The 288,358-nt window shown below is 40.3% G+C and overlaps 2 protein-coding genes across 7 annotated transcripts; one reads left to right on the forward strand and one right to left on the reverse strand.

Moving 5' to 3' along the window:
- Nucleotides 1-15,834: 15,834 nt before the first annotated feature.
- SRPK2 (SRSF protein kinase 2) lies at nt 15,835-146,766 on the forward strand. Its single transcript, XM_054399386.1, has 17 exons — nt 15,835-15,850; nt 15,928-16,012; nt 101,314-101,465; nt 108,752-108,860; nt 109,382-109,469; nt 109,722-109,809; nt 114,791-114,897; nt 119,859-120,024; nt 122,044-122,069; nt 123,458-123,704; nt 124,636-125,124; nt 132,795-132,895; nt 132,998-133,105; nt 140,321-140,390; nt 141,089-141,181; nt 141,630-141,722; nt 146,348-146,766. The coding sequence occupies exons 1-17, from the start codon at nt 15,835-15,837 to the stop codon at nt 146,530-146,532; spliced, it is 2,223 nt and encodes a 740-aa protein (XP_054255361.1). The 3' UTR covers nt 146,533-146,766.
- On the reverse strand, nt 141,206-213,008 carry KMT2E (lysine methyltransferase 2E (inactive)). 6 transcript variants are annotated; one of them, XM_054399382.1, is made up of 28 exons: nt 212,799-213,008; nt 191,329-191,513; nt 184,017-184,128; nt 183,446-183,672; nt 181,737-181,817; nt 180,744-180,802; nt 176,698-176,867; nt 175,508-175,546; nt 173,803-174,015; nt 172,254-172,384; nt 170,959-171,076; nt 170,705-170,814; nt 168,812-169,073; nt 166,828-166,926; nt 164,924-165,088; nt 163,655-163,963; nt 162,733-162,987; nt 162,408-162,552; nt 161,367-161,620; nt 161,176-161,232; nt 158,846-159,406; nt 155,618-155,916; nt 153,625-153,713; nt 153,403-153,522; nt 153,158-153,249; nt 149,572-152,355; nt 149,207-149,330; nt 141,206-141,272 (listed from the first exon to the last, which is right to left on the reverse strand). In XM_054399382.1, the coding sequence occupies exons 2-26, from the start codon at nt 191,397-191,399 to the stop codon at nt 150,841-150,843; spliced, it is 5,553 nt and encodes a 1,850-aa protein (XP_054255357.1). In that variant the 5' UTR covers nt 191,400-191,513; nt 212,799-213,008; the 3' UTR covers nt 141,206-141,272; nt 149,207-149,330; nt 149,572-150,840. The 6 variants fall into 6 exon arrangements, with proteins under 6 accessions (XP_054255357.1, XP_054255356.1, XP_054255355.1 ...); XM_054399381.1 differs by lacking the exon at nt 212,799-213,008 and adding an exon at nt 211,170-211,587 and having other exon boundaries at nt 149,207-149,327; XM_054399380.1 differs by lacking the exon at nt 212,799-213,008 and adding an exon at nt 211,170-211,587.
- Between the last annotated feature and the right edge of the window lie 75,350 nt (nt 213,009-288,358).

Genomic DNA, 288,358 nt, shown 5'->3' on the forward strand with positions numbered 1-288,358 from the left:
GAGGAGGGCGCTGGCTGCCTCCACCGGGCCGCTGCTTTGCGGTACAGGGTTCGGGTTCCTCTCGGAAGGAAAAGGGTCGAATAACCGCCAGCGCTGGCCGCTGGGCTGGGTCGTAACGCGGGATGAGGGATGTGCCCCCGTGGCGAGGTGCCATTAGCAGGGCGCCTCGCTCCAGCCTAATCATGTTTCGTTGAAGACTTTCCACGCCGGCCAGCCGCGCAGGTGGGTAGAGAGAGCGGCAGCCCCCGCAGCTTCTTCCAGGGCTGGGAGGCAGCGACACCCACCGAGAGCTGTTTTTGCACGGGCTTCCATCACCACTGGCCTGATGAAGACTCTTTCACGAGTAGAAACCAATCTGAAGCGTCTAGGGGAAGCAGGCAAGAATTTACAGATGAGTAGTAACTCTACAGAAAAAGTTTCGTTTCTGAAATACAGGTATAGCCAAAGCAGGGAGCCATGTGTACGAGGTGATGGCCGGCCTGAGCTCCCTAACATTTGAAAGACATCGTGGTAATTGTGAACGTTGGTGTTGGTACACCAAGTACCATTTCAAAACCTACACCTTATACGTACAAATCGTGCTGCCATTTATAACTAAATAAAATCAGGCTGGATCTATACCGTCAGTATTTTTCTGACATTGTCAAGATGTCATCTTCTGCTCTCTTCAGCAGTAGTGGAAAGAATGTATTTTCTTCAACATTTGTTTTTGAAGACCCTTTGTCCCCTGTCTTAATCCTAGCCAGCTTCAGACTTACTCTTTGCCACTCTTTAGTTTATCATATTTCTTATTTTGTAGTTGTATTCTATTTACCACAATTCTAACTGCTATATGTACATGGGTGACTTATTTTCTCACCCCTTGTACTTGCTTTCATATTCTCCTCCAAGAGGGCAGGTAACACAACAGAGTACTTTGGTTTGGATTTAAAAAATCCCAGGTATGCATGCATTGCTGTATGTCTAGCTTATGAAAGAGAGAAGGAGAAAATGCATGTTGCAGTTAGGAAGATGCAAAGATTTGTGGCCATCCTTAGTTCTGAGCAGAGATGGATCCGTAGAGATTTATTTTATCAAGTACTAGGGTGTTTCAAAACTGCCTTTATCACAGATCTTGAGTTTAGTCCTTCTCCACCCTTCATACTTGGAATTTAAATAACCTACTAGAAACCAGCAGGAGTGCCAGAAATGTCTTCATTGTGCTCCTGTGAACAGTTCAACGGTGGAATAGAAACAGCCACAGACATCAGTGATTGACAAGGTAGAGTATGGTACTTCTGAAGACAGTAATGTCATTGAAGACTCCAGAGCTAGGACTACTATTGTCCGATTCTCAGGCTGTCTTGGTGGTAGGGGCAATACGTAAAGCACTACATGGAATCACAGAATGTTAGGGACCTTGAAAGATCATCTAGTCCAACCCCCTTCCCAGAGCACAATCACCTGGAATAGCATCCAGGCAGGCTTTGAATGTCTTCAGAGAAGATTCCACAACCTCTCTGGGTAGCCTGTTTCCAGTGTTCTGTCACCATCACAGTTAAAAAGTTTTTCCTTCTATTCACATGGAACCTCCTGTGCTTGATCTTGCACCCATTTCCTCTTGTTTTATCATTGGATATCACAGAGCAGAGCCTGGCTCCATCCTCCCAGCACTGCCCTTCACATGTTTATAAACACAAATGAGGTCACTCCTCGGTCTCCTCCAGACTAACAAGACCCAGCTCCCTCTGCCTTTCCTCATAAGGGACATGTTCCACTCCCATAATCATCCTCATGGCTCTGCACTGGACTCTCAAGCAGTTCCCTGTTCTTTGGGACATAGCTACACTATGTGTAATTTGAACATTGCTGTCCTCTGACCAATTACTGTAGACACAATATGTAAATGTTGAAAGGTAGTTCCTTCACCTCTCCCAGGCAATGACATAACTGGATGAAAATACCTGGCTGGGGGGCACCTTCAGCAAGACTTCCACCATGCATCAGTCAAAACTTTTTTTCTCTTTTTGCTTGTGTGGGAGAAGTTCCCTGAAATACTTAGTTTTCCTCCTCCATATTCATACATTAAGTACCTTCCTGTCTAAATCCTTGCCAGTAATTAAGTAGCTTGTATGTTACAACCTCTGCTTGGCATGATAATTACCCTGCAGTTAGTTCTCCCTGTTGACTGTGTTCATCTGTCATCCATTACCATTAGCTTGGATTGAATAGAATTTTGAGTGGTATGAAGTGCCTCATACAGTGAAGAACCAGCATTCTGAAGGACCTGCAGGTGCTACCACAAGGTAAATAGCTAATAACATCATTACTATGCATTTCTCAAGTTTTCTAACATATTCAAAGTTTATGACTCCTTTCTAAGTACCAGTAAGCAATCTCTGACATATCAAAGAACTACTTGCCTATGTCTGAGAACCTACAGACAAAATCCATCTAAGAGTGTTTTCCTACAGTTCACTCCTTGGAAGAAGGGAATCTCTAGTTCTGTTACTGAGATAAAATGGAGCCATTCTGGCAAGTAGAGACCATCAGTACTTAAAAGATGGCATGCTCATAGATTGTTTTAGACTGGAAGGGACCTTAACTATCATCATCTTCTAACCCCTGGCTCAAGGCCTCATTCGACCTGGCCTTGAACACTTCCAGGGAGGGGGCATCCGTGACCCCCCTGGGCAATCTGTTCCAGTGTCTCAACACCCTTACTGTAAAAATACTATTTCTAATGACTAGTCTAAATCTGCCCTCCTCAAGCTTCAATCCATTCCCTCTCATCCTATCACTACAAGCCCTTGTAAAAAGTCCTTTCCTGGCCACCTTGTAGGCTCCCTTCAGGTACTGGAAGGCCACTATAAGGCCTCCCCAGAGTCATTTTTTCTCCAGGCTGAGCAGCCCCAACTCTCATAGCCTGTCCCCACGGGGCAGGTGCTTCAGCCCTCTGATCATCTTTGTGGCCCTCCTCTGGATCCATTCCAGCAGTTCAATGTCCTTATGCTGGGGGCACTAGAACTGGATGCAGTACTCCAGGTAGGATCTCAGAGAGCGGAGTAGAGGGGGAGAATCACCTACTTCATCCTGCTCAGTCACCTTCTATTATGGTCTCCCCCTAACATGGTTTCCAAGCTCAGGCTGGCAAAGGCCATGCAGTCATCACCGTTTTCCATTAGTCAAGTGCTCCTTTTATTTACAGAAATATATAAGAAAATAATGATTTGGTTGCAACTTCATCTTGATTTTTTCCTTCTGTCTGGTTTAACAATTAGAAAAACTACTATAAATGGTCTAATATACTCAGTGGTTTCATATTTTTTTAAATCTCAATTAAAATGTGAGTATCAGTACGTTCCCATTAAAATGTTATTTAACGCAACCTAACAGAAGTTTGTTTTGTGGAAAAAAATTATGATTGACCATAGTCACAGCCTATAATAAGTTTATAATGTCTTTCTACTCTCATGCTTTCCAGGAGGGGAAATCAAGATAGGACATATTGGCAGATGGGACCATAAATCTGCCTAGGAAAAGAACACAAATGAGAAGTGTGTTGACTCAGTCTCCTCCAAAGACGCCCCTTGAAAACCCAAAGGTACAATATTGAGTTGTTCCACTTTGTAGAAAAAATTAATAAAATAAAGCAGCGATAACCACACTCACTCTTCTTAGTTTTATGCCTCTCAGGAGCAATCACGCAGAGAAGTTGTAATTTTACACCTCTTTGCACCAGCTGCACTTAAGTGGTCTGATTTTTACCTGTCATTAATAGCACCAGAGAGAATTAAAATGAAGGAACTATTAAAAGCCTAATGTATTTTTCATATGTAGGTTGTTTGCATTTCCAATGCTTATTTTGAAGCCTTGCATGAAGCAAAAAGTGGAGGCGGTAATTCATTACCGTGCAAAATCTAAAAGTATAATATTATAAAAAAACAAAAACGGGGGGAGAGGTTGGGATAGAGCACAAGGTAAGTCATTTCAGTGAGGAAGTTCTTTGAAGAATGTTGAAAACGGTCCAAACAGAATCACACACATTACCAAAATGACAAAAAATGGTTTTCAGAGAACATAAATTATCGAAGTTTACAGACCTTTAATAGAACATCATCCTGAAGTTGATTCTTCCTCCTTTCCTTTCCCCCATTTGTTTTCTTTTCCTAATGAAAATATTCTTAGTTTTCAAATTTGTCTCTCCAAATCCCTTGAGTCAATTAGTCTGCATTAAGAGAAAGGTGAAAAAGCATCTTACCTAGATGAACAATTGAAATTCTAGGCAGAGAGGACTCAGGGGGTTTGGGCCAAGTTTGCTCCTCTCTCAAAAACAGTCAGCTACTGTGCTGTACAGGGTTATTTTAGATAAAGAATGTATGTGACTATAGAAGATTAAGTAAAACCTGAACCATAGGATTGGGAGGTAACTGTGAAATGAATTTTCCTTTTGTACCTTTATTCTGCTGTTAGAAGCTTGATTCAGGGATGTTGTAAAGCTTTGCAGCAGTGTAGACAACACAGGATGTTATCACCCACAGATGAAATGTCTTTGAGTGGCAGTCTTCAATTTTGCACAGACAGTAAAGTATTACAGAAAATAGGAACCTGAGCTGGGGGGAATAATTACATAGTTTTGTCTGCATCACAAATATCTTGGAAGGTCTTGCACCTCCAAGAGCTGAAAGACTGTTCTGTGTATTTGGGTAGTGCTAGGTGAATGGGAGGAGGAATACAGCTAAGACAGAACACAGAGCCTGGCTGCTCCTGCTGTTCCCATGAGGGCCACAGAGGAGTGAGGATGCTGAGTGGTACCAGGTGGAATCATATCCTGCAGCAAACCTGCTGCCTCACACACAGGAAGAAAAGCATAATGTTGCAAACGTGGAGGGAGAAAATGAGCTCTCCTGGCAGCTCATGCTGCTCAGGCACTGGCCTGCAGGGTAGCAGTGTGCTCTGAAGAGCATATATGCCTTAAAGGCATATAAATATGCCTGTCTGCTTTGCCTGTGCCTGCTGTCACACTGGGGTTTTAACAAATTTTGTTGGCTGCCTTTGATCACTGTTACTGATGTGAAATTTTGTCCACTATTAAGCTCCTGATAAAATGCCTGTTTTCCTCAGTACAACTGAATCTTGTCACTAAAAACCCTTTAGAAGTCACACTATTTATGTCAAAGATTGACAGACGTGAGACTAAAGTGGATTGTGGCAATACCTCTTACCTTTTTTACTTATAGCTGTGAATTACTTTAATATCTCATTCCCCGTCATCTGTACAGAAAATCTTGATACCTGCATTTGGTTAACTGCTCGGCTTTATCCACATTGTAGTATTCCCTCTTTACATGCTTAGTTCTTCATGGAGTTTGTGAACAATAAAATCCAGAATACAGGCAGTATTTCTATTACCTTTCTATTACCCTTCCCCTTCCTGCTGCCTGGAGATAACTGTTGAGATACACTTTCATTTGCTTAAGCAGTTTTCCAAACTGCTTATCACTGGGAAAAGTAATCTCCAGGTCCTTCTGGCTATTTGACAAAATGCACACAACTGACTTCAGGCTACTGTCTCAAAGGAGTACAGTAAACACTCATGATTTCAAATGGGTAATAGAAATATATTCCACTACAGTATCATTTCACAACAGCTTCTTTAGCTGGGAGTTCACCGGACCAGTGCATTAGTACTGGGAACACAGAAATAAGCTCTCCTATGCAGCTGAGGATGAGGACCAGAATCCTGAATACATCCCAGCAAAGTTTGCCTGTTATATGATGTGAGAAGCATTTGGCAATTTGTAATCGCTGAGCTTAGTGATGGGCATGACAACATCTTTCTGTCAGGGAGGGTATTTACAGGCAATTGGAAAGTCTGTAAAAGAAGGTTAGGCTCAGCAGCAAACTCAGAGTATGACTGACTTCTGTTGACTTGATTCTCTCTACGTGCTAGGTGGTCAGCTGGGAACTTGGAATATGTTCTAAGAGCAACAGTCTTCACTGTATTTTCCAATGTGCAGAATTACCTTGTAATTATGAAATAAGTGCAGTGTTAGGGAGAATTGTGCTTTGAGTCTAAGCTTGGCTGTGGGGTGTAGTGGAAGATGTATAGTGGGCTGATTAAGTGTTTTGCTTGATCCTGGTTTTGTGTCAGACACTTGCCAGTGTTGCTGATGTATAGCAGGGGGAAAAGAAATCTGAAAAATTCCTAAACCAAGTGAAAAAAAATAGAATATTAGTTTCACGTTTCTGCTGCCAGAGAGTCAGGCAATCCATGGAGTTACTGGAGAAGGTTTAAGATGTTGAGAGAGGATTTCTAAATGTGATTTTTAGTATCCAGATAACTGCTGAATCTAAACTCCAATAAAATTTTTCACCAAAATGTGATGTTAATTAGTCAATACTATATGCAGACTCTTTGTTAAAAGAAACATTTACTTCTTCAGAAAGCCCCCCAAAACTTGTACTACTTGTGCTGCTCTGTTTCTGTGGAAACTGTTGGAGTGGAAAGGGGGGAGAGAAGGAGAGGTGAAGCGTTTCTGTCTGAAGTCCCATTGAAGACCTGCAGAAGACCAATTGGAAACGTGCAGCACATAACATTATGTCCAAAGTTCAGTAGAGAATTCTGAAATACTGCAGAAAAAGAGGAAGAAGCAGGAAAAGCAGCCTGCTAGAATGGAGATTACAGGGAGAAAGTGACTAAGGAAATTACATCATCTTTTCAAGTTCAGGTCTAAGTGTACACTGATCCAAGAGTAGCAGAAGAATTTCATACAGGTAGAAGCTAAAGGGAATGGGCAAACTCATAAGGCAGTAGATGTGCATGTTCAGGCCTCTCTGCATGAAGCAATGAATATCTTTTTCTGCTGTTGCTTCAGCTTCTTAGTAAGACATTCAAATCTCTTCAGGTCTCTCTCTAATCTCTATGCATGGGAGTTAGTAGTCAAGCATGGAACTATTCAGGGAACCCAGCAGTCCTTTCCCTTTGTGTGCCTGTAGTGTGTTGCACAGTGTATGAAAGAAGCAGGAAGGGAAAAGAGAAAAAAAAGCGGAGAAGCAGGCAGTTGGTATCAGGCACTGGTGCTGCTTTCACTATTTTGTGTATTACAGTTTTCATAAACTGAGTTGCAGTTCAATCTAATTTCTCAATTTATTTGATTTGTAAGGTATTGTACATTTTGCAGAAGTGTTTGTTGTATACAGTTGGCAGATCCAGCTGCACTCCTCTTAAGGTTATTCAGGCTTTGAGTTTGACAGCTGAAGAAGTATCTGATTGTTGAATTTCTTATTGCTATTAGCTCATTTGTAATGAAGTTCACACAAAGGCATAAAAGCATTGTACCGGGGAGTGTCCATGGTAAGTCCCACTTGTATTAAGTGAAGACGTCATTTTATGCTTGCAGTGTTTGGTCTTTTGTCACTTTTAGTTCACAGTATGCTTTGCAGCCAAAATACAAGAATTAGATCCATTTTTAGCTAGCTTTGACATTGTAATTCAGTATCTTTTTAATGTTCATCTGTGTATTTTCCCTGTTCCTGCTAGATGAATCTTACAAATAATTGAAATGTGAGAAAATCACATTGGTCAGTGAAATTGCTGGAGACAGTTAACTCCCTGTATCCATTCTACAGCTTCCTGCCTTTTTTCATGCAATGATTTGCTAAGTGGTCACCTTAGTAGTAGTCTTCTAACAGATGCTGGGAAAAATTGTTTCTTCTTCCAGTCTGGGACCTCCGACTGATTAATATATTCTCATGGCACTACGATTTGAAGCATAACTGGTAAACATCTTTTTCATCTCACAGCCCCAGTCCCTCAGCAACGACCTCCTAATTTCTGTGTAAGAATGCATAAATACTATGGGCTCTGTACACTGGCAGTGTGGGAGATAACTGTTTCTTAAACAGAGAGATGAAATGAAAGCATGGTAAGCACATAAAATAATAATTTAAGGCTTAGTTGGATAGAAAGTGTTACAGGGGTTATACTTTTGTTTTGTTTTGTTTGGGTGTTTCGTTTTGTTGGGTTGGTTGTTTTGGTTTGGTTTTGTTCTATGCCCTCTGTGGACAAAGCCAGCTATTTATTTGGTGAGAATGACTCTGATCTAGCAAAACTTAAAAGCAAAATCAAAACAACAAAGACTCAAGGATAACCTACTGCAAATAAGCCTTGGACTCAAGCCTCATGTGCATCTTTAGTTCTACGGAAAAGTTGTTGGCAAGAAGGAAAAAGCAAATATTTTAGAGAACAACTGGAAAGATAAAATACACAAGTTAGAAAATCCAGTGTAGCTTCTTGAGTTGCTCTTCTCCCTCATGTCCAATAAGCTGCAGAATGCACATCATTACCAGGCTGTATGTAATATACAGTATTTCACATCATTGGGGTTTTCAGCTGTCTAAGCTATTCCAGATTTTAAAGGGTAATAGCCAACTGTAAACTCCTGAAGTGGAAGACCCCTGGACAGATAAACTTTTATACAAGGACCAAACTGGCATTAGAGAAAAGGAGAATAGTATGCTGGTAAAGCAGATTTCCATTACAATTGAGATTATTGCTAATTTCACTCTTATTTGCAGGTAAATTCCTAGTATTTTCTTCACATAGTACATTAGTTTATAACAGAATTCTTGATCTCGAACTATGTATGATCTTGTGGAAAGAAAAAAGAGATAGGAGCCTCATTCAAAGTTTTGAACAAGGCAGACAAAGATGCTGTAACCAGGAGTACGTTAGGTAAATTGGTATGTGGACAAAACCATCAACAATTTTTTTCAGAGAATGAGTGGTCAGGCATTGGAATGTGCTGCCCAGGGAGGTAGTTGAGTCACCAATCCTGAATGTGTTTAAAGGTTGTTTGGATGTGGTGTTTGGGGATATGGTTTAGGGAGAGAACTTTGTAGAGTAGGGTTCTGGGTTGGACTTGGTGATCCTGAAGGTCTTTTCCAACCTGAATGTTTCTGTGATTCTGTGAACAAAATTGCATTGCCAATATGGATTTCAACTACAATTCAAAGGAAGAGACTGAAAAGGCACACTCTGTTCACCTGGATTGTCAGTGGTAAGAGGCATGCTGTGAGTGTATGCACTGGATTTGGCAGTGTATTGAATTCACAGCAACATTTCTTGCTTCTGTCCCCTTAGAAATGGTACAGTGCATTCAGAAATAGTACAGTGCTTTGTTCCACTGAGTGCAAACAGAGCCCAGCATATCAGTAAACAGATCTGGATGTATCCTACCTTTATCTAATCAGATGTACGTGCAATTACCATCTTGCTGTGCCATCCTGCTTTTTCTACTTTTTTGTGCAATTGTGTTCTTCAAGAACAATGCATAAGTTGAGACAGAGGAGAAGATTTTAGGAAATGGATTTCTATGCCTATTGCAACTTAGTGGTCAAATAAAATCAGGTATCTGGACAAAGAAGAAATCGTTGCCCTACACTGGATTTCTTTCTCACTAGGAATTGAAATAGCCATAATCCTTCATTTTTGTGCTTAATCCCTCTTTGTATCAGCATAGCCCAGCTAGTAAAGTACTGAGTGCTCTGGAAGGTGGGTAGAATTCCTGATACTTAGAAGTTACTGTAAATATATGGACATACTGTGTGAATGCACTTTTACAGTGTAGTGATTTTAAAGGCCTGGCTTGATTGAAAAGTGCAATGCAGACATAGTCTTGGTAACAACATTTACATTCTTAATGTTTAGCATACTATTTTGCAGCTCTGAAGGCAAATGAATATGAATGCTTCCTACCACAGTCATCTGTGTTATTACAATGAATGGCAAAGTGGGTGTAAAATATGATTAAATTAAACCAAAAAATCAAGCCCACCAGACTAATTTCTAAGAAACAATGCACAAGGCCAAACTGCGATGGATTGATTCTTTGTTCTTTGAACATAACCCACTGTTTATAATATTTTCACTGTTATTTAATGTTACACATCTTATAGTAGAATCACAGGGAATTTCACATGCTTACAGGTGGATAATCAGACTTTATTCAGTTCTTTGAAAATAACAGAGTTCATTTATGAGCATTCTTTATGAATGCTGAAAAGAATACTAGTTGACTAACAAGCCAAGACAGTTCTACTTTTATTATTAGCTGTAATGTTTTCTGTTTAAAAAAAATTTAAAATAGCTGTTTTATGGTTTAGATATGGCATAGACATATCTAGACAGGATGAAACTGAATGGCTAGTTCACACATGTTAGGAACCAAGCCATTGATGCCTGTGGCTTTTTACTTTGTAGGATCCAGTTATTGTTACCTTCGTACAAATTTCAGTCGTCATGGGATGGATGCTGAGTAAGGCAATAATCCATTCTTTTTAAAAAATGTCGTTTTGGTCATACTAAAAGAATCCTGAGCTATTTCTTGGAAATACCCCTTTAGTACAGTAGTTCCTTGGATTGATGTAGTTGAGAGTAATTAAGCACAAGTGTCACTGTTCTATGCTTTAATAGTAACCAGTAGTGTACTGACAACTGTAGCTGCTAATGCATGTTGCCTGTGTAACTGAGCCACTGTTTACCAAATAGTTACTTCCTACAAAACAGGACAAGCTTACTCTGCTGTTGAGATTAAGTTCTTGAAATGTATCTAAACAAACGAGTTTGGTCAGTGCTTCTTTACTGGCTGTGCCATTAATAGAAGCTTATTTCAAAATGCATTGCAACCAGAATATTTGTGAAGGAACACTGATCCTTGCTGAGATGCAATAGGCTAATGGCTGTTAATTTCCCATGAAGGTGTTGGTGAGGGTGCTGTAGCAATGTCACACTGAAGGATGTGTAAAGAAAGGACATCTGGGGCACTAGTGACATAACACAGCATCATCCTACAAGTCAGCTGGTGTCTGATTTTTCTGAAGGCTGTGAAAATGTCTTGTATCAAGTAAAAGTATAGGGGAGGTTGTGGAGAAGAAAGAGGCTTTATTCTTCAAGAGAAAATAACTCAATTGATTCCCCTTACATTAATCTTTGAGCTTATAGTTCATCCCTTGTTGTTTTCATTGTGAATATAGAGAAAAGGAAACTGGGTAAGCCCTGCATCTTATTTCTAATGAATTCTCATTGCACTAGTTGGCAATCCCTACCTTAAAGTAGAAAGCCGAGATTTCATACAGAGAGGCCTTAATATCAAAGATGTGCCTTTGCAATCCCTATGAAAATCTTCTCAGATCTGGCCAAATTATGAGACTTTGTAAACCAGCATTTTACATATGTTGGATAGAAACATGTGAGAGTTTAATACTTAGGTCTAAAAATATTCCACACTCACTTAGCAGTTAAATTTCTCACACATGACCAGACTGCATAGCTGCCCTTCAGAGAGAAGCAGTAGGCATGAGTCCAAACCACTGCTGCATCATTGCCGAAGAACTTTCCCTGTAATTACTTGTGTTGTGTTTGCTTAGGAAACTCAGATCAGTCACTAATCTTTCAGTGATCCTCTCTTCCCTTGCTGAATTTTAATCAAGGAATAAACCATCTAGTTTAGATAGAGAAATAAAAGTCAATAGATTAAAACAAGAGTTGAGATGAAGATGGTAAGCTGAGTAAAGGTCTGGGATACCAGAAGGAAAGGGGTCTAATGTAATTTAAGAAAAGGACCCAGGAAGCTGGAGGAAGTTTAATTGAAGGGGTGTTTGGAAGCCTGATGGAAGTAATGGGGAAATTAGAATGAGTCATTCTAGAAATCTGGGTTCTCCAATACTAAAAGAAATACTATCACAAAAATATTGTCATAGTATGTTTTAATTCTATATCAGATCTAAGTCATGCCAGTTTATGCCCTATTTTAGATGACATACATTACACATCTCAGTTGATGTAGCTATTTCTGGGCATAGGTAAGTCTTTAATTTCATGTCAAATTGGTCTTAAACTGCTCTGCTTTGTCCTTTACATCTTTCAACTTTTATTAGGAATCTCAACTAACTTGATAAACAAGAATTCCCTATCAATATTAACTCTGTACAGCTGGCATACACTGTACCATTTTACAGATTAAGAAATCGAGTCAGGTGAGTTATGTAATTTGCTTTAGGAACAGCACCATGAATGAGCCATGAATCTAAATTCAGGAATTTCTGACCTTATGTTTTTTTCTGGAAATCCCAGATCATGCTTCCTGCTATTTTTTTCTTGTTACACTATTTTTATTATTTAATATGCTCCTATTAATGTTGACTGGTTATATTCAAGCAGTGATGGGCCAACAGTCTGCCCATATCACTGTTGCTTAATACCTTCTCTCTGTAAACCTGTTCTCTATGTTGCTCTAAACCAAGCTAAGAATTGTCCTTTTTGTTTTGTCCTCATACTAGAAGGAGAAAAAAAGCACGTTTCTATCCAGAAAATTCTTTAAGTGAACAAGAGAAGGATAGACTTATTGTTTGCATGCCTACACAAGTGTATTATACTTACTGAAATGTGGAATGGGGGTGGGAACTGAAGGAAGAAACAGCCATGAGAGGCAAGAGGACGAGAAGGCTGGACTTGCATGCTAATGAGAACTCTCCTTTAATTGGGAATTTCCATTCAGTACATTGTTCTTTTTCCTTTTCATGCCACCCATTGGTGGTGGTTTTTTTTTCTTTTTTCTTCCTCTGCCTTATGTGTTATTTCTCATTTGTTCCACTCTGAGCAGGAGCAGCACCAAGTTGGCTCATATCCTGATTTCTGAGAAAGTGCAGTTCAGAGAGCATGCTACCAGGCAATGGGAAAAGCAGTGCCGAAAGAAACTGTTACAGACATCAGTGCAAAAGCTTCTAACAGTGCTCTGCTGAAGGAAGAATTTTTAATTATTTTCAAAAAGATAATATCTTGTTTACAGGATTGATGCTAGGAAACTTTTTATTCTGTACAAATGTATTATTCCATTCATATCTGAAAAGTTAATGTTTTCTTGTGTAAGTGGGACACTTCAAAGCTAGGTGAAAAGGAAACAAACCAAACAGCTGTGGGGTGTCAGGTGAGTGGTCCAAACTATATTATAAACAGGTAAAAATGTAATTCAATGTTTTGATATTCTCTCCTTCTGCTCCCATGCTGTTTTCCTGCCTTTCTGGGTGAATCGTATCACCTAAATCTCATACTGCTCTTCCCTAGAGTGAATGAGCTCTGTCATAATCCTTTTAATAAGACACTTGTTCCTATATTATGTTCAAAGAGAGACAGCCAGAAACCGATATATTCTGACCCTGTCCACAGTCCTTCATGATGCATACTGATGTTACAAATTCCTACTGATGTTACAAATGGCTTCTTTTACTATTTAGTCTGACTCTTGACTGTTTCTTTCTTTTTGAAAATGCAAAGTTACACACAATAAGATGTATATTGAAACAAGAATGGATCATTTCATTGAAATGAGGGAATTAAAATAAACTTAATCCAGGGTGGATCCATTTTGGGCATCTTCAACTGTTTCTGTAAATTCTTGAAATTTCACTTAGTGTTTGTATTCTCAGGAAGGGAATTACATTCTCAAGAGTCTGAGAAATAAGTTGAGTTTTTGTTAATTTTCTGAAATAACATCTCACCCCTGCTAATCTTAATTTACTTTGCAGTTACTCAATTGCACATGATAATCCTTCTGCATGAGCATTCTCTGAGTGGGGGCAGAGTGGGGAGGAAACAACAAGAACAAGGAAGAATTCAATTGCAAAATATGTGCACATTAGAATGGAAAGAAATTGACTGTGTAGCATACACCCACCTGCTCTTGACATAATTCCTTCTCTGTTCACTAGCCCTGATTATGTTGCTGACATTATACTCATGAGGGAAATTCCTTTCTGACTCCAGATTTGACAAATTTATAATCCTGTTGATGTAAGCAAAGCTCACTATACTTACCCAAGACCCCAGTGTAATTGTCCAATCAATTCTACATACAGATTTCCTACTGAAGTAAACAGAAGTGCACAGGAGCAGCTAAAAAGATGGTTGGGACCCTGATATGGTTTCTCTAACACCATAGCTTTAAGTTTAACTTTAAACAAGCAGTGCCCCTGACAAAGTAAAAAAACCCAGCAGTCTCACCATTTTCTCCATCTCGTTTCTACCATTCTCGGTACAGGCATAAGCATTCATGCAAGAGCACAATTGAATCAGTGAAGTCAAAGTTAGCCTGGAAACAAAGGGTAAATGTTGTGATATGCTTTTTAACATTCAACTATTATTTATTTTCATGCACTTAAGGAAGTTTTCCGAATTTCAGTAAAGTGTTCTGTTGACTGACGTATCACACTGATCTGTCACTGAAAGACTAACCACAACAAGGGAAACATGCAACATACCAACACTGTGTATTCAAGTAGCAGTTTACGCTGGAAACGTGTGTGGTGTTTTGTTGTTGTTTGTCTTTTTTTTTCCTGATACATTATTCTATGATGGAGGTTGGAACACAGAAAATATTTTGATTTAGAAATGCAGCTGCGGTGCCTTATGAGAGCTGTGGTTTAGGAACTTCATGGTCCTATTGTTTTCTGTTCACCAGGCTCTCCAGTCTGACAAAAAAAAAGAGTATTCTGTGTTGTGGTACTTCCTTTTTGAGTTGTCTAGCTTTTTGTTTCTGTTCCTGTTTAACTCCTAACCTAAACTAACTTAGGGGGTTCAATTTTCCATAGTTGAAATCTTAGTGATCCAATTACTTAAGACTAGTGATTACTGCTAGTTCCCTTCACTCACATAATACCTTGACAGCAACTGCTTTTAGATTTTCATCTTTATGGATTCTTTGTCTTGCAATTTAGGGAGGCAGTTCTGCCTCAAAATTTAATGTTATCTTTCAGTTACTATGCCTTTGAACTCATCATAAAATCATAGAATCATAGATTCTGACTCAGGCTGGAAGAGACCTTAGAGTTCATCTAATCCAACATCCCTGCCATGGGCAAGGATGCCTCTCAACTAGACCAGGTTACTGAAGGCCCCATCCAACATGGCCTTGAACATCACCAGGAAAGCAGCATCTGGACAATCCATTTGAGGGTCTTACCACCCTTGTAATGAAGAATTTCTTTCTAAGATCCACTCTAAACCTATTCTCCTTACATTTAAACCCATTTCCCCTCGTCCTATCGGCAGACACTCTTGTAAAGTCCCTCTGCAGCCTTCCTGTAGGTTCCTTTCAGGTATTGGAAGGCAATCATAAGGTGCCTTCGGAGTCTTGTCTTTTCCAGACTTCTTCCAGTCCCATGTGAAGATAAGCCAGACAAGCCTCACACTCGTACTGGAGTTTTTTGTGACCCAGATCATCTTTGGCACCAGGCACAAGTTAGAAAACAACACAAAATTTCAATCCGAATGCTGTAAAAAAGTGAGCAATACTGCGCACAGCCCAAGAAGTGACAGTTTTCAACAGGCCATTGTTAGGCCAAATCTAAATAGTGCCTGGCATCATGGGCAAGAAGAGGCTGTTGGCAGGAAAGAAAAAAACCACCATTGCCAAGAGTTACCCATTATAACACTCAAACAACTTAGTGAGAATCAGAATTAAGGAAATCCAATTTCCCCGGATTTGTGTCTTGAGGTTAATTGGCTCAGGCATCCAGCCTCAGGTGCGCTCCTGCCCAGAGCGCGCCACCACCTGCTGCCGCCACGCCCCCGCCTTTCCGGCCACAGCCCCACCGGCAGGGCAGCGCCTGCGCACTCGGCGGCGGTGCGGTTGGGTACTGTTGCTGTCGCTCGGTGCTCGGCGCACAGTGGCGGCTGGCGGCGGCAGCGGGACCAGGACCAGGACAGGACATAGTAGAGTAGAGCAGAGCAGAGCAGGGCGAGACACAGCGAAGCGGTGAGCGGCGTGCCCGCCGAGGAGCGGGCGGCGCCAGGCGATGAACTCCCGCAAAGGTACCGTACCGCGCTGTGCTGAGCGGGGGGGGCTGCGTGGCCGCCGCTAACGCCGGCTCTTCTCTTCTCCCCGGCAGTGCTCGCCCTGCAGGCTCGCAGGCGGCGGCCCAAACAGTCCGCGGCGGCCAGCAGGAGGGACAAGCACCCGCCATCCCACAAAAAGTGAGTACGGGGCTCTCGATCCACCAAGACGAAGCCTCTCGCCCGGGACAGATTCGTTGGCCGTTCGTCCTTCACGCTATCTTTCCCCGCACCTCCCCGTAACGCCTGTCAAGGGCAGTCCCGCGGCTCGGTCCCTCTGCCCTCGCGCAGTCCCGGCCCTGCTGCTTGCTTTCACGGGGAAGCTCAGCCACTCCCGCAGCCGACGGCGGGATAGACGGCAGCTCCTCCAGCAGAGCACACCCCGGCCACTCGCACCGCACCGGAGCCTGACCCTCCTACAGGGGGTTGTCACCTTGTGCCCCCAGGGGCTGTCCCCAGCCCTGGCCCTGGGCTCAAGCGCCTTAGGGCAGGGCCTGCTCACGCCACACGGGCCGGCCCTTCTCCCATGTAGAATCCCGTCCTCATCGCTGTCGCCGGCGTCTCTGAGAAACCCTAGCTTGCCGGGGATCTTCACAGGTTTGGTCTTTACAACCCTCATGTCCCTTTTGAATCATCCTCCAATTCACCTTCGTGGTCTTCCTCCTCCTCTTGCGCTTTCTGTTCAGAGGCTTCTTTCAGGAGACATCCTCCCATCTGTAGGCAGTCCTTTTCTCATCCTGATAACAGCCTGATACACCATCCTCGGCCTCCTGCTCCCTACCGGGAGATTATTTCCTATTCCCATACCTATGTAATTGCCAGCAACGCTGGTGGTAGTATTGTTGTGTTGTTTAAATCTCTGTTGGCCTTGCAGAGAGGGACCGAAGTCATAGCCTGTTCCCCGCTCCCCCTGCCCCAAATCTTCTGCTAACACTTCCTGGTTTTGTCACTGTCTGTCTTTTCTCATTTTCATGATACCTGTTTTCACTGAACCATGTAGGAACAGTTTTCCATCTCTGTAGTGTGGCCACTAACTACACTGTGACAGTGTGGCTTTATACTCCTCTGTGGTGGTTTTTTTTCCCCTCATACACTTGCATCTCTCACAAACTTTTACTGTATTTCGTTCAGTGAGACTTTATTGGTGACTCATTAAGTCCCCATTAGTCTCTTGCCTTTGTTTTTGTTGCTTGGGGATGCAGTCCACCTGCATTGTTCTGACAGGCAAACATACATCCTGATGTTCCTTACCCTTTTCTCCGTCGAGTCAGCCAGTCTTTAGAGCTGGGAGGCAAGGTATGATGGATATAGATACAGGTGATGGGGTAAAAATGTTGCTATGTGCTATGACAAATGATCTGACAGGCAAGGTCTTTCTGATTTCTGTAGAAAGATTAAGTATATCCTTGACCTTGGAGTTTTGGTGGTTTTTTTAAAGTTACAATTAATGGGGTTCTTTCCCTTTTGAGATGGGTAAAAGTAATGTAGAATGGAATGCTGGAATAGTGGTTGTCAGGCTTTGACAGATAACTTTTCACATCCTGTTCTGATACTGCTGTTTCCTCCAGCGTTGTATGAAAGCAGTGTTATACTTTCAGTTGTGTGAATTTGGAGTTACTGGAATGGAAGCAAATTTTATGTGCAAGATATACAATCTGATTGGAATGGTTCCCATGTTTCCAAAAACCTTTTCAGAAGTCAGTTTGTTTCATGACATGGATTTGTTTTAGCACTTTGAAAAGAGAAGTTGGTTAAATTATATTTTAACTCTAGGTTCAGAAGTGTTTTTGTAGCTTTCAGTTAAGTCTTTACCACGAGGTTAAGAACTTTTCTTCTACTTGGATGATACAGTGCTTTATACACTTCTCTGTGGAGCTGTCTTGAGAAACCTTATTGAATAAGTTTGTCAAAACTTTGCTTTCAGAGACACTTGGTAAGTGCAGGAGTGCTGTTCTTTTCATGCTGAAGAAATGGGCCACTGTTAAGTCAGGGTGCAGAGTCAGTGGCTGGCCACTTTCCATACTGAGTCAGCATTTCCAGATGCAGTGGCCTGGTCTATTCAATCGCTGCAGGAAACGCTGTTTTTGCTATGGTAGACAGCAGAACCATAATTTCTTATCTGCTGTGTTAAGTGTTCTTTTCAAACTACTTTCATGCTGTGGGTGCCTCCTTCTCTGTTTTATGCTTCTTTATGAAAGGTAAGCTCCCTTAAAATTTTTAACTCTTCTTGCATTTGGCTAAATAGTTTAACCCCTAAAGTAAAGCCATCATCTGAGGTTATTTCGGAAGACAATCTTGGCAGAAATGTCTGTTTTGTCCTTTTCCTAGCCTTGTTTTAAATTCAACTGCCACAGCATCTATTAGTGTTTAAGGACCACACAGTATCTGTGATGTACATCAAATGCACAGTATCAGCGAATGAAAATGTTGATTTGAGGGGTGGAAATTCTATACCATAAGTTCCTTCTGGTGAACTTGCTCACTACATAAAAATTGTGACTTGGTTTCAAATCTGTATTTCTTTATATTGTGGTTCATAGGAAGTCTCTTCTCCACTGGGTTATAGCTTTATGGAACAACTTCCATTGTTGCTGGTAACAATGTGCTTCAAAGGAACTGCAGGATTCCTGTTGTGGAATTGGCTAGGCGAGTTGTATTGCACTGTAGTTTATTTGCAGGCTTTTGTTTGAAGAATATTAAGATGATGACATAAAAAGAAGAAAATATTACGGTGCTTTTTAAACTCTGAATAGTTTTTTGTCTATTATGACCTCTAGTTATCGTAGGCGGCTATGAGGTTGTTCCTGTAACTGCTCAGTGTTGACCCCTTAAGTCAGTTTTATGTAAGAGTGAAAAAGAAGAGAGTACAAGTGGTGGTGCATATTCTGAGGAGAAAGCACTTTGTCTTGAATCGAGACTATATTGAAAATTGCATGTAATAATAACATCTGTTTGATTACAGCACTGGATTTGGTGTGTGGTGTGTACAAGCTTCTTAGGTATCTTTTGAAATGGGCAACAGTGATCAAAATGGTTAATTTGGCCCCTCTGCAAATTATTTATCCTTAAAATGGAGATTGCATTTGAGAGAGGTTTGTGAAGTAGAGTTTGTGACAGATAAAAATCTGTGTTCAGAGATGGACTTGCTTACAGATAGTCAAGGCCATTTCGTGTCCTTAGTGCTAACAGAAACCAGTTTTGTAAGAGATGGCCTCAGGTATGTCTACCTTTGTGCATTCAGTGGAATGGTAGGCTCTTCTTTATGTTCAGATTAGCACTGGGTTCACCTGGGAGAAACTTATCTTAAACATTTTTGTTTTGCTTGAATTTATTTCAAAATGAATATGACAAAACCCAAATGAATATCTTACCAGACTTGTGTCATCTTTAACACATTTGCTGTAATTTTTTATCCAAAGTTCAGAGATACTGTTCTTTTAACACGCAAAACAAAAAAAAAATCCAGATAATGATGAAGAGTGTTGAATACTTCACATGTGTAAATCCAGATACCAAGATTGACTTTGCAAAATTAAGTTTTCTGTAGAGTAGGTTTTTTGGTTTTGTCTTTAAGTACTACTTCACAGTGGGTGACACAGACCATGCGATAGTGCTTTACAGTGGTGAAGAGTGTATGTGTTAGATAACATGAGGAGTGCCCTGTTTCTGTACTGTGCATTTCCAGATGGCTACTTGGATGCATGAGTATTGTACAGCTCTCAAGGCTTTGGGTATAAGACATTGTTATGGAATCTTAAATGTCTGAAAATCATTGCCAACGTTTCTTTACCACAGTGGTTTTTAGCCTCTTTCAGTAACTGAGGAGAATAGAAATGCTCATCTTGCACAATGTTACAGTGGCTTTCATTTGCCTTTTTTTTTTTTTTTTTTTTTTTTTCTTGCAGAAGTTTTGCAAACCCTCCCTAAGCTTTTTAATTAGTATTTTTTGCAAGGGTAAGAGTGGAAAGATTTATGTGAACAATGTGAAATGGGACTGAGGGCACAGTATCTGGGATAACCTAGAAGGTATGTATATCCTAGAGTGGATCAATTTAGGAAGTCCACTCATTGTTCTTTTAGGTATTTAGTCAAAATGTGATGTTGATGGAAATTGATACTCTTCTTTCTTAACATCCTTTTGTTGTCTTGCTAAGGCTGTTTTAATTGGCACTCTATCTTGTTTCTGCCACGTTTACAGATTTCATTAAGCTACGTATACTTCAGGCCTGTAACTTTCTATCTTGGTTATTTGCCTGTTTAGTGCCTGTGGGCTTCAGATGCTTAAGGTTATGCCTTCCTAAAGAGTACAATATACAGAAAGGTTCAGATGAAAGAAACAAAGTTGATTTTAGTTGTCCAGACATAATACAAAAAACTATTTCGTAAAGAAGTAAGTAATTGCATTTAATTTAAAGAAAGTATTGTGACATGTTTGATCATGAATGCCTGATTCAATCCACTGTTCATCTCTGTAAAGTGATGGTAAAACAGAGTAAATCTATACCTTTACTGAAAACTGTTTTTATTTGGTTTCTGTAATTGCTTAAGTCAATGAATGTTAGATAGGAAGCCTTATCTGGCTTCCTTTTCCTGTCCTCTTGTGTGAAAATGCTACTTAGTAGATTTGCTACTATGTGCATAAACATACATATACCCACTCATTTATAATAATGTGTAGAGAAGTTAAAAATTATTTTAATCCTTGTTTGAAGGAAGTCTGTGTCTAGGTATCGATGAGGAAGACTAGAAAATTTGTGTCCAGGAAATTACAAAAGTGTTTCAGTGCTTCCTCAAATGCATTTGTTATGCTTAGGCAAAATAATTGTGTTGTTGCAACTAAGTTGTTTTTCTTAAAAGCAGCACCTATTAAATGGCTGCTGTGCCCATGGATATTTGCTAAATGGATTCTGTTCACAGAATCACAGAACATTAGGGGTTGGAACGGATCTTGAAAGATCATCCAGTCCAGCTCCCCTGCCAGGGGAGGATCACCTAGCATCAGTCACACAGGAACGTGTCCAGGCAGGTTTTGAATGTCTCTAGAGAAGGAGACTTCACAGCCTCTCTGGCACAGACTTGACTTTATATCAAGGGCCTGTATAATGAAGTAATGTTCTGATGGAGAATCTGTTTGAGTTTTAATAATGCTAAAGGAATCTTATCTTGAACTTGTTGGTTAAAGTCAAACCACAGAATACACCCTGGTGAAATAATACTTATTGACCGTATTGGTGCCTTACAGTTTTTTTCCTCAACTAAAGTTAGTCAGTTAATAGTCAATAATTTGAATGTAGGCAATTAAAAGAGTCAAGGGCTTTGGTTGCCTTGAGCTATTGTCAATGCTTGGTTTGTGGTTTTCTAAAATGGAAAGGAGAATTCCATAGTATAGTGGTCAATTATATTTTCCTGCCCCTAAGGAAAAAACTTAGTGTCTGTTGTTGCAGCAATAAAGTTTAGAGCTGTTTAGGTACAAACTGTGTATCTTAAATTCTGATACTAAAATAAATTTTTTTTTTCCTGATTTGAAAACTTAATTAAAATGGTACTGTTCTTATATTCATGGTTCTGAAGAAAATTCTTTCTTGACATCTGGCTTTTAATTCACATTGATCTGTTTCTTCTAGTTTTCCCTCTCACTCAGTAATAGTGCCAGAGTCGTGCTCGTCTCCCACTCACTACTCGCCTGTTTCTCATCTATATGGGATGTTACTCCTTCATAGACTGAGACATGTCTCTGTGTATAATACCATTATGGAAGAGGTTCTTGGATAGTTGCATGGAGCCTGGAGATGGGTGTGATGGAAGTGCTGTTGCTGTGACTGGTTGTCTTGAAAGTTTGCTGTAAGGAGAGCAAATGCACAATTGAGCTGTATCTTCAAGAGACAAGAGTCAGTAGAGGAGGGTGACTCCTCACTCTCTTAGAGTGCTTAGGGAAAAAAAACAACTCTGAATTCATTTCCAGGACCTTCAGAAGCCTGGGCTTTGGTTAGGGTTTGTCTTGCTGAGTGGTGAGCAGTTATGTGGGCTGGGCCTGCTCTGCTGCACTACGCAGAACTGCAGAATTCCTTTCTCCTTCCAGAGCCTGAGTGCCCAGTGGTCACTTATTACCTTTGGTGAGTGACAGTTGGGCAGTTTGAGATCATGTTTGAGGAACAGAACTGTTGAACACTGAATTCCATTAAAAAAAAAAGGCAGAAGTTAGTAAAATCTGAATAGAAAATAATGAAAAGAATCCAAGTTAAGTGCAGTTAAGGTTGTATTTAAGTAAGGTACCTAGTAAGATAGCTATTTTTTAAAAATCTGGTTTTAAAGTTATTTTATTATTTGAACACTAAAATTGTGCTTCAATATGAATTGTGGTTTATATTTGTGCTCATGTTACATGGTTCGCATCTTACTATCTCAAAAGATGATGTAGGACTAGAAATTGCTCAGAGGAGATAGTAAAGGTGATGGAGGGTATTGAACAGCTTTATTTATGACTAACGTTTTTCAGATATGTAATGCTGGTTAAGGAGCACTTTGACACACCTGAAAAATTATTGCTGGTGTAGAAAGGGAAGGATGAAATAACTTTTTTCATTACAAAACAACGGTATACAAAGAGTGATTTTTAATTAAAAAAGAAAAAGCCACACACACAAAAAAGTCAACAAAACACACCCCAAAAAACTTCTTATTGTTTAGTACAGATAACAGAATGTGGCTTTTCAATATGCTGTAGAGGCCAGATAGTAGATGAGTTAAAGAAGTGTAAGACTGGGTGCTAGAATCAGCATGTATTTTTAGTTCTACTGCTGGTGGTGCAATTTGACTTTCCAAGCTAATGTTTGCTGAAGCCCTGTCATGTAAGTTTGTCCTAATACAGAGAGTATATTTTTGGCACCTACTGGTATAATACTAGCCTAGGTATGTATTTGATCTAAATTAACATGGCAGCTCTCAGATTTTTAAGGCTGCCTGAGTAGATCACTTACAACATCTGATAGTATGTGTAATCTTGATGGTATCTGTGAGCTTAGAAACAAAACAGGGCTTGAGTGATGGAATATGTGGCACTCACAAAGGAGCTGTGTAACTGGAATTAACTACCATATCGGAGTTTGCAGTCAGTGGAAGTGTGTGTGTGTTTGAGTAGAGCTTTCAGTAACCCAAGAACAGTAAGGTAACAATGAAGGGGTGGAGAGGCATGCCAAGAAATGCAGAATACTGAAGGAGTGGGTGCGCCTGAAATGCTACTGTTCCTGCAGACTTTGATGCCATCTGCAGGTCTGAGTCTGATGCCAAAATAAACCTGGGATTTAAAGTTGTGCATGTAAGAATTTGGTTTATTTCCTCAGTTGCTGTGAACAACTGGCTTTGTTTGAAATTTTTAGTTTTCCTGCTCATGTTAGTAGCTTAATTCACTCATCTGTGCAGAAGTAAATCACAGGATAATACGTTGTGCTGGGCTTTGGTGTACAAAGGACACTGCTAGTTTTGCATCTCTTCAGTGGAAAGATCAAGAGAAACAGACTGATGGAGTTGGAAGGAAGTAATTAAAAGTGAAGTGTTGCTATCAAGTTTCCCTAATACACAGATAGTAACATGCTGGTTGACTGCAGCCAAGTAGCACTGAGTTACAAAGCAGATGTGGTGATTTGGTCAGGATGGGGCTGTTGGGGTGACTAAATGATTTGTTTTTTTCTTTTTAGCATAGAAGTCACAATTCAGCATTTTTTGAAAGAGGGAGCCCATAGGAGGTCAAAGACATAAACTTGATGGTTTCCTTTCCTGGTGTCACAGGACACAGTGTGACAGGTCCCTTTGCCAGAATCTCTTCCTAGGTGAATGTTTTAAAATTTTAGTAGTGGCAGGGAAACTTGGAAAAGACCTGGAGCTTCATTATACTGTTTCGAGTTCTAGTGCGAAAGAATAGGAATCATATTTACAAATCTCCTTCTTTTTTAATTTTTTTTAAGATAGTCTGGTCTGTTGCTTGGGTAACTTGTTTTGTATATTAGTAACTGTGTTCATCAACACCACAGCAAACCAAAGAAAAATACCTAAAGTTTTTTTTTCTACAGTTAATTCAGTGTCAATTCTGCCAATATTTTTGAAGAAAGGAATATGCTGTAGTTTGTATTTTGTAGTTGATTGGTATGGGTAATAAATCATAGAATCATAGAACAGCTTAGGCTGGAAGAGACCTTAGAGATCATCTAATCCAACCTCCCTGCCATGGGTAGGGACTCCTCTGAACTAGACCAGGTTACTGAAGGCCCCATCCAACCTGCCCTAGAACATTACCAGGGAGGGGGCATCTGCAACCTCTCTGGACAACCCATTCCAGAGTCTTGCCACCCTTGTAGTAAAGAATTTCTTCCTAAGATCCAATCTAAACCTATTCTCCTTACATTTAAATCCATTTCCCTTTGTCCTTTTGGTGGACACTCTTACAAAAGGCCCTCTGCAGCATTCCTGTAGGATCCCTTCAGGTATTGGAAGGCAGCTCGAAGGTTCCCCTAGAGGCTGCTCTCCTCCAGGCTGAACAATCCCAAGTTCCCTTAGCGTATCCTCATTGCAGAGGTGTTGCAGCCCCTGGATCATCTTTGTGGCCCTCCTCTGGACTTGTTCCAAAAGATCTACAGTGGGGATACCAGAACTGGATGCAGTATTCGAAGTGGGGTCTCACAAGAGCAAAGGGGGAGAATCACCTATCTTGATCTGCTGGCCACAGTCCTCCTGTGTATGTAGCTGAAGTATTGCTTTTACATAGGAAACTTAATTTGGGTGTCTTTAAATACTGTTTAAACTCAATACATAAAGGCTCTTAAAGACAGCTGAAGTATGTAATCTCAGTGTTTCAGGAGAGGCTGAAAATAAAGCAGAAAAACCACCACCTTTCTTCATGGGTTTGCTTCTTGTGGTGTTCTCATCAAAGCATGACAATGCCATAAACAAGTGGAATAAAAAGGAGCAACCTTCTTTGTTTCTCTTTCAAGATGAGATGTTTTACTTAGAATCATAGAATTGTTCTGGTTGAAAGAGACCATTAAAGTCATCAAATCCAGCCATTAACCCAGCACTGTCAGGTCACTGCTAAACCATGTCCCTCCATATTTACACATCTTTTAAATACCTCTACCACTTCACTGGGTGCCTGCTACAATGTTTGACAACTATTTGTGTGAAGAAATTTTTCATAGTATCCAATCCAAATCCCCTTTGGTGCAACTTGAGGCCATTTTCTTTTGTCCTATTGCTGGTTACCTTGGAGAACAGATGGACCTCTGCCTTGTTACACCTTCCTTTCTGGTAGTTCTAGAAAATGAGAAGGTCTCCTCCAAGCCTGCCTTTTTCCAAGGTAAACAACTTGTTCCCTCAGCTGTTCTTCGTAGGACTTGTTCTCCAGACCATTCACCAGCTTCATTGTCCTTCTCTGGACCTGATCCAGCACCTCACCAGGTGGTCCTATTGTGCTGGGCAGCTTTCTAGCCACTCTGCCCCAAGCCTGTAGCATTGCATGGGGATGTTGTCACTTAGGTGCAGGACCTGGTGCTTGGCCTGGTTAAAGTCATACCACTGGCCTCAGTCCACTGATCCAGCCTGTACAAATCCCTTTGTAGAGCCTCCCTGCTTTCAAGAATATTGACATAATCACCTATCTTGGTGTCATCTGCAAACTTATTGAGGGTGCCCTTGATCCCCTCATCCAGAACATTGATAAAGATCATAAAGGAAACAGGCTCCAATACAGAGCTCTGAGGAACACCAATTGTGACCAGCCACCAATTGAATTCAACTCCATTTACCACAGTAAATGGGCCAGGCCATCCAGACAGGTTTTTTAATGCAGTGAAATGTACCCCCATCCAAGCTGTAAGCAGCCTGTTTTTCCAGGAGGATGCTATGGGGAAACAATACCAAAAGCTAGCATACTAATGTCAGAGTAGATAACATCTACAGCCTTTCTCTGATACATTAAGTGGGTCACCTTGTCATAGAAGATCAGGTTAGACAAGCAGGACCTGCCTTTCAGAACCCCATGCTGACTGAGCCTGGTCCACTCTTTGTCCTCTATGTGCTGTGATGGTGCTCAAGGTGATCTGCTCCCTAACCTTCCCTGGCACTGAGGTCAGATTGACCTCATTGTCATTCCTTGGATCCTCCTTCCAGCCATTCTTGTAGCTGGGTGTCAGATTTGCTAACCTCCATTCAACTGGGACCTCCCCAGTCAGCCGGCATTGCTGGTAAATGATGGAAAATGGCTTTGTGAGCGCCTTTGATGGTTTTCTCAGTACACCTGCGTGGAGCCCATCTGGTCCCATAGACCTGTGTGTGTGTCTAAGTGGTGTAGTAGGTCACTGACTAGACTGAATTACCACAGATACACAGAATTAAAATTAATCAGGAATGAAAAGCATCTTCACCCCATTTCCCAGAACAGAATTTAATTTCTGCTTGTATCAGCAGCAGTGGAAAGCAGCAAAATCCAAAGTTGTGGTCAATAAATGTGTACCTATATCAGAACATAAAGTGAGTTTATAATGAGATTTCTTTATCTGAGCAGATATATGTGAATATGTTGGGGGGTATTTGGAGGAAGGAAACAGAGGACAGCACAGAGGCTGTGGGGATTTAGTGGTTAGGAGGGGAGTCGGTAGAACTACTTCCTTGAACTTCCGGAGGGCAGACTTTGACTTGTTTAGGAGACTGGTGGATTGCATCCCCCGGTCCTGAAGGGCAAGGGAGTGCAGGAAGGCTGGACATTCCTCAAGAGAGAACTCTTCAAAGCACAAGAACAAGCTGTTCCTGTGCATTTGAAAACAAGCCAGCAGGGCAGAAGCCTGATGTGGCTAGGTAGAGAGCTTTGGGCAGAATTCAGGGAAAAAAAAGAAAGTCTGCTGGCTGTGGAAGGAGGGGAAGACAACTCAGGAAGAGTACAAGGCTCTTGCAAGGATTTGTAGGGAAAAAATTAGAAAGGCGAAAGTTAAACTAGAACTCAAGTTGGCCAGTATCATTAAAAGAGAATAAAAAGAGTTTTTATAAGGATGTTAACAGGGTAAGAAGAGCTAGGGAGAACCTCCACCCACTACTGCATGTAGGAGGAAACCTGGTGACCAAAGACAAGGAAAAGGATGAGCTGATGAAGGGCTGCTTTACCTCAGTCAATGACACCAGTTGCTCCTTGAGGGTTCAGCTCCTGGAACTGAAAGATACAGATGTGGAGCAGAAAGCAGCCCACACAATCCATGAGGAAATGATCAGTGACCTACTGTGCCACTTAGATGTGTACAAGTTTATGGGAGCAGATGGGATCCACCCAAGGGTACTTAAGGAGCTGGCAGATGTGCTCACCAGGCCACTCGCCATTATCTGTCACCAGTCCTGGTTAACTGGGGAGGTCCCAGTTGACTGTCTACAACTACAAGGGAGGTTGTAGCCAGGAGGGGTTTGGTCTCTTCTCCCAGGTAACCAGCACCAGAACAAGAGGACACAGTCTCAAGCTGCGCCAGGGGAGGTTTAGACTGGAGGTGAGGAGAAAGTTCTTCACAGAGAGAGTGGTTGGCCATTGGAATGGGCTGCCCAGGGAGGTGGTAGAGTCACCATCCCTGGAGGTGTTCAAGAGGGGATTGGACGTGGCACTTGGTGCCATGGTTTAGATAGTCATGAGGTGTAGGGTGACAGGTTGGACTCGATCTTTGAGGTCTCTTCCAACCTTCTTAATTCTATGATTCTATGACTGGAGGCCAGCAAATGTGATGCCCATCTACAAGAAGGGCTGGAAGCACGATCCAGGGAACTGCAGGCCTGTCAGTCTGACCTGGGTGCTGGGGAAGGTTATGTAACAGGTCATCCTGAGTGCCATCATGCAGCACATACCAAGACAACCAGGTGACCATGTCTTTACCACTTCATATAGCTTTCTGTTCCAGCGTATTAGTTTGCTTTACACAGAATAATTATTATTGCTGTGTTAGTTCCAGATATACATGTACACTGCACAACGTTAAGCAGTATCTAAAACAGTAGGTCATTTGATCAATAACTGTTGCCGTTCAGTGCTAAAACAAATTTCAAGGCAGGCCAAGACATGCTCAGATAGATTCCCATAAGTGCCGAGGCTTGTGTAATGCCCACTGCAAACAGTGGCAACACCATTATTCATGGACTATACAGTCTTGCTTTGTGTGATCTGTGGTGAGGAGCAATCACTGCTCTTTTATCCTGGATGCAAATATGCTGAATTAATAAAATTGCTGCTCTGAACCTTGCTACTGAGGTGATTACAAAGCTTGCAAGAGGCAGCTAGGGAGTGACGAGGCATAAATTTAGTGCTGACATGGTGATGCCTAAGTGAAGTGGCATTCTGAATGTTTTTCCCTGAAAAATGTATGACCTTGGAATGCAAAAGATATTATTGTAGATCAGCACATCTGAAGGAATATTTGTAAGTAGCTCTCCTTCTCTAAGCAGAAATTGTATCAGAGAAAAGGGTCCTTCCTGTACTTTTGAAAAAAATTTAAGGGGATTAGCTTTGAGCTCAAATTCAAATGCAGTCTGCTTTGTTTGTACAGAAAGTCTTTATACGGTCTTTAAGTATTTTATTAACATTTTAAAATTATTTCCTTGTTGAGATTGCAGTAGTAGATAGTGGAAAAATCCTGGCTAATGGGAAAACTCTCATGAGTGAGAACTGGCCTATAGTACACTGAATCATCCTTCTTTCCCTTTTTGAAAGTGGGGGTTATGTTTCCCCTTTTCCAGTCAGTGGGGACTTCCCCAGACTGCCATGACTTCTGGCATATAATAGAGTGGTTTAGTGACCTCATCCACCAATTCCCTCAGTACCCATGGATCTATCCCATTGGGTCCCATGGACTTGTACTCTCTGAACAAATAAGAGATGTCTGTAACTGTGGGACTCTTACATGTGTGCATAGATTTGGATCAAAATGCAATAGCACTGTAAAAGCTGCATCAATACCAACAACTTTTTGTATAGTTTGTCTCTCTTCTTTCACAAATGAGCCAAACTTGCTAGCAGAAACATTTTGGAAGTTGTTTTCCCTTATATTAGGTAAACTAGGAATCATTCTGGATTTTAATTCCTGTATTTAGGGCCCTTAGATCATCTTGTCATTAAACAAAGAACAGCAAACCCAAGACTAGGCAGAAGGATAATATGTCTCTCATCTTTTTTTTTTTTTTGTAATCAAAAAAATGAAAGAAGTAAGCTCTAAAAAAAAAATTTTAGTAATGGTGCTCTTTTCCTGAAATGATATATTTAGAGAATTATTCAATATTGGGTTATTATATGACAAAGTTATTTGGTGGTACTGTTTTATTCTGCTTAAAGAATTAATTTTATTTTAAAGAGAATGTATTACTTCAGGCTTACTTCTATAAATAGGCCTTAGCCATTGTTTTTGTTTGGGGTTTAGAGTACTATTAGATTTCGATATGTTGTTGAGAAAATATCTGATGGGTTTTTTCAGGCTTAATGTAGACGTGTATGGAGAATAAATGCTGTGCAGAGTGACTGAAGGAGCTTGGGGCTATTTAGTTTGGTGAAGAGGAGGCTGAGGGGAAACCTCATTGCTCTCTACAACCATCTGAAAAGATGTTGTGGAGAGGTTGGTGCTGGTCTCTTCTAATGGGTAATTAGCAATAGAATGAGAGGGAACGGCCTCAAGCTGCAACAGGCCAGGTTTAGACTGGACATTGGGAAAAATTTTTTCAGAGGAAGAGTGGTCAGGCATTGGAATGTGCTGCCCAAGGAGGTGGTTGAGTCGCCAACCCTGGATGTGTTTAAAGGTGGTTTGGATGTGGTGCTTGGGGGTGTGGTTTAGGGGTGAACTTTGTCGAGTAGGGTTAATGATTGGATTTGGTGATGTTGAGGGCCTTTTCTTACATGAAAGTTTCTGTGTTCTCATGCTGGCTTGTGTGGTTGTTTAATATAGATGAAACAAACCACTAGGTGGCAATAACAATTAAAAAAAATGCCAAGAAGTGCAATTAAAGTTGTCATTTTAAATGAGACACTAAAGAGGCAGCTTGATTAAAGTGAAAAGATTAAAGTATCTTCTATGTATAATTGGTCCAATTTAGGGAGGAGGTGGTGTTCAGAAGCCCTTGGTGTGGGTGATTGGTGACTGAGAGCAGTTAGGTGTCTTTGGACACAGAGGAAGCATTTTCACATTTGTATATTTGCAATATAACATATGTATATATTTTACATATCTATATATATTATGTGTTTATACAGGGTTAAATATATATTGTATATTTGGAAAGGTAAATTATCATACTATTTCATTATGAAATGTGCTTTAGTGTGCTAGTCAGGTAGTTTTAGTTGGGGTTCTATCAATGCTACCCAAAAAAGAAATCCTCACTGATGTGATTGTAAAGCATTTTGAAAATAAGGTAAAATCAGTATAAATTTATTTATGGCTGTGGATAAACTTGAGATAATGGTTTGTTTGTTGTGGGGGTTTTGTATATGTTCTTTAATTTTTAATTTTTTTTTACAGGTTTGATTTAACTTCATCTCCACATTTAAGTAATAAATAATTACATTGTACAAGGTGATATTGTCACTGTAACTTGATTCTGTGTATGCACTACTTCTATAAGGGTAGACAGTTTAATTTTGCTATATTACAAGTGTAGATAGTTTAGTCTGGCTATATTACAGTAGAAATTTAAACACCACTGGAAAGGAAATGATTTAAAAAACTTTATTTCAAAACAGTCTGTAGAGTCTGTTGTTATTAAAGCTTTTATTAAATTTAATAATATGTTGTTTATGAACTGTACCCTCAGGGGATGTATAGAAAGTGCTTCATGGGTATGGGCTATCTTAGGCATAGGAAGCAATAGAACTGCATCATTTGTGTATTTGGGATAATTGAGCAGGGAATGTAAACACTTTCATTTAGGAGTGGGACATGAGGAAAATGAGTTGTGAAATGCTAACACAGACTCTGGTGCAGAGTCTGATGCTTTCTTGCCATATTTTTCCTCTTACTGATATTAATTGTTCCAATAGGTAAAGTATCCTGCACATGCTTTCAGTAGGTTGTGGTTTTGTTTTTTTTTTCCATACGAGTTGCAGTTCTGTTATTGTTCCTCTGCTTCAGGAAGAGAGAGTGAATTCTGTTGATATGCACTTGATTTGTATCTCCCAGTGTGTCAGTAAAAGAGTACCTGGTTTTGTGTCCAGCAGCAAAGCTGCTCTGTAGAGCAGGGACCACAGGCTGCTTCTGCGGTGATAAGGGTTGGGGGTGGGGGGCTTCTGAAAAAGACAGGACCTTATGTAGAAGGTCCTCTAAAGCAGTAGAGATTGACCACTCAATAGCCAAGCTAATTGTTCCATTGTTCCTTTGAAATAAATGGAAGTGCTTTGAACAGTTTACTGCTGCTTTCTGTACGTTATTACTTGTGCTCAGGAAAGTGCTACACAAAGTGTGTTTCTATAGACCTTGGTAAATCAAAGTCGTTGTGACTTCTGTGTTCTATTGGTCCCACAAGTGTGACCTGACAGGCAGGGAAAAACAATTTGCAGTGACTTTTTAGAACTGCAAGTAGCACAAAACTGACAGTAGGTGTTGGTGGTGATCTGAGAAATTCTGAGGAATGACAGTAGTCTTGGCTCCAAAAATCTATTGAGTCAATCTGCCTGCCTGTGTGGATTTACATTTTTTTTCATTTTTCAGTACTGCATGCTTTTGAGAAATGGGATCAGCAAAGCTTGGATCTATTTTCAGTAGCTGCAATACAAAAACATTCTTTTGTGTGTAGCAGAGCTATTTTCCTTACTTGTTTTTCCTTTGAAAAAGAAGAGCAATTGCAATGCAATTTGGCTGCAGGGAGTTATATGACTCATTTAGTAAATACCAGATACAAAGCAAAACAGTGTTTCTATTGTATTGCATTTTTCTGCTGTCTGTCTCTACTGTCTCAGATGTTAATATCTGAATGAATTGTCATAGACTGAAAAATAGTGCTGAGAATTAAAATGTGTGTGTGTGTGTGTGTGTGTATATATATATTTTGTAAATACTAAATACAGGTAGTGTTCCACAGAAGTCATGAGTGCTTCAAGACCTTCCAGGGACCTAACAGGCTTTGAAAGCAAAAACATTTTTTTTTTGTTTTGGTTTTGGTTTTGGTTTTAGACTAATCCTTAAATTAAATCAGAAAGAGATACAGGTCATAGAGACACTTAATGAAAATGCCTGGGAATTGCCTGCTGGGCAGGGAGTGTTGGACTGCACATCCCTCTGGTTTGGGCAGGTGCCCGAGTTTGACCTCCTGTGTCAGAAAGAATTGGAAAAGCTTGCAGTAACCTTAGTAAGAAAGTGTTGAGGAAAAAAGGTTCAAATTGTCAATTATGCAATTATTTTGACAACTTTATTGCAATTATTTTTGCAAGTATTTTTACCCATTTCAGTTTAATTTAGGTTGTGAACACACTTGAAATCTTAATAATTGAAACTGATTACATTTTCTTAATAAATACTATTAACTAAGAAAAATAGTGTGGGAAGGAAAGGGAAAAAGGTACTTTGTCTCCATATTTAAATTGTAGGTATGGTTAGTTTCTTCCCCCTCCCCCTAAAATCAGCATAAACGCTTACCAGAATTGTCATTAAGAAAAAAAAGAAAAGTATTCCTGTATGAACTTGTCATCCCTTTTCCTGGTGAAACTGGGCTTTGTGCATAACACATTTTGCTTCCTTGTATTTGTGAAGGAATGACGAAAATGGTGGAATTAGGTTTTATAACAAGAGTAAATTCCCTGTGTTATGGTGCTCTTTATAGTCCTGATGTTGAATGTTTACATGTCAATGAGGTGTGGAAGCTATTTCATGACATAAAAACGTAGTTTGAGTATTTGATGGAGCTTTCTTGAAACATGAGGTTTTATATTTCCATGTTCCTCTAAGCATGAAGGCACATGGCTGGTTTTTGTCTCTTGAAAGCTGCTTTATACTTGGTTTTGTGACTTCATTTAATATTGTGTACAGAAATTTTCAGGCTTTTTTTCTTCTGTTTTCAATCTATAGGGGCTTTAGGTAGTGGCTCCATCAAGGCTGCAAGACTTTTGCTAAAATTAGGGCTGACTTTAGATTCTGCCATTTGGTTTACGTTTGCATTTGTATTTCATAAACAGAAGCAGGTTTTAGTAACTCACCTATGCTAGTATTCAGGGCTTTAATGGAAAGTTTGAATTGAGTTTCTACAAAACTCTGGAAAAGAGCTGATTTTGATCAGTAGCAGTAATCTGTTTGTTGCAGCACCCACTTGGTGAATTTGTGAGCTAGAGTTTTGCTGCAGTAGAACTTTGACCTATCTGTGCTATATATTTGTCTTGTTGACTGAGAAGGAGCTGTGCTGTTGTGAAGATTATTCTCATGCTGTACTTGAAATATGCTGCTTTGAAAAATGTGCCTTTGTGTTCTGCAAACCTGGGACTTCTGTTTAACAGGGATTTGTGACTTGTGACTGCATTTGTGACTCACTGCTGGGCTATGGTAGGATGGTTGTGTAAAGCAAAGCTCATGGAAATGCTCATCACTGTGTTTTTAAAACTGTAACTTAAAGCAAGTATTAATTATTCCTGTGTTGTTTTTTTGACTTTTGACTATGGGTCTGTCTGAATATCTTCACTGCAATAATTAGAGTGTCGATTTGGCTTTTTTAGACCAGGACTGCAGTATGTACATTATAGTCCATAACACTATAGGTTATAATTTCCAAGAGAGAACTATAGAGATAAATTTCATGCTGTTCTTTGTCTTGTGCTTAGTATTTAACAATGCATAGAGAAATGACTAGCAGGAGTGAAGCTAATATTTTGTTGTTTAAATTTTTGAATGCCATTAGGGTGATGTCATTGCCTTAGATATGGCATTTTGTGCTTGTATTGAGGTGAAAAGGATGGAGTAGGCAGAATTGGTTGAAAGGCTCATATTCAGTCATATGAGAAGAGCAATCAAAGCCCTAGTCTTACTATAGCAAATTAAAATGCCAAAAAAATACAATGGTACCAGAAGAACAGAGAGAAAAAGCTAATTTTACTTTAAATAAATTAGATCACTGAGGAGGTTGCATGGGAATTATTAAAAAAAAATTAATCATAGAAATTGATGTATTAAATTTTTCTGGGTCAGATTTGGGGAATGAAGTTTTGAACAATGTATTAGGGCATTTATTCATATTATTTGTGAATACTTCCATGGAGAGATAAAACCAAAGCAAGTAGGAATACTTAGCTACTTACTTAGGCAATGATGGCAGGGGAGCAACATCTGACTTGTAAAGGAAAAATTTACTGTAGCTTTTAGCTGTCTGAAAGAAGCATAATTAAAATATTAAGTCATGTGGCTTATTCCAGCATGAGCCTACTTCTGAATTTACTTCATTATTTGATTGTGATCCTGCTGCTGCTGTGCTGAAATCAAGATCTTTGGTAATTTAATATCTCCAGTATAAGATGAATATGATTAGATTTATAAGCTCAGTGTTGTACTTGCAGCAATGCATATATTTCAATTAAGTGTTCTTGAATCACTGTTTTAACACATCAGTGATTCAGATTTTTTTTTTTTTTTTGCTTGAGACCTATGCTTAATTTTGGTTTGGACACTTCATGTTGCTCATTTTTGATGGTACTTGTAGCATATTGATATTCTAAAGTGAACAAATTTTTAGGTAATAACTTACAATAGGTAAATTCAAAGCATATAGCAAATGTCACATAGGAATATAACCTCAGATTTTTGAGAGCTTTACATTTGTGACATGTCAGAGGTCACTTAGGAAGGCATTTTTGAAGTAGACAGGGGAGACCTTACATTCCCATCTCGGACATCAGCTGATGGGGCTTTGCAAACAAATTCCTTGTGCATCTCATTTACAATTATTAAGCTACCAAATGTAGGTTAAATGCTGTCTCAGGCACTCCGAGTATTTGTACAGGTGGATTCTTCAGCAGAGGAGGGATTACATGTCTTATCTAAAACAGATCAAAATTAAGAGGGTGAATTTAACACTTGCGATGTTTTAAACAGAACAAACGTGTTTATATACATATATATATATTTATATATGAATGCCTTCAAGTGATGTATCTCTGTATTCAGAATTTCCAAAAGCAGGATTGTTCATCAGACTTTTGTGGATGGACAAATATTTTATTTATCTTTTATATGTTTTCCCTTATCTTAAATATCTTTTACTGTATGTGCTTTAGAAATTATTTGCTCATATTGCCTCCTCTTGATGATTTAGACAGGAGCAAAGATGTTAGAGTTGGTATCCCCACCATAAGAGGGACATAGAGCTGTTGGAACAAGTCCAAAGGAGGGCCACAAGGATGATCCAGGGGCTGCAACACCTCTGCAGTGAGGATACGCTAAGGGAACTGGGATTGTTCACCCTGGAGAAGAGAAGACTCTGGAAGGACCTTTGCCTTCCAATACCTGAAGGGATCCTACAGGAAGGCTGCAGAGGGCCTTTTATAAGAGTGTCCACCAAAAGGACAAAGGGAAATGGATTTAAATGTAAGGAGAATAGGTTTAGAGTGGATCTTAGGAATAAATTCTTTACTACAAGGGTGGCAAGAGTCTGGAATGGATTGTCCAGGTTGTGGATGTCCCATCCCTGGTGATGTTCAAGGCCATGTTGGATGGAGCCTTGAGTAACCTGGTCTAGTTGAGAGGTATCCCTGCCCATGGCAGGATTTAGATGATCTCTAAGGTCTCTTAAAGCCTAAGCCATTCTATGATTCTGTATAGCAGTATGTGTATCTTTATAAACCTGAAGCCTTTATACATTGTAGTGAAAACAAGCTTTTCTAGTGTTTCAGTAAGAAATCAATTAGCTAACAAATAACCTGTATGTGAAGAAAAAGAAAACCCTATAAATGTTCTTAAGATGTTTACTTTTGGAGGAGTATTTGATTTTTAGTCTGCCTTCCAAGGGACAAATATATTTTGAGCTACATTGCTTCCAAGGTTTATCTGAAAGATTTACCTATTGGCATTGATTTCAGCTTTCCGAACATACGACTCAGTTGTGCAAGGATTGCATGGTGTTACACATGAAATTCCTTTGGAAAACAGTTATGACATGTTCAAAAACAGCTACACTTTTATCTGCCTGTAGCTTTTTCCTTCCTCTTACTCTGCCAAAGGAAAAAAAAAAGTATAGTTTAAATACACCATTCAGTTAAATAGCTCATTGAAGAGGTAGGACGTTCTAAGATGCAGGCTTGCATACAGACTACATGGGAACATGAAGTCAGCAGCATCTACATAAATTTTTTGAGATAAATATTGCAATATCCTTAATACTTGGGTATCTCTGACAGCTGCACTTAAAGCTCAGTGGGTTCAGTGATTTTAGTCTTAATTTTTTTTTCCCACTTCTAAATTCAGTTTTATGGAACTTGTTTTAATCAATTGCCCTGATGTTAAAAAAGCAGGAACTTAAACTGTATTGTCTGGATGATAAGGAGAGTTGGAACCAACTCATTCATGTGTGGATGACTATTAATTTGAAATCTTCAGACTCTTCTCAGTGAGCAGGTAATGCTTAGGACAATGATAATGCTACAAGATCACTGTACTCATTTAAGGTAATTTAACATAGGCCTTTCTGTTTAAGAGTGAGAAGCAATTGATGGACAAGAAAGATTTTGATCTTTGTTGTTTATTAGATGGTATTTGTTTATATGTATATATGTAAAGCTGCTTAACCTTTTGAGTGAGTTGACAAGCCACATGCTGTCAAATTCTGCATGCTGTTTCTCTTCGAAGTGGTGCTTACAGCCCTCTTCCCTTACATAGAGGAGATTATTGTAACAGTGGATACTAAGAGCAGATTCAGAGTGCAGGCTATAGGGGCAAAGGCCACTTCGATTTCTCCAGCTTCATCAAATAATCTATAGAACAGACCCAAGACCCATCTTTTGGAGAGTGTTGAATAACTTAGTAGATTTTTGTGGTTTAGGGTCAACTGCCAAAATGAAATGTTGAGCAGTTCTGTGATATTGATAATTACTAGCGGTCAGTGATACTCTGCAGTTTCCAATTTCATGAAATAGAAGTGAAATCAAGAAAGATGTTAGAATATAAACATACTGTAGCAGTCTCTGTATTGCTGCATACTAAGAGGCAAAAAGCAGATGCAGTTTTAAATGTGTGCACCAGTGTTTTAAAGGTTAAACACTATTACTGAGATATTGCCAGTCACCTCTTCAGATATATAACTCAGGAAATACAGAATTCAGTTGAGATTTATAAAAAATATACATTTAAGAGATCATCCTAATGTCATACAACTAAGATGAAGGTATTTATATAGTTCTAGGCGAAAACAATTGTTTATTTTGTAATATTTTCATGTTCCTGCTTTCTGAGGCCTTACAGCAGGAAATTATCAATCGATTCTCCTTCAGAATTCTGTATTTTGCACAATAATAATCTTATACCTATCATGGGTTAATGCAAGGATAACCTGCCTGCTTCCCCAATACAAAAGTGAGGGGGGAAATTACACACAACTCAGGGCTGAGAGAGAGAGATAAGCCAAGAGTTTAATATAACATATCATAATCACAATGCATAATTACCTTAGCTAATAATCTAATTAATCTAGTAATATAATGCATGATTACCTTAGCCTAGCCTATTTGCAGAAGAAGCACAGTGAAATACAGGAAAAAAAAAACCCCAGCATAAACCAGAAAACCAAACCCAGCAGCTACCCAACTCCCACCCATCTCACTGCCATGCCTGCAGAAAAAAACTAGCACCCACGAACCTGGAACCCCAAAGCAGCAACCAAAACAGGAAACCTCCCACGCTGAAATTTGAACTTCAAGCCCTATCATACTTTGCTCCAGTTAGCACTTTGATTTTTGAAGCTGGCATGACTGCAGCATGGTATGAATAACAGCAGCAGATTCAACTCAACCCAACCCATGACAGTACATTAAAGAACACTCTACTGCTTAAGGTGCCATCTTGCAGATGAAACAGTGTTAGGCTGCCAGTTTGTTTCATGTGTAGTTAGTATGGAGTCATGAAAGCTCTTTAAAAAAAGCCCAAAACCAAACAATAAAATAAAAGGCTAGAGTGCTTGACATTTTGCTATCATTTAAGATACAAAATGCAGAAGAAGATCTTAAGTGAGGCTGGGAGCAGTAAAATATATGTATGTGCTAAAAGGCAGCTTCTGAAGTGGGTAGAGCCAATTTATGTGAGAAAGTATTTATGCCTTATCCACCAACTTGATTACTGCAGGATCATCCCTTCAAGTCCTTCCAAGAAGCATGTGGAATGTATTCTAATTTTGACCAAAGTATCCTTTTAAATGTCTTCATCAATATTCACTGTTAAGCTGATCCAGGTTGCTTTTTTAAAAAAAATATTTGCACTTGGCCACCACGTTTCTCCATTGTGTGCAAATCCGAACGCATCATCTGTCTCTTCTTACCTGTCGACATTGTAAGCTTTGCACACTCATTCCTTATCTCCTGTAATTGCTCCCTTCTTCCCCTGTGGTGTTCCTTTTCCCATAAATACCCTTCATCACCAACATTTGTAGCTACTGCACTCTTCTTTTTCAAGCTCCTTAGCCATTTCTGCCATCATACTCATAAGGAGTTGAGGGGATGAATGAAACAGTTGGCAATTGCATTACTCTAATTATAAACATTGTGTAGATGCATTTATAAAGGCTTTTATCCCCCATGCCTGCCTTTTCTTCCTTCACAGTATACTCCTTGTATTCTAAGTCTGTAAACTCTTCATTAAGGGAAGCAGTCTTGTCTCTCTGTTTTTATATAGAACAGTGTGATCGAACCCTAACTGAGGCTCACGTAATTCAAAAGCTGTATATGAATACTTTGTTATTATGTAAGATGTTCTGGCTGGTATAAATAGGAGCCTCAGCATTTGCTGTGAACTCTCTGGTGGAAGTGTTGGAGCTGGAATAGGGAAAAGTGGAGTCTTGGGAGGCTTTGGGTTTTGTCACAAATGCTCCATGGCTATAATGCTGAAGGAGATAAAAACTCAAGGACTTAACATGAAAATGTATCTTTAAAGCAGCTTTAATACCATAATATGGATATATATTTGGAGCCCACTTATCCTAGCATTACTTTGTAAAGGTATAAGAATAACTACAAATGTGCAGAGGGAAAAAAAAATAATTTTAGTTGCACATCATCAAAAGGGAGTCTTGTCACCTGAGTCACTAGAAAAATACATTTTGTGTTTTAAATAAACTTTTCTTAGAATGCAATGTCAATAAAACAGAAATGTATCTTGATAACTGTTGGGCATGATTGGATTTTTTTGAGCATGTACTGCAGCCAAGTCTGAGAGGAAAGTGAGAGAAAAGTAGTGCTTCAGCAGCATCCTCAGTGCCTCAGCATTTTGCTTACCAAGAGAGAGAAGGCAGTGTTATAATCAGTCTGCCTTCAAGAATCCTGAATGAAAAAGATTAACATTATTTTTTTTCAAAACAGTAAAGCAAATTTAAGTAACAGGGATTACTAAAGGGCTTTAAATGTTAAACATGGACTGCAATAAAATACTGATTTTAACCCTTTCTCCAATCCTGCCATATGATTTAAAGTTTTCCTTAAGGGTTAACACTGGCAAAATGATTCTACGGGGCAGCAATTAGATGAGTGATAAATACATGCTCCTCTTTCAATGAGCTGGTTGAGCTCTCTTGGTGTACCAAGGCTGAGATGGTTCTTGTCTCATCGTTGGAAACCTGTGATGAAATCCTACTTTGAGACTGTCAAACCTGGAGAACACTGAACTGACCAAGACCAAGACTGTCCAGATGAATTGAAATTAATAATATTTTATCAGTAGCAGTCTTTCAAGGTAGATATATAGGGATATATAGCTTTATGTTTATAAATGGAAAACACAACTATTCACCATGTTTGTTTTCCTAGTTACTACATCATCATTTACAAATTCTTTGCCAAATCAGTAGAAGGTTGGTGGGTTTTGAGCCATTCATAGCCATGCCACAGTGTAACAAAGCTATCTGAGAAAATTAACTCAGCCTGATAGAAGCTGCTATCTGAAAACAAAATAAAAACCCACAAAACCACCCCCCCCCCAAAAAAAACCAACCCAAAACACAAAAAAACCCGAACAATACCACCACAAACCCACCCCCTTAAAACCTAAACAAATACTGCTTGGTTTCAATCCATAGTTATGAATTTTCTCCAGATTTTACTAAAGGCTTGATCTTCGTCTCCCGTGTTCATACTCCTGTTTTGGCAGAATTATGTCTTAATTTTGTACTGCTGTTGCTAGATAATCTATATTTTCTTTGAGGAAAGAAAACATTCTTTATAATTTATCTTTTTAATGTTCCCCCAGTGTAAAGGAGAGTAGTAGCTTAAATCATGTTTTCTCTGAATAAATCTCAAGGTTAACATGCAGCTTAAAAATGTATGGATAATCTATGTGATGTACCAAAATAGTCTTGGGACAAGGCAAGAAAATGGAATCCTTGACATGACTTCAGAATACGTATTCACAGTTCAGTAAAGAAAGATGAGTAAAGGCCTGCCGGGGACTTAAACTGGGGGTTCTGGATCAGCACATGTGAGCAATACATGCTTATGACAGGTTTGCTTTTGGCATGTGTCAGTAATTAATGATGTGTTGGGCTTTATCCGTCCTTATATGTCTTAAGAGTGATTACATTTTATAGCCTTGTACTTGTGTCAGTTTTAGCTCCACCAAGAACCTTTTAAGTGGCAAAGAGGGTCAAATTTTGGATGTAAACTTCCAAACCTTTAAGGCAAAATTTGTGAAATGAGCAACAATCTGGAATATTTGGTTGTGGTGGGTGTTCTAAGAAAAAGTGGAATGAGGAAGGTTTTCTTCAAAGCATACTGACGAAGGTGAGAGCTTTGAGTGACAAGCAGAGTTGGAAAAACAGTTTAAGCCAAAAGCTCTTGCTTAAGGACAGATAACAACAAAGAAATATAACTCTAAGCAGTTAGACCAAACATGCCAATACTGAACTGGCTTTTGAACGAAGTAATCAGTAAAGGAAAACTTCCTAATAGGCTCTGCCTTAGTTGCCTCTTCAGTTAGACTGTCCAAGTAGGGCCAAATGGTTGAGGCTAATACCTACTAGTTACTATTTTTGTAATGTTGTAATGACTTAAGAATCCCACGCGTGTGTGAGCCCTCTACTGTCAGGCCATTTTGCAGAACACTGATGTCCCCACCTAGGAAAGAAAAGTTAAAAGAGAAGGAAATGGAGGGAAACAAATCATTCTCCAGTTGATTTGATTTTGTGAGTGCTGTCCAGAAATGCACAGAAAGTAGCTGGAATATGGTTGTATGTTGCATATTTGCTTTTAAAATCTGATTAACAGTATCTTATACAGCTACGCTTGCATAGAGGCTCATTGTGCAGATACTGTTATCAGGAGTGTAATGCAGAGGTCTATAAGCTTGCTTTGGTACCAAACTGGACGCATGGCAGTATGCAAGACATGTGGCAACCCTCCCTGCTGCCATCACTGGATGGTCTCTGGTTAGGTTCTTTAAAGATATTTAGGTGTTCTAATTGGCAGAATAAAATAATTTATACTTTGTGACATGGTTTAATAGTACAAGCTAGCAACAATGTAGGTAATATTTGTACTTTAGTGATCAGGCTTCTGGCTTGAATGGTAACTGTATGTTATCTATATTCTAAATCATCTTCATAATTTATTTCAATATAAGTGCTAAGTCGGAATGGACAGATGCTCTATGTCATCACTCTGGGATAGATTTTGCTACACAGCCAAAGTTGCTATTTTTGTTCATTGCCCTATTTCCCTTTTGCCTGTTGCTTGGGTTGTGGAAGACTAATTTTTATTGTTTCATTCAGCTGCCTCCTAGTAGACTTAAGTTAAAACCTTCATTCAACAAATGGTTACAAGACTAAGTCATCTATTGTTTAACTGTTCTGTTCAGTCACTTTTCAATTGCTTCTGCTGAATATGCCCTGCTATTTGTCTTACCAATGAGTAGCAACTGGAGGGATTCTGTTTCTCTAACCTGCTTTGTCTAAACCCTTGTATTCTAACATTAATTCAGGCATTCAGACATTAACTCATAATGGGTTATTAGCTTCAAAGTTTAAAAGATAATATAAAATGCAGAACTAAGCTGAAGAGGGTCAGTAATGGTTGCTGTAACTGTGGCAAAACACAGATTCTTTCAAAGCTTGGCCCTAGCTGCAGTACACAGACCCTAGAAGGTGGAGGTGCTCAACAACCATTTTTTCTGTCTTCACTGGCAGCCCCTCTTCTTGCACCTCTTGAGCTGACAGCCTGCAATACAGGAACTAGGGAAGCAAAGTTCCTCCTGCAGTAAGAGAAGGTCAGCTTTGTGACCAGCTGAGAAACCTCATGAGATGCATCCCAAAGTCCTGAGGAAACTGGCTGATAGAGTTGCCAAGCCACTTTCCGTGTTATCTGAAAAGTCATGGCAGTCATGTGAAGCTTCTGGTGACTGGAAAAAGGGAAATGTTATGCCTATTTTAAAAAGAATAGAAAGCAGAATTCTAGGAACTACCAACCTGTCTGCCTCAGCTCTGTGCCTGGGAAGATCACAGAACAGATCCTCATAAAAGCCATGCTAAGACAGAGGTTCAAAACAGCTATCATGGCTTTACCAAGGGTAAGCCCTGCCTGACCAGCCTAGTGGTCTTCTATGATAGCGTGACCATATCAGCAGACAAGGGAAGAACTATGGATGCCATCTATCTGAACTTGAAGGCCTTTGCCATGGTCCCCCACAACATCCTTCTCTCTAAATTGGAGAGATATGGATTTGATGGGTAGAGTTCTTGGTGGATGAGGAATTGATTGGATGCTTGCATCCAGAGGATAGTGGTCAATGGCTCACTGTCCAGATGCAGATTGTCCCTCAGGGGTCTGTATGGGGAGTAGTACAATCTAGTATCTTCATCAGTGACACAGAGTTGGGTTCAAGTGTACTCTCAGCAAGTTTGCAGTCAACACAAATCAGAGTGGTGAGGTTAACATCCCTAAGGGATGAGATGCCATGCAGAGAGACCTGGACAAGCTTGAGATGGGAGGCTGTGTGAATCTCATGAGTTCTGTCAGGGCAACCTCTAATAACAATACAGCCTGGGGGATGAAGGGATGTCACAGAAACACCCACATAACAGACAGCAACAGCCACCTGAAAATGTGGATTCATTGTAACCAAAATTACTCTGCACTTCTGACACGATTAAATAGCCACTGGAAATATTCTACTGTACAATCAATTAAGCTTTAACCTTAAGCTTTAAGGAATATTCTTTCTAGAAAGATGAACCAAAATGTGTGTGTAAACAATCAGAAAGGAGAAACTTCCCACTCTAGGGTACCCAAAATATACATTCTCCAAAGGGGAGGTGAGGACTCAAACTGTGGAAGTATCCTTAGATGGCATCCAATCCTAAGGGGATGGGATCTGACTGCTAAGCTGCTTGCTGTGTGGAGACCAACTCAAAGTGTTTGCACAGTGGGACTCTATTTATACCCTAAGCCAAGCGTGCACTGTTGATCACAGTTGGTCAGTTCTAAATAGTTGGAGGGACAAGCCTACAGTGCAACATAAAAGCAGAGTACGAACTTCTGGGCCTGGAGGTGCTGGTTGATGTCTGCAAGATGCCAAGCTGATTTCTCAGCTTCTAGCAAGCTTTAGCCCGTTGTCAGGTTATCTGTCAGGGGTTTGTATTTCTCAGAGAGGTTGTACTTGCCACAGGGGATTGGAGAGCAGCCTTGCAGAGAAGGGCTTGATGGTGTTGGTGGATGAGAAGCTGGATGTGAGCTGGCAATGTGCTCACAGCCCAGAAGGTCTACCATATCCTGGGGTGCATTCAAAGAAGCATGGCCAGCAGGTTGAGGGAAGTGATTCTCAGTCTACTCCACTCTGGTGAGATCACATCTGGAATACTGCACCCAGTTCTGGACTCCTCAGGATATGAAAGACACAGACTTGTTGGAGTGGGTCCAGAGGAGGTCTACAAAAATGATCAGGGGCATGAACACCTCCTATGACAGAAGGCTGAGAGAGTTTGAGTTGTTCAGCCTGGAGAAAAGAATGTTCCTGGGAGAATTAAGTGCGGCCTTTCAGTACTTAAAAAGGGCTTGTAAGAAAGATGGGACAAGAGGCTTTAAACTAAAGGAAGACAAAGATAGAAGAATTATTTTTATGATGAGAGTGGCAAAACATTGGAACAGGTTGCCCAGACAGATAGTGGAAGCCCCATCTCCTGAAAACATTCAAGGTCAGGTTGGACAGAGCTCTGTGCAACCTGGTCAAGTTGAAGGTGTCCCTGTCCATTACAGGTGTTTGAACTAGATCGTGTTTAAAGGTCCTTTCAACCCCAAACCATAATCCAATTTACACTTCCTAACATGCTTCCTCTGGATCTGTCATTTTTCTTTATTCGGTTTCCTTATGTGCTTTCCCAAGCAGATTAACAAAAGAAAAAAAAACTTGTAATTATCCTTGGAGGATAAAGCAAGTCTAAATATTTTACCACTTTCAGTCACTTTTCCTGTTGATATTTCTAAGTGGAAATAAACTAGGGCAATGTTAAGTCTTGCTGTCTTTTTGTTCTTGTTGGAGGAGTGGTTGGATGACTCATGTTGATTGGGAGTTTTTCCAATTTTAACATAGCAATTGGGGGTGTTGCACAGTTAGAAAAAAAAAAAAAAGGAAAAAAAGAAAAAGCCAGCAAGCTCTTCTCCCCAGCCTTCCATCCTTCTAGTAAAATAAGCAGAAAAATAACAGCACAAATAAGCAAAAGCTGGAAAAAAGGTCCTGTTTTTAGGACTTTCCTAAGAAGGTCCTAAAAGACATACATTTTACTTTTGTTGCCCATAATGTCGTTCTGTTGCCTTATTCACAAGCTATATATAGGCAAAAGCTGAATTTCTAATGTAAAAAAGCAATTTTTAGATCTTCTCTAAATATGTACTCAAGATGTAATATTTGCCAGTATATAGAAACCTCCAAAACATGGTGCTGGGTACAACTCACACATCTGCTGCCACTTCCTTAGCTGCTCGCCCTTGCTCAGCTGCTTTTTGATGTAGAAGGACTAGTGGATATTTCCAGCTCATATTCTGATGTATTGTGTAGACAGTACATAAAAGAGCACTCCTAGGCCTTTCTCAAAATAGTGAAAGTGGTCTTGCCTTCTTTCTAAAAAGAAACATACATTGGCTCACTTAAGTTGAGCATTTCTGCTACAATCATTGTTTTCCCTTGCAAGATTTAGTTCTCACCTTCTCATCTTTTTTAGTTTGCTTTTCTTCCTACATTGTCCTGAGTTTTGTCATTCTTCTTTGTCTGCTGTATTCACCTGTATGTTTTCACCTTGGCAACATACCTCTTCTCCCTTGTAGTCTTCTTTCCTTCTCAGATTTTTTTATTTACCTCCTCCTTCTTGATTGTTTTTCATTGCTCTCAGTAATTTGTACTGATTTTTATTTTTATTTTGCTCCCTGTGTCTCCTAACAGTCTCTGTACTCTTTCTCTTTTCCTTTATCTAGTTCTTAATTAACATTTGAAGGTGAATTGGTGATTCTTATGACTTAAAATGATGTCGTTTAGAATTGGCTGATAGAGCAGGTCCAGAGGAGGCCACAAATATATATGATCAGGGGTTGGAGCACCTCTGCTATGAGGACAGGCTGAGGGAGATGGGGTTGTTCAGCCTGGAGAAGAGAAGGCTCTGGGGAGACCTAATAGTGGCCTGCCAGTATCTGAAGGGGGACTACAAGAAGGATGGAGACTGCTTACAAAGGCCTGAAGTGATAGGACAAGGGGAAGCAGGTTCAAATTAGATAAGAGCAGATTTAGATTGGATGTTAGGAACAAGTTCTGCACTATGTAGTAGTGGAACACTGGAACAGGTTTCCCAGGGAGGTGGTTGAGGCCCATTCCTGGAGATATTCAAAGTGAGGATTGCCAGGGCTCTGGGCAACTTTATCTGGTTGAGGATCCCCTTGCTTACTGCAGGGGGTGTTGTACTAGATGACCTTTGGAGGTCCCTTCCAACCCAGACCATTCTGTGATTTGTCAGGCTGGCTCTTCTTCTGTGGCTTTTACTTAATTTTTAAATTTCTGTTTCTATGCATATATAAAAGTATCTTATTATCAGTGCTAAACACCAGGAATAAATAAAGATTATATAAATCTATTTATATTTTAGGTTCTGTATGAGTAGGGTAAACTAGTTGTGGCGTTTAAAAATATATGTAAGTTTTGAAACATTTTTCCTTTCTTGTAACCAAGCCAGGATAATCATTGGTAGGCTTTGTCTGGGGTAGACTTGCCAGTCCTGTTGAAACTTGAATAATCTGATTTTTGAGTACATATGCTCTTATCACTGTAATCTTAATAACTTTAGGGAATGGTGAACAGGATAGTGAAACTGGAAGATAATTTTTCAGTGCTCTTCCATGAGGTTATCTTCATAACAGGGTTTTCATTTTTTTCCATTTTGTTTATAAAATGGGAAATGCTCTAAGGATGGACCCTTTCTCTAAGCCCTCAGTGAAACCTAAAGTAGTAGGTAAAGTACTACCCAGCAGTCTGTTTTCTTCCCATTAGCTTTTTCCTTTGGATGTCTCTATGACTGTCTGCACTGGCCTGTTTTTAAAACAATGTTACTTTTAGTTCCAGTAGGGTTTTATTTTTATGGAAGACAGAACTGACACTATTGGTAGTCTGTTCCAACAGTGTATATTGTTTTAAGTGTTGCTCTAACAGATGCCAAAATGAGGACTGTACTCTGCTCATATGTGCAGGGAGATGGACATGTATAGGAGTTCTAACTTTATGGTTGGAATAAGAAATTGGCTTTAGGTGTGGACGTGTGTAAGTGACATCATTTGCTGACTCATTAGATGTTAGCCACCAGGGTTGAGACCTGAAGAGGAGCTGGTAGGGTTGCAGGGGAGGAGAAGGCTGAATGACATACTTCTACATTTTTAGCAACATTGCTCACCAAAATCCACTTCATACGATACACAAGAAGATACGAGGTAGAGAGGAACCCTGAATGTCACCACACATTTGCAGAGTGGATGGCGATGGCCACCTACATTACTGTGCCTTCACCACAGAAAAAGCTATTTGTAACCAGCTTTTAGACAAGGCAATATCAGGTTTCTCATGTGATTGCTGAGTAAGTGATGGGGAAGTCAGATGGAGAAGGGGTGAGGGTGTGAAAATAAAAAAGGTAGAGCTAAAAATAAATCTTGAAAGCCTTAACATTCAAGAGGTGGGCTTGCAGACCAGCCAAGAACACTCTGAGGCTTTCATCGGCAATAGATGATTGTGATATCATTTAGATGAGACATTAATGGAAGAAAAAACCCAAACCAAATAAAAAACAAAAAAAGAAGGCAGAGGACATGTAAATAGCTTTACTGATTGCAAGATCAAATCTTGTGTCTGGACAGACCTCTGCTTTATATAATTGTGGCTACCTTTAACTTACTCCTTTCCTATGGAAATGTTTTGTCGATAGCAGATAGAATTTATTCTGATTTTAAAAATTTCTTATGCTTATTCCTTACCTACAGACTTTTACTGCAAGATCTGAGAAATTTCTCTAGATTGCTTTGCATTCGTGTATTGTTGTTACATATGTGTATAACACTGTTTAAAAAAAAAAAAAATCAACATCCCATTTCTTCCAAGAACAAAAGCAAGGGGATATTTTGACATGGATTTTGTATATTTTACCTACAAAGTTTTAAATATTCCTGATGAAAGTCCTTCAGGATTAGAATGCTTTCATAGCACTCCTTCAACTGGAAGCAGCTTATATTCTCTCTATTTTTGTGACTCTCTTTTTCCTATTATACTGTAATCCAATTCAGACTTGGAAAGACAGGCATCTGAAGAATTAAAGATATTTCTATTCCTTGCAAAAAAAGAAAGTAAACAGAAGAATGTCCTTTTTGTGAAGATGTTGTGATGCTGTATTAGCAGAGACTCATACCTGTTCTCAGGTACCATTGTTACAGCTTTATTATTGCTACTTGTCTGTTACAACAGACAATGATTTCCTTCTGTGTGGTGTATTGGGTGGTTATGCTTGCATTGGCATTCACCATGGTAGCAGGCAGGCAGATCCATATGCAAGAAGCAGGTATGATTACACTCAGTATATGTGCATTTTGGATGACTGGAAAGTGTTGATGGCTGCACTACTAAGTTTCATCTGCAAGCTGTGTGCTGCACCTCAGAGATAGCAAAAGTGCATGTGCCACAATCCAAAGTCTTTTCCTTGCAGTAATTGGTTGGTCTGACAGGCACTAACAGAAGATTTTGGTGTCCTTTAAGAGTTTGTACTGGCCCTTTAGTTGTCTTATCAATAAGAAATAAGCTGTAGAGAGCATGCAGAAGGATGGCTAACTGGCTGGATACAGAATTTCAGGGTTTGTTGTAATATTGGGAAGGTTGCTGTGAGGCAGCCTTAATTTTTCATTTTTGTTGCCAATTATTCCCAGAACCTAGATTACCCAGCGCACATGGACAGACTTATTTACACTGGAGTTGTACAGCAGAACCAGTGATAAAGCCAGAAGGAGAATTGGATGTTATTTAGCAAGCATGGTGTAGTACAGCTGACAGCAGTATTTTGGTTTTGGCAGTTTTTAATGGCTGCTTAAGATGCTCCTTCTGCTGTCTTTCACAATCGCTCTTAATCCTTCTTCATGTAGAAACACTTCTTTCTTTTTCTTTGTCTCCTTCCTTGTAAGAAATGAGAACATCTTAACTAAGGGTTGACAGAGACAACTCTGTATCCTACCCAGTTTTCTTGAAGATTTAAGCTTTGGATAAGATGATCACCATGTGGACCTATGTCCCAGTGGGGAATAACTCACTGTTAAAATGGAGAGGGTTTTGGCTTGCTTCATACGAGGTTAAGAAAGGTGAAACAAGTACTGTGTGTTCTTTGAGAAGAACAGAGCTGAGAGAGATCTCTTTGGCCTGAGATACAAGGATTATAAGAACCTGATTATCTGCTGGGTAAGAGTTGTTGAAAACCTTGCAAGAATATTTGGTGGTGATTATCACTATATAAAAGATATTGTGGTGATTATCACTATATAAAAAGTTTGACAGAACATACTGGAAAACATCCTGTGAATATCCTGTCAAAATATCTCTATGTAAAAAATATTTATACTACAAGGATTTCTAACTATAAAATTTGTGAAAGGACCATAAAAATATAACACTTCCAAGAACAGTGAATGACAACAAAAAGTAAGGCTAAGGAGAATTTTTTAACCTGGAGTTTAAGGTTATAACATATATCCAATAATTGTGACCCAGTTTAATCCTTTTGGGTAAATCATGTAGGTTCATCTCCTAGGAGAGGCAGGAATCAGAGTGTGTGCAAGATATTATGAGTCATCGCTTCAGACTTTAGAAGGTAACATATGCTTGATTCAGTTTGGATGAATAGAAACCTGGGGGGGTTTGAATGGAATTTAGTTTGTCATTCTGCAACATTAGAACAATTTTTTTTCCTTGAATTTTGGAGAAAAAGAACATAACAAATGAGTGTAAAAAGAATGTTTGAAAGCTTGAATAGCACTTAAGGCATTTAGGCAAATTGTAAACCTGAAAGAAAATGCTATTATCAAGAGTCCTGCCACAGTAACAATTGTGTACTAGATTGTAAAAGGAATAAATTAGAAATATTTCAGACTAAAAATCAGAAATTATCAGTTCTGTCTAGTGAGTTAAGACAGCAAAGTGATGTTGTTTGAGGGTATGAAAAAATTAACACTCTGTTATTATGCCAGAGGTGGAATGTCTTTCAGCTTTGGAAGGAAAGCTGGCCATGCACACTCAGCACACCATCTGCCTTGCTCTAAACAAGGATTGGAAAATACAGCTGATGATTTATTCTCTTTTAACTAACAGAGTAATAATGGCTTACAGAATCACAGAATATCGTTGGTTGAAAGAGACTATAACGATCATCCATTCCAACCTTCAACCCAGCACTGAAGGGTCAACACTAAACCATGTCCCTAAGTGCCAGGTCCATATACTGCTTAAATACCTTCAGGGGTGGTAACTCCACCACTGCCCTGGGCAGACCATTCCAATGTTAGGGAACCCTTTCAGTGAAGACATGTATCCAGCCTGAACCTGTAGCTTGAAACCATTCCTGCTGGTCCTATCACTTGACACCAAGGAGAAGAGGCTGCCCCCTCCTGACTCCAGCCTCCCTTCAGGGAATTGTAGAGAGCGATGAGGTTTCCCTTCAGCCTCCTCTTCTCTAGACTGAACAACCCCAGCTCCCTCAGATGCTCCTCATAGGCCATGTGCTCCAGGCCCTTCACCAGCCTTGCTGCCCTTCTCTGGGCATGCTCCAGAACCTCAAGTCCCTTTTGTAGTGAGGGGCCCAGACCTTGAGCATAATACTTGAGGTGTAGCCTCACCAGTCCTGAGTACAGAGTGACTTAAATCATTCTGTCTCTACCTGTCTTATAGACAACTGTTGTCATGTGAAGATGATTTTTGCCTAGTAATAGGAAGCAATTGGCAGCTGAATTTTCAAGGATGGGCAGATACACTTTTATACACTTTGTGAATATTTGGGACTTTTTGCCCAGAAAGGCAGCTCTAAGAAGAAATGTTCTTAACTCTGTCCCTGACCCCTCCAAATAAAACCTTTCTCATGAAGGTAAAATACATATAAATAATAAAGTTAATAAAATATCAATAACATAAATTGCACCATTTAAATAATATGAGTACTTTTTTCCTTAAAAAATGGCTTTTTGGACAACCGCAGTTTCAAACAGACATTGGACAGAGTTGGTTATCATGGTGAGGGAGGGAAAAGCAACAGCTTGATATTGGATGTGCATCTGGTCAGGCAAATGCTGCCAAACTCATAACTACCAGTGTGAAAAGTTCCTCTAAATATGATCTTTGTGTTTCAGTAAGCACTTTATTTGTGAGTACAACAGCATGGCAAAGATCAAATGTCAGGTTATGTCAGCAAGGCTTAGTTAGTCACTCGAGTGACTTAAGAGAAATTCAAGTGCATATTGAGGTTTAACTGTAATTCTGTTTCCCTGAGTTTATAGTGGGCCACTATAAGAGTAATTGTAATGTATCTTAATGTTTTTCTTCTTAAAATCCTAAAGCTTCCTTGATTTTTATCTACAGACTTCCTTCCAAAATCGCCATAAACAACAAACTTAAGAATCTGAGTGCACTGAAAATTTTTCAGGGGTACTAAATATGTGACTTAGGCTGTGTATCTCTGTATATGGAAACTTTAACAAGTAAAGGGCAAATTAATCTGTGTAGTTCTTAGATTTTTTTTTTTTTCCCTTTTGGGAAGCAGAAACAAACTTGATTGCATGGTGGATATTCTGAAGCTTGTGGTTTCTACCAGTGCATGTTACCTTCCTACAATGTTTCATTCCTTTCTGTATCCCATACATTTCTGAGTCCCATGGTTGCTTTTTTTTCCAGAATGAAACAACATTGCTCAGTGAGTGGTCTTGGATTTTTTTTCCTTGGGAAAACCAATGTCACAGCTGCCATTAAAGTACACGTACATACTGTCTGTCAGATTGGCTTTGGCCTCCCTTTGTGCTAATGAGGACAACATTAAACAATAAGCAGTGTAGCTGGGATGAAAGATGTCTGCCTTTAAGAATTAGGGCAGAGTTACCTCTTGGGTACTAATGGGAGGTGGCAACTGTTTTGAAGGAAGACTAGTTTTGTTCAGGGTATTTTGTTACTTTTCAAGCTGAGCTCAGGTGTGAAAAACTGTTTGGAAGGACAGCACTAATATTGCTATGAATGTATTCTTTAAAAGTACCCAAGTAGATGAGTCCAGGAGTGTCAACTGTATCAGAAATGTGAGAAATCAGCATTCCTGTATCACTGAGATCAATAGGGCAAGATCAAATGCAAGTGATAGTTTGTTAAAAACAGAAAGAATGGATCCACAGAGGTTGTGGATGCCCCCTCCCTGGAGATATACTCAAGGCCAGGTTGGATGGGGCCTTGAGTAATCTGGTCTAGTTCAGAGGCATCCTTGCCCATGGCAGGGAGGTTGGATTAGATGATCTCTAAGGTCTCTTCCAGCCTAAACCATTCTATGATTCCATATCCACTGCATTGCATAACTTGTATGATTAACACCAATGTCATATGTTGCACTAAGTAACAGTGTGATTGTACAGTTGAAAACAAAGAGGTATTAAAGCTGTTCATGGAGCAATCCAGGATAGTTCTTAATGATGTCAGAATGTTTTTTACTGTACCTCGAACATGTTTTTCAGTGATTGGGTGCATATTTAGTGTTTTCAGTTCTAAGCCACTGTGTTGTCCTAAGTCATACTTAATAGTCATTTTTTTAATCCTCACTTAATAACCATTTTCAAGACTGCATTGAATACAAAATAAGATAGTCTGGTGTTTGAGGGTGCTCACTGTGACTTTATCATACATTGTTGGATTGTTTCTAGCTGGGAAAAAAAAACCAAACCAGTATCCCCAGGGAATTAGTTAGTGCTGTCACAGCCTCTTGACAGCTGGAGAAGACCTAAGGCACAGAGAGATAGATGCACATGGCTTAAAGGAGAACTGTTACGGCTTTCAGTGATGAGGTCCCAGAGACTAGATAAGCAGGCTTATTTTCCAGAACACAGCAGCTCTGGAGCTGCCCAGAACCTGGGAGGTTTCCCGGCCATCAACCTGGACCTACCTGTGGCAGCTGAACTTCTGCCAGTGTTGGGATGTGAATCTGGGTGAGCAGAGAAGCCTCTTGGTATCTGACTGGAGGAGGACTGCCTGCCTTATGGTGGGAAATGGTAAAGGAAGTTTTGCATAGTTCTTGCAGTCATCCACTGAAGTCAGTTGTGGATGTATGGACATGTCTTTTGAAAGCTCAGAGAAGCATCTGCTTGGGATGTGAAAACTGAGTTTCTTCTTGTAGCTTTCTCCAGTCAGTATGTTTTGGGAAGAACAGGTGGCATACACATAACCAGGTGATGATAGCTGCTAACTTGCAACCCTTCCACCAGAGCACAAGGGTGATAAAATAGTAATGATTTTTTAACTTTAAAACAAATAACAGAAATAAGGAACTAGATTTTACATATCTGAAATGTATGTAGAAAGGGGAAAGAATCAGGTTGAAGCTTTCCTGTTGTACAATGGTTAATCCCAAATAGTTGAGGTTTACTTTGGTTGGAAACAAGTGGATGTAGTCTTTAATGTTACACAGGTTTTACCAGTGTTGCCATAGATGTCACTACGGTCTCTGGATCTTAAAATGGTGCTTACAGCTGTGACGTTATTCTTTGGGCTTTTTTCGTGTCACAAATCTCTTTGACTCCAGAGTTTCTGGTGCACTCGTTTCCCACAGTCTCTCTGTTCTGCTTCGCCAGGGTCTTGAGAAACAAGTGACAGAGGGCACGGGGGTGCCTCTCCTTCCCTAGTAGCAGTTGGTGCGGGGGGCCGTGTGGGATGCGCAGCCAAGGCGGTTTCTGTTAGCACAGAATGAGGCATCATCAGCCTGGGATGGCCCAGAGTATTTCTGCTGAGTCCTTCACAAGTGCTGGATTGGTAATTAATGGATACTTCTAAAATGAAGGAAATCCGAATATTAGTTTTTAGGATATATTTGGAGGCAATTAGAGGCAAGGCGCTAAAGACTAAAATCCAGATACAGTTTTTCATGCCTGATGTATGGAAGTAGTCATGTAATGCTTCGTTCTTTGTGACAAAATGATCTAAAGAGCCATATTTTTCAGGGCCTTTAATCTGGAGGTTTTCGAGGGTGTCCAATACATTTTAGATAAGTAAACGGGAACATATTCCGTGCCACAAATCCCTCATTCGGATTTTTTTTTCCCCCTCATAAAGTCACCTCCGTGTGCCCGGCGGCGGCGGCGACGGCGACACTCAGCCCGTGCCGGGTTCCTCCGAGCCGGTCTCCCCCCTACCCCTGCGCGCCGCGGAATGGTTCCGCCCGCCGCCGTGCCCAGTCATGTGCGCGGGCCGGCCCGGGCCGCCGCCTCCCGCCTCGTCCCTCAGAGCGCGGCTGGGCCGACCCTCGCACGGGCACCGTGGCTCCTGCGGCCTCCTTCCGAACAAAAGGGCTTAGGGAAATAAAATCGCTTGGTTAAAAAGGCTGCGGAAAGCGAGGGCAGGCGGTTTCGGTTGTGAACATTTTCTGATTTTTCCAGAAATCAAGCAGAAGATTGAGCTGCTGATGTCAGTTAACTCTGAGAAGTCGTCCTCTTCAGAAAGGTACGGCTGCATCTTGCATGAACCGTTCATGGTGTGGCACTGCCAAGCAGCGGCGCAGGGCTTTTTTTTTTTTTCTTTTCCTCGTCAAGTTTGCTAGCATTGTTTACGTATTGCATGCCGGTTATTATACCGTATCCATTCAGCCTCTCAGTTTGGTTAAGCTTCGTGCATTTTTTGCAGAGATTTTTTGGTTTCTGGCTTTTTCTTATTTTTCTTTCCATTTTTTTTTTAATGAAGCCTACTGGGCTGCAGCATGCAAATCATACTAAAGCAGGCTGCTGTTTTGTGTGTGCGGGTGTTGCAGACCTTGCTCCTTTTCACAGTCGTGCAAAAACAGCATCTCGGTTTCTAAATCGGGTTTTAAAGCCCTTCGGGTTTTTGTTTTGTTGCAGGAAACCGTTGCACGGTTGCAAAGGGTTCCTTTCAATTTAGATGCGTAGGAAATACAACTTGGTGAAGCGTTTCATGTCCTGTTATGTGGAAAGGGAGTGCCCTTTGCGAAGTAGCTGAGGAATTGCAAATCCTCCAATTAGTCACATTGTGTAAGATAGAACATAGAATCAGAGAATGTGATTCTTGTTCAAGTCTGTGCTAGGAAATGGAGCAGTCGCTGCATGCAGTAATGGTTCATGCCTGCAGGTAAGGACAAAATGACTCAGAAGTGTTTTTAAAGCAATTATTTTACCTGTCAGTCAGATTATTACTGTTTCAAGTAGCTGTTTCATTTTGATGAAATATTTCAGGATACTAAATGTGCATTAAAGTTTTCTGACATGAAATAACCTCCTGGTGATTATTTTTGATTTCTAAGTAATCCAGCCCAGCTCACTTCTGTTTTCCTTGTGACTGAATTTTAGAAGAAATTTTTATTTTCAAAACTACTTAAATCCAGAGCAACATACTATCATTAATATTTTTCAACTGTTTCACAGTCATCATTTGTCTGTATGCAAAGACCCATGTGATGCTTTGCCATTTTAATATCGGGTGTAGATTTAAAAAAAGGAAAATTATAAATTATTTATTGTAAGCACTCAAATTGTGGGTTTAGCTGAAATTATCATCTGAAGTACATTTTATTGAATGGCTCAGCATAGACATATGATACTGCATTAGAAGCAATCTCAAGGAAGCAGACTAAAAGAAATCTTTCAAAATGAAGGAGTTCTGTATAGCATGCATGGTTTAAAAAAGAAAAAAACAAACCACAAAAAAATTAGCAGTTGAATGTGATTTATATTTGTGTAAGATACGTAGAAGCAAACTGCAGTGCCTTTACCAGCTGTAGTATAACAAAATACCAGCAATGGGAGATACAGAAAATGGTGTGTGTGGGAAATGGGTTGTTAAGTCACCTTTCCAAAATGGAGAAATATAAGAAGAGCTTTGAGCTATGTTTGTTTATTTTATTCAAAATTAAGAATTGTGAAAGAAATCGTAAATTTGTTCACCTTTATCCCACATTGATGCCTTAATTTTTATTTAAAAGACTTCACAAAATGGTGGTGACAACAGAGGGGATGATGGAGTGAAAATAGTAAAGGAAACAGGTGTTAACTTCATTTTTGGAAAGGCTTTTGTTGGTGTTGCTGTGAGAGAATTCAGTGTATAACATAGATGTATATTGATATGAATGTTCTGCAGTGCCTTGAAAAAGATGAGTCTGTTTTTCAGCAAAATATGCTTATAGTTGAACTAATGGTAGTGCTAGATGAAAGGATTATAACACATGATTACAAAAAGCTTCATTTGCCTGAGATCCATTTCAATGCCATTCATTAAAAGCAAGGTTTTATAATAGCTTGATGCTTTATCTGGCAATAGAGATTAAAACCTGAATTTTATATAGGCGTTTCTTCTGGGGTTTTAAATGTGGTACTTAGTGTTCACCTGGAGATTGATTTGACACATCAGCTGCATGGTTTACAAGGTCAGTTATAAATGAGAGCATTTTATATACTGAGTTTTTTTTTTTCTTCAATAACCACATTCTTTTCACCTATCTAAAAATAGACTGAATTTTTTTGCAAGCTGTTATGAAACAGTGCTATCCTATTAGCTGCCAGTTCCTTTCAAGGCCCTTTGAAAATTACCATGCAAGATGTTTTTAAGAAAAGAAATGCAATATTGTCTAAACTGCTAAGCTGTCCTTAGTCTTCTGTATAGCAAAATTTCAGTGTGTTCATACTGTACAGACAGGAAAATACCCAATTTTTTGACAAACACAGAAAAGGAATTCATACTTGCACTTTTTAAAAAAAAAAAAAAAAATTCATTTTTTTTACCCTTGCTCCTAGAGGTTGGACTTTCTGAGAAGCTAGAGTTTGGGTTGAAGATCTGAAAGAGTGCATGACTTGATTCTGTTTTCCACACTAACAGAGACTGCCAGACAGTGCTTTCAGAGTGGGAGGGGAGAGGAGAGGAGGTGCTCTGTGCATTTGCAGAAACCAATGAAACAGGCACAGGGAAGGAATGAGAGAGAACCTCATTATTTGACTCTTTCTTTAGTTGACCTTTGTTTTTACAAGACAGTTTAATGTTTGCAGGTTTTCCTTCTCACGTGGTGAATTCCTAGAAGAAAAAAATGAGAAGGAAGCTGGAATTTAATGGATGGTTTGGCTGTTACAGAAACTCAACATGTTAGAAATCCTGCAATGTTCTCCTAGGATAGTTGGTTGTTACATTTTTAAGAGGCTTTTAGGAGAGATTAATGAGAAGGTGAGATGAACACTCTTGTTGAGGATACGCTGAGAGGTTTAAAGGCATTGCAGCCTTGAAAAGTAAATAAATACAACCTAGAGACATTTTTTGTGGTGGGATTCATCCCTACCCTTCCCACTAGAAAAGCAGTAACTGCAGGTGGGGAGGAATAAGATACCTGTGTTTTGGGGTGTTATGGGATATTTCATTAAGCAGACAGTACCTCCTGAGTGGTACATTTCTGAGTAGTTAGTGCTGCCCATGTGGATGTTAGCAGCCTGTGACAAAGTCCTCATTCCTTGTTGATAAGGTAACCAGGGTAACTATGGCTCTCTGTGTGCACATGGTTGGTTACAGTGGGGTTACAGTGGATCAGGTAACCTACTATAGCTTGTTACACTGAATTGATTTGTCCGGATATCTGAGCTTTAAGTATACCATGGAAATGTTTTCCTGCAGTGTGCTTAGAGTGTGGCACACATCTGTTTTTTTATGTATTGAACTACCATGTACCCTGATGTTCTTCATGTTTCAGTGGAAGCTCTGTGAGGTTACTTGTTCAAGCTTTGCAAACGTCACGAGAAAGCAAGTAACAGCAGGAGGAGGTAGATCTTTCAAGAACCTTCCAAGAAAGAAAAAAAATAATTTCTATTGTATGAGTTATGTGTTGTTCTCAGGTACAGCAAAGTCAACTTTTGAGATGTACAGATGATTTTTTTTTCTGTCATTTTTAAGGGCTTTGTGGATCTCCTTATTAGTTCAGAGGAAAATCAGTTATTCTACCTGGATACCTTTCTACTCCTTAGACTGCAAACCTAATGTATATGTATTTCTTTTTCATATTTTAGGACAGACAACTCAGTGTTTTTCAGCTCTGGTTCTGGATTCTAAATTTGTGTCATCTTAGCAATACGGTTTGACCACAGGGTATATACTGGTAATGGTTACTATCAAGGCTGCTAAGTCTGAAGTATTTGACCTCTTTTCTCTTTCTGCAAAAACTGCCTATACAAGTTTCTTCAAAATAGATTTCTGCTTCAGTGTGGTTTTTTTTTGTTTTTTTTTTTTTTTTTTTAATCGAGGTAGGTTTCCTCCCCCTCTGCTCTGCCGTGGTGATACTTCACCTGGAATACTGCATCCAGTTTTGGGCTCCCCAGTTCAGGAGGGTCAGGGATCTACTTGAGAGAGTCCAGCGGAGTGCTACCAGGATGATGAAGGGACTGGAGCACTGAGACTGAGAGCCCTGGGGCTTTTTAGTCTGGAGAAGAGAAGACTGAGAGGGGATTTAATAAATGTTTATAAATAACTGAGGGCTGGGTGTCAAGAGGGAGGGGACAGGCTCTGCTCAGTTGCACCCTGTGATAGAAAAGGGGCAATGGATATAAACTGGAGCACAGGAGGTTCCACCTCAACATGAGGAGGAGCTTCCTTACTGTAAGGGTCACGGAACACTGGAACAGGTTCCTCAGAGAGGTTGTGGAGTCTCCTTCTCTGGAGACTTTCAAGACTGATCTGGATGCATTCCTGTGTGACATGCATTAGATTATATGGTTACATGGTCCTGCTCTGGCAGGGGGACTTGGTCTCTGGACAATCTCTAACATCCTGTGATCCTGTGATTTTTTTTTTGAAAATAAATAGCAGCCACTCATGACTACTCTAAGCGATAACTATTGTGTGTATAATTCCATTTTCATGATTTTGAGAGGTTTCCTGAATAGCAGGAAAGGAAAGATCGTTTCAAATGACAGTAGGACAGCAAAGTTAGTGTTATTCAGTATGCAGAAATATTGGGTGAGGTGGTGCAGGCAAGGTTTAATGATGACTGTTGGGTGGGATTTTGGTGTTGTGGTTCGGTTTTTTGTTGGTTTTGTGGGGGTTTTTTGTGGGTTGGTTGGTTTGTTTTTTTTGTTGTTCCCCCCCCTTGTTTTTCCCCCCCCCTTTTTTTTTGGTGTACATCCATTCCCCACCTTTCTTTTTTTGTTTTGGGCTATGTATATGCCTTCCTCTTTGTGATTTATCTCTGCAGGGCAAGTTAAGGTACTTCTCAGTGCATTTACGTAGTCCTCCATCAAGTCGTGCCAAGAATGCAGTCAGGTATAAAATAAGAGGAAGAAATCTAAAATAATGAGGAGGAAGGAAGAAACTGGAGACTGATTACTGTCTGCTTCCTTAAGAGACCTAATGTTAACTGGTATAAGACGCATTATGAAACCAAATACAGCGCTGAAGGATGCCTTTAGGTTTAGGAACATTTTGGGAGACTTTTTTTTTTTGTGTGTATATTTTTTTTTCTTGTTGTCTTTTATTTGTTTTCTTTTCTTTTTACATGGAATTTTGTTGTGAATGCACTGCTTTTCCAAAGGCAGGAGTACCACTTATGGTGAAGCAAAAAAATAAAAGTAGAACTACCATTAGGTCACAACATTCAGTATGAGCTGACATTGCTATGTGTCAGATAAATGTTTAAGAATAATTATTAGGTAATAGAGCATTGTAAGATAATTGTATAGTAATTTATGTAACTAACATTGAAACAAAAAATAGTTATTAGAATAATGCAACTTACTTCATGGGTCCTGCTAACTTTATCGTACGGGTTTTGAAATAACACCTTCTCTGTAGCTGTCTTCTTGTTTTGTTTTGGTTCTAAGTATAAAAGAAATACTGCTTAACATTCATTTCAGGGCTGTTAAATATAATTTTAGTAGTCACACAACTTCAGTTTTTCAGTTTTGTTTAATATCTGATAACAATGAACAGTATTCTCCCTGCCCCATTTTTCAAAATACTAAGCTGATACTGGTATTTGTGGGTTTTATCTCAGAAGCAGGGGAGGAAATCATCCTGTCTTACTGGGAGGTACTTCATTCTACCACCTAGCCCTGTTTGAGGATGGTATGCCTGTATGGCTTAGACTTGATAATTGATTTCAGGTTACTAAAATTGGACCAAAACAACTCCTGTTTTATGTGTTTTTCATGTTAAAGGTTTCACAAGCTCATCATTTTAACATGCAAGGCTTTTAGGTGAAATATGAAAGGGGTGTAGAGACAAAGAATGCTGCAGCATGCCGTTGTCCTTGTGAGAAAGAAACAGGGCAATGGCCCATGTAGAAGCTGTCACTTGTGGAACAGCTTTTTCACTTGAGGTGATGTTTTTAGGGGATGCTGTGCTTGGTTTAGAGTTGACAGAGCCTGTATTGGTTCTTCAGCAGGCTTTGCAAAGACTTTGAATTTTATGGTGTATTTTATTTTCCAGTGATAGGCTTCATCTGTGGAATTTCTGCAATACATAAAGAAATCATGTACTTCTATACCTACAAATGAAAGCATCATTAATATTCCTACTATTGAGGTCTTCTGTGTAGCAGTTGATTTTTTTTTTTTTTAAAACCTTTTTTTACCTTTTTTATCTTTAAGAGTTTTTTGTTGTGCAGCTGTTTGAGAGTTTTGTTATGGGGAGGTACCTTTTGAAAAAACAAATCTCAGTTTTTTGGCACTTACTGTAGGAAATAAATGAGAGAACTTTGGGTAAGGGAGAGGTTACAGGTGCTGAGGAGGTTGTATGAGTTTTTTCTGTATGAGAACTGTTCACTGAAAATTAATTCAAGCAATCCAGTGCTGATTGCATGTATGTGAAATATTTGAAATCTATGACGTAAACTTTCAGAGGTAAAACATAGTATTCCAAATCCACTTCAGGGTAGAATGTCAGTGAAGTAACAGGTCATTTTAAGCATAGCCTTTTGTGTTATGAATTCAATCTGTTTCATGTCTTGTAACTTCTGATCTAATCACTATCTTAATTGTGACTTCACTACAATGTCCACTGCAGGCCCCTAAAGAGATCGTAAGGGAATGTTACCTGAGAGATTGCAATGTGTATTTCTGCCACAACTGCATTTCAGTTGTTGCTGTGCTGTGTCACAGGCTTAATTTGTGATTTTCTGCAACTTCACAGAAGTGAATAATGAAATCTCTAGATGTTCATACAATGCAGTAAATTTACTGTGATGTATGTATTTTCATTGATCTGCAATTGATGTAGTTAGCAAGAGACACTAAGCAACAGGTTACGCAAACGTATGTCAATATAAGCATTCCATTTTATTGCCTATTTTGTATGTTCTAAACATATTATAGGGAAACTTTAGCATCTCTCAGCTTGTGAGTTGTCATGAATTCTGCTATGCAGTTGGGAGCATATTTACCAACATTCCCATTCGGTCGAAAAATACCTTTCCTGTACAAAGGATGTTGTCACCCAAAGGTCCCTTACTAAGTCTATCTGCAAGAATTTTACAGTCTGGAGCCAATATCTGCCCCAGGTGCTTCTGTATTTTCTTGAAGACTCACGCTTAAGCTTGGGTAAAGTCTTTGACAAAATACCAGTCACCTTTGGGCCTAATCACTATTTTAATCATGACTTAAAAGCAAATATGAAAGTCATCTACCAGACTCACGGTGCTGATTGTGACTAGATGGATAATGAATTGCTACTTTCCTTTCTGTTCACTCTTTTGTAATTGGATCCTTAAAGACTAAAACCATTGCTTTGCCTATGACGTCCAGCCAAAGGAGGACCAGTTCTTTACCAAGTTCGTCTATGCTGCTTTCCTCATCTGAACACAGCTTTAGGTTAATTAGGGTGGTTGATTTGCTTCTCTTTGAACTGGATGATGTTCAAGACCAGAACCATATGCTATGTAGATGTTCCTGTGATGGTGTTGGCCATTGTGTTTAATAGGATGTTCAGAAGGCACTTTAAATAACCTCTCTGTGCTGATAAATGTGCCCTAATTCTAACTTTACCTTGTTTTCTGCTGAAACAGCAAATGTCTGTAAATTGCTGATACCCTCACTAAAAGATCGTTTTTTCTTCTCTTGAAAGCTTGTGAAACATCTATATTTTAGTACTCTGCTGCTTAATCTTGAAGGTATTTTTCCAAAAGCTAGAGCAGCATAATTCCATAGAGGGGACAAGGATTTCTTGAAGGTACTTCTCATTTGGTAAAAGGTCATTAGAGTAGCATGAAACATTTCAAGAATTCAGTGCTTTGTTTTCATGAAGCAGTTTCCTGTGCCCCAAATCTACTGGGATGTTTACAGCCTTCCTAAGAAGGCAGCCGCTTGAGCTCACTTCTGATGCTGTGTTGTACTATGCGTAGGGATAGTGTCTTATCTTTTGGGCAGGCAAAGGTAGCCCTGTTAGTGCAGAAACTCTTCCCTCTTCTTCAGCTGCATGTTTCTTCAGAGTTGAGAAAGCTTAAATATTAGCAGTAGTTCTGGCAAAAAGGTGGGAGAACAGTTTTTTGTCATTAGTACTACTACAGAGAGACTTTCTTTTGTAACCACTCTAGCACAAGATACAGCAGTGATTTTTCAAAAAAAAAACAAAAAATTGTTGTTGTGGGGGTTTTTTGTGTTCGTGGAGGTGGGGAAAGGGTCATGAAATTCTTATGGGTTTCAGTGGACAGCTGTTCTGTTATTCTGTATCCAGCATGAGAACCTGCAGATTTTTATTGTCTGTCATCTTCAGCTGCTATGGCCTGTGTCCACAGACGGATTCATGTTCTGCCATGCCCAAATACCAAACAGACGTATCAACCTCTGTTTATTTCATGCCATGAACTAGGATGGAAGATGTTTAGAATCATCTGTACTCTTTATGAGCCTTTCTATAAAAGGATTACCATACCCGTAGGAGACCACGTGTGGTGGTTTCCTCAGTGGTGCTTTGTCATCCCCAGTATGAAAGTGTAAAGCCTTTCTGACAGCTCCTGTTGCATATGTGAGAAGAATCAGGAATTTCTACTGCTGCTTGGTGTCTTAGTCTATGAGAAGTGTCTACTTCCGAGAAGACTAATACGGCTTTTAACCAGGGCTTCCCCAAGAGCTGTGAAAAAGATGATCACCCGTAGTGGTGAAAGTATACTTTTATCAATTAGAATGTTTTATTCCAGTATAAATAAGAGTATAAACAATATTTTATGTACTTTGAAGTCTCACTTGGCTCTGTACCAGATAATCAGTGTTTCAGACTGTTAGTCTAAAAAGCCAAATAGTGCATACCGCCTTCCTCAGAATGCTTATGTTTCACACAGAAGTGAAAGAATGTAGAGCTTGAAAAGATATTATTGATGATCACGGTAAAAAGCCTTCCCCTTTCTCACACACGTTCTTGATATGTGGGTAGATTACTGGCATGATGACTTAGCATAGACCCTATTCCTTAGGCGCTGTAGTGTACTGCCAGAGAATGCATAATTTTTTGTGCAGATCATTGGTATTTAAAGGTGCTATTGCTCCTTGGGCAAAGTTACTATGTTCCCGTAATTTAATTACATTACTTGGTTTGATGTATGCTTATGCTTTGTGTTACTTTTCTGTTAGAATGGTGTATAGTTGAGTCCTGACTTTAAAACACATAGGAAAGATCCAGTCGAGATTCCTTTCAGACATGCTTAGCACATAGGAATCTCAAGGACTATTAAAAGAAACAGAGGACATCTAGCTGGAGTAGAATGGTGCCTGAGAATGCCAACACACGTTTTTTTAAAACTGTCATTCAAATACTCAATGGTTTACAAAATGCTTTAGCAAAACTGCATTAAGTGTGTTCCCATAGATGCCAAGACAGCTTAGGCAGTGTAGACTAGCCCGAACTCAAATTTAAGGCAGGTTTATACACTTAACCTCCAAAGAGGAACCAGTAGCTTTGCTAAGAAGAAACTTGCTTAAAGGCATCTGTCCTTCTAGCCATGCCAATTTCTTGAGGCAGCCAGGTGTGGAGGGCTTTGGGTCTCAGGAGCATACCTTGTGTCCTAGCTGGAGTTTAGCACAAAACTAATGCAGGTCCGTGTCCTCAGGGCCAGCCATCATTGAGACTGAGCACTTACTCCCAGTAGGTGTGTATGCTTGCACACACACTGACACTCAGAAAATGCATACCAGCTGGCCACACAGAGTGACAGAGACTTAAACTAGTGCTGTTACTGGCATTGACAGAAACATACAGAGAGCACTCAAGCAAGAATGGCACGGAAAGCCCAGTCCTATTTCTCCTTTCCAGTTACTTGGGATAGACGCTCACTAGAACTCACTAGAATGGAAACCCACACACATGCTTTATGAGTCCCCTTAGTGGCTAGTTTTAAATGGTCTATGTAGTTGCTTGAAGCTTTGACCTATTGGTGTCCTTCAGTTATTGGCACCTAGGACTGGTGCCAACCCTGTAGGTTTGTGTTCTCACTCCTGTTGCTGGTTCTTAAACCTTTTATCGGTTACTTGCTGGCCTGTCTGGCTTGAGGCTGCCTTGAGCTTGTGCATACACAGACTAGAAAGTGCATCTGCAGAAACAGAGAAAAGGTTTAGTGACAATATGGGAGAGACTGTTGTGTTCAAGGGCAGAGCTCAGACAAGTGCACTGATAACCCACATTTGGACTGGACTTGCCGCATTTATCCTTTTTCCCCACAGTTTTTTGATACTTGTTTCTCCCTTACCCACCTTTATCCCTGTCTCTCTCCACCTTTAGTGCCTTCCCCTGAGCATTTCATAATGTCTTATGCATTCTCACAATCCCACAGTAAGTTTTACACAGTACCAAAAAAGAGTAATGCCCTTAGGCAATAACCTTTAACTTTTGAGGTGTTTCTGAGGAGAGAGTTTCCTCCTTGACTCATCTTGGTTGGGTTTCACTGGGGGAATATGGTCTAATTGATGGCATTGGGAGTAGCTGATCTAGGTGCTCTATTTTTGCTGTTAGGTTGTTAGAGTTTTCTCTACCCATTGTTTTTCTGCTGATCCTTGCTGGATCTCTTTCTACTGTGATTAGCCTTTAATCAGATAACTTAACACTGGTATCCCAGGGACCCAGTAGCACCTGTCAGAACTGGAACTGTTTAGGTATTTGACCATCTGACATAGGCATCTTACAGCCTGAGATAAGCTGAGGATACAAAATACATAGTTCTTTTGCTACTACTTAACCAGTCTCATGGAAGTTCAGTATTGCAGAGTTTTGCCTACTACTTCTCTCCAATTTATAGGCCTGTATTTCTGGAAAGGAAAAGTGAGATACCTTCTTACAATGTGGTAAATGCATACTTTATGTGTCAGACTTACACCTGCTGGAGTTACTAGCTCATGCATCTAACAAAAGCAAAGTTCAGCAACAACTGTAAAGCAAGTAGTGCTACTTACTATGCTAAGCTTGTCCTCTTTTGCTTGTTGGAAAGCTCATTCAAGCTAAGATAGCACAGGGATCCATAATTTTAGTAAGGAGTTCTGGAGCATTGATAAACTCAAAACATCCTGCTTCCGTGTGTTCTTGTCCAGAAAAGAACTATCAAAGTATTCCATAGTCCAGTTTAAAGGCAAAAAGCAGTTGTGTGTTGGTGTTTAGGAGAAAAGTCATGTCTCCAAGGTGGACAGGAAAGCCAATTGTTAATTTGGTTTACAAGCTTCAAGAGGTTGCTCGAGTCCTTTGGAAGGTAGCTGAGCAGGCAAATATCACAGACCCACAATGTATATTAGCCAATATTTGGCTATTTGACATCTGTATTCAGAAAACCTGGCATGTATTATTTCTACTATAAGAGCCCAAAAGCTAGCTAATACTTGAGGCTTTGCCAAGTTGCTTCTCTCAGGAAGAGAAATAGATGATGTGATTGGAGGGTTGTGAGATTTTTTTTGTATGTGCAGTCCTGTTTATTTACAAAGCATATAAACAGAGCTCTGTGTGCTTGAGCAGAGTACAAACAAAGTGCAACAAGCAGCTGATGTTTTCAAGTCTGTTGGTCTAGCAAGTACCGTGCTAGAAAACTCCCCTAAAACTCAAAAACCTCAACACCAAATAAATGCACACAACTCTCCTGAGATCACAGGCATAGTGGTTTTTTGCATGCCTTTTAATTTTTTTTTTCCTGCTTAAAACATATATGAATATATAACTGCAAGTTTCCCCCAACTCCTTTCATTTCATAATTACTACTTAAAAAATTCTTGATTTTTCACACCTCTGGATTTGGTGTCTTAAGTACATTGGACAATTTGTGTGTGTAGTGGTGGGATTTTTTTTGTTTACTGTTTTTATGGGGTTTGTGTTTTGATTTTTTTTTTTTTTACTTAAACTAATAAGAGGGTATTCAGCCCAACCATCAGCATTGATTGCAGCCAACTCAGAATTCTTTAGAGAGCAGTTTGATCACAGGCATTGTTTTTTTAAGGATAACAGTGCCATACTTAAAATGCAACTTTACCAAAAAGTCTTTATGTATGCTATAATACCTGTATTCACTTTCTGGACTCTGCAGTTTGTTGCCAGCTCACGCTGTGTGGTGTCTGAAGACTCCTGCCCTTTACTGCAAATAGCTCTTGTCAGGCCTTTCTCATGGACAGGTGTGAGCAGTTTTAGGATCTGTCTTTCGAGGTTTCTGCCAGGTCTTCATTGGATTTCTGCAGGGCAGGAGTGTTTGGGTTTAGTCCATCATAGCTTTGTGCTTGTTTGCTTTTTCCTTCTAAATGATTGCTTTTCTTCTGTAGAAAGTCTGACACCAGATCATATTGCCTCATCACCCTGTTCCACTAGTCTAAGCCTGAATGAGCCTGCTGTAGCTGACATACATGTTGTCACCTTTAACTCTTGAAAGCTTTGCTTCTGAGACTTGCAGCAGCTTGGCTCTCTAAACTTCTTCTAAGACCTCCTTGTTTTGTTCACAACTAGCAGTTCATGTATATACTATTGCCTGCAAAATGTATTCTGAGATTCAATTGCAGTGGAGTTTATATGCAAATAATAGAACAGGAGTTGTGCCCCAAAGCTTTCCCTTTGCCCCCCACCCTAGTCCTCATTCTTCTTGTCCCATTTTGTGTTTGAAGGACTGAGACGTTGAACGGGATACATTAGAGAGATATGGTCTTTCACTTGCTTCTGCATGCATATGTTTGATGAAGGTTTTACAGTAGCTAGAGTTCATAAGAGAAATCATAGAATTTATTGTGATGCAGCAAAAAAATTGTCCAAGTATATATTGAAGGATAGAAATGTTAGAGGCTTAAGATTGCTGTTCTTTAACCAGTGTTAATCTGTGTCTGTTGTTAATCTTCACTTTAGCAAGACTTTCAGCACTGTCTGCTAGAACATTTTGATACACAAACTGAGAAAGCCTGGGATGGGTAAGAAGGCTGTGAAATGGATTGAAATTTGTCTGATCTTTTGGGTTTAAAGGGCTGTGCCTATTTGGAGACCTCAACATGGGGGGAGAAATGTTCTGATGCAAACCTCCTGAAGTTCAGCACAGGAAAATGCCAAGTCTTGTACCTGGGCAGGAATAACCCCATGCAACAGGGTAGGCTATGGGTCAACCAGCTGGAAAACAACATTGCAGGAAAGCACCTAGTATGCAGCATGTTGACCATGAGCCAGCAAATCACGAAGCAGAGCTGCCAGCAAGTCAAGGGAGTTGATCCTTCCACTTTACTCACTTGTGGTGAGGCATATTTGAAGTGCCATGTCCAGTGCTGGTCTCCTCAGTACAAGAGAGCTATGGAGGGGCATGCTAGAGTAGGTCCACTGAAAGGCCATGAAGGTGGTGAAGGGCTTGAAGATCCTGTCATAGAAGTATAGAGGCTGAGACAGCTGGAGTTGTTCAGCCTGGAGGAGATAAGTTTCAGGGGCAGTGTACATCAATAAATACCCAGTTGGTGAGTGTCAAGAAGATAGACTTCTCCCTGCTGCCCAGTGCCCAGCGAAGGGGCTGAAGCCATAAACTGAAATACAGTGAACTTCATTCAGACAAAAGAAAAACGTTTTATTTGAGGGTAGTTGAACACTGGCACAGGTTGACCAAAGGGGTTGTGGAATCTCAGTCTTTGGAGATAGCAAAACCAAATTGGGCATTACCCTGAGTAACCTCCTGAGGGTAACTCTCATTTGAGCGCTCATATGGGACCTGTAACCTCCAGAAGTACCTCACGGCGTCAACTGTGGAGTGGCTGTGTGGAAGCAGTATTTGGACAAAGTATACTCTCTGAAATTCAGTTAACTGTAACAGCACAGACACACTTCTTAAAAGCTATTACTTTTTATTGAAAGTAAAGCCTTCTTATATCATGAGTTCATTTTCCTGACTTCTGTACTTGAACTGTATTCCTAATATTAGTTGCTTTATTTCAGCTGGTCATAATTTTTTCTGTTGAAAAACAGAAGTCACGTAATTCTCATGAGAACACACAACTTTTCATTGATATCGTTATGTATACTCTGGTTTATTTGCTGTGAAGTTAAATCCTGTAAAAGAAGACTATCCAAAAGACATCTGTCTTATACAATTCTATCTCTCTGGCTGTTTGTTTACACTTCTACAAGTACCTGGGACTTCATTAGATTTACAAAACAAATTCTTTGTCTTTTTTTTCTAGCTTGATCTAAAACTGACTTTAATATTTGTTGTTTACCTGGTTTGCATCTAGAGAAGGGGTTTGGTCACAAATCTATAGGCAGATGTTTTACAGTGGACTTAAGACAAAGGAAATGAATAAGGAAGGTATTTGGTTGTTGATAATCATCTGTCCAGGATATACTGTTTCTGCATCTTAATTTCTGAAGCTCTGAGTTATTCGAAGTTAATTATGCTTTTCACCAGATTCTAAAATAAGATTTGGATTGGGAAGGAGGTTAGTTACTTACTTATGATAAATTCATACCCTTAATTGTGATGGAGAAAGCTTTTTGCTACACTGCATTAATGAGATGGTAATTCATCTTCTTCAACACGTGACTATTAGGATTGTCATATGCCAACTGGCACAGAAGCTTTCCTTTTCCTTGGGCAATCTCATCTTTATTCCCTGTTAATAAAGACCTAGAAAGTTATGTTTAACTGTGGCTTGTATATTTGAAGTCAGTACAAGCGTTTTCTAATGGAATGCAAAGCTCATATATTCAGCAAATGAAAAAAAAAATGGAACCCTCAACTTATTGAGTAACTCCTTGGTAGGAATTTGGTGATAATGGCAGCTGTGGAATAAATATTGAAAGTGTTCTATCTTTAAATGAAATGAAAACTTTTAATGTAAGTAAATATGAGTAAAAACTGATTCTAAGAGTAATTAACTGTGAGCATGGATAGTGGTGCACAAGGATTTGCTTGTAAAGTACATTGAACTGTATTGTTTGTTATGATAGGCACAGTCTAATAATTAGCGGGCTACAGCTATTCTGCAAGTGTAAACCTCAGTGATTTATGTTGAGCATACTGCAAGCATATACAGTGCTATCAGCCAAAATGCTGTCTCCTTCCTTTTTAGTTCCACCTGCATGTATTTTGTTTTCCCTACTGATTTGTTTCTTGCCTTGATTGGTTAGGAGGCTCACAGGCTACAGTACATCATGCTGTAGCTTTTCAAGTAGTGCTGGTAGCCTGCTGTATGACCTAGATACCGAAGAATTAGCATGCAATCAAGAGAGAAAATAATTCTTGCTAAGTAAAAGTGATTTTTTTTTTTTTTAAGTGGTGTTATGTGGAATTCTTAGAGAAAGATACCAACAGGATTTTCATATTTACTGTCTGCAAAGTTCAGTCACAGACTACTTTGGAGGATTTCTATGAGAAGTATTTCTTACTTTGATTGTAGTAAAATGCATATTGGTTAAAAATAGTGTTGAAGTGATAAACTAAAATTTATGTTCTATAGCATACCTTTGTGATAAGGTTTTTGTGAAGCCTTTTGAATGGGTCGTGGTGAGTGTTTTAAATGATTAGAGGAAGGAAGGTAACGATATATCTAATTTTTTTACCCCCAAAAAAATCTAGTCCTGTTTTAAATAAAGCCTTCCTGAGTTGGAGATCAGAGGTTTGGAATTTAAAATATAAGTGGGGATTTAAAGATGACAAGATTACCCGACTATTGGATGAGGGAGAGGTTGTGGGTATTGTCTACCTAGACTTTGGAAAAGCCTTTGAGACTATTTCCCACAGAATTCTCATGGACAAACTGGCTGCTCAAGGCTTGGATGAACACAAGATCTGCTGGATAAAACACTGGCTGGGTGAACAGGCCCCCAAAGGGTGGTAGTCAATTGAGTTAAATCCAGCTGGTGGCTGGTCAGAAGTGGTGTTCCTCAGGGCTCAGTGTTGGGACTGCTTCTGTTTAATATTTTTATTGATGATCTTGATGAAGATATACAGAATGTGTCAAATTGGCAGATGACACCAAGTTAGGTGGGAGTATTGATCTGCACGAGGGTAGGGAGGCTCTACAGAGGGACTTGGACAGATTGGATCAATGGGCCAACATTGACGGGATGAGCTTCAACAAGACCAAATGCCAGGTCCTGCACTTGGGTCACAACAACCCCAAGCAATGCTACAGGCTTGGGGAAGTGTGACTGGAAAGATGTTTGGCAGAAAGGGACCTGGGGGTTCTACTCAACAAGCAGCTGAATATGACCAATCAGTGTGCCCAGGTGGCCAAGAAAGCCAATGGCATCCTGGCTTGGATTAGAAATGCTGTGTCCAGCAGGAGCAAGGAGATGCTTATCCCCTTGTACTCTGCTCTGGTGAGGCCACACCTTGAGTATTGCGTTCAGTTTTGGGCACCTCAATACAAGAGAGAAGTGGAGGTACTGGAACGAGTGCAGAGGAGGGCAAGGAAGCTGGGAAAGGGCCTGGAGAATAAATATGAAGAGTGACTGAAGGAGCTGTGGCTGTTTAGTTCGAAAAAGAGGAGGCTGAGGGGAGACCTCATTGCTCTCTGCAACTACCTGAAAGGACATTGTGGAGTGGCTGATGCTGGTCTCTTCTCACAGGTAATTAGTGATAGAACAAGAGGGAATGGCCTCAAGCTACAACTGGGTAGGTTTAGACTGGACATTAGGAAAAAGTTTTTCACAGCAAGAGTGGTCAGGCATTGAAATGCACTGCCCAGTAAGGTGATTGAGTTACCAACCCTGGATGTGTTTAAAGGTGGTTTGAATGTGGTGCTTAGGGATATGGTTTAGGGGTGACCCTTGTAGAGTAGGGTTCTGGGTTGGACTTGGTGATCCTGGGGGTCTTTTCCAGCCAGAATGTTTCTGTGATTCCATGAAAATCTTAAAAGTTTTTCTATTTTTTTTTTGACATTTGTTAGCATTGCTAGAATTCAATCCTGTCAGTTCATAGTAATGCAAAAGTCTGTTTTCAGTTACAATGCTATTTCAGTGCATGTAGGAGAAATTGCTAGAATTTCAGTGACATATGAATTGACTTTCTTGTGCCAGATTGGAGGATTTCAATTGCTGTTGTATAGAGGTGTGGGTGATGTTGACAAAGTGTAAGTGGAGGTGATTTGTTTGGAGTGGATCATTGGATAAGAAGGTAGAAACTTGAGATGTAGTAAGTTAGCTTTTATTTTGTACATTGATTTGACTTCAAGATGCAAATCTTAAGGAGCAATTACAGTTTTAGCTGATGAAATGCTGTTGTATTGGCATACTTTAGGACCATCCAGGCTCATGTTGAACTGAAAGCTGGGTGCCTGTGTTGATCTGCTAGAGGATAGGGAGGCTTTGCAGCAGGACCTGGACAGGTGAGACCAATGGACCAAGACTAATTGTATGATGTTTAACAAGGCCAAGTGCCAGGTCTTCCACCTGAGTCACAACAACCCATGGCAATCTACAGACTTGGCGAGGTGTGGCTGGAAAGCCGCAGCTTGGAGAGGGACCTGGAGGTTCTGGTTGACAGTTGATTAAATCTGAGTCAGCAGTGCCCAGGTGGCCAAGAAGGCCAATGGCATCCTGGCTTGGTGTCAAGCAAAAGGACCAGAGGAAATAGTTTCAAGCTGCTCCAGGGAAGGTTCAGTTTGGATGCTAGGAAATACTTCCTCACAGAGAGGGTTCTCAAACACTGCTATGGTCTACCCAGGGCAGCGCTGGAGTCACCATCCCTGGTGGTGTTCAAGCAGTGTGTGCACCTGGTGCTTAGGAACATGGTTTAGTGTTGACCCTTCAGTGCTGGGTCGAGGGTTGGACTTGGATGATCTTGGAGGTCTCTTACAACTGGATGTTTCCTGTGATTCTGTGAAATCTCTACAGATAATTATGATGATGGTGTTAGGTGATGTAATTAGGCTTGTTGCTGACAAACACGAAAGGAAAAAGATTTCTTCACAGAAGATTCTAACATCTCTTTGATTGTGATTTGTCTATTTAAAAGTTTTCTTCCGAATTACTTGATTTTTCTTAAAGACTGGCGTTCTTTCTGTGAAAGACACATATATGTGTTCCTTTCAAACAAAGATGACTAATGGAAATACAGCATATGTATACACTCCGAAGAGATTAATTTGTGAGGTTTTTTTTTCCCAGTTTTTGCTTTTTAGAGGGAATGAAACTTCCGTTTCAAGAAGTTGTTTAATAGTTTCCTCTAAAGCAGAAGTGTAAAGGCACATGTAGATGCAGTATATCTTTGACAATTTTTTACATATCCAACTTGGTTGAGTATTTCCTGCCACTTTTTAACAAAAGGTGCTGACTTCAAAAATTCCCCTGTGCTTAAGTCAATAAAACAATGCTGAAGTGTTAAGGCTGACTTTTTTTAATCTGGAGTCCCCACTGTTGTAATATTTGCAGTTTGTAGATACTAGGGTGTTAGGTAAAAGGAGCAGATAGTGGGTGAGGCTGATAAAGCTCTGATTTCAATGAACTGTATTACTTTGTACCCACATTGATTGTAAGTACCCCTCTTAATCTTGTACTCCTGTTTCCAGCTTACTTTTGCCTAGGTTGATGATTACAATGTCCTTGTCTAATGAAAGCTTAATGTATCTCCCTTCAGGACTCATCAGTAACTGTATTTGAAGTGTCCTTAGGGTTTTAGGCAGAGCACCAGATGTCATTACTCCCCCTCAGGATCTGATTGTGCTGAAATGATGCCAGCTTGTGTTTGATTTTTCAAATACTGTTGCATTCACAAAGTCACAGAACCACAGAGTGGTCTGGGTTGGAAAGAACCTCCAAAGATCATCTAGTCCAATTCCCCCTGCAGTAAGCAGGGGCATCCTCAACTAGATCAGGTTGCCCAGTGCCCTGTCGAGCCTCACCTTAGTGCCTCCAGGCATGGGGACCCAAACAGCTTCCTGGGCAACCTGTTCCAGTGTTCGACTGCTCTCATGGTGCAGAACTTGTTCCTGACATCCAATTTAAATCTCCTCTTCTCTAGTTTGAAGCCATTGCCCCTCGTCCTATCACTGCAGGCCTTTGTAAACAGTCTCTCTCTGTCCATCCTTATAGGCCCCTTCAGGTGCTGCAAGGCCGCTATTAGGGCTCCCCAGAGCCTGCTCTACTCCAGGCTGAACACCCCCAGCTCTCTCAGCCTGTCTTTGTAGCAGAGGTGCTCCAACCCCTCATCATTTTTGTGGCCCTCCTCTGGACCTGCTTTAGCAGGTCCGTGTCCTTCTGGTATTGAGCTCCAGAGTTGGATGCAGTACTCCAGATGAGGTCTCAGCAGAGCAGAGCCAAGTGGCAGAATCACCTGCTCTGGTGATTCATACTGCTTAAAATTCTAGGCTTTTTTATTCATTCTTGTACTGATGCCATTTTATTTCTCTGCATTGTGTATGAGGATCAGAGAGGAACTAAGGCAAGGTCGTGATGATTCTGCATTATTTTTAATGTACTTTGATTTTTCTCTTTGACATAGCTTGCACCCTCTTGGAATTTTCCCACATTACAGTGGGAAACAGTTGCTCTGAAGCTTAGTAAGCCCTCATTGTGTGTGTCTGCACTCATGTAACAAGCTGAGCCAGGCAAATGTGAGGACTGCTCCGCTAATGTGTCAGTGCTGCTGTCCTGCCTGGGTCTACATAGGGTTATTAGAGAATCAGTCTCTGGTAGTACCTGGATTAAAGACAGATTAATTTTTGGTATGGTATTAGTTCAGCACATTCTATTTCTGTTCGCTTTCCTATGGGAAGACTGATTTCTGGCACAGAAGTAAGTACTTAAAGTGATGTCTTAGGCTGCCCCAGCTGTCTTCGAGGTGGATATTTCCTGGATTTACGGTTGGCAGATTCCGTAACAGGATTTTGGTACTGGTGACATGACAAGCTTACCTGGATTCCTTATGCTCTCACTGAACTATAGTGGATAAATCTCTCTTGTGTATCATTTTCAAAAAGGGTTGACCTCAGCCTAACAGCTTTGCAACTGAAATGAATGGTTCTGCCATAGTTTTTCTCTTTCCTGCCAGTCTTCCTCTCTCCTCTACTCCTTTAAGTTTTCTGCCTCAGTGAGCTGAGTTGAGCTGACTACTGGGGCATCAAGTAAGTAACAGGGTCTGCCTGTTGGATAGGAGCAGGAAATGTGTCAGTCGGGCAGTAATAGTGATTGCATATACCACAGTCTATCAAAGTGGTGGTTTTCTTCTTCTTTTTTCTTTTTTTCCAATATTATTTTTAATCTCCTTCCCCCTCCCCTCTCTTTTCTCCCCCCCTCTTACTTATTTATTTATTAATTTTTTTCTAGCATAACATTAATGTTTTGGTTGTAAAACTTTCCCGAGGATCCTCCTGTCCTTATTCTTAGTCAACCTTAACTGTCTAGCATTACTTTGTGGAATTTTTAATTGCAGTCCTCATTACTGTAGCTGCAATTTGCAAATACTAAAGCATTAGTTAAAAGAAAATGCTGCAATTCAAATTTTAGGATTTAACAGAAATTTTGACAAAATAGGGTATGTTGATCTAGAAGGATGCTTATTTTTTTATGGAGTAAGAATAGGGTATATGTTTCAGTGCATTTAGTAATCAAATGCCTAATAGAGTTTGCATAATTCCATGTAACTGAGTTCTTCAGTAATCCTTCTGATGTCTACCTGCCATGTAGGCAGACATTTCTTTCCTCTTAATGACAGCGAGATTTTTCCGGTTAGCATACACCTTAGGTATTTTAGGTTTAGTGCACATTAAAAGGAAGCAATAGTAAGAAAAATCATCAACTGTTATTGGTTTTATGGTTCTCAGAAATCATGGTCAGCCACTGCTTGAAGGATGATGTGGAAAAAGAGCTCACCTACAAAGCACAAACTCATTTGCTCAGGTAGAACTCTATCACCCTACTCCTTCCAGTTTGGGTGCATGAAAGTTGAGGCTTTGAGGGGTTTTTCTGGATTGTAGATGTCTGGCAGGAACATCTTGAGTGTAACATTTTATCACCTATCTCCAAAAGTGGCTAGGATAGCTGGCTATCCTTGCATTTGGGCAGTTCCTGTTTTTACAGTCTCCAGCATTAATTCAGCATCTTTCTTATCTTCTATTTCACAGATCAACAGCAACAATTAATCAGTGTGGTATGAGGCATTTCATTTCTTGTCTCAGGAGTTCTTGCTAACAGCAGAGCAACTATTAGGCTTTTAAAGTATAGTGGTTCTGTTTGACAAAGTTTTGGTAATGTAGGCATTGATATTTAAAAAAAAAAAACCCTGTGTAAGGTGCAGCAGTACCATCACTGTTTGGGGACACATACCTGGGAACACATCACCTGTTGGGGGAACAGTAAGTCCACAGAACAGGGGTTTCATTCTTGAAAAAATGAAGGAAGGAGAAAGGCTGGTATTAACATCTATCATCCCATGCTGGCTGTGGAAGTCACATGAGGTTTGCATTGGTGGTTTGTTTTAGCTGTACATTAGTTACCAGTGTAGCATTTTCACTGATGAAAACTGCATATACAGCACATCTTTGATGTATTGCCTCTGTATTTCTAAGAACTAAAACACTGCTAGGGCAAGACAGTGGCAATCCTGTTGGAATTCATAGGAAGTAATGATGTGGTCACAGTATACATGCATGGCAACAAATAGTGATTTGTGGAATGAGAAAAGGTGTTCTCATGTGTAATGAATTACTATAGCTTTTTTTAGACCAGTAATGGAGAAGAAAATTCTTCTCAATACTAACTCTAGTTCAACAATAACGTTTTAAGAAAAGCTTTCTGAATTGAGAGGGGAAAAGAACAGCACCAAAACCCCCCTAGAAAATTACCTTAGGTGTGTGTTGCCTGCCCATTTCAGTGATCTGGGTACTTCAGCTAGGAGCTGCAGATCTAAACGCCACCAAAACTCACTTGAAATGAGAAAGTATCTATTATAGACAACAATGTCAAGTTTACTGTGCCCAAAACCTGCTATGTTTTTATCACAGAGAAGACATTTAAACTTTGAAATCAGAACAGTACATAGTTAAATCATAATAGTATGAAAAGACATTTGATTTAAGGCTCAGTAACCGCAGGAGACAGGGCAGCCTTGTTGAAAGTCCTGTTTGGAGGTAGGAAAAAATATTTACAATTCACTGAGCCTTTGACAAGGTGACTTAGGGAAGGGTTGTGGCATTTGCTCTTTCTGGAACAGTTTAAAATAAGGAGGGACCTGAGAAATTACAGTTCAAATACCAGTGACTAAAAATATAGCACGATTCGGTTTCATTCTGGGAAGACAGAATCGGAGAATATGTTTGGTTGGAAGAGCCCTCCAAGATCATCCAGTCTAACTTTCAGCCCATCATTACAAGGTCAACACTAAACCATGTCCCTAAGCGCCATGTCCACATGCTGTTTAAACACCTTCAGGGATGGTGACTCCGCCACTGCCCTGGGCAGACCATTCCAATGTTTGAGAACCCTTTCAGTGAAGAAATATTTCCTAACATCCAGCCTGAACCTCCCCTGGTGCAGCTTGAAACCATTTCCTCTGGTTCTGTCACTTGTTATGAGAGAGAAGAGGCTGCCCTCTCCTCACTCCAACCTCCCTTCAGGAAGCTGTGGAGAACAATGAGGTCTCCCCTCAGCCTCCTCTTCTCCAGACTGAACAACCCCAGCTCCCTCAGATGCTACTCATAGGCCATGTGTTCCAGGCCCTTCACCAGCCTCATTGCCCTTCCCTGGACATGCTCCAGCACTTCCACATCCTTCTTAGAGTGAGGGGCCCAAAACTGAACACAACACTCAAGGTGTGGCCTCACCAGTGTTGAGTACAGGAGGACAATCACGTCCCTGTCCCTGCTGGTCACAGTGTTTTCTAATACAAGCTGGGATGCCATTGGCTTTCTTGACCATGTGGACACACTGCTGAATCATATTTAGTTGACTATCAACCAGTACCCCCAGGTACTTTTCCAAGTTGGAGCTCTCCAGTCACACATCCCCAAGTCTGTAACTTACCACAGGGTTCTTAAGACCCAAATGCAGGACCTGGCACTCAGCCTTGTCAAACCTCATGCAATTAACTTTGGCCTGTTGTTAAGCTTCCCTACCCACTGTGCTGTTCCTACAGATAAATGGGGGCTGTTTTTAATTTAAATAGATTCAAATGTTACTTTCCTGTTTTCTTGATTGGCACATAAATTCCATCCTATGGTGCTTAATCCAATAGCTGCTATTGTATCCACCTTGCCGTTTGTGTGTGCTTCAGACATCCATGATGATTTCCTATTTTAGCTTTAATCTCTCATAGCTGTTTGACTATTCTTTCCAAGTTAACCTCAGTCTTTGTGTGCCATAGAACTGCCACAAGATTGTTGGTCACATCCATATACTAACTTACTAAAAGCTGCGAGTGATTTTCAGTGATACTGTGTTTATCCAGCAATAGTTTAAAATGCTGAGATTCGCTGTTGTGTAGAAACAAAACCTCTCCCTTTTTATTTTGGTAGCAAAATGGGAAAGTGCTTTTACAATAGTAATAAAATTTTGACAGTGTTCAGATTAGGGACAGTCTAGTGAAATTTTCCATGGAAAATGCTGGTTTATTCTCCTCACTCATCTTTATTTTTCGAATGCCTCAAAGTTTTTCTTTTAAAAAGAAAAAAAAAAAAAGAGTGTGATTTCTGTACATTTAAGTTAAAAGATTCCTTAAGGTCTTCTATATGAGTTTTGTTTAATACTCTTGATATTTCCTTTCTTTGACAAATACTGTGTTCATAGAATGGTTTAGGCTGGAAGAGACTTTAGAGATCTCTTATCCAACCTCCCTGCCATGGGCAGGGACACCTCAACTAGACCAGGTTACTCACATGGCAGGGACACCTCAACTAGACCAGGTTACTCAAGGCCCCATCCAACCTGCCCTTGAACATCGCCAGGGAGGGGGCATCCACAAGCTCTCTGGACAATCCATTCCAGAATCTTGCCACCCTTGTAGTGAAGAATTTCTTCCTAAGATCCAATTTAAACCTGTTCTTCTTCAATTTAAATCTATTTCCGCTTGTCCTATCAGTGGACACACTTGTAAAAAGTCTCTCCAGCCTTTCTGTAGATTCCCTTCAGGTACTGGAAAGCATTTCTAAGGTCCCTCCAGAGTCTTCTCCGGGATGAACATTCCTAATTCCCTTAGCCTATTCTCATTGCAGAGGTGTTGCAGCCCCTGGATCATTTTTGTGGCCCTCCTCTGGGCTTTCTCCAACAGATCTATGTTCCTCTTACCGTGGTTCAATCCATTTTAGGGTCTGTAAAGGCAAAACCAGTATCTCAACAAAAAAAAAGAAAAATTAAGTAACTTTGTACTGATACTTTCTTGAATCAAAACTTGTTTGGGAATTTGGGTCTAAAGGATACATAAATGAGATGCAGCATAAGATAACTAAAAAAGGCCTCTGTGAGGTTGTGTAGAAACCACTCTGTAAAGCATTGCTGTTTGGCACATCTCTGAGTTTGGGAATTGTGTGAAAGCTAGCAATGTTTGTTGCACTTTCTCCACACTTAATAGATACACACATTATGTACTTCCTGTTTTTTCACTGTCTGGAAAGGGAAGTAGAAATGCAATAATCAACTGTAATTAGAAATCAGAAATAAATCTTTGCCTTGCATGCCACTTCCATTTTTTAAGTCTGAATTTTTGCATGTATTAACAGTTTCTTATAGTCTGCTAAGAAACAGAATACCCTTTCACCGCTATGCATGTGCAGCACATGCTGCTTGAACATTACACCCACTTGCCAGGCTATTTTAAAATATTTTTTTAAATCTGAATGACAGTTCATGAGCAGTGCTCAAGAGCAAAAATTGTACTTGGCCAGACCTATTTTCAGTTTTCAAGGCAGGTGATATAACTTTGGAGTACTGTCTGAGTTGTTTAATTCTGGGGTGCAGTGTCTGCCTTGTGCCAGAAGGAAGAAAAGAAATCCTCATAAAAATCTGTCTTAATTCATGGTGTTTCCTTAGACTCTCTTTCCTCCCAAAATTTATAGTTTGGTTTTTACACAGATGGTTCTAGTGTTGTTACAGAGAGTTTTCTCCCTACCTTAGCCAGATGACAGTCAGGCCTTGCAGATGATCTTTTCTTCATAAGAACTCTTGATTTTGGACAGATAACAATATATTGTCAAGTGACTTAAGCTGCAGACTGCGTTGCATATTAGTGTACAGACGTTTTGTAACTCTGTCCATGCCCAGAAAATGCAACAATTCTATTTCTTATAAGAACTTAATTTTTAAGAATCTGAGTACAAAGTAAGAGTCTGATTTGGACACCTTTATATTCGAGGCCTTGAGCAGCTGAAATCCAGTTGAGAGGCATTCCTGCTTCTGGCAGGAGTACCGGAGTAGATGATCTCTCAAGTCCCTTCCAACTTGAGCCATTCTTTGATTTTGATTCTGTTTGAGTCAATTTCTTTGCTGCTAGTTTCTCTCCTCTGATTTTTTTTTTTTTTTTAATTCAAGAAGTGAAAGAATCTGTAATATAAGCAGTAGGTCCTTCAAAAAACCCCAGCTTTTTATGGTCAAAGATGGCGTCTCTACTTTTCTGCTGAAGCTCTCTGGTTGCATTGACAAAGCTGCCAATATCTGTAATGGTTTGATCTTACTGCACAAGTAGAGGTATAATGACAAGACTTTAAGGAGACGTGGAAGTGCAGTGAGGTGAGCACCTCTGACTGCTTTGGGTGTGTAGTCCAGGCAGGCTGTACCATCATGCCTGGCACAGCTGTGCCTATGGCTGGCTGTATTCATCACTGCCTACCTGCTTTGTAACTTCTACATGTAACATGCTCTCCAGAATTCCTGGGACCCAGTACCAGAGAGGAGTACAGAGATTTGTCTGTCTGCAGAAAATGGTGGATGTGCTGGTGAGCAGTGGCTGGAGCTGAACCCGAGTGCAGTGACAGAAGCATGGCAGACAGCCTGCTGGAGCTATTGGTCTTCCTGCAGTGAATATGGTGGTGGTGTTTGGCAGCAGCTGTCACTGACAAAGTGCTGAAGGGCACCTAATGAAGAAATAAAGTCAAATTACCTGAATATTTCTGTTATTTGTGCAGCAGGACTGTTATTAGAACTACACCTAACTGCTCAGTTCATCATCTGAGTGGATACAGGATTACCAAGAGGGTGATTTTCTGAAATGAACTTTGCTGTGCAAACCATTAACCTTACGAATTAATTGGAGCAAGTGGACAGGTCTTTGGGCACAAAGCTGTTTTCTCAGCTCTAATAAGAACCAGTTTAGTGTCAATCTTGATGAAACACAAGCCTCAATGCTAGTCTGCTTTTCATTCCCAATGTCAGGAACTGTTTATGAATAGATTGTTGCTGTTCTTGGTCAGCCTTTTTTCTCTTGTGTCTTTAAGCATTTGCAGTTTTACATTGCCATAGTGTCATTGCTAGTGAAGACAAAGTCCTAAAACAAATGGCAGGTCACTTTGTTTTGTGTTTGAGGTTTGATTATCCATTTAAACTTTTCATCCTACTGTTCAGGATAAACTGTTCATCCTACTTTTCATCCTACTTTCCCTGATTTAACTATGTTTGTAATGTTTCCAAAGTATTGTATATGAGATGGAAAAAAGTAAAGGAGACAAAAGGTTAACAACTCTTAGTATTCTGTGATGTTAGATTTAAGTCTTTGAAGCATGGTCTACCATGGTCTTTGAAGTTAAGTTGGCAGAAGAGTGTGCCCACATCTATAAGCCTTTGGTGTGGATTAAACCTTCTATTCAGATTATTCAGATGTGTTTTGCTTTAACTACAGACTCTGCTCTGGAAGGATTGAGGCCACATTCTGCTGGTTTGAAAGCAGACTTGCAAAACTGTCACTTGCTGTTCTATTCATACACTCTTGCAGAAGTAGTTTTTAAAATTTACTGTCCTTGCATGCTTATTTTAGGAGACTAGTTCTGCATAACATGGCCTCCTTTGGTTTGGACTGGTTACTGAGCTGTAGAAATGAGATCTGCAGAGCGTATTTTTAAGATTTAAATTTTTTTTTAAGTTAGTTGCTATTTTCAATGTGTTTTTAAAAATATATTTCTCCAAAGACTCACATTCCATATCTATTTTCAGTATTTTTATTTAGAGGGGAAAAAACAGAAGAACACTTTGTTCATAGCCACATTCTCTCTTTATGACCGTAAACATTTAAATTCTTGCAGAGGAGTTTCTCTAGTCTTTATAGTCACTTATGCAGTGACTTAAGTGACTAGTGTTACTTAAGCTTAGACACATGTACAGTAAAGAAAGAAAAAAGAAGTAGGATTTCTGAAGCTTGAATTTTAGCAAATTTGTGTGTGTCATTTGGGTGTGGTTCCTAATCATTATTTGATCCTAGGTAAAAGCAGTAATGAGGCAGTACAACTGTTAATTTATTTTCAGCAACTGGCTAAATAAAACTACTGTGTTTCTAGTACGTTTGCTTTTTAAGTAGGTTGCTTGATGAATCTTGGGGTTTTAAGACTTTTAACAGTTTAGGCAGTCTATTCATTTTTAGAATTGATCCTTCCCATGAGTGAATTCCTTCCAGTCTCTTTCAAAGATCAGAGTAAGTGGAAAAAAAAACCTACACCAACAAGCCAAAACATCGGAGCGTTGCAGGCATCATGGGGATTTCTCTAAGTCTACATATCCATAAACCTTTTTTAGACACGGAATCATATGCTTAGTGCTTTAGCCTTGCAGAACTGTCAGGAGCTGAGGAAAAAAAAATTCTAGAAACTAGTTTAACGTGTGTTGCTACGGCTGTATTCTCTGATGCATTGAAAAGAAGTATGGCTTTGCAGGTCTTAACCCCTTCCCTTGTCTCTCTCCTGGCTTCTCCACCATTTGAAGTGGCGACATGGCAGTCTTTCAGGTGGTAACTCAGTTTACAATGCATATATGACCTGAGCTGTCACATTTCTTATGTCACTGGTTTCCTTTAGTCAATCTAAATACTTTGCCTAGATGAGTCAGAAAATATACAGGAAATAAATTACTATAATCTTCGTGTTTATATCTTACGACTGTTTTCTGCTCTTACTGGGATAGGTCAAGTGAAGGCTGTGCACAGAGGCTGGGGTTGTCAGTGAGGAAAGCCTTGAAGTTAAGCAGGAAGTTTTCCCCCTCAGCTATGTTTCTCCTAGCTTAGATTTGTATTTTATTCTGCACAAACCACAAAAAAAAAATCCTACTTTATAATACTAACTTTGCTTCTGGTCAACAAATACCTGATGATTAGGAAACCATTTCTACTACATGTAACTGAACATATGTTTGCATATAAAATACCATGGCACAATTTCCAGCATGGCTGGAGAGTCATAAAAATAAAGCAAAATCAGAGGAAATTGTCTGAGATTTACCATGAAATTTAATTGCAAAGTAGTATTTTATAGTTAAAAAGCAGTTTTCTCTTAAACATTCTTTCCTGTTCATTTTGTATTTATTACAGTGATCTTTATCTTTTACCCATTTGAGCTTAAAAGTCCTAATACTGTTGACAAATACGTGCACTGTCCATGTGCTTTGGAAGGTAGAGTGGAGAATGCTGCTGAATGTTGGACTGTCTGAACAAAGATCACTCCAGTAGTAGAGTTGTCATTCGCTCAAATGAGCAGCTGCTTTCGAACTGCAGTTTTCATTATTCTTTTGTATAGATCTTAATGATTCGTAAAGATATTTTACATTTTATTTGATGTCAGACATAGGTAAATAACATACATCTTTGAGAAGTAGCAATTTGTACAGAAACATGAAGGGAAGATGACTTTTCAATGTCACTGGGTTAATTTGCAGCTTGCTCCTGTTTTACAGGGTCTTTATTTGCATGTATTCTTACAAATTGAAAAACAATAAGAATATAATATTATAAAGACCAGGTCTCCTGTGCAATCATAACAATGAAATGAAAATGAAACATGCTACACTATAAAATATAAAAGTCCTGCTACAAACACATGGAAGGTTTGTACCGATTTGTAAGTTGCCTGAAGCAACTACTGTGTTCTCTATCCAGACTGCTTAGCTAAAATCTGCTTTAAGCTCAGAGCTGTCTGGCCAGCACTGGCTTTTGCAAATAGCTAACAATGAAGCCCATGCAATTGATTTTTTTTAAATGATTCTCATTTGCCTTTACCTGTTGTCACTGCTATACTTCTGGTGGAGCTATCCAAAGAAGTGTTTTCTGATTAATTTCTCAGTTCTGATCTTCTCCCCTAACTATAAAAAGCAAAATTATCTTAATGAAGTTTCTGCATTCATTAAAATAGCACTCAGCACTCATTTGAAATTAAATACTTTGTTTCTCTGCTTACCTGATGTGTGAATTGCTCTCTTTTTATTGCTGTTGTAGAGGGAGTTGCAAGTCAAGTAGGTTTTTAACAGTCTCCTCACCTTTCTAAATTAGCTAGGTATATTTTGTCTTTTGGTGTAGGGTTTCAGAATTGTAATGATGAACACTACTCTCCTCTCTTGGTTTAGCCTATAGTATCTGATATTTTCTTGTTGATACTTTTTTTTCCTGGCAATGACAACTATTTGTCCTTTAAACGTGCTTTCCTATGGATGTGATGGCTATTTTGAAGTCAGGTTATACTGATAAATTGATCTTTTCAAGAGAAATGGTACCTAGGTAGTAGTATCTTTAATCCAAGGGATAAAGTTAGGTTAAAGAGGATTTTTTTTTCAGCATTTTTTGCAAAGTATATATTTCATGGGGCTGTCTGATGTTAACTAAAGCAGAGCAGGAGTCTGTGTATGACTTCGGTAAATATTTTTACTTTCACATCTCTTTACAATTCTGAAATCTTATTTACTTAATGAGATACATAATTATTTTTGTGCAAAATGACATTTTTAAAGGAAATGTAATTTCCTTTTAGAGCTACTGATTAATCTACTTCTATTCAAAGATGTAAGAACTCATACCATAATCACACTCTCATTAGAAAAAAATTAAGCCAGATTTGGGGAGATGTGGTTATATAAACTAGTCATAGACCTACGATGTTAAAAGCAAGAAAAAACCTGCAGAAACTAGTTTCTGGGGTTTTTTTGTTTCTCACAAGATACAAAAAAAAATTAGTTTGGTTTCTTTCTTTTTTTTTTTTTTTCTTGTTTTTTTAATCTTTGTGGTTCTTGGTCAAAATACTACATCAAGCTTAGTTCAGTAGATTCATACCAGCATTTTAATGTCAAAATGATAGATGTTCAGCCTAGGTAAATGTTCAGGTGATACCATTGAAGCAGATGTTTTATCAAAGCACCAGCTTGGTGTTCAGTAGTGGTTAAAAAAAAAAAAGGGAAATACATGATTAGGAACAAAGAAGGAAACAACATGATAGAAAAAAATCACTGTGGCAAAATATAAAGCAGTGATGCATCACCTATGAAATATTGTGTGCAAAGTGAAGAGCATGGCAGGATTCATGGAAGGGTAAAGGGGAGGATCTTGAATTGCAGAGCAGCATTGCTTTGAGGAAAGACAGAATTGAGTAGGACTCTTCAAGGCTGACAAACCAGATGGCAGAAGGGGGGATACAGTAGATGTCTATTAAATTGTATGCCAGGGAGAGGGTGACTGTATAATGACTGTTTGCAGGCACTTTCAGTACATGAAGCAAAGGATATCAGTTGAAGCTTTGAGATGGCAGGTGCAGAACAAACAAAAGAATATGATCCTTTATAAAAGTTGTCAGTATGCTCTGAAATTTTGTGCCGTAGTATGTGGATATTAGAAGTTCCTGTATGCTCAAGGGGGAAGTGGATATATTTGTGGAGCAAGTATCAGGTGGGATTTACAAAATTGGAATCCCATCTGTGGCCTCTGAACTGCCATTTGTTGGAAGCCAGGGGTCTGCTTGGAGGAGGAAGTGTCCCTGTGTGCTTAGCTTGCTCTTACTATTTTCCTTGGACATCTGAACATGTCTCTTTCTGAATACAGTATACTGGCCTGGGTGGATCTTGGATTAGTCTTAGAAGAGCCTTTCTTGTGTTGCACTTTGGTCTGCTCCTTTTCCATAGCAAGGATAATTCCTTCTGCTTAATGTCTGTAACTTAAAAAGAATTTGTTTGGAAGAAAGGCTGAGAGGATAAGACTTGCCCTAGTCATAGGCTTTGTTGATTGGCTTTTGACATAGGAAAGAACTACAGATACTTGAAGTTATATCTCAGATCAGGAATTTGAACCTGGCTTTGAGTGTCTTTTCCAGGCTGTGTCTGTGTCTCTCACTCTAGTATTTCTAGTCAGAAATTCTTCCATGTGAAAGAAAAAAATTAGGCTCAGTAGTTTAGTACATGTTACCTTTGAAAAAGTGTTCTGAGAAAGTCTAACAGAGATGAAGGATATCTACAGTCTTTGCAGCATTCACTACCCCTTTAAACAGATTCAAAAAATATTTTCCATTCTGTCACTTTACAGTAAGGTGTCTAATAAAACCGGCTTTGGTATTGAAAACTGCTCTGGGGCAGTAACTAGTTGTGGTGTTAGTCCTTTAGAAGTTTGTGTGTCTCCTGGTTTCGTATCTGTTGAAAGCTGAGCGTTGGCACCAGCTGGTTACCCAGAGAGGTGATAGAGTCTCTGTCCTTTGAGGTACTCAAAAGAAGCCATCTGGACACAGTCCTAGGCAATTGAGTCTAGGTAGCCCTAGTGGACCAGAAATGGGGTTGTACCAGATGATCTCCAGAGGTTCCTTCCAACCCCAGCCCTTCTATGCTTCTGTGTGTGGGCACGCACAACTTGGATTCAGAAAAAAGGCAAACTTAAACCCCAGCAGAATTGTGTGGAAGTATATTCACTGCAATAGTTTTACAGGAAACTTATTTGAAGGGGATCAATGAGAAAGAGAAGAGAGAGAGTGTGAAGAGAGGAATACTGAAGGTTGGGTTGGTTTTCTTTTGTTTCAGAACCTGTTGCAAAAGAGCTTTTAGTCTTCCATGGTGGCATTTTGAGAATAAGGCAAAGGGATTGTCTTGCTCTTCAAGGAATAAGACAAATTGTGTTTTTTTCACAGTAAAATTCAAGAACATGTGATTCTGTTTACAAAGTAGGAGCTTGTCTGTGTTTTTTATTGAAAACAAGAAGGACGAAAGAATATACTGAATTCCACATATGTAAGTATTTTTCCTAACCTATGATTTTGAGGCTAGTAATATAAATATACTTCAAATGTCTGATAGAACCGATCTGGGATTTCTCTAAACCACTTCAGCCAGTCTGGAGGCCTTCAATAAAATCATAAACATATATATATATATACACACATGTATATTCTCTGATGCATATTATATAAATATTACTTAAGGTCTTTTCCTGCTTACACAGAACCTATATTGGCAGTAGAAATCAAGGCCAGTTTCTATGGCAACGTGGTGGCACTGAGAGAAAAGCTGATGCTGTGTTGGTAATTTTTATGCAAGGGAAGAGATGCAGACCTGCATTTTTAGTTAAGAAATGTATTTCAAGGCACAAAAGCATTTCACATTTATAATAAATCTGTTTAAAAAATAGTACTATGTAACAATGAGAATTGAAATCTATTCTTTGCTGTTTGCAGTAGAAATCTTTTTTTTTTTTTTCATTACAAACCAGCACTTCAAAATGTATCCACAGTTATTACTGCTCTTTCTGCAGGGAAGTAGTGAGGAGTCTTCTGTACTGAAGACAAAGGAAGTTTTGTTCTGGGGCAAAATAGAGACAAAATGGACTGAATTTTGTCTTAGTCTCCGAGCCTTTTCATTCTGGTTTTTGCCTTCTGAACTCTTGTAAAATAATTTTCACAAAAGTCTTGGAGGATTTCCAGATAAATCTTGTTCTTTTTTTATGGCAATCTTAACCTCTGGATTTCTTCATTTTCTCTGGAGTTTTAAAAAAATAGTCCTCGCTTGTTCTTTCCATCTCTGTTATCATTCAGTGGTATTCAGTATACCTTTTTCTACTTTTTGCATGATTGTAAGGATGGGAAGAGCTCTGACACTGTATTTTTTATTTTCCTCTTCTGAGAATGGTGACAAAGCCGAGCCCCTCATGTCCCATATCTGCTAGAGACTTTCTAGTAGTTCACAATTGTTACTCCTTGTATGTTTTTGTTTGCTATTCATGTATTAGGTGTCATCATTATTTATTTAAGAAATGGTTGTAGCTCCCACACAGGTACCTAAGGGGAATTCAGATGAAATGGGAAGAATCATGGACATTGTTTTACAAACTTTCTTCCGTGTACATGCGAAGGTTGCTGATCGGGAAAGACTGGGATGTGGTAAGGTGAGGAAAGTGAAGGTTGTGTTTAAAATAAAAAAGGCCGTGTCTTATACTTCCCTAGAAGCTATAGTTCAAAGAACTAAATCCACATTGATGAGAAGCTTAGGTACTTGTTTTCCTTGTTATTAGTGAAAAGCTTAGGGTTGAGGAATGCATGATTTGAAGGTATCGGAGAGCTTTCTAGAAATGCTACATTTGGGTAGCAGGAGTCATCAAGGGAAGGGATTTCTAAAGCCTGTAGTTTCTTTCATCTTTGATGGGACTAAGGTGAAGATTTGCTCCTCTCTTTGCATTTCTTTGTGCCTTCTACGCTGCAAAATACTTCCTCCACCTTGTTGAAGTGGGATGTTTTGAGAAGCTGGAACCTTCTGAGCAGAATGTGGTTGGAAGCAGTATTTTTCAGAAGTGTGAAGGGCTCTGTTCATCTCAATGAATCATCTTTCTTTCCCAACCCTAGTGCTATACAGTTAGTCTGAATCTGGTGTTGCCTAGCTGGAGTTACTAAAATGTTTAAAAGGAACTGATTTATTCTGTGACTTCTGTAGAAATCCAAGTAGATAAAATCTCCACCGAGGAATGTTAGCCTCTTCACTTTGTCTGGCACCCACACTATCAATCAGGATTAAGCTCAAAGGCATTTTACAGCTGTCCAAGGCTTAGTTGTCTTGTCATGCTGATGATTTAAAGAAATCTCACTTGTAGTGGAGTATCTCCATCTGACCCTACAATCAGCATGTGTTTCAGCTGTCATCTTTTCAGAGCTTTAGCAAATCAGAGTTCTAAGCGATAGCCTGTGTGCACAGTCACGCATCTTCAGGCAGGAGCAGCAAAACAACTCTGCCACTAAGGTAGTTCATAAGGTAAGATGAGCCTGGTACGCTTTCAGTTCCCCCTCAGCTTTCACTCTTGAAACACAGTGGTCCAGCTCTGTTTCCTTCAGCTCTTTTCCACCCATTATCATTGAGGTTCTACATAGCTTCTTGAAGACTTCCCTGAGGCTTGTCAGATAACTGAGCCAATGCCAGAGTAGGCTTTAGCTGGCTTTGACACTGCCTTAGCTTAGTGAAAGTTAAGCAATACGTTGTAAACATATATAATGTGTCTTAGTTTTAGCACCAGTCAGATCAGAAATTTTGCCACGCCCATAACACCTTAGAGTTTCCATTTTTAGCAGGAATAAACTTACGTTGGTCCTCATTTTCTGCTTGTAGTATATCATGAATTTGAAGAGCTCTCACCTTCACTTACTGTCATTACAGCTCAGCACCAGAGTGTTTCTGACCTGTGCTGTGCCAATTATCTTGGTCCCTTGACTTTTGCAACACAGAATTGGAAAGTTCTTCAGTTTCGCAAACAACTGTGTAATGGTCACCCTTGTCCTTGCCTGAGAAACCTTGGGGTGGAATTACTTACTGAAAAGAGGTGAGCTGGAGGTCCTAGCCTCCCAGTATGAACAGTTACTGTGCAATTCTTGTTGTAAACTGGATTCAGAACTTAAAAGATGAGTTTCCTTTCCTGAGGCATATAGTTTACTGACATGATAGGGCCAGCTTCAGTCACATCATTCTGGTATCAAGGCACCAGGATATGGAAAGATCCCACTCTGTGAGGCAGTTGCATCTCCTCTACAGAGGAGAGGGCTCTGTTGGGATACCATGACAGCTGGGATTCCTTGAGTGCTTTTTCACTATGGAAGAGATTTTTTTTTCTCTTGCTGTTAGGAATATTGCTGGGAGGTAAAGCATGCCAAGGCTGGAATGAGTCGGGTGGTCTGATAACCCTTGTTCTCAGACTTGCTGACACAAAAGAGATTCTGAAAGCCTTGTCAGGAATTGTTGCAGTATTTGAATCAACTGGAGAGGGCTTTAAAATGCTGAAGTAACTTCACTGACTCTTCTGAAATAGCTGCTGCTAGTTGAAGATCTGGTCAAATGAAAGTGCCTGCATTTGCAAGCTTCATATAAAATGAAGCTCCAAAATGGCTAGGGAAGAACCCTATGCATTGAGACAGGCAGAATTTAATAGGACAATACAAAGAAGAAATAATAGTAAATGCTAGTGAAATAATAATAAAAAAATGAGTAATATGAAACACAGCACTCAGGAGCTCAGCCTTTCCTCTGGTCCTGTTGCTGAGCACAAAAAACTGCCTGCTGATCTGTGGCCCCTGCCCCTGCTTTATATAGCAGGCATGATGTCAGTATGGTATTGAATATCCCATTGGCTGGATTGGTTGGCTTCTCCCAGCTGCTTGTGGAAATGAATCTTATTCCAGCTGAAACAGGACAGCTCTGCAATCCATGAGACAAGTGGTTGATGGAGATAAGGGATTGAAAGGCATTTCCTGGGGATTGTTGAATAGGCAGCACAGCACATGGAGGAATCTTACAGTCTGAGGAATAATGAGCTCTGCACTGAGGGAACATGTGACAGGAGAGGATGTGGAATGCTGTGGACTTAGGATAAAGAAAAGATGCCATGGTCTGTAAGGTGGTTTTGCATTAAAAAGTATGCAAAGTAAAGTGAAAAAAAATATTCAGAGATCTAGACACTATTTTTTTCGCTCAGGAATTTAAATCACTTTTCTTCGTGATCGGTTTATCAAACAATTACTCAAACAAAAAGTGTTTCCATATAATAATTGCCACCGCCTCTATGAAGATACAAAGACAAAAAGATCCAGTTAGAGAGTCATGAATTACATGGTATATTACCTGCCTCGCTGACACAGTCTTTCTACAGCATAGAATGTCTTAATAATGGAGATGAAACCCAGTCTCTCTGAGCTGTAATTTAGAGCTAAACATTGAAGACCATGTTCCTGATTCCTTTTCTTTTCGACTCTATATAATTGCACTCCAAAAAACTGTGTCACAGATGCTGGGAAACTCAGCCAAGACAATCCTGCAGGTCTAAGCAGAAGAGCAAAAATTTGCCATGTCTGTGGTTGCTCTCAGCTCGTTTCTTGGTCTTGGCTTAGCTGTGGTCAGTGTCCAGGCTTCAAGATTGGGTTCTTGCCTATGATGATACTAGATATAGAAGGTATAGGTGCAGTTCTCAAAGTTTGTCAGACTGTATTTTAAAATATGGCTTATTTAAAACCAGATGCTCATTATCTGTCTGGATTTGGGTCTGAATGAGTTTTTGTGAAAAACACATCTGTAATTTTGCCATCTTCTCAGTTTCAGCTGCTGCTGGGGTTTGCTGTCTCTTTGCTTTTATTGTGTATTTAGGTTATGAAAATGGATGCTTAAATTAACATGAATGAGCAAAATAAGACAGAAACTGAAAGCAAGGATTTCGTATATTGTACTTATGACCATGTGTACTCAAAAAGCAAGAATTCCAGTAGCCTTTGAACACTGGCAAAGTGTTTTTGAATGGTAGGCATGTTTGCAACTTATGACTTATATTTAAGGTTAAAAGTTTTAAGTTGCTCTTGTTTAGCTTGTTTTTATTATTTGCTGATACTGCAGTCCAAGTATAGATACTTTTGTAAAATACTGGTAAGAATTGTGAAGGGATTTGTTAAAAATTCTTGTGAAGTTCTATGGAGATGTTACTAGCATTTGGAAGTTTGGGGCAAGGGTAATGAGCTTTTAGGATTGAGATCAAACGTTTTGAGAGTCATTTGGGACTAACAGTTGTTAGTGAAAAGGAGTTATGGTTGTTAGTGTAAAACACTTATTCCAGCTTCTTGAAAGCAGGGATAATGAGGTGAAATTTTGTATTAACAGTGTACCATCTATGGCATTCAGAATTTATTGCTGCAGCTGTGCTTTGTATTAGCTGCAGAAGAGTTTCCTCTAATTGCTGACTTAGTTATGCAACCTTGTTCCTTCAGGCTTTTTTAGCCAGTCTCTCAGTGTTTGTCCCATCTAAAATGCTTGCCTGCTTACCCTTTTCTCATTGCCTGCAGAACTGAGTTCCCAGATATAATCCAGAGCATGATTCAGTTGTGCTAACAGGGTGAATTGGGTTTCCAAACAGTAACTAAGCACAGAGATAAAATGTTGGGTTTTTTTTTTGTTTGTTTGTTTGCTTTTTTGCATTGAGATGATCTCATGAAGTCAGGATTACATTTTACCTCAGTAAAAAAGCAAGAGCTACTCTGCTGTCTTCATTTGGTATTAAATGAAGGGTTGCAATTTCACTGCTCCTATGAAATCTTTCCTACTGGGTGACTAAATAGATAAAAAGAAGTGTAGAATATTGAATTTGTTGTTTTACTTCTCTTTTACTTAAGATTATCATAATTGCCTTTGTGTTATTTCTCACACATAACTGGAATGTGTGCGACTTCATATTGTATGTATGCTTATATTAACTTCAGGAAAGTTGTTTGCTTGTACTATAAACAGAGGCTAAATCTATGTTTCATAATGTAGTTATGAATTAATATTTGAGTCCTTGACTTCAAAGGGTCATTGACTTAAGGGATTTTGAAGCCAAGTTAAGTTGAGTTTACTAAGTTTCCAGGGCAGATAAGGTGGTTGGTCAACAGAGATCACTTCTGTGGCCTCTTCTTCAAAACTTGCAGAGTTGTTGCTAATGGCAACTGTAAGATAGTGAAGCAACAGCAGCATGTTTTTTGATCGTATCTTATTAGTAGAAAGACTAGAAATGCTGTAGTTTAATGTGACAGAGTCAGAAATTAAATACTACAGCATAATGTGCCAATAATAAATTGGACGTGTTTATTTCCATTTACACGCTTTTGAGTTGTTCTGTTGAAAGTAATCCATCACACAGTTTAACAGTAATTAAGAGAAAAAAGAAGTCAAAGCAGATAGTGTCTATGGTGTTTCCTTGTCAGGTCTTAAAATCAGTCAGAAGTGGAGGTGCATACACAGGGAGAGGGAGGAGTGAGCTGTGCACCATGAGAAAGCACTCCTTACTGGTCATGACAAGTACCTGAAGTGTGGAATTGGTCTCTTCTCCCAGGTAACAAGCAACAGGATGAGAGGAATCAGCCTCAGGTTGTGTCAGGGGAGGTTTAGATTGAATATTAGGGGGAAAAAAATCACTTAGGGTGGTTAAGCATTGGAACAAGCTATCCAGGGAAGTGATGGAATCATGGTCCTTGAGGTGTTCAACAACCACATAGATGTGGTGCTTAGGGACATGGTGTAGTGGTAGACTACAGTTGACTGGTGAACAGTTGGACTTGATCTTGGAGCTCTTTTCCAGCCTAATAGTCTGTGACATTCCTTATCTGTTAGGGTGTTCATATAAGAATCTTTGTATTCTCCACTGCTCAGCCCATATTCCGTGGAGTTAACAACAGTTGTGTTTCTATTCTTTAGTGCTTAAGAACTGGTGCCATTTTCCAGTTTAACCTCCTCAGCCTTTACAGCACTTTACTGGTGAATAGAAAAATGGATAAAGTGCAATCTGATGAGTGTATTTCCAGGTATTATCATTTTGTGTCACCAGCTGGGCCTGTTTTTTTCTTGTTTTAAAGGTTGGCTTTTTTTTTTCCTCTGCAAGTCTGTAATGGATGACTGGTGGTGAAAGTAGAACTCTGCAAGAAAAACAGTATTTGAGGAGGAAAACATAATACCCTGGATTTCTTTCTGGATAGATTTTTGGCTTCTGTTTTAAGAACATTTTAACAGAATTGCATATATTTGAGCATGACATTTCATTTGGGACTGACTTTCAGAGCTTGAAACCAATTAATTCTGGGAAATGAATGTAATTCTGTGTTGTAGAAAGCCCAAAAGAGCTAAATCCTGTAATACTTACAAACCTGACAGACCTTAGTGCATCACGCATGATCTAATATAATCACAGAATCACTGAATGGTCTGGGTTGGAAGGGACCTCCAAAGGTCATCTGTTCCAGGGGTATCAGAGGCATCCTCAACTCGGTCAGGTTGCCCAGAGCCCTGTCTAGCCTTACCTTGAATATCTCTAAGGATGGGGCCCCAACCACCTCCCTGGGCAACCTGTTCCAGTGTTCCACTACCCTCATTTGTGCAGGGTCCAATCTAAATCCACTCTTCTCTAGTTTGAAGCCATTGCCCCTCATCCCTGTCACTGCAGGCCTTTGGAAACAGTCCTTTTCCAGTGGGCTGCTGCTGGTTCCCCTCAGCACATCCATGTGGCGATGTGCTCCCCCTGCTCACGTTGCTTCCAGTGTGGCAGTAGAGTGGGGAAGCCCAGTTCATAAATTTGTTTTCCAAGGGAGAATCTTTATGGTGAGGAGTGGAAAATGAGAAATCTCTCTGCTCTAGCATTCTGCTGCTAGGCTTGGGTGGGACTGCATGATGGGACTGCAATATCCCTGCTTGAAATGGTGCTCATTTATAGCTACCTGCTGTTCTGAACAGAAAAAGACAAAGTTCTTTGGCATTTGAGTATACATTGAAGCCAAAGATTGCCTCCTAAAGGCTAATAAGCAACATGAGAATGAAAAATACTGTGCTGTTTGTTCGAGGTTACAGAAGCTGCTGTGTCTCAGCTTGCTTCGTTCCAGGAGGGTTTTTTCCTAGCATTTGATTGTATGATGGTATCTTTCGAAGGGATGTGAAGTCCCAAGAGGACTGATAATTTTGTTTGATAATGGCTGGATGTAGATACTGTTTGATGCTTGTGACATGCCAGCAGATTCTTTTGGTGTTCATGGATTTTCTACAAATTGTAGTATACTTTTGCATTAGTATAAGAACACAAATAGCACTTTTCATGTAAAGCAAAAAATCTCTTGGAGTTAGTTAAAGACATGACTCCTTTTGCTCTGTTTCCTTCTGGGCTTAGAGACTTTGTTTCTAAAACAGCAAGAGGGTCTTTGGCGTGATTAAAAATAATTGTAATAAATTGCAAATAATTGATCATAACTATTAAAATTTTAAATTATTCAGAATTATAACCAGTTTAAAATCTTACTTGGATTACACAACATAACTGTGTTCCTTGAGTAAGAACTTGGGCTTTGTTTTGATCTGTCTTGTGTCTTTGTTGCTTATTGCGTGTGTGGATTTATTTAGGAAGTCTTCATTTAAGGCTCTCTCTGGTTCAAAGAGCTCACTGTTAGAAGGCACCTGTCTAACTAAGCTAAATCTGCACATGGGAGAAAACAGGCAAGAGTCCAACTGGTAGAGCAGACACCATTTGTTACAGTTTGAGGCTGGATGCCCTTAAGAACCACAGAGTGGAAGAGCTCCAGGGGGACCAGAAAGGTCCAGGGATGGACCCGAAAGTGTAAATTGTTTATTCTCTCCCCTAAGTCTGCTCTCTCTTCATAAGCAGGCTGTGCAGTTAGCTTGCTCTCTTTTCCCCCTCCTTTCTGCTCTCTGGCCAGAGCCCTTATCTGGTGACATCAGTGGGGAGTCTCTCAGGCCTGTTTGTGCCCTTCAGAGGCCGGACTGATTTGTCCTGCCCAGCTTTGGCCTCTTTAGGAAGGGAGGGCCCTAATGGAAGGGAGGCAGTGGCAACGGTGAGAAAAAGAGCACTGGGGCTTTTGGTTTAGTCTGGTTGGGGGTAGGTTTTTAGGAGGTTTTCATGTATCCTGTGTTCTTTTGGAGTATGTATTAGGAGTTAAGGATTCAGGTATTCTGTATGTTTTTAAATACAATTCTGTATTTCTCTTCAATTCCACACAAGTGTTTTGTTTTACTCTCATAGGGGGGTAAAATTATACTTGTCCGTTCTTTAAACTAAGACACCGTTTGAACAAACATCAAAGACATCCAAGTAATTGAGTCCTTAAGCAACAACAACTGGAAGAGAGTTGTATATAGAGATTGCAGACTTGGAGTTCTGTAGCACATGAGAGATTTTTGCTTTCTGGAGTTGGAGAGAAGTATAGCTGGAGCAACTTCCAGACAGACCCACAACCCACTCAGATTTCTTACAGCTCACATATTGGCATTAAGAGGTTTATAGTATGTTTTCCTGATGTTTACCCCTCTCCCTGCCTCCCTTTTATAACAATAAAATAGTAACAATAATAAAAATAACAAACTTTTTAATAACAATAACTTTTTTTTTGTCTATGAGAATTTTGGATAAAGAGATCTAAAGTCTGGTTTTGTTTATGGTAATGGAAGTCATTCTTTCTTTGAGGAAAATGGAGGAATGTCTGAAGATGAAGTGACTATGCAAGGTCAGACCCAAAGTCCATCTGCATTCCCTCTGGCCAGTGACAGTTGCCTGGGGAAGAGCACAGGCTTGGGCCTCAATGTGCTGAATACTCTGCTGCATCCAGTAGTCTCAAGCTGATGGGCTTCATCAGTGAAAGGCAGTTTTGTATTAGCTATCCAGTTGATTTTTTTTCTTTCATGAGTGTTTTTCTGAGCTCTAGTTGAACTTAGCTAACTTCTCTTATCCATGATCTCTGGGGGAAAAGAAAGTGACTTTAGTTTAAATGTTATATGGCATGAGTAATTTTTTTTTCTTTAGATTTTTCTGTCAACTTGGCTCAATTTGTGTGGAGAGAGGCAGTGAACAGTCATTTCCTATTTGCTTCCTCTGTGTCTCAAGATTTTATAGATCTCTACTGTCTGTTTTCCTGACTGTAGAGTTCTGGCATGTTCAGATGCCTCCCATATGCAAGGCATATCATGTGTTTTTATTCACCCTCACTGCTTTTGTTTTACGTTTTCCTGAACAGAACAACAGTACAACACCCCACAGCATCAACAGCAAAAACCTGAGCAGTTCTTTCTGAGTTTCTCAGTGGTGTAATTTTCCTGACATTTTCAGGTTTCAGTGTTATGGAGATTGCTTTTGCTATTGGCTGTTCCCCACCTGGAACATGGAGCAGACAATGTGTCAATGATGGCTAACGATAAAATGAAGTTGTCAGTAATTTTACATTTCTTAAAGTAGGTGACTGATTTTTTTCCTGTGAGACTTCATGTAGCTCTTCAGTGTATTTTGCTCAAAGTTCACTGCAGAGGAGAAATACTTCAGTTTTTCTTCTGGCTTTTACTAAGCATTCCCTCTGAGAGCAGGTTAAAAATTTGATTTAGTTGTGTTTTGGTTGGATGCTCCCAAGAAATTTTTTTTTGTCCATTTAAAAGAGAGTAATAGAAAGGTTGCATCCTGGCTAGTGTTTGTTAGTTGCTTGTAATGCTTCTTTCAATACAGTGATAAGATTTTTTTTTTTTTCTCCCCCATCATAGCCTGTGAGGATGCTCAGTTCTCTGCATACCTACTGACAGAATACTGCTGAGTCTAGAAATCATGTCTCATCTTCTGTGAGTTTATGCTGTGATGGTGATAAATAGCCTAGTGATGGCAGACCACAGAGTACTAAGCAATTACTTCAGAGAAAAAAGAAGAGGTTAAGTGTATGACTGCGTGCATGTGTTGCCTAATGCATATCATTACGTACAGCTTTTTAGGAAATAAGAATAATAACATGAAATAATGCAGCCTTTCAATAGCATGTTATGTTGTTGAAGTTTCTGACCATTATGTTTCTGAAAAGAAAATGAAGGTTAGCATACGTGTTTTTTACAGCTTTCATAATGGCTGGGGTTTTAATGCCAAAAACGTTTTCAAGTCCTCTTTGAAGAAAAAGTAATTCACATTTCAAGAGAATCTATACTGGAAAAATGAAATATAAGTTAAATAAATTGGCATCTATCACAAAGGAAGATACTGTTCATACAAAAGTTACAAAATCATTTTGATTGGAAGATACCTTTAGGATTATCAAGTCCAACTGTTAACCCAGCGCTGCCAGGTCATCGCTAAACCAAGTTCCTGAGCACCATATCTGCACATCTTTTAAATTCCTCCACTGATGGTGACTCCACTACTTCCCTGGGCAGCCTCTTTCAATGCTTGACAAACGTTTCTTTGAAGAATCCTTTTCCTGATATCCAACCTAAACCTCCCGTAGCACAATTTAAGGCAGTTTCCTCTTGTCCTTTTGCTTTTTTCCTTGGGAGAAGAGGTCGACTCCTACCTTGCTACAGCCTCCTTTCAGGGATTTGTAGAAAGTGATAAAGTCTCTGATGCAGGATGCTTGTATAAGCACATAGTATTCTTGCTGAAACATTCACTATAGCTTGTCTTTCCCCTTCAATAAAAGGGCTACTAAGAAATAGCAAAACTGGAGTTCCTTCATCAACTGATGTCCTACTTAACACAGTGAAATGTACATTGGCATAAGAGCAAGCATCAGTGATGCCAGGATGAGTTATTCAACTTGGTAGCAGAATTTATGCAGCCAGGTCTTAAAGACTTGATCTTCACATGTACCCTAGAAATGTAAAAGTGAACAAACCCTAAGAATCCTGTGCTAAGAATTCTGTGCTAAGCATCCTGAACTGAAGCAAAAAATTGCAAAAGAAGCCAATAATGCAGAGTTAGCACTTAGCCTGATGTAACAGCAGCATTTGTTTCACTCTTCTTCATGTCCTAATATTTTATTGCTTCAAAGATCCAAGCAAAGCTTACAGAATCACAGAATTGTCAGGGCTGGAAGAGGAACCTCAAGGATCATCTAGTTCCAACCTGCCTGCCATTGGCAGGGACGTTTTCCACTAGATCAGGTTGCCCAGAGCCCAATCCAACCTGGCCTTAAAAACTTCCAGGGATGGGGCTTCCACCACCTCTTTGGGCAACCTGTTCCAGTGTCTCACCACCCTTACGGTGAAAGCTAAAAGGGCAAGTCAAAGATCGTGCTTAGTTTAAATCAGTGTTTTGTTATTAACAGATAAATCATAAATAACTGCAGAAGGAAATAAAGTAATACCTTTCCTTTCTTCCTGATATGCACAAAGGACAATAAAAAAAACACTCATGATTACCAAATATAGCTAGGATTGGAGACAGAGAAAACCCAACCTTTTAAAAAGAAAGTAAAATATAGTAGCTTGAGAGAGACTTCGGGAAGCAGCTCTGTTTTCTTAACCTGTTTCCTAGGAATAAATTCAAATATTTTTTTGAAATCTTGGGTTGTGTCAATCTTCCCTCTTTGGGAGGGAATTTCTTGGTATCCTTTGATGCCTGTTTCAAAACGTGACAAAATTTGTGAATCTCAATTCCAGAAATTCTTCCATTTCTCTGTAAAGTATTACCCTTGTCTTGTGAAGAAATAATCCAGTTAATGTTATCTTAAAAGACAAAATTGACATCACCTCAATGGAATTTTGAACTTAGGAACCCTCTACTGCATTGCTGTGACCTATCCTAGATTTTACTGTATTTTTACCACCTTATGTGATGAGAATAATAACATGGAAACCTGTGGTCAGAGCTAAGTAAGGAGTTGAAGCACTGGTGAATGAGCCCTTGTTACCTGGCACACTGCTTTCAGATCTGAAGAAGTGTAGGCTATGTTGCTAAGCTTTATTTTTGTGGCTCACCAATAGCATTAATAATTTTTAAGTGTTTGTAGTTCTTCATCCATGTATCCAAGATGATGTCCTGAGCTCAAGCAGATGAGATTTCCAGGTTGTCAATTAAAGCTTTCTGACAACATCAGACTGGGTGCAGGGGCTGTCAGCTTGCTGTCACCACGAAACCAGTGGAAGGCATTTAATATTACATTGCAGTAAGATTAATTGGTCAGAAAAAATGCTGTCCCTTCCATTTGCTATGTCTGCTTTTCTCACAACGTACAATATAGAGATGTGTTGGGAACAAAGGAGGAAACGGGAAAAAAAAGAGCGTGGTTTATGTAAGTAGGAATATTTGCAAACGTTTATGTGCCCAGGTGATCAAGAAAGCCAATGGCATCCTGGCCTTTATTAAGAACAGCGTGCTCAAGCAGAAGTAGGGAAGTGATTGTGCCCCTGTACTCGGCACTGCTGAGGCCACAGTTTGAATATTGTGTTCAGCTCTGGATGCCACAGTATATGAAAGATATCGAGGTCCTGGAGGGTGTCCAAAGAAGAGCAATGATGAGGGTTCTGGAGGGCATGGCATACAAGAAGTGGCTGAGGGAACTGAAGTAGTTTAGTCTGGAGAAGAAAAGGCTAAAGGAAGATGTTACCACTCTCTACAACTACCTGAAAGGAGGTCATAGTCAGACTGGTGCTGGTCTCTTCTCCCAAGTAACTAGTGATAGGATGAGGAAAAATGGGTTTAAGTTATGGCATGGGAAATTTAGATTGGATATTAGGAAATTTTTTTTTTACTGAAGGAGAGTGGTCAGACGTTGGAACAGGACGCCCAGGGAGAAATTGTGGAGTTGCTGTTCCTGGAGGTGTCGAAGAAGCATGTAGATCTGGCTCTAAGATACAGTTTAGTGGTCATGGTAGTTGGGTTACAGTTGGACTCGATCTTAAAGGTGTTTTCCAACCTTAGTGATTCTGTGGTTCTGTTCTATGATGGTTTATCCTACAAATGGATCCTTCATCTCTTCTCTTTCTGTCCTAAATTTTATGTGATTAAAACTTGCATAAACATGTCGTTTGGGTAGATGTCTCACCACAACTTAAAACATTAAGAAATTAGTTCCAAGGATTCCTTCTTAAATCTAACCATTTACTGAAAGAATAGACAAATGTTATTATGGGAAAAGGGTAGCAGGCAAGTAAGTTTGGTATGCACACAACTTCCAGTGATGTCCTTTAAAGTAAGGGCGTAAGAGCAGCTGCTGTGCAGGCGGTGCACATTGCCAGTGGAATTTATTTCTGACTGTGTACTCTTCAACTCCAAATGCTCTCTCTTGAACAATAGCAGTGGGTAAAAATAAAAAGTGGAAGGGGGAATTATGAAGAGAAGTAGGATAAACACAAATACAGTTTTTAGTCATGATGGAGGAAGTATTTGAATCTAAATTTTACGAGCTGAAAGTTAGCAAATTACAGATTTCTATTTGTTAATGTGTTTTTTCAGACAGCTTAAATTTGGAGTAGATATAGATGCAAATTGCAGCAGCTTTTGATGGCACAAAGGCTTTAAGTTACTTTGCAAATGTATTTTGTAAGTGTATTATTTAACAAGTACATATTTTTTTACTTGTGTGAAGTACAGATACAGAAAATAACAGCTTCAACCTGTTTATAAAAGAATTCTTTAACAAACAGATATGCTTCTTCCCTGGATTTATTTATTTTTTTTTTAATGTGGACTGAAAATGTGAAGAATTTGTAGCTGTGTCGAAGTTCCAAGTACAGGCTTTTCCAGGATAGGATGTAAAGCCTTTTTTTTTTTTTTTTTTTTAATTTTCCAAACTGGAGGTGCAAGCCAGGATAAAAAATTTAAAAATCTGGGGGTTTGTTTGCTGTGGGTGTTTTCGGTTTGGTTTGGTTGTTTGCTTTTTGTTGGTTTGGTTGGTGGTGGTTTTTTTTTGTCAATTAATGCATATTAAAGCATACTCTGTGTGTTCTGTGAGTGTATCATAGGCTACCTGGGAAGATGAATTTTTCTCTCTTTCTAATAGCTGTTGTCAGTATTTTGTATGCTGATACAGCTTTCCATAGTCTTGGCCACAGCTACAGAGAGAGGAAGTGCATTCATTCATCTGGTTGGGGTCAGCATTGCAAGAAGAGTGTTTCATGCTGTGCATTAATGAGATCCTTCTCCCTTCAGCTAGCAGGCAGGAGGTTTTGAATAACTTGATGTTCTCAAAATAAGTATTTCTTCTCAGTTGTGCTCAAGAGAATAGGTCTAATACCTTATCTGCTCATCAGGAATTCTGAAAGCTTGTCCATATCTGATTATGTACTTCATGTGTTTTTACAAGTTTTTCCAGCCAGTATGTCCAAATCCATTTGACACCTGCTTTTGATCTGGTCAGGTACCTCTCCATGCCTCTCTAGAGTCCTACAGGTGATGTGAAAGATGACAGTGAGAACATGTTAGACACATGCCACTGGTATTTTCCAAGGCTTTTTTCCTCCTGTCTGAGGGGCTGGAGACTCTAAATTTACTTAATCTGCTCTTTCTTTCATTTTCAGGCCAGAGCCTCAACAGAAAGCTCCCTCTGCACCTCCACCTCCACCCCCGCCCCCACCGCCACCCCTGCCAGAGGCCACTCCACCAGAGCCAGAGGAGGAGATCTTAGGGTCCGATGATGAGGAGCAAGAGGATCCTGCAGATTACTGTAAAGGTGTGTGCAATTCAGTAGAGTCTGTCAGGGTAAACATTGTCATGCAAGTCTTAACTCTGATTCTTGTGAGATTTTTAGAGACCTGACCTTGAATTATGGAATTTTTTTATGAGTAGCTACTCATTTTGGGTCCAGATGCACAATGCTCTTCAGTTCTTTTTCATTAAGCCATGTCTCATTTATTAATAAATGTCATATGTTTTTGCAATAAATATACAACTATTGCATCCCTTTTCTCTTTCTGATGTCCTAGTTAGAAGAATAAAGAAACTTTTCTTGAGTGATGTTAGTTGACACCCAAACCAAACAACCCCTCCCACACTTAGAAATGTTATAAAATGCCTTTGTGTCTTTAACAACGTCAACTACATTTATTTTTAAATCTATTCTCTTTTTCTCTTCCATGAACCAGCCCAAGATGTTACATCTTTTTCACGTTGTCTTTCACAGAGAGCCCTCAGAATTGCCTAGGGCTCTCTGCATCTTCCTTTTAGCTCATTATTTGCTTAATTTTTGTAGTGGCTTATATTAATTTTTATATCATTAAATGTGTAAAAACATGTGACTACAGTACAACTGTGTCCTGAGATTGCTTCAGTAGTGTCACTGTTCAAGTCGCAAGTGTATTGCCATTAGGGTAAAATGTGTACTGTACTTACATGGAAAATCATAAAGAACAGGTCTGTTAAATTTGCCTTTTCTATTGTACTGGATTTCAAGGACATTAATTTAGGAAACATCAAAATTTTATCACTCCACATTGTTACTGAAAAGCCAAAAGGTAGCTGTATCTGGCATTCTACATTCCTCGTATTGAGACACTTTCTGTGTCACATAGGATGTCTTCTTAATCAGAAGTTCCTATGTAAGCCTGGAGATGTGCTATATTAAGAACCCCTTATCCCAGATTTTTTCAGATTTTTTTTTTCAGATTTAACAATTGAAAGTGACTATTTAATTTTAGTGTAAAAAGTTTTATTAATACATGATATTTCAAAGACTTAAGGGGCTTACAAATGGCAGTAGTTAAAACCAAACAGTAAATTCAAACTGAATGTTGTTTTGCATCAGGAAAAAAGAAAAGATATTTTGCTAAAGTGTGCTTGGTTTTATTTTTTTAGAAATGATTCCTGTTATAACACATTTGTTCCTTAATACAGCTCTTTGGATATTTGCTATTTAAACATCTGTTTACTTGTAAACATCTGTATTTCTTTGAGATAAGTGTTTCAAGGCCCCCACTTAATTCTCCCTGAGGTAAGGGCTGCATTTAATTTCAAACAATCCACTGTTGTCCATGTTCCAGCATCTCTTGCAAAATGTCACCATCTGGAGAAGCTGGATCACAAACCAAACAAAAAATAGTCTTAAGTTTACTGCCTGTTGATGAGTTACCTGCTTAACTAGAGTCTCTGTGACTGCAGCAGGTCAGTAGTGAGATCTGTGTGCTTTTAAAATGAGCTATGTGTTACACTAAAACCACATTTTCCTGAAAAATGAGAAGATCTGTATACTTAAAAGTTCTTCTGGGTTCTGGTCTTGAAGCTCTGAATTGATGAAAGTATAGTGAAGATGGTTCAAGATCTGGTTCATATGGATGTCACAATCATTATTTGTTCCTGTGAGATCAGTGTTTTTGCTGTTCCAATAGATGGTTTATCTATTTTCTCATCACGATTTCATGTAAGACTGGCCAGTACAACTCCTTCTTGAAGTCTGCTGGGAAAGATCATCCTAAGAATCTGAATTGAATGGCTCTATTGCATGTTTTGGGGCCATACAAGCTTCCAGTTTATTTTATATGCAGTATGGGGAATTAGTGAGTTATTTGGTAAAGAATTCCGGAGGTGGCTTTTAGACATGTTATTCACATTTTTTTGAGAGGTTGTTTTATCAGTTTTGAATATGCTTGCCAGGCTGGAAGGGACCTCCAAAGGTTATCTAGTCCAACCTCCTCACAGTCAGCGGGAACATCCCCAACTAGACCAGGCTGCCCAGGGCCTTGTCCAGCCTCACCTTGAATATCTCCAGGGAAGGGGCCTGGGCGACCTGTCCAGTGTTTCACCACCCTCACGATTGAAATCGTCATTTGTTATGGAAGTATCTCTCCCTAATTTTGTCTCCAAAATGACAGTCTCCTTGGATTTTTTGAGTGAGGCATGGATTTATGCTCAGCTACAGTCTGGAATTTCAGAGGAGGACAGTTTTGATGAGGGAATATATATTTTTTTTTTTCATGTATGCAACATTTTAACTGTTAGCTGATAAATTCCCAGTGCTAGGATGTTTTTCTTGCTAATTTTATTTTTAAGGATATTTTGCTCATACCTCCACCTCATTACATGGTGGTTAGTAACTAGTCATAATAGTATTTTTAACTGGGAGATTGGCTTAGTTTGAATTAGCACCTCACATAAAAGAGATAACTAGCAGCTATTGATGTAATGCAGACTAACCTCTGTTTTCTGGCAGCTTTCCCCAGGGCCTGTTTAAATCTATGAAGTGACTTCTGTTGGTGTCACTGAATTGACATTAAATGCTTTTAAAATTTTTATTTGCTTAAGGAATGGAAATACCTAAGTCCAACTACATAATTTTTGAAAGGGTGCTTGGACAGTGAAGCTAGTTTTTCTTCTTTGGAAAGTCTTGAAACACTTGGAGTTTTTTTCCAAGAGCATGGTGTTTCATGGATATAATTGAAATTCTTTGCTTGTCTGATCATCTTCTTTTCGCCCTGGAGATGTCTCCCATTCATCCAGTTTACAAAGGGAGTAATTCCCTATACAAACACAGAACTAGCTATCCACAATTACCAATACATTCAGGAGACGTTGAGGAATAATGATCTCATTTTTCTGACCCTCTTTCTTGAGTGAATGTAGCTAGCTAGCTAGCTAGCTGGCTGTGAGAGACACTTTTTTTTTTTTCCTGTATGCTGCAGCAAATAGCACAAGAGGGGTTTTTTGTATGTTATCAGCAGCTCCATTGACACGTTGTAGATTCTCAAATACCAGTGTTGTTTTTCCAAAAGTCCATAATTTTTCTCAGCCTGTTAATTGTGCATAAATGCTTGCTTGTTCGTACGATTTAGAAATGCTTCATGTCACATGGTGGCTTAGGACAGGAGAAAGTGTCTTGTGAAGCACATCTACTTGGAGAATATGCTGCTGCTGTTGGTATGTGTAGCATATGCTGGTGTATTGCTATAATTAGTTGTGACAGGGCTGTGGGGACCAAAATAACATGGCTTTTACATATATAGTATTGGTATTCTTGCAATACAAAGGTTTTACTAAAGTAACTTAGCAACCGCTGATTTATTAATTTGACTTTGGTGTCTTTGATTTCCTCTATTCTCTCTCTCATCAGTGATGGGGAGAAAAAAAACCCCACACCTGTTCAAGCTGTGTATTATTTTTGACCCTTTGAAGCACAAGCATGCCACAGGCTATCTGCAGCCAGGCAGGCTTTATAAGGCACTTTTTTACCTAAACTACGTTTTGAAACACGTTTGCCTGTATTTAAATTCTTCATTGAGTGGTGTGCCATTAAAATGTTAAAAAAAGGAAATATTTTGTTCAGTGGAAAAAAAAAAGTTACTTCTGGGTATTGTTTTAGGTATTCAAAGTCCCACTTACAGCCTTTCAGTAATGGAAAAGGCTGCATGAATTCTGAGTGTTTTCATATACATTTGAAGCCATATAACTGTTGAGGACTAATTTTAAAGGATTAGATATCTAGAAAAAATGATAAAACCAGTTTAGAAACATTTGTATTGTTGAATTTTAAAATGGTTGCAAACCATAGAGAAATGTTAAAAATAGGTCTTAAATACCTTTTAGGTTTTTTTAAAATTCTATCTCTTTGCAAAGGAATAACTAATATACAGAGAATAACTTGTTTTGTTTCCATGCAATGATACATGCAGGACAAAACTCAGATTGGAAGAAGCGATACTGTGATGGTGAATTATGTAGAATTTTCTTACATAATTCTTGCTGTCCAGTTATCAGACTTGAATAATTTCACGAATGCAAACCTCAATAACAGAAAAGTAGAATCGCTCAATGTTCTTTGAACCCTTCCAGTCACATCTATCACTTCATCTTACCAAAGAGTAATTTTTGTTGTCGTTGTTCTAAACCAGTCAATAGCTGTCTTTAAAATATTACTATGTTTATTCAGATTTTTAAATATTTCCATCTGCTGTTACTGTAAGGATGGTTAAATAGACAAAATAAATTTTAGGTTTGTTTTTAGTGTTTCTGTCAGTGGGGGTTTGTATATGCGATAGGCTTGACCTTCATATGTGGCTGATACAGTTTCTTTTTGTAAATGAAGTGGACAGCAAAATAATGCTTACCTTCAGTAAGCCTGAGTTCCCCTTCCTTTCCTGGAGTGTAAATCCAATCAAGCATTAGAAGTGATGTGTTTTTTCAGTAGAAGGTAAAGGGTTCCCACTTGGCAGCGCTCTGCATTGTTACTGAGGCTGACACAATTCAGTAGTGGAAATGGATCTCAGGTAGTGATAGGACTTGGGGGAATGGAATGAAGCTGGAAGTGGGGAGATTCAGGCTGGGTGTGAGGAAGAAGTTCTTCCCCATGAGAGTGGTGAGAGCCTGGAATGGGTTGTCCAGGGAGGTGGTTGAGGCCCCATCCCTGGAGGTGTTTAAGGCCAGGCTTCATGAGGCTCTGGCCAGCCTGAACTAGTGTGAAGTTTCCCTGCCCATGGCAGGGGGTTGGAACTAGATGATCCTTGTGGTCCCTTCCAACACTGACTGATTCTATGAAGGTGTCTTTTCAGGTTGCTAGGTGAGTTGTCCTGGAAGGTTTTCCTGAAGATTTCCTTCCCAGTGATGGTGGAGAGGGAATTTCCTGAGCAGAAATTCTGGGGCTTACTCCTAGGTTTGGTCTGTATGTCTTCGTCCTCCTGTAATCATAGATTCAGAATGCTTTGAGTTGGAAGGAACCTTTGAAGGACATCTAGTCCAACCTCTTGGCAGTGACCAGGGACATCTTTAACTCGATTAGGCTTTTCAGAGCTTTGTCCAACCTGACCATGAGTGTTTCCAGGGATGGGGCTTACATCTCCAGTCTGGGCAACCTGTTCCGGTGTTTCAACACCATCTATAAAAAACGTTTTCCTTACTTTGTCTAAATCTGACCTCTTTTCATGTAAAACCGTTAGTCCTTGTCCTCTCACAACAGGCCATGCTTAAGTATTAAAGGCCTGCATTAAGGTCTCCTGGCAGCCTTCTCCAGGCTAAACTACTCCATCTGTCTCAGCCTTTATACAAGAGGTGTTCCAACCCTCTGATGCCCTGTACTGCCAGGACTTTCTTTTCCCTTTGCTCTTTTTTAACTGAAAATGTTGCTGTCTGCACAGCTAATGATTTGTGAAGTGAAATACTGAGTGTGATGGTAAGTAGATTGTTCTTGCGAGTGAAAGGTTTAAGGGTTTGTTCTCACATCTCAGTGGTCTTAGATTTGTTCAAAATTTTCATGGACAAGATGAAACTTCAACATGTTACTACTAGGTTGGTGAAGCTGAGACTCTACTCTCTGCGTCTGTCCATGCCACTTACGCACATCAGGCTCCTTTCTGTGCCTGCTGAACACGCTCAACCCTCTGTGGTGCTATAAACTGGGAGGCAGATGGGCAGGGATGTGTGTGAATTCAGCACTGTATATAGCAAAGACTTTGGCCACCCCTCTGAACTTGCTGCTGTCACTTGGGTCAGATCAGTCCTTGCTGAGAGAAATACTTAAGAGTGCTGCTTCCCTGGTGCTGGCTTGAGCTATTTGAGTCCCTGCAAGTGGTGTTACGTGCAGGAGCCTGGGCAGCTGCAAGCGTGACGAATGGGTCAGCTTCTGGTTGATGCCGTGAGCAAATCAGCATCTGCTATCTGCTGCTCTTGAAGTTACACCTTAACGTGAACATATCAAAGCTTGCATTACCTGAAGCAACACGTGATTTAAGCTTTATCACTCTGATGGATACGTAATCTTCATAGTTCTGTCATACAGCTCTGCTAAATATATTAAACTGCTCTGGAAACACTTGGGAAAAGTTTACAAATAGACTCTTGAACTTCTGTTAACGCACAAGATGTTATTAGCAAAGGAGAGATATAAATATGTCCAGATTTGATGTCATTGTTCAGCAGATAAAAAGGAGATAAGAGAGAAGTTCCTGTTTTTTATGTCCAAGGAATTTACATTTTTTTTTCTTAACTGAGCACCAGTTCTAACAAGATTTTCAGGGGATTTCAGAAGAAATAGAGAAACTTAAAGTAGTGTGGGGTTTTCCTAATTTTATGAATAGGCAATAGGATCCTGCCAAAAGGCAGTTGCATTGGCATGTTTGCTGCTGGTGGTTTCCTGGAAGGTTACATAGTGCAACTTGTGTTCAATTTAGGCAAAATTGTGGATGTTGTTACTAGTGTGTTCAGGTGTAAACAATCTTGTGTGATTACAGTTTTTGATGTGTTGGACTAGGAGGAAGAATACATCTTAAAATACAAAGGAAATAAAAAGCTTTATTGCACCTCCTCACGCTGTCTGGAAAGCTGAGCTCTAGTCTGCTCAGTCTTGTTGACCTTTCTGCCTAATGGGGCTTTTGAGGACCTGTGTAGTGCTTTAAGTTAGCACCCTAGACTTTGGTAATTAAAAAGCAGTTCAGATAAATCTTGTAGTTGCCTGCTCTCTCTTCTTCCTTGCTGTAAAAACCTCAGACATGAGAAAAATGCATTGCTGCTATGGGCAGGAACCAAGCAGAACAACATCAATAAAGTCTGCATTATTCTTAACATTTTCCCAGGAAGTATTTAATTGCTGCCTTTATTAGTAGAAAGTGAATGGGAAATAAAACAATCTCTGAGATTCTGCAATCATCCAAAATATGTTGACTGGAGAAGCTTCAAATATGATAAATAATGTAAATCTTTCCTGCACTCTCTGTGAAGTGGAATAATAGAAGCCTGGGGAAATAGAGAACAGATGTGGTAATATTGCCACTAATAAAAGCCATAAGAAGGAAGGGTGAATAAACTCTACAGTAGTTACAGGACATGATTTTTTTTTTTTTCACTCTCCAGGCCATATAAAGCAAAATTTTAAACATTACAGTAAATTTTTCTTTGGTTTCTTATTTATAGTACAGGACAATTTGAAGAGGAAAAAGTATAGTACGAGAATTATTTGCAAACCTTGGAATTATTGTTTATTTTCTGAACATGGTTTTCCTGCCTTGTTTGTTTTTGTTTTTTTTTTTTTTTTTCATAAAGGAGGCTATCACCCAGTGAAAATTGGTGATCTTTTCAATGGCCGATATCACGTTATCAGAAAGTTAGGATGGGGACACTTCTCTACAGTCTGGCTGTGCTGGGATATGCAGTAAGAAAACTATTTGTTTCCATTCATCCTTTTCTTACCACATCCTTTTGCTTGCAGTAACTTTTGTTTCACATGAATGGTAAAGTTGTGTGAATGCTTGTTATCTTTATGCAGAAAGATGTCTGGAGTCTTATTTTGCTCTTGGTTAAGGGTGTAGTTTATAAAACTCTAAAAATAAGTATAAGTCCGCTTTCTTCTACAAATTAACTTAACTTACTGAATTTGCATGTTGTCTTCAACACATGAGATTAAGCCAATGTTTTTATTTCAGTTTAATGAAAAATTATAGTTGTATCTTGATTGAATGATAAAATGTATAACCAAATTCTTCTTCTAAAGATGGTAGTACTGAGACAAAATATTCAAGAGATCAGACTGTTAAAAGTTGGTTTTAGGTGTAATTTGTGTTCTCTGTCAAAATATGTCTGATGATGAAATGTTCTGTGTAAAGTTGTCCAACATTCAACATAAGTCTCTTTTAGTTGAGAGCATGTGTTGAAAATCTTTTTGTTCTTTTCAAGGGGAAAAAGGTTTGTTGCAATGAAAGTTGTAAAAAGTGCTCAGCATTATACAGAGACAGCCTTGGATGAAATCAAGTTGCTCAAATGTGTAAGTATCACTTAAGCAATACAGTGCTCAATGCCCATAGTAACGATTATAATGACTTAAAAAAAAAAAAAAAGGCAGAATACTAATTTTAAACTTTTTTGTCTTTATTTTTTTCCCCCCAATAATTGGCTTATGTGTTACCACGATACTGAAAGCTCCAAAACATTGTTTAACTTCATGTGAAAAGCTAACTAGTTAGTATTTTAAAGTGAATCTTTTCCTAAAATGTCAGTGTTTACATTCTTGGTTTAGGTTCGTGAAAGTGACCCTAATGATCCCAACAAGGATATGGTTGTACAGCTAATTGATGACTTCAAAATTTCTGGAATGAATGGAATTCGTATCCTTTTGAAAACAGGGCATCTTCATTAAAAATTATCTACTGAAATAAGGTAGTATTTAATTCTGGCTGCTTCTTTTTCTTCTTTTTTTTTATGTTAGTCTTACCTCAAATATTAGCAGATTAAAACTGTACATCTGATACTGATTTAGCCTACTTCAGTTGTACCTTCGTGTTCAGACCTCTGGCAGTGCGGAAGTTGTTTTATGTGGAGGCAAAGTGTTCATGCATTACTGAGTAGTACATTGTTCAGAAAGGTACAGGTAGACAAGATGAGCTGATACTGGGCTCCAATTTAAATTAAGGTGGGGGACTGTCCAAGTCCTAACCACCAGTGACAATATGATGGCAAGTGTCTTATGCTTTGATTTTTCTTGTGAACAGCTTGTGCATTGTGAGTCGCAGTCCTTATTTGAACAGTCCTTATTTGGTTGCATTGGTTATTTGATCCACTTCTTTTTATCCTCTAGGGAAGAAAAATCTTTGGTTGAGGGTTTTTTGGTAGGGAGCAGGTGATGGATGTTAATGTTTTGCTGCTATTTGTTTCTGGTCTTTAAATGCCATATTGGTGCTGCTTTAGTGTTAACTGGGTCGAAGAAGTTGAGACAAAGTAATGTGAGAGTTTTTCCAGGGTCTGCTGTTTCCTTTGGGCAAGTCACTAAATACCTGTTTCTTGGCTGTAAATTGCTTCATAGAAGCTTGATTGTTGGTTTTGGTTATGAACTGTATTTAAATATTAAAGCAGGACAGAAGAGAGGGGGTTGAGTTTTTTGGATGGCTGATACAACAATAAAGCATGGAGCTTCCAAACAGGGAAACTTGTCAAGAGCCATGTGGCACAGAGCTGAGAATGTGCAGGGCCACTGGCCTGCACTGTGTGTCTGAAAACAGTAATCTTTCTGCTGGGAGCTGTTCTAAGTGTTTATATATGGAGGGATTTTAACCATGTGTTATGCTACATGAGACTGGCAGTTTAACTACTTGCACGTTTAAAAAATACTGCAATTAAGATTTTTTTTTTCAGAAAATAATTCCTGAACTTGGGCACTTTGTTTTCAGTAAGTATAGATTATTATATTTGTCTGTAATGGCAATTTATTAGAGCCTTAACAAATGTTTATTTGAGTGTAGCTTTTTTTTAATAAAAGATTCAGATGTCATAATGAAACAAATGTTTGGAGGGACGAGAAAAAAATAAGGAAACATCCTGTAATATGTTTATACCATAATTATAATAGTACAATAATAATAATATTGTAATAAATTTGCAATATAAATAAAATACTAATAAATTGTAATAAATTTCTCTCCAAAGAATTTATAGCATTAATTAAATGTCATAGAACCTAAATGCTGCCAATCGAGAAGTCGTCTTCTGTGTTGGTACCAGAGCCTTATTTCGTTTAGCTTAACTGGTCTTTAACCCTTACCAGATTTCTAAGTGCCCCTATAATGTGTGTTTGTAGGTAGATACTTACAGGTCATTAGTCAAGAAAGAACAATTTTAAGTACTTAAGCCTGTCACATGGTTAATGTTTGCTCTCATTCTTACTGCTCTGCTCAGTTTCCCCTTTTCAGGCATTCTCCAAACTGCTTTGAAGAGGCATATTTGCTAGGTGGGCTTTATGTTTATTTTTTCTGGAGGACTTTGTCAGGATGTTGGTCCTGTAGGAAGATCCTGGGACTTACAAGGCTGGTTTCCTAAAACTTCATGCACAGCTTTTCCCAAAGTTTTTGTTGTGGGCAGTCTGGTTTACAGTTAAGGTGTTTCAGACCAGGATAGTAAATCAAAGTCAGTTTCGCATACTTACTCCAAACACTGAGCCACCTGTGTGTCTTCTCACCCCAGTTGTGCCCCAAACTGAGGGTGAGTTTGTTGCAATCTTTTTTTGTTTGTTTGTTTTGGTTTGTGTTTTGGTGTGGTTTTTTTTTTTTTTTCTGGTTAGACATCAGTTCTCTTTCCTGTGGCCTTCCCTGTCTTTGTCTGCCTCTACCATTCCTCTTTGCTTCTTCCTTCTTGGTGCCCTCCCCTCTCCTCACCTCTCAGCTATTTAGTTCCCTCTACTTTTTCTTTCTTTTCTTTTCTTTTGTTCTGGTTACTGGCAATGCTTAGCACTTCTCTAAGTGCAACAAATGACAGGAATGTGCATTGGAAATCTGCAGCAGCAGTGGTCTGAAATGCTGTGGGTGGGTGTTCTAAATTTAATTTCTGAATGTTGCAGTGTCTTGCCTCTCTGAAATCTGTGTTGCTGTAGCATTGCAATTTCATTGCATGGGCTAAGTTAACAAGCCCTGCTGAACTTCCTGTGCTGTGTGTATCCTTTTTCCTGCTGTTTGATCTACTAGTGACTTCGGTTCATTGGATGTTTGTGTGGTAAAGCTGCAAAGACCATTTTCTCTTCTGAATGAAACAGAGTTTTATAGTACTCTGAGTAGGCTTATTAATAAGATTGGGAAATGACTATTTACTGTCTCCTCTATTATAGGATTTAAGGAACATAAAGGGAGACAAAGAGGTAGCAGCAATCAGAATCACAGAAACATCCAGTTGGAAGAGGCCTCCAAGGTCATCCAGTCCAAACTTGAATCCAGCACTGAAAGGCTGACATTGCATTATGTCCCTAAGCACCAGGTCCACAGGCTGCTTAAACACCTCCAGGGATGATGACTCCACCACTGCTCTGGGCAGACCATTCCAGTGTTTGAGAACCCTCACAGGGAGGAAATATTTTCTAACATCCAGCCTGAACCTCCCCTGGTACAGCTTGAAACCATTTCTTCTTGTCCTGTGGCTTGCCACCAAGGAGAAGAGGCTGCCCCCTTCTCGCTCCAACCTCCCTTCTGGTAGTTGTAGAGAGCAATGAGGTCTCCAGACTGAGCACCCCCAGCTCCCACGCATGCTCCTATGTTATAGTTCTTCACAACGTGCTTTAACTAGGCTTGAGACCTTTTTTATTTGACCAGTCTTGAGACCTTTAAAGTTTGGTCTAATACTAGCATAGAGGATGTAGATTTTAAAACTTCAGTTAGCTTTTGGTATATAGAGGTAAGTACTTGAGAAGAATGTAGATGATAGACTGATAGGTAGGATAAGTCTCATTTTGACACAAATTAATTGGCTCTAAGATCATTGGCAAGCTCTAGGTGATAAAACTTAGAGAATAGGTAAAATTTCTTCTCTAGCAGCGTAGTTCCTATGAATGGCCTTTGAGATACAATCTTGATTCCATGATGGAGATTATCCTTCACCATTTGTCAATTAATTAATTTTCTGGGGTTTGTATTACATTATTTTTTACAAGGTTATAGAATCGCTTATTTAAGATTTTAACGTTCTCTGTGATTTGTGGGGACATTAAGGTCATTCCCAACCCATGTCTAAGGACTAACTCAGTATAGTCAAATTATATAATTTCTTGCTGGAATGCTGTGGATGATAAAATTAGTTTGAAGATTTGAATGTTTTCTTTATAGAAAGATAAACCTACCTTGATTCATTAAGAGTAGAATCTCTAAATCAGGAAACTCTCAAACCACAGATCACTGGAAGTTCCTACATCATATTTTTATCTAATACTCTTCTTGTATCTCCTACTGACCTCTGTTGGTGGCGTGCACAGAATCATAGAATTGTTAGAATTGTTTCAGTTGGAAAAGGCCTCTAAGATCATCGAGTCCAACCATCAACCTAACACCACTATGGCCATTAAACCATGTCCTGAAGTGCTATGTCCATATGTTTTTTGAATGCCTCCAGGGACAGTGACTTAACCAAGTCCCTGGGCAGCATATTCCAATGCCTGACAGCTCTTTCAATAAATAATTTTTTCCTAACAGCCAATCTAAACCTTTCCTGGCAGAACATGAGACCATTTTCTCTTGTTCTATCACTTGATATTAGGAAAAAGAGACTGACCCCCACCTCACTATAACCTCTCTTTAAGTAGTTGTAGAGAGCAGTGAGGTCTCCCCTCAGCCACCTGTTCTCCAAACTAAACAATCCCAGTGCCTTCAGCTTTTCCTATGATTTGTTTTACAGACCCTTCACCATCTTTGTTGCCCTTCTATGGACACACTACAGCAACTCAATGTCCTCCTTAGGAGTGAGGAGCCCAAAACAGAGCACAGTACTTGAGGTGCAACTTCACCAGCGCCAAGAATGTGGGCACAATCACTTCCCTACCTCTCTCCTGGGCACACTATTCCTGATACAGGCCAGGATTCTGTTGGCCTTCTTCGCCACCTGAACACATTGCTGATTCATGCTCACATTGCTGTCAAACAGTACCCCCAGGTCCTTTTCTGCTGGGCAGCCTTCCAGACACTCTTCCCCAAGCCTAGTAGCATTGCATGGGGTTGTTGTGACCCAAGTGCAGGACCCAGTAATGTTTTTTACTTCTTGCTTCTACATTCTGTTTTCTTTGTTCCTGAGTTCTTTGATGATAGCTGTTATTCTCTGCAGTTAAAATTGTAGGTGTCAAGAGATCCATTCTCTTACTACTGTAGTCTTTGTTGTGGAATGATTCTTAATTGAGCCTAATCAAAAAGATGTTTAGTGTGGTTCATTTTCTATGAGACTATTGCTGCAGACTTCTGTTATTAAAGCCTTCTATTCATACAATTCAAAACTTCTTAGAAACCAGAGATAATAGGGCAAATCAATACTTTTAACTATTGCAAAGAAAACAAAAACAAATTAGGTTTTTTTTTTACAGTTACCTCTTTCATTGTTCACCTTAATGTAGAAATAACTGGAAAGATTTGCTAAATTAAAAGGTTTTAACTTGTTCTGCATTTGACGGCTGCTGTTGTATGTGTTACATACAATCGTATCACTAAGCATACACCACAGTCTGCTTATTTTAGGGGAAGTGTTTTCCCTCTAAACAGGGTGATGATTGCTTTGTCCATTGTGTGAACAAATGTTTGTGTTGATCTCATCAACAAGTGTATTTGGAAATTATCCTTAATTAAATCACAGATGTCTGTATGGTCTTTGAAGTACTTGGACATCATCTCCTAAAATGGATCATCAAGTCTAATTATCAAGGCCTTCCCATCCATTGTGTGAAAAGTATAATTCGACAGGTAAGATTTGTTGATGTTATAATCAGGTTTTTCCACCACTGTTAGCAGTTTGAAGGGTGGAATGATGATATCTCAGCTGAGCTCTTACTAATGAGTATCTAAGATAAGGTAATTTTGTTGGTAATCTCTTCTGAACTGTTTTGGGAAACAAAAAGTTGAAGCGATGAAAGATGTAAAGATACCGTTACTCAGTTGCAGTTTTAGTTGGCAATGTCATGCTTCTTAACAAAATCTTTTGGAAAACAAAACATAAGAAGAGTGGGAAATAATGTTAAAAAATTGAACAAATTATATCTCGATGAAAAATAGGTTCTAAAGGAAAAAACTGTTCTTTGAAAAGTTGATATCTACTGTATTTAAGTTTTGTTTTTTTTTTTAGAGTCAGTTAAGATGAAACAGTTCAGTGTGTTTCACTGGGACATGTTCTTTCATAATCTGTTCTTTTACTATAATATGAAAATAAAATCACTAAGATGTGATCTTAAGGAGAAATAGTGTCTCAGCAAGGAAAAATCATACGTTTTCTTATGACTTTCCATATAATATCTGTGCAATTAAAATGAAAATGATGAATTGATTTTGCAAGGATAGAGGCCTTGAAGGACAGAATTTATGGTGGAAGCTCCCGGTGCTTCTCTGGGGGACCTGGTGAGTGGCATATACAAATGCACACAGCATGGGGAACAAGGAGTAGGAATTTGAAATCTATACATAGTTACAGAGGTGACTTCATTGTGAGTGCAGAGGTGTGGCTGGGGTAGCTCACATGCCTGAAGAGAAGTAGTCTGATAAAGGCACTTTAGAAAAGATAGTCAGAAAAGAGTTGAGTTTAAATATTTGAGTCTATGCTCTAGAATGAATCAGAGTCAAGAGGGGAGTCCACCAAGGGTGACATTGTGACATGTGTCTGCTATGTGATGCCAAAGTAGATGAGAAGCACCTTATTCAGACAGCTGGAATAAACTGGTTCTTATGGCAGACTTTTAACCACCGTGATACCTGCTCTGGTGGGACACATACAGTCAAAGAAATTTCTGAGTGTGTAGAGGACTACTTCTCATCATGGATCTCAATCTACTGCTGTGTCTCAGCATCAAGACAGCCTGGAGGTGCACCTTGCTGGACTGAATACAAATACTGAAGAACTAGTTGAAAATGTGAAGACAAATGGTGGATTTGGTATGAGGGCTTCTCGTAGACAAACTGAACAGGAGTCAAACTGAACATGTGCTTCAGTGATTACAAAAGCTAACCATGTGTTAGATCCCATTAGCAAGAATGTTGACAGCAGTATGAGGGCTTCGTTTCAGTACTTCAGAGTCTGTACAGGTTTGGACTCGAAGTACAAGACATTAGCTTAGTGAAGTGAGTCCAGTGAAAGGCCAGGAAAAGAATGAGAAAGCTGCAGCATAAGATGTTATGGGAAGTCTTAGAAGGTGTGGTTGCTTGTTTGTAAGAAGAAAAGGCTAATAAAGGAGAGTGGGAACTTTTCATCTATTCAGAACACAGAAAATGGAACCAGACTTGCCGAGAGACAGGACAAGAAGGAATGTACTTTAGTTACCAAGAGAAATTCTGGTTACATATTAGGAAGAAATTCTTTGTAGTGAATACGGTCAGGCACTGGAGTAGGTTGTCTACAATGTTCTGCAGTGTTATGTACCTGCATCATAGGAGTTGGTCAGAAATGACCTAGGTAAAGGCTCTTAGCCTTAGATGTAGCTTTCAAGCTTGTATGATTTAAATGGAGAGGGTTTGAATCACAATCTTGCAAGTTAAACTACTCTTTGAATGTAAACAATGGTAAGAATTCCCAATAATTCAAACACTCATACCTGAAATAAGAGGAATGAGTTAGTCCTGGAAGATTTAAACAGGTTTAATTTTTGTGAGATTGGAACAAAGTGTTCAAACTAATGAGAGTGACATTGGTAAGACTTCGAGGTTGTTCATCTCATTACAGGTAATACAGATCCTTATTCTTTCCACTACTCAGATGAAACCTGTGCTACACATAAAAACTTATTTATGAAACTTGCATATGAAAACAGTTCAATTACTGTACTAGTGTTACTGTTCTAAACCCATTTCATTTTAGAAAGTACTATAATTCTATGCTGTGCTTGAAAAGGAACTTTTTAATGCTAAGATTTGGAAAATATTTCTTGTATTTTTGAGTAGTGTTGAGCGTTGGGACAAAATCAGGTTTATTTTAAAATGCAACTGAGAGTTGAGTTCCTTAGTAAGAAATTTCCTCTTGGTGTCAGGCAGCCTTTTTTCCCTTCTCATTGTTCTATCATAGAACCACTGAATCCTTTTGGTTGGAAAAGATGTTTAAGATCATCGAGTCCAACCATGAACTGTTATGCAAGAGAAAAACTTGCAGAACTGAGAGGAGGGTTAGCTACTGCAGTTCCCTTTTTTTTTTTTTTTTTTTTTGTACTGGGGATGATTGGAAATGTCTGCTTCTTTAATTCTGGAATCCTCATTTCGGGTTGTAAAATGTTGATCATCAAATGTTTTGAGAGGATCATGTTCTGAAACTGATGCTGGCATGAATTTGATTAATGAAAATGTTCACTTTTGCTTCGATCTACAATTTAGTAAATAATCTGCTTAATAGTCAGTATAATGTGGCTCTTTAAATAAAAAAAAAAGACAAAAGAAAATTACATTATTTAGAAACTGCAAGTGATTAGAGTTTTTATGTGAAACTAGCCATTTGAGAGGCAAGAGAGGATCTGTCTGGCCTCAAACCAGCACACCTTTATAAGGGAAAAAATACAGCCTTCTCATACAGTTTTGATTGTAGTAACAGGATCTGTTGTAATTTTTCAGAGTCATAATACATTACCCGTTTCATGTGTTTTTTTTTTTTTTTTTTTTTTTTTCTGGTTTCAGTGGACAAATAAATGAAAACTAGGAGTGTTTTCCCTGTTGTCTGTCCTAGTGTAAAGCATGTCCGTGTAGAATACATTTCCTTTCTGGGTTAGTGCTATAATGTACTTAAAGTTTTTAGGATGAAGCAATCCGATCCACATTTTAATACAGCTAAGAACAGTCTTTCTAATTATAAAATTCTAGCAGAATGGTCCTTATGGTAAGTTATGGAACTGATTTGGATTCTAAAAAATACTGTTTCTTCCAAAAATTTCAGACAAAGCTAGCACTATTGCTCAAAAAGGGAGAAAAGTGGGAGATACCAAATCTAGCTTCTCATCAGTTCCAGTTACTGCTTATTGGAGTGGAACAGATATTTATTTCTTCTGAATATTCATACCTTTTGATGTACTCTGGAATCTTTTCTCCTGGGCCTCAGAATTACAGACATTCAGTGGCAGTTTGTAAGATGTTTGGTAGTCTAGTTGGGGAGGGAAGACACTGCTGGTGTTGCTGTCGTTCTTAATACATCTTTGAAGTCACTGAACTACTACCTACCCTCCCTATATAAGCCACTCTTTCTTGAATGTTTCTTTCTGAGACATACTGTATGTTCTTTCAGTTGCTTTGGCAAGTCATCAAGCATATTTTGGATCTGCAGGAAAAAATGTAGATTGTCAAAAGCACAGCAGTTTTTAGGTGCCCCATTGGCACAGATGCCAAGTCCCACTCCAGTGAACATACAGTTTTTGTAGAGACAAATAAAACTTTTCAGAACAGTTGCTGTTCTAGTCTAGCTCCAGAACTGGAGAAAACAGAACCATGCACTTGAGGTGTTCTAAGATACGTTAGGCTGAGCGTAAATAACATTTGCATGCTCCTGCTCCTCTCCTGGAACTACCGTGTGTGCTGAATGGATGTACCACGTCTGGTATTAGCTCAGGACTGAGTGCTAGACTAATATCTTTGTATTCTGTCATTGGTATTTTGAACCAACACTTTTGCTTTTAAAGTTCACCCTAGCTGGTTATGTTTTAAAGGATTCTGAGAGTAGGGAGCGTGCTGATTTATGAATAAAATAACTAGAATGGCAGGATGAACTTGTAGCTGGAGCTCGTGAGTCTTGGAGGCCTGTTTTTTGCTGTAGAATGTTCTCTAAAAAATCAGAACAAATCTTTTAGGTGAGGTCAGCTAGGTTTCTGTACTGCTTTTTTTTCTTGCTGATGTTTTTCTACAGTATTTATGTAGATCTGTAATAGCAATAGCTTGTTTTATGCTGCTAGGGTGTTCTGTACTGAATAATGGTAATTGACTTCCACAGTGTCTCATAATTATGTCTTAACTAAGATACTTGTAAAATCACACAAACTATTGTATTTCTGTTCTTGTCAGAATCTGAGATATTTTTTTTCATTGCATAGAAGCAATGTTTTAATTTTTGTCCCAAAATGCACATTTAAGAGTTTGGATATGTAGGTTAAATATGAACTACCAGCATTCAGCCTGCAGAGAGTATGAAAGACTAGTGGAAAAATACGTGATGAATACAGGCAAACAAATCCTTGTATGGCACCTTGTCATAGTGAAAGCTGAATTACTCTTGGTATTCTAAGGAAAACTACAGTTAGCATTTCATCTCAACAACACATTTCCCTTTTTGCTATTTTTTTATAGTTGTAAGGTGGTTATTTACAAACCAGACTTCATGTATTGCATTTGCAATGGCGCTTATCAAATAAGACCCAGTGAGCATTAGCCTTTTCTTACTGAGCAGCCAAATTATTTTTTTCAGAGGAAGATGCATTGAGGTTTTTTTAACACACGTGCAGGTGAACTAAAGAGCACTTCGGAAGTGTAAGTCTGAGAGCAGGTTGCGGTCCTTGAGACAATTTATCCAGTCATCATCTTACTCAATTAGGAGTCTCAATAACTAACTTTGAGTTAAATAAATTATCCTGGCAGGCCACATACGGACTCCAGGGATTCGGTTGAGTTACCTCTGTACTAGTAATAAACACATTTAGATTAGTCTGGGTAATTAAAATAAATATTTTTTTTTTAAATAATGATTTTGTAATTAGGTACTTCAAGGTCTAGATTATCTACACAGCAAGTGCAAGATCATTCATACGGATATAAAGCCAGAAAACATTTTGATGTGCGTGGATGATGCCTATGTTCGTAGAATGGCTGCCGAAGCTACCGAGTGGCAGAAAGCTGGTGCACCTCCTCCCTCTGGCTCAGCAGGTACAGTAGTGAAGTTTCATCAGTGTATTAGTGCAAACAATGTTTTGTTTAGTGAAAATTAACGTTTCAAACAATTGTGTGTGGAAAATGCACGTCTAGTTACTTCTTATTAACTGGAAGCTATCAGGGAAATGCTCAGCTTTGCATGTTCAAATTTTCAAAGTACCTAGTTACAGAAATAGATGAATTGGTATAAACTTACTCTCCTCCCACCCCACAAGCTTTAAGAGTAGGGGTTTAGCCACACTGGAGCCTTGCATCTCTTAATATAGACAACAATTAATGGTCTTACCTAAATTATGTGTCTAGTTCCATTACAAGTTCATCAGCATCCTTCTAAAATTCTTTCTTCTCATCGGTTATAACTTAGGCTCAGAATGCCATGAATAGTCTTGAGAGTCTGTAGTTTTTCACCTTTGAATATGAAATTTATTATACCTATATGAATTAATGATAAGCCCTTCTCCCTAGCACTGTATGTGAAATGTTTTTTGTTAAGCTTGCAAAGAGTTTAGGTGGGAAATGTACATGATGCTTAGCTAGAGGAAACTAAGGTAAAGAAGTTCACAGCAATCAGTAAAGACAAGAGTATGTGTTCTTCAGTACCATGGTTGCTATTTATTTGCCAGTCAAGCATATCAGCTACAGACAGTGGAGAAATAATAACATTAAAATACCTATGTAATATTGCCAGAAAAGATATCGCAGATTGAAACCTGTGAGGTATAATAGAAATACCTGCTGTATCAGGAACAAATGCTGTGGTCAAAATCCATGAGTATTTAATTGTATTTTAGATGTTAAGATGCAAAATCTTACAAATTGTGAATGTATTGCATTGAATTTTACATAATGTGTAATCATATAGCTAAAGACTGTATGCTATTTGTGTGGGAAGTAACCTAATTTTTTCCATGAGCCTTTATATTGCTTCCTGACATGAAAATAAATGAAATTGCAAAGAATATGTTGATGGAGATTATATCACACTTGGTTCTTAATAAATTGCAATTTAATCTGTGCCTTTCCAACACAGGAGCTGAAGATGTGCTTTCTTTGCAGCATTTCAAGAGTAGGTTCTGCATAATTTCTCCCTTTAGAGCAGTGATGGTACTCAAGTTTAAGAATCTTTTTGAAAAGTTTGCCCTTTCAGGGACATACAAACATTTTTTTCCCCCTCAACTTAGCAGCAGGAGCTGAACCTGTAAAAGAACTCTGAAGTCTCAGCTGTCTCTGTTACTTATTTTGCATTTGTTAATTGTCATATGCCTATGTGTCTGAAGAAGTTTGTGAGAGGTTCTCCTCCCCCGTTGAGTGCCTCTTTCTCATTTCCTTTGTGCCTCTATCTCCCACATTTGGTTATTTCTGCTGGGTTTGGTTATTTGGGGGGTTGTGGCTGGTGCATTTTCACAGTTAGTAATCTCATCAGACTCAGGCATAGTCATTGATGATACCTTTCTGTGAGATGCTTAGGAAGAGATGGAGATGCTTTTTCTGTGGTGGTGTGCGTTTTGCTATAGGCACTTCTTCATGCCTTCTAGCAGTTAAACTACCTCGTTTCAGAATGAAAGCAACATGAATATTTTACTTTTCTGGTGAATGCCATGCAGTACTCCTCGTTGCTGATTCTCTGTGAACTATTTAAAATTTACCTATACCTGCTTAGGCAGCTGATTTAATATATTTAATCTATGGCAACTTCTCAGTAATTTAATGTGTTCTGTCCGCTCTTTACTGATTCAGACTTTCCTTTCTGAGTTCCATTAACTCCCCACTAATGACAGCAGAGTGAACAGATACTGATGCTAGCTAGCTCCTTCCAATTCTAGAGGGACTAATGGACATTATATGTTTTCAGGCAACAGGTACTTGTAAAGACTAAAAAAATCTGGCTAAAAATAATAAAAGCTACTACCTTATATTTAGTGAAGAATATTTTTACAAAGTTTCTACTACTTTCTCATTTTATAGAGTTCTTTTAATAAAAATAGCTCTAATTTTTTTTCTTCTTCTTTTTAGTGAGTACAGCTCCACAACAAAAGCCTGTAAGTATTGTGATGTAGTTTAAATTAAATGTTTTCTGTGTTTCTGTAGGTATTAGTAGCTAGTAGATTGCTGGTAGCCTCTGCTTTCTTAAAAAGATCTTTGAATAAAGCTTTTATCTTTCAAAAAACACTTTTCTTAGGGTGTCTTTGGCCTTACAGGTTTTAAGCACTGTGTTTCTCTGATGGAAACTACCACAGACTTTGATTCCATGGTTGTGTCACAGACTGCTAAGGATTCCCATTTACATCTTGAGGAATAATCCATTCTGTTCAGATCCCGACAAAAATGGGGGCATGCACTAACTATCATGCCTTGTGTATAGCTTAAGGACATCCAGGCCTTAAAGGAGGGGGATTTTATGAGGTTTGAAAGATCTGCTTGCCATGTGCATGTAACAAGTAACTACTGATAATTAAGAATACCTATGTTCCAGCCTGCTTTGTCCATCTCTGTGTACAGAATGTGTACCCTTTCAATGGGCATACAAAGGAGATGACAATTAATAGGATTGTCAAATTAATTGTCTTGTTATGATTGTCCCGTAGCTGCTTCTGAAGATAACAGGATTTACAGATAAGCCTTTCAGGAAACAATATTTCATTCTGTTGCTTGTATTTTGTTTTTAAATTACATGATTTCTCACTGTGCTATCTAAACAGTGAGTGAAAACTGGATAAATCTCATCAAGTAGTAAAAATAGAAGTCAGAATTGAGCTAAAATATACAACCTAGCTCAATGTGTTAATTTTCCTTGCCTTTGTTATTATACCTGAGTTTGTCAATCCTTACGTACCCTAAAATGCAAAACTTTTTGTAGTCGCCACCTGTTGTTTGTGGTTCATACATTTTGGTCCCAAAGGGAACAACAAAAATGCTTTCCTTTCACAGGAAATAGCTGAACAACACAAGAGTTACTTAAAATCCTTTACCATTTTCAGTCTCTTTGGCTTTCTCATATCTTTTTTTTTTCTCAGTATGCTTTTGCTGGTCATTACTTACTTTGTATGGAGAGAGAAATATTGTATATTATTTATGTGTAAATAACAGATAAGATAGCAGACTGTCTTCCACCTAGAATATAATCTGTTAATCTAGATTGAAGTTTAAAGTTATTGTGCCTAGTTGAGATCACATGAATTTTACTCTGGATATATTTTGGTTTTGTATCAAATAACGACCCATGTAAGAACAGGTACAACTGTGTAAAATTTTGAAAGCTTTTTTACTTCATATATGCCTAAATCATTCTTGATTTGAGCAATGAAAAAGCAATGTTATTTTCTATAGTGATTTTGCTCCATTGTTTTCCATTCATAAGTAATCACACTGGAAGCTAATTTAGTGTGAGATGTGTAGGGGTTTGTCTAGTTTTGGATTCATATTTCAGGTTGGAAAAATATCCAAAAACAAAAAGAAAAAGATGAAGAAAAAGCAGAAGAGACAAGCTGAGCTGTTAGAAAAACGCCTGCAGGAAATAGAAGAACTGGAGCGAGAAGCTGAAAGGAAAAAAATAGAAGAAAATGTAACCTCAGCTGTACCATCAAATGATCAAGAAGAGGAGTACCACGCAGAGGTGAAACTAAAAACAGCTGATATAGAAGAGGTAGTAGATGAAGAACCTGGAAATGATGATGGTTAGTACTACCTGCTTTTATTGACCCTGAATTTACAGTTTCAGAAGGGAAACTAATTGCAGCATTGCATGAAAAATCTGCAAGCAAAATTACCGAACTGTCCTAGATGATTTAATTTCACTTTCTCTTGTAGCTAAAATCATAAATAGAGTCGAAAAATGAAAAGTCAAACCTACTATAGAAGCAAAGAAAAACACCAATAGCAACCCAGCTATCAAATCCCACAAAAGAGGCACAGAAAATTCAACAGAGCAGTCAGTTGTCATACCACATTATTGGCATAACTGAGTATCTTGGCAAGGTAGAAGGAAAATAAGATGAATCTGTACTTTGTAACATTAATGTAGTTAGACTCGTCGTTGCTTTCCCTCTTTCTTGTTACAGTGCTTGATGTAATGATCTATTGTATTTCCTTCAGGAAAATTTTTAAGATGTCTTCTTCAAATTCTTGTTTTGTTCTACTCACTTGGAGCATAATTTTTATGCTCCAGCTCCATTCTGGCTTCCCTGGTTTTCTTCTCAACTTTCTCCAATGCAGATAAAAATGTAACTGCTGAAACTGGCATTTGGGTTACCTTCATTCTGCTCTTACTGCAACTTTTTCTACTCCTGTGATGACACTGACATAGATTCAGTTACATATTTGTAAAGCTTTCAAAACTCATATAGCTTCCCTTCAAACATTTTTTTTCTGAGTTGATTTCTCCTGAAGCTGTTCATATTGTCTTATTTTTTCCAATGTGTTGTTAGTTTATTCTTTCACCTTTAGTTCAGATTTTAAGGTCTTTGCCTTTTTCAGTGGTATTTACTATTTCCTTGTGTGATATGTCAGAAATCAAGGAGTTATTGAGGAGTTAAAAATCGTGAATTGCTAATTTTAAAATGGTATATTGATGTATGCTCTGATGTGTCGCTCATTGAAATTTTTCAGGTGAAGCAGAAGATCAGGATGAAAAAGAAGACACAGAGAAAGAAAACACTGAAAAAGATGACGATGTTGAGCAGGAACTTGTCAACGCTCACCCTACAGACCCTAAGTGGATAGAATCCCCCAAAACAAATGGCCATATTGTGAACGGCCCATTCCTATTGGAACAACAAATTGAAGATGAAGATGAGGAAGAGGAAGAATGTCCGAATCCAGAGGAGTATAATCTTGATGAGCCAAATGCAAAGAGCGATTACTCTTATAGCAGCTCCTATGAACAGTTTAATGGTGAATTGCCAAATGGACGTCATAAAATTCCTGAGTCACAGTTCTCTGAATTTTCAGCTTCAGTGTTCTCTGGGGCTCTAGAGTCCGTAGCTTGTGGTTCTGCTGTTTCTGAAGAATCAACTGTAAATGAAAGAGAGGAGAGCAGCCCATCTCACGACAGGAGCAGAACAGTTTCAGCTTCAAGCACTGGGGATTTGCCAAAAAGTAAGTGTTCCTCACCGTGGTATATAGTGTGCTTAAGGTCTCTTGGAGCCATAGGTCATATCTTAAGTGGTTGGGTAGAGAGGTTAAACCTTCTGTATAATTGTTAGCTGTTTTCAGTGTCATGTATACATAGATTTTATTTTCTGGGGGGGGCTTTTGATGAAAATTCAGTACCAAGCCCTATGGGTAGGCTCTTGCACTGTTTTCAGTAACCCAAAAGGACCTTTCATTACAAGTAAGAACTCTATCACATTATTTCCTTGACTTGGATTAAAACACTAGGTCTAGCACTTCTCAGTGATGCTGACTTTTTTGAAACCTACAGGTGAAATGTTTTAAATGAAGTATTTTTAGCTTTTGGCTTGGTGCCAAACCTACTAATGTCCTGGCCTGCTTCGTGCTTGAGTCTGAGTGCCCACTGAAAAGATGCTGTCTATATGCCAGCCCCTGCAGTCAGAGAATCTGTACAGACTACCCCCAGATGCTGTCTTTACTAAGCACTCCCCCAGATTGGAGAGGGTGGTGGCATATGGGGTCAGATGAACCATAGCATAGCAAGAGTTGAGTTACAGCTGCAGCCCACTACTGCGAACCCTTTTTCCATTGTTGGCTGATTTAATCATCTTGGTTTCATCTGTACTAAACATTTTTCTCATTGAATCATACATAGGTAATATGAATAGAAAAATCTCCATTATGATTGTTTTAAATTTAGTATTTCACCTTAGAAGTCTTCACAGAATCATGGAACGTTAGAGGTTGAAAGGGACCTCAAAAGATCATCCAGTCCAACATCCCTGCAGAGCAGGATCACCTGTACCAGATCACACAGGAGGACTTCCAGGCAGGTTTCGAGTATCTCCAGAGAGAGAGACTCAACAACTCCCCTGGGCAGCCTGTTCCAGTGTTCTGTCACCCTCACAGTGAAAAAAAATTTCCCTCCTGTTTCCATGGAACTTCCTATGCCTCAGCTTCCACCATTGCCCCTTGTCCTGTCATTGGGCATCACGTAGCTGAGCCTGGCTCCATCCTCTTGGCACTCTCCCTTTACATATTTACCAACATGAATGAGGTCACCCCTTAGTCTCTTCCTCTCCAAGCTGAAGAGCTCCAGCTCCCTCAGTCTGTCCCTGTAAGGAAGATGTTCCACTCCCTTCATCATTTTTGTGGCTCTGTGTTGGACTCTCACTGAATGGCAGCACAAGCCTCTGGTGTGTCAGCAGCTACTCCCAGTTTTGTGTCATCAGCAAACTTGCTGACAAGGCTCTCTGTGCCCTCATCCAGGTCATTGATGAATATATTGAATAGTACTGACCCCTGGGGGACTCCACTAGGTAACAGAGCTCCAACTAGACCCTGTCTGATTGACCACAACTCTGACTTCTTTCCTTCAACCAGTTCCCATCCACCTCACTACCTGATCACCCAGACCACACTTTCTCAGTCTAGCTGCAAGGATGCTGTGGGAGACAGTGTCAAATGCTTTACTGAAACCAAGATAAACCACATACACTGCTCTACCATCATCTGTCCACCCGGTTATGTCCTCATAAAAGGCTATCAGGTTGGTCAAACATGACTTCCCCTTGGTAAAACCATGCTGACTGCTCCTAATGACCCTCTTGTCATTGATATGCCTAAGCATGGCACCAAGGATAAGTTGTTCCATTACCTTCCCGGGAATGGAGGTGAGGCTGTCTGGTCTGTAGTTACCTGGGTCTTCCGTCTCACCTTTTTTGAAGATTGGAGTGATGTTTGCCTTCCCCCAGTCTCCAGGCACCTCTCCTGTGTGCCACGACTTACCAAAGATGGTGGAGAGTGGTCTGGCAATGACCTCCGCCAGCTCCCTCAGTACCCACGGGTGCATGCCATCAGGACCCATGGATTTATGGATGCCCAGACTACTTAACTGTTCCCTAACTGAGTCCTCAATCAACCCAGGAGAAGTCCTCCTTTGTCATGTCTTCCTCTGGGCCCTCAGGGGTCTGGAGCTCCTGAGGACAGTCTCCAGCAATATAAATGGAGACAAAGAAGGCATTCAGTAACTGACTGCTCTGTGTCCTCTGTCACCAAGGCACCCACCTCATTCAGCAGTGGGCTTACATTGCCTCTAGTGTTAGTTTTTCCTGCAGTGTATTTGAAGAAGCCCTTTCTGTTGTCCTTGACCTTCCGTGCAAGGTTGAATTCCAAGGAGGTCTTAGCTTTCCTAGTTGCCTCCCTGCATCCTCTGGCAACAGTCTTATACTCCTCCTAAGTGGCTAGCCCCTGCTTCCATGAGCTGTAGACTCTTTTCCTCCACTTGAGTTTGCTCAGCAGTTCCCTATTTAACCATGCAGGTCTCCTGGCTCCCTTTCTTGATTTCCTACTTGTTGGAATGCTCTGATACTGAGCTTGGAAGAAGGGCTCCTTGAATATTAACCAACTGTCATGGGCCCCTTTGCCATCTAGTACCCTGTCCCACGAGATTTCCCCTAGCAATTGCTTGAAAAGGCCAAAGTTGGCCCTGCTGAAGTCCAAGGTTGTGATCCTCCTTGATAGCCTGTTCCTACCATGCAAGATTCTGAACTCCTCCATCTCATGATTGCTATGGCCAAGGCTACCCTCAGCCTTCACCACTTCAACCAGACCCTCCTTGTTAGTGAGTATCAGGTACAGTAGTGCTCCTTTCCTAGTTGGCTCATCCACCATTTGCATTAAGAAGTTACCACCAATGCGCTGGAGGAACCTCCTGGACTCTCTATGGCTGCCTGACGAGACCTTCCAGCCAGTATCTGGGTAGTTAAAATCCCCCATGAGAAGGAGAGCCTGTGATTGTGAGGCTGCTGTCAGCTGCCTGTAGAAGGCCTCATCAACTTCCTTGTCCTGATCAGGTGGTCTGTAATAAACACCCACAACAGCATCAGTCATGCTAGTCTGCTCTGTAATTCACACCCACAAACTCTCAACTAGCCCCTCATCCACCCCTGGACAGAACTCAATACATTCTAGTTGCCCCCTCACATAAAGAGCAACTCCACCACCTTGCTTTTTTGACCTGTCTTTCCTAAAAAGAACATAGCCATCCATGACCACATTCCAGTCATGTCTTCTGTCAAAAAGGCAAAGCAGGTATCTAAAAATAAAGAGGAGACTCTTACGTGTGTTTGTATCCAGTGTATTCCGCTGACTGTCGAGATTTTAAAGTACCAGTTTTAATGAAAAAGCAAATGTGTAAGTTTTGAATGGCTTTTAGAAATAGAGGCAGAGGGGAAAATCACTTTTGATTTGAGTTGATGTAAATCTATCTGGTAACATGGGTTTGTATTACATTTTTTAAAAAAGCAGCAAGTAAGTGGAATAAAAATGCAGTGCCTAGGTTAAAAAAATTGTAATCACAGCATGCCAGGTTGAAAGAAACCCCAAGGATCATCTGGACCAACCTTTCTAGGTGATAGTGTAGTTTAAGTGAGCACCCTGTCAAGCTGAGTATTAAAACTGTCCGGTGTAGGGGAATTCACTACTTCTCTTAGGAGATTATTCCAATGTCTAACTGTTCTCATTGTGAAAAATTTGCTTCTGGATTCCAATCCGAATCTCCCTAGCAGTAACTTGGTCCCTGTTACCCCTTGTCCTTCCGTTGACTCCTTGTAAAAGGGGAGTCTCCAGCCTCCTGGTAGGCACCCTGTATGTACTGGTACATGGTAATAATGTCTTTCCTAAGCCTTCTCCTCTCAAAGCTGAACAATCCCAGTTCTCTCAGCCTTTCCTCATATGACAGGTCTGCCAGTCCTCTGATCATCCTTGTGGCCCTTTCCTGGACCCTTTCCAGCCTGTCCACATCTTTTTTTGTGTATCGGGGGGCACAGCGTTCCAGGTATGGTCTGACAAGTGCTGAGTGGATAAGAGTAGATTAATAGTCTCATTAGCCTAGCTAAGCTTACTTTAAGTAAGATTTGTTTGAGAATTTATAGTTTAAGATGAAACCAGAACTGTAATTGGTTAAAAAACCCACAAAAAACAACCAAAAAAACTTGTCTTTGAGGGTATTAGATAAATTATTGTAGATGAGATCTTCATATTGACAGGTCAGTACCAATAGGAAAAAGAAGTTTATAGTGGCAGGGAAGCATTATTCCCATAGTTTAAGAGCAGGGGATCATGAGATCACATAACCTGAATTCACAGGATCAGAGCATTTTAGGGGTTGGGAAGGGACCACTGGAGATAGAGTCCAACCCCCCTGCCAGAGCAGGACCATAGAATCCAGCACAGGTCACACAGGAATGCATCCAGATGGGGCTTGAAAGTCTCCAGAGAAGGAGACTCCACAACCTCTCAGGGCAGCCTGTTCCAGTGCTTTGTGACCCTCCCAGTGAAGAAGTTCCTCCTCATGTTGAGGTGGAACCTCCTGGCTGTAGTTTACATCCATTGCCCCTTGTCCTAATATCTGTTGCCCCTACCTACTAAGGCCAGTAGCATTTATGCTTGCTTTGAGATATGCATCTCAAAAAGATCACTGCTCTGGTTGGGACAAATGAAAAGATATAAAATCTAGTGTGGTTGAAGTGTGTTCCACTGATCAGTACTCAGAATTGTTTCAGAAGAACTGTAACAAGTTTGGATTTGTCTTTTTGCAGCTTCTAGCTGTTAGTTCTTGTATCTTCTCAGTCATATTTAAAAATTCTGCAATGTGCTTTATTTTTTCTTTCATTGATAGTTCTTTTCTGTTTCAAACAGTCCCTCTCTTGACCTTCTATTAAAACTCAGCAAGGTGAAGTCTTTGTCATCGTAAGGCATGTTGCTGACACTCAATTCATTACGAATTTCTGTATTCAGGCTGGGTTTGGACATGTAAATTTTGCCTATCAGAACTACTCCTTGAAGATGTGGAGGGTGAAATCCTGGTTTTACTGCAAAGAGCTAGATTTCTGTCATTAAATTAGATAGCTCTGGGTATTATGCGTAAGTTTTTTTTTATAGTCCCAGTGGCTAAATGAAAAATTTTATGGGTTTCAGGCTTAATAAAGAAAATACTGAGAGACTAAATCTCTAAGTGGTAGAAGAAAATGAGGTAGCATAGATCACCAAGTCTGCATCAACATTGTCCCAGATGAAGTTACTAAATTTAAATAGAGATGTATTGAAAGTTACAGTAGAGTGTATTTCATGATTTAAGACTTTAGAGGAGTGGGTCACACAGTTTTGTTAGAGAGTGTGATAGGTAAGGTGATCTGCAGATAAGCAAGAAATGTGAAATAAAACACAACTGAGAAGAGCTGTATTTCTGGAAGATGTTCATGATCCAGGCAAATAAGTATTCCTTACACTCTCCAGTCCCTTAAATAACGTACAGGAGGTTCCTAGTTGCCTAGTAGCCTCATAATCTGTGCTACTGGCAGTGTATAAGCAGAAAGCCTCTACTTATGTTTACCTGGAGTGATGTGTAAAATCCTTATGCTTCCAGAAAGTAAAGCCATCATGGAAGCAGCTTCTACCCAAAGCTGTGGAAACAAATCTACCTTATTTGTCCTTGGTGTTATCTCATCAGGAGCAATTTACAGATGTTTTGTGCAACGAAAGATGATAAATTCAGCCACAGCTCAGTTCTTCTGCAGAAAGGGGGGAAAATAAAAGCTTGACATTAGTAGTACTAATGGCCTCAATAATGATGCCTGGTTGAATAGTACTAAAACAGATGAAGGTTATTAAGATCGACTGAGGTGATTCTGTCACTTTGCTCTGGTAAGACCTCACCTGGAATACTGTGTCCAGCTCCGGAGCCCTCAATACAGGAAGGACATGGACCTGATGGAGTGGGTCCAGAGGAGGGCCATGAAAATGATCAGGGGCTGGAGCAGCTCTGCTGTGAGGACAGGCTGAGGGAGCTGGGGGTGTTCAGCCTGGAGAAGAGGAGGCTCTGGGGAGACCTAATAGCAGCCTTCCAGTAGCTGAATGGGGTCTACAAGAAGGATGGAGAGAAACTGTTTCCAAAGGCCTGCAGTGATAGGATGAGGAGCAATGGCTTCAAACTAGAGAAGAGGAGATTTAGATTGGATGTTAGGAACAAGTTCTGCACCATAAGGGTAGTAGAACACTGGAACAGGTTGCCCAGGGAGGTGGTTGAGGCCCCACCCCTGGAGATACTCAGTGTGAGGCTTGATAGGGCTCTGGGCAACCTGATCTACTTGGGGATACTCCTGTTTACTGCAGGGGAGGGTTGGACTGGATGACCTTTGGAGGTCTCTTCCAACCCAGACCATTCTGTGATTTTTGTGATTTAGAAGATAGGTAAAAGAATTGCAGGCTGTTCAGTAATTTTTTATCCTGCTGTTTTCCTCTATAATTTTAGTGCTCTTTTCTTGTGTAGAAGTAGACTTAATTTGTTCCTCTCTGTCTAGGCATTGCTGTACATTATTAAGTAACATGGCCTTACCTTATTTTTGCAGGATGCAGAGAGCAGTTTGTGTCCAGTACATGAGCAGCTACTATGTTTCCATCTTTTTCAGATTTTGTGTGTGACAGGTCTATTAATTTTCTCATGACTCTCCTCAGTCCAGAGTTTGAATGTTTACCAAGTAAGCTTCTATGCTGAGACTGTGAGAAGAGGAGGTGGTATTTCTCAGTTTTTGCAGAGCTAGGGCACACAAATGTGAAAATCAGAAATGCTCACTAATTTTGTCCTCAGGTGGATCTCCTATGGATGCTTTTTTGATGCTGCCTACTAGGAAGTTACACACCTACTGATCTCACTTTCAGTACTGGATGAGCCGTGTGTCAAATTAAGAATACAAGGTCTCATGTTCCACCAGAGCATAAATTTCTAGCAGTTTACTGAGAGAACCACAAAAGTTCAGGCATTTGCCTGTTACCTTGTCAGGTCCTTCTGTTAGCAGAAGGTTGAAGAAAACTTTTCTGATGTCATATTAAGTTGTCTTACTGATGAGGTGTTTTCTCCCCCATTTATTCTGCTTTATTTACTGCCATCCTTCACCTCCAAGACACATAGGAAGAATTTTATCTTGCACTACCTTTTTAAAAATTTTATTTTATTTTGTTAATTATTTGGCCGGGACTGCTGAGTTGTGAAAACATCTGATTTTGTGTTAAAAAAAATCAGACTGTACTACACAGCAAGCTTGTAAGGGAAGACTTTAATATTAAGCTTTCTAGTTGCTGTCTTTTAAGTGCTGGACTGCAACCTTATTCTCTCAGTGGATTTTACTTTTGTGCTTTATATTGGCGGGCTTTTAAAAACTTGAGTCCTCTTGCCCTTTGGACAGATGTTTTAAAAAGGAAAAAAACAGAAATATTTTTATTTACTTTAGTCAAGAATGGAAGTGCAGAATTTGTCTCAGCTAAACTATCCCAAGAACGTATCTTTCATGTGGTGTTCTTGGAGTTTGAGTTTGAACATTTTCTGTCTGGGTCTGTTTTTGAAAACCTATGTGCTGCTTTTTCTTAGAAGCTTTTCTGGCTATCCTAAAAACAGTCATTTGGCAGTAAATTACACTTAAAATATGTAAGGATACTTTGAAATCAAGGTAAGAAATCCTATTTATGTTTCTCATAACATTCAGCAAATATTCTTTGATGTCTTCAGTGTATTACAAAACTGGATAAGGGCAAAACTGCTGAGAAATCACGAACAGTGTGCTCAAAATACTAACTGGTCTGCATTTTGCTTGTGCTAGCAAAAACTCGTGCTGCTGACTTACTGGTGAATCCCCTGGACCCAAGAAATGCAGATAAAATTAGAGTTAAAATTGCTGACCTGGGGAATGCTTGCTGGGTGGTAAGTATAACTACATCATTTCAGCTAGTTAGCCTTCACTGTTTAGAATGAAGCTTTTTATTGTTAATTTTTTCCCCATTAATGTGGTTCTTTCTATTGTAGCATAAACACTTCACAGAAGACATCCAGACGAGACAATATAGATCCATAGAGGTTTTAATAGGAGCAGGTTACAGTACACCTGCTGATATCTGGAGTACAGCATGTATGGTAAGAGCAATACAATGTGTATTTTACAAGAATAAACCTCCTAAAATCAGTTGTTTATCTAATGAGGAAACCTGATGAGGATGATTTTGACATTTTGACACACAGACGTTACCATAAATTATGTCATAGCTACTGATAATTTCTCCCCTTTATTTCAATTTCTTAAGAATTCTGATCAAAATGAAGTATTTTGGAGAACATTTCTAATTTTCATTTGATGCATTTTAAAATTGCAGTCAAAACCAGGCAAGTTTTGAGGGAAATGTGTATTTAGTTATATATAGATAGATATAGATACATAGATATCTATTTTAAATGACACAGTCTAGATACAGTAGTGTGTTTTCTTCCCATCTTTTAAATCTGTGCAGCTCTTTGCTGTGTTTTCCATTCCTTTTCTTGGGTAAACCAGAAAAAGGGTCAAGTACTTCAAATGCTTGTCAAGTGCAGTGAAAACATTCATTAGATTCTGCTTGCAAATCACAGCTTTAGGTTCTAAACTTTGAAGAGAAGGAATTTGTTAGTACTACTAATGATATTTGTGGTAGTACTCTGTGGAATTAGTTTTAACATATAGTAAAACCAAAATTACAGATGTTAAAATAAGTTCAAAGAACATAAAAAGTGAAAACTTAAAATTATTCAGGTTCCTGTAGCACTTTTTTGGTAATATCTCCTTGAGGACAAATACGCTACATGCATCTTCTCATTGAAAGATACATTTAGAAATAGCTTTGCCTGTTTTAAAAGTGAAAACTTAATTCAGTTCTTTATATTTTACAAATACATGTCTGAAGTGTGTGAGGAGAAGATCCAAGTACTAGACAGTTTGCAGGTGTGTGGGTGATGAGAAGAATGGCAGGGCTCAGAGGGAGAGGAGGAGGATTGAAAGGAACAAAAAATCCTACAGATATTTTAAGCTCACCAAACTATGTATTGGAAATAACTAAGCCGTAAGTAAAATTGCAAGTGTGTTTTCTCTGAAATTTTAATACTAGCTTTTGCTTTAGGACACAAAAGAAAATTCATTTATAAATTATTCTCTATTACATTGAAAACAAAGCATAGAAATATTCCACAGCTTTGATCCTTAATTCTTTGAACTATTCTTCTCTTAAGTAACTACAAAATTACCATAGAGACTTTTTGTTCCTTTTACCTCATACTTTGTAAATCTCAGTTGAACTTGATACCTGATGTTATTGAATACCCTATATTTGTCTTCCTTTAATATTTTACCTGTCCCCTGCTGATTTTATATACAATGTTAAAGCTTATAAACCCATGTGTAAAGGGCTTGTTTTTAAACAAAGTGGGATCCTTAATAGCAATATCACACTTAGGGAATATGGTATTCTTACAATATTTGGGCTTGTCCAGCATCTTATATTTTAATTATTTTCTGTAATACAAAGATTGCTGCTTTCTTCATGTGAGTTCTTTCTCAAAGTCCAGGGAAAAAAAAAACCCAAAACATAAAAACAAACCCAACAACCTCTCTCCTTTCCCCCGCCCCCCCCAACAAACAACCCACACACAAACAAACAAACAACCCCCCCAAAAAAACCCCAAAACCCCAAAACCCAAGCAAACACAAAACCTTTACAGCATCTGTGCCACTAGGGATATCTTAGCTCAGATTCACAGTTATTTATGAAATGTCAGTATTTTACTGAGAAAATTATATTTCATCTTTTTGTTATATAACATGTAAAGATGGTTAAGTGTTTGAGGCAGAAACACTGAGATTCAGGCTCCTGCCACAAGCTGTTGTTGGGGTTTTTTTTTCCCTTTAAAAAATTCTGTAGAATTTTTATAATCTTACAGCACTGACATAAAATTGAGTTCAGCTGTCATCATTGTTGTATAGTCCTGTAAAAAATAGTTATCAATCTCTCAAGATCACCCCAAAAACCTCAGTGTTTTGAAACCCCTCAGGATCTGCTTTTCTATGTGGTTGAGAAAATGGGTCAGAGGTGCTGATCCTGTATCAGATGGAAAACAGCTCTGAGGTAGGGATTGCCTGGAAGACCTTTCTGCACAGGACTTGTAACAGATTAACAGCCGGGGGAAAATTCCTAATGTTGGAAATACAGACTCCCAATTGATTTATTTAGGCTATCTTTGGAAATTATGAACTGATTCTCTGCAATCCCTAAAGCACCCAACTGTGAAATACTGAAGGTTTTAATGCCATTGTAGTCCCACTTAGTTTCTCAAGTTTTGATTCGTTGTACCTAGATTTGGGTCTAGTTGTTTCCTGTGGTGTTACGTCAGTGAGTAAGTAGCGTAGCAAGCCAGCAGCCTGAGAACTGAAACTTCTCATTTTAAATCATTTGGCATGGTCCAGTTCTTACACCTCAAACCTCTTCAGATCAGATTTAAAGGGTGAGAGCAAGTATCTTCGTACCAGTCTTCTGCTCAGCTCATCTGAATCTCTGAGTCCTTAAGGAAAAGGAGAGGGAAACAAAACAAACAAACCAACCCCCCCCCAAAAACAGCAAAACAACAAAAAAAAAAGCAGGGATAGAAAGAGGGCAATGAGTATCTTTGGAGGCTGATCATCAGGGCATGCATGATGTGCTCTGAAGCTAATGAAAGAACCTAGATGCCACTGGGCTTTTCTGGACTACCACAGAATTGTTGGCTTGTTCTGGGCTTAGCAAATAAGGCACCAAAGTGTAAGGTAGGTTGTTTTTTTATTTCCCCAGACTGGCTGTTGCTGTTATTTGCCAGACATTTATGGGTTTGGCTAAGGAAATTGCACAGGGCCCTTTCTTTTTCTTTTAACAGTGTGGCCTGTTTTAAGTGGCATACTCAGCTGCTCTCATGGAGTGCTAGACGCTGGGAATCTCTCTCCACATCTATTAAATTCTAGAAAATTCTGTTACCTATTTGAATTCTGCCAACAGGGAGGTGCATCTCTTTTACACACATACACACACACACAAAAAGGACAAATTCAAAGCCAGCAGTGCCTTTGTCAGAAGTGAAACCACGCTTAATAATTTCATTTTATTGGGCTGAATGTCTGTATTTGCAGTACTGAGAGGATTGTTTTCTGTGGAGCAGAAACTGGTCATGCACTGCATGATTTAGCACTTCCTAAATCTCAAAAACCATGGAACACAGTCCTCCACTGCTGCTGCCAAGAAATCCTGGCAAGATAAGGGAATGAGTACTGGCAGAGGGCATCCCTGTGTATTGCTCCTGGAAATGACTGGAAACACCATGATTCCTTTGCTTTTCCTTGTTTATGCTCTTTGGATTGGAGACAGAAAAAGCACCTGGAATGATGAGTCTTACCAGCTGACTTTTGTTGTTTATTATGTACAGCCTTGTTTGCACTGCAGGGATGAGATGACTGTGTCAAAAGAGCTAGGACATTAACAAGGCTGTTTCTAACACTTACCTGAGGTGGCTTTGGTGGTGAGTTGTGATTCCTGAAATATTTCTTCTTATAAGAAGAAATAGAAAATAGGTCATAGCTGTAGATCTGCAGGAAGTCAGATATGGAGAGAATCATACTTGGTTGTTACCTACCCAAAGAGAATCCAGAAGATGAGAGAAAATAATACCAGGGGGAGAGGGAGAAGGAGAAGGGAGCAAGCAAACAGCTTTCAGAATGAGGGAGATGCTACTACAAGACCAGTAAGCTCAGAAAGTGGTCAATTTTATTATGAGTATGTGTGTTCATGTGAGAGAACTCAGGGGAACAGAATGAAGAACGAGCAGATTATAGTAACTGATGATGCTGATTCTGCACCTCCCTGTTGGCAGAATTAACACTTACCTATATGTAAGTGTTTGTAGTTCCATTCCCAATTCACTGCTTTGTGTGGTGTCCTCAAGCATGGGGTGGGGAAGTAACTGTCCTTAGCAACTCTTCCTGTGTTATAAGCGGGGGAAAAATGATTCTGTCTCCATGGGATCATGAGTATCAGCATGTTAGGATGCGTGAGTGGCACGTACCCAAGGTGTGATGACAAGCCTCAGTCTGCACAAAAGCAGCATTTTGAGAGAAAAATGAAAAACAAAAAATCTGCTTAAGGGAAGAACTTCAAGTCACTATGCACATATTTTACAGTAGGCTGATACAGTACAGCATGCTGTTATTAATCACTTTACACCCTTTTTGAAGGTGGTGGGTGGACAACCTGAAATACTTTAAATTATTTTCCAAAGAAACTGACTTTCCAAAGCAACCACTTGGTAGGTACATGAATTCAAGATCAGAGTACAGCAAATTATAGAAACCTGTTTCTTTTTCAAGCATCCCATGCATGTCTGTGTTCTGTAGATGTGGCCTTTCCCACCACACACTAACCTTGCAAAATGCTTTTTCTAATTCATCTGTTGCTTGGCTCTTCAGAAGGAAATGTCCATGGGAGAACGAACTGTCTGCTGGCAGGTGTATCTCAAAAAGCTTTTTGTTCTTCTTCCCATGCTCCCACTTATCTGTGGAACAGTGTTCTTAAAATTAAGCCTATTTTTAAGGCAGTTACAATCTTTTCATTCACAGCTCTTCATTTCAGCTGGTGCAGAGAAAACTCAGGCTGAGTGTTGGATTTCATGTGTTAGAATAATAATTTTGGCCTATAGCTCATTGTCCTGTTTCAGCTGGGGCTTTGTAGGAGAAATTCAGGGAGGCTAATGCAGTCCAAGTGAATTGTTCTTCCAGTCATCTCCCAGACAGCTTTCCCTATGCATGCATCCATTTTCAGTCACGCAGCTGTCACACAATGAAAATGTAGCTATTTCCAACTGTGTGATTAGGCATGGATCCGTAATATATGGTAGTGATGCCAACAGCTTTGTGGTAGGTTCCTATAGAATCACATGGCAGGAAAGGAATCATAACCTCTGCAGAGCCTACAGAAGCAGCAGTGTGACCATTTATATGAAAGATTCTCCATCTGCAGATGGAGAAAAGCTGTCTAGACTGTTTTTCTGCAGTAACCTTCAGAAAGTGAGAAGTAGCAGTTGCCAGTACAGTCAGTAAGGATGGATGATTGCCTTGGGCTTTTGTGCCATATGTTGAGCGTGCTGTAACACGTTTGTTACCTTCATATAATAATTAAAACACTGATTTATGGTGAGGTAAATGTCAACATTAAGTGAGAAAGATCATGGTATTTCAAAGTCAGAGCTTCTGTCAAGAAGCTAGTTTTTATAAATGATTACATTCAAAGTAAGTAAATATGGCTCATCTATATCTGTAGCATCATAGAAATAATAGGCAAATTTAGGTGGAAAGAGATCTCTGGTAGCCTGCCTCCTGCTTGAACCAGGGTTAATGTCAAGATGAAGTTGCTCAGAGCCTTGTTCTGAGGGATACATATCTGTCAGAACGGCATTGCCACAGCCCTTCTAGGCAGCCTGTCTCAGTATTCAGCCAGTCTCACTGAAGAACTTTTTTCCTCAAGCATGGTTGGAATTTCTCATCTCACTGCTAGTGTCTGTCCTGTGTCCTTTCCTTGGGAAGTCTGTATCCTGGTTTTCTCTATTACTGCCTTTGAGGCAGTGGAGTGCTGCAATTAAATCCCCTCTTCTCCTGCCTTGCTTCAGCCTGAACAAACACGACCCCCTTAGCCTCTCCTGCACCCTCTGCTTAGTCCACTAACATCTTAGAGGTACTCCCTGATCTTTCTTCTGCTTATTTATGAAGTTGTTCAGATATTTTTTTTGTAAGCTGTAAAATGAAAATTGTCAAAGCTCAGGGTAGAAGAAGAAAAAAGTGAGTGACTGTTCATTAGTGATTTCAGTTAGTGACTTCAGAGGATCTAAGGAAGTATCAGCAAGGGTCGTTACTGCTTTCTTGGCTCCTCGTTGTGACGGCAATGAACTATTCTGGCTGTAACCCACTTGGATGGCTCTGCAGTTCACAGCTTGCAAATGCCAAGTACCCATAAATAGGCTAAATTTGCAGGTGATTTAACAAGCCAGGTTGTGAATTGGAACAGAAATGTGTGTGTTTTCGGGAGACAAATGCTTTGTAGTAAGTATTCTAATGGAGTGAAATCCCTTCCCAGAACCGTGCCATGAAGTTCCATCTGGTCTTTGGAATTACTTTCTGGATCGGATGTTTTCCCTGGTCTTGGAGAGTGGTTTGAGGTTTCAACCACCTGGAAAAGAATTAAATTGCTGTGGCTGCTTGGGTAATTGGCAATCCAGAGCAGAAAGAGAATAGTTTAACCAATTAAGACAGATGAGCCTATGTTTGTACACAAGTATGGGCTCTCATGGTTATCTCAGCCTTTTGCAGCTTTTAATAGGCATTGCACCCTAAAGGGAAACTCAGTCTTGTCTTGCACTAACACAGGGTTAGGATCCCATGGAAGCACCGTCATGGCCTGTAGGGACCAGTCATGGTAGTGTCTGCTTCAGGTTCCTTCGCCAGCGTCCGTCTTGGTATTTTACCCCCTTATTGCAGTGTGTGTACTTTGACTTCTGATTCAACAAAAATACCTTTTTAAAAACTCCTTGAGTCATCAAGGAAGCTCACTCTGCTTACTAATTTCAAGTGATTAGTTAGAGTTTAAAATAGATCTAATCTTTTTTTTATTATTCAGACTTTTTTTTGAGTCCCAGATGTGCTGACAGATAATTAGCCTTCAGACACAGGCATAGCTCTTTGTTAACTCTACAGAGAAGTGCCCCTCTCTCAGCTTCCTTGACTACATGTATTTAACATGATCAGCAGACAGCACCTAAGTATGTAAAAGGCGTGTTTAACATCACCTTACACCGATGCCCTCCTCACACACCCGTGCAGCCCATCTGTTCAGATGGAGGCCATTTGCTGCCTCCCACCACCAAGGACTGGTGCTGGGATGTCACACTGCAACCAAAATACTCCCTGGTCAGCCAGTGGAGCCCCAGGGATTGCTGGGGAGGGACTGCAGTTGCACACCTCTCATCTATCTCCTCTGCCCATCCTGACTGAGTGGGCAGAAGCACCTGGGGTCTGGCTGTGCTGCCTACTGCCAAACTTGCAGCCTCTGGGACTGACAGGATGTGCTTGGGACTGGGCATGAAGCTCTCTTACCAGCCCCCAGGTAAGTTGCCTCTCCTCTGTCTCAGATCAAGTTTTAGGTATTGAGCTTTGACTGTTAATTCCCTGTAGGTTCTGAGGTGGTTGTGATCTTTTGCTGACATCTTAAGATGAAGAACATTCTGTCTGAATTACCTGTAAGTGTGTCTGTTGTGTTGCAGGCTTTTGAGCTAGCGACTGGAGATTATTTGTTTGAACCCCACTCTGGTGAAGACTATTCCAGAGATGAAGGTATGAATCTTTTGAGATACTAGCTTCTAGGTATTTTCATACTCCTTGAATTTTCAGTGAGGTTTTGTATTTGAGTGAACTTGTTTATACATGGTTGTTTTCAGAATATAAATATGATTTTTTTCTTTTTAGTTTTAAGTTCCATCACTAGCAATGGGTGGGCAAAAACTCCCTTCTGCAGATATTCATCTACTTAACAACTGCCTGAAGGAATTAAACTGCCCTTCCTGTAAGATTGCATATGTGTGGAAACCTGAGAATAACAACTTTTTAGTTTAGAAAAGAAACGATGAATTTGAACTTTGAACTACAGTATTTTTTCTCTTGATAAGAGTGACACTGGAATAATGTTTACGTAGTGTATTTTTATTTCAACGAGGCAATTACTAATTTTATTTATTTATTATTTTTAAATCAGAATTAACTCCTGCTTCCATCTGTATATCTGTCCATTTTCATGCTTGTTTGCTCGTAAATACACTTTGCAGTGGTAATGTGGGCATCATTCCTTGTTCTAAACGCTACTAATGATGCCAGAGCTCTGCTGATCCTGGAAACCTCTGCATGGATTTGCTGCAAACGTTGATTTGAAACTATTTCTGAGTTTTTACTAATTCCAGTTTCTTTCCTCTTCTTTTTTTATCCCATCCTTTCCCTGCCCCTTCCACTCCCGTATCCTTTTTTTCTCTCCCTCATAGACCACATAGCACACATCATAGAGCTTCTAGGCAATATCCCAAGGCACTTTGCTCTATCTGGAAAATATTCTCGGGAATTCTTCAATCGCAGAGGTAGTACCTCTTCTTTTTGAAAGGTGCCGTGATGCAGACAGAAGTGGAATTGCTGTTACTGGTTGTAGCACGTCCCACTGAGGAGCATTTCCTGAAATCATACCACAAAAATATCTTTTTGAGAAACAAAATATGCAGGAATTATCTGACAATTTATTTTCTTTAGCTAAACATTCTGAAAAACAACTATTGGCGCATTTCCAATAACATAGCAAAAGTTGTTTGTGGCAGCTGATAACTCAAATGCTGTTTTTGAGAAGAAAATTTTGCTGAAAGCATCTTTCCAAATCAGTCACTGTGCAGTGTGCACCTGCCCTTTATTTCCTTTTTCTTTCCCACCAGGATCAATCTATTTCTGTCTGTACCAGGCCGGTGTTAGTGTGTGCATGCAATGTACTGATTAAACTGTTGTATGTTTCTGTTTTGCTGGCAATGTTCTCCAATGCAGACCACATAGCATTGATCATTGAACTGCTGGGAAAAATCCCTCGAAAATACGCTATGTTGGGGAAATATTCCAAGGAGTTTTTCACCAAAAAAGGTAACGGTATTTCTGCAACACTAATTTAAAAGCCTAATGCTATCCCAAAGGAGACTCTGTTCGTTTATGGGTACTGAAGAAATAGAGCTGTTTAAATGGAACTCTCTTACAAAAGAAGAACTTGGGTATAAACTTGGCTTGCTGAGAAAAGCCACGATTTGCAGTATTCAGTATTTCATTTAAAATTCATTTTGGCGTGGACTCAACAGAGTGTGGATATTAAGAAGTGTCTGTGAAAATCTGTTGTCCAGTATCTGTGTAAGGAATCAAGTGATGCACAGCTTGTAATGCGATGGAAAATCATCTGTCGACTGCTTTTGATCATACGTAGTGCCCAGCAGATGCTACTGATAGGGAATAATGCAGGTGGGAAGGGAATTGCTGGGCAATGGGCACACAGCTGCATGCAGTCAGTCTTCACACTGATAGGCTCCCTGAAGAGAGAGAATGCAGGAAAGGCTCAGTAACACAGTGCTGAAGAAAGCCGCTCTCTGGTGCTCCCAGCTACTGAAATGGCCAAGTGCTGCAGCCATGGGCAATGACTTGGCTGTGTTTGGTGCTGTACCAATGTGCAGCTCTTCTAAGATGAAAGCCCTTGTCCATTGCCACAAGAAAGTAACTAACCTGAGCAAATGCTCTGGGCCTTGCATTTCTTCTTGTAGGTTGCCTTTGCTCAGGCTGCTCCTTAAGACACATGAGGGAAGTGATGATGCTTCAAAGTGGGGTTTTTTGATCCCTCTGTGTATGAGACAGCACTGTGTTGTATCAAGGGACAGGATGTGTCAGGAGCATCCCATTATGCAGTGGGGCAGCATCTGGGGACATTGACTGCAGCTGGCAAGAGTGGTTTCCTGCTGAAGAACACTTGTGGCTTCCCTCTTGAAAGAGGCTCCACATGCCTGAGCACACAGCTCATCAGCAGGGCCAGTGCTGACCAGTGACTGGTTGCAGTGGGCACCTGGAGTGCTAGGGAGGCTGTGGTGGCAGCACTGTGCTGTAAGAGGTTGAGGTCACAAGGCAGGAGATGATCCAGGGATTCATCTGCCCTGTTCTGTGTCGATGTCTGTGGTACAGCAGGGACCTCAAATGTGCTTTGTTGCTGTTGTGGGAAGAGTCAGAACTTTGTCTGCCTGTCTCAGATGCAGTGGGCAGTGAACACGGTGCAAAGAGGGGCAAGAGTGGTTGGTGATGGAGGACATGCAGTGACTGCCGTTTGGTGCAGTCTACTGTCTGGGGCTTTTTTAGTGTAGGGAGGAGGTGGTTTATAAATGTCAGTGGGTAAGCTGAAAACAGCTGCTGTTCTCCAGCACATGCTGAGAGCTGAGGGACACCTGAAGTGGAACTTGAAGGAAGGTGGCTTTACAACAAGCACTTTCGTCTTCAGCAGGCACTGAGCTTCAGGAGCATGCAGCTGCAGGAGCCAGAGAGGCTCAGAACTAATCTCTTGTTGACTGAGATGAATGAATTCAGGGCTGACAGGTCTGTAAATGTATAAAACAGTGAGAGAGCTGGGCAGGAGGCACCCCCTGACAGGGATTGCAGCTGCTAGACTGAGGGCAGGGCCTGCAAAAGGCCTCTCTGCCTGCCCTTCCTGCCCCTTCTTGTTGCCACTGTCAGAGGCAGGTAGACCCCCTCCAGCTTGACTCGCCTTAAAGCATCTCTCATACTCCTAATATTCCCTTTGTGCCACATGGGTTGCCATTTTCTAATGGTGTCATGGACCCTTAAATGATGTAAGAGTTACCCAATAACCACAGTGTGGCACATGGAAGGGGGCAGTTCATAGAATTCCCATGAAGAACAGAGCTTCATATCATTCCATGAGCATCTTTCACTGAAAAGTGTTGCTGTTGTCCTCCAGGACCTGAAACTTCAGTGACATTCCTCAGAGGTACGATCTATTGTGGCTCATGACTCTGGGTGGGATTTAAGCACTTAAATAAACTTCATTTACCCACCACACATAGTGTCAGTGGTGCAGGTGTTCTGTGGAGGCTTAAGGAGACTGAATCCCACCCATTTGACTGAAAACAGAAAATCTCAAATGCAGGCTTAAGCTGCGTTTTCACATCACACCAGTCTCAGGAAAACGAAATGCTCTGTGGAGGAAAAGCAGAGGTTGGTGAGTTTCCTGATCACTTACTTGAGTTTCTTTTGGTTTTTTTTTGTTTTCATTAAGTTGGGCACGAGATACCTTTTTCCTTTTGTCTGGCCACCTCTCTTGTCCCCCCATGAGGGATTTGGTTTGATGGGCTGGCAGGAAATGAGAGGCTTCAGAGTTGGCTAGGAAGTTGCTGCATTTTGTACTACCTACTTGCGTGTGGCCTGAGCACTTGAGATGAGAGGCCATGCAGCATACAGGCCTGAGGCTCTTCCAGAAATTGCACACTGCAGCATAAAGCTGGACCTAGAAATCTAATTGCAGGCTCCTGTTTTGTAAACATCAGCCTTGATTGAAAATCAAGAAATCATGATTTGGGTGTTCCTGTCCATAAACAAGTTCAGTCTTAGAGTGGAACTTTAAACATTTGAATTATTCTGCTGAATTCACAGGCACAAAAGGAGAGGTGTCACCAAGTAATGAGTGAAACAGGATCGAGTTTCCTCTTTCTAGGAATTGCCTGAAGCAGTTGGTGATATTCAAGTAAGAGGGTGCGCTGAAAAAAGGAAAAAGCGTTTTTAAGTTGCTGCTTAGGCACAGTAAGAAAAATGGTCAGTTTGTACAGGATCCCGTCTCGATTAAGCCCAGTAATAACTGCAGAGAGTCCTTTTCTCCAGTGCCTTGCTATTTGTAAAAATGATTAATGTTTTGGCACTAAAACTTGAAATCTTCTGTTTTGTTTTTCTTCCCTAGATCATGGTTCCTTTTATTTTTCTTCTGGTATTTGATAGCCCTATCTCCTTGTGAGCTAAACCTGTGCAAGATGCTAGCTGGGGTATTGGGGCTTTGCCCATTGGAAGTTGTATCAAGGAATCAGTGGTTTGGGTTGGAAAGTACCTTTAACAGTATATCACTAGGTAGTTTGCCATCTACTCTTGTTAGTGGTCACTGATAAACACTCTGGGAAACCTACATGGGTTTTCAGCAGTTAAATTGCAGTTACATGACGTTTTTAAAAGGCTGGGAGTGGGCCTGGAATGAAGGCACTGCTCCAAGATGTGCTGTCCGTTCCGTACATGCAGACCTGGGACAGTGCGGGCCTGAAGCAGAGCCTTTGCTGGTTTGACTTGTGGGTACTGGTGGGGCAAGTCTGTGCTGTAAATGTAAAGTTCTGATGTCATTCTGCTCCATCTCAGCACCCCGCCTACCCTGTGAACTGGGAAAGGGACAGCTGTGGGCAGCGCATCTTACTCTGCATTACCAGCAGGTGTCCTTTCTCTTGCAACTGATCAACAATTTGCAGACCCTCTCTTTTGGGGTCTCTGTGATAGCACCTGGAAAGCTGCTTTTTGAAGTGTAGCACCCTGCTGAGAGGGTCCTGCTGTGGCCTGAGGTAGCAGGAGCCTGTTCTGCTGGGCGTGTGACACTTTTAATCCATTAATAGCATTCAGGTGCTCATGAAGAGACGAGTCGTCTTCTGCCCTGGAAGTTCTGAATCCACAGCGATGTCAGAAACTCAGACCTGTGAGCTGACATCTGATGGCAATTTATGGGCAATAAATATGGACAGAGACAACAAATCGCACTTCACCCTGTGTGCCCCCCTTATCAGATGGCAGAGCATGCTCTTGAAGCTAGGGGTGAGTCATGTTCACCTTCCAGAACTGGGTGAGAAATCATCACCTTCATCAGCAGTGCAGGGGACATTGCAGCCTCTGCAGGGGTTTCTGAAGTGCGGAGGTGGGCTGGCTCAGATGTATGCCTGGGAAAAACGGAGATGGCAGCCAGAAGAGTCAGTCTTTGCCATCATGTGAGATACCCTGTAGGTAAACCTGAATGGTATAGCTGGTTTCAGTGGCAGAAAAGTCCCTGCCTCTTTCATTGGTTTTGGTCTGAAACACATTGTCAGGTTTGCCAAATTTTGATGGAAGTCAATCCTGCAGCTGCTGCCACCACTTGTGTTGGTGGTTGGTTGAAGGAGATGTGGGCAGCAGAAGGTGCTTCCTTCTCAGGAAGGATTCAGCCAAAGTGTGTTTTGGGGCATTTGTCTGGGAGGTGTTGGAGAGTCTCCCAGGACCAAACATGTGTGCTTGGCTCAGTGTGGAAGGAGTCTCTGCTTCCTGCTGGCAAATGCCACAACCTCCACCTTAGGATTGGAGCAGTTTTTGTAAAATTTGGGGGTTTTGGCCCGTGATGTTCTTTGTTCACAGTGTGAGCTGATGTGTGAGTGAGCCAGTCCTTTGTGTGACGGAAACAGAATGAAGACAGCAGGAAAAATCAGAAGTGGTGCTGCAGTGGAGTCCAGGTGTAACATACGGTTTGCTGTAGGAATGACTTCTTGGGTTTGACATCAGACTTACTTGTAACTCTTTGGTGACCTCAAGCAAGCTTGCCATGTGCTGCCCTTTCCTAAGGAGTCTTGTCAAGATGCAGTGAATGCAGAGTGGAAGAAAAACAAAACGGGTTAGTCACTGACAGGGATGGAGAGGTATTTTCCTAATGCCAGTAATATTTCTGTTTGCAGGAGAGCTCCGACACATTACCAAACTGAAACCTTGGAGTCTTTTTGATGTGCTTGTGGAGAAGTATGGTTGGCCTCACGAAGATGCTGCACAGTTTACAGATTTCCTGATCCCCATGCTAGAAATGGTCCCAGAGAAACGTGCTTCAGCTGGAGAATGCCTCAGGCATCCGTGGCTGAATTCTTAGCAGAATCTCTCAGCTGTACAAAAAAGCCAGCAACCACTTCCCAGTGCATCGGACCTATACGGTGACTGTCACAAATTCTTTAGCAGGATCACACGTGAGCTGGCTTCAATCCTCTCAGACCTTTATTTTGCTTGAGGTACTGTTTGACATTTTGCTTTTTGTGCACTGTGTTCTTGGGGAAGGGTAGTCTTTCTTTTTGTCTTCAGCTAGTAGTTTACTCACCCACTTTCTTCAGAAAACACTTACTGTGTCTTTTAAGCATTGTTTCTTGTGTTGTGTGACATTCAGATGTCAGATTTTTGAACAAAGGAAACCTACCCCCATGTGTTTTGGCAAGTTTTGTAACTATTTATGAGAAGAAAAAAAAATAAAATATTTTAGCTGATGCATATTATATAATTTACAAGTGTAAGAAATTTATGGAGTCAGAACTGAGTTACGGTGAGGAACTGTACAATTTTTCTCTTCTGGCAAAGGGATGTCACTCCTGTACTATAGTGTATGTAAATGCACCTGTAAATGTTTATTGCCATTTCAGTATGGGACTGGGGACTCAATTTCAGAGTAAAAGCGACTTAAGCTTTAGAGAGCTTTATAGCAAATCAATTGCATGTAGTGGACTTAAAACTGCTTTAAGGAATTGTGTAAACTTTCTATTCTGCAGCAGTTCCTGTTCATTGGATTTTAAACAAAGTGGCTCTGGTTTACAGGATTTCATTCCCCCAAATGGCACTTTAAAGGAAGGCTAGACTTCTTTCTAATAAAGTATGCATAATCATTTACCGTTCCCTTTCAGAACTTTTGCCTATTTTAAGTGCTTTTAAGAAAATTAAAAAATAGCAATTTCCCTTACAATGTGATAGTGAAGACATGGTACCATATGGTGTTGCCTTTTTATAAGCACTGTAAGTTGTACTATAACCTTAAGAGAGAAAAAAAACAAAACAAAACAAAAAATGAATTAAAAGTTGAGCATGAGAACCACCCTGTATGTACAATTGCTGATTTTTTACACAAGTGTGCTTGGCACCAGTTAAGGAAGGATAGAGCTGCAACTCTGTACCATGCAGTGGGTACAGTGATGCAAGAAGGATCATGCTCATTCCATTCATAGCTTTACATGTTTCTAAAACAAATTGCACTAAGCTTTATTCTTTCCCATTACTAGGCAGACGATTACCTGTTGTAAGTTGCACGCAACAATTAGGTGTTTCCTAGGAAAAAAAAAGGCAAGCTGCATAGGCTGAAGCTCATAGGCAATACAGATTGTAGAATGTACAGTACGGAGGTGTGTTTGGGCCTCTTCTAGAAGTCAGTGGGATGAATGTAAGCTTACTTCTGATCTTCATGTAACTACGGTGCCACTTTTTTTTTCTTGACTTTGTCTATATGAAATTTATTCACATGCCTTTGCAATAACTAGATTGTGAGAAGATAGCCCCATGCTGTAACAATAACCAGTTGTTTGAGGTGCTTGCAGTTGTCTAATTAAAGTGTTTTGTTTTTTCAGACAGTGTGCTGGTCATTGGAATCTTTGCTAGCCCTGACTCCCAACTGGTGCGGTGGTGGTGGGTGGGAGCTGGTTTATCCTGGACAAAGTAAAAAGCAGCTTTCTGTATTAATTTGTAAACTATGTCACCGGGTGTCCATCAGAGCACCCTGAAGGGTAACGTGGCACCAGGGGCTGTGTGGCAGTGGTTGTTAGGTGAAACATGATAAAACTGAACAAGAATGTTTCCTACCCAGTGTTTAACTACTGTAAGAAAGCCAATGACGACCCCATCCTCAAGAGGCTGGTGCAGCCACTCCTGCAAAAAGAAGCTGCAAAGCGTGGGGGACACATGCACCGGTCAGGAGAAACTTGTGTTCACATGCTGAGGCCCCTGCCAGCAGCTGGGTTTCAGGACTGCACGTCCTCACCCTCCACACCCTGAGTGCTTCATGCTGGAACTGCTTTAACTGCTGCATGGACAACGCTGGTGAGACAGTGGCACAACGGACTCCAGAGCCAGAGGTAAAAATTACATTCAGCTTCTCACCTGGCCTAGCCCCTGGTAGGCTGTAGGTGCTGCAACTACTCAGAAGCCTCAATCCATGAATACTAGCACTTGAATGCCATGCCAGCTGAAATACAAGCCAGGTACAATACCTCTGTCCTCTGCTTGGCCCATGGCAATACTGCAGAATTTAAGGACCATGTGTAGTACATGCATCCAGTGCATCAGGTCCTTGTGCTTCTGCAAGAGCTCACCAGCGTGCTATCAAATACATGCAGCATGTATTTGATATCTAAGATGATGTGTTGACCTGCTGCATAGAGGAATGGAAGGGGGTCTCAGGATGAGATCTGAATACTGGGCTACAGAGGGTGATCCAGGCGTTTCCCTAGATCAGTATCTGAGTAGTTGACTAAGAGTGGGATTGGATTTTTCGCTGCTATTGATGGCCTAATCATACAATTAGTAAGGTTGGAAAAGTCCTCTAAATGAAGCAAGTCTATCCTATTCTACTTCATGCTAGTGTAAAATCTCATGTATTCTATACAGCATGTGCTTTGCACAGCCAGCAGTTGTTCAGTGAAATATTTCTAGTGTGCTATTTTTACTGTTTTTTTTCAATAATTACAATTTAAAACAGTCCAAATTATTTTCTACATGTAGGAAAAAATTACCACCTTTTTTTAGCGAGTAGAAACAGCCACTTCACATCACATCCCATTTCAGGTTTTCTTCTCAGGTTCAGGGCTGGAGTCATCAAGCACAGTCCTGTTAGGTGAGCAGAATTCAGAGCAGTCGCTGCTGAAAAGGTAAGGACACTGTCACACACCAGTTATGGAATAACTCTGCACCTGATTAAGTGCAACACCACCATCTTAGCTGCTACTGTTGATCAGCAGGAATAAATTACTTCCTTTTAAAAAAAACAAATCAATGACATAGCAGCGTGTGTGTGTATATATACATACATATATACATACGTATGTATGTACACACATACATCTTTATAGAACATCCCATACCCCATTTGAGCACCACTCACCCAGCTCTCCTTTAGTGAGAGGCTCGCTGCAGTGATGACAGGCTGCATTACAAATAGTCAAGATTGTTTCTAAACTTTCTGGCAAGTCTGACAGTCCCCACAGTCTGTACCAACAGCAGACCTGCAGTCCCACTGGAAGAGAACAGGAACACCGTGCAGGGTGCAGCTGGTTCTGTGGTCTGTAACCAAGGTCAGATAGCAGCATTAGTGCAGCGGTGCTGGTGTGTACACACCTTTGTGTAGCACATTGCTGCAGCCTTATTCACCAGTTGATAATTGACACCAGAGCCTGCTGTGCTCAGAGCAGTTTTTCCTTACCTCTAGAATGAAGAGAAGAAATAAACCTCCCTCCTTCCACACCTGTCTGTGCTACAGCAGTAAACCTGTCCATGGGACCTGTGGAGAAGGGAACAGCCCTCCAGGGCACTTCCCTGAAGACATACCACCCTTTCAGGACAAGCAGTTAAAACTGACATAACTGTGATTTATTAACATGAATTAAAATGCCCAACCAGTGCTGCAATGTGACAGTATATTAAAAAAAAAAAATCATATACTGTACTACTTTCACAAAGATCACACTTTTTTGTTTCCTTTTTTTTTTGCAAAAGAGACTTATATACAATACTATATCAAATGAAGGGAAGTTAAGCAATTGTACAAGCAAAAGAAATACAGTATTTACATTACTCCAAACATTAGAAACGGTCTATACATTAAATTACAAGTTCTGCAAATAACTGATGAAACAAAAAGCCATGTCCACACCAAAACTATAAAAATTTGTATTGCATCATTTTCTATCTCTATGCACACAAAGGATTGCTGACAGAAGAAAAGGGGGGAGGGGAAAAAAAAATTGTTAGTGCCATCATGTAGCCTGCGTACTTATTTAATTACATATGTATAAAAGTAATATAGAAAACATTCACTAAATGAATTTAACTGCAATGATAAAATTTTAAAGGTTATGCAGCATCAAACCTACTGCCAGAAAAAAAAAAAAACAGTGAAAAACCAAAACCAAAAAACAGCTGGAATGTTCACTTACAAAGTAAAAAGAAATCCCTAATACTGGCTTAACAGCACGCTTTCAGGAATTTAAAAAGAAAAAAAAAAGAGGAATACAATGAAAGAGCACTGGTGTCTGCTTTTATACAAAGTATCATGTACAAGCTTTAAAAAGTACCTTCAACAGGTACATATGAAATATACACAGTTTATATTACACAACATTTTAAAAATGTTTAGGATTAGAGGGGGTCTGTTTTAATGCCACCCTGAACCATGATAGTTATTCTGAAAAGTTGGTGGCACCTGTGCTCTGTGAATCGGGATCTGTCCGGGCACCGGTGAGGCCTGCTGCGGCCCCTGCACTCCATGGGGTAAGGTGACAGAGCCAGGGTGAGGGCAGAACCCTGAAGCTGTGGGTGTTGTGATACTGTTTGGTCCTTGAGGTTGAATGTGAGGACCCTGACCAGGGAGTGGGCAATGAGGTCCTGTTCCAGCAGGCTGATGTTGAGGTCCAGGTCCTAGCGTTGTGTGATGTGGGGCTTGTGAGGAATAGGAGGAAACGCTCGTGTGAGCATTTGAAGGAAAATGGGGGGGCGCCTGGTGAGATGGGTGGTGCAACCCTTGTGCTGATGCAGGGTGATGCCCCGAGCTGATAACATTGGAGGGTGGGGGTGGAGGGGGGGGAGGTGCAGAGTTTACAACATGCTGGTGTTGTGCTTGCAAACCTTGGTGTCCAGTTGAAGGATGGGGCGGTTGGTGGTGGGGGAGAGGACCTGGTGGTGGAGGTGGTGGTGGCAAATGGTGACCAGCAGCTTGAGAATGAATGTGTGATCCAGGAGCTACTGCCACAGCGTGAACTGGACCAACGACGTGTGCTACAGAGTGCTGCTGATGAGTACTTTGCTGCTGTACGAGGTGAGGTCCTGGAGCAGGTGGTGGTGGAGGAGGAGGAGGAGCAGCAGATGCTGATGCCTGGTGATGAATACTAGGGTTCTGAGACGGCAAAAAATGCCCTGCAGTTACGTGGTGCCCTGGCACTGTTTGCTGACCTGCAGTGCTAGAAAGTGATTGATTTGGTCCAGATGAAAACACAGTCTGTTGGGGTATGCTACCCTTCAACTGACTGTAACTCTGAAAGTTTCCAGAGGGTTGCTGGCTTTGATAGTAAGTAGAAGAAGGGGGTGGGGGAGGTGGGGGAGGTGGTGCATTGCTGTTCAAATTTTGTTGGTTAAACTGGCTGTAAGAAGCCGAAGATTGTCCTGAAGTTGGCTGAGTGAACAGGGGTCCGCTAGCCTGCTGCTGACTACTTGGCTGAAGGGTTGGTGCTGCTGGATAAAAGTTCCGGTGTGTTTCCCTCTGGGGCGTTCCAACTTGAGGTGACTGTGGATGATGAGGTCTGTATGGAGATCCCAACTGCTGCGAGTGAGGCTTTGGTGAAAGGTATCCATGCTGCACAGGCGCGTGAGGGGTGGAGGACTTGGGAGGATTTTCCACGTGAGGTGAAGGGGGGCAGTGCAGCTTCAAAGGTGCAGAAGGCAACTTCTGTGAATGTGAAAGCTGCTCAGCAGAACTGCGCAGATGTGGCTGAGATGGATGATTTTTTGAAAGTGCTTGGACATTGTTTGTTGGCTGTTTTTGTTGCAGCTCGGATTTTGGATGTTTCACACATTCAGCCTCAGGTGCGTTAGCTGCAGCTTCCCTGTGCGAATCTGGCTTTGTGGGGGTTTTCCCAAGGGACTGGGTTGAAACTCCAGGACTCGGTGAAGAGGGCTGGAATAAAAAGAAAGTCATTTGGTGCAAAGCAGTCAACTACATATGCATTAGAACAAGAACAATGTCTCGGGGTTTTCTCCTGATGGGAAAAAAAGAAGTGTTGAAGCACAGGATATCTATTTGGAGTAAGAAAAATGGCAAGAATAGAAAGCTTAAACTTAACAAGATGCTATTTTTAGCAAGTGTCTCAACCATTCTTCAAAGACCAGAAAGTGCGTTTTGAAGTACTAACAGAAATAGGTCAGGTCAAAATCAGAATCTCTTCCTTGTTGATGTTTTAGATTTCTCAGTCTGAACAAAATAATTGCAGATGAGACCACTTAAAAATAATGCCGTTTTCAGAGTGATTCAACGTTTTAAAACTGGCATGGTTCAAGCAGACAGACCCAACAATACAACCTGAATTACTTTCAATTAATACTGCTCAACATCTTTCTCCTTATCAGTGCCAAACCCTGCCACAGCAAAAGGAAACTCCTGCTAAGGTCTAAGGTATGTAAATCACATTTATTACTGTCAGTTCTGACCCTGCAGAACTGCAGTGATATGTCAGTAAAATCTCTTCTGTGCCTAGAGAATGCAAGATCATACAAAAATATCTACAGCTACTGAAAGTATAGAAAATTAATCAACTTTGTCGGTGTGCAGCAACCAATACAAATCTCTTTACATGTTTACCTGTGTTAAATTATGGCACAGAGACAGATGAACATTTTGTAAGGTATAATCAGAGATATGTGTGTGTACACACATATGGACATTCTACGCCACACACGAGTCTGCATGCACTGTTCATTACCTTGCTTGCTTTTGATGGGCTTTTACATGTCCTTTGTGAAGTATCTGGGGACGGACATTCAGAAGCAGGCTCTGGATTTTCAGTATCAGGCTCTACAGAAATAAAGCAGAGATAATGGTAGAAGTGGGAAAAGCTGGTCTTATGCTTAGCAGTCTTTCCAAATTTGACTTTAAAAGAGCTATTAAAATTGTTTTAAGAGACTATTCAATATGTCAACTGTCACACAAGGTCATCTGCTTACTGACCTTCCATAAATTCAGTGAAAGAAGGGACCTTAAGCTGCAACTGGGAAATGAGATTTGAATGAGATGAAGGTGGAGACTGAACATGAGACGGTGAGCATGGGCTACAAGGTAATTCTCCCCCTACAGATGAAGCAGACCCAAACATATTATTAGAATGATTCCAGATTACCATGGGGGGACTGGTGTGATTGATCTACCTTCCAACGTGATAAATCAACATACCACTGTCCTTGTCTTTCCTATGATCACTGAGAAGTAAAGCTCTCTGGTAACTTCGTTCTCTCACTTGTTCCACGGAGGTTGATGCAGTCCTGGAAGAGAGCAGGACATGTTCAATTTAAGAGGATGTACTTCCACAGACCTGACACAGAACAATGTACATGCAAAAATACTAGGTCAGAGAAAGTTTATGGTGTTGACTGCACGTATGAGCCAAATAACTGGTTGTACATGAATGCGATTTAAGTACTTGGGTATATTTAAAGTGGGAGAAATCAATACAATTTCCTGCAACCTCATTATATTACAAGAACTGACAATTCCTCTTAATATGGAAATAACATCTGTATATCTGGGGTTTTTTCTTCTTTTTCTGAGCAGTTGAAAAATTAAAAACTACTCTTCCAAAAAAAAAAAAAGAAAGAACAAGAAAAGTTACAGGTACTGCTTCATAGTCTTATTTGGAGAAAATTTTCTTCTTCCAAAGCTGGAAGCAGACTTCCTAAGACTTTACTCTGTAATAGTGGATCCATAGTTGTAAATACTGCACAACTACTAATATCCTTTTAAGCTTCTACATGTGACTTGCCAGATAGTAGGTATGACAGTTACATCGTCTCTCACATCAATTACATCTGATAATCACAACCCAATCAAGAACAGAAAAGACAATACTGTACATAAAAAGGTCACTCAGGCAAGCAGGTACAGCGTTACTCTACAATACTGTTGTACTAAAAGAAATTTTGCTGCTGTCTACAGGATTAGTGCAAAAATTCACTGATAAATTATTCTTCCTTTAACCTGTTGCCACATTCTCTGTTTAGAATGTAGTGCTCTAGTTTCTGCATAGTGAACTTACAGCCCCTTTTTCAGTGAAACTTTGAAGGCTCTCTTCAATAGGCTCTACAAACTCCTTTTCTGAAATAGCTGGAGCATCTGAGCAAGGATATTTAACTCCTCAACCCACGTTCATCCCCAACACTGTTAGGTCTTCACTACAGCATAAAGAACATCTGCAGAATTTATCTTGTGCTGGTAACATTTTGGAGATATCATCATCAGAGCTGACAATCTACCTTAAGGCTATCAAAATGCAGTGGAAAATGTGCAAGATTTACACAGACCTGAAGTCATTCTATTTCATCCCCTCACACTATTTCCCCCTAGGATGTCTGGTTGTGGGAGTTATCTGGCATGGCATCCAACAGAGCATATGGTCTGCACACAGGGGGACCATTTAATGATCATAAAAACTGATGCAAGTATCACCACATGCTCTGTACCTGAGCAGAAGGAACCATTAGGCAGACTGCAGCCCTGCAGACTGCACTTAAGCAGCAGCAAACACCATGAACACACTCCGGCCAGATCACTGGAAAACAGGCTTCCTAAAGTCTTCCAGCAGCTTTTGCTAATCAATAGAGATTATCTTCCTGTTCCACCCTTCTTCCCCCCACATTACTTTGAGAAAGGTTTTGTGATTTGGGATGGAAAAAAAAAATGTTCTTTTCAGCCTACAGACACAAGGAGTGTCTGAGTGCAGAGCCAAGGCCACGCTTGAGAATCAGACTCAAGTTTCTCACAGCCATTTCAACATCCTCTCTATCCTACTGCTCTTCCCCTCCACACACCTTCCTCAGCAAGCACACAGCCCAGCCAGAGCATTGATGGCAGGCACATGCTTACTCATGGATGCCATTTTTCTACACATTTACAAGTGCATTTCACATTCTTCAACTTGTCTTGCTCAAACCTCTTATCTGTTTTTCTCTTAGAGAATAAAAAAGCAAAGCAGAATGAAAATAAGTTAACTAGACACTTATAGGTAATTTCCCATACATTCTAATGTTTGAGATACCTGCTATATTTCTGAGTAAAGAGGCAACTCCTGACTAATCTGGAAGAAAAGCTCCCAATCAGTCATCTGCAACAACACCTTTATCAAATCAGAATTAATTCTTCAGCACTTCAATTCTATAGTTTTGTGGCTTACCATTGGACTTCCGGTTCATTCTTCTCACTGGAAGATTCCTTAATTGCAGAGCTGTTGCCAACATCTTCTGGAGCTGCATTATAAACAGTAGTTGGCTGTGGTAAAGGGAGGCTTGCAGAGTTATCAGTTTGCTCCCCATTTTCACCACTGTTGTTATAGCCATCATTAGCACTATTGTTACTACTTGTATTTCCTCCACTAGCAGCTTGAGGAGATACAGTAACCAGAGGGAAGTTTTCTGACTTTGAGCCGCTTTTTCTAGCTTCTCGTTGTCTCTTACGGTATTCTAACAAGGAGACCTAGGGAGAAAAAAAAACACAACAAAGGGAACGTTAAAGGCAAGTTTTCTTGTTTCACTTTTCACAGTTTCGATTATATATAATATTCCAGTCAGACATACCATTTGCTTGACTCTAAAAGAAAACAGGGACAGATTAATGGAAGATACTTCACAGCATCTCCATTGAATTTACAGAGTACTGAGCTACTGATGCCTGTAAGGACAATACAGAGAAAAGAGCTGCTGCCAAGAGAAGGAAGCATGATGGAGATACGCAACAGATTTGTTGTTCAAGTCATACTGTTGGTTGAAGCTGCAAGGGACTTCACAGTTTTTCCTGTGACTACAGCATTTAGTAAGAGTATAATGGTAAGAGCAAAGTATAAGAGAGATCTCATCCTCGTCTGATTCCCTCATCATTCTTCTGCTTTACTCTATTGAACATATCAATGGATTCTGAGCTCTTCACACTGTTCCTAATATCATAGCATTTACAACTTACACTTTTTCATTCTTTTCCCAGTTTATTCTGAATTCCTGTCATTACTACAGTCTAAAAGAGACTAAGTTACATTCCAAGTAAATTTTACTACCAAAGCCAGTGATACATGAAGCAAAAAATTGGTTTCTACTTTTTATCTATGTATATAAAATAACTACACCGAAATTTCAAAAGAACAGTTTAAGTATTTTATTACCACCTTCAGTGAGAAAAATTAATTCTCCAAATGTTTTCACTATCTTTTCAAATCTTCAGGATTTGAAACATAAAGCTGAAATACTGACTTTCATACCTGTCTTATTCACTAATGATACTAGATTGGTAGAAATGACATTCATGTCTAATGTGTAATTCCCCCTTCTAATTACCAACAACCTACTCTATAGCATAAAGCATCCAGAACAAGAAACTTAAGTACAACAATGAAAAAAATGTTTAACTGGCTTAGATCTCAATAGAAGCAGACATCCATTTCTATACTGACAGAAAAACCAAGGCAGCCTGCTTTGTTTGCAATCCTAGGGTTGATTATTTGTTTGCTTTCCAACAGACCTATCCATTAAAGACCATTTATATATACCAGAATAAGAACAGATTAAAATATTTTATTTTCTCATAGGATAAAATTTAGTTTAAGAATTGATCTTGCTTTTAAACAATTTGTGTTATTTACCCATCACATGAATGGGCTCTGGCTCTCTTGAAGAATACCTATTTAAAGAAAGCTTCCAAGTTAAGAATGGATGAAACCTACATGGTGTGGCAGAGAGACACAGGACCATATCGAAATGGCATAAACTTGTACAGTTAGAGAAAACAGAGGAGCAGATGCCCATAGAAATGCAGAGGAACCTCCTTTATAACTGCCTAAGGACATTCATGTGTTAATATGATCCTGGGAATGGCGCTTATTATTCTCCTACAAAATCCCTTAATTCTCACACTCTCCTTAGATGAGATTTTCTCCACTCTTCTGACACAGTAAAAACCTGCATTTCCTTAACGTGTCTTTGAAGAGCCTAGACCCCATTACTTCAAGGGTATAGATAAAATGTTTCATTTCTTCAGAGACTGGAATCCTGGGGTGTCAGGGGCAAGCCATGTTTTTTTTTTTTTCATTTGGACACAAGGATAGCACAACCCCTCAGCAGTAACAACCTGGAAGAATCCTTATCAGCAAGAGAAACGGGGAACCTTTACTAAAGCACTAAGTGTTGCTATGATTTGAAAATAAATTAACCTTCAAACAAAGAATGTAAAACTACAGGAATTTTGGCTTCTGATGATTATTTGGCATTGCCAAAACAGCAAGGCTACAGTAACATGCAGAAGATCTATATGGTTGCCAGAGTCAGAACCAGGTAAGTGCAGAGCTCCTACCATCTTGCTTTTCAATTGTGTCAGTTTGAAGCAAGGTAAACAAAAATGCAATTCTGATGGAGAACTTCCGAAGGAAGAAAAAACCTAAGCGCTTTCTAGCAGCGTGCCCCCCAAGGCACAGAGAAAGAGGCACATACAGGGAGGAGGTGCAATGGGACCAAAAACCTCAAAACTTGCATTGTGCATGCATGTGCAGACAGAATGTGCCCCTTCCTCCCCCATCATTACTTCCATAAAGAAAACAAATCACACCCTCCAATTAAGAAATATTACTACAGTCTGTTATGAGACAGAACTGGCAAGCTGTGCTGTTGGAGGCTACTGCCTTCCATGTTTGTCATCCTTTCTGCAAGGAGCAAAGGAAGTCCAACCTAACAATCAAGTGCAGTCCAGTACAGTTAAACAGAGTAACTTCCAATTCTGAGTTGAGTTGGCCAAGAGCACACAACTTATCTACAAGAACTGTTTCATGAGAGCAGCAAATTTAGATTGTGCTTATTTATCAAACAGTATTTTAAGGAGAAAAAAAAAAACACAGAGGAAAAAAAATAAATTAAGCCCAGAAAAAGATTTCTTAGAACTAAGGATTTCTGTGAAACCAAGATACCTCAAGTGTATATATAAAATTCAGAGTTTTAAAGTTTTTGTAACATAGATATGTTATAAATTTCTGCACTAACAAATATTAAGAGTACATGACCTCCATGAAGCTAGTATAGATTCTATTTAACAGAATATTTTAATACTTGGTGATATAAGCACCCGTTTGCATACCTGAAATTACTTACTGGGCCATTTATTTATGACTCACAAGGAAATTAGAGTGTAGCTTTATCTATTACTCAGAAAAAAAGAAGTTTACTAAAGGGGATATGCAGCTTTACTCTTTGATCTTCATTATTTCCCCCAAGTAGTATCTACTACATTGCAATAGCTAAAGGTGAGCCACCAGCTGATTTTTATTGTATTATGGTTCTTTCTGTTATATATATATATATATATATATATATCTATATACCATTAGTAGATAATATGAGACAGACCAAATGATTTTAAATATTACAACCTTTTTCTTTTGTGGAGGATTCTGGGGTGTGCAATTTCCATCCATCAAGTTGTCGTTGACAGTCCTTCCAAAGCCAGATGCAATTCCATCTTCTGAAGTACAAAAAACAGATGCTTCCATGAACATGCCTCTAGCATCGTCTTGAATCAGGCACTTTGACTCGCTTATTCTGAATCCACCTCCTACCTCCAACTGATGTGAAGGGGTCAAGTCCCTCAAATTAGAATTCATTGAGAAATTTACACCTGTCCTGTCGGGACTTTTTACCCAAGAAGAATAAATTGTACCCCGTCCACAATGAGCAGTTTCTAATTGGCTGTTTGATTCAGTCCTATCGTGTGTGGGGGCTTCCAGGTTTTTATGCAGTGCACTTTGCTCAATTACTTCGAGTCCCAGCTGGAGGTCTGACACAGATTCCATTTCTCCAGTGCACTGCCGTGTAACATCAGTCCTATTCCTTGGACTGGAATACCCAATTGTCTTTATTTCTTGCAGGCCCATTTCTGTCATGTTGGAATTTCTGAAGGAATTCAGTGCTAGAATCGATGCTCTGTCATATCCCTGTGTGAAGAAAAGGCATGTCAACATTTTCCACTCTCCAACAAAACTGCAACTATTCTGACATTCATCTGTGCCTTTTAACTGTGATTAAATGCCTTCCAGTACAACGAATTTATCTCTTTTTAAGCAACTGTTCTACAACTAGACACTTATTTCAGCTACTGCCATGTATTAGGTAAAATAATTTTAGTAAAATGCACAAAGTCAAAATAAACTTTAAATGCCAGGTTTTATTTATGACTGGCAGAGGAAGAGCTTAAACAGAAGCAAGTCTCTGGCCAGGATATTATGAAGCACTTGGTTTCAACTCACCATAAAAGGCATCCTCATTCTAATAACATTTATTTCAAGAAGAGCAGGGAAAAAAAGGCAAATCTTTTCTAAGACACCAGATTTTGAGACAGTACTAAACCCATTACTCTGTGGAAGGTAAAAAATTAAGTTTCTTAAATTACAGAAACTTCTTAGAACTGTAAACCCCAGCACATAAGCATGGCTAGAAATAGCTTTTCTAAACCAACATATTTTAAGGTTATTATGAACCCTTTCAAAATTATTTACCCTACAAATTGAAAATTCCTAAGTAAAACTTCAGTTTTGAGTTACAGAATCCCAGAGAGTTAGGGGCTGGAAGGCACCTTGAGAGATCATCTCGTCCAGCCCCCATGCCAGAGCAGGATCTCCTAGAGCAGTTCACACAGAAATGCAACCAGGCAGGTTTTGAGTATCTCCAAAGATGGAGACTCTACAACCTCTCTGGGCAGCCTGTTCCAGTGTTTTGTCACCCTCACTGTGAAAAAAAAATTTTCCTTGTGTTCCCGTGGAACCTCCTCTGCTCCAGCTTGTACCTGTTGCCCCTTGTCCTATCACGGGACATCACTGAGAGGTGTCTAGGTCCATCCTCCCACCACTGCCCTTCACATCTTTATAAACTTGAATGGGGTCACCCTCAGGCTCCTCCAAGCTAAAATTAGATAATCTTGAAACTATTAAAGTAATTGTTAAATTCAGTTGACAGGACAGCTGTGACTGTATGAAAAATTCTGTGTATTTCAACACTTGTTTTTACCTTAAAAAAAAAAACAAACCCAAAAAAACCCACAACCAAAACCCAAGTATGTGCTTAACTCCCAGAAGAGAGTATTTGGATCATTCATTTACATGACTCAGCAGAAGCGAAGGTCCCCATCAGTACAACCTTGCTAAAGCTTTTTCCTGTGACTGACTCTTGCCTGTTCCAGTTGCACAAAATGCGCAACTGCTGTGCGAAGCTCCCACACTCCAGAGCCGCACTTCCCCTTAGCGGCCAGCAGCAGAACAGGCCTACAAACGCTGATGATCCCCAGCTCGCCCACCCACACCCATCTGGTACACCTTTCTGCTCTGCTCTCTCACTCCAAGCATAATTAGGCTTAAGAAAAACAATGAAGATATGCCAGTATCATGAAGAAATGTTGATCTAGATCCAACCACAGCCTGAAAAGCACAAGCGTTGCTTCTCTGTTCCTTTCAATTGACAGTACTCACTCCTTTCCATGAAAGCCATCAGGATTTTCAAGTGATAATAGGACAAGAGACAAACCAGTTTAAAATAGAAAAATCAAACGGGTAAAGTGGAAATACACAGCAATAAGCAAATAGAAACTCTAGGGAAGTTACCCTTTGCATTCCAGGAAACCTGCAATGGCTGGTGACAAGCATTTAGCAAGTCCTGTGCAGCCATGCAGGTGAAACTGCTACCATTTGCCCTTTTTAGCAAGTATCCTTACCTCTTGACTGTAAGCTCGCCTTTTTATTTCTGGGGAACTGTCAGGTGAGGAAATGTTCTAAACAAAGAAGAAGAAATTGCAGATCAGTTTCTTTTTTAGCCTGGAGAGATGTACAAAACCCCCCTGTAAGCAAGAGTACACACACCAATTGACACTGGAATGTCTGAACACTGAAACTCTGGAAATCTCACCTCAAAGTGCATGGCATTTCCATGTACACATGGAGTTACAGGAGTAACTGGTGAATAGATGGGTTTGTAACCATTTCTACAAGCTTCATCTTCTGTTTTTATCCTAGGAGGAGTAGCAAATGATGGCGGCTCGGAGGCAGTGACGTCAGCATGAGTTGGCGTGGCATATGGAGAAGGAGTAGGTGTAGATGTTTCTGAGAAGGCAGACTCCAACAGCTGATACAGTCTTCGTTTCTTTAACGGTGTGGTTAGATCTGTGTATGAGAATTTGAACAAAGTTAGAAGAGATTTAGATACTGTTTATCGCACAGAGTTGTTCACATCCTTGATGTAATGAATTTATAAACTCTAAGCTTACAACAATTTCTTAAGGACAGAAGTTCCTGATAGATGAACAGATAATAACCTACAAAAGCTTCCTGAAAAATAAACTCTCAGCAGTCTACAGATATATCAGTAACAGAAATTAGCTTGCTAGGATGACGGTGACAACTATCTACGTTTGCAGAAAAGGCAAATTCAACTTCTACAGGTATTTAAGAATGTTCAGCAAAAAAGTGGAAATTCCAAGTTGAGGACTGTACACAACAATCACCCGACATGCTCCCTATCCTGACAGAAGCATGTTTAGTCTTTAGCACGTTCCCATTTTGTATTATGCCTACAAAATTACAGAGCTTTTCAACTCTCTGCAACACAGGCTCCCTGAACTGAAAAGAAATTCTCATTATAAAGAGCAGCAGAGACAATGAATCGATAATCTTAACCTTTTCATGCTCTCAGTCATAACCCTTCGTCTTTTGTTGACTGTAAACACTATGAGATATAGTGGTTACCCATCTACTATGAATTAGACAGTAAAGAGGCAAAAAAACCCCAAAGAAAACACCAACCACTATGCAACTAAGCATTTTTTTCAAAGAAAACGTAAGGGAACAGTACAAATATCTCTGGAGTTTTCATTAACTTCATTCACTTCAAAAAACACATGTAATTACTTTGACATAGGTCTTATTGTACTACTGTGTTAGTAAACTTCACCTGTCAAGGAACAGCTGTCATTTAGTATTAGAGGGCTTTTATTTTCACCATTGATGGCTGGACTTCTGGATCTCTCTTGTGATGGTGAGTTAAATCTATCAATCACTGTTGAATTTTCTTCTTCTAAAGCCTGCTTCAACCAACGCTGTTATAAAACAAGTACAAATCAGTGACTTTGAACAGTTTAACAATAGACATTTCAAATTGCATTACACATAAACAGAACTGATTTGCCAACAAGCTTTTTAGTGCCTGAATTTGTGCCAACAAAGACTTATTTTTAATTAGTATCAGATGGTGAGCCAAAAAGAAGGGAAGGCATTACCTTCTTACAAGAGCCAGTAATGTTTTCCACAGGTTCTTTTTTCCTCCTCTTTTCTGAAAGGAATGGTGAAGTAAAACGAATATAGTGCTTTGGAGTTGAATATACATGTGGACTGTAAGTGAGACCTGGTAAAGAATTCAGCTGAGTAGCCAGAACTTCAGGGTCGGTAGTTATACGCAGAGGCCTTTCTGATAGGCTGTCTGTAGGCTTCCCTGTTTTATCGCTCTTTTCACTTAACCATTCACTGACCAAGTGCTAAACAGAGAGAGAGAAAAAAAATGGTGTGTTTTATGAGTGTTTTGAGTGGCTTTTAGAGATTTTTTTTTTTTTTTTTTTAGTCTATTTGACCTAGTCATTTGTTACACAAATCAGAAAACACCTACTTTCCAGGCTGCAAGTTTAAAAACATGCACAGCAAGAAGAATGAGGACAACTTTAGTAAAATGAAGGGCACAGCAGGAGTCAATATAGATTTGTTCTTCATACCAAAGTTTTGGAAGTTTTGCTTTTGTTGGATTTTGGGTGGTTTGGTAAAAATATTTAGTTCTTCTGTATTTAACTCTTACTGAATATACAAGTGCCCAGATCAACTGTACTTACGATGTGAATTTGTAACAGAATTTTAAGACAGATTTTAAACTTGTCCCTGAGCACCTGAGATGAGGGGAAATTGGTAATCTTAACAGAAGTTAAATCCTCTTCAAATTTGTGTACTGTCAGGGTTATGCTTCTGTCAACATGTCAGACAGACACCCTGAATATTCTTCACTGTTGTAGCTGTATTAAATTACAGCACATTTACTAAGGCACACTTATCAAAAAAAAAAAAAAAAAAGGTATTCTTTCCTAGCTACCACAGTCTGTAATTTTACAACTCTTTGTTAAAGCCCATCCTCTTCTCCCCATCCCTTAAAAGACATACCTTCTTTGTCTTAGGATACTTAGTAGGGCATTTATTAAGTGCTGGAGCTTCCGTTTCAGTAACCATTTCTGTAACAACAGTTTCTGCTTCAGGCTCAGCTACCACTGCAGCATTCTCAGTTTCATTATGTTGTGAAGTTACTTCCACATCAGGAGAAGAGGGCTGGATATCTGAACACATGCTGACAGTTCTATGTCGTCTGCGTTGCTGTCCAATGTGGGTTCTACTCCGTGAGAAGCTTTTTCTCTGTTTAGCTTTATTAACTTTGGCTGGGGCAGGCTTGGTGGCAGTTTCTTCTTTTGATGGTTCCTGGTAGAAAATAAAATTCTAGTAAGCACATCCCACACAGGTGTAAAGTTACATATCATTCTTAAAATGTCAGTTCCCCTTTCCTTTACAGGTCTGAAAAGCTTCAATCTCAGTTTTGTTGTTAGAACTAAAATACTTCAGAGATAATAATTCTATGATGACAGAAGGTGGCTTCATGAAAACTGCAAGATTTGTTTTAGGTTCCTCCCAAGCAGCTGCTCTATCACTGGCAGAGTATTCACGTGTACTTGTGTATTAACTGCCACATCACATTAATCTATCAAGTCAGAAATCAGCTGCTTACAACATGATGTATTTAAGTCCAATATCCTTTTTGTAATTTGTAGTTTACTCAGTGTTTAGCATTGTCATGAAATGTACTCAACAGCATCCTGACATGAATTATCCAGGGAAACAACCTGAACTGAGAATCTGTAGGAGTATGTGCAGTATAAGAAGCCCACTAGCATCCAGTAACAGAGTAAAAAATGGCTTATGAAACATTAAGCATCATCTGCAAGAACTCAGAAAAAAGCTATGCGTTAGTGATGCCATTCCTGGAAAACAAAAGAAAGGATTATTGTCTGTTCCTGAGTAACTCCCTGAACCAGTGAGATGTCCTGCACCAGTTATAGAGGGTGCCTAAGGAAAGACACCTCCTGTGCCTAAAGTTTGCACTGGTGAACAGCTCCTGTCCTGAGCTTCAAGGACAGACTGAATTATACAGCTGGCGTGTGCGCACTGAAATTCCTCATAAATTAATTCTATATGTATTTCATTGGAAAAAAGGTACCAGGAGTTAGCATAATGTCAAAGAACTATGTAGATTTTTGTCAAATATATTTGAGATTAAAGGAAAAAAACCTCATGGTCTCGTATCTTGAAGTGCAACTTGACATCCAAGCCACTGAAATATGCCACACTGAAAGCTAGATTTAAAATAAAGTTCCGGATAACTACCTGAATAAATTCGGCATCATTCAGACTCTGTGCTTCCTTGCATTCTGTTTTAACTTCAGTTTTTGCTGTGCTGATTCTTTCCAGAGCCTGTTCTCTTCTTTTTTCTCTTTTTTCTAGTCTGGCAAAAGCTTGCAGGATAGCTTCCATTTTCCGTTCTTCTCTTGTCTGATGGATTTAATAATAATCAAGTTTCCGTCATAATCTTTTGCATATATAAATACCTACTTTTTTTTTTTTTTAAAGTACTTTATTTAGCACATGTTGAGTGTATGTGACATGGAACTCAATTTCAGCAGAAGCTCAGAAGAAAAGGAGATGTTACAATGACTACAATTATTACAGAATTCTGAAGACAGGCTTGCATTCATACCAACTCTGACAAACAAGAAAACAGTCCTGCTTTGTATTTAAGAACTTGCTAAAAATAGTCATTTACTAGTAAATCATTGATCTTTAAGCATAAAAAGAACACACAGCTCTGAGCCACTTACTTGCATGTATAGTATTTAAAAAAAACAATGAAACACTAATGACCAGCAAGATATGAAATATTAATAAATGTATGGAACAATGACAAAAAGCTCCACTATTCTTTGACTCAATTTTCCAACTGTCAAAACACTACATGAAAATACACACTCGAGATCCAAGAATTACTATTTCAAAGTAAGGTAACATTGGGTCACAGAGAAACTGCATTTCCTATCTGTAGTTCAGGTCCTCTAGTGCTGTATGGAGGCAGATCCCTTCAACTTCAGAGAGCTCTGCTTAAGACATTACAGGGGTGGCAGAACTGGGAGGCTTCTATTACTAACTTTTTTTAACATAAATGCCTGCAGCTCAACAGTGCATTGATATCAATAATATACAATAGAAAATGAGCAAATCTACTGCTCACACGAGTGAACGAAGAACCAAATTTTCTTTTGCTACTGAACCTGCTTCTGTTTGCTTAGTAAAACACAGCCAAACATGTAGTTATTTGCAATCCTCACAATGCAGTTAGAGCAACAATTATCATCTTTACCTTAGAGCAACTGTGCTGTTAACTAAGCTGCAGAGAAAGCTTTACCTTCGTAAGAGTGCAAATGTAAAGTGGAAAAAAAAGGCACCACCGCAGCAAAACCAACACATCCAACGTATCTGATGAAAATCATTCCTTGAAAGTATGACAAGGAACTGTTGTATATTAATATTAGCTCTCATGCTGTCATTCCTCAGATATTGTATCCAAACATACATTTTACTTGAGATTTGTTTTCTGGCATCTAATAAATACAAGCCTCATAAATTCTGCTACTGACAGAGTCTTATCAGGAGTTCTTCAAGCACAAACAATAAAAATCAAAGTTCCAAATATTAGTATTTCATTATACAATTTGGCCCAGATTTTGATTTAACTAGCAATTTCAAGTATCTCACAGTTTGAGTGCCTATCAAAAACCGCACATTTTAAAATGCTGTTTTTTCTTAATGCTGTTCCACCAACCTACAAGAAATTTTGAGACTTGATAATTTGAAAACAAAACAAAACAAAGAATTACTGAAGCAAAACTCCTGACTCAATACTATCTATAAAAATGGCCTTTACAAATAACAAGCAAAAATAAAGAGCAAAGAAAATGAAATCTAGATGATCTCTACAATGACTTTTTTAAAGGCAGTAAGAAGTTATATACAGTTGAAGATAAAAAGCAGATTTTTAATCAGAAAGCAATGATCAAGCCAGATGAAATGCTCTCAAATAGCAAGCTTAGTGTTTCAAGTTGAAACTCATGTAAGAATCTGACCTAATATATATTCAGATTCTACAAGCCTATAAAAAAGCAGCAACTAGCATGGGAAGAGCAGGTGTCACTAAGCCTTAGTGACAACTTTAGACAGCTACTTGCTTCCCAACTTACCATCTTCCTTTTCCTTTCTGCAATCTGCTCCTCTGATTCCATTTCTACTTCATTGCTAATGGGAGTTTTTTCTTCTATATCATCAATAAAATCTGGCTCCTGAAAGATGGAAATGACTGCTTTACAGAAGCTCTACTACTCTTTAAAACTAGGGAAAACTAAAAGCTACACAGAACTAAGAATCCTCAGATCACTGTATCAAAAGTAACCAAGCCAGTAAATCGTACCTTTGTATAAACCTGTAAATATAATCACCTGGCTAGACCTTTACCATTCTGAGCTTAGACATATCCATAACTTTTTTCCTTTAGAATACTGATACTGAAATTTTGGGGTGCCATCCCCACTCCCCCATCCCACCAATTGGGGAAAAAAAAGAAAAGAAAAAAAAAAAAAGCCATTAATTTTAGTGAACTAGAATGATTGTCCAAGGAGTGGTTAATAAACAATTACAAAGAAGTTCTTCTCAAGTGTATTCTATTGAAGTCACATTTTGCATTTAGACTAACAGTTTCGTTCCACAAGGAAACACACACGTTACCAAACTAAAACAGTCTTCTGCTTTGAAAAAAATCAAAATAGAAAAATATAGCCACAGGGAAAAAAAAAAATCTTTGAGAAGAGCTAAGTGTTCATTTGTCTTATATACAATTTCACATTTACATAAAGGACTAGAGAAAAGATCTTTCAGCATTTGTCTTAAAAGTACACTTACGTTTTCCCATACACTTTCTTTACCTCAGTGCTATATATTTCACCCAAGGGAAAAAGTTAAAAGTTGACTCGCTTCTGTGTTCACATAGCACATTTTAACAGCTTTATGCCTTCTCACAATTCCTACTGGTTTAAGCTCAGTTTTGGAAAATAATACAAGTTCTACTGTGACTGTTGCATATAAGCACTGTATGCTGCACTAAAAGCTTCGGAGAAGGTTCCAAATACCAGTTATCACTTGTTAAAAACAAAAAAAACCAAATAAACTAACAAACTAACACACTTAAGATGATAAAGTTTAAATGTTGCCTCTCTAGAGATCATAATTTGTAACAGAAACATGCCATGCCTTCTGGACTTTCAAGCATTTTAAGGTTACTGAGCTAGTAAAACTCCAGAGGAATTTGATCATCCTATGAAAACTGTGTGGCAATATGCTCATTTTTGTCTTATTTCCTTCACTAACTGATGTTAGAAGAACTAGGAAATGGCTCTCTCTCTTTTCTATGCCCCTAAATCATCACCAAAACCCATCACATCAGAAAAAATAAAAATCACTACTATCACCCCCCTGAAGGGAAAGAAAAGGTATTTAAAGTAACCATCTGCTCATGAGAAATGTTTAACAGTTGCTCTGAGAAATTAATTATTAATCTCGTTAATTTCTCCCACTAATTCTTTCAAACTGACATTAAAGGACAGACTAATTTAAAATTGACTACCATGGTATATCACCAGATAGCTTTACCATACTGTCCCTCTATTATCCAGCATTTAGCTTCAAAAACACTTTCCTCATTCCCAGCTCCTCAAACCCTTATTTAATAGAACTGCAGACCTCTATGAAACACAGAGTTGCAGCCAACAATAAATATTCTGGGTCGAATTTGTACTTCTTACAGGAGTAGGGCTGCTTACTGCTATGTTTAAAACACTACACTCTGCATTAATACAGCTAACCAAAAGACACTACAGGGTGGACTGGGAACTCCTGAAAGCATGGCATGAAGCTTGCATATTAAAGACAGATAAAGAAATTCAGAGGAAAAATGTATAGTTAAAACTGGTATAGGAACCAACATTGTCTTTAAATACAATCAAGGAAAAACTGAGAACAGTATAAAAATTCTAAAAAAGTTTATTCATCATTATGATTTCTGTTAAGTCTACATACCCCTTTTCAGTGACTTGTTAGAATTCCTTTAGCAACTACAAAAAGGGAGTATGTGTATTTAAAAGCTTTTCTTTGTGATTGTCTTTGTGTCAATACCTGATTATTAGAAATTGACAGCCTGAGGGGTGAGAGCTTCCTCTGTTTATTATCTGCAATTTTCATTTTGGCAGTTGCTCCTTCACAGTCCAATGTGATGTTCTGATTCTGAGTCTCCTTTTCTCTTGAAGTATCTTTCTCTTTCTTTCCCTTTTTCCTTCTGGTTTCATATCCAGTGTTGATATTTTCTGTAGGCTCAGAACGTCTGAGAACTGGACATTCGGGATTTTCTTTGAGGCATGCACAATCCACTTTGTATTTACTAAAAAAGTAATTAAATGCAAGAAGGTGTTTTGATGAGGCTGTCCAGCAACAAGAATTTTCAATACAAAAATCACACATACAAGCTGATACATTTCACATAAGGCATCTGCTACAAAACTCCTGACTCCAAACACTACCTATAAAAAATGGCCTAAACATATTAAAAGCAGCTGACTCAAACTTTCACCAAGATATACAATATTGCTAGTAATTCAAAAGCCTCACCTAGTGGTTATCAGTGGCTGTTTGCTGCATGGAATTCTTTTAAATTCAAGGTTGGTATTTGATTAGAAGACCCATAAAACCCGAGTATATCCTGGGTGGAAATATAACCACCACAATACAGAGCTGACAAGACGCATGGAAGGCTCAGAGTTCCTGCTTTATGCAAAGCCTACAAGTAGAGCGTCTCCTCTTACAGAATGACCATGCTGCAAAGAACTCTGTATTGCTTTGTACAGTTTGAAATTCCACTTGGACACGTAGGGACTCTTATTCAAACACATTCAACCTACACAAGCTGTCAGCTGCAGGTACTAAACCCACGACTGCTACGTACTTTTAAAGGCATAAATAACAGAATACAGAAAACCTATCAAGAAGGCAAATTCCCTGGTTGTCTTCACATGAGGAATGTAGGAGTATATCTACATCACCTAATAGTTTGAGGTATCTTGAGCTAGTCTGAACTCAAGTTGATTATATAGGCAAGTAGTTAAGGTCCAGAAGTAGTGAAGGAATATCTGCATAGCACTGCACCAATGCTGACTTACAGGCAGCTCACAGGAAAGTGTTTCATGTTGGTGTAGCAAAACATATGGACTGTTTCTGGATGCAACCAAGTGCATATACAGAAATAGGCTCCTCAGTGCTTCCGTTTTCAAGTTAATTCAATTTAGTACTAGCCTAGGTGTTCTGCACAAGGTACTTAGACCCTAGAACATTTCCTACTAGCCAAAAGAAATCATTACTAGGTATCACTCAAAGGCATCAGATTTCACAGACGTGTTTGAGTAACAGTTCCTATATATGTGAATGGAACATTGCCCATTGTTTCCTTTACCGTTTTAAAAATCAATGCTTACTAACAATGGCAACAATTTATTAAAGATTTCCCCAGTTTGTCAAAGCAGAAGTTATACTCAGGAAATCATGTAACAGGTTACAGAATCTAAAGCACTAAGCATTCAGTATATTTGAATGTTCTTAATCACGTATGAAACAAATACTATTTATAACTTCCACAGAGGCTGTCTTCCTCAAGTAGGCACTCTAAAATAAATAGGGTATCACCAAACAGTTCTAGATATTCTTGGCTCTACTCTCCTCACACTGTGGAACACTGAGAAAAATTTTCTTTGTACATCTTTACTCATATATGTTTCTATCTTTTCCACATCATTTGGAAGTAGCTGCAACACTGCTGAAATTAGCAACAGATAGGCAGTAATACAAATACAGAAGAAACCCTGCTCACACACACTGTTCATTGTAAATACAGTGGTAAAGGGGCCCCATATTATTAAAGCATTCCAGAAAGTAAATAATATAAAAACAAAGCCATTTTTAATTGCCATATAACTTAATAAGCATTAGATATGTTTTAGAACAGCACAGTCAAATACTTACCAATTTCCATAATCAAAATCAAATGCTATAGTAATCTCTGCTCCTTTTGGAATGTTATGGATGGAGTAAATATAAAGATGAATTGTTCCATCTTCAATTACATGCCTCACCTATATTGAAGAGAACATTACTGCATTATCAGGAATTAGTCTGTTGGGTTCTTTCAAAGTACTTGAATAGAAATTCAGGGATTGCTCAAACTATCAGTTGGGAAACTCAAAGAAAAGGGGATTTAAATTCATGCTTATGCTCACCTCTGCATTTGGTGTACACGAGCGCCTGATGAATCGCGCTTCATTTCCAAATGTCCTTGCATCAACACACATTTCTAGTCCATGAAATTTGGAATAAAACAAAACAAATGGGTATGGCCTGAAAAAGATACAAGAAAACTATTTTATAATTTTTGAAGATTCTTCACATCAGTTGCCTTTCTAACATGATGTTTGGCAAGATACACCAAATTTGTGGTGATGACCACAAAACTAGGAAGGGTGTTTGACACATCAGAAGGCTGTGCTGCCATCCCGTGTGACCTAGACAGTCTGGAGAGTTGGGCAAAGAGTAACCTTACAAAATTCAACAAGGGTTAAGTGTAGGGTACGGCACGTGAGAAGGAGTAACCCCATGTGCCAATACAGGTTAGGGACCGGCCTGCTGGAAAGCAGCTCCTTGGAAAAAGACCTGGGAATCCTGGTGGACAACTGGATGACCATGAGCCAGCCTTGTGGTCAAGAAGGCCAATGGCATCCTTGGGGTGCATCAAGAATAGTGTGGCAAGCAGATTGAAGGAGGTTATCCTTCGCCTCTACTATGCCCTGATAAGGACTCATATGGAGTACTGTGTGCAGTTCTGGGCTCCCCAGTTCAAGAACAGGGAACTGCTTGAAAGCATACAGCAAAGGACTACAAAGATCATTAGCAGACTAGAACATCTCTCTTATGAGGAAAGGCTGAGGGACTTAGGGCTTTTTAGCCTACAGAAGACTGAGGGGGGGATCAATGCTTAAAAATACTTGAAGGGTGGGTGTCTCCTCCAATAGACCTCTCGCAATTTCCCAAGCAGGTGTGTCTATGCAGTTAATGGCAGCACTGAAAATGATCCACAGGAAGAAGGAAGCAGTCATGCATCGCTCAGTAGCTTAACCAAACAGAGAAACCTGACAGTAAAATGTCTCCAGGCTGACCCATGTCCAATTCTGGTCTCAGCCTGACGGATTTAAAATCTCAGAAGATAATGTCTTCACCATTACGTTCTGAATTTTTAGGATGGTAGAATTTGCCTCTCTCTGGTTTGAAGTGTGCAACTACACAACTGAGAATGCAGGAATTATGTAACCAGGGAAGAGGAAACTAACTCCTGAAGAGATCTGTAAGGATATCCAGAAGAGAACACAGAAAAATAATTGCAGGTGGAATCTGGTTTTAACTAGAGAAGAGTAAAATGCAAGACAATGCTGGTAACTAAGATCCACTTGTACCTGAGGCAAGAGTTTGGCAAAACAGCATTTTAGCAGTTATCTTATTAAAGCATCTGGAATAAACAAACCTTTTAAAAAAGTATCCATTAGCTTCAAATTGTTCTCTCAGCATGAACTTTCCTCTGTATTCAATAATAAGTGCATCAGGAGGCAAGTCTTTGGCGGCTTTTAAAATCTTCTTGTTTTTTTGCACGTAACTCTATAAAGATGTAAGTTGATTTATTAAGCATAGTTGTCTACCATTTTTCCATTACTATTAACAGCAGATGACACTTTCACAAAAACTAAACAACTCTGTATGAACTAAAACCCCCTTCTTTTTGTAATTAATTCTCCAGACTCTTTTCAACAAACTGTCCTGTTCCCCTACCAATGCAATTTTTTAATACAGAGTCAGGGAATACTTTAGACCTAGTGCTCCCACAACATGGCTGAAAAACAACACGTTCATGTTCTCACAACTGAAGTACTGTATCCCCTAGTGCACTTAACTCTTACTGCTACTGGGATGAGTTGCTGCATTGTTTTGCTTAACATTTTCTAAAGGCTTCAATTCCTTCAAACTAAACAAAACATGCAGACATAAAAGGACATTCACGATTCATTTGATGAAAAACCCAACAGGAAAATAAGATAATACAAAAAAAAAAAAAAGAAGAATCCTGACAGACGTTCCAAATTTATTTTCATCTTTAGATAGAAGGATGGCTTTTAATTAAAAACCAATACATACCCTGACAATTAGTGAACTCACACCTCTCATAACTGTCATCGCCAATCAAAAAGGAAGTAGCCTCTATGTAGGCAAAAGGCTCTGTAAGCAGGGATATTCCTCTAAGGAGGGTGTCCCATATGCCATGATGGTCTTTGAGGAAAAGAAGCAAAGATGCTTCCATTAATCTGCTACAGTAACTACTCCTTGATATTTCTGCTTACAAAAATGCTACGGTCTGTTAAAGGGCTCTGACTTTAAGCTGATGAGCAGCTGATGTTAAGGATAGAAAAGACAATTCCTCATTAACTAGAAATTACAGGATCACAAGAGTTAAAAAAACAAAACAAAACCCTACACAAAGAAGAAAAAAAAAAAAACCACACCAGCATCAGAACATCATCTACTCTCAGAAACATCCCTCATGAACTAGCAAATGAAATTCTGCTCTGAGTACTTAAACATCCAAGAATACTTACTATACGTTATGTGGACAATTAACATGTTGATAGATGTATCAGGAAAAAAGTATTCCAATTTCAATCTATTGTAAGCACTACTTACATTCCTCAAGAGCAGAAAAACATCAGCAAAATTTACTGCTTTATGTCCACCACAAAAGACAGTCTAAGGATAATCCAATGTTCAGGCTCAGACTAATACCTTGGTTATTTTTACAAGAACAGGGGGATACAGGATGAAAAGAATCAATCTTAAAATAAATTACAAATTCTGAAAAAGATGTTATATCCCTGATGCTTTGATCCGGTGAGACAAGATGAACGGAATGGATGTTGTGGGGGTACTCAGCCCCACTTCTTTTTTTTCTAAGGCCATCTAAATGGATGTATTTGTCATGGCAGAAAAGCAGCATGCAATAAAAACAACAACGCACAGCTCATTACCTCTACTGGAGGTTTGAAAATCAGATTGCTGGTGCTGACTTCTTTTTTGTCATTTCCACTGCCTAATCTCAAAGCTATTTTTTGTGCTTCCCTCTGGACACCCTCACTGTACTGGTTATTATTTGCTTCTTCATAACGATCCATCCATGCCTTGATTTTGGTTTCCCATCCAAAGTTTGAACTGTCAGTAGGATCAATCTCTGGAGCTGAGCCCTAAAAAATCAAAGTAATTGACCAGATAATACAAGGTAAGAAAAATGTATCAAAAGTTTATGATGAGACACAAGATGAAGTCCAAAGATACATCACTGATTTAAGGTTTGGGTTTTTTCACGAAGTCCAATATAAAATTCTGCGTTACTTAAAAGCATTGAGTTGAATTCAGCAGCATTACGTTTAAGGAATTTTATGATTTCATAAACATTGCCCAAGTTCAACAACACATTCCCTCTCCAATAAGTATTCTAGCTTTTAGTGCAATGAGAACAGCATCTAACATTGTCTCCTCCCACAACCACACTGCATCATGAATCTCTAAGTGCAGGAGTCAGAGGGTCAGGTGTCCCTGCCCTACCAATTTCCCTCCTACAGCACACAGATTTGATCTTCCCCTTTCAAGCTTAATACTGTATTATTTTTCTGCTTCACATCTTAACTAACTTCACTAATCCCACATCTACGAAATTAAGGTTGTCGCTCTAATGTTACAGGCTTTCACAGATCCTTTTTCTCCCCTTTTCTGCTCTTTACTAAAGGCTTTTCTTTTCACTTTTAAAGAAAGGGCCATTGTACCTCCAGACCTCACAAGCATCAGCCAGGCTGCAGCCAACCAATGCTCCTTATGGACAGCAGCAGCCAACCAACGCTCCCTTTTCTATCCACCTGAGCAGAGACACTATTAAAGGTTAACGAAACAGCAAGTAGTTCAGCAATTCAATTTACCCGTTTACATTTCTTTTGTACATTGAGAGAACCATACACACAAACAGTATTTTAAAAAGGTGTGATGCTAAGAAAACCATTAAAGAACACAATGGAACCTGATGAACACCATATTAAAAAGCACAAATCCAAGATTTTCTTCCCCAATTCCATCTTGACTATTCACAAGTCACATCTTACACATTTAAAGTGTATTGTGTTCCATTTGGTTTTGTATATCCCAGGGATGAATAAACTGTGAGAAATACCCAGTTTTCACAGCATGTGTATCTTTATCTCACAGAAAATTTTAACACTGCTATAAGCACTTAAATCTTGCAAAGCAGACATCCCAACATGATTATTTGAACTATGCCAGCACTGCCTGAGTAGAGTCCCACTCAATGAATACATGGAAGTATGACAAAGTAGAACTCCTGTTTCAGTTTTCAAATGCAATATAGCCATTTCACTCTTTTGCTGCTTAGAGACATGAAATATTGGAGCTACTAAGTTCAAATGAGGTGTGCACTCATCTTGGACAGTACCAATGCCTCTTGAAAACTAAGTATTTACAGAATAAAAATTTAACACATACTCATACCTTTTTTAAAAATTACTCTGTGAGTGTATAGTACATTTGTTACCAATGGTATTTTAGTGCTTAATTTACAGCTCCAATTGCACTCTTGATGCTTTATATTATTTAAGTAACAAACAATCAAGGTTTAAAGCAAAATACAAACAATCAAACATAAACAAACAAAAAAAAAAATCACGTTACCTTTACTCGTGAAGATTTCCTGGACCCTTCCCGAAATGCCTACAACAAAATTCAGTATTTATATTCTTTGGAAGAAATACAAACATCTACTAAGAAATGAGTGGCTTCTCATTGTGGACCATTCTCAGTACAACACTCAAGATGACGACTGACAAACTACACTGACATCTCAAGAAGGTAACAGATTACATATCACAAAATACATTTCAAAAAACAATTCAGTGCTCTGAGCTAAGTGCATACTGGATGTCACAGCTAGTAGTCCAGGTACCTTTTTCCCATGCAGTTCTCCAGAACTGCAAAATTCAAGACAAAGTAACTGAAAAGCTACTTATGGAACACCCCATACTTTTTAGATAAATTGTCCACATCCTTCACTACACTATTTTTGGACAAAGGTGAGGGAGAAGCAGGTGGCACAGATGTCCTACAATGCTAACTTTTGAAAAAAACTCTGTCATTCTTCAGCAAAATCTTGTTCTTTAAATCATCTCACACAATCCTGGGAGGTAGTAAATTTATATTCAGAATCATTCATCCAAAAGGAAAACATTTTATTCACTATTTCCAAAGAGACACTGATAAATTATTCTGATCAAGTTTTAAAGGATAAAATTCTCATCCAAGCCAGTGAAACTGAACTGCACAAAGGAACCAATTAGTTTAAGAAATTCTTTGTACTTGACTTTTTCATATACATTATTTACAACTGTAGCTACAGTACAATGTCTGCCAAAGTAATTCAGTGGCTAACTTTCTGACAGTATACTTCCACACAATTTTAACTCAAATAAATGAGAATGAAATTACATCAGGACAATTGACAGCAGCCATTTCTGAACTTAACTGCAACTGAATACTTTCAGACAAAGAACAGTTCTTTGTCATCTGCAGCTATTTCTGTCCCACCTCTAACAGTATCAAGTGGTCCAGTAAACGCAATTCCTCTTTGCAAATTCTGCCTCAACTATAAAATTGCTATTTCATTGCTAGTACATACACATTTGAATTAAGTGGGGGTAGAAGAGGTAGAGAAGACTCACTGCAGAGTCATTACATTTCAAGCTAAAACCGGCTAGTAAAAAATTAGTAATAACACCCACGTTTTTATAACCAGTGTCTCTTGGTACCAAGATGTCACACAGCTGTAATTTGTAACAGTTATAAGAGGAGGAATTACATTCACTTACTTTTTTACATTTTGCTATGTTCTGTTCTTTCTCTCCACTTTTTTTCCTTTTCTTATCGACTTTAGTAACTCTTGGAGGAGTTAAAGTAATTGTAGTTGGTGTATGTTGAAAAGCAGTATACAGCTCCACAGGAACCTCATCACCACTTTCTGTTGCACTGGTATCCCCATCTTTAAAACAAAAAATATTTCAAGTTATGTACTGTAGAAGGAACATTCCCTAGTTACTCCAAACCTTCTTTTAAAAATAATAAAGTGTATTGATAAATGCTTCAAGCACTCACATGCAAAATTTACCAACAATTGCAAAAACAAGGAATGGAATGACCAACGAAAAGATGGTAATTAATCAATGTTTGTAACCCCAGGTAAGAAAAAGATACTAGATTAATTCCATTTTTTGAATGGAATTATATGATGATATTCCATTATAAGCAAGATTAGAATCAAAACAAACAAACAAATCTGTTAACTCATTCACTTATACATAGCTTTTATTTTTAATACTGTTTTAGGATTCTCACAGATTACTGTATTCCAGAGGGGATTAAAATTAGTGACTGCCCAGCATTTCCTATGAAGCCTTCTTAATCAGGCATGTGTAAACTGTAATCAACTATTTCAGCTGCAGTTTGCAGCATCAATGCCTTTTTCAGGGTAAATATGTTAATTTAGCCAAAAGCCTCCTCTCCTCAAAATCCCCTAACAGTAAGATTCTGCTACTCCTGGAAAAGAGAAATCTATTTTACTCGTTAAGACAAGTCATACAAAAACTAACAGATGTATTTTTTAGTTGTGCGGTGCACCTGCAGATCTAAAAGCCACAGCCTGAAATTTAGCATACATCAACATTTATGCCAGACAAATACATTTCCTGAACTGGAAGAAGATTATCCTAGTTCTGTCAAGATGAAAGGCTGTGAAGTACAGGAAGGACTGGAAGAGCAATGGCGTCCACAGAAAGCAGACTGCTGTTTTCATGTGCTTGGTACATATTCCTTAGGGTTTAGCAGCTTTTCTAAATATTCTGTCTTCCAGTAAACATACTTCTCACTAAGCAAGACTTTTTCTAAAACTACATAGAATGTGGCTTTACAATACGAGAGTAGAGCAAATACTCCTGAGTGCAGAAGGATGTTGCCCTAATCAGTGCACTCTAAGAGTCCTAATTCTTGAAACCTTCTTAACTAAATAAAGAACTCTAGCTACTGGTTACTCTGGATTTTTCTTGCTCACAACATTCCTTCACAGGATTTTTCTGTGCATCGTAAGCAACCCAATTCTATCACCTGGATTTTCTTCCAAACAATTTATTAGGCACATAATTATACTTTATAGATTAGGAAATTATTTTTTCTGCATTTGTTTAAATTTCTGCTGAGACTATTTTCTGAAATAGCATTAAAAAAAAAAAAACCACAACATAGAAAGAAGAAATACCTAATCAAAGAATAAATAGGAGAATAACCAACAACTGAGAAATGAAAACCCAAAAGCTCATTTGAAATTTCTGATGTTTGCAGTCCATAAGCTAGTGCGTACAGAATCATGTCACAGCCAAACGCCTCTCTCACCCCCAAGCCTCACAAAACACTGTCTTCCTTATGGAAGCAACATTTCAATATTGTTGTCTACATTGTGTCCTTACTGTAGAAAATAATTATCTCAACCAAACATGTAATTACACAGAGTTGTTTTGAGACAGTCCTTCCTAACCTACATAACCAGCTTTCACTTTGAAGAGCCTTAGTAAAGCACACAAAGGGAAGATTTTCCATCTTGGAAGCCAAGATACAAACTCCCCAAATTCCACAGTAAGTTAGGTGCCCAGACTCATTTCCCCATAAGCAGCAAGTGCTTTCATCAGCACCAATTTCAAGAACAGACAGCTTGAAGCAACATCATTGAACAAGTCACATGTCCAGATACTGTATCTTTAAAATAAACAACACAACAACAAAAATAACAACAGAAATCACCAGAAAACAATCCCAAAGCGTTTTTACTCTGTTTTAATATGCAAGATTTACTACTTAGTATTTCTTTTCCTATTGAATACATAAAATAGATTTACATGATCACTGAGATTCAGGAGGGATGAACAACTTGAAAGCCGAAATTTCTTCAGCTCCTGCTAAGATTTTCACTCTCTCTCTTCCCTTTATAGTGAATGATCATAGTGTGGCTACAAATCTTAACACATTACCTAAATAGCTCAGACCATCAATTTCCCCTATCTGTAATCTGAAGTTCATTCTCACAGTATCATACCACTTAGTGAACTCATTAACTCCAAATGAACTATAAATGTACTTCTACTGTTTTAACAGAATCAGAAAAATTTAATCTTAAATTCTTGAAAAAAAAAAGTTGTACTATCTAGCAGGTCAAACAAAACACGACAACCAAAGTTTGGCTTTGTTAAAATGAAAACAGACAGAACAAAACAAAGACTGTAGTGTTCCAAATAAATGATTAATGACTTTAAGGGACTTAAGGCACCTTAACACTGGACAGCAGAAAGTGTCAATGGCAACACAGAGCACTATTACTCTTTCTAGGCTACGTAACACATTTCAGAATTTTCTGAAGACATATAAAGAAGGCAGCAGGACCTTATCTACATGGTATTTTTTAAAGAAATTGAGACACACACACACATACTAGCCCATACCCCAGTAATTCAGAGACATGATTTGACAGTAAAACGTGAAGTTTAGGAGGACGACTTCCTCTCAAATTGTGACTTTGGTAACAGAGCTTGAAAGCATCACCTTCCAACCAGGAAACCTGCAGCACTCCTGACAAGTTTGGCTGACTGAGTTTTGAAATTCTACAAACGGAGAGCTGATTTCATAAGATACGGAGAACAAAATACGAAATTGCTTTACAAGCCTCATCTAGTTATCAAATGTCAAAAAAGCCTCAAAACATCACTGACAAAAATTACTAAGTTCAGGTAATGCAATCACCTAGAAACATATAAAGACACATATCCAAATCTATGGCCAACAAATCGGAGTTGTGATTCTCTCTTGAAACTATGCTAGAATGTTTAAAATCTCAATTATGTCACTCTTAAAGCCAGGAATGTCTCTTGCAATGGAACAGTTTTGAGATTACTATGATTATTAAGTCTGTACTACAAAGGAAAAAAAAATTAGAGCTGCATAATTTTTCAGCTTTTCCAAAAGAAACCAGGCTTAGTAACTGTAATGGTTTAAATCAAAACAAACAGGTTAACCTGTCTGTTCCCCCAACACAGAAGTGAGGGGTCAAAAAACACACAAAAAACTCTGGGTAGAGACAAAAAAGTGAGGTAAGACTTTACAGAGCAAATCAGATCATCATAATACAAATGCACAATTACCTTAGCCTTTTTCCAGCAAAAGGCACAGCAGAAAGCAGCAGCAAGTGAGCTAAATGTGAGCAAGTGAGCCAGAGCTGCTCCCCCATCCCTCCTTGTCCCTCTGCCATCCCAGCAGAAGAGATGGGTGGCCAATACCCAATGCCTGGAAACCAGAAGCAGCAACCAGAACAGGAAGCCCCCATGTTATAATCTTAACTTCAAGCCCCATCATACTTTGTTCCAGCCAGCACTTTCATTTTGAAGCTGGCACAAGGCAGGATAGCAGCAGACTAAAACTCAACCTATGACACTTGAAACTCTCTCTAATTTCAGCAGAAGAGACCTGAAACCTTCTCATCTTATCTTCAGTAGCTTAATCAAAGTCAACTAGATTTATAAAAGTTACATTCATTATTATGAAACTTTAACAATGTTCAAACAGACTGAATTATTCCACAATGCTAAGAAAAAAAGGCACTGATGACAACTTTCAGTACAATTCATGGAACTGCAACAATATTCATATATTATCTTTGTAACAATAAAGCCAAGTAAAAGGCTTGATTTACCAAACCTTGCATTATGACAGCTATCAAAATTGCAGGAACTGTGCACACACTCTTAAGTCTGTGATACAGCTGATAAATACTTGTTTTAATAATTATAACCCTTATTAAGGAAAAATAAGCTTTACTCACCTGACATATTTTCCCTTTTCCTTCGTTGCAAAAGCACTGCCCTTTCTTTATCTAAACTCCTGAAATTAAAAATTAATGTTTATTCTACTTGTCATACTTATGCATCAAAGCCTGTAAGTATTAAAACAGGTCTTCTCACAGTTACCATTTTCTACTATCACAGAATAAACGGTAAACTAGCTGAAAAAACCATCAGCTGTACACTGTTACATTGCATGTAAAGACCATACAAATATCCAAAGCACTTGAAAACGTAACTGTATTTCATGGATTACAGATAAGCAGGCATTAAACCACCTTCCTGCAGATTCAACTGTCACAATACGATACAAACCAGATACTCTATAACAACAAGATCCAAATAGACTATTTTTCAGAGATAACAGAATCATTTATTGTCAAGTAAATATTCTGAACACAAGGCTTTTATTCTGTATTTAATTAACAATCTGCAACCTAAACAAGAAGTAGCATTTTATACTCTACAGGACAACTATTATGACAAGTCAGGTATAACCTATCTACCAAAGTCAAAACAAAACGCCCTCTTTGTCATGTCACAAGACCTCAGGCTTGAAGGGCAACCAGAACCAGAAATCCTCAAAGTGAGCACTGCAGCATATTGGAATGAGGCCATAAAGCAGAAGTACTGGGGGGGCAGCTGACCTGAAAACACTTCTTGTTAAAGGGGTTCTCAACATTCGATAGCCATGAAATGGACTATGTATCAGTCAGCCTGAGAAAGGACCCAGGAATCATTCCTATTTCCTTAAGTGTTTTCTAGAGTTTATCTTCTGCTTAGTGAGGTGAAATAATACTGCTCTGAGCAAGGAAACAGACTGGTAAGATTATCTGCAGCAGATGTAGCTCCTGTAACTAGAATTGTCAGGATTACGCTACGTGGTTTGTTTTACCTGCTGGTTGTTCCAGTACTTCCACTTTTTATATTCTCTAACCATCTATTCATTTAAGTGTTTGAACCAAACTACTCACCTTGGTTGACAACGTTCACACAGATATATGTCAGGAATGTGCTGCCTGTCAATCCCCATGCAGTCAATGTGCTGCCAGACACTTAAAACAAAAACAAAAACGAATCTTTTTACGTTAGGTACTTTTTTTTTTAAACTTGCATGCATAATACACACACAGAGAGACAGAGCCATTTTTTTTTTCATCATGATCTTTACTCAGATTAAATACTGCCTAAAGCTATATCTCAATCACTGTCTTCGCCACCACTCTGCTAGCTGATTTTCTATTCCACTGATCACTGTAATTCCAATCTTGTGGCTGTCTCACGGTGTCTCTCTGCTTCTCTCCCTCTTGGAAACTTTTCTCTAACACTGGAAATAAAAAATGGTAAATCATCACAATAGAGAACAAGACTGTAACAAATACCCTGAGCAGTAAGAGTTACGCTTTACACAGTAATGGGCACTTCAAACAAAAAGATTCAGTTTCCTTTAATAAATATTTTTTAAAAAATATCTATTAAAATGTATGGGGTTTTTTAAACTTACATGTTTTAATAGAACATATATTTAAAAACATGTATGTTTTTATACACACTCCTCACATGACTGTTAGCATGGTTGGGAAGCACAGGAAGAGCCTCAACTGCTCTCCACAGTAAGGGAAGAGAGGCTGCTTGTTAGACTTAAGGCTAACCTAGGACAGTAGTTTTGCTAGAATAAACTGAGACATAAAAATCACTATTATCTTCCTAGCTGTGAATTCATCACAACTCTTTCCAGCTCCTCATGAAGAAGCTCTTCCTGAAAAGATGCAAACTCTAACTAGCTGGTGGCTAGCTCCACTGCTGAAGGAGCATTTAATTTTTCAAAATAAGGGAAAACGTTATCAGAATCAAGGACCATCAAATATTACTAACAAGTTTGTTACGTAAGTAGACAAAAGAATGGAGCTCAAATGAATGCTTTAGTTAGCCATAACCATTATTTGGAAATACACTGAATGTAAAAATAGATAACACTGAGTAAATCCAGAAACATGAAATTCATCTCCTGTTAAGTACGTTAAATCTAAGAATTTCTAAGCTCATTTTTCCACATGAAAGTGTTTAATAGCACCTTATTCTACTATGAATAAGTAGGTGCTTAACCATAAATACAAAAGTTTACATTTAAATTCAGCTTCTCCAGTAATAATCCAAGGCAGTCTTTTCTCTTATTAAAATTCTTAAAAATATGACTTTGAAAATGACTAGTTATCAGAAAGATGACGCAAAGAGAAACCAGTATTTGAAAGGTTTCTTTCAGATTCTTTTGCGTCTTTCAAGATACTTGATTTACACATAATTTACCAAGATGCTTTTTTACTCAGTACATGCAGATTAGGAACAAATCCTCAGGTCTTTAATTAACCATATTAACAAACTGCTTTGACAAACTACCAAAAAGATACCCTTTTCAGAGGGTAAAAAGATATACCCACAGGTAACGGCATGAACAAATAAATATGAGTAGTCAAGACAGACTGGAATAAAGTATAAAATATGCACTGCCCTTCCCTTCACCAACTACCTTGTCTATTATAAAGTCAAACAACCTTCAAACACTGTTTTAATGGAAGGAAACTTCATATGACTCAACGTAATTAAACCATCACTTAGTTATGCTTACTTTCAGTGTAGCTTGAAGTTTCAAGTAGTTCTTACCCTTTAAATTAATATTTCTTACCTGCATTTGTCACAACAGATCATATATCCATCATCATGCGTAAAGCCACAAATGCATCTGGTAATATCAGTTCCATAGCTTCCATCCTCTGAAGTACTGATGGTAGTAGCACTGGAGGTTTCATCAAAATTGGGAGTGGTAAATATGCCTACTTCGTTCTTGCTTATAAGCACTGACGGAGGAGAAGCTGGAGGTGTTGGAGGAGGCCGAGCACCATAGTTATGGTCCTAGATTTTTGTAGAAAGATAAGTTATAACTCTTTAAATTCATACACTGATGGCTATTTAAGCCAAAGTTAAGAATTCACTTTGTAAAGAACTTCAGAGACTTATTTTTCAGTAAGTTATTTCATTTCTGTCATTGCTTATTTTTGTTTTCTACCTTCTCAATTATGTTTTACTTGTTAAGTACACTACATTCTGTATTCTGCTTCTAATCAACCCTCTTTAGTCAACTTACCCAACTACCAGTAAGATATGAAAATGTAAGCATTAATCAGGATTTGAATTTCCAGTCAGGAATGGCAGATTTTATGTAATTATTTTATACAGAATACTTAGCATGAACTTACTGCATAGGGCAAACCAATGTAACTGTGTGAATGCGAGCTGCTGGTATACAACTGGTGCGGATAACTGTTCGATTTTTCAACTACAACAGGGCTAGCTTCTACAGATTCTGGTCTGCAAGGCAAAGACAGAAAAATAAGTGCTATTAATATTTAAAAACTCCTAATTAATTGCCTGCTGATCCTGTTTAAAGGAGCACAGAAAAGGGGGGGGGGGGGAGCACCAAACACACACCACCCTCTAGGTCCTCAAAAAACCCCAACCAAACAAGGAAAACCAACTCTCTTTTTTCATTTAAAATGAAAAGCTTCCAGAGTGGCAGATAACTTAAGCCTCTACAGAGTCACAACATTTTTCTCAAAAATAAGTGCATACTGAATCACATAACATAACCTGAAAATCAGGACAGAAAAGTGTGTTACGCACTTTGTCAGGGAGCCATCAGTCTATATGCCCAAGTCTACGGAACTGTAACAGAAGCTTCAGAAAGGATGTCAGCTTAATCATAACAAAACATAGATGCAGTAATTCGGAGAGCTGCAAATGGATACAACCCTGTACTACACTGATCCCACTCAATTCTGCAATGACATATAGGGGAAGGACCACCTGCACCAACCAGTACTCAAAGCAGCACAAATCAAGTGGGCCAAATCTGTCTTAAAAAAGGCAGTTTATCAATTTATCTTTAAATAGGAAAAAAACCTAAAAAGGACAAAATTAACAAGAGGTTTTGTAGTGCCCTCTTTAATATACAAACTAGGGTTTATGTGCACTAAACTACGTGAAAGACAGAATATTAAAATCACAATAGCATTGTAAGCCTAAGAAACTGCACCATCAGTACCTTTCCTCAGCAGTTACACTTCCAAGTGATGTCAGCATACACATATAGTTGAGACACTTTTAGACAGTAACCTACGCGTTTTACATTGCACTACAATTAAACTGCACTAGTCAAACATCAAATAAATGTAAAGTTACCTAAACGTCTCGGGTTTGGGTTTATTTTGTGGTTGTTGGGGTTTTCTTGTTGGTTTTTGTTTTTGGGGTTTTTTCAGTTGCTTGGGGGGGTTTGTGTTTGTGTATGCCTGTGTAGGTTTGGTTGGGTTCTTTGCATGTTCTACGTTTAAAGGCAAGAGAAAATACCAGTATCTAAAACTGAAGATCAGTTCACTTTCCTAATTTTGGTTCTGTTAATCCTGAAGTCTATTTTCCATGACAAATATAATTCCCTTGAAGTGATTTTTTTTTTTCCAAGAAAGTTGGTTACTTACCAATCTTAAGAAAAAACAGTGACACCTATTTTAACTAAAACATTAACACAGTAAATACAGGCTTTTTTATGCCAGAAGTGATACTGTTTTAAGAGGACCCCAGAAATTTAGAACTGTTGATAACATTTTTAGGTACAAATATAATCAATCACTATCTTTCTGAAAACAACATACAGTATTTTCACATCTATTCCAGTATAACCCTACTAACATTTATGGTGGCCCATTTCTTCTCGTTAGTTTTTCCCCATGCCTGGTTACTACATAATAAAACTGTTTAGAATGAAACAGTGGTTAAAAACGCTATTGGGTGAAGACTTTAGTTTCTACAGACCAAAGGAAAAACATCTTCTTTAGAAATAATGTTTCTGTTAGTCACTAGCTGCATTTTTTTTAGAGTAAGCAAACATGCAAGTGCACAAACCACATGAAGCGCTAACATTAGAAATACAACTTCTCACCAGCATGAGATAAAAGAACAAGTTATAGAACACTTTCTCTAGGTGAACCTGTTCTGGTGGGGGGGTTGGACTAGATGATCTCCAAAGGTGCCTTCCAATTTCTATAATTCTGTGATTCTGCAATGCTTGCCCTTTGCTACCTCATAAACCCAAAAAAAAACCCCATTTTTTCTCTTATATCACTTCTCAACTCGAAAATTTCAATCAGTTTTTTGGAATTATCTTCTAGACGAAGCTCAGAATTTGCCAAGGCTCAAACCAAACCAACCAACCAACCAACCAACAAGCCCTGAAAAAACCACAAACCTTGTAATAAACCAGACCAAAGTTGGAAAGGCTGTCTTTCCAACAGATTTGCCTTCAGCCATTTACTGACGTAACACACTCATGCAGTAATCATACATCACTGATGTCACTTAGTTAATCCTTTTGATCTAGCCGTTCAAAATGACAATGAATCAGGCACTATTTACCCATCATGGGCAAGACAGAATTTAACCTACCTTTGTGCAGTTCAAGAGGGTCTTGACCACTGTGTCACTTTTACTGCTGTTCTTCAACATTTATTAAATGGGACAAGCAGCAGCACAGCTGCCTGCACCCACTGCATGTATGTTCAACACTCAATATAGGTCTTGGTAACTTTGGTATATGGAAAATGCTCAGTTTTCAGAGCAAGATGGCTTACTGGTTCAGAATGGGGTGGGAATTCAGGTACAAACCATCATTTAGCAATGCCACAATTAATTTAGAAGGGTGTTACTCATTAAAAATAAATGTTACCACAACCTAAATACTAGCTACTTTAACATGAGAGCATTTAGTGAAAGATACCCAAATGGAAATGTCCTAAAAAGAGAGGTCACATGTATTTCATCAACTGACTGCGAAAATTAAGAAGGTATTCTAAATTTCTTGCAAAATCCAAGTCAAGACAATACACCCCACTCTCGTAAATCAATTTCTACCTACTCTAGGAATTTATAAACCACTTAAAGAGAATTAAGTTTAATATTTAGAGTTGTAACAGTTGTGGAAAGCAGTCATGTTAAGCTTATAAAAAAAAAACAAAATACAGAAAACAAATGCATTTATCCCCAACCATTTTAATACTCAAACCACATTCAGAATACAAGGTTAAAAAGGAAAAAGACAGCTTTACTTGAGCAAATGAAGCCAGAAAATGGGTAAGAAAAAATAGCATTAGATACAAAGGCAATTAAACCTCTGTATTAAAAAAGGTTTAACAAAAGCAGACCAGAATCAGCTTGCAGCAAAGATTTTTTTCAAACACTTATCCAGGGGGGCCACAGATACTCCTTTAAATTGTAATAGGATACTCCTTAAAGCTTTGAATGTAACCACTGCACTTACACATTCAAAGGCTAGACTGGGATGGAAAACTGTGTAGAGGAAACTGAGAAGTACAGGAAGGTGATGGAGCTATATATTAATCATCATAGGTTTCCTTTACAGTCAACAGAAAAGTAAGATTCATAAGCAGTACAGAATGAGTGTAATTTCTCCACAGAACTAAAGACAACCTTCCAAGTTTTTGAGATAGGTCTGCAACACTTTAATACATCCTTCGCTGAGTTCCTTATTGCCCCTTTTCTGCCCACCACATGCATGACCTGACCTTAAACAGAAAGCACATCCTTTACACTTTCATTTGTCCAAAGGTCAAGGCCTCCTTCTCAAACAGGCATCTCAGAACTTGAGAGCTGTGTGAAAGGATCTCTCTTGGTAAAATAATTACTTGTACAGCTGACTGAAGCATGAGATACAATTTAATTGAAAAAATAGTTTTTAGAATTTTCTTTACTCAAGTAGGGTTCTGTTAGCAATGCACTGACTATTGGTGTTTTCATGGGCACCCCAAAAAGCAAGTTTTCAGGAAAAAATAAGTGTAAGCACTCAGATCTGAAAGAACACTATGAGGGTTTCCTTGGTTGTATTTTTGAACATAAGCCAATTCTGTAATGGATTGAGGTACTAAGCTTGTCAACCTGAGCATACCACACTTTTTAGCTTTACCTCCAACAGCTGCACCCTTAAGTGTCTAACCAAAAATATTTATGACGTTTTCAGTTTTCAAAACTGAAGTTGGTTATTATAATATAGTATATCTGAAGTTATACCCCCAATCCTAATATTATGCCCTAGAAGAAACAAATATTACCATGATAAACTGACAATGACACGTTGCTAAAATGTTATATCTACTTAACTGCTGTGTTTAGCAATTCAAAACTGTACCAAATATTCACAAGGAACAAAATTAAAAGCACTACAAAAAAAGCTGCCCCTACAAGCTTGGCCTGCAATAAGTTAAGACATTCCTTTAACTTTCAAAACAGGAACATATTTTTTTAAAATGAATAAATAAATAAAAGGCAAGATAGCCAAACCCTCAAATAATTGTCATTCTCCAAGAAATACAACTCTCATGTTCTGGATCATTTCCTACTGTTCATATTTAAAAATACAATGCAAACTGAAAATAAACTGTATGTTGCCAGCAGATGGCACTAATGAGAAATTAAAGAAGTCACAATGAGGTCAGGTAGTTCACAAAAACTCTAATCTCTGAAAGCTTATGTAGTTAATCTATATTAAGAGAACTAACTATCAAACATTCTAAGCAATAGTCAAGTCCCATGCCTGACACCCCATTCCTTTTAAATACTATTTTGTTTCTGACCATGTAATTAAAAAAAAAGGGGGGGGGGGGGAGGGAGGGAGGGGACGGGGAAGGAAGGATGTGTGTGGAAGTGGTTTCTGACAGCCAAAATACAATCAGTCCTTAAGAATTTGGGGCCATCTACCACTCCTATAAAAATGCGGACGTTCAAATGGTTTAGATAGATAAAACTCCTTAAAACTCAAATTTTCAGAGAGAAGATTATCCAAACTTTAGGCTACGAAAACTTATCTGTCAAAACTCAAAATGAAACCTCTTGCTTTCAAGCATGCTTTGGCAACATCAATCTGCCATGCCAGTTTGATAGGTCTAATTTTGAAGTTCAGGTTTGTCCTCCCTTTTCACCAGCACATTGAGTAGTATCTGGCTGAAAGTCCACTCAGATAAAGGAACATAACATTTTGTATGAAAACAGTATATTCTATTTCAAGATGCTTCATCTAACTAAAAACATCAGATGGGCTTCGCTACCTAAACAACAAAGAACTGAGCAATAGTTCTTTACCACAGAGGGGGTTCTGCTACCTAAGCATCCCATAGCAGGCCTTACAACTATGGGCTGGCCCAATACCATTTCTAAGAACTGTGAAGCTTCCCATTGGCCTAAAATGCATTTAATAAATAAATAAATAAATCACTGCTTCAACTACAGTCATGGGAGAGTACATCCTTGTTTATTTAAGACTCTAACAATGTTCATATGTTTTCTCCTGGTCACTGAACTCAATCCAATGATCAGGATTGATGATTGCCAGGTTCAGTTTACAGAGCTTCTCTCTAAAAACATATAGACACTAAAAACAGGAGAGCAGTGCCACCCATGATATTTCCCAGTGCGTAGCATACACTCACGCTCTAAAAGGTAGACTAATACTCTCAAGGAGCATTTTGAACCTTCCACAATAGTTACATCTGCTTAGTATGACAAGGTAAGAAGTCATGCATATTCATCTTCAGTAAGACAAAAGCAAAATATGTGTTCTGACTACTATGGCACTACAAAAATCAAGGCACCATTGGAGAGCTCACTTGGGCACACATAATGTAAGCGGCAGACTACTTAATCCAATTTTTAAGACATTCAAACCTTTTAGTGAGTTCTTTTCCACATAGTTATTTGCTACAATTATTCAAAACAAACCAACAATAAACCCAAAACAAAACAAAACCCCCCCCAAAACAACAACCAAAAAAAAACCCCACAAAACCCCTAACAGACAAAAACCTGCAAAAAAACCTACAAACTTGAATTATTTTCTTAACAGATTTATCCCTTAAGTTTGAAGAATAAGAAAAATTTTTAAATCTCAGCACTAAAGAAATTGCACTAAAGTGAGATGAGATTCCCTTCCCCGGGCTCCTTCTCCTATATAATCAGATTTGCCACTACCCCATTCTTGTGTCTGCTCATGCTTCAGCGATTGGTGAAGCAGTATCACACAGGTCAGTCGCAGTGAACAAATTCCAACTCCTCCTCCTCAGGAAAACCCCAGAATTTGCTCCAAGACCATCTACAGTCTGTACCAATATGATCTATATGCTACATGCTATTCTCTGAAGAAAACCTACAAAATTACATGTAAATATTACCAAAGGCTTACAACTTAGGTTAGGGTCACAATTCTTTGTCACACTTCTTTAGACAGTGACATGGCTTTTAAATCAGTGCAAACCAATGATGCAACCTACAGATTTTTTCAACTTAAGTATGGCAGAGGTGAAAATTAATCTCATTAGTAAATGACTTCAAATCTGAAGAAAAGCAGTTCCTATCTGGGTTGCCATGCCATGGTATCAAGCAAATAACACACTGAACTCTTATCTTGTTTATACTGACAACTATATTTATTTATTTTAATTTCAGCATGGCATGCTGTGTCTGCAAAGAATGTCAGCAGCTGCAGGAATCACAAGCTTTCTCTAAACATAAAAGAAAACCACAAGAAAAGATAACAGAGCTGTGAATGGGTCATTCAAGTTAAAAACTCTGCACCAAAGGACTAGTGTTCATGCTATAGGAAATTAACAAAACAACTTAAATGTATGTGACAAAATGCTTCCAATTGCAAATTTTCTTTACATAAATGGTTTAAGATTAGAATAGTCCCATATATAACTGAAAGGCTTTAAAAAAACCTTTCAAGAATTTGCTTCTCAGTGAGTAACATTTCTCTCAAAGTTTTTGGAGGAAAGCTATTTGCCTCCTAAACTTAGCAAATGCTAAGACCAGCCCCTTCTCTAAAAAAAAAAAAAATAAATTATCAAACAACTCTCCCCAACCAAACATCCAAAATTCACCATGCTTATTTCATACAAAGGAAGTTTCCTGATTTCAGGATTTCATTAGCTCTTTGTAATCTTTTACAGTCAGTTATTAACTTAAATGAACGATTAACAAGTGAATTTCTACTAGCTTTTCAATACAAAATAACTTTGTGAAGACACAAAATTAGACAGTTCAGCCAGGCCTTCAACTTCCATAAATAAAAGGCACCTTTGTCTAACTACTACCACTTTCTTGCAATTTACAACATCGAATTAGTTTACCTTTCTATTATGGGAAATAAAAAATTAATTTTTTACATATATTTAAAAGGAAACTGAAATGGCAATATATTTTAAATGTGAAAAGCAAACCAAACAGTATCTAGGTTTTTTTGGCTGATAAGCAAGAAAAATACGCATCTGTATAACAGCTTAGCTTCTCCTCCTTTGCTCTCCCCGAAGAAATTGACTTAAAAATAACCTGACAGTTACAAAGTAATTAAATAAAACTCCTAATTCCTCTCAAATTTTATTCAGAGAAACACTCACTAGAGGAAAAAATAGTATATAGAAAAAGAAAACTTACAAGTAATGTTCAAATACTTACTCTGAGCCTGCAGCCATTTCCAAATAAGAAGTATCTGCTGTGTCAACCCCCAATGGGATCACTATGCTCATGACGTTCGTTTCTGATAAATTCGATTACTACGGAGTCCTATGCATTGGTATCCAAAACACTGGGGCATGCCAGCCACAGTGCTCATTGCAAACATCTAAGTGCATCCACAAACCCTGTTAAAAAAACAAAAGAGGCAGAAGACTGAGTCAGTTCATCTGAAAACCAGGCAATTTTACATTATGTATTTAAAACCAAACTTTTTTGTCACAATTATTTATTTTATTTTATACAGAATCACAGAATCTATCTGGTTGGAAGAGACCTCAAAGATCATCTGGTCCAACCCTCAACCCAGCACTGAAGGGTCAACAGTAAACCATGCCCCAAACTGCCAAGTCCACACACTGCTTAAACACCTCCAGGGATGGTGACTCCACCACTGGCTGGGGCAGACCACTCCACTGTTTAAGAACCCTCTCTATGAAGAAATATTTTCTAACACCCAGCCTAAACCTTCCCTGGTGCAGCTTGGAACCATTTCCTCTGGTCCTGTCGCTTGACACCAAGGAGAAGAGGCTGCCCCCTTCTTGCTCCAATGTCCCTACAGGTAGCTTTAGAGAGCAATGAGGCCTCCCCTCAGCCTCCTCTTCTCCAGACTGAACAACCCCAGCTCCTTCAGATGCCCCTCATAGGTTATGCGCTCCAGGCCCTCCACCAGCCTCACTCCCCTTTCTCTGGACACACTCCAACACCTCAGTGTCCTTCCTGTAGTTGAGGTGCCAAGAACAGAACACAGTACTCGAGATGCGGCCTCACCAGTGCTGAGAGTACAGGGGGATGATCATCTCCCCATCCCTGCTGGCCACAGTGTTTCTAATCCAAGCCAGGATACCACTGGCTTTCTTGGCCACCTGGGCACACTGATGACTCATGATCAGTCAACTATCAACCAGTGCCCCCAGGCCCCTCTCTGAGTCACAGCTTTCCAACCACACGTCCCCAGGTCTGTAGCTTACCATGGAGTGGTTGTGACCTGGCAAATGGCTTTGTTAAACTTCATACAATTAAGCCTCGGTCTGTCGATTTAACCTGTCCACATCTTATTTTAAAGCTTCCCTACCCCCCAGCAGATCGACACAGCCACCCAGCTGTGTGCCATCTCCAAACTCACTGAGGGTGCACTCAATCCCCTCATCCAGATAACTGATAAAGATATTGAAGAGCATAGACCCCAGTACTGAACCCTGGGGGACACCACTAGTGACCACCCACCAGCCAGATTTAACTCCATTCACCAGCACTCTTTGAGCCTGGCCATGAGCTAGTTTTTAATCCAATGCAGACTGCACTTATCCCAGCCTTGTGCCATGAGTTTCTAAAGGAGAATGCTGTGAGAGACAGTGTCAAAGGCTTTACTAAAAATCCAGGTAGACGATATCCACAGCACTTTCTTCATGCACTATGCAGGTCACTTTATTGTAGAAGGAGATCAGATTAGTCAGGCAGGATCCCTACTGAATGAGCCTTATCCCTTGGTTGTCTTGCTATGTGCTGCATGATGGCACCTCAGGATGACCTGCTCCATAACTTTTCCTGGCACCAAGGTCAGACTGACAAGCCTGTAGTTTCCTGGACCATGCTTCCAGCCCTTCTTGTAGATGGGCATCACATTTGCTGGCCTCCAGTCAACAGGGACCTCCCTGATTAGCCAGGACTGCTGACAAATAATGGTGAGCAGCCTGATCAGCACATCTGCCAGCTCCTTAAGTACCCTTGGGTGGATCCCATCTGGTCCCATAGACTTGTGCAAACAAAAGGAAAACACTCAATCCTCTCTAAAGTTAACATCAAATACACTTACTGTATTATAATCTCAAGTTCTGAATTTAAAAGGATTATAAACTGACAAAAATATTATCATTTAAATTGATGATTTAAAAAAAAAAAATCATCACATTCAGTGAGGTGATAAAGATTCACTTTATGGCAGACTTACTCAATGTGGCATACATCTGCTTACTGTTCTACACTGCAAGAGCCCAGTTGTTTTAGCCTTCAACAGAAACCCAGTTACAGAATTGTTCAAGTATTTCTTATAGAGGATTATTCACTTCTGGCATGTACTTTGCAGAAAAACAACAACAACAACAAAACACACACCCAAAAAAACACCCCAAAAACCCCAAAGAAACCCACCTAAAACACCAACTTTGAATGTCTGCAATACAAACTAAGAATGTTAAAAGAAACAATGTCTTAACTTCCATTATGTTTTTAAACCAAGGTAATTCCAATGATGCATAATAATATGAAACAATTTCTTCATTTTAATAGATCACTATGAGAAGATATTATAACCATCAAGAACCACTTTTTAAAGTGATTTTTAAGCAGTAAACTAAAGAGAATCAGTAGTAGCTTTTAATTGTACAGCAAAGCTACAACCTACTTGACTCACACACGAATACAACAATCCTACCTGCATGCCATTTACTACTAGTGTCTCCCCTTCCTCTTACTAAGACAGAACACCCAACCAAGCATAGGAGAGAAGTACATAGCACCTCGGCTGTCTCTATTCACAGGTTAGTATACTGGTGCATTTTTATATCCCAATACAGCTAAGGGCTCCCCCTCCCCCCTGCCTCCTGTCTCCCCTTACCAGAAGAAAGGGAGAAAAAAGAAAAGGTAGAGAGAGAGTTTTAGTTGACCTACACAAAACAGATTACTTCTCTGCTACAAAAGTATCAGATTACAGCAGTGTGTATATATATATATACAGAAAGAGAGAACAGGGGGAAAAGGGAGAAATGAATACTTGTCCAACATCCCGTAACAGGCAAAGGTGTAGCTGTCCAGAAAGAGAACAGGAAAAGTAACCAGTGCCCCACCTCGCAATGCAGTCCTAACTCATGATCTAAGAGCAGGGGATACATATACTATGCGGTTCAAACCACTGCACTAGGTAACTGAAGCAAAACACCCCCATCTTGGATACCTAAATAACAAATATTACGCAGAAGGATGCAGCCAGACTCTTTTCACTGGTGTGCAGCAACAGGACAGGGGCAATGGACAGAAACTGGAACACAGGAGGTTCCACATAAATGCAAGGAAACTCTTCACTTTGAGAGTGGCAGAGCACTGGAACAGGCTGCCCAGAGAGGCTGTGGAGTCTCGATCTCTGGAGATACTCAAAACTCACCTGGAAGTGTTCCTGTGTGATTTACTCTAAGTGATCTTTCTCTAGCAGGTGGGTTGGACTAGATGTTCTTCACAGATCACTTCCAATCCCTACCATTCTGTGATTTATTCTGTAATAACTGCAAACTCCTTCCTAAGCGTCAGAACTGCATGAACACAGACCATTTTACAGTGAAGCACATACAGTGCCTAATAAATACACACCTCCCTTCTTACAAAGTGTGTTGTCTTAGATAAGTCTATAAAGCCCAACAGTTTTGAGAGCAACGTATTTTACAATGCTCATCCTTCTTAAACACTAGATTGTCAAGGAAAAAAAATAATAAGCCTCCCATAAAAAATGTGGTACTTAAAGGGCTCCAGAAAACCATTGCAGACTTAAATCTGAATTTATTCCTTTTACTGACAATGCTGTTATCTTCAGAATGAAGTGGAATCTCTAAGGTATGAGCTGATACCAAGTCTTCATGTATCAATTTAATTTTATCTTACTACTAAAGTCTGTCAATCAATGTCAAACATTTTGGTATGTCCTGAACTTTCCATAGTTCATTTTTTTAGGCAGCAGAAGTTGTGTTTTGGTCCCATTACAAGTCACTAAGTACAATGAACTGAAAAGCAACCAGCCAAACTGCTGTTGGACTACATTTTTCCTCATTTGAATGCTGGGTGCTTTCTTATCAAATACCACAAATGCCAAACTATATGCATAAAATTAAGGGAAAAAACATACTATTTTCAAGAACAAGAAGCATGAAAAACCTGTCAATCAAAAGCAGGTATAGCATATTTTAAGTAGCAGGCATAAAACAAACCTCAAGCCTGTCTTACACTCTAAAGAGAATACTCACTACTGTCACCATGTAGTTTGATCTACTCAGAGGGCAAAATCCTGGGTTACTTCATCTGCCACTTACTTTTTTGGAAGAAGAGAAATAAATGGTAAGCTGTAAAATAAAAATTATTAATTCCTACCCAATAACTGAAATAAACCCAACATTTTTAGTCCAGCTAAACTGGCCATCACAGGTTGTTCTGCTATTAACTGCAGTTTCACCTATGCTAACAAATCATTAGCATAATAGAGATCTGTCCCCGGTTAACACAGTCTGCTACTTTAAGTGCCTCCCTCACACACAGACAGGAGAGAAAGTAACACAAAAACACCTCTGGGGTGAGATAAGGAGTTCAACGAGGTGGTAAGATGAACAATTACTTTAGCCTTGTTTGCAGAAAAGCACAGCAAAAAGCAGAAGCAGCAGCAGAAGCCAGCAACCAAATGATCACTGCAACCCCGGACCTCCAGCCAGCCCTGATGAAAGGCCAACCCTGCAAACAGCAACCAGAAACAGGAAGCCTCTAACGCTACAATCAGAGCTTCAAGCCCCATAATACTTTGCTACAGCCAGCACTTTCGTTTTAAAGCTGGCATGACATCACTATGGTATTGAATATTCATCAGCAGATTCAACTCAAGCCATGACAAGACTTTATAGTTGTTATTAGGTAAGACTACAAAAGTATGTCCAAAAGACATACTTAACACCACTACCTGGGATCAAGGTCCTCACTTAAGACATTTCACACACTTAAAATTACTTTTGGTGGTGGTGTGGTTTTCCTTAATTGAATTTTCTTTAAATACTTCTGAATAGGGTGACAACTAGAAATTAACGTAGGCAAAAATGATTAGGAGATTCATGGTAGTGAAGAACCTTTGACACGTATGGCATCTCCAAAGTCACATTAAACAACTAAGGTCACCCAATCACTCCCCATTCAAGTGGCCTTGTCACAACACAGAAAAAAAGAGATACAGTTAGTAAATCTGACAGTCAAATGAAATTTGTTTTTGCTTTTTAAAGTAATGCAGAAAAGAGCACTATCTTTATGTTTTTAGAACTATGTACATAGAGAAAATTAATTGCTAAAGCATAGCTCAATTAATGCCATCATCTCTGAGCAAGCAAATACATCACCCCTCTTGTGAGGAAAAAAAAATAAAATTGGAACAGAGCAAACAAACTTCATACCCCACCGTAAGCTACTGAAAACATCTTTAAGCCTTAGTCTGAACTCACTTAACTTTAAGATACTAATCTACACTAAATAAAATCAGATTTCAGGAATTCACATTTATTTTGCCAAACAGCACTAAACTGAAGTTTTGTAATCTAAAAGGAAGCAGAAAATTATTTTAATACTACTTCAGCATATTTACCACCCTATGATTTCAGGTCTTCAGTACACACACATGCACAAAATCCTCCAACACTTTTCCTCTGCCTTTACTTGAATATGGAACAATGCAGGCAAACACAGGCTTGCCATACCTATACAGATAGAGTAATTCAAATAAACACAGCTCATTATTTATGAGAAGTCATTCTCAATGAAACCCTGTAATGAAGGTGGAGAATACCCAGGCTAAATTAATCACATTATGTCCACTTATTAACAGAACTGTAACCTTTCAGGTCATCCAGTGATGAAGACCACAATGATGGAAGATTTGGAATGAATGAAAATAATTACTTTCTGTCATGCCAGAACCATTGTCATGATACACTAAAATATTTCCAGTACTTTTATTGGATTATACTACAAAAACATGAAGATTGAGAACAGAAAATAATGTAATCGCTGGGGAATCTTCTTCCCTATGCATCTCCAACGTGATTGCTCATCCCTTGAAGCTTGGAATTGCAGAAGTGTCATAAAGTACTATCTGCAACCATAACATGGTGCTTCTATTTCAATTCATTATTCTCTCAGAAGACTGACAATCCTTCTCCCATGGCCTTCTAGGAAACAGTTTTCAAAGGCACATTTTATTTAAATAACTGGCCAGGAGTGAAAAGAAGGATGCTAGAGAAGGCTTCCTACAATCTAAGCAGATCATACACAACTTACTGTTTGAGAAAGTCTTCAAACACTACATTACTTTGAAAGTTAACAAAGCCCACACTAGGTTTGTCCAGGTAATTTCAGGGTCAAAGACACCATATAAAAACTGCTGATCCAAAGTTCAAAGATGAGTTCCTTATTGTGCAAAGTAGCTCATCTACTGTATTTTAATCTCAACAGTAGAGGACCTCCAATTTTATTAAGGCCCACTCTGCTATTTTAGTGGTAACACACTAGAAGCTTTAAAGGAATTTTGGCTATTTCTTATAGCAGGTTTTCTTCATTATTACCCTACCAGTACAGCTTTATTATATGAAACTACAGTCTTTATTTGAAAAAATTTTGCCTTTAATTGCAATTTTAAAGTGTATTTTGTCCTAATAATATTAATCTTAAAAACAAATGAAAAACCCAACCAAACAATAAACTTTTCCTTCATTCATTTACCTTGCATAAGATCAACCTCCAAGAAATTAATCACACCACACCATTTAAACACATTGGTTTATATTTCTAATGTCAGTGCTTTTTCTCTCTAGAAAATACATGGCAGCTGTTAGACACAGCCATATGAAGACTAGTATGTTTGAAGATGCACCATACTTCCAATGGTCCACTTCGTTTTTATGATACCAGAAGAATACAATGTCTTCCAAATTATTCATCTATGTGGCTTTGTAGAAGGAACATAATTTATGTATTAAACAGAAAATAACTTACATATTATCCCTGAGGTATTCCACTTACACAACATTATTCTGTAGTCTTAATGAAGACCACATTTTTTCCTTTCTGCCATGTCCTTCTAAGATCAGGTATGTGACAGCAGAAGAAAAAAAATCTTGTTTACTGGTACAAAGAAAAGGAAGAAAAATCCAAACCACAAATAGAGAGAGGGGTCACCTCTTGAATCAAAAGTTAAAATGGTAATAATCTAAAATTACATTAGTAGTTTTTAAGCTGATTCTACAGGGTCAAATATTCAAAACTAAATCCAGTTGCTATGGTCAGATGTTGGCAGAGAAGAACTCCAGACCTGCTTTATCATCATGTCTTTTCTCCCATCCTTCGACTTGTTTTTTAGGGCCATTGAAGGCCGTATAGAACAGTTTCAGGAAACAAGCAGATGATAGATCACCTAGACAGAAAAGCACACTGGAAAAATAAGAACTTGAAGTCTAGCCAACTGTCCAGATGACTCCATCAAGGTTTCATAAGCCCAGCTATCAATCATCCTCTAAGTGCCAAGAGGCCAGACAAATTCTTCCACGGCATTTTCCTTAAATTTCTTTTTGTTGTTGTATAAAAGTTAGGAATGGAATTCAAAGCTAGGTACAGTACAACATTCTTTTTTAATTTATGAAGGGGCATCAGTGAAAATAAATTATGCTTCAAATAATTTCTTAGCTCACATCTGAAGAATTTTTCACATGTAAAAATTATTGTAGAATATTATGTAAGTTGATCGCTAATCAGTTCAATTTTCTCACATTATTATGCATTATAAAAAAATCTTTTTCCCCCTTTTTTATGACTTCAATATATACTTGTCATTTTTTTCTAGCAATTGTCTCTATCACTCACCACCTCTCAATAATTACAAGATTAAAAAAATAAGTAGTTACACAGTTCAGATGTTTCAAGACTCTGAGATTTCATCACATAATTTCTCCGCACAGAGAATTACCAGGGCCTCCCTAAACAAGTAGATGTTTAAGGGAAAGAAATATGATTAGATTAGAAAACAGTGGTGGTTTAAGACACATAATTATTTAGATTTTATACTAATGCATACAACTTTACCTCAAACTCCTTAACTACTGACACTGCAGACTAGTCAAAATTACCTTTTCTTCACAAGGTCTATATACAAAATATACGTAACTAAAGGGGGAAAAATAAAAATCAAACCTTCTAATCTGTCTATATATGCCAACTGCCTTTCCTTACAAGCAAAATATTACAAACTATTTGAGGTGAAAGTGAAAATTTATCAATATTTAGTAAATTACATAGGTGAAATATTTGAGAATAATTATTACTCCTGAACATGGGACAAATTACAGCCCATACTCCTCAACTTAGAGAGAAACAGCTAGTTCACCTCATGTTAAAAAAGAGCTCATTTGCCCAGAGCACACATACAGAGGAGGCTCTCTTTTGCTGTCCTAAGAGTAATGGTTAAACCCAATTCTCGTATTCTTTAAATACAGGCAAAAAATTATCAACGATTTCCTGGAGTAGCATTACAAACTGTATACATAAAGATTGATTTTTAAGAGATGCGTACAAATCTAAGGGAATTAACTTGACACTTACTGCAACAAATTTAAAATTGCTGAAACAAAGTGATCAGTACCATCAATTTTCCACTTGCGCATGAACCAAGAAAGAGGAAGAGTAGAGTTACTGGATTTACAGATAAAAATTATTCAGACATAAATTATTCAGACATAACATACACAAACTAGTCAGTCTTAAGTCAAGGAAGACCTTTCAGTTCAACCAACACACAATGTTATAACAGTTGTAACCACCAAGTCTTGAACATGGAAACAATCTATCTGTATTTATTCAGCTCTAAACACAAAGCAAAACTCCAACTTCCATTTGCTCCCAGTAGAAAATTCATGCTATCGTGGATCCAGGCTGGCTCCAGAGAGTCACATAAGATCACTCTGAAACTAATCACAGTCTTCCATATCAAGAAAGTATTTCAGGCAATATTTCCAAGATGGTAAAGATGGTACTACTGCTTTCAGACCTCTGCTGTCTTTGGTGTTGCTGTTCAGACACGTTTTATGTAACAAGATACAGAAGACCCAAAGATATTACTCTGTTTTATTTTCTTATCCCCAGGAAGAAGAGTCTACAACCTGTGTTGGTGCTTCCTTCCCCTTAAAACCGCTTTCTCTACAAGGGGAGGTAGCTAAAAATGTTTTTCAAATGATGTTACTCAAACATAGCACACAGGAACAGAGTTACATACCTCAAAATTGAAAGACACCAAATCAAGTCTACTACACACAATGGAAAAAGAGAAAAAGATAATTCAAAGGACAAACACAAGCATCTTCTATGCACAAGGTGCTTTTTATCAGGCATGCATTCTGAACACTCTCCTGTTCCTTCACACACACCCAATTACATCATACATACTGTGGACGTTTTAATTACACCGGGGCAGGACAAACATGACCAGTAGAAAGTTAGATTCAAGTGTGGCTTTCACAGCTACTGGGGAGAAAGATTTGTAACTTCTTGACTCTCTGCCTTCTGCCAAAGGGGTCTGGGGGGAGTCCTTCTGGCAGGGGAGAGGCCCCTTGGGGAAGGGCCCTTTGGGGAAGAAGCACAGCCCCTCGAGGGGCGGGGGAAGCCAGGAGGCTTGGTTGTGTTTTTCTGTTGATTGTACATATTTGTAAATGTTGCAAATAGTGTATGTTTGTACATATTCATTGCATTTCATCATAGACTGTAGTTTTGCTTGTAAATACAGCTTTCATTTGCCTCCAGACTGAGCTAGCCTGGTTATTGTCGGTGTGGGAGGGGGATTTCAGCTCTCACACTGTTACATACATTGTGCCTCAAAATACAACCATGATGTAACAACAGTGTTATCATTTAGACGACTTCACATAGAAGATTTCACCTCAACATGAGGAGAAACTACTTTACAGTGAAGGTGACAGAGCACCAGAACAGGCTGCCCAGAGAGGTTGTGGAGTCCCCTTCTACTGGAGACTTTCAAAACCCATCTGGATGCATTCCTGTGCAGACTACCCTAAGCGATCCTGCTTTGGCAGGGGGGTTGGAGAAGATGATCTCTTGAGGTCCCTTCCAACCTCTGATATACTGTGGTACATGTATACACATTTTGCAATCACTAGCAAAAGCAATTCTTGTCACACTTTTCCTCAGGTTTACAGGCCAATAATTTTAACCTGTGGTCATGGGAACCACCCTTCCCACAAAGCAATCCATGAGAATAGACCTAAGAATAGTTGATACACCTATGCCCTACACGGGTAAGTTCTCAGAAAAAATTACACACTATTGCTATAATGTGTAGTAGTGTCACATTGCCAATAAATTGAGTTTTCCTACCTGACCTCACTGCCCACAGCATTGTTTCTTTGGTTTTTAAAAACCTTTTTTTTTTTTATTTTTATTTGGGAGAGAGTATTTATAAGAAGAAAACATTAAGAAAATGGTAATAAAAAAATTGTTTTGATAGACTTTAGCTTTCTCCTACTGCTTTGAGCACTCACATCTTCTCTAGATGATAGTTATCTGTAAAACTACTGATAGAAACAATGTATGTGCTTGCAGCCCAGATGGCCAACTGTATCCTGGGCTGCATCTAAAGAAGTGTGACCAGCAGGATGAGAGGTGCTTCTTCTCTACTGTGCTCTTGTGAGGTTCCACCTGAAGTACTGCATTCAGTCCTGGTTCCCCCAACACAGAAAGAACATCAGAACTATCAGGTGTGGGTCCAGAGGAGGGCTACAAAGATGATCAGAGGGCTGGAGCACCTCCCCTATGGGGACAGGCTGTCAGAGTTAGAGCTATTCAGCCCAGGAGAAGAGAAGGCTCTGGAGAGACCTATAGCAGCCTTCCAGCTCCTGAAGAGGGCCTACAAGAAAGCTGGGGAGGGACTTTTTACAAGAGCTTGTAGTCATAGGACAAGGGGGAATGAGGCTGGAAGAGGGTAGATTTACACTGGATATTAGAAGAAATTCTTTACAGTAATAGTGGTGAGACACTGGAACAGGTTGCCCAGGGACTTTGTGGATGTCCCCTCCCTGAAGTGTTCCAAGGCCAGCTACCCAGCCTGCTAGAAAGTGTCCCTACCCATAGCAGGAGGTTTTGAACTAGGTGATCTTTAAGGTCCCTTCCAACCCAAACCATTCTATGATTCTATCTTTAATCAGACTTATAAGGATAAATAACTAATCTTACTCACAAGGAAGCTCTAAACTGTTTTCCCCCGACATGCTCCACCATGTTACAGACTTTGCTAAGAGATGCTCCAAATGTTACATCACTGCAAGTTGCAGAAAGAAGGCTTAGTTAACAACCGTGGGTCCAAATTCAGACCTTACACAAGTTAACAGCTTACTTCAAAGTTGTACCAAGGCAAAAACTGGTAGTAGATAAAAATAAGGACACAGTAGGCACACTCAAATACAATATAAAAGTTAGGACCCATTTATTCCCACTGACCTAATGTTCTCTATATCATTCTCATAGCACTATCTTCCTCATCACAACAGCTGTTCCTGACCTCAGCCATAAGCCCTTCAACCTCCTACGCCATCCACATTGAACTACACATTGTCAACAGTCAGGTCCTACCTCACCTACTTCTCACATGTCCTGTCACTAGACAAAAAAAGTACCTGCTGTGGCTGGGTTGGAGTTACACAGGTGACAAATAATGGCTAAAATCATGCTGCTTCTCCCTGCCTCTCCCAGAACACTACTCATAGCCACCTTTTTCTATTCCCTTTTGGATTTTCACTAAGCTTCAGAGATCTTAAGAGTATTAACTTCCTAACTCTAAGTTATTGGTTGTACTGATGGAGACCTAGCAATCTTTAGAACAACTTAAGAATCGCAGCTACTACAGCTCATTCTCCTACTTTGCTTTTAACCCAGTGGCAATATAGAGTCAGACCAAGCATGATTACTTATGAACATTCTGATACAATACATATAGCACTTCATATTCAATAAAGACCTCAGTCAGGTTTGGAGTGACAGCCAAACTTCATGAACTAGCCTTGAGTTTGGGATCTAGAGAAGTAAAAAACCTGCCTCCTCCATGGTATTTGAGATTTATGTATTAAAAAAACCCTTAAGTTTCCATCAGGTTATTACCAAATCTTCACTATTAAATGCATTACACTAACTCTAGTCAGTAGAAAGAAAGCTGCCCTTTTAAGTATAAACCTAGAATATTTGTGTAGCTAGAAAGATTTCTGCCATACAGAAGAGCTAGGTTCTACTGGCCATAAGCTATCTTCTCTTTACTATATTTGGTCCAAGAATGATCTTCCTATGTATTCCTGAAGAAATGATGGAAAGTGGTCTCTTCCTCAAATACTTATGTCAGTCCATCAAAACATGGAAGACTTCCCCTTACCTCTTCTCTCTCTTCACTCCTTTTCTTCTCTCACTGGAAGTTAGACAAAATATGAGACTAGGAAGAGAAAAAGAATGAGTGGTAGAAGGGAAATAAAGGTAAATGTAGTTACAGAAAGAATTAGTTTATTGAGCAGAAATCTATCAAAGAATCAGTAAGCAGAAGTATACAAAAAAACACTCACAAACAACCATGCTTAGTGATTTTAGTTCTTGTATTTACAGAAATCAACCCCCAAAATGGAAAATTAACTGTCAGTCGCTCATGTGTCTAGGTTTACTAAACATCTGCCATACTTAAAATAAACCACACACAAGAATGCCTATTCATTCAAATACATCAATTATTTGAGATGGAGAGTTAAGAAATTGCAAAATACAGAACAGTACAGCACATGAAAAAGAGTAAGAGCACTACTGCTTGGAGAAGTAACCTGGCTACATAAGAGTAATGTGTAAATATCACTAAAAGATGTGAAATTCCTTTAAACAGAAATTAGAAGATTAAGAAAGCAAATTAATTACTTTCCCAATAAAAAAATAAACAAATCTTGGCTTTAAGACATTCTATCAGCTGCTTTACTGTAAACATTTTACTCTACCACAAAGTAGTAAATAAGTGTTGATTAAACTAACATAAAATGCCTGTGACAGTTTTTCTCCAAGAAAATGTTATTTACACCTATTACCTTAAGTTTATATTTTGAAATGTTTGTCAAGAATAGTGTTTCTACAAGTATATGCAGTCTATATTCTGCAAAAATACTCAAGTCTTTCGTACAACTTCAAGGGCTAACCATATTTGGTATTTTATTAAATGTGTAACAGTGTAGCTCATAGCGATTCAGTCACTGGAAAGTCTAAACTCTAAAGGCACAATATTCCTCCCAAGGAGGAGTAAGTCTTTTGGGCGGAAAAACACATGGCTACAAATACATAGCAGTACGCCTTCAACAATCTAAGTATTTCACTGGTTTCATGACATCAAACGAAATAATTAAAGGGTTTTTTTCTGTATTGCTTAATAAGACTTGGGATTCTAATAATTAGATACACAAGAATTCTTTTGATGTAAAGTCTGACACTTAGGCTAAACAAATTCCTATTTTAACATGTATTCACTTAGGTAAATTCCAAAAACTAGTTCCCCTGTTATCCAGGGCACGTGACTTACATGAATAGCACAGCACCACTTCTACTTTTACTTTGGAAGCCATTCATAGTCATTCCCCTAACTGTTACACTAATGCCTAGGAATCTAAACGCAAGCAAGTTAGAAAGTCATACTCTTTCAAACAGAAACTTTCTTTCTAGCAGTTAAAAAAATGTTTTTATATAATTTTAACCACAGATCATTCTGGCTTATATTTCTTTAAAACAACTTTGCAATATTTCAATGCTCTCTACTAAGATTTTGGAAGGAAGAGGACAAAAGAGGGTGAAGGAACACATAGGAAGGACTATCTCATAATCAAGAACAGCCAAAAAATACAAAAGTTTAAGATCCAAAGATCTTTCCTACTTTTAAGCAAACAAAAGCCGTTTCATTTTCAGTTGCAATTATGTAGCAGTTTTGACTGTTTGTGTTAAGGAATGTAAGATCCCACACATTGGTAACATTATACCTTTGTGTTTTCCAAGGAGATCGCAAGATATCTTGTTAATTGTAGTAACAAAGATATGAAACATGTCACCTTAGAATAAACACAACAAATTCTGCCCAGTAATGGAAGTACAAATGAGATTTTAACTTTCAGTAGTACTGCCATACAGAAGGGGGAAAAAAGACGCAGTTTATTTGCCTTCCAGTACAGATGTGATTGGAAAGTAGGGACAGTAAAACATTCAGCAGAGAATTAACTTTATAAAAAAACCCACTACAGTCATTCATAAAAAATCCTGTGTAATGATACTGAAGAGTAAGATTCCCATCAGGTGTTTCTACTCTTAAGTTAAAAAAAAGCAAAACCCGAAAAACGTAACACGTCTGCACAAAAAAGACCCAAAAACACTCAACCATGAAAAAGAGCAATTAGCTGTATTATTTGGTAAAGCAGCTGAGGGAGGAACCTCATCCTTATAAGCAGCCAAGTAACTACTGTACTGTTTATCAGTTGTATATAAAACATTCACATTCCTTTCATTGTTGGGAGGATAGGTTTGGAAACTAAATGAGAGGTGCAATCTCTCTGTAACTTCCTCAAAAACTGTAAATAAATTGCTGTAATTCTCAGCTCTTCACCCTCACTTTAAGTAGAAGCTACTAAAAACATTCTTAATTGCAGAAGTTTCTTTAAACCAACAGTTAAAACAGGTTTAACTGTCTAGACCTGGAATATAATCTGGTTTGTGATATGGTTTTAAACACAACCCCATTATAACCATACTGATTAGGAGTTAGCACCTTTTGTATACAGAAGGCAAGTTAAGAGCATCACTCATTTTTAAATATCTTTAAACCTAGTCAAGTTAACAAGCGTTAAGAGTGACAAACATCAAATCGCTTTCAATAATCAGAGCTCCTCCAAGTAAGACTCAAATCTACCATTCTGCATACATTTTAAATTCTCTTCTTCCAAATACAGGGTATTCATTTCATCATATTCTGTGACTGATGAAATAATCAACAACAGACAATAGATTGTAAGTCCTTCTTCTTAAGTTGTAATATAAAATACAATAATGTCATTAAAATTGAGTCTTATCATCTTGTCTTTGAACTTAACAGCAATTTATTTTTGTGAGAAAGATAAAGTGAATGATTAACTAGACTATAATGGCATAAAACAATAAACAAAATATAACTGCAAAAGAAAATCTAATTTTTAAAAGCTTCTATAAACCTGAGGCCATTGTAACATTTGAACATCTACACCTATTGAAATGTTAACTTAAAAGTAAATTCCATCTAGGATCAATACTATTTTAGCATTCTCATACTTAGCATGATTTGCAAAACTGCAGGTCCTTCGCAAGTTGTCACCTAAGTTTTACAACACTGAGTATCTCTATCTAAGCAGCATATGACTATCATGTGGAATAAGAAATAGCAGACTTCCAATAACTACGCAAAACTAACACGTTTTACCTGCACAGGATGCAATACTCTTGAATATATTCTTCATTTCTACTTTTCAAACATTTAACTTAAATAGACACTTATTTGCCACAGTTCATAGTAAATATTTTCATTAAAAAAAAAAAGCACTTAAGTCAGGCATGTACAAAGAATGTATTTTAAAGAATCTATGTATTTTTTACATAAAACTATCTTCAAAAATTTACATTATCTCTGTTATTAAGATTTTCTATCAACCAGAAGCGTTTAAAATCTTGCCCATTTCATTAATAACACATTAAGATTTGTAAGAGGAAATAAAAGTAATCACAGTATCTCCTAGCAACCCTGACACTGTTTCTTTTAAATAACTTGCTGGTTACGCCTTAAAGGTAGCCAGAGCTTTGTCTTTGAATACAACAGATATTTTTTTTTTGCAGTATGAAGAACAGGAGCAGAATCCGGCATCCTCAAAGAGATTAGATTAACTTTTATTACTAAGAAAATCTTAACACTGATACAGTTAGAAATATTCATCTTGCATGATTCAAAAGCCTGCTACAATTAATATTTTTAATAATCCAGAATTTGTAAGAATAAAAAAATTGGTTTGTTTCTTAATACACATTCCACATATGCTGCAACTTTTTCCAAAGATGCCTTAAAGTTTCATTCTTAGCAATAAATCAAAACTACTATTTGCACAGTGGAAACATTTAAACACTGTGCCTGTTCCAAAACCACTGTGCAACAAAATTTGCTTTTGAGAGATTCACAAATACTCGTTTGTATGGAAGTTGCCAGGCCAATAACACAGATAGAGTTCTTCAGGATATCTCCAGAAGACTGAATTGTTTTTTATCTTCACTAAACTACATCCTCCCCATTCAATTTTGTTAGAACGTTACAGGAAAATGAGAATATACTTTCACTTAACCTTAATTTACATTAATCTATTTAGAGTGATGCCACAATTCTACAATTATGTACGCCACGCCTTAACAAAGTCCTACAAAAACTCCTTAATAAAATTAGTATTAGCAAAATTAAGGTTGTCCTTAAACTAAGATAGTTCTAGAGAGACACTTCAGCCTTCAGTGTGACACTGATTTCTGTTGCTTTCCAACAGAGTATTAACAGTTGTGCACAATGAAACTATACCAAAGCTAAAATGCAACTCCTAAAAGTAATCTGGATTTTAGTGCTAAGAGAAATTTTCCCTAAATATAGTCTAAAGTGTCAGTTCCCCTCTGAAATTTCCCAGGTGGCAAAAAAGTTCACCCAAAAGGCTAACTGGAGAGGTAAGCAGTTTTTTTCCTTCACATATGAAAAGCTTGAAGATACATAAATGATTTTAGAACTACACTCTGTATTATTGCATTTGTTACAGTATGTTTGTGGATCAGAAATATTTACTGAAAAAAAATTGTATTTGAAATGTTCCCTCTTTTCGAAAGATTTTTATTAGTTTGGGAGGGTATTTAATTTTGTACAAATATACTGTGTGACATATCATCATCAACGGAATTTTTGAAAAGGTAGAATTTCCTTTCCAATATTGGTAGTTTAAACCAAATCAAAGATCTCTTTTTACAAATGGAGAAACTGAGTCACAAAGGCAAACTGACTCACTAGAACTTAGACATGAAAACTGGAAGATTTCAAAATTCCCAAGAGGCTCTTAGTGCATACAATTAACAATATATAAGACAAACTGTAAAATCTGAGTACTAGTATTTCCATCTCCGGGTTTGTTTCAATCCCCCTGAAAAGAACACTTTTATAAAATGCACAACTTTATTTTCTTTTAATCAGATGTCTGCTTGAGAACATGACTGAGGCCATGAAGTTAGACTAAGAGCTGCATAACCCTCTATGTCATAATGTTAAAAAAATTATTCACTCGATCAAGAGCTTTAAACTTATGGAGAGGAACGAAAATGGCAAAAGGTTTCCAAGAAGTCCATATACACACTCTTTAGAATATTTTTCATGTATTTTTTAATAAACAGAGAAAGATGTGGTTTATTAAAAAAACAAAAAAACCCCAACAACTACCAAATCTATATAAATAAGGAAGGTATGATGGGAGAATGCATTACTGGACTATTAACGTATGACTTGGTGGTTGAAATAACTCAGCCTTTGGCCTCAAAACACACAAAAGGCACATATTATCAACACTCTAGAAGTCTTACTATTTTATTTTCCAACTTAGGTATACCTTAAACCACACATCAGTGATTCTGAATGGTACCTAAATTAACATTTTTTAGACATTGAAGACAGTTTTGCCATTTCAGGACCCCACTTATGATTGTCTAAATCCAGAAGGTTCCAAAGCTGTACTAGGATAGGAATTCATACCTCATTAAACCAAGGACAAGATTAAATACAGGCATACAAAAAAAAAATTCTGTAATATTTTTTGCTGTTGCTTAAAATGTATTGTCTGCAGACTCCGGTTTGCATCAGAGCACACTATACCAACTACCAAAAAATAAATCCTTGTGACCTCCCTTCCCCCCACCCGAACATATTTATAGTGGTGATACTAAAAGGTTCATATTTCATTTAGGAAAAAAATTAGAGGATAGGAACTGCACTGTCCACTGCTATTTGTATGTGTATTACCCCATATAAAATTTATACAGCAATACACAAAATGAGGAATAGAATATAATACCAAGATTGTATGGTGGAAGAAATTCCATGTCTTAATAAAGTAACAGGTTATAATCTCACATGCATTATTTCTGTAAGTATTACATTATTTTCATATTCTCAAACTATGAGTACATGGAATTACTACCCTGATGTCCAGCAAAGGTGTTTCCTAGAAGGTGAACATTCACAAATGTGATTCCACAAAGAATTTAGTTGGCTTTCCATGATCTTAACCCACTATTTTTATAAATACTACTCCTGTTATGTCGCTAAGATGGACAGATATACAGATTCCACTACAAACCAAGAGCTTTTTCAAATTATTAAACCAACATACACATTACCTTACAAGCAACCTATACACACCCCTCAAAGAAGCTGCTCGAGTGTGCTGCCTCTTTTCCACCCCCCTTTTCCCTGACAAGAGTGGTCTCGTTCACTTGCCTTTCACAGACATAACCAATAAAATTAATCAGCTGGAACACAGCATTTTTAAATCGCAGTAAAGTCAAGAGATGTTTTGTACGTTATTTGAAGGGAAGTCTTTTCATTTAAATATAATGAGACTCTAATATGCTGCAGACAAACGCACTGCATGGGGTGTGGAGGACCCGAGCTGATTAGATTACCACAACATCAGCCTGAGGCCGCCATTTTTAGAATCTCTAAAGGACAAAAGAGGGAAATTAAAAAATTTGCTCCACATTTTTTGGAAAGTAACTTTAAAAGTAGAGTGATTATAATCAATTAACCATGCATTATAAGAATAGCCATAGATATCTCTTTCTTTTCTCTGATCTGAGCCTCGAGTAACAAAAACGCTTCGTTATTACTCCTTTAAGGTACTGTAAATAAACAGATTAAAACATTCCTTAATCTAGATGCAGCACTAAACTCTTGCTTTTAACGACACGTAGTATGTACAATTTTAGGGACCTCAGGGCTTTTAGCCACCGCACACTCTATAATGGCTGAGTACGGGGGAATACAGGACCCTTACAATCAGCCTATATTTCCCTACCCTATTTAGTAGTACCACAGTGAATCGTTTGTTTCTCCACCCCTACGTATGCAGCAATAGGGTCTACCCCACCAATACTTATTTCTTTAAAAAGGAGACTGAAGTAAAACGAATGCTGGCTGCAGAGACTAAAACAAGAGTCTTGCAGAGACTAGAGCAAGAAAGGGATGCACCAATATGTAACTACTTACACCCTCAAGAAAGGGGGTGGAGAGAATGATCTCCTTTTAAATTGGCACAGAAACTCTTGAGGACTGCTTTCCGTTTGTCCAGGTTACACCACGAAGCGGAGATATTAGCAGGGAAGGAGGAACGGAGGCGGGGGTGTGGAAGGCAAGAAAGATTAGGCCTATAACGAGCCATTTTAGTACCACAAAGCAAAAATATACAGAATGGAGGAAGAGAATAGGTTTCCCTAAGCTTCATAAAGCTCGATACGCAGTCCAAATAACACAAAAAACCGTTCTGAAAATCACCAGCCTAAGAAAGCGTATGTTGTCACATAATACCCCCTTCTGATTCTTTTTCCAAGCATAATGCATAAACCTGGCATAACTGCCAAAAAATTCTCCTCAGCTCCTCCAGTTACAGTAACCCGCCATATTCACAAGACATAGCGACAGCCTGCCATTTTTAACCAAACCCCACAACACGGGAAGCAAATTTAAGATAACTTAATCACAATCTAAACACATATCAAGACGGGAAAGAGTTATACTCGCACCGAGGATAAGGAAACGTTCCAGTTGCATTTCACTCCCTTTCTGCCACCCTCCCGTCCCCAAAAAACCCACAGCAGAATACGCTGGTAATAACCAAAAGACTCACCTGTAATGGTCACAGGCCAGGCAGCGGGAACCCTCAGCTGAGCCCCTTCTCTATCCTAACTAAAACAATGCGAAAGCCCTATTGCAGATATCCCTACCTTAGGGTAGGACTCAACCCTCAGGAGGCTCTAGGGAAAGAGAGGGGAAAGAAAGGGAAAGAAGGGGAAATAAAGGGAAATACGGGGAAAGACAGGGAAAGACGGGGAAAGAAAGGGAAAAGGAACCCCCCCCTCCCCCCAAACCTAGCTCAATGCGCAGAACCGTACAGGGACCGGCTTGGAAGCGCCTTCGCGTTGGGACCTGTGTACAAACCCCACTGCCGCCGCGCTGCTGCTCCCGTGTCTCCCTCCTTTCAGCCTCCTACGCTCCCTTCTATGTCACTGCCTCTCTCTGGGAAAATGGCGTCCGCTCTCCCCTCCCTCCCACTGCACGGGGCTCACCCGCCTCGCCTGGCAGGGGCAGGGTTACCAAGGCGAAGCCAAACAGCCGCCATTTTGCTTATGGGCTGCGAATGCAATCTGCGCCTGACGAACCCTCAGTGTCCATTTTGCAACAGCGCTTTGCACGTTACGCTAAACGTCTCGATCTGGGCGCGGCCGAAACACCAGACTGCGGCAGGGGCTGAGCACAGGGGCTTTGAAGGGGTGCGGAGGGAAGTAGGGCAGTGGAGGAGGGGCGGCCGCAGCTGGGGTTGGTACCGGGGGCGATCCGCAGCCCCGGAGGCGCAGACCGCGGGGGAGGGGCAGGGGCTCCGTCCCAGGCTGTTGTTGGACCGAACGAGGGCGGAAGGATGTCTGACTCAGAACTGCATCCTCTTAGGCACGCCAAAGCCTCCCTCTCGGCTGCCTTTCCCACCCCCCTCCCCCTCCCGTCACTGTCGTAGTTACTCTCAGCATAACTATTCTTTATGAATCTCAACCTGAGGAGCAGATTTTCGTCACAAAGTACGCGAAAAGTCAGGCAGACATGCCGAATCTCACACAGGCAACTTGAGAGTCGGGAAAGAGGCAGACGAGAAAAGGGAGGGAGCGGGACCTTCGAGACCGGTTCAGGGTAATGTAGGGGTTTTGACTGAATCTTTTCTGTCAATAAGGCACTTGAGACTGAAGCGTTTAAGGCGTATATATAAGGCAAGTAGAAAAGAGCATATTTTCTGAAAGCGAGTAGCACAGCACAAGCCGAAGGCGTTTTTTTTTTCAGCAGGGAACAAGAAGAGCACTGAACAAGCCTCATTTCCCCTTTAGGGACGGTACTTGGTGAGCAGGCATAGTCTGCGAGAGCGGGCACAGCAGAGAAGCTCGCTTAGCGTCTCAGGGAAGACAGCTTCTCCCATTCGTGCCGAGCTCCTCTTCCTTCTCCTACCTCTAATTTTGCCCGCACATCGCCCTGCCTCCCCTACCCGGCTTCAGCCCCTCCAGCGATACGGCTGATTGAGGGAGGGGAGGCGGTGGCTGGGGTTTCATTCGACGCCCACCAGGGGCTGAGCGAGCCTACTTTAGTGCGCAAACGCGGGCCACCAGATAAAAAGCTGGGCTGGCAGCTCTTACTCTGCCTCGATGGAGCCGCCACAATCGGGTGACTGGAGAAGCAGTTAGCAGCAGCGCCATAGACTAGCGTCCCACACACACACCTTGAGCAGAGTTTGAGGCTCTAAACAGCTGCTGCTGCGGCAGGAGGGAGCCAAGGTGAAGGGATCTGCTAGCTGGTTGGACGCACAGGAGGCGGCTCTAATGGGACATTGATTCTGAGGGAGGAGGGGGGCGATTAAACGTCTTGTGACCATGGCGGAGTCTGTGGGTATTTTTTCCTGTCTTAACTTTCCTGTCCGTGTGTCTCTTGTTTCTCTCTTTCTCCGTAGGGCGCTTGACTGGGGCTGCTCGCTCGGGTTCTGCCTGTTGTTGCGCGAAATGGCGGCTGCCGTCTTGGTGGGTTTGGTTGACGGGGTTTTTCTTTTTTTCCTCCTCTCTTTTTTTTTTTTCATGTAGGATTTTTTTTTTCTTCCTCTTGTAATTTCCCTCCCCCACTTGTGCCTTGGCTGCGACTCCGCAGCGAACCGCGGCGGAGACGGGAGTCAGGAGTGGGGAGGGAGCTGTGCGGGAGCCAATAGCCAGGGCGACCGGAATAGCCCGGCACACCCTGATTGGCTGGCGCTGACATCATCCTGCAGCAGGGGTAACTGCAGCTGGGCAGGGTTCGGGAACTGACGCGCGAGGCTGATGCAAAAGGAGAAAACGGGCGCCATGATCCCAGGGTGAGGGAGGATTTCACGGGCGAGGGATCCCTGAAGAGCTGATGCTAAGGAAAGCAGGACTAGGACTTGGCTTGCCTTTCCAAACAGTGCTGGGGCTGTAAGGAGAGGAGCTGGGAAAAACAGGAGCAACTCGTGCCTGCTTTTGTAACTGCGTCAGTACAAGATGGCGCACGGTGTCCCTGGAGAGGGAAGGGAGTTGCACGTCCGCCGAAGGTCATGTGACCGCGTTGCATTCTTGTGGGGTTTGGCTGCGGACCAAGCTGGCTGAAGCGGTGGCGGCCTTGGAGAGTCCGTGCTTCCCTCCCTCTTCCTGCACAATGCCGTCGGTGCTGCGTTGGTTCGCATTTCCCGTCCTACATTAACCTTATGCACAAGGGCGTAGCTGCCGCTGAGGAAGGTTCTCGCTTGTCTCTTTCTTCACCCTTCTCCAGGGTGTAGCTGCTCTCGGGGGAAGCTTTCCATTCCGCCCCCTTTTTGTGTAAGGCTTTACCCACTGCAAGGGAAAGTTCCTCCTCGGCGTCTAATCGCTCCGCCCGAGCGTGGGAGCAGGCGGTTGCGCGGTTCCTTCGCTGGGCCTGCCAGCGGCCGGCTCTACTCAAGTAAATGCCACCGGCTGTTGCTCGGCTGCCATTTTCTCGTGTACGAGAGCTCGTAAGTTAGGTTCCCCGGAATCATAGAACTGTCCTTAGTATCTTACTGGAAAAAGTAGTTTTAAGTGATGTTTAAATTGCTTCATTAAAACGGCCGAGGAAAATTGACAGGCTAAGCCGAGCTTTTCTGCTGAGGAGGTCATGGCATTTGCACTGTGGCTTTGCTAAAGGGCACGGGGTGGGGGGCTTAAGGGAAAATCTGCAAGCTAATAGTGACTTTATTCTATTCGAACAGAACTTCGGTATGGGAAACCGAATCGCTATTCCTTTATTTGTATGTTGGTGGGTCTTGTTGGAGGGGTTGAGCAGCGTTTCCGTGGCGTACGTAACAAAGTCAGGGTGCAGATGGCCTGCACCTTAACTCGGGATTTAAGTATACACTTCGTGCAAATGAAAAACTATAGCATGCAGATATCGTCAAGATGCCCCATGCCTTGTTTTCCGAGGTTCGTAGGAAAATGAACTTGTCACACTGGTCTGAGTAGCCTTGGAAGCTCAGCAAATATGTTTTTCTGGGTCTTTGGGGGCTTTATTTCAATATTCGGATGGGGGAAGTGAAAAACATATGTATTCACATCCTAACACTTTTAAGGAATGCAACTCGTTTGTGAGTGGGATTCTCATGATTTCAGAGCAATTCTATGCTAATTCCTGTGTATGAAAGGGTGTAAATTCTGCCTCTGCATCTAACCCAGCGAAGTTAACATTTTAAATTGCTGATGTTTTAAAGGTCCTGTTTTGTTCCATTTAGAAGTATTCATAGCACTTTTTCTGTTCTTAGTCTGTCCTCAGGTAATTGATTTCACCCCCCCTGCAGTAGTAACCTGGTGGGGGATAAAGCTCAAATATTTGGTGAATGTGATATGAAAACTACAGGAATGGAAGTAACTGAGTATATGACTAATATAGAAGACTCCTGTATAATAAATGCTGCTTAATACATGTTACATAAGTAATATCGTGAGGTGGAGTCTAGTTATGTAAGAACTGACTGGGGACTTGGTAGCTACTGTAAGTATATATTAGTTGCAGAAACAGCCTGCAGGCCACCTCTGTTGTCAGGGGAGGGGTAGAAGAACAGACTTGGAATTAGCTAATAGTACTACATTTTCCTTTGTAGATTATATAAAGAATACCAGGAATAAAATGGAGGAGACAATAATTAAGCATGACGCAGCATGAAGCTCTCAAAAGTTTGAAGTCCCACTTGAGCCTAGCATTTAGTTTACAAGCTCTATTTCCTGAAAGCACAGCTGCTCCCCTTCCCCATGGTGGTGCCTTTTTTTTTTTTTAAGCTGAGCATACCAACCAATTTTGTTCTACGCAAACTACTATGGAAAACAGAATGCTTCAATCCTAGAGGTGGTGTGGTGGTGTTTTGGTTTTTTTGGGTTGTTGGTTGGTTTTTGTTTGTATGGTTTTTGGTGGTTGGTGGGGTTTTTTCGGTGGTGTGGTTGTGGGGGTTTTTGTTGCTGTTTTGGGTTGGTTTGTTTTTAAATAAAAAGTTTACTGGAAATGTTATGAGAAGGCAGTTCATTGACCACATCTTAGACTATTTTACTAATACTTTTTGTGTAGGCATAGTATGATACAGGGTAAATAAATACTCTATTTGTAACAGAAGTGCCTAGAATGGCTTCTCTAGAGTGCAAGATTGTTTTGATACCAAATTTATTTGGGACCTGACATTGTGAATGCGTCCTGGCAGATGTGTTAAATTAACATTTGAACTGAAGTAGATGAAAAAAAGTTCTGTTTTATTAGTACTTTTAGTACATTTAGACATGCATTCAGTAATTATGAAATAGGGAATGTTAAGGTAGCTTATATACAATACCTGGAGATTGAACTCTCAGCTATGGCAGCTGGGGCTTTAATTCTTAGAGCACCTTTTTAGGTAGCTCACATGAAATCAAGAACTCGAAGTTCTCGGTGTAACTGGTAGTTTATTGCGATAGTACTGAGTCGAGGTGTCACTATGGTTTTAGGAAGCTATAGAAATGGAAGGCAAGTTTTAATGAGCTCATAATACTTGCTTGTTTCAAGGTTGTTTTATTGGCTGTTCTCAGGGAAGCTTCAAAGAAGCAGTAGCTTCAGCAGTGTTGTAGTGCAATCTCAAAACAGCATCTGATGGATTTGGAATTACTTCTGCTGAAGCAGATGAGTGAAAAACGAAATGTGCATGCTACTTGGAGACTGAAACTTCAGGGGAGGGGCTTTGCCCAGAGGCCAGTCTGATGCAAGCTTTATCGTAATGTGAAGGGAATGGAAGGGATCTGTAGAAGGCAGCTAGGTAAAAACAGGCATGTAGCTTGCATTTCTGGTAGCCTACCAGGAAGAGAAACTTTTTTTTTTATGTAATAAGGATATTTCAATTGGCTGGATGTTCACCAGCAGTCAGACTTGTGCCTCTAACTTGTCATGGCAGCTTGTCTGTGCATGTGTATGTGGTTTGTGCCTTTGTTAAGACCTGCTAAACAGTGTTGTTTACCCTTAGCTTTACAAAGGAACTGACAAGGGTGTTTGGGGGAGAAAGGAGAGAGATACAAGCAGTGTAACAGATCTGACTTATTCATTAATGCCATAGTTGGAAACAGTTGAAGTGGTGCTCATGCTGAAAGATGATCCTGCACCTTCCCCAGCTGTTTGTTCTTGCTTCTGCACCACCCCTTTTTGTTGATGGGGCAAGTAGAACACTGCATATAGCATAAGCCTAAATGTGATGGTTTATTAAGGTGAATGTTCATTGCATGTTTTCACACACACTGCTGCTTCAACAGAAGTAGGAAGAAACAGTTACAGGGAAAACGGGAGATGTATGTGTTTCAAGTTTTAGTGATGTGGGTTTTTTCTTAGCAGAGATGCAGTTCTTGGGGCATTTTGAGAGGCAGCTTGGAAAGGCACTTGGCTACTGCAGCCAGGATCTCTGCTTAAACAGTCAGAGATCAAAACTTTAAGAATATGTAATGCACTGCTAGACCAACCTGCAATTCTAGATGGCAAGGTGTACAAAAATAAGTTGCATGCTATTTCTTAAGTGTAGCCAGCTAAGAGTTTGCAGGATTTTGGACCTGATTTTTTTTTTTTTTTTTTTTGGGGGGGGGTAACAGTGTAAAACTTGGAATAGGCTTGATTCTCCCAGAAACAGCTGATAATTCTTCACTGAATATTCCAGCCATTAGGTTATTTGGACTGGATGAGTTCTGAACTAATCTTATTAAAAAAAAAAAAAGATATCTGTGGCTCACAGTAGTCATTAGCCCAATGAATATGCATTATTTGCATGTAGTAGAACAGGTCCAGTGACTGACTGTTTATCCACCTGGATATGGAAGGACTGTGTTCCACACTTGAAACAGAAGCAGGACAGGGCAGGAGTGTCCTTTCAAAAACCACTTCAGGCTTTGTGTTGTGAGCTTTTCTGAGAAAGTTGAGAGTAGTAAAGCTTTTCTCTGGAAGGAAAACAAGTCACTGGCTGCCTCTACGGTTCTTAACAGTTGAGTTCCTCCCTTAAAGGAGCAAGTTTAGAGCTGTTGTGTGGCATGCTAATCCCAGGATTAGTGGGAATTTGCACCAAGTCCAGCTCAGGGGTATGACCTTTGGGTAGTGAAGTAGGACAGTGTTTTTTCTCCTTCAATCATGACCTTGTTATTTGATGTGGAGTCTTTCTGAAGAACTTCTGGTTGCTTTGGAGGGCATTATTAAGCTTCGTGTAGTTACTGTGAGGCAGTGCTCTGACACCACTAGCTGTGAAGCCCTGTCAGTAACAGTTGTTTGAAAACGTTGACAATAACCAGCAATTGTATGGTTTCTCAAACAGTGTTAGGAATCGGGCAGTGTTAGTACACTGGGTGGTTCTTGAGGATCACGAGGAAGAAACTGGGGGAAAATACTGCCATGTACTGTAGGGCTCTGCCAGTCAGGAAGCTACTGAACTGCAGCTCCAACTTTCCTGAAGGTGCAGCTAGAGGTAGTCCTGTCACAGAGAAAGCAAGAGTTTGTGTTGTCTGTAAACTTGGAAACTAAACAAAATTCAGCTGCTGTATTTGTGGAGTCATTAAGTGTTCGACAAAAGAGGATCCTTATCTTTGCTGAAATTTTCTACTGTGACTTTTTCTGGAGGGAGCTTTTCAATAGGGGTGTGGCACAACCACTGACTTAAATTTCCTTCACTCCAGTGGCCAGATAGGGAACCACTGTCTGGTAGCTTGTCAGTGATGTGCAGGCATGCGGTAGTTCTTAGAAGCAGAAATGCAGCTTGAATGTAGCAGTATGGCATGTCACTTCAAAGGTTTAGCTTTTGAAGACAGCTGTAGTCCTTACCCAGTGTGGCCTAGGATTTAAACAGGTTCAGATGTAAGGAAGCCTGACACCAAAGTGGTATACCCAGAATGGGTAGCTTTCTGGCATTAGCTGTAAAGCAGTATTTTTTTTTTCTTCCTGAAAAATTTAGTAGACTGGTAACTAATGAAATTTTTGTATTGGTGGAGTTCAAATCTTAGTGTTGTGTGTATAGATCTTTGCATAGCAGCTTCATCCAGTGTTTTCTAGTGTTGTATAGCAGCCTCATCTACAGGTTCTGTAGACCAACCAAATACCCAAAACTACCTTCTGTGGCTTATCAGGAGTGTGTCAGAACTACACACTGTGAGGAGGGGAAAAAGAGGAACTTAAGCTGAAGAGACAACTTTATTAGTGCAGTCAAGGCAATTCCTTTAAGAGACTGTGAGACTTATAGCTGGTCATGAGATTGAAATAGTAGTCTAGTCAACTAGCCTAAGAGGTCTTTTACCAGCTTTATTCCCCTGATAAGTGCTAAACTCTGCAATGTTGTGCTGCTTAATTTTGGGCCATGGTGTTCGTGGCCAGTGTTGTTGGGCTGATAATAGATTGCTCAATGTAGTCTTACCTGCTGAGAACAGGGTTAAGTTGTCTCTCAAACTCCATCCTGAAGACCTATTTAACTCCTAATTAGAGCATATTATTTTTAATGTCTCTGTTGCAACTATCCTGATTTAGAAGAGTACTTTTCTCAAAATGAAACTGCTGCTTTTCACGGTGGTGCTACACTCAATCTCCAAATCTGTGCTCCCGTTACCCCAGCATTCACACACTGGAGCAAGCTCATAAGCTTTTAAAGGCATGTTGGATGGTTGTCAGCTCCTATTTTTAAACTGTTTCCAAGAAACATTACTGTGTCCTATCTGCACAAGTATAGGAAAGGCTATACTTCATGTAGAAGCTACTGTGGCTGGGCTCAGCTAACAGCATTTTTGAACTTGAGTGTGTCCTCTGCTAAGATAATTAAATCTGCATTCACTCGATGGGGAGGGGAAATGACAACAAGAGGAAATGGTGGCTGTGGGCTGTTAAGTCCTTGGCTGTAACTACCTGTAATAAAAGATACAGGTCTACAGTGTGACAGACTAGTCAAACTTGAATAGGTTAGTGAACCTGCTTTGTTATTCTTAATGGAATACAAGTTGAGAGCTAGAAAACTTTAAATGGTATCTCTCCTGTCGAATCTTAAATGTAGTGGCTTTGCTTAATAATCTGCTACTGATTTGCAATAACGCATTTACTACTGTTGTGTGATACTACTCTACAACACCTTTAAATTTCCACTAACATTAAAAAATTGCATGAGATTGGGTTCTGTGTGCAAGTAGGAGTAGTATTTTAAGGTTTTTCCTCCCTGTGTCCAAGATCATCTGCTTCAGGCTAGGGTTGAAATACAGACACTGAATATGGGTGTTAACACACTTGCTGTACTAGGGAGGGAATTCTGAAATGGAAGGACTGCTTTGGAGAATATATATTGTGTTGTTTTGAGCAAACATAAAGAATAATGATGAAGCACTTAGTTTTAAGAGTCAAACAAAACCAAGTCTGACAGGCAAAGGTATTTCAAATGAGACTAAGTACTATGAACAGGAATAAGAATATCATGCTTCTGAAAGATTGATTACACAGTGCAATGTCAACATAGCAAGTTCTCCATGTCTTAGAGCGCTTCCAAAAGACTCCTCAAATGCTGTGGTTGCTAGTGTAGACCTAATTGATGGGGGGGGTGAAATACATTTGCTTTGGAAGTACATCTGTTAGCTACATAGGTTTGTCTTCTGTTTCAGTGGTACAACTATGTGATCCCTTTTAAGTAAACTGCATTTAGCAGACATCAATGAGATGAGCAGCTATCAGTGTTGTGCATTGTAGGCCAAGTGTCAGTGCTTATATGAAGGAAGACTCATCATTGGACCTTTTGTAAACTCATCCTTACAGTTAACAAACCAAAGTAATCTCTTTGAAGGGTATGGGTAGCTTCTGCACTTAATCTCCTGTTCAAGTGTGTTTGCTTAAACATGCCCTTTAATTTCAGTAATGTAGCAATGCTGCAACATGTTGTAGAAACATTTCCTCATATCAAAAAGCTCCCTCAACTCCACACACTTCAACCTAGTAAGAATATGCATATATTTGAGTCCTTTCTAGGTCAGTGGCTCTGCCTTACCTAGTTGATCAGAACTATAGGCTTGTGTCTCAAATTTCTTGTATGACTAATCTTCATATCCTTTCAAAGTATTTTGTAAGTGGCATATCACAAGTAAGCAGGGATTGGGCTAGCTACAAATGCTCCTGTCCTATGGCTGGAAGGTAGTTTTGCACATCTGTAGGTGCTGCATAAATCATGTATTTTTTTTCCTGTAGACAGACTAAAAAAGTGTCTTGCTCTGGTTACTGCCTCTTTGCTTGAATAGTGTTGAGCAGCAATTACATACTGATTGCACTCAGTACAAGTAAACTCTACATCCTGGTTTACACTTAATATGTATATCTTAAACATCTGTTGCATCTTCCTAGAAATAGCATGAACAGCTGTTCAGAAGCCATTCTATATTTAAAATCCAGTGCCTTTAAGGGATATCTGAAGTAATGGTTTAAAATAGGTACTGGGGTTTTATCATGTTGCAACAGTGCACATTGTTGTGGTATTGATACTCTTCATCTTTCTGCATCATCAGAATACTATAATAATAGACCATCAAACAGCAAACAAACTGAATTGGGTGTCCAAAAAGGTAGATCAAATTTTCATTTTTCTTTGTGCTTTTCTAAGGTCTTTTGGCTGAATCTGAATTTTGGATATGCCCAGTTGGCACTGGAGTGAAAGCTTTCTCTACTGCTTAGAAACACTTTTGCTGTAGCTTATAAGCTGAAATCTTGTTCTACTTGTTGTATGATTACAATGAGATGTTTCATTAAACCCATTTGCTTTTTCCCTTACACAAGTCCATCATATGCATTAATTTTTTTAATATATATTTTTTTGAATCTCATTAAGTGTGTCTTACTTGTGGTATCTTTTGGAAACTCAGTATCAAATACTTGATGCTAAACTGTAAATGCTTGAAGGGATCTCCTGGCCTTTCTGACTGGCAGGAAAGAACCCAAGTATTAAATATATTCATCTGTATTTAATACAGCTTCACAACATACAACTGTTTAGTTTGTTTAAAGCAGCTGGCCTACAGTATGTGAGCTAAAACAGTCAAAACATGAAATGCCAATACCTGTGAATGCCCATTATTATGATCAGCGATGACCCAAGGGAGGATGGTGGAGGCTTCTAGAGGTAACTGCAGCTCTTGGTGGGGAGGGGGGATGGGGGGGAAGGGAAGGAATGAAAGAATAGATGGGTTGAAGTAAAGGTCTAGTGTTCCTTGTGTGAACCAAAGAATAGTTACTGGAAAGATATTCTCATCAGCATTTGTGGGTTTTCTAAGCTGTTCGCTTAAAGTTTTAAAAGCCTGAATTGAATACATCATCATTAGAGATTCTGCCCTTAACTGCAGTGAAATGCCAACCATAAGAAGGAAACTTGACTGAAATCTCTTTCTGTTGGAAAACAAAGCAGGCCTAACATTCTTGAACAGCATACAACTTTGAAGTAGCTCAAAGCTGTGTCTAGAATAGATCACATAAATTAGGAAAATGGAAGTGCTGTATGCATCTGTGGAATTCTGAAAGACCTGTTTACAAGGGGATCTTCTGCATTTGAATAACATCCCTGTTTCAAGCAGTTGTGCTGCATACTACATCATATGATTGCTAGCTGTTGTGCAACAGGAAAGCCTGACTTTTTTCCATTCATCTTGTGGAGGGAAACGCAGATTTGGACATGTATCTAACTACAACTTCCTTCCTGCTAAGAACTTATGTCTGAACTATTACGGATTTCTGGCTATTTGTGAAATTTGAGTAAGTTTTGGAGTCTCTGTGTGAAGGTGGCTGAGACCTGTCTTTCTGTGGCCATTTAATGATTGTTTCCTTACCCTCCTTTCTGGATGGGTACAGCTAGATGTGCTGTGCCATATCATGGCCCACTGGTAGCATCTGTAAGATAATATAGCATGTAAAGACTATTAGAGCTGTTTTATTCTCAAGGACTTTTACTGTCAAAAGATAGTTTTTCTATATCTGAATGATGCCCTGTTGTATTTATAAATATCAAAAGAAAATGAGTGAGCTGGAGGCTAGCTCTAGGAATGGCTATTTTATGCCTAAATTTCCACCTGCCTACCAGACTTCTCCAAATGAGCTTGTAGATTTCCTATGTGATAAATGGATGGTGTGAAGTACATAAACAAGCCACTCTCTGAAGAATGAGTAAGATTGCTCGAAAATGAGTAGCACAGAAAAAAAAATATGTTCGTCTTACTAGGTCTGCCTCTTACGTTGAATCCTGTTTTGCAAATAGATGTTCAGAACTTCAATCTCTAGTAGCTTTCTGAAAGAGAAGCAGCTCTAACCACCAAATCAGTAGCCTTGTTAAATGCAGAAGAGCTGGAACGATGAAGCCTGTAAACATGCCTGCTAAGGCCTGTGAATGCTCTGTATGACTTACACCATGACTGCACGATGTAATGAATCTCTTGTTTCTTACAACTCTCAATTAATAGGAATTTAACTTCCATGCGTGTAAGTGAAAGCAGGAAGAACGTGATTCAGCGTGGTCTGATTTTATACTGTCATGGAAAAATCTGTCTAGTGGCAGCTGGCTATATGTAATTTTTTTCTAACTTGTGTAATGTGATTTTTTTTTTTCCTTTTTTCTAGCTATCTACTCATGCTGTTTGTATTAACTTCTGATTCTCTCCAGAACATTGCCCCTGACTTAAATATGGAGGCGTTTGTTTTCTTTATTTTATAATGTGAAAGAAACTCTGCTAAACCTGTTGATTCCCACCCCCCCTTCCCCCCCCCCCAGAGGAAGAGGAGAAGGTAGTGCTTGAAATCATAAGTTGGCATATTCTTGCAGCTTGTAGGTGCTGCCTAATTGACTCCTAAGATGATGTCAGGAAAAAAGCTGTACCTTGAAAAGACAGTTGGCAACAGGCTCATGTCTACCCTCAGAAAAGTAAACTTTCCTGCCACAGTCTCTTGATCTGTTTGGGTAATGATTAAAAAAAAAAAAAAAAACAAAACCAAAACAAACAACCACCAGGCAGGCACAAACTAAGAGTTCTATGACTGTTTGCTCAGAGTATAAATACTTCAGCCTTTACTGAGTGCTGTATGGCTTAAATATTTCAATAATACTGTCTTGGTTATTTTTATGTTTGGGCAGCAGGAAGAGTGCTTGTTTCCTGTCTTCCCCTCCCCCAGAAAATCCTGAGTACCATAGACAAAGGGAAGAAAAGTAGCAATCCTGAGTTGGTGTATCAGCCCAAATTGAACTGTGTCAGTTTCCTGACCTCCTTTATGGAAGAGGTAGTATAGCTACTGCAGTTACTTGGCAGCTCTTCAACAGTATTCTGTCTTTTGAAACAACAGAAAGGCATGACGCCTCTCAACTAAAAGCAGAATGCTGCTTGCTTGTTAATTGTGTATGAATAGTCCCCAAAATATGACTCTTAAAACTCACAGTTTTAAGTTACCCCTTCTCCAGTTGATGTCATGGGAACTTTGATAGGCACAGGCATGACTAACAAGAAAAATCAGTGAAACTGAATTCTCTAGTGCTTCTTAGTCATTATAACATGAATATATTTAGGTAATAATCATTAATGTCTTCACATCAGCTGTTACTTTGTCTTATCCATGTCTACAAGTTACTTTTACTTGTAGGTTTTGGTACAGACCCATGTTATAAACCAAATTTGATAAAAACACCTGTCTAGCTTGAGCTATGCTAAACTCCCTCCATGTAAAATGAGTCCTCAATTACTACCTTGGAATCGTAGAACCATTTGGTTGGAAGAGGCTTTAAGATCATGAAGTCCAACTGTTAACCCAGCACTACCCCGTCGTCACTAAACTGTGTCCTTACAGCACCACATCTACATGTCTTTTAAATCCTACCATGGGTGGTGATTCCACCACTTCCTTGGGTGGCCTGTTCCAATGCTTGGTAACATTTTCTCTGAAGAACTTTTTCCTAAATATCTAACCTAAACCTTCCCTGGTGCATTCTGAGGCCATCTCCACTCATTCCTGGGAAGAAGAGACCCATGCCTGCCCTGCTACAAAATATTTTCAAGTAGTTACAGAGAGTCCTAAGGTCTTCGCTCAACCTCCATTTCTCCGGGCTAAACAACTTCTGTTTCTCATAAGACTCATTCTCTAGACCCCCCACTAGCTTTACTACCCTCCTTAATCCATGCTCCAGCAACTAACTCGGTGTTGTTTTTATAGTGAGGGACACAAAACTGAACATGATACTCCATGAACCATAGAGACATAAAGAAATCTGTATCAGTGCCTTGGATTTTCTCTTATAGGAGAAAGAGATGCATGTGGTCTTTCTTACTGCTACTGTAATAATGGTATAACACCGCATGTTGCATGAGTATTTGCAGCAGTATACGCATGTTAAATTCACGAGGAACAATGTCTTGGGCTGTTGTGTGGATCTCATTATGCTTGCAGTCAATGTGTGCCTAATCTTCGTATAAATACTCTCTCTTCCCTGGCCAAAATCAGTCTGCGAATATGAAGCTTCTTGGCACCGTGAAGCCTGTGGGGAGCAGACCTAGACTCACTTGGGCAAGATAAATACTGGCTTTGGAATGCAGAAGTATCCTTGTGTATGGGAAAAAGACAGAAACAGCAGGCTTGTCCTAGCATGCTTCTCCCAGCAGCTAGGCAGAAATGTTACTACTGTGTAGAAGTGTGCTTTACTTGCAGTCCTCTGTGTATTTTCCATTTATTTAAGAAGGGTGGTTATGCTGTGTTCAGGGACACTGGTTTTCATTTTGGTTTGGGGTTTTGTTTCTTGTAAGGTTATGATTTTAGAAAATTGAACTCATCTGCTTACTGTGCTTCTTCATGCTGAAGCAAAAATTCCACGCTAGTATTAGCTATGTTGGAAAACTAGCTGTGTATGAAAGGATTCTAATTGAGAATACAATTTTAAAATCATAAACTCTGGGGAAATGGAGTGTCTGCTTACAGAAAGACTTGTGAACTCTTGCATCATTACTTAGGCACAGATGGTAAAACCTTAATCCCCTGATCTCATCATACTTTTTCATTGAAAGAAGCATAGCAGTGTGGTGCTTGATTAGTGGCAAAATTGAGCAATCTTGTCTGCTCTCAAGCACATTTTTAATTTGCAGATGAAAATTGAGAACTTTGCTCCTGGTGGAACTTCTAAATTGGTAGTTCTATGGATTTGTATAGTTTGCTTTGCACCACTCGATGCAGAATTCTCATTTTCTTACGGTCATTAGAACTGTAGAGTTGTTAGGGTTGGAAGGGACCTCAAGGATCATCCAGTTCCAACCCCCCTGCCATGGGCAGGGACACCTCACACTACATCAGGTTGCTCACAGCCACCCCCAGCCTGGCCTTAAAAACCTCAAGGGTTGAGGCTTTTACCACCTCCCTGGGCAACCTGTTCCAGTGTCTCACCACCCTCATGGGGAAGAATTTCTTCCTAACATCCAATCTGAATCTGCCCATTTCTAGTTTTCCTCCATTCCCCTTAGTCCTATCTCTACCTGATAACCTAAAATGTCTCTCACCAGCTTTCTTGTAGGCCCCTTTAAGATACTGGAAGGCCACAATAAGGTCTTCTCACAGCCTTCTTTTCTCCAGACTGAACAGTCTCCAGCCCTCTGATCATCCTCGTGGCCCTTCTCTGGACATGTTCCAGCATGTCCAGATCCTTCCTGTAATAGGGGCTCCAGAATTGGATGTGGTACTCCAGGTGGTGACTCCACTGGTGGAGTAGAGGGGCAGAATCATCTCCCTTGACCTGCTGGCTATGCTCCTCTTGATGCAGCCCAGCTCTGGTTGGCTTTCTGGGCTGCAAGTGCACACTGGTGGCTCGTGTTGAGCTTCTCATCCACCAGCACCCCCAAGTCCTTTTCTTCAGGACTAATGAAATTAGTAATAAACGTGAAAACTTAGTTGGACTTTGGCAGAACTACCCCTTTGGAAGGTGAAAATGAACCATTTGTTATAAAACAGAGTATAAGCAAACTAAAGCAGTGAAGGGCATAAAGGACAGGCTTAAGTCAACGTATGTTCCCTTCAAAGAGTAGGGTTTGCTGACTCTGCACAAGTCCTTTGTGGCTACTGAAAGGTGTGAACCTAAGCAGGGCTGGTAGCACCACCTATTGTTCTTACTATGGTTTTGGTTTCCTGAAGTCCCCATGATAAAACTGTAGGTAGTAGACTTGGAAGTGTTGGGGGAATCATGCTCTAGTTCTTGGTTTTATACTTTAGAAAAAGCCTCTTGCCACTCATTTGAGAACTTGCCAATAATCTTGTCCAAGTTGTGATCCTTTCATGGGAAAAGTGTGTGTCTTAAGTAGTGGGTGGGGGTTTTGAATGGGTGTGGTTTAAGAAGCTTACGTTTTAAAATGAGCCTTTCACAATTCCTGATGCTGGTCAGATTATACATACCATAGATGTGTAAAACAGATGTGATTTAGCAATGTTTGTGAACTTAGCTTGTTCATGTGTATCTGTTTGGCTGAGAATAACATCAACTAGATGTGGATGACTGGCATAAAGTCTTCATGCAATGGTCACTCTGGACTGCTCTAAGATGAGTGTAGGAGCATGAATTAATGTTAATTGCGTCTAATTACACTAACATCTGAACTGAAAGGAAGAAGAAGCCATTTCATTAAACCTTTTTGTTGTTGTTGAAAGATGAATAATATCAGGAAGCAAGTGGTAGATTGATGTGCATATATGTACACCTAACAAGGCTGAAGGGAGTGCATTAAGATGAAATTAAGGACTTCCAGGAATGAAGGCTTCACTGAGAGCTAGTGAAAGGAGGGGAGGTGGGAATGGGTGAAATAAGAGGATACCAAGCAAAAAAATGTGCTGAGGTAATTGAAGAGAAGGACCTATGGTGAAGAGAGCCATCTTTAACAACAGTGAAAGAAGAGGAAGCCTTACATGAGGACCTGCAGCACCTTAATGGCTGTTAGCTAATGCCACTTGCCATCAAAAAGTCAATGCAGAAGTCTAGATCTGGAAGCATGGGAGTGAAAAAACAGCACTGGGGCATCTGGTGGGATTGTTAGCTTGGCCTAGGGGATGGAGGAGCTGCAGCTTAACTTAGTTGGAGGAAAGTATGACTAGCTGGATAGTAACCCAGCAAAGTAAGCGGTGATTAGCAGTAGGACCATGTTGATGGTGACTGAAACAAGTTCAACTCAATGTTGGAATGCTACCAGCTTCTTAATGAGCCCTAACTAGGAAGTGGTATTGTTAGGGCCTGTTGTCTGTACAAGAGACAGTAGTGATTTGAGCTGTTCTCTCCAAATGCTCTTATGGGTTATTGTTCTGACACTAGAGCATATTGCTCCCATCACCTCAGCCTGCTGTGAACAAGGGATTGATCCGTTTAATGAAACTGCTTTCTTCCACCTCTGAATTTAATATTTGAGTTGGGGCTTGGTGTGGATCTAGGATTCATCAAAATGGAGGGGAAACTATTGTGTGATGCAAAACAAAATCCTTTCATTGCTGTAAAACCATCTCTTCCTCCTTTTTTTACACTTCTGTTTAAACTCTGTAAGTAGACTTTTTTCCAAAGCACATCAGTGCCTTGTGTCAGATGTATAGGTAAGTAGAAGCTAATTACTGATGATCTATGGAAAAAATTAGGCTTGAGGAATTCCATTCAATTGAATGTCTAAGGCAGGAGTAGGGAGCAAAGTCTCATTAAAAGCATATTGTTAAATATTACCTTAAGATGCTTTTAGGTCTTGTCTCGTTTGTCACAATTTAACAACACTATTCATGCAGAAAGATCTTTCACTGATAACATGATAAGAAATACTGTTGCCTAATTTATGTAGCCTGTAATTATAAAACAAGAAGCTCCTGTGGCCCAGGCAGTCTGTTCTGACATTTCTCAACGTACTCCTGCTTCATTTCATAATAGAGTAGAACTGGATCTTCTGCAAGTGTGCTTTTTTTCTGAGCATCAATATTTTGCACTTTCATTTCATGGATTAGCAATACAATTAAAAGAGCAAGCTTAATGACAGAATAAGTCTTACTTTCTCCCTCCTCTTTACCTTTCTATGGTAACTCCAGCACCTCATGAGTTACTAGTAATCCTGGCAGAGGCTAGTGTTTACAACTCAGCCTGTTTTTTGAATACAGGCTTCAGTCTTCTCTACAAATTAAAACCAGATGGGAACTGCAGGGAGCAAAATGGAGTTTAATCCTTTTTTTGTGGCATGTAATGTTAACGAAAGTCTTTGAATATTTTCATTGTTACTTTGCCTACAGAAGAGCCTATGCCTTTCTCTTGTCCAGTCATCATAATGTGCAGTCTTCCAGTGTGCTTCGGTAGCTGCTGTAAACCTTCACTGCGGTATATTGATTTACTTCCACTACAGTGACAGACTGCATAAGCACATTATATAGTTATAAGCACATTACCCTGATTTCCCCCCCCCCCCAAGGTAAAGGATTGAAAGCTGGTAAATCAGCCAGCAAAGTTGTTTTTTTTTTTTCCTGTTGTTTGTGGTTGTTTTTTTTTTCTTGGGGGGGGGGGGAAGGGGCTTGTTTTTGGGTTTGGGTTGGGTTTTTTTTTTTTTTGCCTTTTCCTCTGCTCTTCTTGCAGAGCTGGCAGAGGTGAAATGCAGTGGTTTTGCAACCTTTAACAAGTCTTTCTCTTTTCTCTCTTAAACTACCATAGCTGAAAAGAATACTTGGTGGAGGAGTGAGACAGGCTCAGTCACCCAAAACTTAAGGCAGGATCTGTAATGCACACAGAATAAGGATTTTATCATGCAGTTAATGCTATGCTTTTTATGCTGGTTTGTGCCACCTGAGAGGAAAAGACTCAACGTGTCGAGTCACAGAAACCTTGCTTCCTGCTGGAGTTTGGGATTTCCTTGCAGATCTCCCCTCCATAGCTGCAGGAGCCGTTTTCGTGTAGCGCGTTGTGCTCAGGCAGGAACTTGCTGGAGCCAAGCCAAACAGTTCTGTGCAGAGCGTAATCGTTTCTGACTCAAATTGTGTGGTAACTGTCAAAATATCATAGGGTGTGGCAGGAACTGCTGTGTCTAATGTTGCTGAGGACTTATCCCTTCACAATTTCCCTAAATGAGTATCATATGCTAATCTCAATTAACGTATGAAAGTGGGGGCATGGTTTCTTGTATTTTCTAGCTGTTCAAAAGCTTGTAATGTACAAGAAATAAATTTCACTGTTCTGGAACGCTGTTGTGGTTTTCTCCCAGTCGGTTAGTCTTAACTTCTTTCTAATTTCTCACAGAAAGAACCAAAGGTTGTTGGCAGAAGAAAAACTTCAAAAATATTAACTCAGAAGACTGGGAGCACTGGCAATAGGATAAAGCTTGAAACTGGTATCTAGTTTCGCTAGGAGTTAATACATGTGTGGAAGTTACAGCATTAAAGTGATAAGACTGTTTTGAAATGTATACCTGCTTCATGCAGGTTTTTGCTTCCTAGAAGAGAATTTATAACAAATTGTTATGCTATTGAATTTTAGTGTCAAATATAAGATTTGTGGTTTTATTATGAATGCAAACTTTAAGAGAATTCATATGAATTCCACTAATTCAGTAACTGATCTTGATAAACAAGATCTTACAGCTTCTAGAGATGAACAAGAAAGGAGGGGTAGTCAAATTTTCAGGCAGGCAACTCCAGTGAAATACATCTTTAAAAGAAAAAACATAGCCAGTACTTGTTCCTTTTCTTGTGGATCACTTCAGTTGAGTCTTGCACTTCTGTAATGGGGTGACATGCCTTCCAATGCCTAGAAATACCATTCTGCTGTTTACTAGGAAGTGTATTCTTCCTGTCCTTACTGTGCCATCTCTGTGATACAGCACAGGTGTTTGTGATGGAAATATTTCTGTGGCAGAAAGTCTTTTTTTCAGGCAGTCTATTAGGTGGATTTGCTTTTGAAATAAATACAAAAACTTGCACTAGCTTTCTGAACGTGTAATGTTGTGAAACAGGGCATTACTCCTGTATGTGCTTTTTTTCATTTGCTACTTCAGATCTGCTGTCTTTTTACCCTACAGTTCCAGGGGAGAGCTTTGGAGGAAGCTGTTTCTCTCCCATGTTGTAACTTCTGCTATACTTGGTCCAGTCCTTGTACATCATACATTTTCTTGTGCTGGACTAACTTCCGGTGTTGCTTGGAGGAAAGGGAGAGTTCATCTTAGTGGAGTGTCTGTAATAAGGGACTTCGAGGGCTGCTGAATAGTGTCTTAGAATCAAAGCATCTGAAAAAGTCTGCTTCATAGAATAATCTGAATGTGGTACACTTTTTAAGTGCTTCCTGGCACATTCCATGGAAATGTTTCCAGTGTCCTTGAGTGTTCATCTTAAGAATGTGGCCAGTAGGTTGTGGGAGGTTCTCCTTCCCCTCTACTGTGTTCAGGTGAAGCCTCACCTGGAGTGCTGTGTCCAGTTCTGGACACCCCAGCTCAAGAAGGACAAAGAACTACTGGAGAAAGTCCACTGAAGGGCTGCTAAGATAATTATGGAACTGGAATATCTATCATATCAGGAAAGGCTGAGACAGCTGGATCTGTTTAGCTTGGAGAAGAGGAGGTTGAGTGGGGAACTTGTTAACGCTTACAAATATATAAAGAGGTGGGTGTCTGGAAGATGGGACCAGACTCTTATCAGTGGTCCTCACTGACAGGACAAGAGGTAATGGGCATAAACTTGACCATAGAAAGTTCCATCTAAATAGGAGAAGGAACTTCTTTACTTTGAGGTTGGCAGACAGGTCTCCATCTCTGGAGACTTTCAAGGCCTGCCTGGGTATATTCATATGTGATCTGCTTTACATAATCATGCTCTGGCAGGGGGGTTGGACTTGATGATCTTCAGAGGTCCCTTCCAACCTCTGTCATTCTGTGATTCGTGGACCATCTTTGGGATTTAGTGAACCTAGGACATGAAGCAGCACCTAAAGTACTACCAGAGATGCAATTCCTCACTCCGTTTTGATGAAGTTAATCTTTTATCCCTACATACAATTAGATAAGGTCCATGTATCTTATTTGTAATAAATTTTTTTTCCAAGCATTTTTTTAATGAACATTTTCCTTAACAGTGAATGACAGACAGGTAAAATGTTAGACTCTCTGTGTGTGACTATTAAAGGAAAAACATGTTTTTGGAGTGTGGTTTTTGGACTTGCAGACAGATTACACAAGCTCAAGAAGGCCCACCCGACATTCTGTGTAGAAAACTAGCTCACAGAAATGCCCATTGTTCTTCAGGATTATAAGTCACTGTATTTTCTGCCTGCCTTCTTTTTCAAAGCACTGTATGGAAAATACTAAAGCAAAGGGACCACAGCAGCTTAAGAAGTGCTCGGTCCTGCCAGGTACTGAGCACTTGCTCCTACTGAAATAGGGGACTGGATTAAAACATTAGGCTCTGTGGACAGAGAAAAAAGGAGGTTTGCTGGTAAAAGTTTTATGAGAGAGTTTTATTAGTTATATGAATCAACTGATTATTGGCGTACTTTAAGCCTAAAAGTTGTTTGTGTTCAGCCATGCCAATATTTACTGTCTTTAGGGGGTGGGAAATGTTAACAGATTTGCTTCAGGCATGGTGAATTTTCTTTGATGTTGCTTCACTCCTGCTCAGTCTTTTGCTGCTGAGCTCTAATACCTCACCAAAGAGAGAGGGTGGTTATTGTTTCTGATTCTATGCTGATTAGTGTGCTATTCCATCTGCACATTAATGGACCTATCCATAAAGGAAGGAGCTAGCAAGCTGAAAATGATAAAACTTTGTGTTTGGTTTAGTTTTGTTTGTCTGTTTGTTTCAGTCTGTTTCACCTACCTTACCATCTTGGAGCTTATTTCTTTAAAAGCTGAGGTGCTATTTTTTGTGTTCCATTTTCAAACAGGAAAACTGTTTCAACGTGAATTTTAAAGCCCCTCATTATAGTTTTCTTACTTCACAAAAGCAGGTTTTTATATTTCTTGCTTGCGTTCAGTAGCTATTTAACACCAGAACATTTGTTATGGTAATACAGCTGTAGCTAAGCAGAAGGCTGCTATGAGAGTGTCTGAGCATGTATCCTGCTTTTCTGAAGTCTAGTGAAAGGAATCTCTTCCCTTTAGGGTCTGACAGTCTCCTGACTGCAGCATTCCCAAAACATGTGGCCCATAAAATGAGATTATAGGGAAGTAAATAGCAGTTCTCCCAGGATGAGATCTGCTTTTTCATGCGAAGCGCCTGTGTGCTTTAGCCTGGTGCTGCAGCCTCCTTCCCTAGCCAGGGATGACTTCTCCCCTTGCTGACCCTAGGGGTGTGAGAGCATCTAGGCCATCCTCCTGTTTTGGGAATAGTCTGCTCCTGGCCTGGCTGGCACAATAGAAGGCCCTTTACAGTGTTTTTGGAGGGACACACCCAATTACAAGTTAATGAAAAAGAATCCTTTCTGTGTCTCTTCAGTGTCTGTGTGTAGCAATAAAAGACCAGTCCCATGACGTGGCTATAGCTGCCAAAAACTTGCAGTGAATGTACAGCTGTATTCATCATTAACTGTACAGAATTGCTACAGTGTTCTCATGAATTGCATTCAAGGGTATCTGCTTAAAGCTAAAAACCTTCATGTTTTTATAAGCACACAATGATATTAGTGGATAACAGTGTGTTTCTGTGATTGCATGGTCCCATCCAGCCTGTTCTGTTGACAATACGCAATGTGAGATAGGCTTAGTCTGCAGTTTGAGTACTTTCGAGTTCCTCATTGAGACCAAATTATATTATCAGCCTCCATGAGGAGCATTTCCATACCTACTCCCTGGATGCAGTTCTGGACTCAGAAATGAAGTCTGTCAGTGCTGCTCTGCAGGATTAACACTGGGATATCAGGGCACAAAGCCTTCCACTTTAAGTTCCTTTAACAGTTTCTCTTTTTCCTTTTCATATTTTCAATAAAAACCTTGTCTCGTACATCCTCCTCCCTTTCCCTTGGATGCCAGTAACGGGGGGAATGGTTCAGTTAATGGTGGTGCCACATTGCTGGTATATTACAGAATCACACAGTACCACAGAATGGTTTGCATTGGAAGGGACCTCCAAAGGTCATCTGGTAGGTGCTGCCATGTACCCCAGCATGAAGACTTTCGTCCACAGGGAAAATATTCTCCTTAAAACAACGGGAATTATAAATTCATGTGACTTGTGTTTGAGACTGGCTGGTATTAGTCACATTGATGTGCTAATGGGTGTTAGTGAGGAGCGTGATAGAGATCCCTGTGGAATGGAAGACTGCTTGGAGCCTTTGAGACAGCACAGCCTTACCATTTGCCTTGCCATTACCTTACTTTAGAGGTGACTCTAAACAACAACTTCTTGCAACTGGTCATAGTGTGAAGATTTAAACAAATAGCAGCACTGGTTATTTTCAATTATATGAAGAAACATAAGACAGAAACTATTCTTTTTTTGGTGGTGGTTTTTTTGTTTTGTTTTTGTATCTGCACCTCATACAAAGAAATAGGACAGTCCTGGGAATAGGGAAGCCAACCCATTTCCTGCCTCTGTCAAAAGCAGTGATTCCATTCATTCATGTGCCCCCTATCACAGCCAAAGCAAAGAACTGTTTGCTGTGGGTTCTAAATCAGCAGCTGTTATTGTCATTCTCTGGATTGCTTTCTTTTCAAAGCATTTATGATGGGGAGGACATGAAAAGAAATTGAGAGGTAAATTCAAGGCCTGTGGCTCATACTGCAAGTGACTACTCTCAGGAGCAATGTCATTGTCACAGCTGCACACAGCTTTTGTTTCTAGAGGGTCTGATTCTCTGCCCTCATGTATAGGGTGCTATAAATGAGGCAGGCTGCATTAATTTGATGGCAGAATACTGGTTATTCTGACTGCTAAATCTTGTTTAAGGTTGGGATGTTTTTGGAAGGTAGCTGATATCTGCATGTGTTTTATACAGAAGCCCATTTAAAAGCTGGGGCTGAAGTAGTCGGTCTTGTTTGCTACAAAAAAACAGTTGTATTTCCATCATTTTCAGCTGTATGAGAGTTAAACGGGATTATTCAGTCAAATTTTCCAAAGTTTAAGGAGATTAATTATATTTTTAATACCGCCAGATTTATGGGATCTGATTTAATTACTATATTTTCCAAATGTTAGGTAGATGACTTAGATACAACAGCAGGCATCTGAAAACATCTAATGAGTAACAACAACACATGCTTATGTTTTATTTAATTTCTGTGTGTGGGGTCATTTATGTTGTAGAACATGGCAGTTTATAAACAAGCTTTTGAGAGGTGTGATATGTTGCTAAGGCTGCAATATTTTGTAACTGCTGTACAGATTCTGTGTCATATGTCAAGAGAAGCAGAGCCATATGTCCATGACCTCAGCAGTTAGTAATGATTTGAATTGACATGATTTGCATGGTAAACAGCTTTTAGAAACCTTGGATAATTTTAAGTGTGCTCATTGAAGTACCTGTCAGATGCTGCACGGTGCTGAAGCACCAGCTCTGGCTGATGTGAGCTGCCCCATCATTAGTCCTGCTATATTAAAACTCATACTTGTAAACCAGGGGAAGCTAAGTGAAATCAATATAATTGCTCTGTAATGGAGTTGTAAACTCTGAATAAATGCTTATACAAGAGTCTTTACCAATTCACTGCAACCTCTTCAGTAACCCAGTGATTCAACCAAGCAGGTCACATACTGCAGCCTGTATGACCTTCTTTTCCTCCCCAGTCCATACACATACCAGCACTGGCATGCAGGTGAACTTGCAGTGAGCTGCATCAGGGCACTGCAACTCAGTTTGTTAGCTGCTTGATATAAAGGGGACAAGCTTGGCTGACTCAGCTTCTAGGATCTTTCTAGAAGATTCTGGCATTGATGGAGAGAGGTCTTACAGACAAAATGTGGCTCAAATTACCTTGTTTATATGTTTACATTAATATGAGATAAAAAAGGTGACTCTTGAGTGATTATAAAGAGGTCTAGGCTCAGACCTGGGCAGCTGCAATTAGGCAGGTGAGCCATGCTGAAGGAGACTGCAAGACCTCAGTGTAATTTTCTGGAAAATAAAGGCATACACGCAATAAAAATAGACATCTAAGAATGACTAAGATCATTGGTAATGAACTAGTTTAACTCAAAGAAAAGGGGGGGGAGGGAGATGAGGACGTTTGCAAACCTCAGCAAATTTATCTGGATTATCAGACTGGTGTCAAAGTACTAAATTCAGTTTGGGGACTGGAATAAGGCACTAGGTCCCCATCACCCTGGAAAAGAAACCTCTTCATTTTTCTTTGTAAAGCTTGAAGGCCCTGAACAGTGGCTGAGGGCTTGGTTTTGGTACCTACTGTTACAAGTGACATTAGAGATTAGTAGAAGTGGAAGGAGTTAGATGAACTAAGACTCTCATCTCATTTTGTGTTTAGTGCTGTTGTTTGGCATTTATGGCTGCACTTCATAGATGTTCACTTTCAGTGGTTTTTATGCTTGGTTGCACTTCCTCTCTCATACATTAGCATTATGATGTCATTTTTGTGCACCATTGTGGGGGAACATGGTGGTAAGCTCTCCTGAAACATCTGTAAGAAAGGCTTTCTTAATGTCATACAAGAAGACTTCTCACCTCTTTGGAAGTGGGGAGTAAAATGGGAGGAAGAAGTCGTGGGAGAAGTACCAGCCTCACATGATCTTCTAGGGGAGCCTACTTATGGGACTGGACTGTTTGTCTTCACATATTGTGGGTGAGCATCTGGAGTCTACAGAACATCTCTGCCTCCATAGCCCTGTACAGGGATACAGAAGGGAGGAAAAGGATAGGGAAGAGGCTTATCCATAAAGCAAAAACAAAGCAATGAAAAAAGGGAAAAGGAGCTTCAGAAATAGATTCCTGCTCTTCTGGTTGGGCAGTGTTGGTTATGGGAAGAAATTTGTGGGAAAATCCCATCAGGGTTTGTTTCTCTGGTTTTCCTGCATGTCCTAAGAAGGTAGCAAGGATGGAGTGGTTTCTTCTTGATGATTTTGCTGCAAGAGAGGAAGAAGTCTGGCTGCCAGAAGTGAGCAGGCAGCTCTTGGGAGCAGCCTGGGCCTCCTGCTCTTCCTCCCTTGTCAGGTTGCTTTGTTTGCACCAAGGCAGGCTCTGCAAGAAAGCTTTAAAGTGAGAGAAGGCAGCATGTTAAAATGAGCTCAGAAGAACTTAGGGAAGACTTTGTCTCCTTAAATCTGCTTGAAAGGGGCTCTTCCACTATGAGTCATCTGCAGCTCTAGAGGAGCCCTGGGCAAAGCCTTGCTCCCCTCCGCTGAATGGAGCTGTCAGAGTGCCCAGAGTCAGGGCAGGGAGAAAAATACCCTGATTCATTTTCTAACGAGATATGCATGGGAGAATTCCCCATGGGGCCACCGCTGGGGGTTTGCAGCTTTGTGTTTTTCAGTCACTCTGCTCCACATAAGCAACGTTGTGCAGCTTCTAGCTCCCACCCAGAGGACTGAGACACCACAACCCTGTCCCCAGGAAACACAATAGCATTGATATGCGTGTTCTGCAGAGGAAGTGCCTTCTGTTGTAACCAATAAGCAGTCTGCCAAAGTCCACAGTTGGGGTGGTTGCCAGGCTAAACTTGACATAAAATTAATTAACCTTTTTGTCTTTTGTCTTTACTGTTCTCTGAACGTTTCTTCTGCTTCCTACCATTTAAATCTCACATATGACAGGAATTTGTTTTTCTTTTTTGCACAAAAATGAATACAGGTTTTTAGTTAGAAAACACAGAATTGCGAACAGCGAATCCACCCTATTTCATAGATGTTGGAGACATTCTCAAATACTCTCAGGAGGTTGGCAAAACCGTGGCTAAAACATGCAGCTAAGGTGCTGCTCAGGTAATGACCTTTCCCATCCCACCTCGCTGTAACAACTTTTTGATCTGAATTTGACATTGGAAATAGGACATAGTATTGCAGAAAAGACGTCAAAGTATTCGAGGCAGCAGGCGCCCTCTTGTGCTGCTTCTCCGAGAGCATTGCAAGGCTGGCAGCTTCCCAGGAGCAGCAGCTGAATGGAGTTCCAGCCTCAGTTGTATTTTGCAGGGAGACTGCTATGTGCTTAAGCACCTATGCCACAGAGTTACTTGTTAAGAGGTCCACAAACTTCACTCCAACTATAGAATGTAGCCATTCAATATGAAGTTTAGATCAGAGAAAAGTGACAGCTTCCAAAGGACAAAAATTATTTATTTCTTTTTTTGGCTTCACTCAAATGTAGCAGTGTTCATTAGGTATTACGTTTCTCTGATAGGCCAGAATTTAAATTGAATTTCAGACTTCACTGACTGTTAATAACATGTTACAGGTATATTTTTTTTCTGTTTGTTTAGACTATACTGTGTTTTTATAATAATTCACCTCCTTGTTCTGCCTAATATCAGGAAAACGTACTGCATCTTCCTGGAAGTCAAAATCTTGGTTTAGTTTCATTGACTGGAGTCAATAAATACTTTTTTTTTTTGAGATTGCTCACTGCAAGTATCTGGAAATACTTCATTTGTCCAGATACCAGACTATGAGTAAAAGTGCAAGCTCCAGAGTAAAAGAGGTATATTAACTTACAGAGTGAACTAAATAGCTATGATACGTCTGAAAACACTGGGCTTCAGTGACTTGCTTTCTAAAGCAATAAATTTTTATTAGCTTTTATACGTGGAACTCAAAGTTGTTCAAAGGACACAAATTATTTTCTGGCCTGCTGCAAAGTCACAGACTTACTGATACCATTAAGATGCAAACACAGCTGGGTACAATATGTGCAGTGAGTTCTCCTTGCCATAATTTTTCTGTCTGCTAGGCTCTTCTTTGGGGATTAAAGGTGGTGTTTGTTTTAGGTTTATTGACCTAGAGCAGTTTTAGACTGGGCTACCTGCCACTGTGTGATGGCATTTCTAATGAAATAGCAGTTTCTATCAGTGTACCTTGTGGCCTAAAAACTCCTGAGGATTATGATAGTTTCATAGAGCAGTAACTAGAAGGTGAAAGAAGAGTTGTGCTGGGCCTGGGTGAGATGCATCTAGCTGATAGTGGTCCTGTCTCCAGCAGACACTGAGTGGATGCCTTGATAAAAGCCTAAACCAGAGCAAGTACAAATCCTTCTTCGGTTTCTGTTTTTCCACCCTCCAACCATCTTCATATCCTGAGCTGAATTATTGGCCCCTACCTGACAGTATACTTGAATTTGACCCAGTAAAGACTAGAAATTCCTTTAGCCCACAGGTAGAATTTTTCAGTATCTCAGCCAAAAACTTCCCACACTTGAGCAGGAGCAGATTTTGGAGATCAGATACAAAGATCGTTTCCACCAGAGCAGGTCCTGCTCTTGGAATTTTTCTGGGGGCTGTCTATTGTGAGTTGTTAGCTACTTTGCTCCGTAGGAGGGACGTCCTTGTGACTATACCTGGTGCTATGGGAAAAAACATCTAGACAGGCATTTTGGAATCTGCAAAGTACTAGAAGGGGACGTGAAAAGTGGTTTTCCTTCACCTAGTGAAGTCTCTGTGCCTCCTTTTTCCTTTCTTGAAGAGAAGGGAAAAAGCTCTAGGCAGAGATGAAGAAAATTTTTTTCTGAATAGTTTGGTTTTTAGTGAAGTACCGGTTGAAACTCTCTGAAAGGCAGCACAATTTCACTTGTGTGGTTTGCATAGCTGAAATAGCTAATGTAAATGAATTCCGAGATGCATCTCCTTAGAAAAATCCACTGTTCCCTAACACAGAATGTTGCCAATAACTGGAGCAAAGTGCGCGGTCATTGTTATTCTTTCGTTAAGCCTACCTACTTTAAAATATCAACAAAAGGCTCCTTGTGGCTTTAACCTCAGTGTTTGAAAATCTGACAGCACTAGGTCTGATGCGGCTGCTGGTAAAAGATCATTTGCAGATTTACTTATAAATTACCCACTGAAAAAAGGCAAAATATGAGAAGGGGAAAGAAAAAATAATCCTCAAACAAATCTAGCAACCAGGGAGTGAATTCTCCTGTTAGTTGTACTAAGGATCTGAGTGACTGCTCAATGAATAATGCAGTAACAGTTTTCAGAATACTGGCAGTGATGCTGTAATTGCGTTTTGATAACGCAAAGCATTGCACATATTGGCGTAGGCCTCTTAGCTCTGTGGATTGAATGCGCACACCGAGCCTCTATAGGAACTGCCATTGCTGAGGCACAAGGGCAGCCCATGCTTTGCAAACGGCTAAATCCAAACTGACGCTTCCCATCCTGTTTGTCTGCTGTTTTGCTGTAAGCATGCATATCTGCTTTTCCCTCTAGTACCCAGGAGCAAGCATGACATAAATAAAAAGTAATGTGTCTTGTGTTTACAGGAAGATGGGAAAGGGGCAGGTAAGACTGTGTACACACTTTCTGCAGAGCTTCTGGTTGTGGCTACTACCTTGTGCACCTGTCTTTACTCAGCATTGCAGCAGTTAACTCCTGCCTTCTAAAAAAAAAAAAAAAAAAAAAAAAAAGTCACTTAAATCCATATAAAATACTTTCCTAGACATGTCTAGGGGCCAGCTCACCTCTAACTGTTGCTATATTCTGCTTTGGTGTGCTAGATTATCTTTCCAGATAAGCATGAATAGAGGTCAAATGAATCTATCAATAATGGGTAGAAAGGATGTCATAATGCAAAGTCTGATACTGTAAAAAGATATACAAGTCCTTGAAAATGTGTTTGGAAAGGAACTCCTTTATTCTTAACATAGCTGGAGGTCTGGCAGCAACAGCTCATGAAGAGGTGTGGGAATTAGCTGAATTGACTCCCTGCTGGCGAGGAGAGCTGGGAAGGCTGTGCGCTACCCAGTTTTTAGATCCCTTTGGGTAGAGGAAAGTTAATCAATTTCCTTGCTGCTGAGAGGCATTGCGAGGCAAAGCCACATTTGAGAAGAAAAATGTTTTTACTGGAAATAAAATCTTTAATGTCAAATGGAATTTGGTGGTGTGAGTTTCGTGATTGTGTTTTTTTGTAATTTTTTAGGTTCATCACAATAAATACGGCTAGGAGAAGAGGTTAAATGAACTGGGAGCTGGGGAAAGGAGAAGATGGCTGAAGGGGGAACTCATATTTTTAATGATTCAGTTGCTAATTCTCTGATTTGGATGTGCTTATAATGAAGTTAAGCTGGTTTTAGTGGAATTTTCTTTATAGCATTTGCTGCAAAGCAGATAATGTGTGGCACCAGGCTAAGTCTAAGGAAGGGGGACTCAGAAATACTTCCTTCTCCTGTTGATCAGAAATACTCCCTTGTCCTGTCAAGGCCACAGTCTCTGTAATGACTCCCATGACTATCAGCAAGGACTTTTTCCTAAATCTACTTTCTTACATCATCAGTTAAATGAAACTTTAGAAGTTATCTGTAATAGTGCCCTCTGGTGACTCAAAAAGTTTTTGCACTAGAATGAAATGGAATTTGGTCTGCTACTGGCAAGTTTGACAATTTGTTAAAGACTCGTGAACAAATTTGAGCTCATACAGCTCAACCAGTCAATACACACAAGCCATACAGAAGTCCAGGACTAACTCCAAGTGTTGCAGGAGCAGAACTGAGAGGAGTAAGACAGTTTCTTACCCTATCATGCAAGTAATCTCTAATTCGTGATTAAAAGAAACCTGAGTTTTCACACTTGCAAGCTGATTATTTTCTGGTGCCTAGAGAAAAGAAAAAGATGAAACCACAGAATCTCTTACAGGGTTTGTCTTGATACAGGAACTGTGGATTTTGTTAATTGATTGTGTGAAAGGGATAAACCAGCTGTGCAAAAGAATGTCTCATATATTCTACAGTTAGTGGGGCTGCCACAATCTCTGGAACGCTGATCTCAATGCACTGGTTCCTCAGCTTGATGTTGGCTTTTTGTGCACAGTCTGCAGCATTCATAGATTCAGAGAATGGTAAATGTGGAAAAAACTCTTTCCTGGCTTCCTGAAATGGGGAAATTCACTTCCCAACGGCTAAGAGAGATCAGCCTCTAGACTTTGAGACATAAATAATGGTGAGGCCTTGAGCTGCCTGTAGCCAAAAAGAAGATAAGAGACAGCTGCAAAATAGTGACCCACTTCAAACAGGCCAAGAGAAAGATTCACACACTAAGAAACTGACATCAACAAGAAGTAAAAAGACTTTATCTATTTAAATTACTCCATGCATATGTAAACCAGTTCCCAGAAATTTATTGGCTATGTGTAACTCTAAGTGTGTAAAGCATGTTGGGATCACTTTTGGGTGATGCAAATTTGGAGGGTGACCCTTTTGCATCTGGTGCCATAATAAAGCAATACCTTGGCCTAATGGTTGTTGGCTATTAAGTTTTGATCTCTGACCCAGTCCCCTTCAGGTTCTGGAAGGCTGCTCTAAGGTCTCCCCAGAGCTTTTCTCCAGGCTAACAGCCCCAGTTCCCCAACCTGTCCTCATAGGGGAGGTTCTTCAGCCCTCTGATCATCTTTGTGGCTGTCTCTGGACCTGCTGCAGCAGTTCAGTGTCCCTCTTATGCTGGGGGCACCAGAATTGTGTGCAGTACTCACGAGAGCAGAGTAGATGGGGAGAAGAATCTCCATCATCCTGCTAGTCACACTTCTTTTGATGCAGCCCAGGACACGATTGCCTTCTGGGCTGCAAGCACACATTGCTGGGTCATGTTGAGTTTTTCATCAACTGACACCCACCAGTCCTTGAGACTGCTCTCAGTCACCCCTTGCCCAGCCTTTATTTGCAGCTCATGCCTCTACTGCCCATTGTTTCCCACAATACTGACATACATGGCCTTCATTGCACTGACTCTAGTGCTTATGTGGCTCTTAATCTGCTTTGGTTGAAAAGGTGTTTTTTGTTTGCAGGGTTGTGCTATTTTTACAGCCAGATCCATGGTCATATAAACATCAGAGCTGATGGAAGCAGGTAAGCATGTGTGGCTGGAGATGCACAGAAGAGGTGTGGGCAGCCCTTTCAGCATCACTTCTGTTTTAAATCATGCCTACAAAGCTATGTCCTAATCAATATGGATGCAACAGTGATGAGGTAATGAGAGTGTCACGCTCCAAGGCAATTAGCCCAAGAGAAATCCATCCGCAAGTAGATAAAAGTAAGAAAATGGCTAGGGGGTGAAAGAAAACATAAATCCCCAAACAACTTGTATTAATACCTTTTATGAAGTGTGAACTATTGCCTAAGGATTTAAACAGTATTTACTGGATTTCCAAATTTGGCATAAATTCCCCTGACTTGTAACTCCTGTTTTTAAGCTCTGTTTCCCCTATGCCATGCTTAGGAGAGGACGCACCTCCTCCCATTCCTGTGCTTTGCAAAGCAGCCCCCTGGGCACAATGTAGATCAGCTGTTTTTAGGCACATATTCTCCAAGGGAAACTAAAGGAGTAAACAAATAATTTGTTTTGACAAGATACCTGCATTGATATAAATGTTGAGGAGATATGTGTATGATTTTATTCTCACTTCCCAAATAATACACTCTGTAAAATGTCCTCTACTAAGTTTTTCATGAAGTCAGTGATTTCCCTTCTAATTGTAGTCTATGTTTTAGGAAAGTGCTTAGTCTTGGTTTTTACAGGCCTTTAAGTATCTAGCAAAGAGATTGTGCTATCATTTGAGACCTGGCACATCAGGAAGGATCATTTTTCTGAACTAGGATGTGCAGTATTTCAGTCTGTGTGTCTTGTGCTCACACCAGGGCTTCCACCTGGGAAGAGGAGAGTTAGGATTTTGCTGGGTGGACTGTTCAGTGGATAAGGAATTGGCTGGATGGTCACATCCAGAGGCTGGTGCTCAATGACTCGAAGTCCAGATGAAGAGCAGTGACAAGTGGTGTTCCTCAGGGGTCTGTACTGGGATCTGTACCTTTTAATATTTTTATCACTGCTATAGACAGATTGAGGGCACCAATAGGAAGTTTGCAGATGACACCAAGCTGAGTGGTGCTGTCAATATGCTAGAGGGACAGAATGGCATCCAGAAGAACCTGGACAAGCTGGAGAGGTGGGCCCAGGTGAACTTCATGAAGTTCAACAAGAGCAAGTGCAGGGTTCTGCACCTAGGTCAGATTAATCCTATCAATACAGACTGGGGGTGAGATGATAGAAAGCAGCCCTGAGAAAAAGGACTTAGGGGTGCTGGTGGGTGAGAAGCTGGACACATGCAGATAGTGTGAGGAATCACAGAATGGTTTGGGCTGGAAGGGACCTTAAAGATCATCCAGTTTCAACCCCCCTGCCATGGGCAGGGACACCTTCTAGTAGACAAGAGGGTGCCCAGGCCTCATCCACCCTGGCCCTGAACACCTCCATGAAGGGGACATGAAGGGATGAGTTTGCAGCCCAGAAGGCCAATGGCAGCCTGGGCTGCATCAAAAGCAGCGTGACCAGCAGATGGAGAGAGGTTATTCTGTCACTTACCATGCTCTGGTGAGATCTCACCGGGAGAGCTGCATCCAGCTCTGGAGCCCTCAGTACAGGAAGGACATGGACCTGATGGAGCAGGTCCAGAGGAGGGCTATGAAAATGATCAGGGGGTTGGAGCACCCCTCCTACAAGGACAGGCTGAGGAAGCTGGGGGTGTTCAGCCTGGAGAAGAGAGGCTCTGGGGAGACCTAATAACAATCTTCCAGTACCTGGAGGGAGCCTACAAGAATGATGGAAAGAGACTGTTTCCAAAGGCCTGCAGTGATAGGACAAGGCACAATGGCTTCAAACTAGAGAAGAGGAGATTTAGATTGGATATTAGGAACAAGTTCTGCACCATGAGGGTAGTGGAACATGAGCTGGTTGCCCTGGGAGGTGGTTGAGGTGCTCAAGGTGATGCTCTGGGCAACCTGACCTAGTTGAGGATTCCCCTGCTTAGTGCAGAGGAGATTGGCCTAGAGGACCTTTGGAGGTCCCTTCCAACTCAGACCATTCTGTAATTCACCTGGCCTGAACGTTTAGTTGGATTCTTCTAGGAGGAGAATAAACCCACTGATAAATTTGTACATCTTTAGTGCAGTGCTGTATCTCTGAACACTGCAGGAACACACAAAAATGTGTACTTTTCTCAGTGACCAAGCCACACTTTGCGTTTGTAGCTAAGCTCCAAATCTGGATCTTAACTGCTCTTCTGTTCAGCCTGAATGGAGTACCCTGTGCTTCATCAGCCTACAACTCATAAAAAGAAGTGTGATGGCTTGTGCTTCCCATGGTCTGTCAGCGTTTGGGTTTATAAAAGCAGTGGGGTTTGGTATGGTTGTAGAATGCTGTGTATTAATAAATGTCTTCTCAGCTGTGTGGGAGAGCTGTTAAAACAGTCTGCTATCACAACACAGGAGTATGTAAAACAGCTGACCTGATTATCATGCCCATGGAATGGTCTTTGCTTTCATTTTTTTTCAGCCTTAGTACCTGGAGTAAGACCCAGGAAAGGAACGTGTATTTTGCAAGGATATAGGCAACAGCTCTGAAACTCATAAGCATTTGGATATAAATTAGCTTCTTGGATGTGTCTGCTTTCTTTAGCCTGTGGAAAGAAAACTGGAATGCAGCATTTTCAGGATTGGGCCTTTGGGAAAATTAGTATAGGAACTTCTGGTATGCAGATAGTTCTTCAGAGGAGACTGCTGAAGGGACAGTGTTGTGAATCAGATTATTTACCCTCTTACTTGTTGAGAGAACTGTTGAAGTTTGTCTTTTATTGAGTCATCCCTCTCTACTGTAATTTTCCTGTTCTGCCTGTGGCTTGTTTTTTATAGTTGCTCATAGCAGAGTCAGGTCAGTTTCCATAACATCTTCCACCATTCCGGATGGTGGGATGGCTGCCATTACAGATAGTCACCCTGAGCCAGAGCTTCCTTGGACAGGACATGAAAACAGGTTGCCCAAGGAGGGGGTTGGAACCTCATCCCTGGAGATATTCAAGGTGAGGCTCAACAGGGCTCTGGGCAACCTGATCTAGTTGAGGATGCCCCTGCAGAGGAGGTTGGACTAGGTGACCTTTGGTGGTCCTTTCCAACCCAGACCATTCTGTGATTCTGTAAAAAACACCTTAGTTAGCTAAAGTTGCTGTGCAGATCACATCAAGATAATGCACATCTATCTGTGCCTTGTTATGGTACAACTAGGAACTTTGAACAGAATGGTGTTGGCTACAATAGAAAGGGTTTAGAAATACAGAGAACCATGCAGAGCTACAGAGACCTTTCACGCTCCAGGTAGGCAGAGAATTATCCTTGTATCTCATCAGTGGGAGGGAGTCTCCAGTCAGCTCCTCCACTGACATGTTGGGGCAAATGACTCAGCTGTGCAGCAGAGAAGGTGGTTTCCAGTGCTGCTTTCCTGGAAGCACCTTCACCTGGAGGTTCCTTTTTAGGAATGAATTTGCTTATGAAAACTCATCAGTTCACAGAGCCTAGGGTGGTGGTACAGCTGTGGGCAGATTGCACTCTTGACGATGTGGATGCACAGCTATCAGCAAGCCCAATTAAGACCTCTGGTTAATTTTCCACTGTAACTACATCAGTAATTTTCAGGATCTATGGATTAAATAAAGGTTAATTTTCTTTCAGTCCTGCACAAGTTCATAATCATCCTATCTTAATATGCCTGATGTGTTTCATTCCTGATTAAAGAAGGCAGTGGTTGCTATTCAGTGGTGATTTGATACAAAGCAAAGCTTTCAGAAATAGTATAAGGTGGGTGTGGCAGCAGTCAACTGACCCATAACGTTAAGATTGAGGGGGTAATTAGAAAAAGGAAGCAGGGTACAGCAGAACTTGCAGCCTGCTAATTCCCATGAGTTTAGCTGGAACTTGAGCTACTACCCCAAGTGAGACCCTGGGTGCCTGAATCTCCTGAACCATACAGGTTTTTACTGGAAGTCACTCTTCTGGGAAGAAAACAAGAGATGCTTATTTCTGACAGAATAGATTCATGAGCTGCTTTTTTCCTTCCAAGACATCAACTTCATCAATAGCACTGATATGAAGATCTACTTAAATCTATAGCCATTATCTCTCAGCTTCTTATTTTAGTTAAGGGTAATTTATCTGGAGAAATCATTCATTGCAGGGAGTGGCTCAGTTATGTAAATACTGGGGCCAAATCCTTAACTCCTTTAAACAAGTTCTGCCTGTTTCAGGCAGCACAAACCAGTTTTAAGTCTGGTTTGAAGTGACTACTGTTCCTAGAAGTCCTCTGATTGTATATGGTGCAAGCTGAAAAACAAGGCCCATCCCAAGAGGTACCTGCTAGCAGGAGCCCAGCTGGCAAGCATTAGGAATGTAGGAGAAGCAGTCTAGAGTCAGCACCTGGAAGTTGACTTTCCATGTGGAATGGGAAATGGTTGCATACCTGAAGTACCTGCTGTCAGCTCTTCAAACTCTTGAACAAGATAAAACAAATATGGTGATGCATGGAGTTTGTGGGTCCCTGCAGTGGTATTTTGAACACTCCTCTGCACAGGAGAGGATGAAGAAACAGAGCAATTAAAGCATCCTACTGTGTAGCCAGATGTGTAAGATTGTGCTTTCATTTCCTATCCCTTTACCAACCCAGGTGAAAGAGATCTTTTGGGATTAGTTAAATTCAAGGAAGCCAGGTGCTATATTAACCTCTTCCCTCCAGGATGGGGTTAACTACCAAAATGGAAGTGTCTTAGCCATATGCAACTGCCAGACTATTCCAATGTGGCAAACCTTTGAATTTACCTGCCTGGATTTGGTAAAATCCTATGTTGGTATAGAAAAATGGGTCTGATCCTATGTATACTTAGAATGCTGCTTTACTTCCCAGAACTGTCTTAAGGGTCTCTTACAGTAATACTTTCAATATGTCAACAGCTTCACCAAGGCACAAATCCAATGTGATTTTCTAGCTGTGTGACTGCAAAGGCACATTCCTCCTTCCTGGCTCTGACACATATACCTTAGGGAGTATCTGATTTATTCATCTGGTAAGTTATCAGCATGTGTTGATTAAGTATATTCAGAAAAAGAGTTTTCAGTTTCTATTGCATAAGGAAAAATTTCAGCTTGTCCTTTTGAAATGTTCTGGCATGGTTTGACTTCAAGAGTTATTTACTGGGGAGACTTTAAAGTATGATGAAAGGAAGAAATCCTATGAGGAAAAGTTTTATCTGTTTCTTACATTTTGTCCACCCTTTCCTCACCCTGGACTGTATGATATGGTTAGAAGGAAAACCTTTTACAAGCCCTTTCAATCTAAAATAGCATCAGTTTGAGTAAAAGGACAGCTGAAATTGCACCAGAAGTGTTCCCACACTGGAATGGTTTAGATGCTCCAACCCCAGAGCTTTGGGAACAGGGAAAGTAGGAACAGCAAGACTTTGGAGGGGTGGATCAGAGAGTGTCTCATGCCTTGGGCACTGCAAAGCAGAAGTCCTCCTGTGCAATGTGATGATGTGGGGACTTTGGTGGCAATACCAGCTCAGCAACTTTCTGGTTCTCTCTCCTTGCTCATTTCCATGCCACGGGGCACCATACTTGTGGCTGAATGAATGCAATTCCCTGCAACATGCACTGGAGGCCAGAACACTTGGGTGGGCAGGGTGAGGTGGTCCTTAAAGCCAGAGATGCCCAATATTGATCTGATTCACAGTGAAAACCCACAAGTGGTTGCATGCAGGTAACTAACCTCTTGCATGAAAACCCCTAGGAAACAAGCTATAGCCTAAATATAGCATTTGAGACTTAAAATTTACGCTCTGGGAACAGAAAACAACTGCACAAGCAGAAGATTCAACATAGTAAAATGGTGAAAGGGCATTCCAGGTAAATGCCTCATGGAACGTGGTAAGCAAAGTGGAATGGTTCCGAAATATGTAAGATGGGATTTCTCTTCACAATGCTGGGATTTACTCCATTATTGTCTAAGTGACTCAGCTGAAATTGCCCACAATACACTAGACATATTTTATCCTCAATACATTTTGCCCTGGCTTTTCCTCTGCAGGCTATATAACCTTAGTTTACTGTTTTGCTTTGTTTTTAAACAGTGGGGTCAGTTGGCTCTGGTTAACAGCACTGCACTTTCCATATCCAAATATGAGGTAGCCTCATCTGCATATTCAGGGAGGCAGTGTGTCTTAGTTCATGTATTGCCTTCCCTGCTTTTGGACTGAGATCTTTATCTTCTACACCTGGCACTTTCAGATGCTAAATAACCTTGAAATAGATCCCCAAACACAGAAAACCACCTATTTGAAGCCATGAGGCTTCATTCAATCAATCAACCCTGTTTGCCCCTTCTGTGGCAGAGCAAATGGATCCCTTTTTTTTATTGCAAAAGTTCATTAGGGCTAAATGGGGTTTGTGCAGATAAACCCACAAGATTTCCACATCTGTGTCTGGCATCTGTATTTGGCAGGATGATATCCCTTGATGCTATAGCCTACCACTCTTTTTGAAAGGAAAGAGGCTTCCTACCTTTTTATCTAGAATACAGTTGCCTTAATCTACAGGAGTTCCTGTAATCTCAAATGGAGATTAAAATCCAACCCAACACATGGGATTGCAGTGTCTCCTGTTTTCAGAGTGCCAGCACCAGGTTGTTTCAGAGGAAGGATAAGAAACTCCTTAGAGGACAAATTTTAAATAATGTTGAACTTTTCTTCTGAGCATTTAGTGAGGAACAGAGCTCTGAATGACAGTGGTTTATATCTCTAGTATTTTTTCAATCCTGTCTGAAAAATGTGTAACATCCTCATTACCTGCTTACACATTCAAGTACTATTTTGGGTCCTAAATCTCAAGAATACCTGCTGACAAGGAGTTTGTTGTCAGCTAAATATTTCACCCTCCTCTGCACTCCCAGACCTTTGCAAATGGGTTGCCTTCAATTTCACTGATTTTTCTCTCATTCTCCTGACATATCAAGATATGTGCTGCAACTCCTAAGCACTTCTAGCTTTTTTCTCCCCACGGTAAATTAGATGCATGTGTGCTAAATGTCCCCCTCCCTCTCTCCTAGCTCCCAAGGGGAGGAAGCCCTGCATCCCAGATTTCTGAAGAAATTGGCTGATATAGATGCAAAAGAATTCTCCACAATATTTGAAAAGTCCCTGGAGTCTAAAAGAAGGGAAACAATACACCTATTTTTTTAAAAGGGTGAAAAATAGGACCCTGGAAATTACTGACCTATCAACCTCACCTCTGTGCCTGGGAAGATCATGGAACAAATCCTTTTGGAAGCTATACTGAAGCACATGGAGGATAGTGACATGATTCAAGACAGCATGGCTTCACCAAGCGCATGTCCTGCCTGACCAACCTAGTAGCTTTCTATGATGGTGTAACTACATCAGTTAACAAATGTCATCTCTCTGGACTTCTGTAAAGCCTTGACACATTCTCCCACAACATCCTTCTCTCTAAACTGGAGAGAGAGGGATTTGATGGGTGGATAAGCAGTAGGATTAACTCTAAAGGCAGTGGCTCCATGTCCAGATGAAGACAGATGACAAGTGGTTTGTATTGGGTCTCAAGGGTCCGTATTGGAACCAGCGCTGTTCAATGCTAGAGACAGGGAGATCGATTGCACCCTCAGCAAGCTTGCTGATTATACCAAGCTGAATGGTGCAGCTGATAAGACTGAAGGACAGGTTGGCATCCAGAGGGACCTGGACAGCCTGGAGAAGCAGGCTGAGGAGAATCCAATGAGCTCAAGTAAGGCAAAGTGCAAGGTCCTGCACCTAGCTTGGGGCAATCGTTGATATCAGTCCAGGCTGGGTGGTGATGAAACTGAGAGCAGCTCTGCAGGAAAGGACTTTGGGATACTGGTAGATGAGAAGCTGGACATAAGCCAACAATGCAGGCACACTTGCAGCCCAGAAAGCAAATCACATCCTGGGCTGTATCAAAAGAAGTGTGACCAGCAGGTCAAGAGAGGTGATTCTGCCACTCTTGCTCTGGTAAGACCTCTCCTGGAGTAGTTCGTCTAGCTCTGGGGGGCCTCCAACACAAGAAGAACCCTCTGGAGTGGGTCCCGAGGAGGACCACAAAGATGATCACAGGGCTGGAGCACCTCTGCTGTGAAGACAGGCTGAAAGAATTTGGGCTGTTCAGCCTGTAGAAGAGAGGGGCCTGTAGAAGAGAAGGCTCTGGGGAGACCTTCTGAGGGCCTTTCAGTATCCGAAGGGAACCTACAGGATGGTTGGAGAAGAACTGTTTAGAAGGGCTTATAGCCACAGGACGAGGGGCAATGCTTTTAAGGAACAGCAGAGTAGATTTAGGTTGGACATAAGAAGGAAGTTCTTTACAATGAGAGTGATTGTAAGGGTATCTGGAACAGGCTGCCCAGGGATGTGGTTGAGGCCCCATTCCTGGAGACATTCAAGATCAGACTTGATGTGGCCCTGGGCAGACTGATCTAGTTAGAGGTGTCCCTGCTTACTGCAGGGGGATTGGACAAGATGACCTTTGAGGGTCCCTTCTAACCCCTCTGTGAATGCTGTCTGAAAAGGAGATGCTTTGGCCAGGTGCCATGCAGGTCAGAGCATCCATTTCTCCTAAGTCTAGGAACAGCTCTAGTGGCCTTTCTCTTGTATTCTGCTTAGATAGAACTCTCTATGTAGTATTATACTTTAACACAGAATTCCCCCTCTTTGTCTCTGTTTTATTTAAGTAATTAATTTTCATATAAATACCTTACTATGCTCTTTAAGATGAAGCAAAACATACCATTGCTCTTTAAGTCTCCTTATGCACAACTGGATGTCCTGTAATGCCAGAACAGCTGCTCTTTCATGTTGGATGAGGGCCATAGATCCTAAAAACTATGTAAGTAGCTAATTCCTTTAAAAACAAATTAGGCACAAAAATAGCTCCTAATGTACTTGACCACTTGTATAAATGCAAGCTATTTTTTTTTTTTTTTTCCAAAAGAAGTGTCCTGAAACTTGGTACTTGGATTGTGGATTCACAAGGCAAAACAGGACAATCTCTGCAAGGGTTCCTGTTCCTGGCAGGGTGTGGTAGTTTTAGGCTATGCCTTTAAAATTTTTCACAGATCTTGAGCAGAAATTAGTAAAAATGTAAGCAAATCACTATTGGGTGTAAAAAGGAAAATAATGATTATTCTAAACAATCCCATTCGACAGGTATCTACCATAAGATTTGGTTCCCAAAACAATTTTGCTCTCTTCTCACTTCTTTGCTCAGGGAGAGACCAGCTTGCTTCTGCTTGACCTTGGCTGCATTGTTTTAGCTAAGTCTAATATCTCTGTGTCTGTCTCTTGTACATGGGGGTAAGGGGGAAGCAGGAAGGGAGAAGCTATTAGCTCCCCTAAGGCCAGGGGGGTCCTTGTGCTGTTTGTTAATTGTAAATATCTGTAAATACTGTGTATTTTGTACATAATTCATTGCATTCCATTGTAGGTGGTAGTTTTGCTTGTAAATACAGCTTCCATTTTGCTTCCACCTGAGCTAGTCTGGCAAAGTTAATGTTGGGGGGAAATTTTCAGCCCACAACACAGGGATAAGAAAGAGGCCCTCCCTGCAGCAAGTAGCTGGGAAGAGGCAGGGGCCAACACTCCACTAGCACTAGCAAGCCAAATTATAGAGACTGTAGGGATTTGTAGGGGGCTGCAGGAGGGAAATGGGTGGCTGACTTTTGAGTTGTGGGAGGGAAAAAAAATAATCTATTTTATAGGACACCAAATGGTACAGAAGAGCTGCTGAACCCCAAGCTAAAACATTTCCAACTACTCTACTGACAGTATGTCATAACCAGGCCAGAACACAATTAGAAATAACAGTAGGAAACCTCCCTACATCTTGCCAAGACAGTGAGTCAGTGTTAGTCATTTGGGACTTTTTTTAATAATTGGGGGGTTTGCCCAAATCCTACTGAAAAATCACTCCTCTCCCTGCTCTGCAATACCAGAGGGTATTTGGTTTATATATACATTCTCTCAGATTTCATGCCATCAGTTTGCCTGCCCACAGCATGTAACCAACTTCTTAGCATCCTGATTAAAATATTAAACTTGTTTATTAAAATTACTTCCCTCAGAAGTTTTTCAGCAAAATGTCTCAGCCCTATGCAAAACATAATTAGCACATGGGACAGAGAGCTGTGTAGAGACAAGGGAGAACTTGTGCTGTTTCAGTGACCTTAAATCCCTTCATATCATGTGTTTCCTTTTTTATCTTAATACATGTGTTCAGTAGCACGCAGAAAAGCTATTTAATACTGATGGGGAGCATCTTTTGTTATTAAAAGTATACTGTACATCAGACAGTGAAGACTCAGTCCTTTGACTTTTTTAATTTCAGGCTTTTAAAGCACTTCTTTTAAAGTTGATAATAACTGATTAAATAACTGTCAATATATTTAATCATTAAACCCATTGTGAAGTGTAAGTATTTTAGTTTCTTAGTGTTCAGTGCTCTGACCATATGTGCTACCATTTGAAGTAAACCAGAAATAGCTTATTTAGAGGATTTTGCTACAAGACCTGACACTTGTCACTTATTTCAAAGGATTCATCTTGCCTCAATTAAAACCACTCCTCCTAATGGGTTACTGCTTGCTGTGGGGTTGGTGCTCCCTCTTCTGAAAGCAAAGTCACAGGGTTGGGGAGTTACCAACTGAATGGAGGAAGAGCCCAGAGGGAATGATCTATGGGTCATTCTGATCTGCTGTGGCAGGTCTACATTCCCAGGGACTGGTTTCTGGAAAAAAACAGCATGCTTTATAGGTCAGCTGTAAACCTCTTTGTGGAGAAAGCCAGACAGGCCATTTTGTATGTAAAGATATACCTTATGGGAAGGCAAGTTTGTTCACACTGACTGATTAAATTGGATTTTTGGTCACAGTGACTGATTAAACTGGGTGTTTTTTCACGACCCAGGTTGATGTAAGAAATCCACAAATAATGTGCCTTCATAGGAATGTTTCCTCTGTGTTAAGGATGATGAGCTAACAGGCTCACCTCTCACTGAATTCAAGGTCAAACCTCATCTCTGTAGGCTTCACAATCCAGTAGGGAGGTAAATTTGGGTGGACCAACGCCTTCTGTCAAACTAAAAACTATCAGGGAGTTTTCTTCTGAAATGGAGCTAAACCATCTATACCAGTACAGTGGTTCTTAGCCTGATTTTGGCCTGAGGCAAAGATGGTCTCCCAAATGAGGCTGGGGTAAGATTTGGGAATTGGCCTGCGTCAGGACCCCTTCCCATTAGGCAGCCTGGGTGAAGCTACAGGACTTTGGAGGCTGAGACTTCAGTAGTAAGGGTAGGGGTTTTCTCTGCCAGAGAATGGTCTCAGAGAAGTTTAATTTACTTTAATGTTAATTTTAATTTGTATACATGGAGCTGTTGACTGTGGGTGAAACCTCAGATGCACAGGCATTGCAGCTGCCTCAGCTTTCCTCCTGCCCCAGGGGATTCTGACCTCCTTGGGGTTCATAGATGCTCTGCTGCTTCTGAGCAGAGTGTCTCCTGCCCACCAGTCCCTCTCTGAGTCCCAGGTGCTTGTGTACAGCATGGTAGCAAAGGAGGAGGTGTGAGGACACAGGGTCACCACCCCAGGAATCCTACTGAGACACAAGCACATCGGTGTTACTCTGCAATGCTGGGTTGCTGCAGGAGGCTTCTGGGAGGGAAGGGAAACCTTTCTGAAAAGAGCAGGACCTCATCTAAAGATTTGCTGTCTTGTCCCCACTTGCTGCTGGGGACAAGCTGAAAGACAGATTTGGTAGCTGATAAAAGACAGTCATGAGGCATAGTTCTGCATCACTGGCAGGCAAGGAGGTGGCTACATTTCAGCTTTTACTCTGTGTTGCTAAATCCATCACTATTGACCCACACAGGCAGGCAGGACAGGAGGGATCGTGGTACCTATGGCTGCATGGCCTATGTAAGCACATGAACTGTTTTGCAGGGGCAAAAAAACATTGACCTTCCTCAGCTGTACCTTTGCAGCAGTTTTGAGGCAGGAATAAGAAGTCTGCTGAGGACCAGCATCTTTTGTGTAAACAAACACGCTTGTAGGCAGGAAACAAGATGTTTGGAAAGATAAAGTACCAGCATGCTCTGGAAAGAGCTAGGTTTGCTAGGAACACACAGCTTCATTAAGGAGGATTTGTAGGTTAAAGCATGCTTGAGCTGGTAAAAATGAATGAGGGGTGGGCCCCCATGCCCAGGCAAGCACCTGGAAAGGTTGCACTTCTAAGGCACGATCTTGGAGCTGATGGAGTTCTTATGGTGTGATGCTGCCAAGCTAAAATGCTTTAATTAAACTACAGAAAGGAGCAGGAGAAGGCAGATGTTTCTTGGGAAGGAGGACCCAACCCCAACACATCAGAGAGTGGTGGTGGTTCCTTGAGACAGGAGCTCTCACCCAAGTGCCAGCCCCTGGCAACCTCCTTCAAAGAAGAATGAATATACAAAGGTGTTTTAAAAAGCAACCTACTCAGAGGAATGGGGTTGCCTGGCTAGTTGCTGCCCCCATGCCACGGGGAGCAGAAGGAGCCCAGCCCAGCCTGGGGGATATCCCCACTTTAGCCACTGTCTGTCAAGTGTTTTTTACATGCTTAATTTTTTTTTTTTTTTTTGGTGTTAAGTTGATTTCCATGCTGTGGGCAAAAGTGTGCCAAGGAGATGCAAGAAGATTTTCAAAGCTAATTATCTAGACTTCCAGTTACTGCAGCCTGGCGTTTGATAAGGAAACCTGGAGCACTGGGAAAAGCAATTAGCATGATGTCTGTGAGGTATTGCTGAGTGCCATTATTTATTTCCTGCAAAGCAACAAACTGCTAGAGAGGGTTTATGTTCTCTGCTTCTGGATTATTTGTGTCAGGGTGGATGCAGTCACCAGGATGATGGCAACCAGGAGGAGGAACACTACAAAACTTTTCCTGCGGCAGTTCAAAGACCTGTACTTCTCCCCATCTTGTCTACTGTCTGGTACATCTTCCCTTGTTTGTATTGTGTGATATTAATAACAGTCATGATCCTCAGAGCCAGATTTGTATTGGTATTAGCTCTGGCCTTGGAAGACCCTAGGAGGGGGACAAGAATGCCCTGGGTTAATGCCATGCTGGGTAGACAATTGGGCAGACTATGGAACAGATCTGTGCATCAACTGTAACAGGCTGACATGGGGGTGGAGGTGTTTAATATTGAAGAAGACAGTGGAAGAAGTAGAAAATGTTGTGTTTCCCTTTGCTTACAGAAGTTTCCTTTTCCAGTTTATATTGCTTCCTACCAGACATGAAATCAAACCCCTTCGTATGCAGGAGTAATTCAGTCCACCCTGAACCAATTCCTGTCCACTCTGAAAACAGAACATGATAACTAGTACAAATAACCAGTAACAGGGCAATAAATAAATAATGTTTTGTGCAGGGAGCAATGCTTTCTGATTTGGTCATCAGAAAGCAATTGCCCTTGCTGGAACTGGCTAAGATGTTAACATGTCTGGAGTGCATATCTGTCCCTGTCTTGGGGAAAATGGTGGTCTGAGATACAATTTGAGGTCCTTTCAAAGTAAGATTTAAAGAATGATGCTATTGAAATGATTTAGGAAGCCTCTCCTTTCGGCAGGGAACGATTTATAATTTGGCTTTTTGCTGGAACTCCTGAACATTTGGACACTTCAGAAGTTTTCAACACCACTGCTGAATTGCTACAACTCTTGGAAGCATTGTAAAAGACTGTAATGATTTAGTGCAATGGCTAACTTGCCTGCTGCCCCCAAAGAAGTGAAGGGAAGAGTAACATACAAAACTCAGGGTTGAGATAGAGAGATGAGAGTTTAAGATATCTCATGTTATCATAATCACAATTCATAATTACCTTAGCCAGTAATCTAATTGATCTATTAATACAATGTATGATTACCTTAGCTTAACCTATTTGCAGAAGAAGCATGGTGAAATAAACAGGGAAAAAAAAAAAAAAGCAGCATAAAACAGAAAGCCCAAACCAACAGCTACCTGACTCCCACCTGTCCCACTGCCATGTCTCCAGAGAGCTACCCACAGCCAAGAACCCAGAACCAGCAACCAGAACAGGAAGCCTCCCATGTTGCAATCTGAACTTCAGGCCCCATCATACTTAGCTCCAGTTAGCACTTTCACTTTTTGAAGCTGGCATGACTGCAGCATGGTATGAATACCAGCAGCAGGTTCAACTCAATCCATGACAGTGTTGTGAAAGACAAAGACCAACCTGAGGACGAATGGCAGACATACTTTCTAAAATGCTTTAGCCTGAATGGATATAAACTACAGCACAGGAGGTTCCACCTCAACTGGGAGGGTCACAGACCACTGGAACAGGCTTCCCAGAGAGGTTGTGGAATATCCTTCTCTGGAGACTTTCAAGACCCATCTTGGATGCATTCCTGTGCAATGCATTCCTGTGCAATCTGTACTAGATTCTATGGTCCTGCTCTGGCAGGGGGGTTGGACTTGATGCTCTCCAGAGGTCACTTCCAACCCCTAACATCCTGTGAACCTGTGTGATCTGTGATCCTGTAAACAGATACTTAAAATCTTTGAGTACCACTATAGCCAGAAAATGCAGTAAAAAGGAAAATTATACAACAAATAAAGCTAATCTGAAGATTAACTTTATCAGTATACTTGAGAATGGAGCAAAACTATCTGAATTCTTTTGAGAGAATACCTAAAGTCTTTTGTAATGGGAAAAACAAAAAGACACTTTAGGTCCTGAGGAAATGATTAAAGTTTATATGAACCACCAAAGACATCACAAGGATGGGATACAGGATAAAAATAAAACCTAGGGCCTCTCAAGACACTGTTGAAGTCATGAAAATCGGCACCAGTGAAACCAAGATTGCCACAAGCAGCACTGCCCCTACAAGTCAATTTCAGCACTTATGCTTAGGGTTTTAATTCCAGAGTTTCTTGAAGCTTGAGTGAGATGAATGGCAAAAAGTTTTTCCCTCACTCTGCTTCCTTGTGAAGTTCATCTGGGCTAATTCTTGCAGCTGCCCAGGCAGAAAGCCAGACTCTTCAAGGTGGCAGGTTGTGGGCAGAATCGAAGGAGTTCTGGCATTCTTACAAACAGAGCACCCTTGGGAAGGGGAAAGTCCCCCAAAAAATCAGCTTGCCCAATACTGCTCTCCCATACGGTCTTTGTAAGAGCCAAGATAAGGTGCATCTATACCAAAATAGCAGAACATAGCAATAGAACTCTAAGATCCAGGCCATGATGAAGAGACGTGGCTCAAATGTGCTCTCTTTACCCAAGACACATGGGTTTACCTCTCTTACACAGGAACAGAAAGTAGGGACCTTGGCACAGTATAATTAGTTTAGATGTTAAAAGCCTGTTTTGTGCTATAATCCTGCCACTTTGTATCGTCCCTCCATCCTCCCTCCCTCATGCTGATTAAATATCTAATCCTCTGCAGTCTGAGTTCTCCTCTCCATATTTTTTTTGTTCTGTTTGAAAATAGTTGGAACCTTTCTGATTTCTTTCTCTTCAAACAAATGCTCTCTGATGGAGTCACTCTTTGGCATAGCACCTTCCCATGACAGACTCTGTCTCATAGGATGGGTTGGGTTGGAATGGACCTTTAAAGGTCATCTAGTCCAACAGTAAGCAGGGACATCTTCAACTAGATCAGATTGCTCACAGCCCCAGCAAATTGACCATGAATATTTCCAGGGATAGAACATCTACCACCTCTCTGGGCAGCCTGTTCCAGTGCTTAATCACCCTCATTATTTAAAAAAAAAAAAAAAGAAAAAGAAAAAAAAAAAGTTTTCCTTATATCTAGTCTAAATCTACCCTCTTTTAGATTACAACCATTGTCCTGTCGCAACAAGCCCTGCCAAAAAGACCATCCCCATCTTCCCTGTAGGCTGCAATAAGGTCCTTCTCTTCTACAAACTGAACAATCCCACCTCTCTCAGCCTTTTCTCATAAAAGTGTTCCATCCCTTTGATAACATTAGTGTGACCAGCAGGCTTTCACTCATCCATGCCAGTCAGCCTTCCTTGACCAATTTCTTACAGCTGGGCATCAAGACCTCTTGTGCTCTGTAGAAACCCTCCCTCAGGACCACAAACTCCACCAGTAGATGATCACTGCAGCCCAGGCTGTCTCCAATCTTGACATCACTGATTAGCTCACTTGCATTGGTGACCAAGAGGTCCAGTATCACATCCCCTCTGGTAGGGCTGCCTATTACCTGGCTTAAGAAGTTACCCTCCATACATTCCAGGAGATTCCTTGACTGTCTACAGTTTGCTATGCTGCTTTTCCAGCAGATCTCAGGATGGATGAAGTCCCCAAGCAGGATGAGAGCCTGTGAGCTGAAGCCGTGATCGGGTGGCCTGCAGCAGACACCAACCACGAGGTTCCCTTTGTGGCCTCAGGCTCTGATTCCTACCTGTAAGCTTTCATCCTACTTCTGACACTTCTCCCTGTAGGACCCTGCACAGTTGCTCAGATACCAGAGCTCACATAAAACCTAACCCAAATGAAAACTTCTCATCCATCTTATTCATGTCTGCACATTAAATTATCTTTGTTCATCGGCACAATGCGTATGTGTGAATTAATTTTTTAAAATTATTTTTCCTGAATGCCATCTTCAGTTTGGTTTCCTGAATGTGTAGAGAATCCCATCAATTGGACAGGATGAATTCAGATTATTTGATGTCTGGAACTCCCAAGTAAATATAATAGTGATGTCATCTTTAAAATCTAGGGTTCTTCTCTGAAAAGATTTGTCTTAAACTATTCCAGACTGAGATCATTATTTCTACTCTGTGCTGCCACGTCACAAAATCTCCAGCAAATCTGAATGATTTGTGAAACATGAAATATAGAGGATTTAGAAACAATTGAACAAAACCAGCAGGTTTTGTTCCTTCCTATCCAAACTATGATTCTGAGATTGACACTGAGTCAGCACTGACCAATAACTAAACCCAGCCTCAAAGCAGGCAAGCTCCTGTGCAAGTTGTTTTGGCTGTGCAGCAGGAAGGAGCTGCTGTTTCCAGCTCACTGCAAGTTGTTGCTCTGCTTAAAATGTGAGGCTGCAAAGAGAGATTGAGAAAGCAAAGTCTGGTTGGGAATTTTCAAGTGCCTCCATGTTTTCGTTTTTTCTAAAGGAATAAGCTTGTCCTTGTCAAGCAATTGACCTGGAGATTTATGTTTGTGCCATCAGGACTGCCTGTCACCAGTCATTCACCAGTATAAGCTTGTCCTTGTCAAACATGTGACCTGGAGATTTATGTTTCTGCCAGCAAGACTGCCAGTCACCAGTGTTACTTCTAAAATGAAAGTAAAAGCATGTCCTCCTGCAAGGAGGGTCAGCAGTCCCTTCTCCCTCCTGCAATGGGACAAAATCTGCCCATCAGTTGGGCAAGACTGTGCGGGGCTTGGGAAGGTAAGGTCTGCAAGCTCCAGATGAGGGCTGTAGGGTAAAAAGGACCTCACAGAAAACTAGTCTGCCAAAATCTGGCTCTGATAAAATAGCCCAACCCATCCTGTAAAGATTTTTACTTAAAAATCTTGAAGTCATTACAGAGGAAATGACGGTAACTGAGGCCTCCCTTCCCACCCAGGCCACACACTCCCTGGCTCTTTCCCCTTCAGCTAACTTGACGCCCTGGTGTCCCAGGGGAAGGGCCATGGCTGGAGCTGTGGCACAGCAAGGGTAGGCTAAGGCGGAAGGGAGGAGGGATTGCAGCGATGCTTGGTGCTGCACTTCACTCCTGCAGGAGTATGGAAATGTAGAGTCAAGTCCAGAGACTGCAGCAGCAGGAGGTGGAGGAGCAGAGTGATTTCTCCAGCATTACTCACATTTCGCTTATTTATACCAGCTGCAAATCTTACCTGGAGCCTCGAGAGACTTTAGTCTGGCTTGCCTCATTTGCATTTAAGAGGTGGCACGTACTGAAACGTCAGCTTTCACACAATCACAGAAACATTCAGGTTGGAAAAGATCCTCAGGACCACCAAGTCCAACCGATAACTCTACTCTACAAGGTTCACCCCTAAACCATATCCCCAAGCACCTCATTCAAACAACCTTTAAACACATCCAGGGTTGGTAACTCTACCACGTCCCTGGGCAGCACATTCCAATGCCTGACCACTCTTTCTGTGAAAAAAATCCTCCTAATGTCCAGTCTAAACCTACCCAGTCACAGCTTCAGGCTGTTCCCTCTTGTTCTATTGCTAATTATCTGTGAGAAGAGACCAGCACCAGCCTCTCCACAATGTTCATAAAAACGTCCCCTTTATGAAGGGACAGGGCTGAACAGGTTAAAAAGATATAGGGCTCTGGATTTCATTACTTTCTATGAAACAGTTTCCAGCTCTGCTGTCTCAGAAGATGTAACTCCTTCCCTACTGGACCATTAGATATAAAAACCCAACTCTCACTGTTTTTATCAAAAAGGTGAAGCTGTTGTGTTTGAATTTCTACCTTGTGGTTTGTAACACGTCAGCTCCTGGTGAGACACAGTCTGATCCCGCCGTTGGTTTGGTACCTTTGTAAGCTGATGAACATCACAAGTGGGTAATAAAGAACATGCTGTACATGCTCTACCTGCTTTTCATCTGTCCATTTTCCTTGGATGACCCCAAACATTATTTTGTGTGCCACATTCCACTACTACACAACTTTTCTTCAGTGCTGGTTTTGTTTTGTTTTCTTCCCGGTATGCCCTAATGTACTCTTGTCCTATGGCAGCTGCAGAGGAGCAACGTGTCACAGGCTGCTGCGTGCCTCCGTGTGCAGGCAGAATGGTCATTGGTCTGCAGCGACAGTCCTGCCCTGTGCGTGTGTCCTGGGAGCTGTGCTCCTACCTCCCTTAGATGGAGCTGAAAAAAAATCTCCCAACTTTTAATTTGTGGAATTGTACAGACTGGTGACGGCAGGACACAAGGAGGGAACCTGAGAAAATACGGTGTCTTCGGCAGAGTTGTTGCTAGATTGGGTGGCCAGTAGGTTCCTCCATCCTCCAGGCTCCTTTCTGGATGTTACTACCGCTGACTTCCTTTTGACTGGCTTCACAGACAGTCACCACTTATCCTGGGTGGTGACAGCAGTCCCCAGGATGTTTGCTGTACCTTTGCACAGGTCTGAGATTCATAAAGCTGTTCCAAAACCCAGAGAAAGCCTGTGAAGTCTGTATGCAGAAGCTGACATTGCCTCAAGGCAGGGAAGGGACATAGAAACCACTAAGTGATCTGACCAGCCGTGGGAAGAGTCACAGAAAGCATGAAGCAAGCAGGTTTCTCTCCAGTCTTTGGTCATCTGCAGTCACTCTGAGGCTATAAACCACTCATGGCAGGAACTGTCACCTCCTGTGAAGCTCAGTGAGTGGTGTAGGCCACATAAAATACATATAAATCCCACTCCAGTCCAGACAGTAAAACTGGTTTAGGATGAAAACAGATTGGGACACTTCTCAGGCTGTGGGCAGACACCAGCTTCGAGATTTCACAGCTCCCTCTGGGCTTCTGTCTGCAGGCTGTGCTGGCAACCTTGACAGAGTACACTGCTTCCTTCCATCCCATGGCACAGCTCCTCAGTTTTGTTAATTCAGTGGCCAGCTGGGGAAAATCAAGCAGCAGCAGCAGCCAGGTCTGAGTGTGGTCACCTCCGGTAGGGCAGTGACAGCTGGGACAGGGAAGGAAACCTCAGGCTGCTACCACTCCTCACAGAGTGCCAACCTGCTGGCCACGTTTTCGATTGGTGCCCAATGAAGACACGATCCCTTCTCAACTGTCTGTTGCAGCTGCAACGCCAGGGATGCCCCCAGATCTGCTGTCAGGGCAGGGCAGGCACTGCAGGGACTTGCTAATCCCCTCCAGGAAAGTTCTTGCATCTTATTTCAAATAACCAGTTTCAGCTGGTTAATCTGAATGGGTTGGTCTGTCTGGCAGGGCCAGCAGTGTGCTGACACAGGTGCTGCCACTGGTGAAGGTCGGCTGTGGCTCCAGGGCAGTGACAGAGTGCCTGGTTCTGCAGCTCCCCAGCAGACTCCTGCCTGCAGCCTTCAGCCAAATCCTGTGAAGTTCTGGGCCATTTCCCATGCAGTTTTTAAGTGTGTTTTGTCCTCCCTTAGTTAAAAGCAGGACTTCTGTTGTTTCCCTGGTGAAACTAGTAAAAGCTAGGAGGATATTCATCTTAAACTTCCCCTTTCCATCTAATTATACACCTGGATAACAAAGTAATTTTTCCTAGAGAAGAAGAAGGGGTGAAAACATGACTGTTTCCCAGTTCCACAGCATAGCTAGCAGTTGCCATTTAAACCATGCTCTGTGTTTCACAGCAGCCTGGTTTATCTTGCTCAGGAAGTTGTGCAGAGCAAAAGGGTGTAGCTTGTCTTCTCACTGTTTTCATTGCTCCTATGATTACACAACCCAGGAAAACATGGGACTCCCATGTTTTTCATCAGTCTGGAGTTCAATCAAGCATCTATAAAATGGAAACTGAAGGACTCCAGACCACAAAGAGGACAACACAGCACTCAGTGCTTTGCACCTGTTTCACACTCTGCCAAAGTTTCTTGCTCCTTCTGACTCATTTGAGTAATTGTGCTAGCATCTATACATCAATAACTTCCTGTGAAAAGCAGTATTATCCTTGACTCTGCAACTCTTTCTTTACATGAGAAGATTCAGCTCAAATTAGGTTTGTTTTAGCTGTGAGGTTTGTTTTAGTGAGTGAGGTGATTCTCCTACTGTGCTCTGCTCTGGTGAGACCTCACCTGGAGTACTGCATCCAGCTCTGGAGCCCTCAATACAGGAAGGACATGGACCTGATAGAACAGGTCCAGAGGAGGGCTATGAAAATGATCAGAGGGTTGGAGCACCTCTGCTATGAGGACAGGCTGAGGGAGCTGGGGGTGTTCAGCCTGGAGAAGAGAAGGCTCTGGGGAGAACTAATCACAATCTTCCAGTACCTGAAGGGGGCCTACAAGAAGGACGGAGAGAAATGGTTTCCAAAGGCCGGCAGTGATAGGACGAGGGCCAACGGCTTCAAACTAGAGAGGAACAGATTTAGACTGAATGTTAGGAACACGTTCTGCACCATGAGAGTAGTGGAACACTGGAACAGGTTGCCCAGGGAGGTAGTTGACGCTCCATCCCTGGAGATATTCCAGGTGAGGCTCAACAGGGCTCTGGGTAACCCGATCTAGTTGAGGATGTCTCTGCTTACTGCAGAGGGGGTTGGACTAGATGACCTTTGGAGGTCCCTTCCAACTCAGACCATCCTGTGTTTTCAGATAAACCTAATTAAATTTGGCAATTTTTAAAAAAAAAATCAGTTATATGTTAGTGATCCTACATTCACATAACATGTTTTATATGGCTGAAAGCCATATCAGTTTGTGAACTGTTTGGAGGGCACTGATAAACGAATCTCATCCCCATCCTTCTGTTTAAGTTACTTTTCCCCAGCTGTGAAGCCTGTCCTTCCCCCTAATTCCTCTTCTGTCATTAATGGTCTTAGAGGAGTCATCAGTCGGCCTCTCCCCAGCCAAGTCCTGGGCGTATGCTCATCTTAATTGACAGTTTCTGACAATCACCAGAGGTAGTTGAGGCACAGGAAGTTCCATGGAAACAGGAGGAAGAATTATTTCAGTGTGAGGGTGACAGAACACTGGATCAGGCTGCCCAGGGGGGTTGTGGAGTCTCCCTCTCTGGAGATATTCAAGACCTGCCTGGATGAGTTCCTGTGTGATCTGGTATAGGAGATCCTGCTCTGGCAGGGGGGTTGGACTGGATGATCTCTTAGGGTCCCTTCCAGTCCCTAACATTCTGTGATTCTTCCACAAGCCCCAGGATGGGCTTGGCAACCTCTGGCAGGAAGGTGGAGGGAAGAGCTAGTAGCAAGTGTTCCCTGAACAGCAGGCAGGTTTGTCTGCCAGGGCTGTCAGGGGTTTACATGCAGCAATGCACAGTCTCTGTACACACACCAGGGTACTCAGAAATGCCTCAGTCAAGGCCAAATGCTGTTGTGCTGAAGAAGACAGGATGATCTTGATTCAAATCTTGAAATGGAGTCAGCTTGCCATGTACTAACTATGGATGACCCTCCTACTGAGGCATTTTTGTCGTATTTCTCTGTCTGAACAGTTTCATCTTCCAAGTGTATGGAAGGCCTTTTTGCCAGATTTAAAACCATCCCTTTTGGTGATAGCATTTGCAGCTGACTCATCTGTGTCTGACTCACCTCATGCAATAGCACATTGCTTTCAGGACAGTCCTGATTATAGAGTCAGGTAAAGCTAAGAAATCTGGGAAGCTGCAGGCAGAAGTATGGATGCAGGTGTTGTCCTAGGTGGAACTGCTTGCCTCCTAGATAAATGAGTGACTCTGCTGTGTCTAGGGAGCATTAGGCACATCCAGCCTGACCCACTTAAGCAGCCAGAGCAGTCACACAGAAACGTACTTCACAACGTGTCTTTCAAGCTTGATACACCTGGGGTGATTTGGACCCACTGCACAGTAAGTGTCATCATGGCATCAGGATACACCAGATTTACTCTGCACACACAGTCAGGGTGTAGGTTTCCTGAAGAAAAATATGTCAGTCTACTGTGGTCTTCCCTTTCAGTCCCCGTGTTGGTGCTCCCCAGTGCATTTTGGCACTGCTAATCAAGCAGCTGCAGCTTGAGTTGAACCAACTCAGTGGTGCAATTTACTATGCTGGTATACAAGCACTAGTAGTGGCAGAGGAGAGGTGATGGGAGCAGGCAGGGGAGAGGGCAGGGCTGCCCTGCTTGACTGTAGCACATCTTTAGATTGACATAAGCCAACCACGACACTGACTCACAGTGATTTGTCTGGGATTTTGGTGTGTTGGGCAGCCCAGGCAAAATTATGGCTGGGGCTCATGCTTTGGTGAAGCTGCTGAAGAGGTGACACCAGCAGACAAAGTCTTCTGCTTCCGTCTGGTAAAGAAAACATAGCTGGGATTCTGGAACAGCTGGTGGTTCTGAGGAAGCCAGCCTGCCCACAGGATGGACTCATCCCTGCATGCCACAAGGAAGAACCAGAACAACCAAGACCACATGGGTGGGCATAGGTGAAGACAGAAATAGCACCTGGTTTGAGTAATGCATCTGCTTATCTTCTCCTAGTTAAAATTACTGACAAGTCCCAAGAAAAGGGACATACTGATCTTTCACAGCTGTACTCAATAAATATTTTTTTTCCAGTAACATGTCTGCTCCTTAACTCAGGCAGTGAAATCCTGGGTATTGGTGCTCAAGCCCTGTTGATTGTCTCCTCCTGCTGTGAGGGCCCCCAAACCTTTACAAAGCTGTAGCAGAGCAGTGTCTTGGGCTGGCTCTTCACTTGACATGAACTGACTGTGGAGTCTCTGAGGTATCACTGGGCTTCTCATCTAGCTATCACAATCTGCAAACAATTAATCTTGATCTGGACTGTACTGGGATTCTGGTCTACACCATCTTGGAATCACAGAATTGTTAGGGTTGGAAGGAACCTCAAGGATCATCCAGTTCCAACCCCCCTGCCATGGGCAGGGACACCTCACACTACAGCAGGTTGCTCAGAGCCACATCCAGCCTGGCCTTAAAACCCTCCAGGGATGAGGCTTCCACCACCTCCCTGGGCAACATGTTCAGTGTCTCGCCACCTTCATGGTGGAGCATTTTTACCTAACATCTAATCTGAATCTATCCATTTCTATTTTTGCTCCATTCCCCCAAGTCCTAACCCTACCTGACACCCTAAAAAGTCCCTCACCAGCTTTCTTGTAGGCCCCCCTTCAGATACTGGAAGGTCACAATAGATACTGGAAGACCACAATAGATTAAAAAAAAACAAAAAAACAAAACCTCTCCATAAATACTTTTCCTTGCTTGACCTTTTGTAATGACCATTCAGTGTGTAGTTTCCCTTTGCTTCCTGTTGTCTTCAATAAAATCCTTTGCTTTAAAAAGTTCTTGTTGATACCAACCATCTGGCATCTAGGGGAGAGGAGAAGACAAAGGGAAGGCAAGTTACATGCTGGATTGAGGGTCAGAAGCTTTATCTGTTAAATCCTAACACAGAAATATGCTGAAAAGGAAGGGATCAGGAGTAAGAACAGAGAAAACCACAGCCTGAAGCAGAGGTTTTCTGGCACAGAGCCCAGCAGGCACTGCAACAGGCAGCTTGGACCCAGAGCTTGTTTTCATTGCTGCATGATACTTCATTTTCTGTCCTGGGACGACATCTGTCTGGCACATTCTTTCCCACACCCTGGGAAAAGTAGCATTTTTTTAGCTGGTTACTGCAGTCCTCAATATTAAAATCCAGTGAATCAGACTACAAAGTAGCATAAGATTGGCTTAAAAATAATGAGCTTTAAGAACAGTTGAACTTTGGGTTCTTGTTGTTTGCCTTCTGGCTTAGAAGCCTTTAGCATATGTGATGTGCATATTTTCCTGCTCTTCATCATGACTGTGGGTGCTCAGAAGCCACTTTAAAAGTGGCAAACCCCCCAACAATGGCAACAAAACAAACATAATCCATCCTTTCAAAGTAAGACTAGTTGTCAGAAACTCTTAGCAATATTCTTGCTAAGAAACTAGTAGGGAGATAGTGGGACAAGAAAATAAGAGAATCAGGAAAGAAGGCTTAGGACTTTCAAGAGACTGCTTAAATCCAGGCAGAAAGAGTGGCTGGTGATGGTGTAATACCCACACAGTTGTCTTCAGATTTGGAGTGCTTTCCCTATGACTGGAAAGATTTCCTACACCAGTCCTAGAAGAACAGAAGGGACACAAGGATGATCAGAGGGCTGGAGCACCCATGAGCTATGAGGACAGATTGAGAGAGTTGGGACTATGCAGTCTGGAGAAGAGAAGGCTCTGAGGAGACCTTATTGTGGCCTTCCAGTAGCTTAAGGGGGCCTACAAGAAAGCTGGGGAGGGACTTTTTAGGGTGTCAGGTAGTGATAGGACTGGGGGGAATGAAGCAAAACTAGAAATAGCCAGATTCAGATTGGGTGTTAGGAAGAAATTCTTCCCCATGAGGGTGGTGAGACACTGGAACAGGTTGCCCAGGGAGGTGGTGGAAGCCTCCTCCCTGGAGGATTTAAGGCAAAACTGGATGTGGCTCTGATGTAGAGTGAAGTGTCCCTGTCCATGGCATGGGGATTGGATCTAGATGATCCTTGAAGTCCCTTCCAACCCTAACAGTTCTAGGATTCCAGAATGGCAACAGGGCACTCCATTCTTCAGGGCTCCCATGTGGCTCTCCTGGTCCTGATTCCTCTCTTCTGCTATGTCTCTCTGTAACCCACACTGCCCTGCATGCTCATGCTCAACCTCTGAGCTATTTCTGCGGCTCTGGTGTCCTCTGTTTCTTGGAGGTGGTCTTCACCCTACTGAGTCATCAAGTTCCTTGAGGAGTGGGCCCTGTAGTCAAATTATTCTGCTCTGCAGGATTTAGATTTTTCAGATATGATTCTCAGATTATACATTTCTTCTTAGCATGAGAGCATGCCCCAGCCTTGCCAGGTGATGGACAGTCCACTTACCAGTTTCTTCATGTTAAGCTGTTTGACCCATGGCGACCATCCCTTTCCCATGAACTAGCTTTAAGCATATTTTCTGAGGAAGGGATTCAATGGATCAGACAGAGTATCTGAGTATGGGGGTATGGGAAACGCAGTCACTCCCTGGAAGCATGTTTCTATAACAAGATCTTCAGTCTGAGGATGCACAGATGGCTTTTAAGAGATATACAATAGAACACTTGTTGAAAACAAGTCCTTGTATAATATAGGGTTGCATGTGTGTATGAAATCTAAAAAGTGACCTGGAAAATGTTTGGGGATCCACCAACTGGAAAAGGCAGAAAGCTGTTAAATGTTCTCTACTAAAGTGGTGTGATTACAGTGAAGAGAAGCTATACATGCCATCACTGAAAGCCTGAAGTTATATGCCAAGAGGTAAAACAATGTCATCATCACCTACTTGCTGCTCCAGAGGGTAAATAGAGGATTAGTGCCTGTCATATCTGGAAAGTGCAGAAACCCATCCCTGGGCTCCACAGCTCTGGGTTTTAAAGTGTCAGGCAAAGTTCTCATCTGCATTTACAGAGATGTTCTTTTCAGTCTTCAGAAATTCAGATAAAAACATAGACATTCTCAAACTTGACAGCTGTCCAGTGCGAGTTAATGCACCGACAGCTTCACCTCTCATTTTTGCCTTTTTGAGACCGGGGGGGGGGGCACAGGAGGTTGTGTGTGCACTGGTTTTGTTACTTTTTTTTGATCACCATGAATACAAACGCAAAGCTGCCTGTAACTAACTCCCAGGTTAGTTAGTTAACTAACATCCCGGCCCGTCCCCCATCTCCCCCCGCCGAACGTGCTGGCCGCTAGGTGGCAGCACAGACACACCCAATGCCTACCCTTGCCAGGTGCTGCTCTAGGAAAGCCCCTCCATTGCTGTCAGCCCCTCCAAGGTATCTTGTGGATTCAGAATTTTCACTTAATTACTTAAAAACAAATCAGTTAATAACCCATAAATACAGAATTTCCTATTATATTACACCAGACAAATCAAATAATGCAACAACCAAACAGTGGTAGCATGTATTAAGCTGGAAGCTCTTTCAGAATTTCTGAATGATTTTAATACCTATCCTTCTAAAGCATACCTGAATTCAGCTATGCTGAATAAACCAGCTCCTTGCTTGATGACACGTAGAGCAGCTTACAGCCTAAAAGCTAGTCACAGAATCACAGAAAACATCTGGTTGGAAGAAATCTCCAAGATCATCCAGTCCAACCCAGCACTGAAGGGTCAACTCTAAACCATGTCCCTAAGCACTAGGTCCACACTCTGCTTAAACACCTCCAGGTACAGTGACTCCATCACTGCCTTGGCCAGACGATTCCAACGTTACAGAACCCTCTTTCTGAAGAAATATTTCTTAGCACCCAGCCTGACCCTTCCCTGGTGCAGCTTGAAACCATTTCCTCTGTTTCTGTTGCTTGCCACCAAGGAGAAGGATAGATCAGTTTACTTTTAAAAATGCAAAAGACAGTTCAGAAGGCAGTATGAAGTAATGATAAGCAAAAATTTAAGAGAGACAGATTGGTAATAGAAGACATCACAATACTATCTGATCACTGCAAGCCTTGGCTCGAGTATTCAACACCACGGGACTAAACCCAGAATCACAGAATAATGGAAACATTCAGGTTGGCAAAGACCCTCAGGATCACCAAGTCCAAACGATAACCCTACTCTACAAGGTTCACCCTTAAATCATATTCTCAAGCACCACATCCAAACAACCTTTAAGCACATCCAGGGTTGGCAACTCAACCACCTCCCTGGGCAGCACATTCCAATGCCTGACCACTCTTTCCTAATTGTAAAAAAATGCATATTTTTGTATATTTTACTATTTAATATCTTGGGAGATGGTATCCTCAAACACTGCTGTAACTTATTGACAAAGCATACTTACAGGTCCTATTACTCTGCTGTGGGTATTACATTCCACATATAAAGACAGATAAACGATTCAAGCACAGATCTAAGAATTTCCAATACAGCAACTCAAACTGGAAACAAAGGCTCTGAGATCTGTGGTTTCCCACAAAGGGGATCCTGTGGCAGATTAGCCAGGTACTTACAACTTGCTCCTCTGTCCAGTATCTTCCCAGATGCTGTGACTATCATTCAAGTTGCCCTCGGCTTGGAGAGGGCTAGGGGGCCACTCTCTCCTGTGCTCCATGGCCGGGCTGTAGTCTTTCCATAGCTCTTCTGGGATCCACTTCTCTTGGAGCTTTTCTCCTTTCTGCCTTGGTCCAGGTGCAAGGCCTGAGTGTAGTCGTTGCCTGTTAGAACAAGTTCTTCAGCTGCTACTCGTGCAGCATTTGGCCCTTGTTGCTTGCTGAGTGAGAAGGAGGCCCAGGTGTAGCTGGTCTGCTAGCGGAGGCCCTTCAGCTGCTACTCATGTAGCACTTGGCTCCTGTTGCTTGCTGGGTAAGAACAAGGCAAGTTGCCCGACTTCTTGGCTGGTTTAAATACTGTCCCAAGACAATTAATGCCCTTTGGAAACACAGAAACCTGATAACTGGACCTATAGAATGGGGCATATCCAAACATAGCCAGGGGCACACAGAGTTTACAGCAGTGTCACAAAATTAATTCCATGTGCTACCTGTTTATCTGGACCCCAGGCCTGCACATTCACAGGTGCTTACAAGGTTAATTACATTTAATTACATGCTACACATTTGCCTTGACCATCTGGACCCCAGGAAATGTTCAGGTTTGCACATTTGTAGGTGCTTAGCCTATTGTCTGGGCTAGGGCATGTTTTGGGGTTTGACCCTTCAGGACACCGATGTCCAGAAATGTTTGATTTAAAAGGAAGACCATGAATTTTTAAACTGCAGAATTTTGGGTCTTCTCTGAAAGCCTCTTCCAAAACATTAATGCAAGCCAATGAGGATCACAGAACAAGGTAAAATGGCTGCAAGTATGGCTAATGTGTGCAGGTTCTGCCTCCAACAGTAGGCAGAACCCCTTGCAAAGGAGAAGTATGTAAACTTCTAGAATTTAGCACATGGGAAAATAACTATGCTGCTTCCTGGCACTACTTCAGAAGCATATGGCTGGCTTTTCAATATACAAACCCTCCTGGGTGCATTCCTAGGGTGCAGACTGCCCTCGGTGATCCTGCTTTGGCAGTGGGGTTGGACCCAGTGATCTCTAGAGGTCCCTTCCAACCTCTAATGCACTGTGATATATATCTGTATCTCTGTATCTCTATCTACCTATCTATCTCTCCCTTTCTCTCTCTCTCTCTATAGATATATATGTAGTCAGGTAACAGAAGATGAAGATGTTTTACCAACAAGGTTCTTATTCTGTGAACACATGCATACAAATCCTGGCAGTCATATTCATGGATTGGACTTTGCTTGGACTTTACATACCTGAGGGATCTGGCGTAGGTACAGGTGCATAGGAGGCAGCTAGGCTTGTGGAGGAGGACAGCAATTCCACAACAGCAGCCATTACCCCAGAGGAGCTGCAGAAAAGCACTACCACACTTTATTTTAGTATGCTATAAAATTCATTGTTGAACTTTATTAGGTACTTTAATACCAAGCATACTTTAAAGTAACAAAAATTATTGTCATTATTACTTTTTTTTTTTTTTACAGAAAAACAGGTATTTCAACATTTTTTATTATTACTTTTTTTTTTTTTTTACAGTTTGTGGACTTAAAGAAAAAATGACAATTGACAAGTTACAATGGCCTGGGATGGGAAAACAGTAACATTAAAAAAGATAAAACATACTATCCCTACTGAGTCAACATTTACTGATGGTACATCCTGGAACACCTCTCCTTTTGACTGTGTCCAAATGGGATGTATTTACTGAGCTGCCCTAGCAGGGTTGTGAGGTCTTGTGAAGACACTTTTGTTTGTTTGTTTGTTTTTTTGCACTGTTTGTTTATGTTTAGAAAGGGCTTTTACACAGTCACTATGATGCAAAACTTAGTAATCCATAACAAAATAATACAATAACCCTGTTTCAGTGATTTCTGTTGCAGCAGAAGTGCCATGACTACAATAATGTGGGACAGAGGTAAACCTAAGGAGAAAATGAAGATGGTCTTAGGACAGCAAATCCACATAGCCAACCCTTTCACAGCCTTTTGAGGAGACAGTGTGGCTGTGAGCTAAGAAGAGGGGTGAATGAGGATGGGCTTCACCAAGACACCATTTAACAGGGACTCTTGAATGTGTCTGGCCCTTAAGGATGTGCGTTTTCCAGCTGACACTGATTGGACTAATCACAGATTTTAAAACCTATCTGAAATGGGACCTTGATGAATTTATGTAAACTACTTGATTTTTACCTTCTATCCCCTTCAGGTCAGTAGCTGGTACTAGGAATAGGTTTACAGTGGTTGATTGATCTTGGATGAGGTGTTTGACCAGCTCTAACACTGGTCCTGCAGAAGTCAGGACAGTCTGCTACATGCAGAGGAGAGCTGGTTTTAAAAAAACAACCAAACAAACAAAAAACTCCCAAACCAAACCAAAACCCCAAAACCAAACCAAACCAAACCAACCAACCAAAAAACAACAAAAAACCCCAACCAATCAACCAAAACCAAAAAAAAAGCTGCCCAAATTCACACATGAATTTATTTAGCAGATACCACATCAGCAGCCAGTCTCTAAGACAAGCAGGGCCACACTGGTACCTTAGTAGCTAGATAGAAGAGTTACCTAATTCCCTCTATTTATTTATTGACTGTTTACCTAAACATAGCTTTTTTTCTTCAAAAATAAAATAAAATTTCTGAGCTTCATGCATTGAATTCTGGAATAATTTGTGTTGTGCAATCAATAGTTAAAAACTAGTTTTTATCTCATGTTTTACTCACGTCTTTGGTGTATGGTATTATTTGGGATCATCACCAGCAATGAATTGTTATTTTAGCCATATCCTACAAAAGTCAGAGAATGAAGCAAGAAGCTTAAAAACAATCTGAGGAAATTAGCTTTGCAGTATTCATTTGGGGCTGAAGTCACCTGTGATATGCAGGAGAGTGCAGGAGAAAAACAGGGAGCAGCATGCTCCTGCCCAGGAAGAGACATCTGGGAGGTATTGGAGAAGATAAAGTAAAGTGGGTCCCTGCTTCCCTCTATTGCTCTGTGCCTGGTGCTTGGCATCCAGGCCTTTAGCTTGGTCTTTCCTGGTACTCTCTGCTTCCCTCTGTTTCACTGCTCAGTGGCTTCACAAATGAGGGTACCCTTTGGGGAGTGAGCTGCTAAGCCCCTGTGGAGGGAAGCACCAGCCCCGACAGTGCCTTGGGACTCTGTGTACCCAGCCCTCACATACCTACTGGCAACGTGTATTTGTCTTTTAATTTACGTATTAAGGTCAGAAGGGGTCATTAGATCACCTTGCCTAATTGGTAAGAGCAGGGGCCAGAGAGTGGCACCCAGCACTTACATGGCAGAACAAGGGAAAGAATAGCAATGCCCCTGCAGTGAGCAGCTGTAGGATATATTAAGGTGTAAATTACTTTCTCCTATTAAAAAGGAAATCAAATGCTTTTATTTAACCACTTCAAACACAAACACTTCTGTGTGCCCTGGGAAATTATAGTGCTATGATATTCAGTCAGATGTACCTTATAGTATATATGCTTTATAGAACTAGAATATAGTTCAGAAATAATTCTTCAGTCTAAAGTTTGTTACAGACATAGATTAACTGGAACACATATGCAGTAAAAATCGAGAAGCTTTACAGTTTTAGTCAACTTATTATAGAGTGAAGTAAATGAAGTGCAGTGAAAGTTATGCTTTTTTCCACTAGGTAATGGAAACATTCAGAGCGTCTACCTATAAATGCTAGTTTAAGAAAGATACCTTGTGAACTTCTTGGCTCCTGGGATAGGAATGGTCTGGAATTAACTGCTTCTCTACTCTGAAAGGTTTTAAAGCTTTTTGCTTTCTGTCTGAATAAAAAAAAAATGACATTTACAAACCTCTTTGATGCATATATATTACATATGTTTATCTAGCAACAACTACACCCCCTTTTAATTTATTCCCCTTCTCATGCATGTCTTCTGGATGCTGTACTCAGCAACAGTTTCTAATGAGCTGGTGTGTAATTCATGATTGCATTTCTCTTCTGAAAAATCACTTCCATGTGTGGCTGGTCTATGGTTAGGAGGTGGCGCTTACCCAGCAGGCATTTTTGCATCTGTCCGCGGTCCTTACGTCGGAGGCCCTTTCCCAAGCTTCTTCCCATTTTAATGTTGATGTACAAAAGCTGTTAATCGTTTTGTTTTGTGCTCATTCTAGTGAGGATTGGCTTAGTAGGACTGTGTGAAAAAGAGAGAAGAGAGAGAACATGATTTACTGCCAGCAAACATAAAGATGTTCATGCGATGCTTGTCTCAGGGCAAAGCCTCTGAGCAGTATTCTCAGTATTTCATTATTTACATATCCATTTCTCATGAAAAAAAAAAAAGACAAGTCAGATATGACTAGGATTTGTAACCTGGAATTCTTAAAAATGAGTTTTTATCAGCTAATCCACATAAGAAGTCAAGATAACGAGATTGTTCCCTCTAAAGTCTGAAAAATAGGAAAAGTCCAAAGCATGTAGGGAAAGAATTGAGTTAAAATACTGACGTTTATGTTTTGTAGTAATAACTTCTTTCACTCCTCTGAGCTCACAATCCACATGCATCAACAAGGTAAAATTCTACCTTGTGTTAAATTTAGAAGGAGCAGATCTCAATGAGGACAGAGGTGTTTTCAGCCCAAACTCGCTCTTAAAAACTAATGCTTACCCATCTAGCTTCCATATCCTGTCAACAGAGCAGCACATGCAGGACAGAGGATACCAGCTGTGAGTGGACACCTGGCTGGAGGTGACTGCCTTAAGCTGGTGCTGGAGGGGCAGGGCATGGCAACAGGGCTTTGGGGAAGTCTATTTACAAGCACACACCTACATGCAAACATCAAAACCTAACCACTCCAGCAGCTGGCATTCAACAGAAGGTTGCTGCAAGAAATGAGCTCTACAAATCCTTCTTTAGCTAAACTCTCCTGGATCACTCAGACCAGACCATGAATTCCTCTGGCAGGCAGCTGCCCCCTTGCCTTCTGTGATAGGACCACTGGTTAGAGATGCTATAAGCCACCTTCATCACAACCTCACTCCCCTCATCACAATACAGGGGCTTCTGTAGTAGACTGCTGGAATGCAGAACTCAGGGGAAATCACAATATTTGTGAAAATAAAAGAAGAAACAACAGTGTGAAACAAAAGTGGACTAAGAGTTTCAGAACTAGAAACTCTTAAAAATGTTACTCTAAGAAGACTGAAATATTTCATTCCTCCCCACACCATTATCCAGAGCAGCCACCTTCTTCCATTCACACCAATTCCTCACATGCCTTGAGCCTCGTGGTCACCTTGGCCTGCTGCTAATTCACCCACAGATGCCAAGCAGCGTGATGGCCTGGAGCAGGATTCCCAGCCCCGAGAGCTTGTGATGGTGGTACCATGAACCAGGGTGCCTAGTGCTGGCTAACCGTTCTGCTGTGGACCCTGGGTGCCTACTTCCCCCATCAACTTTTAACAAATGGATATTTTTCAAACAAAGGTTGTTTGAGAGGAAGATTGCCGACTTGTTGTAGCCCAGGTGTTTCTCCTGTGTCTGTTTCACATATATTTTACAAAGAAGACACATTTAACTGATGTTGCTGAGACTAGAAATTAGCAAATAAGCCAAACGAGAAGCATAAGGTGAGATAAGGAAGGGCCTGCAGAAGAGAAATGGATCAGTTTTGCTTTACTCAGAGAATAAGTACAAAATACAGTGCTCACTGTGGTAAAAACATTTTAATGACATGAGTAATGGGGATGGTAATTTCCAGCTGTAAAAGAAAACTCGCCATTGAGAGCTCCATAAGCTTCCTTTCTCCCTTTAAAACCTATAGGAAAAAGGAAGGTGGTGTTGAATCTTCCCAGCAGGAATAGGGAGGTGATCATCCCCCTGTGCTCAGCACTGGTGAGGCCACACCTTGAGTGCTGTGTTCTGTTCCTATCATTGGATATCACTGAGAAGAGCCTGGCTCCATCTTCTTGACGCTGCCTTTCACATCTTTATAAACGTAAATTAGGTCACCCCTCAGGCTCCTCTTCTCCAAGCTAAAGAGACCCAGGTCCCTCAGCCTTTTCTCAAAACAGAGGTGTTCCATTCCCTTCAGCATCTTCATGACTCTGCAGTGGACTCTTTCAAGCAGTTCCCTGAGGTCCTTCTTGAACTGAGGGGCCCAGAACTGGACACAATATTCCAGATGTGGCCTTGCCAGGGCAGAGTAGAGAGGGAGGAGAACCTCTCTGGACCTACTGACCACAGCCCTTCTAATACACCCCAGGATGCCATTGGCCTTCTTGTCCACAAGAGCACACTGCTGGCTCATGGTCACCAGAACTGAATCAGATAAAAAAATGACAAGATTTTGTTACCAAATCAATATATGAGCCCTGTGAAAACAGCTGAGTGGCATAGTAGGACTTACTCAATCTGCTGGGTGGCATTTTGTGAAACCTGTTAGTGGCAGCAGCTGTAGGAACCGTTTCCAGGGCTGTAGGAAATGGTTTCAGAAACATTCAAAATTTTTCTGAATGTCTGTCAAGAGGTGGTCCAGGCTCTCCTGCAGTAAGATGTCTCAGTTCATGGCTGCACAAGAGCATTTCCAGCATCTGAGAGGACTGTTTCAGCACCATGGCGGTGATGATGGCCAGAATTAACTACTCAGCAGACAGAATGATGTTTTATTAGACATCCTTTTCCAAGAGCAAAAAAAAATAGCTGAATGGTCCAGTGGAATCAATTTTGCCAGGCTGCTGGCATCTGTATATGACACACAGCTTTACCATCAACAACTTGTATATTGCCAGTCACAAGAAGAAAACCAGTGTGTTGGCAGACCTAAAGCTACTCTCCTTACATGATTAATGCTCTCAGTGACTGCCCTGCTGGCCAGGTCCTGCCCTTGCCTGCCAGACTCTGATCAATTCTTGTAGTTTAAAAATCCAATTTATTCTTACGATGCTTTTTTCCTCCCCGTTTTTCTGTTACTCGTGTGTGGAGAGTGACACATGGCAGGAGGAGATGGCTGTCAGTTCAAAGGCTGTCAGTTGAGGCAGTGTGCTGTGGGGGGAGAAGAGTGACATAGCAGTGAAACATTATTTCCTGGATTTTTTTTTTTCTTTTATTTCTTCAGACAGAATGTTTTTTTGAAGCTAGTGTGACAATAAGCGAAAGTCTCCAGAGAAAATTGTAGGCCTGAGAAATGGGCTAGTGCAAACTGCATGAGGTTCAATGAGACAAAGTGCAAGGTCCTACACCTGGGTCTGGCCAATCCCAGGCATGAACATAAACTGGGTACAGATTGGATTGATAGCAGCCCTGAAAAGAAGGACTTGGGAGTGTTAATAGATGAGACACTCAACATAAGCCAGCCGTGTTCTCATGCAGCCCAGAAGGCAACTGTATCCTGGGATGTATCACGAGGAGTGTGGCCAGCAGACCAAGAGAGGTGATTCTCCCCCTTTACTCTGCTCCTGTGAGACCCCACTTCGAATACTGCATCCAGTTCTGGTGTCCCCACTGTAAGAGGGACATAGATATGTTTGAACAAGTCCAGAGGAGGGCCACAAAGATGATCCAGGTGCTGCAACACCCCTTCTATAAGGATAGGCTAAGGGAGCTGTCTCTGCTGGTGCCAGTCTGGGCTGATGGAAGCAGGGCTACCTCGGGTGATAGCTCTGCTCCTCATCCCTTGCTAGCAACAGCTTTTGGGTCCCTCAGCTGGGCATCTTGGTGCTGCACTAGCATATCTCCCAATGTCATATCTCCCAAGCAAGCACAAAGTCTGCTTGCTGCTATCACACGCAGAACTGCATGTCCTGAACAAGGGAGGAGGTTGTGTGTCCACCTGAGGTGGGTACCAAAACACTGAGATGTAGTGTTCAGATCCTGCTGAACAGTGGGCAGCATTTTCCTCCATTTCAATATTTGCACTATGCCTGTCAAGAAAAGGAAGATTTTTTTTATTCTAATGAATAAACACAGCAAAAAAGCCTCCTATTCTTTCTTCTAAGGAGTTTTCTTATACTGAGGAGCATCAGACAGACGCTTCTTCCTCTGGTGGTCCCTTTCCAGAAGGCTCATCAATTTGGCTTTTGTATTTGGTGATGTTTCTGGCAAGTTTGGGATGGGAGTCACGTTTCAAGACAGGTTTGCTGGCATGAGAGATCTAGTATGTTGTTGGAAGGACTGGAGAGTGACTGAAATGCCTCATCAATAACATCTTTGACATGAAGTAGCTTCTTGTTCCACAGAGTTTTAGGCTCAAGTCAAGTAAAATCAGCTACTTGTTGTTCATCTATTTTTACTTCCTTCATGTGGTTTGCTGCACTCTTTCTTTACCCAGATGGTCGAATAAATTGCTGTCAGTAAACACAAGACCCGGAACAGTGATGTCTAAACTCTTCCTGTTCTTTAACTGTTTGAGGAGAAAATATTTTACTTTCTTTACATTCTGCACATTTTCTGGAGTTGTTTTTCAGTTTCTCCCCTGGAACTCAGGCAATACATCAGTGTTTTTGTTTATTTCTCCAGCCTTCAAGCTATGTGATCGGACTGCTCAGAAAGCTCTGCATTATCTTCACTGGACTAGATGATCTTTGGAGGTCCCTTCCAACTCAGACCATGCTATGATTCTATGACAAACTCTAAAGAACTTTGATCTGTACTTGTTCACTGATACCCCTCTGAGGATCCAACCACGTCACTGGAGGTACCATGACAAGGTACTTGGCAGATGGGCCAGAAACTGCTTGGATTGTCAATGTGTGCTTTTGTTTAATTTTGTTAATAACAGTTTACATCTAGCTTTATTTGCTTTATATTTTACAGGAGTTTTATTTTGCTGGGCAATGTTTGTGTCCAGTTCTGGAGCTCCTATTACAAGAAGGATCTGGACATGCTGGAACATGTCCAGAGAAGGGCCACAAGGATGATCAGAGGGCTGGAGCTCTTCTCCTATGGAGACAGATTGAGAGAGTTGAGACTGTTCAGTCTGGAGAAGAGAAGGCTCTGAGGAGAACTTATTGTGGCCTTCCAGTAGCGTAAGAGGGCTACAAGAAAGTTGGGGAGGGACTTTTTAGGGTGTCAGCTAGTGATAGCACTAGGGGCAATGGAGCAAAACTAGAAATGGATAGGTTCAGATTGGATGTTAAGAAGAAATTCTTCACCATGAGGGTGGTAAAACAATGGAAGAACCTCATCCCTGGAGGTTCTTAAGACCAGGCTGGATGTGGCTCTGAGCAACCTCATGTAGCGTGAGGTGTCCCTGCCCATGGCAAAGGGGGTGGAATTAGATGACCCTTGAGGTCCCTTCCAACCCTAACAACTCTATGATCTTCTGTCTGAGAAAACATATCTTGTTGACACTGATACAAAACTCCACTTGTCCAAGCTTGGTCATCAGGGAGGGCTGAAGACAGCGCACAGGGCCAGCATGGGCTGCAGGGGCTGTGAGCAAGCCTGAGCTTGGGAAGAGTCAATCAGTGATTTAAGTATGGAGCTCAGGCTTCACGTTGGTTTGAGCCTGCTTTTCTGCGCAGCAGAGAGGTAGTAGAGGTTTGGCCCTGGGAGAAAGCCAAGATATTGAAGCAGATTCTTGAAGGAAACTGCTATGCTGCAGCTTATTTTAGTAGTGTGACAGAAACAGCTCTGCTCTTTCCTCAACAGACTGAATTTCTCCAAATGATTTCTGAATTTATATAGTGATTTTTTTTCTCCTAACAGAAAGGAGGCCCTTGACAGTTCTCTGCCCATGATATTTCTGTGAATGAAATTTCCACTGACTTAATTGTAACACAGTAACTAAAACATCCACAAGAAGTTCAGTTTCAACATCTCAGAAAACACATCAGTGCTGGTGAACCCTCAATGTTGCAGAATAATAAAAGGTTTTAAACTTTCTTTTCTTTGTGTGAAGTGAATTTCCTTGTTCTCTGGCCAGTGCCAGAATTGTGTGACCTAGGAGCATGGCACAACTCCCAGCTGCCTCCCTGATGTGAAAAGGCATATCCAGGGCTTTCCATCCCTGGAGATATTCAAGGTAAGGCTCGACAGGGCTCTGGCCAACCTGATCTAGTTGAGGATGCCCCTCCTGACTGCAGAAGGGGTTGGACTGGATGACCTTTGGAGGTCCCTTCCAACCCAGACCATTCTGTGATTCTGTGATCCTGTGAAAACTCTTCCAAACTTTCTTTTTTTAAGGACTTGTGCTGGTAGGAAGAGAAAAATTGGTGAGTGTCTCAGACTGGAGCTGGGAGTGGGGCTCCAGCTGCTGGGGCTGTAAGAGAAGAGTCCAGCAGCTGGAGGACCTCACCTAGAGAACCTCTGGAGCAAGAGTTCACCCTAATGGCTGGGGTTTCTTCACCCTGTGCACAAATTCCTCTTGGACTGGTTGGATGCTGTAATCAAAATAAGCTAATGAGCTGCAAACATTGATACCACTTCTGCTTCTGAGAAAGATACAGGTGCCAAGTTACATGTTTATGGCAAACAGAAAGATAATGTTCTGGAGAAACTTTAGTCTGAGGTTTAATGTTAGAGTAACTGAGCATGGGAATGTTAGTTAACTGATTACACTCTCTAGGCAAATGGAAAATATTTGGGGCTGTGCCTAGTGCTCACAACCCTTTCCAAAGCTATGACATTACATGTCAAACCACTCAAAAAATCTTTATGGGATTAGAATCATAGAATCAACCAGATTGGAAGAGACCTCCAAGATCATCAAGTCCAACTGATCACCCAACCCTAACTAATCAACTAGACCATGGCACTAAGTGCCTCACCCAGGCTTTTCTTAAACACCTCCAGGGACACAGACCCCAGCACCTCCCTGGGCAGGCCATTCCAATCAGCAATCTCTCTTTCTGTGAAGAACTTCTTTCTAAGACCAAGCCTAAACTTCCCCCTGCGCAGCTTGAGACTGTGTCCTCTTGTTCTGGTGCTGGTTGCCTGGGAGAAGAGACCAACCCCCTCCTGGCTGCAACCTCCCTTCAGGTAGTTGTAGACTGCAATAAGGTCTCCCCTGAGCCTCCTCCTCTCCAGGCTAAACACCCCCAGCCACTCCTCATAAGGATTGTGTTCCAGACCCCTCACCAGCTTTGTTGCCCTTCTCTGGACAACTATGAGCAACTCAATGTCTTTCTTGAACTGAGGGGGCCAGAACTGGAAATCAGGTGAGTATTCACTAGAAGGGAGGCTGGATTTGGGAGATGGCAAAGCCAGGGTTTAAGGAGAGGTTGAGGTTTTTGGTGACCACTATCTGTCATGAAAACCTGTCGGATGTGCAGCAAGGAGTGTGTTGAATGCTCATTGTCCTGAAGGCATTATTTCAGTCACCTTCCCTTTCCAGCTGTCCTGCTGGATTGCTGAGAAAATGATTTATGAAGGCTTTGGACATATAAGAATTTATTATTGCTATTAATTTATACTATTCCCTTAAACATTTTCTGAGTTGCTGCGGGAGTGTTAAGTGCACCCTTGCAAAAGACGAAAAGGAGATTCCCTTCCTGAAGAGCTTTCAGCACAGAAGGCAGACAGTGATTAGCAGTGCAGAGAAAAAACCCAAACCCTTCCCAGAGAATGAGTGGGAGGTTTGTGTTAGGAAATTGCCAGCTGAAAAGCATGGAAGAAAGCAGGCTGGTTTGCAGCACTCTGAACGAAAGGTGTGGGACAGTGTCTGGGTTGTGCTCCTTCTCCTCAAGGTCAGAACAGTAAGGCAACAACCCAGGGCACCCAGCAAACCCTCCAGCAGAACCTTCTCTAACACTCAGCTGTGGTATCCATGTGGTCCTGTAAATAGCCTACTTTAGTCCTTCCTGGAATGGATCATACTTCAGACAGTGTAAGATTGGATCCAGGGCTCAGGAGCCTTGATGGCTTCTTTCCCTACTATCAGGTGAGAGAAGGAGAGGAAATGGCCTGAAATTGCATCAGGGAAAGCTTATGTTGAACATGAGGAATAATTTATTTGCTGCAAGAATGGTCAGGGATTGGAACAGGCTGCCCAGGGAGATGGTGGAGTCACCATCCCTGGAGGTGTTCTAGAAATGGATGGATGTGGCACCTGGGGACATGGTTCAGTGGCCATGGTGGTCTTTACTATTAGGTTGAAGGATGGACTCCATGATCTTAGAGGTCTTTTCCAACCCAAACAATTCTATGATTCTGTGATTGTTTCCCCCTTCCTCCTTATACCTGATTTACATGCACACATACATTAGTTTGGCTATTCCTACTAATGACTTGAAAGCAATTATTGTGCAAATGACAGCTTTCTATGTAAGAATATCATTGCAACAGCAGGAGACAGCAGGGTGGTCTCAAGAAGCAACCAGTCTGGTAGAACACACTAATGGTGGTGGGGGGAACCACATCTCATCATCTCAAACCAAACTCAGTTTCACCAGGATTCCTCAAAGCTCAGCCACCCTTTCCTGAGACAGTAAAGGTTCTGAACAACCCATCAGATAAAGAGGGCACTGATACAGATTTGCTTGGAAATGAAGCTGTAAGAAAGGGAAAAGCATAGACAAAGGGAAAACAATTCTGGTCCACAGAGTTCCTCAGCAGCAGCACTCTCTGAGGAGCTGTGCAGCAACACCACATTTCTGATAAAGACTTCCACTCTAGTGCCCTCTAAACAAGGGATTTTTGTCCATCCTTCTCTCTCATTTTCTCCACCAGGGTATGGCCAGGTCAGTGGCAGGAGCACAGGAGGCCTTGTGTGTACCCTTGGTGCTGGGATGCTCTGGGACTGATGCCAGGCTGGGGCTACCAGGCCTCAGGGTTATGCCGAGAGCCTGGCAGACCCTGGCATTGTTGACTTTTCAGTGCAGGTGCCACCTGCATTTGGTATTTGGCACCATCTGAGGCACCTCCTCAGTATTTAAATACTGATGATGGATTTCTGCTCTGGAGTGACAGCTTGTGTTGTGTGGCTGGGTTAATGCATGTCAGCGGTCATCGTCCCTCTCAGCCGCTGTTGTCAGCGAGCAGAAGATAGGTAAAGCTGTGATGATGCACCTCCCAGAGAGAGCAGGGCTTCAATATCTCATCACTTCAGACACTGAAACATCTCCTCCTTCTGAGTCCTTTTCCAGTGGTCATATCCTGTCAGACCACCCCAGCCCTGGAGAAGAGCAAAGATTGCCTGGGTTCCTGAGGTCACAGGGAGGATCACCAGTGGCAAAGTCCCTGCAGCCTGGCTGAGTCAAGCTGCTGCTTCACTCCCAGCAAATTTAAAAGTAAGCATAAACTCAAGGAAAAAGAAAAATCTCAAATTTTTTTGACATGTCAAGGCAGTTGAGCCTGTGTTGTGCAGACCCAGGACAGGTGGCCTAGCACCCATCTTGGACTGTTTGTGTGACAAGCTACTGAGCACCTGATGCCAGGGACTGAGCATCTCCAGCGATGTGGTGGCTCATTTCATGTGAGCAAAACCATGGAAACCATCAGCTGTGATTGCAATTAGGTAAATGTGGTTGTTTCACGGTGTTCCCAAAGTGAAGGGTCACTGAACCCTGGAGATGAGCTTGGTGGTTATTCCTACAGCCCCTGCATCACTCCATCCTCTTTCTTCTCTGAGGTGTTTCTCAAAAGCCATTGCTAGCAAAGTCTCAGACTATTGATTGCTTGGAGACAGGAATAAACGTCGACATTTAGATTTCTTCACTCTCCTGGGCTTTCCTGGCATTGCCTGTAGGAACTTTATATTGCAAGGATTTTCAGTGCAAAATACCAATTTGTTGAGACTGAGGTTTTCTCAGATGGTTCTTATTTTTATCATAGCTTAGCAGTTATTCTAGGGAGATGTGGAAGATGAAAGAAAATCCCGATAAACAAGGTCTTGCCTACTTTGGCTCTTTTAGACAAACTGCCTACAGAACCAAAGGAAAATGAAAGTGTCTCTTTTTTTGTTTTGTTTCACACCAGAATACAGAGAACACCCATCCTGCCAACGCTGCTCATGAAACAAAGTCTTTGTTTTCCAGAAAGCCTTAATGAGACACAAACCTTCACAGACCAGGGAGATATACAAACACATGCTTCTGAAGAGTAGTTTCCTTATTATTTACCTCATGTTTCTCAAAAGCTAAAGGCTTTCTTTGCAATTATGAGGAACAGAAGGATTTGGGGGTTTTTGAAAGCTGAGATTTAAGTGCTGCATGTGATTCAGAGCTGGAACTTGGAACTGCAGTTGTGACATTCTAAGTCTGTAGGTAACTGCATAGACATTTAATCTTCAGCCTTTCTCCTCTTTGTATAATCTAACCTCCTTCCTTTAGAGTGCTTTTTATCTGGGCAACAGGTACACAGCATCTTCCATATGGGTAGATTCCTATATAGGTGTGTGGTTCCACTTTGGTATCTGAGGACTTATAGCTGGACCTCAGCAGAAGATGAGCTTTGAGGCTTTGCAGGTGCTGAAACCTTCTGTTTCCCTATTATGTAAGGTACAAAATGTGATGCATTTTCCTCTGGCCCTACAGAACAGATTGTCCTTTATTCAGAGACCAATATGTTCTAAGTGCTTGTTGTAAACTATTACCTGTTTTTTTTGTCTGAAAGTGTGAATTTGTTTGAAAGTGTCACATCATCAAAAAACCTTATTTTCTCTGATGCTTTCTTCTATTTCAGAGCTGTCAAATAACTTCAACATGAAAGGATAAAACATGACAGATGACTCAAATAGGTGACAGGTCATAAAATATTGATTATTCATGTTCCCTGCTAATGAAACACATGCCACTGTGGTTAAATCTTCTTTAACTGAGATACCTGACCTCCATATGTTATAACCCCAGTTTAGGTTGCAGTCTAGATTTATGTAGTAATGGCTTTAGTCACAGGAAATGATAAAGCCTGTAAACAAGGAATAAGTTTTACTTTTCTTAATCTTGTTATTTTTATTTAGCCTCCCAGTCATGCTTTGTGCACAATCCTGGAAACTCTTTTGGATCTTCTTGGTTCCTTCTTGACTCAGCAGAGCCAAGTCAGCTCCTTAGTGAAGGAGTTCGGCTGAAGGACTGCATTTATTAGAGTTTCATGGGAAAATGTCTTAGGTTTGATGTTGTTCAAATATTCCCATTAACCACTCTGATAGTGGAATAGAGGATCTCCAGTGGAATAGAGGATGTCCTCTTCTATTTGTAGGTCATGCTTATCCAGGAGGAGTTGTAAGTGTGTTGTACAACAATAACAGTATTTACCATGAAATCATAGACTTGTTTTAGTTGGAAAAGACCTCTAAGATCATCAAGTCCAACCAGTGATTTAACACCACCATGACCATTAAACCATGTCCTGAAGTGCTGTGCCTACATGGATTTTGACCACCTCCAGGGATGGTGACTCCACCACCTCCCTGGGCAAACTATTCTAATGCCTGACCACCCTTTCAGCAGAGAAATTGTTCCTAATATCCAATCTAAACCTCCCCATGTGGAATTTTAGGCTGTTTTCTCTCATTCTATCACTTGGTACTAGGAAGAAGAGACTAACCTCCACCTCACTCCAGCCTCATTTCAGGTAGTTGTAGAGGCCAATGAGGTTTCCCCTCAGCCTCCTCTTCTCCAGACTAAACAATTCCAGTTCCCTCAGCTGCTCCTCATAAGACTGGTTCTCCCTCATCAGCTTATAATGAATTAGAGAAATGGCCTGAAGTTCAATCATGGTATGTGTGTGGGCAGAACAAGCTGCTGTACAAAATGTTGGTTTAGAGACCAACTGACAACATGAGCTCATGGGGCTCTTCTCTTATGACATGCCAGACTCAACTGTTCTACCAGGATGTGTAAGCAGGAAAATTTATCTACAAGATGTGAAAAGTGACTACCAGGCTGCTGAGCAAGGCCTCAGCTGCATGGCTGGCTTTTTGACGCTACGCTCTAAGAGAACAGCGGACCTGCCGTGTGAAAGACAAGAGCGGAGCAACAAGAGCAATCAGACACCTTGGAAATCTTAATGTAAGAGAAAACACAGGCAACTGAGCTGTTTAATCTAGAGGACAGAAGACTTACCAGACATAGCACTCTTAGCTATAAAAAAAGCTGCAAAAGGGAAGGGAATAAATCATTCTCTCTGGGGATGGGACAAATAATGGTCTTGAAGTGCAGCCAGAGAAATCGCACTTAGACATGAGGAAGAGCTTGCCTGGGATAAAGCCCACTGGCCGGTAGCACACATGCTGAGATGAGCAGTGGGAGACAGCAATGCCAGGAGCCCCGAGGTGCTCCCCCTCCTAAAATGCCCCTACTTCCTGCAGCCAGGAATAGCTGGAGGCACATCAGAAATCCATATTGCATCCATTTTACACCCAACAGGGAGAAAGGAAAAGAAAAAGGCACTGTCTCCACCTTCCATTCCTTGATCCCGCCAGGAGGTACAACAGCCCCTTGGGCACTCTGGACCAGAGAGGCTATTGGTAAGCCAGGGCTCAGATAATAGAATTACAGAATCACAGAATGTTAGGGGCTGGAAGGGACCTTGAAAGATCATCTAGTCCAACCCACCTGCCAGATAACAAGCAGTCACTTGCTGTTTGCTATTTCCCCCCCAGCTGGAGGGACTAACATCCGTAGGGACACCATGCCTTCTCCCTGGATGACTTACACAGAGGGCATTTCCACTAATCAAGGAAAGAAAGATTTCCCAGCCCTTATTTCTGTGGCAACTATACTGTGTCTATTTTTAACAGCAAGCTGCCATTATAATTCGTTTGCTAAAAATAAACCTCATTCAAATGCAATTCATTACCCAGCACATTAGGGTTAAAGGCAATTTATGCTTCAGTCAAGAAGAAAAATTTTTAAGAGCTAGATTGGTTCATGCAACTATCTGTGGCTTGCACTCAGTGCATGTGGTACCAGTGGAGATAGTGCACTGCTTTCAGTCAATTGATAGGACAGATCACCAGATTCAGGAAGCTGTTGAGGAGCTTGGTGCAACGTCCTGCTTTAGCTTAATTAAAAAAAATTACCATGACCATGTAAAAAGAAAATTAAAAACTGATGTGGGATGTTAGAAACAGCTCTCCTGTGTAGCTGCAGCACAACAGAATTGTAAAAATGGTGTTTGGGGAGGGTCTACTCTTTATTATATTGACCATAATGGCTTCTTATAGAATCATAGAATTGTTAGGGTTGGAAGGGACCTCAGGAATCATCTAGTTCCAAGCCCCCTGCCATGGGCAGGAACACCTCACACTACATCAGGTTGCTCAGAGCCACATCCAGCCTGACCTTAAAAACCTCCAGGGATGAGGCTTCTACCACCTCCCTGGGAAACCTGTTCCAGTGTCTCACCACTCTCATGGTGAAGGATCCAATCTGAATCTACCCATTTCTAGTTTTGCTCCATTCCTCTTAGACCTATCACTACCTGACACCCTAAAAAGTACCTCACCAGCTTTCTTGCAGATCCCCTTCAGATACTGGAAGGCCACAATGAGGTCTCCTTGGAGCCTTCTCTTCTTCAGACTGAACAGCTCCAACTCTCTCAATCTGTCTTCATAGGAGAGGAGCTCCAGCCCTCTGATCATCTTCATGGCCCTTCTCTGGACACCTTCCAGCATGTCCATAACCCTCTTGTAATAGGGGCTCCAGAACTGAACACAGTACTCCAGGTGGGGTCTCACCAGAGTGGAGTAGAGGGGAAGAACCACCTCCCTTGACTTGCTGGCCACACTTCTCTTGATGCAGCCCAGGATACAATTTGCTTTCTTAAAATGTCAGCATCACTACTTCTTGCTCATAGAATAGAGCAATAATACAAGGGCATGATTTTGAATTAGAAAATGCCATTACATAAAGATTTTGAAGGGGGTTTTGATGAGCTGCTGAGCCAGGAGCTGGATGGTGATCACTTGTGAACCTGTCCTTCATGAATCACCATTCTCCTTTTGACTGCTTTTAAAAATAATTTTGCCTTCCAAAATATTTTGTGGAAATAAAGTATTTCAAGCACAACTTGCTACTCTTGATGATGCTTTTAGCAAGAAGATTTTTAGGGCACATAGGAAATTACTGCTCAGAATCAAGGTTCACAAGTATGAACTGAATCTATGACCTCACATACCCCTCTGAGTGCCCCTCTCTCCTTCCCGTTATAA

This window comes from Indicator indicator, chromosome 3 (assembly GCF_027791375.1).
Source record: "Indicator indicator isolate 239-I01 chromosome 3, UM_Iind_1.1, whole genome shotgun sequence".
NCBI classification, from domain to species: Eukaryota; Metazoa; Chordata; class Aves; order Piciformes; family Indicatoridae; genus Indicator; species Indicator indicator.

Excerpts from the sequence above, each read along its gene's own strand:
- KMT2E (XM_054399382.1), bottom strand. The coding sequence starts at position 191,399 with ATGAGCATAGTGATCCCATTGGGGGTTGACACAGCAGATACTTCTTAT. Across the intron at positions 166,927-168,811 it reads TGTCAATTTCTAATAATCAG|GAGCCAGATTTTATTGATGA; the intron begins GTATTGACACAA and ends TCCATCTTTCAG. Across the intron at positions 162,988-163,654 it reads AGTATCCTAAGACAAAGAAG|CACTTGGTCAGTGAATGGTT; the intron begins GTATGTCTTTTA and ends CTCTCTGTTTAG.
- SRPK2 (XM_054399386.1), top strand. Across the intron at positions 132,896-132,997 it reads TGGGGAATGCTTGCTGGGTG|CATAAACACTTCACAGAAGA; the intron begins GTAAGTATAACT and ends TTTCTATTGTAG. Across the intron at positions 141,182-141,629 it reads GGAATTCTTCAATCGCAGAG|ACCACATAGCATTGATCATT; the intron begins GTAGTACCTCTT and ends TCTCCAATGCAG.